This window comes from Capra hircus, chromosome 2, assembly GCF_001704415.2.
Source record: "Capra hircus breed San Clemente chromosome 2, ASM170441v1, whole genome shotgun sequence".
Taxonomy (NCBI): domain Eukaryota; kingdom Metazoa; phylum Chordata; class Mammalia; order Artiodactyla; family Bovidae; genus Capra; species Capra hircus.
In genome coordinates, this window is record NC_030809.1 from 44630629 (window position 1) to 44892568 (window position 261940).

Consider the following 261940-nt stretch of genomic DNA (forward strand, 5'->3'; position numbering starts at 1 on the left):
AAGAGGGAAAAAATTAATGATCCCTCCCTTTTAAATCATATATTCTTATTATTACTCCAAAAATGTAAAACTGTACTTGAAGATGTTATAATGCAAAAAATATGGGGGGGGAGGGAGGAAGAACTATTTATACCTTATTACATGCATTGTTTTAAAATGCTGATAGTTGGCTAAGTTGAGAGCACTAAATACATATATATTCCCTAACATAATGATAACACGAATTACTGGTAGTTATCCTTTAGAATGTCCAGGTTCCAAATTGAACATAAATCTCTAGCCAATATTTTCAGGTATTAATGTGTTTATTCAGCATCTTCAAGATGAACAAAATTATCACTATGCCCAGGAAATGTATAAAAAGAAAACTAACAAGTGTAAGAAAAAAATAACACAAGATTTTTTAATGAAAAAAATTATAACAAGGACACTAAACATTAAGTTACTATATATATATCACACACACACATATATATATACACACATTTTAAACTTTTTAGAAAACCTGGTACAAAATTAAACTGCATCTTTCTCATATTCACATGATTAAGTATGTATTTTGACAGGATATAAAGATGGAACACACACGGCTAGGCCTCAAGATTAGAAACTCTAATGCAGGACCATATCATCAAGTCTATTTTCAATTACTTTTGTAACTTTTAGGAAACATTTACCTTGTATAAGACATAAAAGCTTTTTAAGTATGTTAACCACTTACATAGAAAATTGAGGGAAAGACTCACCATGGCTGTGTTTATCTATAATTCACTGTAGTATATATAATGTTCACTCGGAGGCTTGGAACATGATAACCACAATGAAGAAACAAGCTCAGCTGTAGTAATGAATTCTGAGTGCTTATTTTGAACACCCACTTTCTACTACAGATATTACACCTTGTGATACATGACACAAAAGAGCATATGTCAAACTTTGCTGTAGAGCTGTTAGGAGAATGCCAAATACAGATACTGAAAACTCTATGTGCTCTATTTAATACCCTGGGCATTTAAAAATTAACTGAATAATGAAAATATGTAAACATCTTTTTAAAAAGCAATGCTAAGCACCTTTAAAATACAATACTGATATACTGTAACTGAACATGCATTTAGAGGACAAATGAATTTTTATAAACTAATTTAGAAAGCATTTTTAAAGAGCTACTCATTAAAATACTTACATGAAAATATTGATAGTTCCAGTTCCTACCTAAAAACCAAAAGAGTATACAATTAGGGATTTAAACCTTCATGCTCTTTTTTTCTTTCTCTTTTTGCTTATGGGGAGGATGTACTGCAACTTTCTGTTCTCATGAAAAAAATGTCGGAAGAGACAGTCACATAGAATGGAGTGAGAAATGTTTCTCAACTATGTTTTGTTCTTTTTTAGGTGCCAAAGTCTGGATCCTCTACCATCTCTCATCCTCCTAGGTAACTGACTAGCGTCTGTATCTTAACAAGCATTTCTCCTTAACAACTCAACATCAAAAAGCAAGGAATGTCTCCAAAGGAATATGGCTCAAGAAACTATAATTATCTATTGTCATTAATGAAAAGTAAAGATCTGTTACTTGAAATACTGAAAAAAGTTTCCATAAAAACTAGAAATAACAAACGAAAAGAATATTACCCACAATGCAATATTAAACTATAAATTAATTTGGACTTATATCCGTTAAGTACACACAAACTAAGAAAAATCTGGGTTTGAGGTAACTAAGAGTTGTGTTCAGCTTTGTACTGACTACACACACATGCACACACAACACAGATTTGGCAGCCTGCCTCTACAAATGCTGACATCAAGTATTTTCGATTCTTAGGAAAAGGAAAAGCAATTCTTATTTTAAAAAATTATGAAAAAAATCATGTATGTAACTGAATATTAACTTTGCATTAAATAGAGGTATAAATTATAAATTTTATGTTAAATAGGGTTTAAATATAAAGAGCAAGGAATTTTAGAATTCTATCTACTTCTAAAGTAACAGTGCTTTATACTTAGATACATGTTGTGTACCTGAAACAAAGTGAATTAAGAATGTGAGACTGGACTTAGAAAAGCCAAAAGGACTCATATTCATATAAAGTACTAAAGTTAAATTTCATACGCTGTATGCTTTGAATATTAAACACTAATATCCATTGGAAATCATTATTATTTTTGAAATGAAAATTTAAATATACACACAAAAGGTCTCTGGGTTGGGGTAGGGGGAAGGCTTTAGGTTGATTTCTTGATAGCTGTAATTGACATTTCTAATTTACCAACCTTCCAGAAAAGAGAAGCTTATAATGAATATACTGATTAGTATCTATTCAGTATTTGAAGTAAATATGCTTATTCAACAAGCAAATATAATACACTAGTTGTTTTAAAGTTTTAAATATGAGCTAAATTTTAAACTATAAATCTTTACCTTGAAAGATTACCATCTTTCAAATACCATCAATTTATTAAGAACTCTGGCACAGAAAAATAAGTACAACTCAAATTCTTTTATAACCAGAGCTGCTGCTTTAATACAAAATAGGAACAAATATCTTCTGCTGATATCAAAAAGTTCCCGACTATTTATAAACACCAGGGAATTCTATTATTCTTTCTGAATTCTCTCCGTTTCTACATTTTTCAACCCATAAGTAGTATTTTTAACTATAACACCATATAAATCCATGCAAAAGGCATTTATTTCTCTTCCTTATTTGACTCAAGTTAAAATTCTCAGTACTTAATCATGACACAGTAAATTTATATGAGATGACCATTGGTATACTACTTATTTCTAGTTATGGAAGAAGTTAAAATGCAACTACATAGTTTTCACAGATGTGAATGTTGGGCTTAATATTATGATGCAAAATCTGTTGTTTTTCTTTCCAAATGAGACAGACTTCAGATATTCTCTTGTCTATTAATTTAAAATTTTTCTTCATAACTTTAAAGAGGGAGTAAGTTCTTTTAAAACTTAAAAAAAAAAATCATCACACACACACATAGATACTCACATACTATTTTTGATGTTCTTTTTTAAGAACCAAAATTAGGTATTTTCAAAGGATGAATTAGATAACTATTTGTGTTCAGACTACATCACTGTGGATAAGTTCAGATGATCTTCTGAAATACTGGCCTTATCAGATAATCAAAAAGTTTAAGAACTATATAAAATAAGAGTAAAATATCTCTCAAGGTAAAAATAGCAACAAATGCCAGTTCTGAATTAAAGCTGCTCGTTGGCCCAGTCTTCAGTCCACTTATCCCAACGCTGTGCTTTGATTACATTCACCTTCTTTTCCTATGACATCAGAAGTCACCAGAGTTGTAAATTCTGAAAAGCTGCAATAATTTATGTAGCAGACAATTTCTTACAGTCCAAATTTGGTTTTGCTTCCAGAGACAATGCTGGTTCTTTGGGTTCTTGCTTAACTTGGTTCACAGAAATGGTACCTTCTGAATTTTCTTCAACTTCAAAACCAAACATAAAAGAAAAACCCTAAAGGTTAATATAAGTTATAATACTGGAATCTTAAAAATTACATGAATTTAGAAACAAAGCACAAAAACAGTATTTTGCTAGAACCAAGTAATTTAGAAACTCAATTGGTGTATTTAAAAATTCAGTGCTTCTGATATCTTAATGGTCATTCACAGTAAATTCCTTCAGGATGAAAAAAAAAAAGAAGAAACCAATAAAACTGCAAAGTTATTCTCTTCAAAAGATACTCTGACCAAAAAGCAGTCCATAATTTGATGAAATTATGAGGAATATCTCATAGTTAAACTTAACTGTCTTTAAATACTTGTGTGCCCAAAGGTGAGGAAGCCTCTCATTATTTGAAAAATTTTTTTTCTTTTTTACAAACATCAACCATGTACTACAAATCACTGATGTGTTACCATTCATATGGTTTTCATGCATGTTCATATATTTTTAAAACATGTTCTCTCCATAAAGAAACTGTACTACATAAGTACTTCAGAAGAAAATATGCCACATTTTAAATGATGGCTCTGACTTAGCTGCACAGCTAGGTGTTGCTTATCTGAAATATTTCAGAATGTACAACCATTCTGATTTCAAAGTACTTACGAGCAAATTAATGTAAACGCAGCAAACCAGCAACACTACTGACCTCTGGCACCCAGGATACCCACTATAAAATCTTTCTCTTTCTCAGAAATCTATCTGGTTTTTTTCTCTACCAATTCTCAGGAAAATATCAGTTTTTCAGTTGCTACAGGCAATCAAACTTCAGGGGATTCTACTTGGTCAGAAGTGCATTGAACACACCTAATGACTGTCACATACGGATTAGAGTTTAGCTTATGCCATATCAAGAAAACCAATACAGGATAGATTTGAGGAATCCTGCAAATTCATATTTAGGTGACATAGTCTCTCAGATCATGATCTAACTTGATACATCATGCAAGTTCAGATCCAAAAAGGGTCTCTTTTAAGGCAATTTAAATTAGAGCTCCCAGAAATACCCTGGCACAACAGAGGGAGGAAGCATCTTGGAACGGGAAGATGCTTTGGAGGCAGACAGATCTGGCTTCAAACGTCCTCTCTGTCACTTACTACATGTGATTTTAAGGCAATTATGTAAACCTCCCAGAGCTTGGCCTCCCCATGTGCAGAATGGGAACATCGCTGGCTATTTCATGGAGCAGTTGTAAGGATCACTTCATGTATATTCCTTGTTCCCCTCTTCCACTAAATTTCCTCGAGCCAACTGCCATAGCCCTCTGGATAAATTTTCTTAAAAGTAATAAATTTAAAAGACAATGATTCTTTTCTGGAAGGAACTATCTCATACATGGAGGGAAAATATATGTTCTAAGGATAATTTCTAAGAAGACCTTTTTTTCTTCAAGGCAAACTGCAAATCTCTCTTCACAAAAATGCCCAATCCAGAACAATTTGTGGCATACATCAGGTAGGAATTCAGAGTTTATTACTATGTTGACTGGTTTCATTCCAAAGTGAAGCAACAAAGTCTTGATTAAACCCAAGTCCTCAAGTCTTCCTAATTCCCTTTCAATTTCCATAGAACTCAACATGTAAGTTTACAACTCAAAATCCTTTTTAACCTTTACATCTGCAAACTCCACCCCATTGTTTTGTGCTGCAATTTTCCTATGATAACCTTTATACTGAGTAGCTTTTAGTTTTTCTAATTTTTGATTATGTATACAAAAATGACCTTCCTGATTTCACATCACCACAGATTTTCCATGTAAAATTAAGTAGTTAGGGAATGAATAATCTCGATAAAGAAAAAAAATTAAGTTTACAAGCTATTAAACTCATGCTCACAAAACTTCTTTCTTCTTTCTTCTGGTTTTATTTTATTTATTTATATATTATATACTCACTGAATAAAGAACAATAGTTTTTTTTCTATATTATAATACTGATGATAGTCCATAAAGGTTAAAAAAAAAAAGATGATTTTAACTTACTAAGAACTGGCGGGCTGTCTATAATCTGTATTGGTATGGTCTGCACGTTTCCCAATAGAATCCGATGAACATTTCCTTCCAGAGTCTCTGTATCTTCAACATCTTCAACTTCTACCAGCTGATCCACTGCAACCAGATTTTGATCTGGTCCTGGAAGGTTACTCATGGTAGAAGAAATACTACTGTTTGGAGTTAGAGGTGAATCTGTTTGAAGGCAATGAGTCTGACCAAGCAGTAGAGAATTATTATTCATTACAACACTTTCTACTGAATCCAGAAGTCTTGAAGGACTGGAGGAGGGGTGGTTATTCACTGACATTAGAGCTGGTGATCCATCAGAAGTGAATCTTGGTTGTAACTGCAAACCCTTTTGAACCAAAAAGAGTTATATCAAATGTTTGAATTTACTGTGTATGTTGTTTGCTTTGAATGTATTGTTCTTTTGACCCAAACTTAGAATAAATGCTAAGAGTATAGTTACTAACAAATATTAAGTGAGGACAGAAACAAAAACCAAAGGAAAACTGCACTACCAAATTTTCTTGCATGCATAATCAATTCAAACTTTTCCAAAACATATTGTTTAAATTATCATCTTAAAATAAGACACAAAAAAGTCAGAAAATACATGATAAAAACATCACAGATCATGTTCATAATTCCATAATAATTCTATAAAATCCCAAAGAAAAGAAGAGAAATTGAAGAAGAAAGATAAGGGCCTCAAATCTGGTATTACACTGGATACTTACCTGCAGGTGTGTGAATATTTTTGGCTGAAATGAAGAAAGTGAGGAGAGCAAGTGGGCTGGTTCTGGAGATAAAGAATTCCTTGTCTGATTTGTTTCCAATTTGCTGGAAACTGATTCTCCTTGTGAATTACCTAAATTATATAAAAAATAAATTATTAATTATGGCTACACTTTATTACAACCTTTACTATCAGAAATGGAATAGGAAATAAGGTCAAAGGACTTTAAGAAGTTATATCTAGTTATCCAGTCTACTATTTCTAAAACCCCATAGTTCATCAGAATCACTAAGAAAACTTTAAAAAAATATAAATTCCTAGATTTAACCTCCAGTAATTTTAATTCAGCACAGCTAGGATGGGTTGTAAAAAAATTTTTTTTTTCCTTGAAAGATTCTATACCTGTAGTTCTAACCCAGTCCATTTTTTATGCTGTAAACTGGGCTTACACTTCTCCAGATATGGAACACTTATTGAGCTTCTCAGTTACAAAGACAAAACTCAATTCATCTTTGGTAGCCCTTGTGCCTAGGACAATGCCTAGCATAAAGCAGGTCTTCAATAATAATAGTATTAAATTTCTTTCAACAACTCATTTTGGAATAAATGAATAGGAGTAAAAATTTCTTTCTTTTCTAAATATCTCAATTTTTAAGGTAATTGTCCTTAGGGAATTTGAGTCCTCCTCATGTAATTCTTATATGTCAACACAAATATATTCATCTCTTTAAGTCAATCAAAAACAAATTATCAATTAACTATTTAATGGGACTTCCCTGGTGGTCCAGTGGTTAAGGATCTATGCTTCCAATACAGGGGGCATGGGTTCGATCCCTAGTCAGGGAACTAAAAACCCACATGCTACATGGTGCAGCCAAGAAAAAACCTACCCAACAAAAAACAACTGTTCATTGCTTCTATACTGCATATTGCACCCATGTAACTGAGTAATTTTTAAAAATGGCCTACTATCAGACAAGGATGGATTTAAGTACTACTGGTTTTTCTCTGGCAACGTGTTAAGTGCCAACATGCCAGTTGACACAGTTTCTAATCTTCATTTTCCTCATCTGTAAATTCAGGAGAAGAGAATTTTTCTCAAAGGACTACTGAGAATTAACAGTACTCTCACATTTCTAGGCTTCTTCATTTCTAACTGTCCCACCTCAATTTGCTGCACTCTCCCACTACTATGAGCATGCCCCAGATTATTCCACATGTAAAATCTCCATTTCAAACATCCCATTCTCTGACCACAACATCTATTCTTCCAGGGACTTTTCTCAGATGAAGTGAAAGATGCTCAGTCATTTCCGACTCTTTGAGAACCCACGGACTATACAGTCCATGGAATTCTCCAGGCCAGAATACTGGAGTGCATAGCCTTTTCCTTCTCTGATGCCATCCAACCATATCATCCTCTGTTGTCCCCTTCTCCTCTTGCCTTCAATCTTTCCCAGCATCAAAGTCTTCTCTAATGAGTCAGCTCTTCACATCAGATAGCTAAAGTATTGGAGCTTCAGCTTTAGCATCAGTCCTTCCAATGAATATTTAGGACTGATTTTCTTTAGGACTGACTGATCTCCTTGTTGTCCAAGGGACTCTCAAGAGTTTTCTTCAACTTTTTTGAACCACAGTTCAAAAGCATCAATTCTTTGGTGCTTAGCCTTCTTTATGGTTGAACTCATATCCATACATGACTACTGGAAAACCATAGCCTTGACTATATGGACCTTTGTTGGCAAAGTAAAGTCTCTGCTTTTTACTGCACTGTCTAGGTTTGTCATAGCTTTTTTTCCAAGGAGCCAGCGTCTGTTAATTTCATGGCTGCAGTCACCATCTGCAGTGATTTTGGAGCCCCCAAAAATAAAGTTTCTCACTGTTTCCCCATCTATTTGCCATGAAGTGATGGGACTCAATGCACTCTCACTTGAAGAGAAAAGAGAAGCTATGAGCTATCCATCACCAAAGCTAGCAAATACCTTCCTCTTTACCTACCTCTTCAGGTCTCTCCCTTCCTAACGTACTTTCCTTCAACCCCGTACCATAGCAAACTTTTTGAAAAAGTTGTCCACACTATCTACACTTCTTCAATCACTTCCCATTCACTCTTAAGTCATTCCAATACGGCTTCCTCCCAGTCCGCCTCACTGAAATGGCTCTGGTACTCATGCTTCTGCAAACTTGATCTCAGAATCTTCTCTCCTCTGCTAACCAATATTCTACTCTTATGCCAGTGTTGCTGAGCTTGTAAATGCCACGATCAATGAGCTGTTCATGGAATAAACTCAAGAGTCATCCCAGATCATTCCCACTCCTTTACGTCTCACACCTATTCAATCAATAACCAGTTTCTAAGATTACTCTGGGGATGTCCATGTGTAGAGTCTTCTCTTGTGTTGTTGCAACAGGGTGTTTGCTGTAATCAGTACATTTCCTGGCAAAACTCTGTTAGCCTTTGCCCTGCTTCATTCTGTACTCCAGGGTCAAATTTGCCTGTTACTCTAGGTATTTCTTGACTACCTACTTTTGCATTCCAGTCCCATATAATGGAAAGGACATCTTTTTTGGGTATTAGTTCTAGAAGGTCTTGGAGGTCTTCATAGAACTGGTCAGCTTCTTCAGCATTATTGGAAGGGGCATAGAATTGGATTACTGTGATATTGAATGGCTTGCCTTGGAAATGAACAGAGATCATTCTGTTGTTTTTGAGATTGCATCCAAGAACTGCATTTTGGACTCTTTTGTTCACTATGATGGCTATTCCATTTCTTCTAAAGGTTCTTGCTCACAGTAGTAGATATAATGGTCATCTGAGTTAAATTCACCCATTCCAGTCCATTTTAGTTTGCTGATTCCTAAAGTGCCGATGTTCACTCTTGCCATCTCCTGTTTGACCACTTCTAATTTGCCTTGATTCACGGACCTAACATTCTAGGTTCCTATGCAATACTGTTCTTCACAGCATCAAACTTTACTTCCATCACCAGTCACTTCTACAACTGGGTGTTGTTTTGCTTTGGCTCCGTCTCTTCTGTCTTTCTGGAGTCATTTCTCCACTCTTCTCCAGTAGCATATTGGGCACCTACTGACCTGGGGAGTTCATCTTTCAGTGTCCTATCTTTTTGCCTTTGCATTCTGTTCATGGGGTTCTCAAGGCAAGAATACTAAAGTGGTTTGCCATTCCCTTCTCCAGTGGACCACGTTTTGTCAGAACTCTCCACCATGACCCCGAAGGTCTTGGGTGGCCCCAGATGGCATGGTTCATAGTTTCATTGAGTTAGATAAGGCTGTGGTTCACGTGATCAGATTGGTTAGTTTTCTGTGATTATGGTTTTCAGTCTGTCTGCCCTCTGATGGAGAAGGATAAGAGGTTTATGGAAGCCTCCTGATTGGAGAGACTGACTGAAGAGGAAACTGGGTCTTGTTCTGATGGGCAGGGTCATGCTTAGTAAATCTTTAATACAATTTTCTGTTGAAGGGCGGGGCTGTGTTCCCTCCTTGTTGTTTGACCTGAGGCCAAACAATGGTAGAGGTAAGGAAGATAATGGCGACCTCCTTCAAAAGGTCCCATGCACTCAGTGCCCCAAAGATGGAGAAGCCCTATATAGTCAGCAAAAATAAGATCATGAGCTGACTGCACTGAATGCAAAGGTAAGAAGTCGAGAAACACCTGGAGTAACAGGCAAATTTGGCCTTGGAGTACAGAATGAAGCAGGGCAAAGACTAATGGAGTTCTTCCAACAGAATGCACTGGTCATAGCAAACAGCCTCTTCCAACAACACAAGAGAAGACTCTACACATGGACATCACCAGATGGTCAACACCGAAATCAGACTGATTATATTCTTTGCAGCCAAAGATGGAGAAGCTCTAGCAGTCATCAAAAACAAGACTGGGAGCTGACTGTGGCTCAGATCGTGAACTCCTTATGGCCAAATTCAGACTTAAGTTGAAGAAAGTAGGGAAAACCACTAGACCATTCAGGTATGACCTAAATCAAATCCCTTAAAATTATACAGTGGAAGTGACAAATAGATTCCAGGGATTAGATCTGATAGACAGAGTCCCTGAAGAACTATGGACAGAGGTTCATGACATTGTACAGGAGGCAGTGATCAAGACCATCCCCAAGAAAAAGAAATGCAAAAAGGTCAAAAGGTTGTCGGACGAGGCCTTACAAATTGCTGAGAAAAGAGAAGCAAAAGGTAACGGACAAAAGGAGATATGTAGCCATTTGAATGCAGAGTTCCACAGAATAGCAAGGAGAGATAAGAAAGCCTTCCTCAGCAATCTGTGCAAAGAAACAGGAAAACAACAGAATGGGAAAGACTAGAGATCTCTTCAAGAAAATTAGAGATACAAAGGGAACATTTCATGCAAAGATGGGCTCAATAAAGGACAGAAATGGTATGGACCTAACAAAAGCAGAAGATATTAAGAAGAGGTGGCAAGAATACACAGAAGAACTATAAAAATAAGATTCTCACGACCCAGATAGTCACAATGGTGTGATCACTCACCTAGAGCCAGACATCCTGGTATGTGAAGTCAAGTGGGCCTTAGGAAGCATTACTAGGAACAAAGCTAGTGGAGGTGACAGAATTCCAGTTGAGCTATTTCAAATCCTGAAAGATGATGCTGTGAAGATGCTGCACTCAACATGCCAGCAAATTTGGAAAACTCACCAGGACTGGAAAAGGTCAGTTTCCATTCCAATCCCAAACAAAGGCAATGCCAAAGAATGCTCAAACTACCACACAGTTGCACTCATCTTACACGCTAGTAAAGTAATGCACAAAATTCTCCAAGCCAGGCTTCAACAGTACATGAACCATGAACTTCCAGATGTTCGAGCTGAATTTAGAAAAGGCAGAGGAACCAGAGATCAAATAGCCAACATCCGTTGGATCATCGAAAAAGCGAGAGAGTTCAGAAAAACACCTATTTCTGCTTTATTGACTATGCCAAAGCCTTTGACTGTATGGATCACAACAAACTGTGGAATTCTTGAAGAGACAGGGATACCAGACCACCTGACCTGCCTCCTGAGAAATCTGTATGCAGGTCAAGATGCTACAGTTAGAACTGGACATGAAACAACAGACTGGTTCCAAATCGGGAAAGGAGTATGTCAAGGCTGTACATTATCACCCTGCTTATTCAACTTACATGCAGAGTACTTCATGAGACATGCTGGACTGGATAAAGCACAAGCTGGAATCAAGACTGCCCGGGAGAAATATCAATAACCTCTGATATGCAGACGACACACCTGATGCAAAGAGCTGACTCATTGGAAAAGACCCTGATGCTGGCAAAGATTGAAGCGGGAGAAGAAGGGGACAACAGAAGATGAGATGGTTGGATGGCGTCACCAACTCAATGGACATGAGAATGAGTAAACTCCGGGAGTTGGTGATGGACAGGAAGGCCTGGTGTGCTGCAGTCCATGGGGCTGCAAAGAGTCAGACAAGACTGAGAGACTGAACTGAACTGAAGACAACTCTTAAATGTGCCTAATACTTGTATAAATGTCACCAACTGCAAACAACACCACTATCACCTTTCACTTGGAAGGTGAAAGGGCCTCCTAATCTATTATGCTTATTCAGTTTTATCTCCAAGCACTGTCTCTACTTAAGACCACTTAAGCATTAAGTTCCTTGGACATGGTATCCTCTTCCTTGCTTAGCGTTTGAACATGCTATTCCTTTGATTAGTAAATTCCTATTCATTCTTCAGTTCTCAGTTTAAAAGTCACTTTCTCTACTACTGTACATAAAATGGATAACTAATCATAACCTAGTGTGTACCTCAGGGAACTTTACTCAGTGCTCTGCGGTGACCTAAATGGGAAGGAAATCCAAAAAACAGAGGATATGTGTATACATAAAGTTGATACACTTTGCTCTACAGCACAAACTAACTGCTGTTTTAAAGCAACTGTCCTCCAATTTAAAAAAATAAAAATAAAAGTCACTTTCTCAAATGTCCCTTCCCTACTTTCTGGACTAAGTTACATATTTCTATCACTGTTCCCACACAGTTTGGCACAATTCTATCATGGTAATACTGTCAACTCTCTCTCATAGTAATACTGTTACTATTCATTATAGTAATTAATTAGAATATGTTATAGTCTTTTTCTCTTCCTAAAAGTTAAATTCAATGAAGCAGAGACTTACTTTTCTATGCTTAGCATTTATCACACTGAATTAAATATACACAGAACAAAAGAATAAGTCTAAAATTTGCAAGCTATTCTATAAGCAAAGCAGTTCCAAGGTCCATAGCCAAAGAATTAAAAAAAAAAAACCTGTATTCTACATATTATTAATTTATTTTAAAGTATTTATTTACATGTTAAGTTTTTAGAAGCCACTATGCTAAGAACTAGATGCCAACACCCTTTCTCTCTGGGTGTTTATCTCTGCCTTGCCTCTCCATCTTAACTAAACTAACCATTTCTCTGCGTACTGTCCCACTTTTTATGCTATGTCTCTGGTAATAAACTTTGTACCTCCATTTAACAACAAAAAAAAAAACCACAATTCCCAAATCATAATAAAAGATATATATCCATAAACAAAGAATAGCATGTTAAATGCAGAGGTAAATAAAAAAGAGTGAATATCCAAATTTACATAGCAGGAGGAAGTTAAGAAAGCACCTAAAGCCAAAGAAACTGCAATTTGAGTGGTAAGAGGAGTTTGCCACGCAAAAGAGGAGAAGAGACATTTCTTGAAGAGAGAACAAAAGGGCTGAAATAAGCCCGGAATACTGAGAGAACACAGGAGTAAGAAACATACGAGAAAAAGCAAACCATACAAAAGGGACACAGTTTCCTGATCAAGGTGTCTTAGAGTTATTACTGCTGGAATTAGCCTAGCTTTAGAGTAAACCATGCTAATCATCATTAGCCTCAAAATTCCAATCATAAAGAATAAAATCTGATATATACATAGTAAATTTAAACAGCTAGAAATATTTTTGATAAATCCTAACGTAGTTGCTCTTGCCTCTTTGGGCTATGGTTTCCTTATCCATAACTTAGATGAGACAAATTAGATGAGATAATATCTTAAATATCTTCCAGGTTTAACACTGCTTGATTTTATATCTTGAAATTGAATTATTCAAGATAACCTACCTTCTGCAAGCGTAACTGTCACAGTCTCTCTGAGAATATTCCCACTATCTGTAGTCCATTGAAGCTGAAATGGGAACACTTACTTCAGTAAAAAGAACAAAGCATTTATCTCTAAAACTATTTTTAAATAACAATGCAACCGTCATATATTACTCAATCATAGTATAAATGTGCTTTATTCTATAATTACTTTCTTCACTTGTTCACATTCTCAAAGCATAAGTATACTTAACTAATCAAATAAATTATCTTCCCTAGTTCAGATAGCAAGAATTTGACAACGACTACCAGTACTCAAATCTGTTTTAGTTTCTGAATTTTGGATAGTGAATAACTAAGCATTTTGGATAGAAAAGAAGAATAGCTCAAGCTTAATAAAAAAATCTCAAACTATTCAGTTACTGAATCTAGAGATTCAGTAACAGCAGACAGCAAAGGATATTGTTACTTGAGATTTTAATGCCAAAATCATTGTGTGTATTACAATTAGTAGTTTCTGGGTAATTTCTGGGAAACCATTGTGTATATTACTATCAGCAGTTTCTGGGTAGTTTCTACTTTCTTCAGAGTAGGTAGAAATGGCCACTTTTCTGGGGGAAACTACAGTATCAGAGTATGAGGTAAGCTTTACATCCACAGAGGGCATATAGAACCAACATCATCACAGTCAAGTCTATGCTATTCTATTCAAACTTGCTGAACATATTTAAAAACAGGTGGAGATATACATAGTATGCACTCAATAAATATCTGTCACATAAGTAAGATATACTTTTATGGAGATAAAATATGTTGATTTTTAAGTGAAGATTACTATTGTTATTATAGTCACAGCTAGAAATTCACTTAAATTTCTTTTTTATGGGAGTAATAAAAAACATTTTAGTTAAATCATCACCTAAGAGTTCAGTGTTTACATTTTGGGGAAAAACACTATTTTTCCTTACATCACAGTTATTTATATGGCCTAGTAGCAACCAGGCATTAGCTGAGAAAGACTACTGTAATAAAACAAGAAATTATAGCTGTAATCATACCGTTGCTGGAATAATCTCTGAGTTATAGATATTATCTCCATTTTTCAAGGATTTCTGTACCTCATGGATGTGATTTCTTATATCATTTACAGTTGGAAAAAAGGATAAATTATGTCTTTCAGGTACTTCATCAGGTTTGAAGAGTTCCCTTTCCACAAATTTTCTGTGGAAATATAAAATAGAATAAAAACATAAACAATCTAGCAATCTAATAATTTAGTTCAAGTGAGACAGGTTCTCTTTTAGCATATAATTCTGTAAAGTATGATTTATAGCTTTATAAGTAATTTATATTTTTTTACTTTTTTCCTACACGTTAAGTCCTAGAATTCATGCAGATTAAATGAAAGGTAATATTTTCACTGGTTAAACACCTGTATATCTTAGAATGAGCTTTGATATTTTTATGAATTTAATGAAATCACTATTTTCAGTTCAAACATAGTATGTTTTTGAATGCTTACTCTGTCAGTCACTGAACACTTTTAGTATCTCCTTTAACCCATCCTATAATCTTGTGAGATAAGTATAATAAACATTCTGACTTTACAGAAAAGGGAATTAAGGGCTACAGAAATTAAGTAATTTGCCCAAAGTCATACACGAGGCTAATAACTAAGACAGACTGGGCCTATACCAAAGTTACACATATAAACATCGTATTTCATTGCTTTCAAAAGTCTTCAGATAATAAATGAAATACGATCTGCTCAAATTTTACAAGTAAACTAAAGAGAAGATAGAAATAAAAGGTAATGTTGTCACAAGATGGTATAAAAAGTAAATATATAAAAAGAAATGATAAAATTCAATATACACATGCTTTGTGCATTATATTCAGTAGGCCATACTGCAGAGCTGTATCATACTTTTGTTCTTAAGATTTAGGTTTAGTAAAATAGTGGATGGCTTACCAAACTTTGGCTCTGTTTTAACAGTGCCCCAATGTAAATAAACATAAAATGTCTAAGAAATCTGTTAAACCGAAGTCATGTATTCATTAGGAAATAATCCTGGGAAATACTCATTCTGCTGTTCAGATCCAACTATACAATTACCAGCAGGAATAAAGTCAGTTAAGAAACAGAAATCATGATGAAGAGCAAGGTTGTACACCTAGACTTTACTTCTAGCTGTATCTCTTTAACCATCCCAAGTCTCCATTTCTGATCTGAAGAATGAGGATAAATACACTAAATTTATAAAGTCATAGGAATAAATGAGATTGTGCCTATATAGTACTTAGCATACTATTTGGCACACACATAGTAACTGCCTCATATTTATAATAATAATTATTATTATATCCTGAGTACCAATAAAATTAGACCAGAGTACTACATGGGGCTTCCCCAGTGGCTAAGCAGTAAAGAATCCACCTGCAATCCAGGAGTCACAGGAGACATGGGTTTGATCCCTGTGTGGGGAAGATCCCCTGGAGGAGTGCATGGCAACCCACTCCAGTCTTCTTGCCTGGAGAATGCCATGGACAGAGGAGCCTGGCAGGCTGCAGTCCACAGGGTCACAAAGAGTTGAACACAACTGAAGTGACTTAGCATGCACACACAGAGTACTACATATAAAATTTCATTAGACAAAAAACTGCTCATATTCTTTTGTTTCAATAAAATTTAACTGCACATTTCAAATGGGTTAAAACAAATATCTTGGCCAATGTTTTAAAATCTTTTCTAAAAATTTTCTTTCTATAAAGGTATTTAGTATATAATTCAATATACATATATCATTTAAAAATAGTCTAATTTCCCAAATCTGAACATAGACTATCTAAAATGAGCAATTCAAATCATTACTCATGGCTTGCAAAACATCTGCTAAAAGTGATCAATTCATAAATAATATTATTTTAATAATTTAATAAACTATATTCCCTATATATTCTGACAGCATATATCCTGGAATATATCTACAATGTTAAGTGTATTATTTAAACCAACGAACAAAAGTGAAAAACATAAAAGGACAATTTGTTTCTACTGTACCTTAGCTGTTTCCTAACTGCATACACTTGTTCTATTCCCTGTGATACTAATTCTTGAATTTTATGTGCTACTTGAGGATGTAGACGTGAGGGCAATGTACAGTTCTCATCTCTAATTGCAGCTTCCTCTTCTTCAAGAGAAGATATGGGAAAGGAGGAAGACGATAAAGGGAGGCAGGGAGTCTCTAATTCATGATACTGATGAGCTTGCTGAGTAGGTAACTGTACATACCACCTAATGAGAGAAAATATTTAAAATCATATTACTAGAAAAAGGTAAGAATCATATATTTATGTTAATACTCATCAAAAGGAATATTTTTTTGAAAAATTATATATAATAATATCATATTAAGTGCTTCCCAAGTACTTCAGTGGTAAAGAATCGGCCTGCCAATGCAGGAGATGTGGGTTTGATCCCTGGGTCAAGAAGAGCCAACAGAGAAGGAAATGGTGACCCACTCCACTATTATTGCCAGGGAAATGCCGTGGACAGAGAAGCCTGGTGGGCTATAGCAAATTAGGTTGTAAGAAAGTACTAAATATATAATAAAACGTGTTTCCAAATATGAATTTATCATGTTGGGAAAAAACTTCCATATGGTATACAGAATTCTTTGGTCAAAATTATCCACATGTGGTTGATAAACTCAATGGCTTATACATGGCAAATCAGTTTAATACCTAGGAAGCTACTAATAAAACATCTACCTTATAGAAACCATTTCTTAATGGAATAATTGGAAAACATAATATAATTTCTCTTATAGACAGAATTCTTGCAAAAGAAGCAAAGTAACCTGTAAATACAAGAACAATGTAAACGTCATACCTAAGAACACCACCAGCATCTACCAAGTTCTTTTTTAGCAAGTTAAAGGCTTTCTCCTGCTCCATTCGGATTATCTTCCTGTCAATTTTGGGGTCTGTAGGAACTCTATAGTCAGGAAATTTCTGTACTTTTTTAATGTAAATCCTTTTCATAAGAAAAAAAAGAATTTGCTCCATTAAATTATAATCTCAAGATTATCTAATTTGTCAAACAGAAGTTTAACTTAAGCATTACTAAAGTTTAGAGAAAATTTGATTATCTAGAAAGCGTTCAGATCATTATGTGAAAGATATGCCATATTCTCAGTATATAGTACTTTAGCAAATTAACAGTAGTCATTACTTTAGTAAAAATGTCTAAATACTATGCAACTAACTTTTTTTCCTGGATCTGTCTCTTCTCCATTCTCCTGCTCATGCCTGGATTACTGTAATGCCCTCCTTCTGGGGCTTCTAGCTGCCATTATATCAATTTTTACATCCACGTGATACATCAATGCCATAATAATTCTTCACATTTATACCACTGTTGAAATCTATTTGCTCCTTAATCAAGTTAAAGTCATTTAGCAGCATTCAGAGCATTCTATATGATTCCAGTTTACTTATCCATCTTTTAACTTCTTCAAATATTATATTGCTTTTCATGTGAAGTTTATCATCTCAATGTTCCAACTCCCTCCTTCTCATGATACACAATGTTGTTTCTGGGCACACAGTCAGTTCAGTTCAGTTCAGTCATGTCCGACTCTTTGCAACCCCATGGACTGCAGCACGCCAGGCCTCCCTGTCCATCACCAACTCCCGGAGTTTACTCAAAATCATGTCCATTGAATCGGTGATGCCATCCAACCATCTCATGCTCTGTTGTCCCCTTCTCTTCCCACTTTCAATCTTTCCCAGCATCAGGGTTTTTCAAGTGAATCAATTCCTTGCTTCAGGTGGCCAAAGTATTGGAGTTTCAGCTTCAGCATCAGTTCTTCCAATGAATATGCAGGACTGACTTCCTTTAGGATGGACTGGTTGGATCCCCTTGCAGTCCAAGTGACACTCAAGTCTTCTCCAATACCACAGTTCAAAAGCCTCAATTCTTCAGCACTCAGCTTTCTTTATAGTCCAACTCTCACAATCATACATAACTACTGGAAAAACCATAGCTTTGACTACATGAACCTTTGTTAGCCAAGTAATATCTCTGATTTTTAATACGCTATCTAGGTTGGTCGTAACTTCTTCCAAGGAGCAAGTGTCTTTTAATTTCATGGTTGCAGTAACCATCTGCAGTGACTTTGGAGCCCCCCAAAAATAAAGTCTCTCACTGTTCTCATTGTTTCCTCATCTATTTGCCTTGATGATGGGACCAGATGCCATATTAGTTTTCTGAATATTGAGTTTTAAGTCAACATTTTCACTCTCCTTTCACTTTCATCAAGAGGTTCTTTAGTTCTTCTTCCCTTTCTGCCATAATGGTGGTGTTATCTGCATATCTGAGGTTATTGATATTTCTCCCGACAATCTTGATTCCAGCTTGTGCTTCATCCAGCCTGGCATTTCTCATGAAGTACTCTGCATGTAAGTAAAATAGAGTGACAATATACAGCCTTGACGTACTCCTTTCCTGATCAGGAACGAGTCTGTTGTTCCATGTCCAATTCTCTCTGTTGCTTCTTGACCTGCACACAGATTTCTCAGGAGGCAGGTCAGGTGGTCTGGTATTCCCATCTCTTCAAGAAGTTTCCAGTTTGTTGTGAGCCACACAGTCAAAGGCTTTGGCATAGTCAATAAAGGAGAAGTAGATCTTTTTCTGGAACTCTCACTTTTCCTATGATCCAATGGATGTTGCCAATTTGATCTCTGGCTCCTCTGCCTTTTCTAAATCCAGCTTGAACATCTCGAAGTTTACGGTTCATGTACTGTTGAGGCCTGGCTTGGAGAATTTTGAACATTACTTTGTTAGCCTGAGATGGGTGCAAATGTGCGGTAGTTTGAGCATTCTTTGGCATTGCCTTTCTTTGGGATTGGAATGAAAACTGACCTTTTCCAGTCCTGGTGAGTTTTCCAAATTTGCTGGCATGTTTAGTGCAGCATTTTCACAGCATCATCTTTTAGGATTTGAAATAGCTTAACTGAAATTCCATCACCTCTACTAGCTTTGTTCATAGTGATGCTTCCTAAGGCCCACCTGACTTCTCATTCCAGGATGTCCAGCTCTAGGTGGGTGATCACACCATCGTAATTATCTGGGTCGTGAAGATCTTTTTTGTACAGTTCTTCTGTGTATTCTTGCCACCTCTTCTTAGTATCTTCTGCTTCTCTTAGGTCCATACTGTTTCTGTCCTTTATTGTGCCCATCTTTGCATGAAAAATTCCCTTGGTATCTCTATTATTTTTTTAAGAGATCTCCAATCTCTCCCATTCTATTGTTTTCCTCTATTTCTTTGCATTGATCACTGAGGAAGACATTCTTATCTCTCCTTGCTATTCTGTGGAACTCTACATTCAAATGGGTATATCTCTCCTTTCCTCCTTTGCCTTTCCCTTCTCTTCTTTTCTCAGCAATTTATAAGGCCTCGTCAGACAACCATTTGACCTTTTTGCATTTCTTTTTCTTGGGGATGGTCTTGATCACTGCCTCTTGTACAATGTCATGAAACTCTGTCCATAGTTCTTTAGGAACTCTGTCTGTCAGATCTAATCCCTGGAATCTATTTCTCACTTCCACTGCATAATCATAAGGGATTTGATTTAGGTCATACCTGAATGGTCTAGTGCTTTTCCTACTTTCTTTAATTTAAGTCTGAATTTGGCAATAAATGATCCATAGTCAGCTCCCAGTCTTGTTTTTGCTAACTGTATAGAACTTCTCCATCTTTGGCTGCAAAGAATACAATCAATCTGATTTTGGTGTTGACCATCTGATGACGATCATGTGTAGAGTCTTCTCTTGTGTTGTTGGAACAGGGTGTTGACTATGACCAATGCGTTCTCTTGGCAGAACTCTATTAGCCTTTGCCCTGCTTCATTCTGTACTCCAAGGTCAAATTTGCCTGTTATTCCAGGTGTTTCTTGACTTCCTACTTTTGCATTCCAGTCCCCTATAATGAAAAGGACATCATTTTGGGGTGTTAGTTCTAGAAGGTGTTGTAAGTCTTCATAGAACGATTCACTTGAGCTTCTGTAGCATTACTGGTTGGGGCATAAACTTGGATTACTGTGATACTGAATGGCTTGCCTTGGAAATGAACAGAGATCATTGAGATTGCATCCAAGAACTGCATTTTGGACTCTTTTGCTGACTATGATGGCTACTCTATTTCTTCTAAGGGATTCTTGCCCACCGTAGTAAATATATTGGTCATCTGAGTTAAATTCACCCATTCCAGTCCATTTTAGTTCACTGATTTCTAAAATGTCAATGTTCACTCTTGCCACCTCCTGTTTGACCACTTCCAATCTGCCTTAATTCATGGTCAGTTTTCATTCCAATCCCAAAGAAAGGCAATGCCAAAGAATACTCAAACTACCGCACAGTTGTACCCATCTCACAGGCCAGCAAAGTAATGCTCAAAATTCTCCAAGCCAGGCTCCAACAGTACATAACTGTGAACTTCCAGATGTTTAAGCTGGATTTAGAAAAGGCAAAGGAACCAGAGATCAAATTGTCAACATCCGTTGGATCATTGAAAAAGAGAAAATTCCAGAAAAACATCTGCTTTATTGACTATGCCAAAGCCTATGATTGTGTGGATCACAACAAACTGTGAAAACTTCTTGAAGAGATAGGAATACCAGACCACCTGACCTGCCTCCTGAGAAATCTGTATGCAGGTCAAGAAGCAACACAGAGAACTGGACATGGAACAACAGACTGGCTCCAAATCGCGAAAGGAGTATGTCAAGGCTGTATATTGTCACCCTGCTTATTTACCTTATATGCAGAGTACATCATGAGAAACGCTGGACTGGATAAAGCACAACCTGGAATGAAGACTGCCCGGGAGAAATATCAATAACCTCAGATACGCAGATGACACCACCATTATGACAAAAAGCGAAGAAGAATTGAAGAGACTCTTTTTTTTTTTTTTTTTTGAAGAGACTCTTGATGAGAGTGAAAGAGGAGAGTGAAAAAGTTGGCTTAAAACTCAACATTCAGAAAAGTAAGATCATGGCATCTGGTCCCAGTACTTCATGACAGATAGACGGGGAAACAGTGGAAACAGTCAGAGACTTTATTTTTTTGGACCCCCAAATCATTGCAGATGGTAACTGCAGCCATGAAATTAAAAGACGTTTCTCCCTTGAAAGAAAAGTTGTGACCAACCTAGACAGTATATTAAAAAGCAGAGACAGTACTTTTCCAACAAAGGTCCATCTAGTCAAAGCTATGGTTTTTCCAGTAGTCATATATGAATGTGAGAGTTGGACTATAAAGAAAGCTGAGTGCTGAAGAATTGACGCTTTTGAACTGTGGTATTCAAGAATACTGTTCAGAGTCCCCTGGACAGCAACGAGATCCAACCAGTCCATCCTAAAGGAAGTCAGTCCTGGGTGTTCATTGGAATGACTGATACTGAAGCTGAAACTCCAATACTTTGGCCACCTGATGCAAAGAGCTGACTCATTTGAAAAACCCTGATGCTGGGAAAGATTGAAAGTGGGAGGAGAAGGGTACAATAGAGGATGAGATGGTTGGATGTCATCACTGACTCAATGGACATGAGTTTGAGTAAACTCCAGGAGTTGGTGATGGACAGGAAGGCCTGGTGTCCTGCAGTCCACGGGATGGCAAAGAATCGGATACCACTGAGCGACTGAACTGAACTGATGGACCTAACATTCCAGGTTCCCATGCAATATTGCTCTTTACAGCATCAGACTTTACTTCCATCCCCAGTCACATCCACAACTGGGTGTTGTTTTTGCTTTGCCTCTGTCTCTTCATTCTTTCTGGTACATAGCAGATACTCAAAAAGTACTTTTAGAATGATTGAGAATAAAATAACTTCTTCACATATAGTGACTTTCTCCCAAGTTCGGTCTAAAGTTCTAAATTGGTTATACTTCAAAGCAATTGTTTAATGGGTCATGTTTAACGGTCAGGTTTTAACACTGTCTAAAGTTGACATTATCAGATTAAAGCTTAACTGGCTTTAAAAATTATTTGAGAACGATGAGACTGTGATATGAGATGTATTGCTGAAATAAGCATTTCAAAGCTCAACTAAATTTAACATTTACATGTTACTTTTAAATTTTATGATTTGAAACACTATAAATGTGTGAAACAGAATATTATTACTGAAAGACATTATAAAAATCTTTCATTCATGTACATTTTTCATCCTCAGTCAAAGCAATGACTAACTCAGTAGTCCTATTCTACCTAAAACTAACTATGTTGGTCTTATATATTGTTGCTGTGAATATAATTGGTAAAATCACCACCAAGCAACTCTCCAACTCTCCAAAAATTGCCATCATTTAAAAAGAACACAATATTTGCCCTAACAATCTAATTACAAGGAATTTAGTCCATTGATATAGAAATAGCTACAATGTTATTAGCTGTAGCTTCATAAATAATAATGAAGAATACTTCTCAGTGCCTACAGTTCATTGGCAGAGGGTTAATTAAGTAAATGATAATTCATCTACAAGTGGAATATTATATGGCTATTAAAAAGGAACCATGAAACTAATATAATGTTATATGTCAATTCTATTCCAATTTTTAAAATCAATTGATCAATCAATAAAAAGAAGGAATCAGCTCATTTATATACAGACATGGAGGCAGCTTTGAGACATATTGGGAATGAATAAAAAAACCATAGAGTAAAACACCAAGGTGCTATGATATAGTGAGGGAACTATGATTAATATCCTGTGATAAACTACTGTGGAAAAGAAAATGAAAATGAGTAAGTAATTACATGTATAATTGAATCACTTTGTTGTATAGCAGAAACTAACACATTATAAATCAATTATACCTAAATTTAAAACAATTTTTAAAAGTGTATATAGTAGTATATGTCTCTACAATCATACTAGTATGAAACATAATAGTTTTGAGCAAATAATCACATTAGGCATTCAGAATGGAAATATATCCATGTGAATTCATAGAAGAAAGGAAGGTATGCTACTACCCAAATTTAAGGAAAGAAAATATTAGTAATCTTTATTGAAATCATCAAAATTTATGAGGGTAAAGTGGGATATATATATACATATATAGGCATATATACAGAATATCTTTGAAAAGTTACTCAAGAAACTGTAAGAGTTGTTGCCTTCAAGTGGGACATGCAGGGTAAGAGGAAACAGATTTCACTGTATAGTTTCCAGCACAGCTTAAATGTAATAAAAACATGCACATGTGCATATTAACTATACAAACATAAGTACTTAATAAAAAATAAAAGAAAATGAAGCTTACCGGGCTGGACAAGTGGCTTTGTAGAGCTGACAAGACCTATTTTCCAGCTCACCAATTTTTTTTAACTGGAAACCTTTTCTCCTTGGCCCATACTGACACTCCATTACCACAGCTCTACTCCCTGTGGGCCAAAACCAACTATTGATATTAATTCAAGTATCCATCTGCACTGGGTGCTAGATTAAAAACAACTTGGTAGTAGCAGTGACAAAATCTATACTTCCAATTACACAATCTTAAGGAAAGAAAATATCAGTCTGACTGAGATATACAAATACATAAATATAAAAGTTTATTATAATATTTACCAATTGTATCAAATTATGTGACGAAATCAGCAAACACCACATCTACTGAATGTCAACTGATATTTACATACACATAATTTTAATAATAAAATTTATTACCTTATAAGTAGAAATTAGCGAATGCTACATTTGTTAACAAATATGAAAGTCTTTTATATTTTTATTTCCTTTTATAATTGATTTCCTTATTTCTAGTTGAGCTGTTTGAATCACATGATTACCAACCTCTAAGATGGCCCCCAATGATCCTGGCTCCTGGTACTCATATCCTTGGTAATTCCATCCCCTTGGGCATGAGCTAGGCTTATTAACTTACTTCTAATGACTATGGCAGAAGTCATCAGTCAGTTCAGTCGATCAGTTGTGCTCAACTCTTTGTGACCCCATGGACTGCAGCACACCAGTCTTCCCTGTCCTTCATCAACTCCCAGAACTTACTCAAACTGAAGTCCATCAAGTCGGTGATGCCATCCAACCATCTCACCCCGTCATCCCCTTCTCCTCCTGCCTTCAATCTTTCCCAGCATCAGGGTCTTTTCCAATGAAACAGTTCTTTGCATCAGGTGGCCAAAGTATTGGAGTTTCAGTTTCAGCATCAGTCCTTTCAATCAATATTCAGGACTGATTTCCTTTAGGATGGACAGGTTTTATCTACTTGCACGCCAAGGGACTCTCAAGAGTTTTCTCCAACATCACAGTTCAAAAGCATCAGTTCTTCAGTGCTCAGTACAGTTCAGTTCAGTTCAGTCGCTCAGTCATGTCTGACTCTTTGCGACCCCATGACTGCAGCATGCCGGGGCTCCCGGTTCATCGCCAACTCCTGGAGTTTACTTAAACTCATGTCCATTGAGTTGGTGATGCCGTCCAACCATCTCATCCTCTGTCATCCGCTTCTCCTCTCACTTTCAATCTTTCCCAGCCTCAGGGTCTTTTCAAATGAGTCAGTTCTTTGCATCAGGCGGCCAAAGTATTGGAGTTTCAGCTTCAGCATCAGTCCTTCCAATGAATATGCAGGACTGACTTCCTTTAGGATGGACTGGTTGGATCTCCTTGTACTCCAAGCGACTCTCAAGTCTTCTCCGACACCACAGTCAAAAGCTCAATTATTTGGCACTCAGTTTTCTTTACAGTCCAACTCTCACATCCATATGTGACTACTGGAAAAACCATAGCTTTGACTAGATAGACCTTTATTGGCAAAGTAGTGTCTCTGCTTTTTAATATGCTATCTAGGTTGGTCACAACTTTTCTTCTAAGGAGCAAGGGTCTTCTAATTTCATGGCTGCAGTCACCATCTGCAATAATTTTGAGCCCCTCAAAATAAAGTCTCTCACTGTTTCCATTGTTTCCCCATCTATTTGCCATGAAGTGCTGGAACCAGATGCCATGATCTTAGTTTTCTGAATAGTGAGTTTTAAGCCAGCCTTTGCATTCTCCTCTTTCACTTTCATTAAGAGGCTCTTTAGCTCTTCTTCCCTTTCTGCCATAAGGGTGGTGTCATCTGCATATCTGAGGTTATTGATATTTCTCCCAGCAATTTTGACTCCAGCTTGTGCTTCATCCAGTCCAACATTTCTCATTACGTACTCTGCATTTAAGTTTAATAAGCAGGGTGACGATATAACAGCCTCGACATACTCCTTTCCCGATTTGGAACCAGTCTGTTGTTGAATGTTCAATTCTAACTGTTGCTTCTTAACCTGCATACAGATTTCTCAGAAGACAGGTCAGGTGGTCTGGTATCCCATCTCTTCAAGAATTTTCCACAGTTTGTTGTGATCCACACAGTCAAAGGCTTTGGCATAGTCAATAAAGCAGAAGTAGATTTTTTCTGGAACTCTCCCTTTTTCAATAATACAAGGGATGCTGGCAATTTGATCTCTGGTTCCTCTGACTTTTGTATATCAAGCTTGAACATCTGGAAGTTCATGGTAAATGTACTGTTGAAGCCTGGCTTGGAGAATTTTGAGCATTACTTTGCTGGCCTGTGAGATGGGTACAACTGTGCAGTAGTTTGAGTATTCTTTGGCATTGCCTTTCTTTGGGATTGGAATGAAAATTGACCTTTTCCAGTCCTGTAGCCACTGCTGAGTTTCCCAAATTTGCTGGCATGTTTAGTGCAGCATTTTCACAGCATCATCTTTTAGGATTTGAAATAGCTCAACTGAAATTCCACCACCTCTACTAGCTTTGTTTGTAGTGATGCTTTCTAAGGCCCACTAGACTTCTCATTCCAGGATGTCTGGCTCTAGGTGGGTGATCACACCATCGTGATTATCTGGGTCGTAAAGATCTGTTTTGTACAGTTCTTCTGTGTATTCTTGCCACCTCTTAATATCTTCTGATTCTGTTAGGTCCATACCATTTCTGTCCTTTATTGTGCCCATGTTTGCATGAAATGTTCCCTCTGAATCTCTAATCTTCTTGAAGAGATCTCTAGTCTTTCCCATTCTATTGTTTTCCTCTATTTCTTTGCATTGATCAGTGAGGAAGGCTTTCTTATCTCTCCCTGCTATTCTTTGGAACTCTGCGTTCAAGTGGGTATATCTTTCCTTTTGTCCTTGCTTTTTGTTTCTCTTCTTTTCTCCATTATCTGTGAGGCCTTGTCAGACAACCCTTTTGCCTTTTTGCATTTCTTTTTCTTAGGGATGGTCTTGATTACTGCCTCCTGTACAATGTCATGAACCTCCAGCCATAGTTCTTCAGGGACTCTGTCTATCAGATCTAAACCCTTGAATCTCTTTATCACTTCCACTGTATAATCATAAGGGATTTGATTTAGGTCATACCTGAATGGGCTAGTGGTTTTCCCTACTTTCTTCAATTTAAGTCTGAATTTGGCAATAAGGAGTTCATGACCTGAGCCACAGTCAGCTCCTGGTGTTGTTTTCGCTGACTGTATGGAGGTTCTCCATCTTTGGCTGCAAAGAATATAATCAGTCTTATTTTGGTATTGACCATCTGGTGTGTCCATTTGTAGATTCCCTGGTGGCTCAGATGTCAAAAGTGACAGGATTTATTTTTGATATTAAGTTATAAGAAGACTATGACTCCCATCTTAAGATACTTTCTTGGTCAGTTGTTCTCTCTCGTGAAATCAGATGTCATATGGTGAGGCAGCTCTGTGAGGAGGCCCACCCAACAAGAAAGAAGCCTGCCAACAGCCACAGGAGTCAGCTTGGAAGCAGATCCACCCCCAGGCAAGCCCTAAGATGACTGTGCTCCAGCCAACTAATTGCATTCTTGTGAGAGAACTTGCAGCAGAACCTCCTTGCTAAGCTGCTCCTGCATTTCTGACCCACAGAAACTGTGAGACAGTAAATGTTCATAGTTTTCACCCACCACATTTGGGGTAATTTGTTACACTGCAATATATAATACAAGTAAGTAGATGTGAAAACTATACAATTTAAGATGCTAAGCTGAATATCCTAACCTATGTAGGGTATAGCAAACCTTGCAAATATAAAGCCAAACACACCAATCATGAATAAAAATGTTGATAAAAATGATACTAACTTCTTCTAAGTAATGGTAAAGGAAAATCAGCTTGAGAAACTATTTTATAATACATAAAACCAAGAATTAATATGCAGAATAAAAGAACCATAAATAATTTTTTAAAAATAAAAACTAACTACCAAACAGAAAAATGGGCAAAGACTATGAACAGGCAAGTCAGAAAGAAAAAAAAAGGATATTAAATAAACAAATAAAAAGATGCTTAAATGCACTAGTAAGCAGGGAAATGCAAATTAAAACAACACTAAAATACTCTCACACTCCTCAAATTGACAAAAATAAAAATCTGACAATACTCTAAAACAACTGAATCTACTGATCAGTCTTAGAGCTAAAAATGCTGTATAGGTAGCAATAACAAGTATACAGCACACCTATGAAGTATTCTTCCAAAATACTTTGATGAAGACTAAATCTTCATTTAATCAAACTCCTATCTAACAGTTTATAGGAAATACAGGAGATAAAAGAACACGTTAAAAAAAACACCTGAGACGGAAGCAGCAAAATCTTGAATATGGCAAACTCTACAGAACAAACTACCCAGAGGAAAAGAGAGAAATTTTTAGATGAGAAGAAACTTAACCAAATTTAATCTGTGAACTTGGTTTGCATGTGAATTTGAACAAACCTCTGAAAAAAAAAATTATGAGCTAAGTGGAAACGTGAACATTGGACAATTGATGACATTAGAAATTGGTATTAATTCTTTTAAAGTGCAATAATGGAACTGTTGTTACATTTATATATATAAAGAGTTCTTATATTTCAGACATATACTTTAGTATATATTATATACCTTAGTAATTATAGATAAAATAGTATCTGGAATTTCCTGTGAAATCACCTTCGAGAATGAAGCAGATAGGGATATAAATGACACAAGACTGAGCACATGCTGATACTTGTAGAAGCTGGAGAATGGATACATGGAGTTATGAACTTTCACATATTATCACCTCTACTTTGATGTCCATATGAAAATTCCCATAATATAAAGATGTTTTTAAATCTGACAATGCTAAATCATAGAACAAATGTGGGCAAGGGAAGTTTTCATACTTGCTGAAAGGACTAAAAATTAATACAGGTTGTCAATCCCTCATGTATGATTTTGAAATTTAAAAAGCAGAGAAAACAAAACTGTTTGGAATACATTTGGCTGTAAAACCTGGTGTGAACTTCACAGGGCTATTTATAGTCTTTATTTATTCCTTTTACTGTAACTATAAAGTCTTACTGGGTTTGAGCAAGTAATATTGCCTATAGAATACTTGCTGGGAGCATTCTGTAATATTATCATATTACCATCCAAAAAATTTAGAATTCTGAAATACATCTGGAAAAAAAAATTTAGAGAAGGGATATGGACCTGAACTATCATCTTAGAGAGAAACTTGTGATAATCTTGTGAAGACAAAGTGAGAATACTTCACAACCCAGCAATTCTACTTTAACGCACACAAAACTAAAAAACTAGTTTGGATTTCTGACCCACAGAAACTGTGTTTCAAACTAATATTCTAGAAAACTACTTACACTTTTGAACAGAAAATATGTAAATTGAAGGTTAGTCTACAGAATTCTTTGTAATATTGAAAAGTTGGAGACAACGTAAATGATCATTAGTAGAAAAATGACTGCAGTTTGGTCACATGCTGAAAAGACCAAATTTAAGCCACTATTATTATGTAATAGTCCATATTATATGATATTAAATTATATAATAATGAAATAGAATTAACCAGAATCTGTAAGTATCAATATGGATAGAGTTTCAAAATGAGTAAGTGAAAAGTTTACCTAATAATATCTATATTTTACTACTTATGTATACTTTAAAATATTTAGAATAATAAAAAATATTATAAATACAAACATGTATGATGAAGTACAAAAATACATACCATAGTCACAGAGTAGCTGCCTGAGGAGAGTTAAGAAGGGATTAGACAAGAGGGAGGGAATATATGTATACCTATGGCTGATTCATATTGATGTTTCACAGAGTACAACAAAATTCTATAAAGCAATTATCCTTCAATTAAAAAATAAATTAATTAAAACCAAAAAAAGGGATTAGAACTAGGCAGGAGAATAAAACCTGTGCAGAAGGGGTTACATTTATCTCATCTTTCTCTAAGGAGTTCTCTTTACCCTCAGAGGTCCAGGATGAGTCTACAACTCTTCTGGTAGAATTGCTCACCCAACATAGTTTGGAAACGAACAACTTAATCTTAGGTTCTTCGTGGTCTGACTAGTCCTAGGATGACACTTTGGGACTTGCTTGAAACTCTATTGCTTTAGTAAGCACTAGCACGGTGTTTGAGAATGCTGTAACACACCTGATGTCAGAATATCAGAATTCTATATCATAATTCCAAATTGTATACCAATCCTGTACAGTATCCCCAGAGTTATAAGCTATACAAAACAAACTGATTTTTTTTCCCCACAAGACAAATCAAGACAGAAGGAAAGAATATCTGGATTGGATGGGGGGAAAAAACCCAACTACAATAGCTACACATATTTAAAATAATAAAACTGCTCTATGGTTTAATTTTTATTAAATACGTCTACCTTGAATTTAGTTATTTTTTACTTCTCATTTTTCAGTATAAAGTATTATTTATTTACCCTAACATACTAAAATATAATTTTACAACATAAAATGATCCGTTGTATTTACTGTAAGTTTTCTTTTCAGTTTAATACACATTTTCACCAATTAACAGTCAGTTGTCATCTACCAAAATAAAAACGTATCACCTTAGGAAAATCACATTTTCACAATGGATCATGGCTGCTGCTGAACTTTTTAAAAATAAATCTTTACTAAAGTACCTGCATTGACAAATGGGATTCCATCATATGGGACATACTGGGATTTCCACATCAAGCGCGTAGCTGGCTTGGCTGGGCTCGGAGACTGGCGGGTCCCCCAAACACTCTGTGTTTGCTGCTTGTGAAATGTTAGGACGCTTTCCAATTCAGTCTCACTTACACAGTAGCCACGGTATGAATCTCCAATTTTCTGCATGTAGAAATTCAGTAACAAAATTATCAACAATTGTGCTTCATTGTACAAGAAATTTAATAAGGTGGTGGCCTAAGATGAAAGACTCATAATCTTGCAAAAGAGAACATCATTTCTGCCCTCAGGTCAATGGTGTCTATTACAACCAGTAGGTCTGAGCTGAATGCAAACATCATCATCAAATAGATATTTTGTAGTAGTTTGTTAGAGTATAATGCCAAACTCACTGCCAAAGTACCTTTATTAAAATCTTGTTTGAGAGAATTAATACTTAGTGAAGATAGTTTGAAGAACATATTGTGTATTCATTCTCCCAAATAAAATTCTACCCCCAGATCCAACCAGATCAACATAAAATTAGCCACAAAGTACTGGTTCCCTGTGGGGCTTCTTCTGCTGAACTAGATTTTTTTTTTTAATGTATTTGTTCATTTATTTATTGGCTACAAGGCATGTAGGATCTTAGTTTCCTGACCAGGAATCCAACCCAAGCTCTCTGCAGTGGAAGCGCTGAGTCTTAACCACTGGACCATCAGGGAAGTTCCTGAAATAAGATTTTGATATGACGAATGAATCTATTTGAAAACCTATGAAAATTGTGATGGCTATCTCTTATAAAAAATGTCAAAGAATTTGCTTATTATATCAATATTCTTTTAATGAAGATCTTCCTCTGAGAGAAATTCTGGCCTAGTATCAAAAATAGTTAGGTTTTCTTTTATCTTATGGAAATTAACATAGTTACTTTTACCTAACACATATAGACCTTAGTAACTAACTAGGTTTCCCCTTTTTAAATACAGATACTTAGATTACAGATGTGTGTGCATGTAAACACACACATATAATTCATTAAGATAAACATTCTTATTTTCACTTCATAATTCCATTCTTGTTTTTCTTTATTCTTCAGCTTCCATTTTAACTTCTACCTTGCTAATTTATTTTTAAGTATTTTTGTAAGCTGTCTTAAATTCTCCCTGAAACAAGGCAATGTATAAATTTATCATGTAAATAAATTGATAGTATCTATCTATCTCTCAACTAAGACAAAAGCTGTCTCTATACCAATAGACTTCTCTATACCAATTGGACTTCCCTGGTGGCTCAGATGGTAAAGCATCTGCCCACAATGCAGGAGACCTGGGTTCAATCCCTGGGTCGCAAAGATCTCCTAGAGAAGGAAAGGCAACCCACTCCAGTATTCTTGCCCAGAAAATCCCAGTGACAAGACGAACCTGGTAATCCATGGGGCTGCAAAGAGTCGGATATGACTGAGCAATTTCACTTTCTTTCTTTCTTTCTTTATACCAATAGAGAATTTTTTTTTAACTGTGATCACTTAAACTGAAATGCATTTAGATCTAGAACTGACTCCATGTAATGGCAACCCATTCCAGTACTCTTGCCTGGAAAATCCCATGGACGAAGGAGCCTGGCAAGCTACAGTCCATGGGGTCGCAAAGAGTCAGACAGGGCTGAGCGACTTCACTTTCACGTTTCTCCCTTATAGGGAATAAGAGCAGAAATGTGGAACAGGGATCTTGTTGATCCTAATTAGACTAAATATTTCACCTGGCAAGAATACAGTTAACAAAAGTAAGGTATGAACACACTGTTGTAGGTATACTCTGAGCCGTAATAAAAAAGAGACAATCTAATGCCAAACAATACATTATCTATAATTTCCCTTAAAAATAATGAAAATGCCTGTGCTTATGAATTTTCTTCTAGCCTAGATAGTTCTTCATCAAAATATCACCTACAAATAAAAGCAGGGACATAAAGTCTAGCCATGACATGTTTTTACAAATAAAATAGAGTATATAATGTTGTCAGGGAAAGGAAAAGTTCAGAACTACAATATAGTCAAACCCATATCAGGAGATAAAAGTTTAATTCAGTATTGAAATTTTTCCAACTAATAAATTTTGGTCAAATCTAAAAAATGCCTATAAGAAAAACATCACTAATAGAAACTCAAAAAGTAAAAAGGACTAGGAAACAATATTTTAAAGCAAAATGCATAAAATACTTCTTCAGTCATTAACCAAAAATGTTTTTCACTATTGATATAGCTTGAAGAAAAAAAAAGAATCCTTCACTGGAGCTAATTCAGGCTGTTAAACAGTTTCAACTAATTTCTTGCAAGATATATGATGTTAGATAAGCTACACAATGTACCGTGGTATAAAATGAAGTAATGTGGCCACTTAATTGCCAATGCTTTAATGTCCACAGCATTTAATAAGGTTTATGATAATGATTTTAAAAAGTTTCATCAGGACTTCTTTGGTGGCACAGTGGATAAGAATCCGCCTGCCAATGCAGGGGACATGGGTTCGATTCCTAGTCTGAGAAGACTCCACATGCTATGGAACAGTTAAGCCTGTGCACAACTACTGAGCCCTCGCTCTAGAGCCCAGGAGCCGCAACTACTGAAGCCCCGTGAGCCTAGAGCCTATGCTCCACAACAAGGAACGCCACTGCCACAAGCAGCCCACACGCAGCAATGAGGAGGAGCCCCTACTTGCTGCAACTAGAAAAACCTGCACAAGAATCAATGAAGACCCAGCAGAGCCAAAAATATATAAATTTCATGGCTGACAAATCGTTCTGGTTTTTTAAAAAAAAAACAACAACAAAACCCTTCATCAAACAACAAGAATAGTAACTTTAGGAAGAAACCATTGAAAAACCATGACCAACAAAAAGGTGAGGGGAAAAAAAATCTTACTATCTATACATACATACAAGTATGTAACTTAGAAAAGCAAAAACAGTGATAATGTCCTAACATATGTAATACATCATTTGACTTCATGATAAGAAATTTCCTCAAAATGCTAAAACCAACATAATGCTTTTCCTTCTTGTATTTTAAGAATGTTTAAAACAATGAAGCATTTTAATAATTAAATACTAATTATCATGTATGGTTTATATGTAGAAAACCATGATCCCTTTCCTCAAAAAGTATATAGTCTAAATGTTATGTAATAATGAATAACCCAAGCTAGCAAATAATGAAGAATGGTTATGGTAATAATTTTCAAAGAATTTTGAGAGAGAAATAGACAAAAATTAATTATTCGAATATTTCAGAAAAGATATATAGGACTTGCACCGGGATTTGAAGAATAGTAGTTAGAAAGGTAAGTAGAAGGAAAAAAATAACATTAGGAAATGGATATAAAAACAATTGAAGAGGGACATAAAGGAAGATTCTAAAGTGCTAGTATAAAGTAAGAAGACTGGGCTAATACAAATCAAAGATAAACTGGAGAAAAGTAAGAAATAAAATAGGACAAGATTAAGTGATAACTGATTATGAATGATTTTGAAAGCTAGTAACGAGTGGCTAAATGATGTGGTAAAAGTAACACTGAGCTTACTGGGCAGTAAGAAAAGATAATGAAAGTAGTATGTCAAGATAAGTAGTTTTAGGGACTTCTCTAGTGGTACAGTGGTTAAGATTTCACCTTCTAATGCAGGGAGTGTGGATTCAATCCCCTGGTCAGGGAACTAAGACCCCACATGACTCATGGCCAAAAAACCAAAACATACAGAACAGAAGCCATATTGTAACAAATTCAATGAAGACTTTAAAAATGGCCCACATCAAAAAAAAAAAAAAAGATTGGCAGATTTAGAAAACCACACAGTAAGGACTAGAAATGGAAGAGTCAAAGAGATTAATGAGGAGGCTGTTACTATAACTGAGTTCAAGATTATAAAAGGCTGTGTGGAAGAGGCTCTTTTTAAACCACTTTAAAGGAAAAACTAAAAATATCAGGTGATTATCTAAATATGGGAAAAAATTAATTGAAAACTTTATATCTAAGAAAATGGTATTTGTCATTATACAGACAAAAAATTTAGGGAGTAGAGCTAGTTGTTATATGTTAGATAATTTCTGTTTAGGATATGGTGAATTTGAGGCAAAGTTCAAGTAAAGCTTCAAGTGAGTAGCTGGAGATCTGGGACAAAAGCAAGGGAAGAATTAAAGAACTGGTCATAGAGAATTGGGATCATTTTTATAGAATGAGAATTGAAAGTCAACAAAGTTGGGAAGCTCTTCGAGGGATAAGAAATCGAGAAACAAGATAAGGTCAGTGAACCTTAAAGAATTTCCACTGAGAATGTGAAAACAAAAAAGTGCAAGCAAAGAAAGTGAAGGAATGATTAAAAGATTAAACATAAAGAAACATGAAGCTTCATGGAAGACAAGGAAAAGATTGTAAGAGAAGAAATGTAAGTGAAGAATGAAGGGATTTGTATGATCTCTGCTTTAACAGATCTTATAATCCCTAAGGAATAAAATAATAGATAAGGAGCACAAACATAAAATATTACAGACACAGTCTCTATTAGTTATACTCAAGGAGACAATGAATTATATTTATAACCAACTAAATCAATCTACGTAAGGATTACTTTTTAACTCACCTCACAGCTCCTAAGACGGCAGGCCCATATAGGTGTGTTAGAAGAAAGTGGCTGGAGTGGAGCCAAAAGAGGTTCTTCGGGTATCCTGGGATAGGTGAGAATATATATTAATATATATTACCAGGTACACAGACACACAGAGCATTCAGTTGCTTTTTCCTCTTGCCAGTCAAAGACAATACTGAAGTCATCAAGGAGAAACTGTAATGATGAAAGATTATTCTGATGGCTGTAACTATGCTTTTTTTCAATCACTACTATTTTATCAATTGCTAAAGTAAAGTCTAAGTTTGTTTTTCCAAATACCTGTAGTTTCAACAAATTCAACTGCTTTATATGTCTTTCTCAGAGCTTATTTTGTATTCTTATACATTTTTCATTTAACAAAAAATGAGCTAATAAACCACCTTCAGGTGACTTATTAATAGTAACACGATATTATGTTTAAGATTAAATGTCACTTAACTTGTGTTAAATTTAAAATATTTTCATAGAACAATTAAAATATCAATACAAAACCCATGTCTGTATTTCCCTAAATTATTATAAAGAGGGTTATTTTATGGCAAAAATAAAAGCTGAAATAGATATCAACAAAAACATTTTAAACAATTCACCACAGAGGTGATAAAATGTGGTGAACCATTAAAAATTATAGGACCTAGAATACATATTTATTTTAAAAACTCTATTAATGCTAGCTGTTTTCAGAGTTCTTCAAAGATAACAAGCAAGTGTCACTGAGGTAAAGTAGTGCTTTGATCTTTTACAGCTTCTTAAGTAGTTTCCTTGTTGCCAAGATGCTATTAAAATGATTTAAGGATGTACTTGATGATGCCTTGTTCCATTCCTTGCATTTCTGATCTTCTCTATAGGCAGCCAGCCTTAAATGTGATATCGTAAAAAGTGATTTCCATGGTGATATACAAAGACGAGCTCCTCTTTCTCACTGACTCACCTGGTCACTGTCTTTTTGGGCAATGTGAGGGATGCCTGTGGATGAAGAATGTAACTACTGTCACCGTCTGCTAGAGCATCCACTCTTACAGCTGCTAAGTTTCTGTCACTGGGTTTCTCTTCGGAGACATCTTAACAAGAACAAGAGCAAAGCAACATTAATACTTTAAAAGACGATGAGAATGTAACTAACTGAAACTAATATATGTGAAACAGGAAAGGGAAGATATGCTCTGAAGCTAAAGATCATAAAAATTATACTTTACTGGTAATTTCTCTGATAAACTTGCTTTTAAACTGTAAAACTGATTATTGAAGTTTTATAATTAAGTTTTGGAACTTATATTGAACAGCTAGGATATAAAAATGGCAGAAGCAACTTATATTAAAAGAACCACAATATAACAAGAAAATGTAAAACTAACTCCTTTTTGTTTCTACATCATGTTTATGTTTTCTGCAAACTATGTTTTTTTCTCCTAAGTTTTAACAACTGCTATCAAAGACACAGAATCATAACACTAAATTAAGAATATCTACCCTAAATCATTATCTAAGAAAAAACCACAACAGTGTAGCTATGATGTTAGAAAAGAGATTCAAATAGATGGAAAAGGAAAGAAAGCAAAAGGAAGAGAACTAATAGGGATAATAGGGATATTATCAAATAGGTAAAGAAAGAATAAAATAAATAAGGAGCATGATTCTGTTGCAATCTGAAGGAACAAAGTAAAGAAGAAAAGAGCAAAGAGGAGATGAGAAGACTATTTTACAAATGAATGTCACATGCCTAACAACAATATTGATAAAAATACAAATATAAAATGTCTCCAGTAGCTATTAGCACTATGTTCTTGTTATTATTGCTGTTATTATTACTGTTATTAAAGTTAAGAAGAATTTATTTTATGCTCACTGGTCATTTGGGAGGAAGCAAGAGTCAACCAGCTTCATAGAATTCCAAAATGAAATAGACAGCTAACCTAGACAGGAGTTGAAAAATGAACTTGAAATTTATTTGGGCTAAGAAACTTTTTCTAATCATTCAGTTCACAATCTTACCCAAAGAAATCCACTTTAGCACTGACTTTCATGGGGTGATTTTCTGAAATATACATTTGTTCTTTAAAACATTCTTAAATCCCCTATATCCCATAATTACTCACCTTGAGGACTATTCTCATCCACAAGTGGTCCCTGAGGTATAATCATTTGTGTCATTCCTGTCTGGGGAGATGGAATTACACGCAGCACCTGTCCATTTTCTGATGGGCTGGCAACAATCATCTTGGAAGCATTTTAAAAAAATCAAGTGCATAAGTCTATAATGATTCAACAGAATCACTACTTAGAAAACTGTTAGACATGCCTATCTCAACAACGGATACTATCATTTCCCTCACTTTATAGATGTAAACACAAGGTACATAACATTTTACTTCCCCCCAAAGTCTCTCAGTCGATAAACGGTAAAGCTAGGATTCAAAACAGGTAGTCTGACCCTATGTTCTATGATCTTAATCATTGCATGGGTATGAAGTCTAATTACTTAGTAAGCTGAACAAGTCTCTGACTGGATTAAAGATAATGTATTATCCACACATTTGACCTATTTGTATGATAATCACTAGTCTCATAGATTAATTTTCATTTAAAAACAGTAACTTGTAAAATGTTTAAACAGGATTTTTATAGCTCCGCATTTTTTATATGCTGTCTTGATCCATTAGGAATAATACAGACTGCCCCCAAAGTTTGAAAACATATGGAAATTGTATATTTATTATTTCCTTTTTTTTTCTCAGTTTAGCAAATGAATTCATTGCCTCAAATTTAAAGGAATGTAAACTGAGAAAGCATGTAAGCTGAAGAAAAACATTTTGAGCCTATGATTTAAAATATAATCAAAATATTATTTTAAAATAAGTTTATCCTTTGTTTCCAGACTTTCTAGACACCTTATAAACTTTATTACCTAAAAAACTGCTAACAGTTTTACTGCTTTACCCAAAACCCCCTGTCCTCAGTTTTCCCTAAGGCAGGAAACTCTCCTTAAGCATTCCAACCTCAAGTCTCCCTTTTGGTATGTAAAACATGGAAACATTACTAATGGCCTGATAGAGACAGTATTCTTACTCAAGAGGGTCATTTGAAAAACTTTAAATTTGGGGGGGGGGGGGGTCGACAACAAACCTAAACCGCAACAAAATAGAATGCCTTAAGTACAATCATAAACATTTCCCAGAAATTCAGATTAGGAATTGTTTCCTTCCACCAATGTTTATTGTGTTTGTTGAGCTAAACATATCTTGCCATACCTCTTATCACCTCAGCATGAAAGAAACCACTGTAAACCCTTGATGATGACAACTGCCTTCCATTGGTTGACATGCTAGTGGCAGGACCTTCCACATAGTACCTTAATCTTCATAAACTATATACATTTTATACATGAGGAAATTATCACACAGAGGCTACAAAACCCATGCAAAGTAACAGAGAGCTATATATACAGTTCTGAGCTGAAATTCAAACCCAAGCAGTCCTACTCCTTTTAACCACTACTCTGTACTGCCTTAGTCTTCTACCCATAATCGCAATATGGGTAGAATGTACTATGTTGCCTCCCAATACCTGATGATGTTACTTAACCTAAAAAAAAAGACAAAAATAAAACAATACAAAAACCCTGCTGGACTTTAAAAAACAATAATAATAACAGTTTAAAATTGTTTCCATATAAATGAGATTAGATATATGTGAAAAATACTTCATTCATTCTTATAAGAGTGTTGTGGTTATTTTTAAATCCAAATAAATACATATATATATAATGAAGTTATAATTTATTCAACCATATGGAAATTTCATAATTAAGAATAATTTATGGAATATCCTCTTAATTTTGAAACTATTTCCCAACAGTGAAAGAGAATCTCTATTTTCTGTTTTCTTAGCTTATTCCACCTGGTACCTTAAAAACTATCTTCAGTTCATATAATTTGTCAGTGGTGATAATAACATTACTGCTTCTATTACCAAAAAAGTAATTATTTTTAATCTTTGCTATGAAAACAAACATAGCTTTGAAGAATCATCTGCTGCAATACATTCTATTTGAGGCCAACCACGAAAATTATCAGAAAATCTTGGCTAACGAGTAGTTTTATATTTACTGGGCTCTTTGTGCACAATATTTCTAGTAAATAAAAAATATCACCCCTGATTCACTCTAAAACCTCTTCCCATCCATAGGAGATTCACCCACTACAGAAACTTTGCTAGTTCACTGATAGCTTAAAAAAAAAAAAAGTCATTTCTTACAAAAAGCTCTACTTGTTAGGAGATACTGATAATGGGGAAAGCTATCTATGCATATATGAAGGCAGGGGGCATATGGGAGGGAAATCTGTATTTTCTGCTCAACTTTACTGTGAACCTAAAACTGATCTTAAAATTAAAAGTCTATTTTAAAGTAAACAATAAAAATTAAAAATCTCCACTAAGTTTCCCAGAATATCACCAGCTTCTGATCTTTGGAGAAAGTAACTAGTTACATTTTGTTGCTTACATTTATTTCCAAGTTCATGACATGTTTCCTTATTTCACAACTTCAAATAACTCTCTATATCACCTCCTACCCCAAACAGTGTAAAAATCCCCTCTATAATTACTGCAGATAGAAAATTTAATACAATTACAGAGAGAATGAAACCTCCAACTTTTTTCAGACCCAGATAAATAAATAATTTTAACATGCTTTTTAGGAAAGTTACCATGTGTAAAATGAACACCCTTTATACATTCAGACTCATATCCTTCCATTAGAATATACAGACTTTCTAAATGTTCTGATAGAAACTAGAATAAATATCAAATATCAGGGGAAATTACAGAAGTATTTCATTCTGAACATGAAATATGAAAATGGATCCGTTCACATCTAAATTATTTGTTGTTTATTAATCTCTGATGGTGATAACAGCATGGTTACAGAAGCTTACCCTTACTTTGCATTTCAGTCCTGAAGCCCAGAAAATGTTGAGCTTGAACATAACACAAAAACGTTGTCTACAATTAGCCCCCTCTCAGTCAATAACTCTCAACCCCAAAATTTAGCTGGATTAAAAGGGAGCCAAAGGACATAGATTACTAACTCTAGAATGCTCTAGACTAGAAACAAAAACAAAGGTTAATTTTGGGTTATTATAAATGGTTGCCTACTTAAGCATAATTGATATTTGAAGTTAAGATTTTAAAAGTAATTTTTATTACTAAATTAAAATTCACTGCAGGAAAATTTGAAAAAACAACCAAAACAGATATATTATTGTTCATATTATTGCTAATATATTATTAATCAGAGAGCAATTTAGAAGTTTTTCTCAATTTTATTTCAATCAAAACCATCTTTCACCTTTATTACTCAACTTATGAACTTGGTCATAAATACCTCTGGCTAACAGTTTAAAGCACCATTTTCAATTTTATACATTGTTATTCACATGACATCTACATACTGACCTACAAAATCAATAAGGGTATGTCTAAATTCCATCATTTCATTGGTACTTCCATTGCTTTCTTTTTCTTCAAGAAAGCACACCAGCATGTGGCATGCAAATCAGTAAATGAGATACTGATAGAGCAAATAACTTTGAGTTCAGTTAAATGTATAAACAAAAAATAAATGTAAGTTATATGTAAGCTCTGGCACGTTAGCACTAGTGACCAATTACGCTACATTTCCAACTGGTCTCAAAGCACAAGTTTGCCTAGACAAGGTGGTAGCTGGACTATATTGGTTTGAAGTACTATTTGTAGTTGTCAAAGGAAATAATCTATTTCATTTTATTTCTGATTGTACAACACAGCATGCGTTAGCTCCCCAATCAGGGATCAAACCTGAGCCCAAGGCAAAGAAAGCATGGAGTGTTAGCCGCTGGACCAGCAGAGAATTCCTAGGAAATCTTTTAAAATCCTTACATAACTTAAAAATGAGTATCATAGAGACAGTGTTTTCAAAGGAATGCAAATCAATAGTGTCAAAAAATTAAGGTCATCAAGTTAGACTAATACATTTGCCAAACAGCAGAAAATTGGTTATTTTAAAAACCTACTCACCATTTGTGCGTTAGAATCCCCCAATGACTGAAGCTCATATTGAATAGGTTGCCCATTTTGGTCCACTAGATGGAACTGCTCTGCAGAAAGGGTCTGTGTCTGAGTCAGGGGCCCTGGTATATTCTGAGATGAGAGTGAACTGTCCTCTTCAGGAGTAGTAACAGGTAAAACTCTAGGCGAACCATCTTGTCCAAAAGAAGGCTCACTGGAGTCCATATAGGTTAGATGCTTTTGTAAACAAAAAAGTCACTTGAGTGTTTTGTAAAATATGTCACAATTTTTTAAAACATAGAATGGTTATGATAAAAAAATAGAAACATTCATTTTTCAGTTCATTATTCACTTTACTTTTTGTAAGGGTTATCAATTCAGACTGATACAGACAGGAGTTCTTAAGTGAAACTGTTGAATTTTATTATTATTTTACTGAAAATTGTTCATTGGAATACCATGTGAAATGACGAAATGCAATTCAACATGCAGGTTTTTCTTTATATATAAATCTTTATGAATATATCACTTTATTAAGTTCTATAATATAAAATTAAATAAATGACAGGATTATGGAAAATTAAATGTTAAAATTCTTGAATATATTAAATATAACACTATTTGTTTTCCCTTTGAATGGAAAAAAAGTTCCCAGTTGAATTCCTACTTCAAATACCTGAGAATCTGTTTTTGACTCTTCAGAATCATTATGGTTGACTTTTAATGAATCAACAGACTGTTCCATGCCGATATCATATTCAATTCCATTTTATTCTGTTGTTTAATAGCTGAAAGAGTTTAAATGCCTGATCAAATAAAATACATAATATTTTTATAGAATATTTGTCTTAAATAAATTCCTCATCTCTCTGTATTACCCCATACAACTTAGGTTAAGTCATTTATACCCTATAAGATTAAGAAAATAAATTTGTTAAATGATTTGCAAAGGCACCAGAGTAAATTCAAGGCAGAGCAAAGATTAGTGTTATGTAGTTTACTCACCCTATCCTTAATTATACACATGCACTGGTTTATTAAGATTGCTGCTATGTGACAAACACTGTTGTTACATGCTTTCAGACACTTCTAAAATTCTCATTTTACAAAGATTTACTCTAAATGAAAATGTTTAATTTTATGAGATGTGCCATATGATACCATTACATAATTTTAAAAGATATTTTGGTGCAGATGGAGATTATATACATACAACTCTTACCATAACATACAATTATACCACTTAACATTGGAATGACAAGCTTTGAAAAGGAAGAAATCTGTATTCCAAAAAGATTAGGTCTAGTACAGTGGTTTTCAACAGGTGGCGATTTTGCCCCCACATATACCTCCAAAATCGCCTTACTCCCTGGGGATATTGCTAAATCACTGTATGTAAAACAATAAACTTTGACCCTTACCTCATATCAAAGATTAACCTGAAATGTATCATAGACTATAAAACTATAAAACTTCTAGACAAAAGCAGTAGAGAAAATCTTTTGACTTTGTGTTTAGCAGAGATATCTTAAACAGGACACAAAAAGCATGAAATATAAAAGATAAAAGTCTACAAATTGGACTTTTTTAAAGTGATGAAATTTGCTCATTACAGATCAGGAGAATATATTTGCAGAACATACACCTGGAAAAAACTTTTTCTGTATTCAAACTCTGTAAAGAACTGCTTTGGCTCAATTATAAGACAACAACCCAATCAACAGTAGGCAACATAGTTGAAGGACACTTCACTAAAGAAGCCATAAAACTATATAGCTAGAGCAAGACAAATGCTGTATGACCTCTCTCATATGTGGAATCTTAAACAAATGCAAGCTCACAGATACAGAGAACAGACTGGTGGTTGCCACAAGCAAGGGGGTTGGCAGTGGGAGATATGGATGAAGAGGGTTTAAAAAAAAAAAAGGGAAGAAAATTCCCTGGCAGTCCAGTGGTTAGAACTCAGTGCTTTCACCACCAGGCCTGGGTTTCGATCCCTGGTTGGGGAACTAAGATCGCGTATTTGCCACGTGGTGCAGCCAAAAAAATCAAAACAAATCTTTCTAAAAAAAAAACCTTATATTTAAAAAGCAATCAGAGTGTCTGTAAACTAAAGCCAGTAACAAATCATAGTATATGAATTTAAAAATTATCTTGAAATTTTTGGTTAAGTTACTGCACTCTGGACAATGCTGCAGTTAGGATGAACAAGAAAATGTATTACTTCTTCATTAACTTATAAAATAAAAATTGAGAAAGCTTTGTCTGTAAAACTGTATAAAAGTTGAAGACAGTGTTCTGTAGTCAAATGGTCTGGGTTTAAATTTCAGCTTTATACTTAGTTAACTACTCTGAGATTTAGTTTTTCTCTCTTGCAAATTGGCATTTATACTGCATCTCCCTCACAAGGCTGTTAAAAAGATTAAACAAAATAATGTGTGCAAAGGGCTTGGTGCAATTCCCAGGACACTGTCAGTACCTAATAAATTATTCCTACTACCTATAATTATGCAAACTAAGATTAAAAATATACCTATCTATAAATAACTTGATTCTTGAAGACAAAAATCTGTTAAATATCAGGTATCTCATTGATATAATCAAAATTTACCTGGGCTTAGTATAAAGCTTCTATATGTACTTTTCTATACTATCTTTAAAAAATTACAAAAAGTCTTACATTTTCAGATGACCTACAAGTTCTATTTCAATATTACTGTTTTAAATTCAACATCTTGCATGTAGTAAAAAACAAAGGGTCAGTCTAGATTTGATGAAAAAAACCAATGTCAACTTTTCTGAACTCCAATTACTAGTTCATTAAAGATCCCACTCAGTTCTAAGATTTTATGTTCCTAATAGTTGATTATCCTGATGACTTCTAAAATTAATTTAACTGTCATTTATTGACTGACTTCTAATGTGCACTGAGTATAAAAATAACTATTCAAACAAAAAACGTTCACAGAGTTTAGATCCAATTAATTCACGTCCTACTGAGGGACTTAAAATTGAAACTACTGCTGTCAAGAATACAATTTTTTAAAGTAAATTAAATACATTGAGATATTCACTGTCTAGACATGGTGACATTAAGAAATATTTTTGATTCTTGCCTGGGAAATCCCATGGACAGAGGAGCCTGGCGGGCTACAGTCCATGGGGTCGCAACGAATCTGGATTGCCCTTTCCCAGTGGTCAGAAAATCTAGGCTGTGTTCAGAACCAGAAAGCAGAAAGCCAAAGTCCTTAGGCAGCTGAAATAAAAACCTTTGATGAAAAGAAAAAAAAAGAAATATTTTAAGACTTTATTCTAATTTTTAAATATCAGCACTATTAGAACAGAATAAGGATTAATTTAATCATAGCTATAAAATAATTTAATGCTTACTGAATGCTTATCATATTTTTTTCGAACCCCATCGACTGTAGCCTGCCAGGCTCCTCTGTCCATGGAATTCTCTAGGCAAGAATACTGGATTGAGTAGCCATTCCCTTCTCCCGGGGAATCTTCCAGACCCAGGGATCAAACCCTGGGTTGCAGTCAGATTCTTTACCATCTGAGTCACCATAGAAGCTCACTTAATAATTACTAGCTAGTATTATTAATAATTACTCTTTTTCTGTGATATAGGATCTAGTATCAACAATTTATAGAAAAGTAAATTGAGGTTCAGCATTATACAGTTATCATTTTATTGAGCACTTACAACAGTAAAGCACTAGGCTCAGTGTTGTATACATGTCATTCTATTTAATCCTTTCAACAACCCTGTGATTCAGTTACTTAGTCCAGTTTTACATGTAAGGCATTAAGACTTACTTGTTGTTGTTAGTCATTAAGTCATGTCTGACTCTTTGTGACCCATGGACTATAGCCTACCAGACTCCTCTGTCCATGGGATTTTCCAAGCAAAATTACTAGAGTGGGTTGCCATTTTCTTCCCCAGGGGATCTTCCCGACTCAGAGAGATGGAACCTGCATCTCCTGTGTCTTCTGCACTGAAGGCTGATTCTTTACTGCTGACCCATCAAGGAATCCCTTTCTTCATTAGTCATGGCTTTAATGTTTTGTTTTGTTTTTTGATAGGTTGGCAAACTAAACGTGCTAAAGAAATTCTTCATTCACTTCTGTTCTCAACTATTCCTGGTTGAAATTTAATTACAGGCAGTCTCTAACACACAAAAGCCCTCCTACAAAAAATCTAAATATCTCTGACCTCATGAAAAAGCTAGAATTCTAACTATGCAGGAACTGCAGTCACTGAGAAAATATTCTGTAAACAGATCCAAAAGCAGACCTTAGGACAGAGAGGTAAAAAGTGAAAACAGCTTAGGGGAAAAATTCTGAAAACTTACTCTCAGTTTCCTAATATGTACCCTGAGTCCACTGCAAATCACCCCTTACTGGTTTATGTACACTTTTCTTCACTTGCTTTTCCTTACCCTATTTGAAATTTGACCAATGAAATTTTCATTGGAGTTAACAAGGTCTTTTTTCTTAAAAAGAAAAACTCTGGAGAGATTATCAGTCATTGACAAATTTGTATATATTTATATAATAACTTTTTTCCTTTAACATACATTAAAAACAACTACCTTGAAAAATTGGAACTTGGAGGTTAGAAAGCAAGTACGTTTGAGGCTCGGAGCACTTTAAAAGGAATTTTGCAGGCCTGAGTGAGATGCTGTAGTGAAGAGGGAGGCACGATGAGTGCCCTGGAGAAGGGCACTAGTGAAAGTGAAGGTCGCTCAGCTGTGCCCCACTCTGTGACCCCATGGACTGTGTTCTCTGAATTCTCCAGGTCAGAATACTGGGGTGGGTAGCCTTTCCCCTCTCCAGGGGATCTTCCCAACCCAGGGATTGAATCCAGGTCTCCAGCATTGCAGGCGGATTCTTTACCAGCTGAGCCACAGGGGAAGCCCGCACTAGTAAAGGGATGGGATAATAACACAGGACGCTTGCCACATATAAACTACTTACTTCAGAACTTTGACCAGACTGCTGCTGCCGCTGCTGCTAAGTCGCTTCAGTCGTGTCCGACTCTGTGCAACCCCATAGACGGCAGCCCACCAGGCTCCCCAGTCCCTGGGATTCTCTAGGCAAGAACGCTGGAGTGGGTTGCCATTTCCTTCTCCAATGCATGAAAGTGAAAAGTGAAAGTGAAGTCGCTCAGTTGTGTCAGACTCTTCAGCGACCCCATGGACTGCAGCCTACCAGACTCCTCCGTCCATGGGATTTTCCAGGCAAGAGTACTGGAGTGGGTTGCCACTGCCTTCTCCTTGACCAGACTGGAATTTTGCAAATGGAAGAAAGGTAACTTCTTTCCTACTGTCTTCTGGGAATTCAAAACTCAAAATTTTCCTTTATGCAGTACATTTAGTATGGAGTAGTACTACATGATAAAAAAGGCTTTTGTGGTTATTATAAGAAAAAGTGGGTGTCAATATCTGTTGACCTGATCTATTGTTGAAATGGAGATTAAAAATACTTTTAAAATTACAGACATCCTTTTCAAAAAATAATTTTAATAAAGTGAAAACTATTACTCCTGCCTTCCCTAATTCTTCCATCAATTTGCATTATACTCCTCAATCCTGACAACTGCAGTGACTTAAAATACCCAAATTTCCCATCTAACCTCATGGCAGCACATACCATAGATTATTATCCCTAACTTTCAATTAACCACCTCAAAGTAAGGTTTCAAACAATGAAGATATTAAGACTAAATTGCTAGGAATAAAATGTTCTCTTCCAACTGGTAACCATACACAAAACAAAGTACCTATACAAAAAGCATAATTTGACTTTTTCATTAATATGTAATAGAGAATAGTTAACTTTTATAGAGCTGTTACTTTCAATTAGTCAAAAAATAAAATTATTACCTTCAGGCAGTAGCTCAAGTTTAAATTCAGGTCTCACGCATTCTACTATCCCCAGAAACACCCTCTTTTCCACTGAATTTCTTCCTTTGGGGAGCAGTAAATCATGATGGTTGTGACTTCATTTATGTGAAAGTTATAATTACGTCTTCACAGCAGCATTTTTTCTGTAAAGAGAAGGTATTCAATGTATATTTATTTTCCTACACATAGAGAAATCTACTAGCTTTTGTTATGCAGATTTTACTGTAACCATTACTAGTCTGGTATAGTTAACCCAACAATTAACTCAAAGTGAAACAAAGCCTGGAAGTACCTTTATGGAAGACTGTAATTACCTCTGTGTGCTGGGCATTCAGACTAAGGCCTTGTTTCAAACTCTCACATTCTGTAACTACTACAGAAACAAAGATGTTCACAGTAAATTGCATTTTTCTCCACAAGGGAAATACTTAGTGATTGGACATATTTACTAATTTGGAGCCACAGAAGCTTGAGAATAAAGGCCCCCCTCCTCATACAGCACCTCCTATAAAATCTTGGGATTAAATTGATAAGCTTGTTTCCTAAGTAGTATGGAACGGGATAAAGAGAACAGAAAGAAAAAAGAAAGCATTAAATCTATAATCTAGAAGGTTAAAAATAATTGGCGTTCAGAACCCACACTAAGGCCATTAAATTTTGCTGGCAAACTGCTTTATAGAATATTTCATGTCACATTTTAAAAAGTGGATTTTATCTTATACCGAAAGCAAATAGGAAGAAATTGTTAAATCAGAATGTTTTAAATTCATAGGAAAAAGGGGCTTTTTATTATTTATACACATGTATTGAATATATGGTAGAGGGGAAGACACCATTCACGCTGTAGTTACTCAAATCTCCGTGGACTGTAATAGGGCTACCTCTGTTTTGATTTTGTTTAACAGCAAATTTATTTGTTCAAAACATTAAAGGTAATTCTCACTCTTAAGTTCTAAAAAATTGTCTTAACATTTGATTGTTTTGTTGTTGTTTTCGCTAGAAGCTTTTGTGTGGTAAAATTTATCTGTTAAAAGCCAATAATCTAAGAGTAAATCCCAAAACAGATTAATTGAAAGATGAAGCCACTTCAGTTTAGAGTTTCTCTTAATTCTAGGTACCCTAATTAATGTCCCAAGATTTAAAAGATATTAAAATCTTATGTTTAAAATCAGTGTCTGATCTTTATTAAACTACATTAAAAAAATACTGCTCAAAAGTACTTTAGAAAATACAATTTCCCTCACCTTTTAGGGTAGGTAAAACAACACAATGTTCCTTCTATGATGTATACAAAATTGCTATGAATCAGTGGTGTCAAAAATTACATCAAGACTCCTAGTTCACAAATATATTACAAAGTATTTTTTAACAGATGGACTTTGAAAGTTACAGTGTGTTAGAGCAACATCAAAATGGTAAATGTACTCAAATATATATAAACAATAAGCAATACATTTCAACTTTTCATTTTTCAGTGAAAAAAACTTAAGGTCACTATTTACAGTGTTACTTTTATTTAAGGTTTGCCCTCTCTACTGGAGAAGGAAATGGCAATCCACTCCAGTACTCTTGCCTGGAAAATCTCATGTACAGAGGAGCCTGGTGGGCTGCAGTCCTTGTGGTCACAAAGAGTCGGGCACGACTGAGTGACTTCACCTTCACGCACTGGAGAAGGAAATGGCAACCCACTCCAGTGTTCTTGCCTGGAGAGTCCCAGGGATGGGGGAGCCAGGTGGGCTACCGTATATGGGGTCGCAAAGAGTCGGACATGACTGAAGTGACTTAGCAGCAGCAGCAGCCCTCTCTAGAAACTTCCCTGTAACCTTGGTTTCTACTTATTACTTACCCTGTACATACCTCTTTTTATCTCTTTGCTCTTTGAGGGATTTACAAATTATTTCATTTAATCTTTACAATGATTCTGAGATAGACCTTATTATCTCTATTTATAGATAAGAAAACCAAAGATGTCAAGTAACTTAAGATCACATAACATTACAGTTCACATTCAAAATTAAGAAGGAAAAAAATCACCAAAATCAATAGGACTCCAATACCCACGCCGTCTTTGTATTAATATCATACCACACCATGCCATTACATACAGACAAAAGTTTAATAAAGAGAAACATTTTCCAACTGTAGTTATCCAAACAGAGTCTCCATAAGGACCTTAGTAAACAAATCATGTAGGAAATCATTAGAACCAAAAGCTTGAAGTTAATGTTCTAATACAGTTAAGAAAAACATTCAAAAGTAAAAATACTAACTACTCTAGGTATTATATAAAGGAAACACCAAATATGACACATAAGCCACTGATGAAATAAAACCAAAGCCCTCATACTAGGTGTTCAGGTATCCTGAAACACCTTAACTAGAAGTGTTATAATAACTAAAAATAATATATATATATTATATACATATCCATATAAGGGATATAATACTGTATCCCTTAACTAAAGGTCTCAGTCAAATGAAAAGTGTATTTTAGTGAATTCAACATTCTACTTTACAAGTTGAAGTTTTATCTTATTAAGCACATATTTAGGTTCTGTATCTTACTGATCATAGAAAAATTTTTCATTCGAATTAGGATGAATCTGTATTGAGTATCACAATAGTATTTTCTTATTTTGATAAATTTCAAATTGATAGCTAAAAATGAATTAACCTGATTACACATTTAAAGCTGCATTTTAACAAATAATATATTATCAACTAAAAATTATCTGAAGAACCTATAAGATTTATTTCAGGTTCTGATTTTAAATTCAGACAATTTTACTACTGTAACTAAAGAATCACTTATGATTAAAGGCAAATGATGTTTGAAGTTGTCAAATTTCTTTTTACTTCCACCAAATTCAAAACTATGTATTACATTGCAAGACTTCAATTGAGAGTTTCAAGTTTCAGGTGGTCTAGATAATGCATACAACCCTCACAATTACAATGAATCACGTGGCTACATGGCCACCGCTTCTATCTGCAAGCCCAGTCCTTTCCTAGACCCATTAGCGCAGAGGTTTTCTCTTATTCCTCTAACCACGAGGCTAGTCTTTCTTAAATTGTTCACATCCGCAGAGCTCCCAGTTAAACTAATACATAAAGGACAACCATGGAATAGCTGACATCTACTATGAGGCACTAATCTCACTGCTGACCAAGATGTGGCACAGAGAGGTTAATAAATAAACTGAGGCAGGATTAAACCCAGGCCTTCAGGTTCCACAGCCCGCACTCTAGGAACGTGAGTAAACTGAAAATACTCCTAGCTTCATTATCACTGCGCTCTGTTAACTGATTATTTTTCGCTTATAATTGCTCAAATTCCTTCTCATAGTCTATGGTTGACTTAAACACCATGTCTTTTGTAGTACCTCTTTAAGCAACGTAATAGAGGAACGCTTCAGTTGTCTACACCTGCACACGACCCGCTTTGCCCACAATCTTGCAATCCAGTTGTGCCTTACTCTAAAATGCTGTCTTTTTAAGCCTCCCTCTTGACGCTCTTCTGGCGAACGCCTTAAAAAGCGACTGTGAGAGCTGGATAGTATCTCTCCATCCTCACTCAGAAAAACAACTACATTCCATTAGAATAGTTCTCTGGACCGTTTGAGAATAAGATATAGGCGTCTGGATAAAGTCAAGACCAAAAAAAGTTGGGGGAAAAAAAAAAAAAACAAGCGCAGGGAGAAGGTGTGGGAGGACGCCTTTCGCCTTCCATAAGGAAGGTATAAAAGTGAAAGTCGCTCAGTCGTGTCCGACTCTATGCGATCCCATGGACTGTAGCCTACCAGGCTCCTCCGTCCATGGAATTTTCCAGGCAAGCGTACTGGAGTGGGTTCCCATTTCCTTCTCCAGGGGATCTTCCTCACCCAGGGATTGAACCTGGGTCTCCCGCATTGTAGGCAGACGCTTTACCCTCTGAGCGACCAGGGGAGCCTAAGGAAGGTATAAAGGATGTCATAAAGAGAAAAAAGAACCCTGAAAAGCGGGGCCGCGCAAAGGACAACATAGTGGGCGCTCCCGCCCAGGGGTCCTGTCCTCCTCTTCCGTGCCAGTGCGTACTCAGGCTCGGCAGCCCTCCTCACACCTAACTCGGATCTCCTCCAGCCTGCCTGTCCCGGGTCCGGGGCCCCCGTCCGGGCGGGGGCGGGGAGGGGAGCAATAGGCCTCTTCAGGTGGAGCCCCGAACACGGCCCGAGGCGGGGCCCGGAAGACGCCACTGAGGCCCGCGGCTCCCGGGGGCGGGGGCTGGCGCTCGCTCAGGGACCCGGCGGGTCAGGAGGTGACAGGAGGAGGAGGCAGCAGAAAGAAAGGGCGGGGGGGGGGGAGCGGGTTGGGAGGTAGCGTCTCGCCCGCCGGCGTAGACAGCTCTACCAAACCTCCGACTTCCCCAGTCCCGCCGCCGCAGAGCGCCCTAGAGGGCGAGAAGGGAAGTCCACAAAGTGTTGGAGCAGAGGGGAGAAAATTCAAAACGAGTCTACTCAACCTCGTCTTGGTTCCGAGGCCGCGCCATGGAGACCAGTACAGTGCGCAGCCGCGGCCACCGGGAGCGCGCAGCGCAGCCGCTTTACAAAAGATCCTGATCAGCCACCGTCGCGTGTTTCCTTCCTGATTGGTTCATTTTTTTTTTTCCCGTATCCCCGCCTCTCACCTGGATCTAAAGCCTGAGGCTAGTAGCTGGAGCCCTAGAAAAATCTCGGTAGACTAAGAGTCTTGATTGGGAGTATGCTTCAGAAATTAAACCCGGAAAGACTTTAGCAAATTAAAGCTGAAGGCCGAGGAAATATAATAGGTGGTTGCCTGGAGTCGGGAAGGTTTAATGCAAAGAAGATAGCCTGAGGGCAGCGTGGTAAAAAAAAGACTACAATTCCCAGTGGCTACATCATCTGAGAAGCGCTGCTTTCTGGGAGTCGTAGTATCTAAGAGCTGTGTCTGAATTATCGCGACTAAGGATTGCCTGTTAACATTTCAAACGGAGAGAAGTCGGTTTGAAACGGGCTTCTTTCTATCTCCATAATCGATCGCAAGCTTAAATATATATATTTTTTTTAAATACAAAAAAAATGGAAGAGACGCGACGCCTTTAAAACTATGCCTCACTAATCGACGACTCCTACTCTAGGAATAGGTAGTTGATGTTTATGGGCTGGATCTTGAGGAAGGGCAGCCTCGTGGTGCCTTCTGGCTGAGGCCCCGGGAAAGAAAGCGGAAGCCCGGGGATCGACTGCATCTTTTCTCTGACACGTGCAGCCTCATTTTCAGATCCCCGTTTTTGTAGTACTGAGAGACCAGAGTGCCGATTGTCTGATTGTTACTCATACGTTTCTCTAGGTACGCCATGGCTCAGCTCCAGACACGCTTCTTCACTGACGACAAGAAGTAAGTGAGCGTACTCCCTCTCTCTCCCTTCCTCCCTCCCTCCCCTCCCCCGCCCCGGGCCCCCGGAATTCGTTCGTAGGACTTCTTCCTTGTGCATGCCTGGTTGTCTTTGCCGTCAATTTACCTGTTCCCTTTTTGAGTGGATTCGTCGCTTCAGCGCGTTTTCTGCGGTACCTTGCGAGGAATTCTCGCCCATCGTTCCTGCCTAGCTTCTCAGGCTGTATATAATTTGAATTGTAAGGGTAGAGAGACCTGAAGGGTTTCAGGTTTGCTTCCTGAATGAAGTGTATTATGCAACTGAGCAGTGAACAACGGACCATATCGTTAGAGTCTGGCGGCTAGTGGTGGTGTCTGAAAACACGAACTTCGTTTTCTTAAGTAGGTGATAGATGATGTTTTTCCAAACCACGCTAGAAGGTGGAGCTCCCAATAGGGAGTTGGTAGAACTAAGAGTGTGAGGTCAATTCAGTTATAATTTTGGGTATTTATATACATATATCTACACATATACGTATGCATGTTATATGTGTGTGTGTGTATACATATATACACACCCGTATGTGTATACGTATATGTATATAAACATTTTACCAGTTTTACAAATGGTCCCCAGATACATAGCAATCGTTTGAAGCGTAATTGTATTCTGCTTTGTGGCATATATTACACTATTAATTTTTCTTTTGTTTGCCTAGTCTCTTCAGCTATATTTTAAGTCTCCTGATGGTAGAGACTACGTTATGCTAATTGGATTGATTGAGTCAACAAATGTTTGTCTAGTTTTTCTGGTACTGATGATAAATAATAAATATAAGCTGTATTAACAAGTTAATGTCAGCTAAAAACTAAAACTGCAAGGAGATCCAGCCAGTCCATTCTGAAGGAGATCAACCCTGGGATTTCTTTGGAAGGAATGATGCTAAAGCTGAAACTCCAGTACTTTGGCCACCTCATGCAAAGAGTTGACTCATTGGAAAAGACGCTGATGCTGGGAGGGATTGCGGGCAGGAGGAGAAGGGGACGACAGAGGATGAGATGGCTGGATGGCGTCACTGACTCGATGGACGTGAGTCTGAGTGAACTCCAGGAGTTGGTGATGGACAGGGAGGCCTGGTGTGCTGCGATTCATGGGGTCGCAAAGAGTCGGACACGACTGAGCCACTGGACTAAACTGAACTGAACTGAAAAACTAAAAAACTCCCCCATCAATTAAGATTACATTTTTTATTCCTTGTTTGTAGTTTTATGAATTGACCTGGTAAATCATACTCACACCTCTTGTACTGTTGCATACAGCATATATGAATTGTATTATCAATACAGATGAGTATATATACTTAGTCTAAATAGTTCTAAAGGAATAGGTGATGCAATAGCATGACTGCTGTATTTTTTCTAATTAACAGGTGTATGGAGATGATTGTTGATTCACACAAAATTTTAAGAAATACTAGAGCAACTGCAACTCTATTTAAATTGCTGTGATAAATGGATAAATGCCAAAAGTGTGTATATGTGTTTGTTTATATATTTAGATTTCCCCAAAAGTTAACAAAATCTAGAAATTAAACTTCTTTCCTCTCCCTTTTATATAATATGTTCTGATCAGTAAAATGAAGGGGGAAAGTAGATTTATTCATGTATATGCATATAATTTGCCGTGAAGTGATAGGACCGGATGCCATGCTCTTAGTTTTTTGAGATTTGCCATCACTTCATGGCAAATAGAAGGGGAAACAGTGGAAACAATGGCAGACTATTTTTTTGGGCTCCAAGATCACTGCAGATAGTGACTGCAGCCATGAAATTTAAAGACACTTACTCCTCAGAAGAAAAGTTATGACCAACCTAGACAGCATATTAAAAAACAGAGACATTACTTTGCCAACAAAGGTTCATCTAGTCAAGCCTATGGTTTTTCCATATGGTAGTCATGTATGGATGTGAGAGTTGGGCTATAAAGAAAGCTGAGCGCCAAAGAATTGATGCTTTTGAACTGTGGTGTTGGAGAAGACTCTTGAGAGTCCCTTGGACTGTAAGGAGATCCAACCAGTCCATCCTAAAGGAAATCAGTCCTGAATATTCATTGGAAGGACTGATGCTGAAGCTGAAACTCCAATCGTTTGGCCACCTGATTCGAAGAGCTGACTCATTTGAAGACTGATGCTGAGAAAGATTGAAGGCAGTAGGAGAAGGGGACGACAGAGGATGAGATGGTTGGATGACATCATCAACGGAATGGACATGAATTTGAGTAAACTCCCGAGAATTAGTGATTGACAGGGAGGCCTGGTGTGTTGCAGTCCACGGGGTCACAAAGAATCGGACACAACTCAGCGACTGAACTGAACTGATGCATATAATTTACATATGCATGTATGTTCATGTATAAGTGTGTGAATTATGCTTCTCTCCCCCTCCGCCACCGCCGTCTTACTGACCAAAACAGTAAACCAACACTTCCAGTTTCTAGGTTTTGATACCTTTTGGAGAACCTAAATAAGTCCTTACTTTTTTCAATATGATAAATATATATCCATAGCCTTACTACTCAAAAAAGTATAGTTTGAAGGCCAGCGTCACTTGGGAGCTGGTTAGCAAAAGCGCAATCTCAGACTTTACCTCAGATCTACTGATTTAGAATCTACATTTTAACAAGATTTGAAGCCTCTTTCCCCAACTCCCTTTGCTGCAGAAAGAGATTTCTTATAGATTTGATGAGCCCTGTAAGTTCTACCTAAACCTCTTTTACATTCTGCACAAATAAAGCCGTAATTTAGACATTATGGAGACGTTTTTGGTTTTGGTTTTTGTAACAACTATTAAGCTGTAATTCACGTATAGTAGATGTTACACATTTGAAGTGTTCAATTCACTAATTTTGAGTATATTTGTAGAATTGTGCAACCATCACCACAGAAAATTTTAGAACATTTTTCATCACTCTTTTGCTGTTGTTACCGTTTTCCCCCCACCCTTCCAAAAATTTCCAAATACCCCCAGCCCAGGGCAGTCACTTATTCAATTTTTGTCTCTAACATTTCCTATAGATGGAGTGATATAATATGTGGTCCTTTGTGACTGGCTCCTTTCACTTAGTGTGGTGCTTTTCAAGCCTTGTCCCTGTTGTACTTCATTCCTTTTCACAGATGAGAATACTCCGTTGTGTGGCTATACCACATTTTGTTTTCATTGTTCAGTTGATGGACTTCTAGGTTGTTTTCACTTATTGGGGCTATTAAGAATAGTGGTAATGTGAACTATTTGTGCACAAGTTTTTGTGTGAACATATGTGTTTATTTTTCTTGGGTATGTACTTAGGACTGGAGTTGCTGAGTCAAGTGATAATTCCATGTTTAACTTTTTGAAGAACTGCCAGATTTTTCCAAAGCAATTGTACCATTTTACATTCCTGCCAGCAATGAATAAGTGTTTCTCCATTTACTCACCAACACTTAATATCTTGTCTTTCTTATTGTAAACATCCTGGTGGGTATGAAGTGATAACTCCTTGTGGTTTGATTTGCATTTCCTTGGTGACTAACAGTGCTCAACAACTTTTCATGTGCCTGTTGGTCATTTGTATGTTTTCTCTGGAGAAATATCTATTTTGATCCTTTGCCGATTTTAAAAATAGGGTTGTCTTTATTATTGAGTTATAAATGTTCTTTATATGTTCCAGATGCATGTTCCTTGTCAGATATGTGATTTGCAAGAATTTTCTCCCATTCTCTCTTACAAGAGTTTCTGATCTGCCTTCTGTTGTGGGTGCCTCTAATCTAGTCACTGCAGTGCTGCCCCAGAGAGATATAATGAAACAAAATTTTGATGATGTTTGTTATTTGACTTAGACAGTGGTTCCTCATTGCCTAAGGAAAGAAGTCAAAAGTATTGCATATAGCATCCAAGCCAATCCATGCACATCTTGTTAGCCTTGTCCTTGGTCACTGTCTAGAGTAAAATAACACTTTGGAATAGGTTGGTTGGGCAGTTTAATGAGTTAGCTTTTTATTTGTGTATGCTGCTTTTTTGCACCCTTTCTTTCTGTCTTCCCCCGCGTCAGCCAGGGAAAACTTACTTTTCTATGTGTAGTGTAAGAGTGTTTTTCTTTTTTTATACATCCTTTCAGACTCTGCTCTCTCATCCTCCTTTTCTCTGGTTGAAATACCCTACTGCTTCCTTGTTCTCTCATTTTATGTATTACTTATTACATTGTTCTTACAGTTTCCTTGTATTTGTTTATTTATAAACCCTTTTCAAGTACAGAGACCACAGGTTAATTCATTTTTTGCTAACCCCATGTAGCAAAATGTCTGGCATGTATTAGATACCCAGTAAATGTTTGTTGAATGAATAAATGCACATTTGTTAAAATATTTGTAAACTTGATTTGATGTATCATTTCCTTTTTGTAGATATGCGGTAGATGATGTTCCCTTCTCCATACCTGCAGCCTCTGAAATTGCTGACCTTAGTAACATCATCAATAAATTGTTGGAGGCCAAAAATGGTAGGTATATACCATGAAAAGTTAGGAGAGGGCAAAATGACTAACTAAAGTACATCACATTGTTATTTACAGCCCTTTGGGGACATTATTCTATAATACTGCATGCATTTTATAATGGTAAAATTTATAAATTATAACATATAATTTCCCTCCTACATGATAACTTTGAAAAATGTTTTAAATAAGTTTTTAGCGGAAAAAATCAGTTTAATCTGCTTTTTAAGGCAATATGGAGAGAAGATGGTTGAGATTTAGGAATAAAGATTTTTAGGGTAAAAGTTCTTGATACAGAGATATTCGTATAGCATTTCCTATCGTTTTCATCATGGATATAATATAGAGATTCTGATGAATAGAATCATCAGACATCATTTCAAAGATGTCATATATCCTGCTCGCTGAAAAACTCTTTCAAACTAGAATAAGAATTATTTTCTTGGAATAGAGGCTTTGTAATACGAGTACATGGTTTTGTTGTTACCCAAGTAAAAGTTGGACACAACTGAGCACTCAAGCAAATATTTGCATAGTTTTCTAAATTGTAGATGAACATTCATTTATCTTTTTGTATAAATCGAATAACTGTGTTATTGCTTTTGAGTTGAAGATGCAAATGATTCAGATTTTTTTTAAAAAACTTTATTTTGTAGTGGGGTGTAGCCAATTAACAATGTTATGATAGCTTTAGGGGAACCACAGAGACTCAGCTGCACATATACATGTATCCATTCTCCCACAAACTCCCCTTTCATCCAGACTGCCAGGTAACATTGAGCAGAGTTCCTTGTGCTGTACAATATCTCCTTGTTGGTTATCCATTTTAAACATAGCAGTATGTACACGTCCATCCCAAAGTCTCTAACTATCCCTTCCCGCCAGTAAGCATAAGTTCGTTCTGTTAATTCTGTGATGCAGATTTTTAAAAAGCAACAAGACAGAGAGACGGGGAATTCTTTAAAAAAGAGTATAGCTAATAAATCAGATAGAATGAAGAATTTTTAGCATTTCGTAACTCCAGATGAAGTGATGGATTTAAGAACTGATTATCAGTAGCAACTAAAGCCATTTATTAGGTAAAAGGCTAACGAAGAACATTGTGATGGATGGGAACAGACTGACAGCCTCTGAACGCAGAGATAATTTAATATCGTAAAAAGAGTCACAGTGAAGTAGCGTGCTTCATGCGTGTGTGCAAAGATGCTTCAGTCGTGTCTGACTCTTTGTGACCCTATGGACTTGGACTGCCAGACTCCTTTGTCCATGGGATTCTCCAGACAAGAATACTGGAGTGGGTTGCCATGCCCTTCTCCAAGGGATCTTCCCAACCCTGGGATCAAACCCATGTCTCTTATGTCTCCTGCGTTGGCAGGCAGGTTCTTTACTACCTGCACCACCTGGGAAGCCCCCGGATGCTTCCTAATGTGATACAATAGGAAACAATACTGTGTGTAAATATTTTGCCAAAAGTAAACCCAAAGTCTAATCAGGCATTTAGGTCTGCCTAATGTACAGGTTGTATGTAGGTGGTGGAGAAACATGTTAAGGGATACCTTGGAGATTTAAACAACCAAAGCCAGAGTGTGAGTATTAGACCCAATTTCTTCAGTAAATAAAAGGCAGAGGAAAAGAAGGATGGAGAACTGTTAAAGATATTAATCAGATATAATGTGAGGACTTTGGATGCCAATTCTAAAAAAACTCACTGTAAAAAGACAAAAAACAAGGAAATGCGAACATTGTCTGGCTTTATGATATTAAGAGAAATAATTTTAAATTTTTAACGCAGTGACTTTTTAAAAGTCTTTATATTTTAGAGATACATAATGAAGCATTTACAGATGAAATTATATCATTTCTGAGTTTTGGTTTTAAATAAACCAGCAGGAGAGGAGGGGGAGGAGTACAGGTGATTGTCCATGAGTTGACAAAAGATTCAAATGAGGATTCATTATGTTATTTCTACTTTTGTGTATTTTGGGATTTTTCGTAGAATACAAAGGTTTTCTTTACTCAGAATGGTTATACTATCCACAGTAAAAATATTAATACCAACAGAGCAAAGTATTTCTGTTCTTTAAAATCACATAATATGGAATACGTGGTCCTGTTGTACCATGGGGAAAGTCTAGGGAAACTTGGAGGCCACACTGGGATAATAGGTACCTGTTTGTTTTGGGGTCTCTCATTTATGTCTGCCAATACCACTTCAGGTCCTAATACTGATAATTTTATTACATATTTTCTGTAGAGTTCCACAAACATGTGGAGTTTGATTTCCTCATCAAGGGCCAGTTTCTACGAATGCCCTTGTTCAAACACATGGAACTGGAAAACATCTCATCAGTAAGTTCAAATGTTTACCTGCTCTATTTTACTGAAGGTATTACCAGATAATGTAGGAAAACTCCATTTAGAATCAACCTGAATATACAGCAACCAAGAGCCTTTTGATTATTATTTTTTCCTAAAAATTTGAACCTCAGTTTCTGTACGTTCAATTTTTAAATCCTCTCTTTTCTTCTAAGAGAAGAAAATTATTCAAAGAATGCAGATAAATGAATAGGGAAAGATAACTTCATGTTTGTGAAGTTATCAAGAAACATATCAAGCAAATATGTTTACTACTAGTAAAGGTGTATAAAATGATTGTACATATATATAAGCTTGTGGGTTGGGTTTATGTGATTTTTAGTGATTGCCCTCTTCCTCTAATTGTCAAACTTACCTTATTATTGCTTTTATAATTTAAAATATAAATTATAATTGCTTTTATAATTAAGGTGGCAATTTTTGAAGCTGTAATTAACATATACATAAAATTTATCTTTTAACCATTTTTAAATGTACAACTCATTAAGTACATTCCCAATGCTATGCAACCATCACCATTGTCCATTCCCAGAATTTTTTCATCATCTTAAAGAGAAGTTCTGTATCCATTAAATTGTATGCTTTATGATTTTATAGTTTCTTATATTCTTTTTTTCCACTTTAAGCATAAGTTTTCCAAGATCATTAATATTTGTTAATATTACTCTTAGCATACTGTTAGGTCAAATAAAGTTTTTCACTTTCTATATGGCTCCAAAATTTTTGGATTTGGAAGAGGAATTATATGAAGGAGGTAAACTGGGGCTCCTTTATTTTCATAATGTACTATTTAAAAACTGCACCACCTGATGGATTTCTGCTTTTTCTCTGTGACTAGGAAGAAGTTGTGGAACTAGAGTACGTGGAGAAGTACACTGCCCCTCAGCCGGAACAATGCATGTTCCATGATGACTGGATCAGTACAATCGAAGGGACAGAGGAATGGTATTGCCAGATGAATGTTCTTGTTTTAAATGTAATGTGTGAATATTTTTCTTTGATTGCCTGTTCTTTGTGAAAGTAATTTATATATATATATATACACACACACACACACACATATATCTCGTCACCATGCCAAAGACCTTTAAATTTAGTATAGTCAAGAAGAAATATACCTATTAATAGGTTTTCTTTTCTGTCACAAGATGTCATAGTGATACTTATCTTCCGAATATGTTGTGTCTCTTAGGGCATTTATTTGATTATGTTGCTTTTTAAGACTAAGAATATAACTTGTTTCATAGAAGGGGGAAAAAACCTTTTCTAGCCACAGATCTGCTAACCTACTACCCTGAAGATGCAAGTCATGCTATTTTAGGGCTGAAAAGAGCAGATTGGAATCAGAAGGTGTGACTGGGTTTAGAGCAAAACCCTACTGGCCTTACTTGTAGAAAAACACATCAATAATGGATCGTAGTAGGAGTCTGCATTCAATGAATGTCTCCCCAGAGTTATTACATAGATATGTTTTTATTGGTTTTACTTTTTACTTTAAATGGTTCTACTGGTTTTCTATTTAATGGTTTTCACTGGTTAAATACAAAGGACTATTAGGCTTTTCAAACAATTTGCTTAGCTTCCCTGGGAGTGGTAGTATTTTACAACAATAGTAAAAATGATATTTACGGTTTGTCAATTATATTTTTATTTTTAGAAGGGGGAAAAGCCAAATGTAACATCTTCTGATTTATCCTAGTGTGTTTTGAAGTCTTAATCTTTATATTAAAGGTTATAAAATATAATTTGCAAGGTTTACTTTATCATTGCTTTAGAAATAAAATTGATTTCAGGGTTTGAAGAAGGTGCTTTTTGTATTTCATAGGACTTTTTTTTTTTCCTCCTCATAGGATCTTGACTGGTTCTTATGATAAGACTTCTCGGATCTGGTCCTTGGAAGGAAAATCAATAATGACAATTGTGGGACATACAGATGTTGTAAAAGATGTGGCCTGGGTGAAAAAAGGTTAGGACTCTGCCTACACTGAGAGGAATCCAAAATAGGGAATTGGAAATAAGCCATTTTCAATGCTGGGGCAGAATTGGGACAGGATAGGAAATGTCTCATGCCTTAGTTATTATGGGGACTTTAAAATACCCAGTGTTTAAGAAAAGACATATTTTCTAAAAATCCGTGAATCAGTAGAAGTGAATCCTAAAATTATGTCTTGTAATATACATTTTCAAGTTAATAGTGAGTGTGTTAAATGCATATCTTTTTTATAGTTTTTTTTTTTTTGCCTGCTCCACATGGCAGGCAGGATCTTAGTTCTCTGACCAAGGATCAAACCTGCACCCCCTGCAGTGCAACTGCAGGGTTTTAACACTGGACCAGCAAGGAAGTCCCTATAGTATTTTTGAGGAGTCTTCCCTTTTTACCATAAGCTAGCTTTTTTCCCAAAGGTGGCTATATGAGGTCTTTTACCTTTTTAACATCTTTCTCAACAACCACAAAAAAACTTATTTCTTTAGTTTCAGAACACTGTAAAAAAGAATTTTTTTTTTTTAGAACACTGTAAAATTTTTGTACTAATTTGTTTCTTGTGTTCTCCGTTCTTAAGACAATTTGTCTTGTCTACTACTGAGTGCCTCTATGGATCAGACTATTCTCTTATGGGAGTGGAATGTGGAAAGGAACAAGGTGAAGGCTCTGCACTGCTGCAGGGGTCATGCTGGCAGTGTGGATTCCATAGCTGTGGACAGCACAGGAACCAAAGTAAGTAGCTATTGTGTTAGTAGTACTGTGTTCAGTTAGAATTTGAGATTCTTGTGCGAGTAAGTTCTTTTCTTCATAAAGTCACTGTGATTGGCCTACTTTTGTAACAGCTGAAGAATATGATTTCAAACCAGAAGTAAATACTCATATGATTAGACATATCAAGAGTCATTCCCTCACTCTAGGTATCTTTGGTTTGGAATTTTATATAAACTGCAGAAATTTTAGGAACTCAGGTAAACAAGTAATTTCTTTGTGTAACCTTCCATTTTCAGTCCTTCAACTACTCATAGTGCTGCCATCAGTTGAAAATGTCTAGCTGATCACCTAAGGCGTGGCATACACTGAAGTTGGTGTTAATCGAGGTTGTTTTACAATTATTGCTGATCTACTCTGTATCATGACAGAATGGTAAAGGTTAAAACAAACCATGAGGGCAACACAGTTTTTACTTAAGAGGGGTTATAAACTCTTCATCTGAAAATTCTCCAAACCACAATTAAGTATTCTAGATTTAAGACTGTTTCTACAATAGTTCTTTGCCAGTTAGCATAATAGAGGACATTTCTGCATTCAAAGATTGATGTGTATTCATTCTGAGCCATAATGAAGGTTTACATGTTGTTGAGTCGAACTTTAAGTGAATTAACTGTTCCCTGTCTCTTGGCTATAAGAGACAGAAACTCATCCTGAAATTTTTTAGCTTAAAAGATCTCAAGAAGGAGTGATGAATCACATCATGAGCAGGGTGATGATCGTTTTCAAACCAGTGGAATAGAAGCTTGCATGTGGCACAGCTCCTCCTTCTCTTGTCTCCCCATATTGACTTCATTTTCTCACCTCAAACTGATTTCCGTACATGGCAATAAAACCTAGCCTTTAGTATTGCCAGGTTTTACATCCTGTACCGTCTCTGGGAAACTAATAACTTCAACTCTCTAGAACACAAGTTTTCCCAAAACAGGCTCTGAAGGAGGAAGAGACTTATTGGCACAGCGTCGGTCAGTGGCCCACCCTGATCTAAGCAACTGTGACCAGGGTACAGGCCCCGTAAGAATGGTAGTTCTTTAAACTGCCGTGAGATTGAGGATACAACTTCCCAGAGACTAGGAAGACAAGCAGAAAGATGATGCCATAATCGTAAGGATTTCATGGCAAAGTAAAGGTTTCAAGTTAAATAGCAGGGGGAGAAAAGGCAAATAATATGATGGATTATATTTCATCCTGTTTTTCCCTTCATTTTTTTAGTTTTGCAGTGGCTCCTGGGATAAGATGCTAAAGATTTGGTCTACAGGTAAATGAAATACTTCTTCTACTTTCTCTTATTAGTGGTATTTTAAGAATTACAATGTAAAAAATACTTTTTTAGCCCATAATTTGCCATAAAAATTGGACCATGGCTTTTGGGTCACAAAGTACTATATACATGCTAAATCGCTTCAATCATGTCCGACTCTTTGTACCCATGGACTGTAGCCCGCCAGAATGTAAATGGGATTCTCCAGGCAAGAATACTGGAGTGGGTTGTCATGCCTTCCTGCAGGGTATCTTTCTGACCCAGGGGTCAAACCGAAGTCTCTTACATCTCCTGCATTGGCAAGTGGGTTCTTTACCACTATTGCCACCTGGGAAGCCCAAAACAAAGTACTATAGTAGAGAGAAAAATTAGTAATTTCTATCTTTCTGCCCCACCACTCCCTTATTTATTAGGTAGTGTCACTGAATCCCTGCAAGTATCAGTGACACATCTGGTGCAGTGGGACTTAACTGCCTTAGTTCTCAGAGTTCCCTTATTCAGAAACCTGGAAATAACTAATCTTCTGAGTCATATTGATACTTTAGTATTAGAGAAATTTCTTATTTAAGGTGGCTTAGTTTAAATAATTTTTTTAATACAATTTTACTCAACTTTCTTACTTTGAAAAAATAGAAGGAACAATTAGAGGGAAAGGGGGGCTCAAGGAAGGGTCCTTGATAATAGTAAGAAGATATTTCTGGAAGAAAAGAAGGGGAAAAACCCACATATGTTTTAAAGAATAGTAGTACAGAACTATTTCTTGCACAGGTTAACAGAATACCTCTGCTAACTTTTGAGGAAATCGCTCTATTACTACTGTACAATTTCCCTCATAGCTCAGTTGGTAAAGAATCTTCCTGCAATGAAGGAGACCCAGGTTCGATTCCTGGGTCAGGAAGATTCCCTGGAGAAGGAAAAGGCAACCCATTCTAGTATCCTTGCATGGAGAATCCCATGGACAGAGGAGCCTGGCGGGCTACAGTCCATGGGGTCACAAGAGTCAGACACGACTTGGAGACTAAACTGCCATCCCCACCCTAAATTCAGTTCACAGAGTAGAAGTGGGGAGCGGAAGATAATCAAGAAAAGCCTAAACAGTTTTAAGTAATTATGTGTAAGATGGCAGGAAATACAAACCCATTTTAGTTTATTTTTTTCCCAAAATTCATTAAAACAAGCAGTTTTGAGGCAAAACGTTTATGGAGGAATTTTTCCTTTTGTGAAATACTTTTTGATAGTGCTGGGTAGATGACATATAAATGAATAGTTACCCTTAAGATGCTTATAGTCATTCTGGGAAAAGCACATGACATTTATAAACAGAAAACATTAAGCTCTATGGTTTGTTTATCTGGGTTTTCTACCTAGCCAAATGCTGGATAGCAAAGTTTTTTGTTTTTGTTTTTGTTTTTTTAATAAAACTATGAAACACTTTTAATTTATTGATAGAAAAGTGAAATAGGTCTTGCCATGTGGCTCAGTGGTAAAGAATCCACCTGCCAGTGCAGGAGATACGTGGGTTTGATCCCTGTCTGGGAAGATTCCACATGCTGCAGAGCAGCTAAGCCCATGGATCACAACTACTGAGCCTGTGCTCTAGAGCCCAGGGGCTGAACTCATGAGCCCGCACACCCGAAAGCCTGGCACTGCAACCAGAGAGTGCCTCTGCTCACTGCAGCTAGAGGAAAGGCCATGCAGCAGTGAAGACCCAGCACAGCCAAAAATACATAAAATTAATTTTTTTTAATGCAGTAAAAATAAAAGTGAAGTAGTCAAGAAAAATAAAGACGGCTGGAATGTATGTCCTTTTAACGTGTTTATTTACCATATCATTCCCTTTAAATACACTCTTGTCAAAACTCTCCTACAACTAAAGTAGTAAGCAACTTTTCATAGATCTGGTAACTGATGAAGGTTGATAATGATAATCTTTATAAGATACCAAACTGGTTAGATTTTAGGATTTTAATGTACTTTATTTTTCGCTTTCTCCTTTTGGAAGATTGGTAACCAATGTATTGTTTTTAGATAGGATTTTCCATTAACCAAAATAAAAAAACATATATTCATTCCTAACCAGTTGAGATAACATGAAGTATATGCCCAGAAATATAAGAATCCTTTGAGATTGTCTGTAATTACTATTTACTTTAAATTTTAAACTCATCATATCTACTTCTCTATGATATAGTTCCTACAGATGAAGAAGATGAAATGGAAGAATCCACAAATCGACCAAGAAAGAAACAGAAAACAGAGCAGTTGGGACTAACAAGGGTAAGTATCCGTGAGAACTGACGGTACTTTACTGTGCTTAGTTTCCTTTTGTCTTGGTACTTCAACCGTAATTAGACTTTCTTTTAGTAGATTACTAAATTTTTATTATGAAACTGCTGCATTTTGAGTCACTGAATATAATGGCATTAAGCTTTTTACACTGTTCATGAGGTTCTCACGGGAAGTATACAGGAGTGGTTTGCCATTCCCTCCTTCAGTGGATCACATTTTGTCATAACTCTCCGGTATGACCTGTCTATCTTGGATGGCCCTGCACGGCATGCCTCATCACTTTATTCAGGGGAGCAGATCTTGTAAACAGAGCGCCTGAAGAACTGTGGCCAGAAGTTTGTAATATTGTACAGGAGGCAGCAAACAAAACCATCCCGAAGAAAAATGTAAGAAGGCAAAGTGGTTGTGTATAGCAGGGGAAAGAAGAGAAGCAAAAAAGCAAGGGAGAAAGGGAAAGTTACACCCAACTAAATGCAGAGTTCCGAGAACAGCAGAGGCAAGAAGGCCTTTTTCAATGAACAGTGCAAAGAAATAGAGGAAAACAATAGAAGGGGAACAATTAGAGATCTCTTCCGGAAAACTGGAAATATCAAAGTAACATTTCGTCCGAAGATGGGCATGGGTACAATAAAGGACAAAAATGGTAAAGACCTAATAGAAACATAAGGCATCAAGAAGAGATGACAAGAACACACAGAAGAACTGTACAAAAAAGATCTTAATAACCCTGATAACTATGAGGGTGTGATCACTCACCTAGAGCCAGATATTCTAGAGTGTGAAATCAAGTGGGCCTTAGGAAGCACTACTGCCAATAAAGCTAGTGCAAGTGATGGAGTTCCAGCAGAGCTATTTAAAATCCTAAAAGATGATGCTATAAAAGTGCTACACTCAGTATGTCAGGAAATTTGGAAAACCCAGCAATGGCCACAGGACTGGAATAGATCAATCCTCATCCCAATTCCCAAGAAAGGCAATACTAAAGAATGTTCAAACTATTGTAAAATTGCACTCATCTCCCGTGCTAGTAAGATTATACTCAAAATCCTTCAAGCTAGGCTTCAGCAGTACGTGAACTGAGAGCTTCAGGTGTTCAAGCTGCGTTTAGAAAAGGCAGAGGGACCTCAGAGATCAAATTACCAACATTTGCTGGATCATTGAGAAAGCAAGGGAATTCCAGAAAAATATCTACCTCTGTTTCATAGACTACACTAAAGCCTCTGACAGTGTGGATCACAATAAACTGTGGGAAATTCTTAAAGAGATAGGAACAGACCATCTTACCTGTCTCCTGAGAAACTTGTATGCGGGTCAAGAAGTAACAGATTCTTGTATGGAACAAATGACTGGTTCGGGATTGAGAAAGGAGTACAACAAAACTGTTTATTGTCGCCCTGTTTATTTAACTTACATGCAGAGCACATCGTTCAAAATGCCAGGCTGGATGAGTTACAAGCTGGAATCAAGATTGCTGGGAGAAATATCAACAACCTCAGATATGCGAATGATACCACAGTAATGGCAGAAAGCAAAGAGGAACTAAAGAGCCTCTTGATGAGGGTGAAGAAAGAGACTGAAAAAGCCGGCTTAAAACTCAGTATTAAAAAACTGAGATCGTGGCATCCAGTCCCATCAGTTCATGGCAAACAGAAGGGGAAAATATGGAAGCAGTGACAGATTTCCTCTTCTTGAGCTCTAAAATCACTGCAGATGGTGCCTATAGCCATGAAATTAGAAGATGGTTGCTTCTTGGCAGGAAAGCTATGACAAACGTGGACAGTGTGTTGAAAAGCAAAGATATCACTTTGCTGATAAGGGTCTGTATAGTCAAGGCTATGGTCTTTCCAGTAGTCATATACGAACATGAGAGCTGGACCATAAGGAAGGTTGAAGAATTGATGCTTTCGAACTGTGGTGCTGGAGAAGACTCTTGAAAGTCCTGTGGACAGCAAGGAGATCAAACCAGTCAATCTTAAGTCACCCCTGAATACTCATTGGAAGGACTGATGCTGAAGCTGAAGTTGCAATACTTTCGCCACCTGATACAAACAGCCAACTCATTGGAAAAAACCCTGATGCTAGGAAAGATTGAAGGCAGAAGGAGAAGACAGCAACAGAGAATGAGATAGCTGGATGGCATTACCGATTCAATGCACGTGAACTTGGGCAAGCTCCGGGGAGATGGTGAGGGACAGGGAGACCTGCCATGCTGTAGTCCATGGGGTTGTAAGAGTTGGGCATAACTTGGCAACTAAACAACAATAAAAAGCTAGGCTTACAGGTTGGTAGGTTATTTAGCTATTTTATTTGATCTCATGGTGATTTTAAAGTAAGATCTTTTAATTGTTAAAGCTTACACAAAGTTAAGTATCTCATTACCTAACTGTTGAATGATAATGTTTCACAGACATAAAAAACAAAATTATGTTTACCAAAAGGGAAAAGGTGGTGGTTGGGGTGGGACACGTTAGGAGTTTAGGATTAGCTGACTACTATATATAACAACAAGGTCTTAACTGTATAGGACAGGAAACTATATTCAATATCTTGTAATAAACTATAATGGAAAAGAATCTGAAACAGAATATGTAACTGAATCACTTTGTTATATACCAGAAACTAACAAACACTGTAAATCAACTATACTTCAATTTTAAAAGTAGTAATAATATTAATGTTTCATACATCAAAGATGTAATTCTAGTACATCTCCTAAATCACTAGAAATCAAGAGTTCTGAAGTTTTGATTCTGTCATTTCACTAGTATATCCAATTAAATTACACTCAGAAAGTTCATTTATATTTGCTCTGTTCCTTTAGAAGGATATTTATTATGATCTGCCCTGAATTAATATACTTAATGAGAGGAACAATACTGAGTCAGATGTAGGAAATCATATTTTTTTCTTTCATTATCTCACAGCTTTAATGGATATGCAGTGAATTAGGTACACATTTGCACCTAATTCTTATAGTCACCAATAAAAAGATAGCTTATAAAGTTGTTGAAAATGAGGAATAAAGTATGATCACAAATAATTCATCAAACTCAGGTAGACTGCAATAAATAGTGGCACTTACTGTTTTCAATAGGAAGTAGTGATTTACAATTTATACATTTAAACACAGACTGCTGAATTGCAAGTGGAATGATTCACAACTCAGCTTCCTTATCATTTTTCTCATAGGACAAATTATAAATGCCTTATCAATTGGATAATGTGCCAGTGGCAATTTATTGATGCATATATCTGATCAACCTTTAAAGAATATGTCTTGAGTAGAAAAAGACGTCTTGAATGATCAAAATTCTTTACTCCTAAGGTAGCTTTTTAAAAAATCTTTATATTAATTAAAGTTTGGCATACATATAGTGAAATATGCAGCTCAATGAATTTTTAGTTGTGTATACGCAAGTAATCACTATCCAAAGCAAAACATCAAGAATTACCAATACCTCCTAGAAGACTCTCTCTAGGCTCCCTTGAAATCAGTAGCCTCCTGAAAGTGATCATTCTTCTGACTTATATCACTTAGATTAGTTTCATCTAGTTTTATACTTCATATATAGGGGCATGCTGCTGCTAAGTCGTTTCAGTCATGTCCGACTCTGTGCGACCCCATAGACGGCAGCCCACCAGGCTCCCCCGTCCCTGGGACTCTCCAGGCAAGAACACTGGAGTGGGTTGCCATTTCGTTCTCCAGTGCATGAAAGTGAAAAGTGAAAGTGAAGTCGCTCAGTTGTGTCGACTCTTAGCAACCCCATGGACTGCAGCCTACCAGGCTCCTCTGTCCATGGGACTCTCCGGGCAAGAGTACTGGAGTGGGTTGCCATTGCCTTCTCCGATAGCTCATTTTTAATCGCACTTTGCAGATAATATGTTTTTATAAATTGAAGCTTTGTGGCAATTATGTATCAAGCAGGTTTGTTGGTATATTTCCAACAGCATTCATCACTTCATGTCTGTGCCACACTTTGATATCAATAAATCTCATAATATCGCAGACATTTTTTTAAAAATTAATGTATTTATTTTTTGGCTGCACCAAACAGCATGTGAGATCCTAGTTCCCCTACCAGGGATCCAATCTGCAACCCCTGCACTGGAAGCGCAGCGTCTTAACCCCTGGTTGTTCAGTCGATCAGTCATGCCTGACTCTTTGCAACCTCATGGACTGCAGCATGCCAGGCTTTCCTGCCCTTCACTGTCCTTAACCACTGGACCACCATGAGAAATCCTCAGGCTTTTAAATTATTATTATTGTGATCTGTGATCTTTTTTTATTATAGAATTTTATTTATTTATTTATGGTTACCCTGGGTCTTTGTTGCTGAGCAGGCTTTCTCTAGTTGCCACGAGCAGAGGGCTACTCTTGATTGTGCCTGCAGGGGCTTCTCCTGTTGTGGAGCACAGGCTGTAGGTGAACAGGCTTCAGTATTTGCAGCATGCAGGCTCAGTAGTTGTGGCGCATGGGCTTAGCGGCTCTGCAGCATGTGGCATCTTCCCAGACTAGGGATCAAACCCACGTCTCCTGCATTGGCAGGCAAATTGCTATGCACTGCATCACCAGGGAAGCCCTGATCAGTGGTCTTTGACGTTACCATTGTAATTGCTTTGGCGTGCCATGAACCATGCCTCCGTAAGACAGTGAATTTAATCAGTAAATGTGTATGTCCTGACTGCTCCACCGACAAGCTCCTCCCCCATTTCTGTCTCCCTCCTTGGGCCTCCCTATTCCTGAGATTCGACAATATTGAAATCAGGCCAGTTAAAAACCCCCACAGTGGACTCTAGGTATTGAAGGGAAAGGCAGTGTCTCATGTCTCACATTTTAAATCAAAAGCTGGAAATGATTAAGCTTAGTGAAGAAGGCATGTCAAAAGCTAAGAGAAGCCAAAAAGTTAGGACTCTTGTACCAGTTAGCCAAATTGTGAATGCAGAGAAAAAGTAGAAGAACTATTTGAAGTGAAAATCAGAAATAATAGGAAAAGTTGGGTTGTGAAGACTAAAATAAGACAAATTTCAAAAATAGTTGTCCTCTCTAGATTTCTTTCTAGTATTTGACGTCTCTTAACATGAATAACACTCTCAATCAGTTCATTTAATGGTCATTTGTTTCATATTAATACATTAACATACGATAGGGTTTTTTCTACATTTTTTCTCAAAATGGCTTTTCTCCAGTATTATTCTACTGAATATAGAAGGGAAAGGCTACCCATGCTGGGGTCCAGCCCCGGTGGATCCAGGGAATTCGAAGCGGGAACGGCGTTGGCGAGGGAAAAACTTATTTATTTATTAACATAAGATTAGATTAGGAAGAAATAGTATAGTAGGGAAATTAAGTGGAGAAAAGAGGCTGATTAACTTGGTTTACGTGGAAAACCAATAAAGTTCCAGACAAGGAACTTGCACCATCTACGTTAGGCCGCCGGCGCCTTGGGCTCTCTCTCTCACGGATCTGAAAAGCCGGGACAAGTAAGTAGACATGGTGAGCCTCCACGTTCCAAAGGAATTCAGCCTGAAATTAGAGTAAAGAGGAGACACGGGGGAAACCAGTCCTTCCAATGACTGGCCCCCCTCCATTGTCCTTCAAGGCCTTTTATACATTTGATTATACATAGAGATCAATGGGTAATACAAAATTATGCAGCGTTAGCAGCCCAGACTCTTTCTGTATATCTTTTTGTATACAGCAGGTCTCAGGTGATTTACATTATCTTCCGGCCCAAGAGGCTTGTTAACACTTTTTGGTTCTCTTCCTTAATGAATGTTAATCTCGTTTCCCCTGAAGTGTTTTTCTTTAATCTGCGTCTCCTTAAAGCACTAAAGTTACACCTCTATAGAATGGAGGCGCAGTGGGTTATGACAAAGAAGGTACTTAACTCAAAGATCTAATGTTGCTACTTGTTTTTTCTATATACCAACTATATCAACAAGTAAAAGATATGAACATTTGGCAGCAAGTATTGGCTCAACAAATGAAACCTTTAATCAGCCCTGTTCTAATGATTTTGACTCCTCGGAAGCCCCTACATTCCTAGGATGTTTTAAGCTTCCTGTGCCTCCTGCGGTCAGGAGGCCTCAAACAATCACATGCACAGCTATCCGAGTCCTGCAGGCAGGCTAAAAAGCCATCAGAAGGGTTTTTGGATTGAAACACCCTTTCAAATGCAGAAGACTAAAGCCTTGAGATGACTTTTTCCAGGCAGGCATATTCTTATTTTGGGGGGTACACACTCAGGAAATACCAGGGGGAAAACCTGAGATCTGACTCGAACTTGCCCATCAGATCTCTGCCGCATGACCTTGTCACGGGTGGGATTCCTCACGCTGGCTCCCAGCATACCCACTCCAGTATTCTGGCCTGGAGAATTCCTTGGACTGGATAGGGCATGGGGTTGCAAAGGGTCGGACACAACTGTGTCACTTTCACTTTCATTCTACTGAAGTTTGTTTGCAGTTAACAGTGCCAAAGTTGACTTTTCTACCTCTTTTTTAAAAAAATTTACATCCTTGGTGGCTCAGCAGTGAAGAATCTGCCTGCCAATACAGGAGACACTAGTTCAGTCCCTGGGTCAGGAAGATCCCCTGTTGAAGAAAATGGCAATCCATTTCAGTATTCTTGCTTGAGAAATCCCATAGATGGAGGAGCCTGGCGGCTACAGTCCATGGGTTCACAGAGGCAGATACAACTTAGCAACTAAACAACAAAAACAAGAAAATTCACTCTTTTTGGTGTACAGCTTTTGAGTTTTGGTAAATACATATAATATGTAACTAATACATATTCAAGATATGGAACAGTTTGCCATCCCCTAAACTCATGTTGCCCATTTGTAGTCAACCTTTTCTATTTATATACTCTTAACAACTACTATCTAATCTTCATTCCTAGAATTTTTTTAAAATATCATATAAGTAGGATCACACAGTATGTAGCCTTTCGCATCAAGGGTTTTTTTCCCCCCACATAATAATATATTTGAGGGGAACAACAAAGATTCATCCAAGTTATTGGGTATATCATGGTTTGTGCTGTGCCTTGTCGCTCAGTAGTGTCCAACTCTTTGCAACCCCATGGTCTGTAGCCCACCAGGCTACTCTGTCCATAGGGATTCTCTAGGCAAGACTACTGGAGCAGGTTGCCATGCCCTCCTCTAGGAGATCTTCCTAGCCGAGGGATCGAACCCAAGTCTCCCACATTGCAGGCAGATTCTTTACCGTCTGAGCCACCAGGGAAGCACCATGTCATGGTTTATATTCCTTTCAAATTCTGAGTAGCATTCTATTGTATGGATATATTGTACAACAGTTGGTTTAATCATTCACCAGTTGAAGGATATTTGGGTTGTTTCTGGTTTGACAGTTATGAATAAAACTGCTAGAAACACTTGTGGGCAGTGTTTTGTATGAACCTAAGTTTCCATTTTTCTTGAAAAGTCTTCATTTTTCAATTCCAATTCCATACCTAGGAATGGAATTGCTTATTCATTTAAGTCTACCCATCATTTTACATGTCATTTCCTATCCTGGAATCTCTGATTATCTCTATGTTACCTTTTGTTTTGGATCACAACAGAGGCTGCCCTGTTCCTCACTTCTCTATCAGGTTGCTTTACCTCTTTCAGGAAAATTTTAGAGCTGGAAAAGAGATTTTAGGGATCATTTGGTCCAGGAGGTGGCAAATAGCCCAACAGGAGCTGTCACTCTGGCCTATTTTTGTGCTATAGAGAGCTGAGGGATTTTTACATTTTAACAGGCTTTAAAAACAAAGAGGAATATGTAGAAGAGACTGTATGTGGCCTGGAAAGGCTAAAATTTGTTTTTCTTTCTGGACCTTTATCAAAAAACTTTGCTGATGTCTGATCTGGTGTAATTCCCTTAACATGTAAGGAAGTGAAATGTAACAGAGTTAAAAAAGTATCCCTCATTTCAGAGCTCTTTCCCTCTTTCTTTTACATTTTCCTTGTGTTTAATACAGACACCTTACCTCATTTGAGGATTTTAATTTGAGAGGGACGTTAGAGATTTTGGAGTTTTAATAAATGAACCAGGGACATTATTTAAAGATTGGATGCTGAAGAAATGAGACGGTGAGAATAACTTATTGAAATTAATAAACCTGGAAGAGTCATATAGAAAATGGCAGCACGTTAACTCAAACCTACATCTTTCTGCCCTCAGGGCTTTTCCTCCTAGCTTCTACATGTGACATGTTTGTCAACTGGGAAACTTTAGTGTCGATATTAATATCCCTGAAAATGAAAAGTAGAGCAGATGGAGTAGCAACAGAATCTTGTGGAAAGACTACAAATTTTGGAGTAATATTTGGGTTCAAACTCAAATCTGCCCTCTTTAAGCAGCATGACCTTGGGCAAGTTATCTTTCTCAACTGAAGTGTCTCTTAGAGGGTTGCTGTAAAGATGAAATAGGGCAGGACAGGAGGGCTAATGCACCTGACAAAATATCTGGCATATGGGTTTCAGAAGTAATAGCTACTATTATTTTTTGATCACTCTGAACTGAAAATGCTTTCCCTTTTGGGTGTCTTTTCATTTCTAGACTCCCATTGTGACCCTCTCTGGCCACAAGGAAGCCATTTCCTCAGTTCTGTGGTCAGATGCTGAAGAAATCTGCAGTGCGTCTTGGGACCACACGATTAAAGTATGGGATGTTGAGTCTGGCAGTCTAAAGTCAACTTTGGTAAGAGTTACAAATTCATTGCTTCTCTGATAGAGCTTTTCTTTAAAAAAAAAAAAAATTTACTTATTTTAACTTTGAGCTTTTAAGTGGTAAACTTCTAGGAGATGATCACTTTTAGCCTACTCTGGTTACATGTTCTTTCCTTTTTTTTTCTGCTTCCCAGACAGGAAATAAAGTGTTTAATTGTATCTCCTATTCTCCACTTTGTAAACGTTTAGCATCTGGAAGTACAGATAGGCATATCAGACTGTGGGATCCCCGAACTAAAGGTGAGTTATGTAAATCTCCAGGAGAAAACATGGGTGAATAACATCAATGTCTCTTCTCACTAGAGCTGTATATGAAAGATCAGTTCAGTTCAGTCGCTCAGTCGTGTCCGACTCTTTGCGACCCCATGAATTGCAGCACACCAGGCCTCCCTGTGCATCACCAACTCCCAGAGTTCACGCAAACTCATGTCCATCGAGTCGGTGATGCCATCCAGCCATCTCATCCTCTGTCATCCCCTTCTCCTCCTGCCCCCAATCCCTCCCAGCATCAGAGTCTTTTCCAATGAGTCAACTCTTTGCATGAGGTGGCCAAAGTATTGGAGTTTCAGCTTTAGCATCAGTCCTTCCAAAGAACACCCAGGACTGATCTCCTTTAGGATGCACTGGTTGGATCTCCTTGCAGTCCAGGGGACTCTCAAGAGTCTTCTCGAACACCACAGTTCAAAAACATCAGTTCTTCAGCACTCAGCTTTCTTCACAGTCCTACTTTCACATCCATACATGACCACAGGAAAAACCATAGCCTTGACTAGAGGGACCTTTGAAAGATAATTTTCTAGAAATTTGATGTGGGGGGTGAGGGAGGTGTTCTGCCTACTTCTCTTTTCTAAAATTTAATAATCGTTATCTGTTTTGTTTTGTTCAGATGGTTCTTTGGTGTCGCTGTCCCTAACCTCACATACAGGTTGGGTAACATCAGTAAAGTGGTCTCCTACCCATGAACAGCAGCTCATTTCTGGTTCTTTAGATAACATGGTTAAGCTGTGGGATACCAGAAGGTAATTCCTGTTTATGATTAATAAAAGAAGTATATCAATTGCCTGTTGAATACAAAGAAAATGAACACTGAAATAACTATCCAAAAGCAGAACAGTGAAAAACATGTTCTTGGTCATATGCCCTGAAATGATACATAATTGGTATCAAAAAGGAAGGCCAGGATCAAAGGAATTTTCTCAATATGTTATCTTTTGCATTCTGGATGAATTTGTGATAGTTTTATCTTTTGCCAAGAAAAAAAATACACAAGTTTATGAAATCCATCTTTCTCACCTCGTTACATAAAATAGCAAAAAAAAATCCTGAGCCTTAATATGACACAGAATTGGAAGGCAAGTGGCCTAAATGAATGAAACTGATCAAATTAGAAATTAGGTTAATAGGAAATTAAATAAAAATATATACTTTTTAAAGATAAAAATTTACAGATTCCGTTCTTTAGTTAGGGCTACAATAATAATATATGCAAAGGGCCTCCAAGAGAATGTATATATAATTTTATTTACATATTTCTATAAGTAGAATGGAGAGGCAATAACCAAACCCATAATCTGTTAATGATACAGGGAGAGACAGTCAAGAAAACACTCAGAATTTTAAGATTAAGTGGTTATTGGGACAAGGATGGCAAACTAGCGTGTAAGTGATTATGCACATATATTTGTTTAATACTATGAAATGCATATAACATGTTAATATTTTCATCTTTAGTTGTAAGGCTCCTCTCTATGATCTGGCTGCTCATGAAGACAAAGTTCTGAGTGTAGACTGGACAGACTCAGGGGTAAGAGTTTATCAGTTATTTGATAGAGAGGAAACTATATTATTAGATTAAATTTATTGTTTGTATTCATAGTTATTAGCTTCAATGTATCTGATATTTATAATTCTGTTTTCTAAGTTAACACTCATAAAATCTCATCATTTAAAGAAGAAAAAAGTATCCTTTACTATTAGGAGTAGAAAAATTTGAATATTTTGAAGCAGTTTTTTTTCTTGAGTATTTTTAATAAAATTTTTACATCCGTAAACTTGCTGCTTCAGATTAATTGTGTCAAAGTATTTCCTACTTAGAAAAATATTACAAATATGGCTATATTATAAAATGTACTTAATTACAATTTAGGTTTTTTATTGCCTAAGAACTCTTTCTAAATACAGGTCCTAGGGCTATTTGAAAAATCTGGAATACCCACTTATCTATAAACAATTAATGTGCTGTTCTTTACAAACAATTTTCTTAAATGGGTAAAACTATATTACCCTTCAAACTTTTAATTTTATTAAGATTCCTTAGCAAAAGCTTCATAGAAAGTATGATAGCATATTATGCCTTAGCCAAATTAAAATCATCACTTTTAAAGTGTTAATATAGTGTGTATATATGTGTGTGTGTGTGTGCTATAGTAGTGAAATTTGATGCAATTGGCCCATCTGAGTATTAACTGTCAATGCAAGTTAATTGCTTATCTGTAATTCTTTCTGTAATCAGAATATCTACTGATAGTTTAATTAGGTTTAGCTATCATATGATATAATTGTATTTACTTCTGTGTTTGTTTTTTCCCCTCTCGCTTTATGCAGTTACTTCTGAGTGGAGGAGCAGACAATAAATTGTATTCCTACAGATATTCACCTACAACTTCCCATGTGGGGGCATGAAAGTGAAAGATAAATCTGACTACAGAGATTCCTTCTGTAAATAAAATCAATAGAGAATACTCAGCTAACACCAAGACAGATACAGGAAGCAGCCTTTTAGATTAAAGTTAATATACTGTTTCCCCCTTGATGATAGTGTTATCACTGTCTTTTTATTTTGTATTTATTATACAACAGTTGTGTTTATTAAATATAAAACATGGCCTGCATTCTCTACCTTATGAAAACCTTTGAAATTAAACTGAGTTTTTAATTTTTCTTCTAAAGGTATTGGTTTGAATTACGATTTGCTTTTGAAGTCCTATAAAAGTATGTATTAAAAGTTCAGTAATTGTTCAGATTTTTATTTCTGAGGGAGAAACTTCACTCTTTAAGTTAGCGTTTAAAAAAAGCATCTAAAAAGAAATAAATTTTAACAGAAAAAATCAGAAATACAATCTGTGTTTGGTAAAAATGTGATTCTGTAACTGTAATAATGTTCTTTGTAAGTATTCAGAACATTAAAACATGTAGATGTTGCCAGTTATTAAGAATTTGTTGAAATATTTTAAGTGAAGTACTTTGTTTTAAAGATAAGTCAGGGCAGTTCCTAGCGATCCAGTGGTTGGGACACCATGCTCGCAATGCTGGGGGCCAGGGCTCTGTCCCTGATTAGAGAACTGAGATCCCACAAGTTGCATAACGTGGCCAAAAATATAATAAATAAAAGATTTTAAAAATACATAAAGACAAGTCAGAATCCTTTAGAAATAGCATACAGATTTCATGGTAACCAGGAATCTCTCTCCCACACTTATACTTGTGTATAGATAAGAATTCTTCAGACAAAACCTTTCAGTAAGTTTTAGGTAAAAACATTCTAAAATTTTTGTACCATTAGCACTTATCTAAATCCATTTATTATATGCCAGATATTTAAAGTAAATGTCTTAAAATGTGACTTTAATGGATTGGTATTTCTCAAGCAGAGCACCTCTACCTCTAAATAATAAACAGGAAATTAGTTTGGTCTCATCATTAGACTCTAATGCTATGTATCTCATGAAGTTTCCTATTACAGAGGTCTAGGAAACAACCAGAATAACCTAGCTGCAACTGAGAGCCAGACTGAGTGGATTAAACCATGTGAATGATCAGTCCTCTAGTATATGGAAGTTCAGAGGCAGTCCAGTACTGTTAAAGGGGTTTTGTTCCACACTCCTTAAGGACCTGTACTCCCTCTTGACCCTATGTTTCAAAGGACAACAATGAGTTTATATTCCTGTTCTGGATGGTTCTTTCTGAATGAACCTTAAGAACAGAGTTACAGAAAATATTTTTCTTAATTCGCCCAATCTCTTCTGCTCACATGTAGCATGCCTATGAGCATACTACATGTTAAAGTGAAGGTAAAGAGCCTCCCTCGTGGCTCAGACCGTAAAGGATCTATCTGCAATGCAGGAAGCCTGGCTTCGATGCCTGGGTTGGGAAGACCCCCTGGAGGAGGGAATGGCAACCCACTCCAGTATGTTTCCCATGGACAAAGAAACCTGATGGACTCCATGGGGTCGCCAAGAGTGGGACACTGACTGAGCGACTAACACAGACACAAAGAGGCCTATTTACTAAATGAAGGACAAAGAAGGAAGTGGCAACAAAACCTGTTTCCAAGCCTGTGCTTAATGATGGTGCCAATGCAGGATACATTCATGGTTTGGATGTAGTATCAGGGGCCAAGTCTCTTAGAAAAAGACTGATCTTTACCAAACCTCTTATGTAACTCAAGTGGTTAGAGCTTACTCTTCCAACAGGAAGAGCATGAGAGGCCAACAGAAACCTAGAAGACTTAAGTCCTTTTAAAACATAGTGCTTTCCTTCCTCCCATCATTTGTCTTGTCTAAAAAAGTAGAGGGTCCCTTCAATAGTCCATTTTCCTCCATTTTAGTTACACCAGAGACAGAGGCCTTATGTGGACTTGTTTGCTCCTAAGATTTGCTTGGAGAAATGACTGGAGCTGCTTTTTTACAGCTGGAATTTGGGAACCAGACAGTGCAGTGTTCAGGACCTGCAGACCAGGACAGAGTTATCTATGCTGTCTTGCCATAGTAATGCCGTTTGTAAACATGTTAATCCTTATTTTTACCCCATCAAAGTGTTAAGAAATTTCTTTTCTGTTTGGCAACAAACTTCCTAATTTTAAAGTTAGGCTCAAAATATACTCTAATTGCTGAAAAAGTCAGTCCAAGGAATAAGGCTGACCTACCATGGCCTCCCTGGTAGCTTAGATGGTAAAGCGTCTGCCTGCAATGCTGGAGACGCAGGTTCGATCCCTGGGTCAGGAAGATCCCATGGAAAAGGAAATGGCAACCCACTCCAGTACTCTTGCCTGGAAAATTCCATGGACAGAGGAGCCTTGTAAGCTACAGTCTATGGGGTCACAGAGCAACTTCACTTCTACCATGTGCCAGGGTCTCTGCTGAGGTGGAGGGGAGGGGGGAAAATGTATAAGGTATGGAGACTACCTTCAAAAAGATCACATTTTCACATGGGAGATGCTCAATTAAAAATTGGTTACAACAGTATCCTAAAGTGCAAAGAAAGATGTGAATCTAAGGTAGAAAGGAAGCATAGACAAAGGAGCAGTTAGCTTTGTGGGGATCGAAGCGGCCACCAAGAAAGGCATGTAGAAGAGTGACATCTGATCGAGATTTGGACAGATATTTGGTCGGGGAAGTGAAGATGGAATTTATTTCTGGCAGGGGAGGAAGCACAGAAAGATCAGAAATGAGAGCTCAGAAATACCTTGTGGCAGAAAGTGAGCAGAATATTTTCATTTGCTAAGAAGTTTTATTTTCCTCTTAAATGAAGCTGCCTTCCAGGTCTTATGTAAGATGATGATTTTCCTATTTGGAAACTGTGAAAATAAAACCTGGCTGTGATGATTACCTAGAGATTATTAAAGTAGAAATTTTAGTTACTTAAGATTTTTATTCTATATAAAATGATATAATAGCTTTTCTATGAATAGATGACCAATATTTTTCATATTCTTTGAATTTAGAATGACCATTTTGGAACTGTTGTCAACAATGCATAATATTTTGGAATGCTTCTCAGCATTATCAGGAGGAAAGTACAAATCAAATTTTAAACTGACATAAAATACACATTTGAACAAACAGCCCTACAAAGTGAAACTATCTGGGAACTTCTGATAATAGCATTGAAATCTGTTTATTAAATTATTTTGGTGTACTGGGTTGGCCAATGTTGTAGTTTTGAAAAATCATTTGCTTATAAGGAAAAATATTAATCTTTGTTATATACTATCATACCTTCTGGGCTTCCCTGGTACCTCAGCTGGTAAAGAGTCTGCCTGCCATGCAGGAGACCCCACTTCGGTTCCTGGGTTGGGAAGATCCCCTGGAGGAGGGCATGGCAACCCACTCCAGTGTTCCTGCCAGGAGAATCCCCATGGATAGAGGAACCTGGCGAGCTACCGTCCATAGGGTCACAAAAAGTCGGACACGACTGAACAACTACACACACTAAACCATTCTTAAAAGGGAAAAAAAAATGACACTTTAACAGTATGCATGAGCAAGGGTATTCAATTAATATGTTTTATTTTAAAAGCCACTAATTAGAATCAGGTTTCATTTGACAAGTGATATCTAAACTTTGCAAATCAGAAATTGCCAGGTATAAAATCAGCAGGAGTTTTGTTAAGTCACTTTATTTTTTAAATTTTTACTTTCACTTTATTTTACTTTATAGTACTGTATTGGTTTTGCCATACATTGACATGAATCCACCACAGGTGTACATGCGTTCCCAAACATGAACCCCCCTCCCACCTCCCTCCCCATAACATCTCTCTGGGTCATCCCTGTGCACCAGCCCCAAGCATCCTGTATCCTGCATCGGACATAGACTGGTGATTCATTTCTAACATGATAGTATACATTTCAATGCCATTCTCCCATGTTAAGTCACTTTTTTTTTTTAAGTCACTTTAATACTGACATTTTTAACTACCGTAGACTTCTATTAGTAACCACATTCATGTTTTATTATGTTACAGAGGCCAAATATATCTTTCATGTAGCTTAGTAGAAAAGGGGTTTTTTGGTTTAATATAATTAGATTAACTATCGTTATTCCAATATTAGTTCCATTGGTTCCCAAGTTTGAGGAAGTGTATTATCTTCCAGTGGTGTCTATAAAAAGAGCAAAAAACTATCCCTCTGTAACAATCTTCTGACATGACTACTAAAAGATTTATTTTATTTGGTTGCACTGCGGGGCTTGCAAGATCTTAGTTCCCCCACCAGTGACTGAACCCCTGCCATGGCAGTGAAGGCACTGAGTCCTTTAAAATAAAAGATCTTTATTTTAAAGAATATTTGCTAGAGAGGTCAAGTTATTTGACCAGATTTCATGCAGCCAGTAAATAGCAGAATAAGAATCCGAATTTGGATTTATCTCAGAGTTCAAGCTCTTAATCATACAAATTCTGCCTATTCTTAAGTCATGCATAAGAACAATTTTTCTTTATACATGTGACGAGTAAGTGGGAAAAATGTCTTCACCTAGATGAAAGAAAGATTGTATACAAATATAAGGGGCATTTATTTGGTACCAAATTACCATGTTCAGCTTTGCATGTTTTTGCCTTTAGAATTGATCTTGATTTTAGTATACCACTTAATGTATTACCATAATAATACGTAAATGTATACTTTCAAGATCCATTGCTATATTTTCACATAGGAATTGTGAAATATAAGCAAAATAGGAACTTTGAAAATTATCAAAAAATGTTCAATGATTGTTTCAGGAGGAGGAAATACCTTTTTATGTCTCTTAACAATTCACATTTTAAACAATTCATTTCACTAATACTAATTCTAGCCTTATAGAATCAACAAAAATGCAGTATGGGAAAGTAAGCATACTCACCTTGCCATGTGTAAGTAATTACTAGCATGAGCATGGGGGAGATAGTTTCTCCACACTCTGACTGACTGCCACTGACCTGTTGCTTCTGACTTCCTTAATAAAATCAGAACCTGGAAGAACTGGAGCTATTTCCATGGCATCAGGCTTCAGGACATCATGTTCAACAGGTCCCTAATCCTTAAGAATAAAACAGGAGGGTAGAATTCTTAATGTGTTTTCTCATATCAATTGATGTTTTATTTGGGGTGTTAACTGGAGGCTTATCGATCATAATCCATGCTTTAGTCAATCCTAAAGGTTTATCAACCCTGAACATTCATTGGAAGGACTGATTCTGAAGCTAAACTTCCAATACTTTGGGCACCTGATGCAAAGAGCCGACTCAATGGAAAAGACCCTACTGCTGGGAAAGACTGAAGACGGGAGGAGAAGGGGAGAAGATGAGATGGTTGGATAGCATCAACTACTCAATGGACATGAGTCTGAGCAAACTCCAGGAAATGATGGACAGGGAAGGCTGGCATGCTGCAGTCCATGGGGTCACAAAGAGTTGGACACAACTGAGTGACTGAACAACAACCAGAGGCTTGCTTGATGGTGCAAAAACAAAAGTAAAGATCATTGCTCACTAAGGAAATCTGGACTCCAGGTTGGGATCCTAGATTGTGGATCTCCACATTCCAAGCCATCTAATGGTCCGCTTTTCTAGTTAGCTTGTGGAAGCCTGAAATGGAGGAAAACACTGCTTATCCTGGGATAAATCTATTAGTATGTTGAAGGAAATGAAATAGCAGTTCTCTGAATGTTTATCACTTCTTAATGAAATTAAACCCTCCCATATAAAGTATTTTCACTGTGTTAAATCCTTTCATTTTATAAAAAAAGTTTTTCTTTTAATGCAACACTGAATTTTAACTACTGCTGCTGCCTCATTTTTAAGGGATTTGTACAAGGACATTTAAATAGTTCTTATCAATCCAACACCATGAGTGAGAAGACCTGATTCCTGACCAGGAAGTGTCAGTAGCTCTACCTTGCTTGCCGACACCATTCCTATACTGTGCTCCCACTTGCACGCTTTCCTTAGTGACCTGTAAAGCGAAGTGATGTGTAAATGCTACATTATTTGGCTCAGAGACATTGTATATCTCTCGGTAATTTTCCCTAATTGAGCAAAACTGACAGTTTGGGCCCTAGAGTCACTACCCTGACTTCCTACTGTGTTCCTTGGAGGCCCTTTCTCTGCTTCAGGTTGACCTGTAGAAGCTATTAGTTGAATATCCTCTTGAGTTAAACTTCATCCAGTTGGAATAAGCCCTTTCTAAAATATCTCAAGAAACTTACTGTGCTGATAGTAACAGTTTTGAAGTCATCTTGCTTACCATGTTAGAAGCATTTATTCTTTGAGGAGAAAGGTGTTCAGTTCTTTTTAGGTAATTAACATTGTATACTTGTTAGTTAGTTATCCTTTCTGTTCATTTATTAATTGAATAAACATTCATCCATAAGGAAGTGTGCATTAGGCACTGTGCTAATAGATAAGGCTACTGACATGCACGTGGAGAAGCACCCGGTGGAGAGACAGGCAGGTAAATACAGCAGAGGAGCTGAATTTGAGAGTAGAGGTATGCCTTTAGGAGGGACTCCTGAGTCAGGAAAGATCTGTGGAATTACAGCAAACATCATATTTGACAAGTTATAACTCTTACCCGTTTAAGGATCTGGACTGTGAGATTCTAAGGAAAGCTGAAGATTTTTTTCTTAAAAAAAAAAAGCCAAATTTCTGCATATTATTTCATGTATTCACCTTTAAACCTCATATATCTCAAGGTTAGAATTCCTGGTCTAAAGACTTAATTTTCAGTCCAAATTAGCTCTGTAGTATAAATAGCTTACCCTTCTTATTATTATAAAACCTTTTCCCCCCGAATTTTAAAGCTAAGTACTTTGTAATAATATTCTAGAATCTCACCCCATGTTTATGTTTTTCATAATGTTATAGGCTTTATTTACCACCTCGTTATTTTTCCTTGCTCGCCCATATGTCACAGCTGTGACTAATTCATATTTGTAAAGTTTTAAAGTTGATAACTTTTGTTAACGTTTAAAAACAAAGCACTTTGGGACTTCCCTGGTAGTCCAGTGGCTAAGACCATGCTCTCAAAGCAGAGGACCCAGGTTTGTTCCCTGGTCAGGGAACTAGATCCCACGGGCCACAACCTAAAAATACCACATGCTGCAACTAAGACCCAGGGCAACCAAATAAATAAAAAGAAAGCACTTTGAGTTTAAATTGTCTTTTACCAATAACAGAATTTTACTTTTGCCTTATTTCCAATATTTTTTCTTGAGGTTTTTAGGTGCAAATTTTACCTTTGATTCTTGAAGATTAATTTATGACAAACTGTGGTTAAGTTGGGGCTTCCCCAATGGCTTAGAAGGGTTCGATCCCTCGGTGCGGGGGGGAGGATCCCCAGAAGAGCATGGCTATCCACAGCAGTATTCTTGCCTAGAAAACCCCATGGACTGAGGAACCTGGCGGAGCTACCGTCCATGGGGTCGCAGAGAGTCAGACATTACTGAGCACTCAGGCACAAATGTGCATCTCAGGTCAGTTATTAAATCGCTGATTTAATCCTCTTTACACTTTTAAATAAGCTATACAGTAGGTGGACGTTTCCCGCGTGCCGCCACGCGTGATGAGAAGCGCCCGAGGACTGAGGGACGACCAGGGCTCAGAAGCTTCTGTTCCCGCAGGGGTGGCAGCGCAGCGCCCGCAGGTGCAGTGGGGCTGGGAGGCGGCGGGGTCCCGGGCTCGGAAAACGAGCGCAGAATCCCCTCTACTTCCCTACGCCTCGGAGGTCGCCCACTCAAGTACCTTAACGATTTGGTGTCTGTCATTTCACTTTATTAGAGGGATTCCGGAAAGGAGGAGCAGAGAGGCTCCCGGAGTTTCTTCAAGAACCGGCTAAGAGCCGGGGCCTCCGTGGGTCGGGGTTAGGCGGGAGCGAGAGGCGTGAACGCGGAGGACGCCGGGCCGAGGCACCGAGGGCAGCGCGGCTCCCGCGTGCTCCAGGCCGCAGCGTTTAAATCTCCCGCCTCCCGCGGCGGGAGCCCGACACCTCCACGCTCTGGTGCGGAGGGGCACCGGCTGCGGGAGCGCCCCGGCGAAGGCGGCGGCGGCAGGAACCGGCACCGGGACAGAGCCCCGCGCGGCCGAGCGGGACCCGAGGCGGCAGAGGACGGGCGCGTCGCGACTCCGACGTCGAGGTGAGCGTCGGCGGCGGCCTCCCCGGGCTCCCATCCTGCGGGGCGGCCGAAGGGCCGCGCCCTCCCCGGCCGACCGGGGCCTGGAGGCCAAACCCTCGGTTCCCATGGCGACGCCCCTGGGTGGCTGCGCCGGCGGGAGGCGCCCGCCACGCGCGCACGCGGTCTTTCGGGGCCTCGCCGGCCTTCCCGGTTCCCTTGGGGACCCCGGCCCCTGCGGCCTCTCTCCCGGACGAAGTCCAGGCCGAGCTCCTCCGGGCTTACTCTGGGCAGATCGGGCTGGCAGTGGTTTTAGGCTTGCCTGCGTCCCCTCGGGACTGAGGGAGTCCCGCCCACGCTCCCCCCGGGGAGCGAAGGAGCGCCGGGGCCTGACGCTTGATTGAGTGATTTCTCTCGAAGGTGGAGGTCGCTTCCATTAGAAGCAGATGCTCCCGGCCTTTAGGTGCTTTCCTGCTGACCTCCTTTTTATCCTGTTATTTTCCTGTCGTTATTTTGTAATGGGAATGTCTTCTTTAGAAACGAAATGGCTAGCAATGGGTAAAAACACAACCTAAGTCAAGGCGCGGTTTAAGACGAAGTGCGGCCGGCAGGAGCTGCAAAGTCACGGCACACAAATCCTGCAGCCCGAGGCCTTTATCCCAGCGCCACGGACCGATCCTAGGCGGTCATGGAAACTCGGATCACCTGGTCAGTGCCCAAGTGCTGTCAGCGGTTATATACCTGATGCTCCGAGAAAGATGGAGAGGGGAGGAAAAAAAATCCATCCTGGCAATTAACCCGCGATGCTGTGGATTTGCCAGTAGAGGGGGTGGGGTTATTTTTCAAGTAATAGATTATCTTAATGCACAAAGCATAAAAACGATCATAAGCTGTGGATCACCGTGAAATAGCTTATTGGGAAGATAACGTTTAACCGCGGTTTGGGGTTTTTTTCTAAGTATGTGTTGATTTGTTTGGTTCTGACTCAGTTAACGTACTGTAACGTGATATTCCTTTAATGATCTTCACATCAATATTTATGCAGTAGCCACAGGTGCCTCATCCTTTAGTAGGAGTTAATTATACTAATAATTTACTGGCCAAATAAACATCATCCAATGGTATGTATATATTTTTTATATGACCAAACTTTCTAGTCGCTTTTGTATTCTTATTTGCCTGACATATCCAGTATTCTTTGAAATTTTTTGTATTTATTAGTGCAAAATTATTGTACATCTTGACGTTGAAACAGTTATGTGCAAGAAGTTGTTCTAATTAACAGTAATTAATGTTAGGGTTAGGTGGTTGCTCAGAGATCAGCCAGTCCAAAGTGTAAAAACTGCAAACATAAGACTGGTGGAAAAACTAGGAAGCCATATTTTTTTAGAAATATTTATTATAAAGCAATAAAATTTATACCAATAACTGAACTAGGACAAAATATTAAATATCAGATATAAAGCAGTATTGTTTTGTTCTGTACTATCAAACTATATTTCATTGTGTAGTAGTACATGCTTTTTATTAAAAATTTTCCCTTTTCCTTTGTTGTTTACCTTTTTCAATACTCATTGTGCCTCCTTTAAATTTTTAACAACAGATGGGGTGTGTGAAAGACTTTTCAGTATATCTGTGACTCGAAAGATTTCCTCATGTGAACTGGCTTTTGTTATATAATATCCTCACACCCTTTTCCACTGTGTTTTTCTTTCATCTGTTATGTGTTTCCTTTATTCTGAAGTCAGACTTTTCAAACTTCTGCTCGCATCCAATATTTGCTTTCTATGTAATTCTTTATTGTATTATTATGATGATGATTTCACCCTTGTTGAGTTATTTGCAAATATCACTTTAGGTTTAAAGTTTTTTTAATGCATGAACTCTTGATTCAGCCCTTATCTGTCCAGGAATTAATTTTATAGTATACTTAACATGTATTTTAAATAATGCATGTATGTTTATTAATTTCAATGTGGTTTGAAATAATAAAATCTAGAAGCAGTCTAAATATCCATCAGTAATAGACCAGTCAAGTAGATTATAGTACATCCATACAAATGAAATGTTATATATCCATTAAAATTGTATTACAGTTATGTAGAAAATTCCTTGTCATATTCTTTTACCCTCAACACTGTACAGTCTCACTTTAATCCATAATGTAATGTGGCTGAGGAGATGCCTGAGGTCAGGATAAATAATTTAACTTGTAGGTGGTCCTTTTTTTTTGTCTAGATCCTAGTAGCATTATTTTTTTACCTTTTAAAATTCAGCAACATTCCATAGTATATCTTATTCTTGATCATTCTGTATTGATTTTACCTGGAACATGATGAACCCCTTCAGTTTTCAGCTTTGTATTCTTGAATATTTTGGCTTTTCCTTGTATCTGTCTTTCTCTGTTCAAGAGTGTTACATAGATTAGATCTCAATTGTTTTTATTCCAAACGTATACATCATTTTGTTCTGTCTAACCACTTTGTTTAAATCTAACCACCTTTATCTTATAATCTTCATTCTGAATGATCTTCCCAGGTTTGTCATCAGTATTATTAACTTAGTTTTCTAAAGTATCTATTCTACCTGGAATTGTTTCTAATGTAGTTTTGAGTCCTCTGGTGTTTTTCTCTTATTTTTCTTTATATATTTAGCTTCCTTTAGCTCTTACTAAAAAAATCTCTTTTATGGAGTTTGTTCCATTTATCTTCAGGCAGACCAGTTTTTCTTTAAACCTGTTCTATGAAGCAGTTTTTCAGATGTCTGTCTTCTTCCCCTTTCTCACTTTATGATCCCTCCTTCTTTCTTGTGGCTTCCCTGGTGGCTCAGATGGTAAAGCGTCTGCCTGCAGCGCGGGAAACCCGATTTCGATCCCTGGGTTGGGAAGATCCCCTGGAGAAGGAAATGGCACCCCACTCCAGTATCCTTGCCTGGAAAATCGGCTGCAGTCCATGGGGTCGCAAACAGCTGGACACAACTGAGTGACTTCAGTTTCACTTTCTTTTCCTGTAGTGCTACTTTTTCATGTTATTTATTTTGCATGTTATTGTTGGAAAGAGCAGTTCTGTTCTGGCCTGCTTTTTGCCCAAGAGTAGTGAAGTAGTTATTATATATCCCTGTATCTTGGAATAACAGTTTCAGAGTCTACATAGGAGAATGGGTACCTTATTGTGATCTCTTCTTTAATTGGCTTCTTGGGGACACTTTTCATATGCTCTCTTTAAGCGGTTTCCCTTAGCATGTGTAGTCACTGGTTCCAGAGGCAGGTGAATACTGATTAATCTGTGATTATCCTAGGGTGCTTTTGTCTGCTGTGCAAAGTTCACTACCAGCTCGTTGTTCAGTTTCTCTGCAGCCATGCCTTGCCTCTTGGCAGGGAGAACTAAAAACACCCTGGCTGTTGTAGGGTTTAGGGAGCCCAGTACATAATACCTCTCACTTTTTTGTTATCCCTTAAGTCTCCGTCTAGTCAAGGCTATGGTTTTTCCAGTGGTCATGTATGGATGTGAGAGTTGGACTGTGAAGAAAGATGAGCGCCGAAGAATTGATGCTTTTGAACTGTGGTGTTGGAGAAGACTTTTGAGAGTCCCTTGGATTGCAAGGAGATCCAACCAGTCCATTCTGAAGAAGATCAACGCTGGGATTTCTTTGGAAGGAATGATGCTAAAGCTGAAACTCCAGTACTTTGGCCACCTCATGCAAAGAGTTGACTCACTGGAAAAGACTGTGATGCTGGGAGGGATGGGGGCAGGAGGAGAAGGGGACGACAGAGGATGAGATGGCTGCATGGCATCACCGACTCAATGGACGTGAGTTTGAGTGAACTCTGGGAGTTGGTGATGGACAGGGAGGCCTGGCGTGCTGCGATTCATGGGGTCGCAAAGAGTCGGACACGACTGAGCAACTGAACTGAACTGAAGATTGATTGTGGTCAAGACCTAGGCAGATGGAGATATACTTTAATATTGAGAGAACTGTTAGAGGATGTGTATCATATCAATGGTCTTTTAATATTTCTGTTTCCTAGTCCATACCTGAAATAGCCCATTCAAGGGAAAGTTTGGGTCTTCATAATAGACACACTTGCCTAAGACTTTTACCTCATTCTGATTAGGTTGCAAGTGGTGGATTAGAGGTTAAAAAAAGACCTAATTCACTAATTCTCTGGCTTGATAGATTAGCTCTACTCAGTCAAGAAATGTGGACCAGTGGTTAATTCACCAGTCAGGTTTCTTACTGTAGGAGAGAAAGGGCAAGAGGCTGGAAATATTTATAGAAAATTTCCCTTCACAGAAACCAGAAGAGCTTAAACATTTCCCGCCATAAACACAATGATCTCTTCTTCAGTAGTCTTCTTTGCAATCATATGATAGTATAGGAAGACAGGCCAAGTAAACTGTCTCTTTAAGTCTGGCTGTGCTTGCACAAGAATTCACATCTTCAAGTTAGTGATTAATTATTGGAATTGTTCTTCAGAACCTGCTCAATTTGCCAAAACCGAACCTGCTTCAGATTAGAGGAGATGCTGGTCAGATTTGGACATCCTCTTTAAATCTAATGCAGACTTCATTGTATCTCACATTTATTCATTGGCTTCAGTGCTATCAGTTCAGTTCAGTTGCTCAGTCGTGTCCGCCTCTTTGCAACCCTATGGACTGCAGCGCACCAGGCTTCCCTATCCATCTCCAACTCCTGGAGCTTGCTCAAACTCATCAAGTTGGTGATGCCACCCAACCATCTCATCCTCTGATCCCTTCTCCTCCTCCCTTCAGTCTTAACTAGCATCGGGGTCTTTTCAGTGAGTCAGTTTTTCACATCAGGTGGCCAAACTATTGAAGTTTCAGTTTTAGCACCAGTCCTTCCAATGAATATTCAGGACTTATTTCCTTTAGGATTGACTGGTTTGATATCCTTGCAGTCCTAGGGACTCTCAAGAGTCTTCTCCAACACCACAGTGCAAAAGCATCAATTCTTAGGCACTCAGCTTTCTTTATAGTCCAATTCTCACATCCATGCATGACTACTGGAAAAGTCTTGGCTTTGACTATATGGACCTTTGTTGGCAAAATAATGTCTCCGCTTTTTAATATGTTGTCTAGGTTGGTCATAGCTTTTCTTCCAAGGAGCAAGCATCTTTTAATTTCATGGCTGCAGTCGCCATCTGCAGTGATTTTGGAGTCTAAGAAAATTAATAAAGTCTGTCACTGTTTCCATTGTATCCTCATCTATTTGCCATGAAATGATGGGACCAGATGCCATGATCTTTGTTTGTTGAATGTTGAGTTTTAAGTCAGCTTTTTCACTCTCCTCTTTCACTTTCATCAAGAGGCTGTTTAGTTCCTCTTCACTTTCTTCCATAAAGGTGGTGTCATCTGCATATCTGAGGTTATTGATCTGTCTCCCAGCAGTCTTGATTCCAGCTTGTGGTTCATCCAGCACAGCATTTCACATGATGTACTCTGCATAGAAGTGAAATAAGCAGGGTGACAATATACAGACTTGACATACTCCTTTCCCAAATTGGAACCAGTCCATTGTCCCAAGTCCTGTACCAACCGTTGGCTTCTTGACCTGCAAACAGGTTTCTCAGGAGGCAGGTCAGGTGGTCTGGTATAACCATCTCTTAAAGAATTTTCCACAGTTTGTTGTGATCCACAGCGTCAGAGGTTTTGGCATAGTCAATAAAGCAGAAGTAGATGTTTTTCTGGAGTTCTCTTGCTTTTCTATTATCCAATGGATGTTGGCAATTTGATCTCTGGTTCCTCTGCCTTTTCTAAATCCAGCTTGAACATCTGGAATTTATTGGTTCACGTACTGCTGAAGCCTAGCGTGGAGAATTTTGAGCATTACTTTGCTACCATGTGAGACGGGTGCAATTGTGCAGCAGTTTGAACATTCCTTGGCATTGCCTTTCTTTGGGATTGGAGTGAAAACTGACCTTTTCCAGTCCTGTGGCCACTGCTGAGTTTTCCCAGTTTGCTGACATATTGAGTGCAACATTTTCACAGCATCATCTTTTAGGATTTGAAATAGCTCAGCTGGAATTCCATCACCTCTTTATGCTTTGTAAGGCCAACTTAACTTCATACTCCAGGATGTCTGGCTCTAGGTGAATGATCGCACCATCATGGCTATCTGGGTCATTAAGATCTTTTCTGTATAGTTCTTCTGTGTATTCTTGCCACTTCTTCTTAATATCTTCTGCTTCTGTTAGGTCCATATCATTTCTGTCCTTTATTGTGCCCATCTTTGTATGATATGTTCCCTTGGTATTTCTGATTTTCTTGAAGCGATCTCTAGTCCTTAACATTCTATTGGTTTTCTCTGTTTCTTTGCACTGATCACTGAGGAAGGCTTTCTTATCTCTCCTTGCTATTCTTTAGAACTATACATTCAGATGGCTATTATCTTTCCTTTACTCCTTTACCTTTCACTTCTCTTCTTTTCAGCTATTTGTAAGGCCTCCTCAGACAACCATTTTGCCTTTCTGCATTTCTTTTTCTTGGAGGTGGTCTTGATCACCACCTCCTGTACAATGTCATGAACTTCCATCCATAGTTCTTCAGGCAATCTGTCTATCAGATCTAATCCCTTGAATCTATTTGTCACTTCTACTATATAATTGTAAGGGATTTAATTTGGGTCATACCTGAATGGTCAGTGCTATGAGATGTGGTAATTTTTTTCTCATTGGGAACCTAATTTAACAAATAGAGGGATTTTTAAAATGTATTTATCATTGAGATATAGTTCATGTAGAATATTATATAAGTTGCACATGTACAATAATTTTTAAAGGTTATACACCACTTAGAGTTATTTTAAAACATGGGCTGTATTCCCTGTGATGTGCAATATATCCTTGCAGTTTATTTTATGCATAGGAGTTTGTGCCTCTTAATCTCCTACCCCTATCTCCCCCTCCCCTCTTTCCTCTCTCCACTAGTAACTGCTGGTTTTTTCTCTATATCTGAGTCTGTTTCCTTTTTGTTATATTCCCTAGTTTGCTTTATTTTAAATTCCGGTTATAGGTGATACCATACAGTATTTGTATTTCTCTGACTTATTTTGCTTAGCAAAATAACCTCCAAGTCCAACTATATTGTTGCCAATGACAAAGTTCATTCTTTTATTATGGCTGAGTAGTATTCCATTGTATGTATATATACCGTATATTATTTATCCATTTGTCTATTGATGGACATTTAGTAAGCAGAAGTAGAAGTGTTAGTTGCTCAGTCATGTCTGACTCTTTCTGACCCCAAGAACTGTAGCCTGCCAGGTTCCTCTGTCCATGGCATTCTCCAGGCAAGAATACTGGAGTGGGTTGCCATTCCCTTGTCCAGGGATTGAACCCGGGTCTCTAACATTGCAGGCAGATTATTTACCTTCTGGGCCTTCAGGGAAGCCCTGGACACTTAAGTTGCTTCCATATCTTGGCAACTGTAAACAATGGTGCTATGAACATTGGGATACATGTCTCTTTTCAAATTAGTGTCTTTATTTTTTTCTGATATGTACACCCAGGAGTGAAATTGCTGGATCATATGGTAGTTCTGTTTTTAGTTTTTTGAGAAACTGCCATACTGTTTTCGACAATGACTGTACCAATTTATCTTCTTACCAACAACGTACAAGGGTTCTTGTTCTCCACATCTTCCCCAGTATTTTTTGTATGTATTCTTTTTTTATGGAAACTTTTCTGATAGGTGTGAGGTGATATCTCGTTGTGGAATTTTAATTTGCATTTCCCTGTTGTCTAACCATGTTGAGCATCTTTTCATTAGCCTGCTGGTCATCTGTATGTCTTCTTTGAAAAAATGTCTATTCAGATCTTCTGCCTTTTTAAAACAAAAATTATTTCTTTTCTTGGCTGTGCTGGGTCTTAGTTGTGGCACATGGGATCTTCGATCTTTGTTATGGCATGAGAGAGCTGGTGTGGTGACATGAGAACTCTTAGTTGCAGCGTGTAGGATCTAGTTCCCTGACCAGGGATGGAACCTGGGAGACCTGCATGGGGAGTGCAGAGTCTTAGCCCCCGGACCACCAGGGAAATCCCCTTCCGCCTAATTTTAAGGCAAAGAAAAGCAGGAATAAACAAGTGGGACCTAATTAGATTTAAAAGCTTTGTAGGCAAAGGAAACATAAATGAAATGAGAAGACAACCTACTGGATGGAAGAAAGTATTCTCTCCAGGGAAAGGAATGATACAGACATGCACTCATTCCCTCATCTTTTAAATCATTGCTTATCTAATAGGATAAACGTATTTTTCTTTTGTTTGTGCTTTAGTTACAAAACTGATTAAATAACATATTTGTGTAATGTTACACAAAACATTGGGCTTTTGAAGTCCTTTTGTGAATTGCCTGTTCTTGTTTCACCCTTATTTTTAAATTAGTTTATCTTTTCACTATTGAGTTATGAATTCTCTAATTTAAAAATACTTTTTCTTCTTTATATCTCACTTTATCCAGTTATTTCTTTTCCAGATTTACTTATGGCCCATTTTGTTATATGAATTGGGATTTTTTACAATATCTTATGTGATTTCTGTGCCTGGTTCCACCTAAGGTTTTTGGCCCCAAACATTCATCTGTATTTTCACATGTCACTGTTACAAGATTTTAACATTTAAATTTTGAACCATCCTTATACTGACTAAGGATAAAACACTTTTTTTCTCCAAATAGACAGTTAATTATCCCAACAATATTTATTGAATAACATATCCCTTTTCTAGTGATTTGAAATGCTACATTCATTGTAGTGGGCTAAATGTGACCCCCAAAGATAATAGGTCCTAATTCCTGGACTGTGTATATATGACCTCATATGGTAAAAATTTTATGGATGTGACTAGGATTAGATTGTGTGAAGGATCTTGAGATTATTCTGGATTGCCTGGGAGGGTCCTAAGAACCATCATAAGTGTCCTCAATTTTTAGAGAGACAGAGAGAGATGAAACACATACAGAGAGGAGGAGGTGATGGGAAGACAGAGGCAGATCGGAGCTCTGCTGCTGTTGGCCATGGACTACCAGCAGCCACCAGAAGGTGGAAGAGGGAAGACAGTTTTCTTCCCTAGGGTCGCACAGCAAGTACAGCCTTGCTAAGACCTTAATTCCAGATTTCCGGCCTTTAGAGCTGAGATGGCAAATTTCTATTGTTTTAAGCCACCAACTTTGTGGTAATTTGTTACAGCAGCCCTAGGAAATTAACATATAGACCATATACTACATTCTTTTTATTTTTTTTTAATCTCTTTGTGTATTTCTTTTCATTTGTTTCCACTGTTTTATGGTTCTGGTATCAGTGCCATTCTGTTTTAATCAGTAAGATTCACATTCAGGCTTATTTTTTCATAGTTATTATTTTGTTGAAGTTGTACATGTCCATGATGTTTAAAAGTCAAGTGTTAAAAGGATTATAATGTTTAAAAGCAGTTCTCCCATTCCTGCTCCTGCTCCAGTCTCCAGTGTCGCATACCTTCACCTCTGTGTTTTCGCTGGTATTTTCTAAATCACATGTGTATCTGCTACATTTTGATTTATTAATTTAAAACATTATCTAACTTTCTATATGGCAGATGAGGACTAGCTCTCCTTCACCACCACAATCCCCTTTTGTTCTTCCCCAGTATAGCTGTGTTATAATTTTATTAAACCAAGTAAGTGTTTATGTTACTGTGAACTAATAAGTATCTTTAAAACTTAGTCAAAAAATATTACTGAGATCAATTTCAAAGCACATACTGCCTATGCTTTCTTCTAGAAGTTTTATGGTTTGGGGTCTTATATTTAATTCTTTAATCCATTTTAAATTTATTTTTATCATTGAGAAATTACTCCAGTTTGATTTTTTTTGCACATAGCTGTCCAGTTTTCCCAAAGCTGTTTATTGAAGAGGCTCTCTTTTTTTCCCCACTGGATATTTTTGCCTCCTTTGTCATAGATTAATTACCCATGTAGGTGTGGGTTCATTTCTGAGCTCTTTGTTTTGTTTCATTGATCTGTGTATCTGTTTTAGTGGCAATACCATACTGCTTTGATGACTTTAGCTTTGTCGTATAGTTTGAAATCAAGCAGCATGATCCCTCCAACTTTGTTCGTTCTCGAGACTGTTTTGGCTATTCAGAGTCTTTTGTGTTTCCATACAGATTTAGAATTATTTGTTCTAGTTCTGTGAAAAATGCCATTGGTATTTTGTTAGAATTACATTGACTCTAGATTTCCTTGAGTAGTATGATCTTTTTAATAGTATTAATTCTTCTGATCCATGAGCACAGCTTATCTTTCCATCTATTTGAGTAGTCTTCAGTTACTTTCATTCTACAGTTTTCTTAGTATAGGATTTTTACCTCCTTAGATTTATTTCTATGTATTTTATTCTTTTTGATGTGATTGTAAGTGGGATTGTTCTTAATTTCTCTTTCAGATAGTTCATTATTAACATATGAAAATACAACAGATTTCTGCATATTAATTTTGTAATCTTCAACTTTACCAAATTCATTAATAGTTTTCTCGTGGTATATTTAGGATTTTCTATGAATAATATCATGTTACCTGCAAACAGTGACAGTGTGAGGTTGTTGGTAGGAGAGGGGAATAGGAGCTCCCTTAAAAATAATGTGTATGTGATAGTCTTTGTAATAACTAGTTTAACTCCTCAGACCATTTCTGTGGCCATGCCACACAGCTTACGGGATCTTAGTTCTCCATCCAGGGACTGAACCCAGGCAAAAGTAGTGAAAGCTCCGAGCCCTAACCACTGAGCCACCAGGGAATTCCTCTGACTTCTCAGATTTTTTCATGCAGTTAAACTAGTTCTGACGCGTTTCAGATAAGTAAAATTGCGACATAAAAATATAGATGGTGAGGTGAAGTCACTCAGTCGTGTCCAACTCTTTGGGACCCCATGGACTGTAGCCTACCAGGCTCCTCCGTCCATGGGATTCTCCAGGCAAGAATATTGGAGTGGGTTGCCATTTCCTTCTCCAAGGGATCTTCCCGACCCAGGGATCAAACCCAGGTCTCCCGCATTGGAGGCAGATGCTTTAACCTCTGAGCCACCAGGGAAGCTATATATATAAGTACTTAATATATAATAATAAATGAATGGTTCTTACTTTGGATAAAGGCTGCTGGTGTTAAATAGTAATCAGTTCCTCGGTTCAGTCTCTCAGTTGTGTCAGACTCTTTGCGACCACATGGACTGCAGTATGCCAGGCCTCCCTCTGTCCATCACCAACTCCCAGAGCTTACTCAAACTCATGTCCATAGAGTCAGTGATACCATCCAACCATCTCATCTCCTGTTGCCCCTTCTCCTCCCACCTTCAATCTTTCCCAGCATCAGGGTTTTTTCCAATGAGTCAGCTCGGCATCAGGTGGCCAAAGTATTGGAGTTTCAGCTTTAACATCAGTCCTTCCAATGAATATTCAGGACTTATTTCCTTTAGGATGGACTGGTTGGATTTCCTTGCAGTCCAAGAGACTCTCAAGAGTCTTCTCCAACCCCACAGTGCAAAAGCATCAGTTCTTCAGTGCTCAGCTTTCTTTATAGTCCAGCTCTTATGGAAAGACCATACCTTTGACTAGATAGACCTTTGTTGGCAAAGTAATACCTGTGCTTTTGAATATGCTGTCTAGGTTGGTCATAGCTTTACTTCCAAGGAGCAAGCATCTGTTAATTTCATGGCTGCAGTCACCATCTGCACTGATTTCGGAGCCCAGGAAAATAAAGCTTGTCACTGTTTCCGTTGTTTCCCCATCTATTTGCCATGAAGTGATGGGACCGGATGTCGTGATCTTAGTTTTCTGAATATTGAGTTTTAAGCCAACTTTTTCACTCTCCTCTTTCACTTTCATCAAGAGGCTTTTTAGTTCCTCTTCACTTTCTGCCATAAGGGTGGTGTCATCTGCATATCTGAGGTTATTGATATTTCTCCCAGCAATCTTAATTCCAGCTTGTGGTTCATCCAGCCCAGCATTTTACATGATATACTCTGCATAGAAGTTAAATAAGCAGGGTGACAATATACAGCAGTAAATTTAAAAAAAAAACAAAAGCAAAAACCTTGATAATCAAGTAAACGTTTTTCATAAGAGTTGTACATAGCTAGTTGTACATGTTAATTGTCGCAGACTTGGAAACTGCAGAAAACTCTCTCATCTGTTATCCCACTGCAGAGAAAACCTTTGTTGACATTTTGGAGTGTTTTCTTCCCAGTTTTGCCTTCCCTCAAGTTGAATTTACTAGCAAACTCTGAATCTTTCGGGAAATGCTGATTGTATTTGTAAGAAAATTCATGGCTTCAGAGCCAGAGTAATCAAGAATACTACTTTAATATTAAACAGCAAACTTGTCTAATTTATTTCCTTAATTGCATCAAACAGTGATGTTATATTTAGTTAAGCCTTCACAGATCATTTTTCTCCAGGGGATTTCAGTGCTTCAGCTTGCATATTGCCATCGGTCTGTTTTGCTTGTTTCTTAGTGATTACACAGTAATGGAATAAGTAAGGTGAGTACAGAACTACCTCTAAAGAGAAGACTGATTTGTTTTATTCTAATATTTGTATTCCATATCCAGGAGATAGCTGCAAATACAGATTTAAATATTATATAGTGCAAAAATGAATAAAGTGTTCTACATGATGACTGTGTTCAAATGAAAAATATTGTACACTTTCTGGAAATAAAGGAGATTATAGACTTCCCCGGCAGTCCCGTGGTTAGGACTCTGTGTGTCCACTGCATGAGGCACAGGTTTGATCCCTAATGAGGCAAGTAAGATCCTGCATGCCCTGTGGTGAAGCCAGAAAAAGAAAAATAAAGGAAATTTCTAGTTTAGATGGCATAGTAAGTTTTGCATCAAACTCCTAGTAATTATAAAAAATAAAACAAAGCCCAGAAAGTTTGTCTTGGCTAGATAATAAGATAAACATGGACTAGAAACAAAATAGAAGGACAGAGAGGTGAGTGGACTGGAACAAATGGTGTGAGCCCCCAATATAACATTAGGTCCTTGTTTCTGGGAATTCAGTTTCTGTAGCTTGGTAGAAATTAAAAGTGTTTCACCTGCAATGGCCCTTCAATAACCTGAATAAACGAAAGGTATTTCAGATAGCACTGCATCAGTTCAGTCAGTTCAGTTCAGTCACTCAGTCGTGTCCGACTCTTTGGGACCCCATGAATCGCAGCACGCCAGGCCTCCCTGTCCATCACCATCTTCCGGAGTTCACTCAGACTCACATCCATCGAGTCGATGATGCCATCCAGCCATCTCATCCTCTGTCGTCCGCTTCTCCTCCTGCCCCCAATCCCTCCCAGCATCAGAGTCTTTTCCAATGAGTCAACTCTTCGCATGAGATGCCCAAAGTACTGGAGTTTCAGCTTTAGCATCAGTCCTTCCAAAGAAATCCCAGGATTGATGATCTTCAGAATGGACTAGTTGGATCTCCTTGCAGTCCAAGGGACTCTCAAGAGTCTTCTCCAACACCACAGTATCAGGGGCCCTAAAATATCAGTAGAAACCCTGAAAGTTAAGTGGAGACAACTAAGAATTATAGGTCTAGTGATCTATAATCACTAGATAACAACGATTAACCAGAGAGAGGAAGAAAGAAAAAAGTAAAGATTATATAATAAGCTTGTAGAATTCAGCCAGTAAAATCAATATTTGGAACATGAATTTACTCCAGGTAAAAAATCTAAGAATTCTATATATTTAGAGTGCTAAAGAGAAAAATTATGTAATGATGTTATTAAAAAGGATACAAAATTACAATATTAAAAAGTCAATTAGAAATCTTGGACATTAAAAAAGAAAAAGTCACTGGATTAAAAAAAAAAAAAAAACCTCAGTAAGTGGAATGAATTCTAGCCTGGACAGAATTGAAAAGAGAATTTATAAATTGGAAGGTTGTGCTAAAAAACTTGTCCAAAATATAGGACAGAAAAACAGATATAAAAATGAACCATTTTTATCCAAAGCATAGGACATATCAAGAATAACACCCAATAGAAGATTCAGATAAAAGAAGAAACTATGGCTGAAAAGGAATATTTGAAGGGAGTATAGCTTAGAACTTTCTAGTGCGAAAGGTTAAGATATGAACCTCCATAATGGAAAAAAACTCTACATAAATGCGTCTTAGACAACCTCAGGACATCACAGATTAAAACACTTTCAAAGTTTCAAAGAGAAAAAGGAGGGACAGTAAGAATGCATTCAAAAAAAGTGCATTCAGACAAAAAGGCACACATCAAACACACTAGAATGATTGTGAGGGGAGATGGATATGAGGAAGGGGTTAAAAAAGGAAAGTACAAGTAAGTGAAGAAACAAAATAATGAGTCTTGTATGGATCGATAATGATAGCTTTAAAAAAAAAGCAAAGTTGTTGCCAGTCTTATATTTTTGTAAACAATGAAACTGTCATTTATGAATGAAGGCAAAATAGAGATTCATAGGTACCAAAACAGAGAATTTCTCCCTACAGAACTCACTAAAAGAACTTTTAAAGTATTGTCCTATATAAGAGGAAAGAAGGAAAGTATAGGATAAAAGAAATAATCTTCTTCCACTTCCCATATGGGGAAGCCTGCCATAAACCGAATTACCTGACTGGTTGGTGAATTTGTTTAGTACTGATGCTCAGTTAGGAGGACCAGTTACCTCACACTAAACTATATTCACAAACTTTGCTATTATCTGTAAATATATATATATATATTTTTTTTTTTTTTGACCTCCAGATACTATACTACATTATTTGTTTCTTACTAGTTTAGACTAATTTGACTTCCCTGGTGGCTCAGACGGTAAAGCGTCTGTCTACAATGTGGGAGACCAGGGTTCAAGCCCTGGGTTGGGAAGATCCCCTGGAGAAGAAAATGGCAATCCACTCCAGTACTATTGCCTGGAAAATCCCATGGACAGAGGAGCCTGGTAGGCTACAGTCTATGGGGTCGCAAAGAGTCAGACACAACTGAGTGACTTCACTTTCACCTTTCACTTTAGACTAATTCAGGGAAAAGGTATACCATTTTTTGGGTCCCCTCAAAGATCCCACAATTTCATGTAATGATGCGAACATCAGGAAATAAAAATGTGGAATTGAGTAAAGTAAAATATAGATAGAAAGAGCTTTGTGACCCAATCAAAAAATGGGCCAAAGAACTAAATAGACATTTCTCCAAAGAAGACATACGGATGGCTAACAAACACATGAAAAGATGCTCAACATCACTCATTATTAGAGAAATGCAAATCAAAACCACAATGAGGTACCACTTCACACCAGTCAGAATGGCTGCGATCCAAAAATCTGCAAGCAATAAATGCTGGAGAGGGTGTGGAGAAAAGGGAACCCTCCTACACTGTTGGTGGGAATGCAAACTAGTACAGCCACTATGGAGAACAGTGTGGAGATTCCTTAAAAAATTGCAAATAGAACTACCTTATGACCCAGCAATCCCACTTCTGGGCATACACACCGAGGAAACCAGAATTGAAAGAGACACATGTACCCCAATGTTCATCGCAGCACTGTTTATAATAGCCAGGACATGGAAACAACCTAGATGTCCATCAGCAGATGAATGGATAAGAAAGCTGTGGTACATATACACAATGGAGTATTACTCAGCCGTTAAAAAGAATTCATTTGAATCAGTTCTGATGAGATGGATGAAACTGGAGCCAATTATACAGAGTGAAGTAAGCCAGAAAGAAAAACACCAATACAGTATACTAACACATATATATGGAATTTAGGAAGATGGCAATGACGACCCTGTATGCAAGACAGGAAAAAAGACACAGATGTGTATAACGGACTTTTGGACTCAGAGGGAGAGGGAGAGGGTGGGATGATTTGGGAGAATGGGAATTCTAACATGTATACTGTCATGTAAGAATTGAATCGCCAGTCCATGTCTGACGTAGGGTGCAGCTTGCTTGGGGCAGGTGCATGGGGATGACCCAGAGAGATGTTGTGGGGAGGGAGGTGGGAGGGGGGTTCATGTTTGGGAACGCATGTAAGAATTAAAGATTTTAAAATTTAAAAAAAAAAAAGAAAAAAAAAAAAAAGAAAGAGCTTTGTGAGGCTAGGAGATGTGCTACTTATAAAAGCATCTATAGACAAAAAACACTTAGGAATAAATTAAAAGCAATAAACTTATACTTAAAAAAAAACTTCAGAACACTGCTGAGAGAAATCAAAGAAGACCTAAATAAATGGAGATATATACTATATTCATGAGTTGAAAGACTCAAAAATTATTAAGATGCCAGTCCTTCACAAATTGATCTGCAGATTCAGTGCCATCCCAATCTAAATCTTAGAATTCTACATCTCAATAGTAAAAACAAAAAAACAAAGACTACCCAGTTTAAACATCGGCAAAAGACTTAAAACAGTGGAGCATTTACAGAAGGCCAGTTGGCACATGAAAACGTATTCACTACCGTCAGTCATCAGAAAAAGACACATTAAAGCCATAAGGAAATACCAGTACACAGCTGGAATGGATAAAACTAAGAAGTCTGCCAACATTAAGTGTTACTGAGATTGTAGAACAATTGTAACTCTCACACATTGCTAATGGGAATGTAAAATGACAATTTTTTATAAAGTGTACACCAATCCTTTGACAGAAAAATCCATTTATAGGTTTTATCGAAGGGAAGTGAAACATTTGCCCATGAAAAGACTTGTTTAGGCATGTTCATAGCAGATTTATTTACAATTAATTCCAAGTTGAAAGTTAAAATATGGTGTTAATACTCATACAGAGGATTACTATTCAGTGATAAGAAAGAAGGAAGTAGGAAAGGGAAACTAAGGTGAAAAAAAAAGCAAAACATTACGTATGGTAGGTTAGGCATTCACTGGAAAAGGATACAAGGGAAATTTCTTGGGTGCTGGAAATTTCTATAGCATAATACCTATTTGTCAAAAGTATATAGCTAAAAATTATACATTTCAATGTATGGAAATATAACCAAAAGGAATCATATAATGGTGATGAAAACAATTATGGAGTAAGGTGGTAGGGAAGACATATAAATGACCAGAAATGACAGAATGATGGCTGAGCCACCGTTTCACTGTTGTCCGTGTATGTTAAACTATATAAAACTTTTGAAGAAACTAAGAAAAAAGACAAGTCTTATGTTTACTCAGACAATTCCAGTCATCTCTTTACTGGAAGATGCAAATTACTGTTGTAATTTCCCTTTAGAATTTGTTAGCAGCAGCATTTCTAAAAGTCCCCAGCCATGAATTGTCTCAGTTCTTTATCTGATAATGTCTTTATTTTGATTTCATTTTTAAAGGACAGTTTCAATAGAGAATTATGAGTTGATAGTTTTTCTTTCTTTAAACACCTTAAATTTATCCTTCCATTACAGTCTGGGCTTTGTTGTTTTACTTGAGAACTTGTATCTCATTTATGCATTTGTTCCCCCTTTATGTAATACACCATTTTTCTCTGCTTCAAGATAGGTTTTTCTCTTTGGATTTAAGCAGTTTATCTAGGCTATGCCTATTTGTGGTTTTCATTGTGTTAATCTAACTCAACCCACCCCCCAGTGGCTAGCAGATTTAGCAGTACCCTCTGTCAAAAACAGCTTCCCTGGTGGCTCAGATAGTAAAGAATCTGTCTGTAGTGCAGGAGACTCGGGATTGATCCCTGGGTCAGAAGATCCCCTGGAGAAGGAAATGGCTACCCACTTCAGTCCTACCTGGAAAATTCCATGTACAGAGGAACCTGACGGGTTACAGTCAGGGTTGCAGAGTCAGACTTGGCTGAGCAACTAACATTTCATTTCTATCAAAAAACCACAGATGTGCAGATCTCACCTTTCTCAGATTCACCTACCCAGCCACTGCGTTCCCTTTGCCAGGGAATGTGTGCTCTCTGCAGGCAGGATAGATTTCAAACAGGAAAGGGAGGACTAAGTTTATCACTCTGGAATCCAACCAGATAGGGCTTCCATCATAGCTAAGCGGGTAAAGAATCTGCCTGCAATGCAGGAGACCTGGGTTTGATCCTCGGGTCAGGAAGATCTTCTGGAGAAGGAAATGGCAACCCACTCCAGTATTCTTGCTTGAAGAATCCCATGGACAAAGGAGCCTGGCAGGCTGCAGTCCATCGTGTTGCAAGAGTTGGACATGACTTGGCATCTAAACCACCACCAATCAGATAAGTTACTCTTTGTCTCCTATGAATAAACTAGTAAGGGAGTGGAGACAGGCCTGAGATATACTTTTTTTTTTTTTTAGGCGTATACTTTTGAGCTACATTAGCATGTGAGTTGGGGTAGGGAAGAGATGTTCTCTTCTGATACTGTGAAGACTTGTACTCTTCACTGATTTTGCCGAAGCCTGCATCCCTAGTGGCTCAGTTCAGTTCAGTTCAGTTCAGTTCAGTTCAGTTCAGTTCAGTTCAGTCACTCAGTCGTGTCTGACTCTTTGTGACCCCATGAACCACAGCACACCAGGCCTCACTGTCCATCACCAACTCCCGGAGTCTAACCAAACCCATATCCATTGAGTCGGTGATGCCATCCAACCATCTCATCCTCTGTTGTCCCCTTCTCCTCCTGCCCTTAATCTTTCCCAGCATCAGGGTCTTTTCAAATAAGTCAGTTCTTTGTATCAGGTGGCCAAAGTATTGGAGTTTCAGCTTCGAAATTAGTCCTACCAATGAACCCAGGACTGATCTCCTTTAGGATGGATTGGTTGGATCTCCTTGTAGTCCCAAGAGACTCTGAAGAGTCTTGTCCAACACCACAGTTCAAAAGCATCAATTCTTCAGCACTCAGCTTTCTTTATAGTCCAACTCTCACATTCATACATGACCACTGGAAAAACCATAGCCTTGACTAGACGGAGCTTTGTTAGCAAAGTAATGTCTCTGCTTTTTAATATGCTTTCTAGGTTGGTCATAACTGTCCTTCCAAGGAGTAAGCATCTTTTAAATTCATGGCTGCAATCACCATCTGCAGTGATTTTGGAGCCCATAAAAATAAAGTCAGCCACTGTTTCCCCATCTGTTTGCCATGAAGTGATGGGACTGGATGTCGTGATCTTAGTTTTCTGAATGTTGAGCTTTAAGCCAACTTTTTCACTCTCCTCTTTCACTTTCATCAAGAGTCTTTTTAGTTCTTCTTCGCTTTCTGCCATGAGGGTGGTGTCATCTGCGTATTTGAGGTTATTGATATTTCTCCCAGCAATCTTGATTCCAGCTTGTGCTTCTTCCATCCCAGCGTTTCTCATGATGTACTCTGCATAGAAGTTAAATAAGCAGGGTGACAATATACAGCGTTGACGTACTCCTTTTCCTATTTGGAACCAGTCTGTTGTTCCATGTCCAGTTCTAACTGTTGCTTCCTGACTTGCATACAGGTTTCTCAAGAGGCAGGTCAGGTGGTCTGGTATTCCCATCTCTTTCAGAATTTTCCACAGTTTGTTGTGATCCACACAGTCAAAAGCTTTGGCATAGTCAGTAAAGCAGAAATAGATGTTTTTCTGGAACTCTCTTGCTTTTTTGATGATCCAGCAGATGTTGGCAATTTGATCTGTGGTTCCTCTGCCTTTTTAAAACCAGCTTGAACATGTGGAAGTTCACAGTTCACATATTGCTGAAGCCTGGCTTGGAAGGTTTTGAGCATTACTTTACTAGCGTGTGAAATAAGTGCAATTGTGCAGTAGTTTGAGCATTCTTTGGCATTGCCTTTCTTAGCTCAGTGGTAAAGAATTTGCCTGCCAACACAGGAGACTCAGGTTCAATCCCTGGCTTGGGAAGATCCCCGGGAAAGAAAATGGCAACCCACTCCAGTATTCTTGCCTCGGAAATCTCATGGATAGAGGAGCCTGGCAGGCTACAGTCCATGGGGTGGGTTGCAAAGGGTCAGATACAGCTTAGCAACTAAACAGCAAGAACAGAGCATCATTGTAGTTGAAGAGACCAGCAGTTTGTCATATAATGACCCTCATACTGATGGGATGGGAAAACTAATTGAAAAACCATCAAGAGCAACTAAAGACAGGCAGAAATTGAAGAGGGGAAATGAGCTGCAAGTTTTCCCTCAAGACTGTGTCAGACAGTGTAATGCTTACATCAAGTCCATTACCCCTCTGTGCTGCTTTCTATCCCAAATCATGTCCAGCCGAGGTACCAACATAGCACACGAGAGGTTGTACAGTTAAATGATGACTGATCTCTATGTCCAGACATCCAGTAGGATACACGAAGGAGAATATCCAGCAAGTATCTGGAAGAGTGGCCACCTGTGGACTTTATATTTTTGTCTTTGTTCCATATAATGCTTTTTATGTAAACCTACTTTGTCTGAAATTAATGCAGCCATCCCCGCTTTCATTGTCTCTGCCCTATATTTACCTGGAATGTCTTAACTAATCCTTCTCTCTATCATCTTATTTTAGGTGGATCCCGAATAGCATGTAGTTGGATATAGTATTTTGGTTTTTTTAATGATTTGAGATTAAAGAATCTATTATTTAAGAGGAAACTTGCATTTATTATACTAAATAGTATAATTGTTCTTACTCTGTGATCTTCATTTGCACTGTTTATGCTGCCTTGCTCCTGTTGTTTCAATCTTCTTTTGCTGGTTTTTCTTGTTGCCTTGTTTTGCTCCTAGTAATTTAGAAATTAGACACCCTGTTTTTATTTGATTAGTAATTACTTCAAAGTAAAAAGAAAGGAGACTTCTGCTTCTTTCCCAGCATTAAGAATACGTTAGTCATCTGCTGATTCCCCTCGAAATGAGTCACACACTTTAGTACCTCCTTTTGTTCCTGCCTCCCACCATTGATTGGAATAATTTGGGCTTTTAAAACTCTTATTATTATTTCTTTTTTTTTGCATTTCATTAAGGAACACTTCACATTTGCATTTCCTAAATGTAGCCATGTTAGCCTTATTAAGAACAATTACTTAGACATTAATTTTTAAGTTTACAAATGGATTCAGTTTTCACCTCTGTTTCTTTTACGTGTGTCCCTTATATTTAAGATATTTATTTTTTAATTTATTGGATGCTAAAATATTTCTTTAAGTGACTTTTAAAGAAGACTATGTATCTGAATCTTTGCATAGCTGAGGATATACAATAAATGTGTTTTCTTCTGAAATAGCAGTTAATCCATAGGAAGTTTTCCTGAGGAAATAATAGCAGCATGCAGAGATGTGTATATAAGTTCATTTGTCAGTATTTTTACAAAAGCAAAAATTAGAAACTAAAAAGTGTCTGCAAGTAGACACTTGTTTGAACAAAAAATTATTTCCAGTCATTATTGGAAAATCATAACAGTTGATCATTTTGTTACCTAATTATTATGTCATTAATCTCTCTGCCTGTTATTTATGCAAGTTATAATTAAAATAAAATTGAGACTATACAAAGTAAACATTAGCATGTTTATCTGTTAACATTAATACTCTATTTAGTATCTGTTTCAGTTTTTCAACTAAATAATGGCTAAATAGATACTTATTATTGAAAATATGTTTAAAGAAATTTAATTTTAGCCTGTTTTTTCTAGTCACCCCATGGATTTTTTTGGGCAGCACAGACCAGAAGATAACCAGTCAGTTGTCAGTAGAATGCAGAAGAAATACTGGAAAACCAAACAGGTCTTCATCAAAGCAACCGGAAAGAAGGAGGATGAGCATGTGGTGGCATCTGATGCTGAACTGGATGCTAAACTTGAGGTAAGTTCTTATAAGGATTCCACGTATTGCATATAACTTGTTATTATTTGGGACTACTAGGGGGACTATGACAAGCTTTCACACTGAAGAGCTGACCTGGATACATGTAGAATTTGATAATAGAATAGTTGTATCCATTTGTTCATCAGATCTTCTGGATAAGCAAGCCATAGTTGTCACAAATTGTGCACTGGCGGAGCTGGAGTTCATATTAGGTAAATCATGAACTAGATAATTTCTCTGGCTCTAGTGTAATACTTTCTGTGCTATGAAAGTGAATTACGTATGTTCCTAACTGGGACCATATGCTCATTGTGTATCGTGTCATTGGTATTTTGTACTGCTTTTATCTGAAGTCTATACCTCACTGACATAGTGATAATTATAGACTAACTGAAATCAAATAGTGAGTGAGGATTTTACAAGTTGGAGTTTTTGTTTCTCTTATTAAGGATGGAGTTAATTGAAGTATGCCATAATGTATTTTTGGCTGTTTTTTATTTTAAATAAAAGGAATAATTAACATGAAACACCTTTAAACCTATATGTAATCTTATAGTTTAAGTAATCAAGCTAATTAGAAGAAAGGTCTCATGTATATTAATGAAGTCTGAATTTTTTAATGCGCATTTGCTAATTCCATGTGTATATCCTAATTTAGGTAACCTTTTACAAACATTTCTAGCCAGAGGCTCTGTTATGCCTGAAATATAATGATTTGTTGGGAGTCTTAAAAATATAGGTCTAATAATTATAGGTCTAATAAATAAATATAAGTCTAATAAAATAGGTCTTAATTTACTAAGTAATTTTTTCTATAAAAATAAACTTTTACCACTGCCATAACAAATATGAAAATGAAAATTATTTCTGTTTAACCAGATTTTACTATTTGTGTTAAAAAGTATTCTTCTTAGGATTGAGTGACAAATTGTGGGAAAAAATGAAGGGACTTTATTATAAGTAATATGTTTTAGCACTAAGGGAACTCTTCACTGCCCATTCATATATTCCCACGGAAGTAGTTTTTTGTGTGTTGTTTCACACTGATAGGTAATCTGTGGGTGACGTTTTATATTCAGTGTTATTTTTGTCCATTAGAGAATTATTTGGAATCAGCCAAGAACCTTCCCCCACAATTGTATTATCTTTTTTAAGAATGAGAAATATTTTCAAGTATACATACGCATCAAGTATGTACTTAGATTATCATGTTGTACACTTTAAATATATTACAATTTTATACCTCACTAAAACACAAAAATATTTTTGTTGTAAAAATGAAAAGCAATAGTATATATATCTTTCAAGGACCCATGGGCGGGAAATCAACCATAATTGCTTCATCATAGTGTTAATAGAACTATTATTTTTGTATTATTTTCTAATCTCCTTCCACATGGACTTACAGCAGCTTTGGCTTCTCTGGTAGCTCAGATGGTAAAGAATCTTCCTGTGATGCAGGAGACCCAAGTTTGACCCCTGGGTTGGGAAGAGCCCATAAGGAAGGAAATGGCAACCCTACTCCAGTATTCTTGCCTGGAGAATTCCATGGACAGAGGAGCCTGGTGGCTACAGTCTGTTGGGTTGCAAAGAGTCGGACACAACTGAGCGAGTGAACACACACACAAACACATATACCAAGTGCAATTCAAACATACTAAGATTTATGTGGAAAACTGATGGTCGCTCCTGCATTTAGAATTTAGTATCTGTTATCAGTCTTCCTTTGGCCTGATCAAACGTCAAAAGAAAAGCAAAACTACTATAGAGATGGGCTTCCCTGGTGGCTCAGTCGGCAAGGAACCCACCGCAGTGCAGGAGACCCCTGCACTGTTTGATTCCTGGGTCGGGAAGACGCCCTGGAGAAGGCATAGGCTACCCACTCCAGTATTCTTGGGCTCCCCTGGTGGCTCAGCTGGTAACGAATCCACCTGCATTGGGGGAGACCTGGGTTCAAACCCTGGGTTGGGAAGATCCCCTGAAGAAGCGAAAGGCTACATACTCCAGGATTCTGGCCTGGAAAATTCCACGGACTGTATAGTCCATGGGGTCACAAAGAGTCAGACACGACTGAGCAACTTTCACTTTCACTTTCTCTGGTGGCCCAGTCAGTAAAGAATCTGCCTACAATGCAAAAGACCTGGGTGCGATCGCTGTGTTGGGAAGATCCCCTGGAGAAGGGCATGGCAACCCACTCCAGTATTCTTGCCTGGAGAATCCATGCACAGAGGAGCCTGGCGGGCTGTAGTCCATGGGGTCACAAAGAGCTGGACACGACTGAGCAACTAAGTTTGAAATGGGAGTCTATTAGACATTTTATTTTTTTGTTAGCTATTGGCAGCAGTCGTAATGAAGGGATTAATATTCATGGAAAATTCTAAACAAAAATAATCTGAAAGTTTGTTGTTATAACAACATTATTTAATTTTTATGGTAAATCCATTGACCTATTTTTCTTAGACCAATATTGGAGAAAAGCCAGACTCTAAGTTACTTAATATTTTCTAAAACTATCTATACTCTTTTCATCTGTGGTAGACAGTATTTAATGTACATTTTTAAATTGCTATTTAGATAGTTTGGAGCTGAGGGGAGGACAAACTCCACAGTCATAAATTTTTATTAGCTTCCATGTATTTATCATGATTTTTTCCAACTCTCATGGGAGAAAGCTAAATGTGCTTTCTACATCTGAAATAAAACCAAAACTGAAGTATATCACAGTCAAGGAAAATAGATAATACCTATAAGAAAATGTTTTGCTTTTGAAGTGTTCTTTTATATTTTGTATTTGTTTATGGTTCTTTAAATTGTCCTAATAAAATTTATATTTCAAAGGTTTTTCACTCCATTCAAGAGACATGTACTGAACTTCTGAAGATAGTTGAGAAATATCAGCTAAGACTCAATGGTATGAAATCATAGATATCTATCCACCAACAATTCCTGCTTAAAATAAATATTCATTTGCATTTTTTGAAGATGAAAGATTTAATGTAAAAATAGTAATTTACTAAACTATTTTGGGATCGTTTCTTATGACAAAAATGAATATTTACAGTGATCTACCCTGAAATCCCCCAGCATGCTCAGTTCATCAAATCCTCTGACACAGATTGATTTTGCTGAGTTTAGTTTTCCTTCCCAGAGTCTTAAGTGAATTTTTTCCCATCATTTAAAAGCTCTTTCTCAACCCCTACTTGCTCTAGCAGTTCCCCTTCATTCCTCTGCTCCTTTCACAGGAAGTTTTGACGTAATTATCTGTGCACACAGCCTCTATTCCTTCTCCTTCTCCTCCTCTGCTTACCCCAGTCAAGTTTTCATCCCCATCACTCCACCAAATCCCTCTTGTCATAGTCGTGAAGAACTTAATTCTGGGACCAGTTCTCAGTCGTTGTCACATTGTTTGACACAGTTGATTATTCCCTCCTCCTTGAGACACTCTACTCTCTTCACTTGGCTTCCAGGTACCCGCATTCCTGGATTTCTTCTTAACAGTCGTTCCTTCTCAGTATCCTGTGACTGCTGGAATCTCCTCTCTTCTTCGCCTCTTCTGGTTAGAACGCAATCTTTGAGTCTCCCCTCCTGCCTTGTATGGGCTTCCCTGGTGGCTCAGATGGTAAAGCGTCTGCCTTCAGTGCAGGAGACCCGGGTTTGATCCCTGGGTTGGGAAGATCCCCTGGAGAAGGAAATGGCAACCCACTCCAGTACTCTTGTCTGGAAAATTCCACGGGCTGAGGAGCCTGGTAGGCTACATTCCATGGGATCACAAAGAGTCGGACATGACTGAGCGATTTCAGTTTCCTGCCTTATTTATAGTTCCCTACTGGGCGTGGCCACCTCTCTGATCCTGGTTTCTTCCCTGGTCTCATCTCCTAAAACTCTGTCCTTCTGAGCCATTAATCTCCTCTACAGTAGTCTATCTGCATACCTAATCCTCTTTAGGTATTTGGTCAAGTGTCCTCTTATTAGTGAGTCCTTCTCTGACTCCCATATCTGAAATATACCCCTCTTTCTCATCAATCTCTGGCTACTTAGCAATAGCACTTAACAGTATTCAACATTCTGTATATTTTATCTGTTGTTTTTCTCACCACCACTAGAGTATTCTCTCCTTCAGGATAGAAATTGATGTGTTTATTTCTGTCCCTCCTAGCCTGGAAACATTGTCCAGCATGTAGTCCATATGCTGTGCATCTTTGCTCGAAGAATGATTGCTTTGTGCGGCAATGTAAATTAGTCTCAAAAGTTGATAATCAAAGTTCATATATTGTCCCATTAAGGCAAGAAATCCATTATAGCATGGTAATTTTTTTAGTGCCTGCCATGTGTAAAACTATGTATTTTTCCCCAGGAAACAGTTGGAGAAACAACTTTCTGTAATAAAATAAGAGACAAAGAATAGTATGTAACTGAATTCAGGATTGTGGTGCAGACTTGCCTCTGAATTCTCTTGGAGTAAAAAATAACTGTATTAGAGAGATTGGTTAAAGGTAGCTACTTAGATGGGAATGGAAGTAAAACTCAAAGGGTTTGGGGACTAAAGTTGAAGGGTGAGAACAGTCTGCATGACAGAAGAGTTTGTAAAGGAGAATAATAGGGTGATATACAAGCAAAGGAAGGTCCCAGTCGGATTGCTAAGGACCTTGAATATTTTACCAAGCAGTAAAATGGACCAAGAGAGTCACTGAATCAAGCAGTCACTGGACCAAGGGAGTTCTGTGATGGAAATGTGAGGAAACACTGGCCGGTTTGTGCATCCTGCATTTCGTCCTGGAATCACCAGGTCATTTAGCATGCCGGTGGAGCATTTCAGGGAACCCTGCAGACAGGGAAGCCTGGTGTGCTAAAGTCCATGGGGTCACAAAGAGTCAGACACACTGAGTGACTGAACAACAATAAAAAGAAAGTATATGATAAAATCTATATCTGCACATCTTTATCCTGAAATGTCCCAGTTCAGTTCAGTCGCTCAGTCATGTCCAGCTCTTTGCAACCTCGTGGACTATACCATGCCAGGCTTCCCTGTCCTTCAACATCTCCCAGAACTTGCTCAAACTCATGTGCATTGAGTTGTGATGCCATCTAACCATTTCATCCTCTGTCATCCCCTTCTCCTCCTGCCTTCAATCTTTCCCAGCATCAGGGTCTTTTCTAATGAGTCAGCTCTTCACATCAGGTGGCCAGAGTACTGGAGCTTCAGCATCACTCTTTCCAGTGAATATTCAGAACTGATTTCCTTTACAATTGGCTGGTTTGATCTCCTTGCAGTCCGAGGCACTCTCAAGAATCTTTTCTAACACCACAGTCAAAAGCATCAATCCTTTGGCCCTCAGCCTTCTTTATGGTCCAACTCTCACCTCCATACATGACCACTGGAAAAACCATAGCTATGACTAGACAGATCTTTGTTGGCAAAGTACTGTCTCTGCTTTTTAATATGCTGTCTAGGTTTGTCATAGTTTGTCATCTCTTTAAGATTGTATATAACTGTGTGATTTCTTGAAGACTATTTGGTTAATAGATCTTCTGTTGAGACTAACATCAGACAATTGCATAGATTCTTCCAGCACTATAAACCTTAATGAGAATCTCTTGACTGGGGAAGGACACATAGGAGTAGGGTCTTGGTGGGTTTTGGCATCAGGTCTCAACACCAAATCAGCGCAGACTCAGCTTCATCTCCTTCCCTTTCTGCACTGATAAGGATGAGGCTCAGTTATGGTTAATGTTCAGTTGATACTTGATAAGGAGGTGGTCCATGTTTTGTGAGGCTTTTCTGGATCATCATGTACAAATTAATATTTTTTTTAGTAGTTTTCATTGAGGTATATTTTATGAATTTTGTGAAGTTCTGATTCAGAGGAAATGTGTAACCGGCACATCTCTGAAGTAATCGGAATATTAACAAGAATCCTCAGATCCAGTCCACTCTTGATCAGGCAGGCTGTTCACAAAGCAGCACGTTTTTTTCAGACGAGCCTACAGATGTGTAGACGCCCTCTCCCAAACACCGCCATGCCTCCCAGGGACTTCCTTGTAGGCACCACTGGTGGGAGGACTAGTGAGGGGGCAGCTAGCAAGTGAGAAACCCGAGTTCCCCTGCTGCTTCAGAGGGATGCAAGGGACTTCCCTTTCAGTTTTTAACTTCAGTTTTCCCATCAGTAAACCAGAGTGGAATGAGGCATGACACTTGTTAGGTTTTTCACTTTAAGCTCACAGTCTGAACACTTTATGGGCTCCCCTCACCTGTTGGTCTTATTGTGATAAAAAGTCATCTTCCACTGGGTCAGTACTTCTAAAACTTTGTGGTGAAGGGTCATCGTTTTACTTTCAATCTGTTGTCAGCTGACAGTTTTGAAAATACAATAAAAAATTTTTAGAAAAACAAAATTAAAGAAGACATGCACAAATATAAGCATACTTTTTGGTGATTAGAGTCAATAGATATAAGATAGTCAAACAGGTAAAAGTTTCTTAATGGGATCTTAGTGTGAGTATTTGTCACAAGCTGGTAGCAAATGGTTCACAGACCAGACCACTGGACTAGCCTGGCACTGGTCCACGGACCACACTTTGAGTAGTATTGCACTATGTGACAACTTTTAGGGTTTTAGCAACAAATTGTGGACAATTGTGAATCTGTAATACTGAGCATAGATGATGAAGCCAGGATGGGAGACAAGAATAAGTTTAAATAGGAAACCAAATACTTTGTAAGTGCTAATGATCCTAATATGCATCTCTGCACATTTGAAAATGTGTCATCTGTGGTTTTATCTTTTTGGAATTTTCTTTTTTCATTAAAGATCAGTCTCTCTCAAAGTGAGGTCTAGGGAGTCACTGATCAGAACCATCTGGAATTCTTGTTGGGAAAAAAAAAAAAGGCAGATCCTCAGACCTGTAAAATCAAAGTCTCTGGAAACAGCCCAGGAATTTACATTTTAAAAACAAGTCTCTCTCCTCCTGCCCCTAATTGTTAAGTAGAGAGAATTACTGCTGTTAGAATGTTAGTTGTATATGTGTGTGTTTTAAACAAATGATGAAATGAAACAATGAACTATACTGTAATTTTTCCCCTAGTTATATCGGAGGAAGAAAACGAACTAGGGCTCTTTTTAAAGTTCCAAGCAGAACGGGATACAACGCAGGCTGGCAAAATGATGGATGCCACTGGCAAGGCACTCTGTTCTTCAGCCAAGCAAAGGTTTATCATGGTTTTGCATCATCTTTAACTTTATAGTCAGTATGACAGTTTTGATGTATGTGGCTAAATTTGAATATTTTAAGGTTTCTCTTGATTCCAGTGGAAGGTTAAAAGAGAAGAATTGTATATTGCAGTATATAACTGTTTTAATGCCTAACTCTTATTTTGTACTTAAATCATTACTTAAAATTTTATATTCATGGGTTGCTTAATTCCTGGAAATAGCCTTTAGGCCTGTATTTAAGTTTGTTAAGTGGTTTAGTGAAATAGAGGCACACAGTGGCTAAAATTTAAGTATGTGTATATATATTTTTTTTCACTTTTTGGATACTGTACCATCTATGACTACATTGGAACATGTCTTTTTAAGCAGAGGAAATATTTTCTTCTTAATTATATACTTTACATTTATTATTTTATAGCTTTTTAGCATAAAGATACTTGTTACAAAGACTCCCCTGCAATTACTGAATTCAGCCAACATATTTCCTTTTTCTAGAGAAAAACAAAAACAGGCTTTATCAGACCTGTAAATGGTATTGCATAACTTAAGTGGCTTTATGCTGAAACACCACATTAGTGCAAAAGTCCATCTTTAAGGAGATAACTGAGGGACATGAAATTCAAGTCCCTCCATTCACTAAGTCAGAGTCAGAAGCAGATAGAGAAACTGGGTTTGACTTATGTTTCTTAAACCTTTTTTTTTTCTTGTTCTCATCCTCAGATGCTATGGATTTTGTCCTCATTAGCTCATCTAGCATTTTATCAACTTTTCTAACACCCAGATTTTCCTTCAATTTTTCAAAAAACCCCAACTTTCTGCTTATGGGAACATGCTTTATAAATATAGGATCTCATTTACTCATGAAATTCTTTTCTAAATGGCAGATTTACTTGGCAGATTATTTATACATGGTAAACATCCCAAAATGTTGCAAAAATGATGTATTCCCTAAAAGAAGAAAAAGAAATATGAACATACCTTTTATTAACAATTCAAAGTTAGCTGTATGAGCCTTATTGCTTTCTAATTTTCTTAGGCATCTTAATAATTTCCTGTTTTTAGACTCATCTTGATAGCAAATTCTGCTTTATGGTTGTCTTTATTTTGCTTGTGGGATGTACATCCCTCTGATTTTTACCTCTCTGTCATTAGATTGGCCCTGTATACTCCCCTGTCTCGACTTCAGCAAGAAGTAGCAACATTCAGTCAAAGGGCGGTATCTGATACCTGGACGACAATTAATCGGATGGAGCGGGCTCGCACAGAATACAGAGGAGCCCTGCTGTGGATGAAAGACGTATCTCAAGAACTGGACCCAGACACCTTGAAACAAGTCGAAAAGTTCCGAAAAGTAGGAAAATGCATCCTTTTAATTTATTTTCTTGAACCTCTACAGAATAACTTAATCAAGAGCAAAAAACATCAGACTAGTTTTGGAAAATGTGTTATATTACAAATTCTTAAGTTGCTTAGAAATCTCCAGTTGAAGTAAATATAAAAGGTTGTCATGCACTTTTTCCTCCCCCCACTATTTGGCATAGTAGATACAACTGCCTTTCAAATGTTGCTTACCCGGGCTTTTAGGAGTGGTTTGCAGGAGGAAAATCATTCATTAAGTAGGGAAGGTACTTACATAAAAACACATGTAAAGTGATTATTAATTATAAGTGAAGGTTATCAAATTTTTATTCTGCCACAATACATAAGTTTGACCACAAACTTTTAAAGCAACTGTATATGTGAACATATCAGTTCAGTCAGTTCAGTCGCTCAGTCATTTCTGACTCTGCGACCCCATGGACTGCAGCACGCCAGGCTTCCCTGTCCGTCACCAACTCCCGGAGCCTACTCAAACTCATGTCCATCACGTCAGTGATGCTAACTAACCATCTCATCCTCTGTCATCCCCTTCTCCTTCTGCCTTCAATCTTTCCCAGCATCAGGGTCTTTTCAGTGAGTCAGTTCTTCACATCAGGTAGCCAAAATATTGGAGTTTCAGCTTCAGCATCAGTCCTTCCAATGAGTATTCAGGACTGATTTCCTTTAGGATGGATTGGTTGGATCTCCTTGCAGTCTAAGGGACTCTCAAGAGTCTTCTCCAACACCACAATTCAAAAGCATCAATTCTTCAGTGCTCACCTTTCTTTATAGTCCAACTCTCACATCCATATGTAACTACTGGAAAAACCATAGCTTTGACTAGACAGGCTTTTGTTGGTAAAGTAATGTCTCTGCTTTTTAATATGCTGTCTAGGTTGGTCATAACTTTTTTTCTTCCAAGGAGCAAGTGTCTTTTAATTTCCTGGCTGCAGTCACCATCTGCAGTGATTTTGGAGCCCAAGAAAATAAAGTCTCTCACTATTTCCATTGTTTCCCCATCGATTTGCCATGAAGTGATGAGACTGGATGCCATGATCTTAGTTTTCTGAATGTTGAGTTTTCAGCCAACTTTTTTACTCTTCTCTTTGAATCAAGAGGCTCTTTAGTTGTTCTTCGCTTTCTGCCATAAGGGTGGTGTCATCTGCGTATCTGAGGCTCTTGATTATTTCTCCCAGCAATTTTGATTCCAGCTTGTGCTTCATCCAGCCTGGCATTTCACATGATGTACTCTGCATATTAGTTAAATAAGCTAAATAATCTACTTATTATAAATTGTATCCCCTGAATTTACCATACATAAATAGTAAAATTCACTCACTCTGGGACTTCCCTGGTGGTCCAGGGGCTAAGTGTCCATGCCCTCAATGCAGGGGGCCTGGGTTCCATCCCCAGTCAGGGAAGTAGATCCCACATGTCCCAACTAAGAGTTTGCATGCTGCGTGCCTGAACTAAAAGATCACACATGTCTGAACTAAAGGATCACTCATGCCATGACTAAGACCCACTGCAGCCAAATAAATATTTTTTTTAATGTACTCCATTTTATAAATATTTAAAGTAGCTGTAATAATTCATACTTATATTTAATATAGATGGAATCTTTCTACTAGCTGTTACAAGTGCTTTGCCTCATTGATTTCTCCAAGAGACATGGGCAGTATGTGGACACATGGCCTCAGTCAACCTGTCATTCTATCCCCTTTATAATCCTTGACAGATACAATCCAAGGGAGTGCTTGCACAACACTGTGAGTGCACTGATGTCACTAAATTGTACAGTTTTAAAATGGTTAAGTGCATATTATGTGAATTTCACTTCAATTAAACAAACAAAAAGAATAGGATCCACACCTCCTATCTAGACCCAAATACCCCTGCACACTCCGTTCCCTGGGCCCTCTGCAGCCACCTCTCATACTCACTTTCTGTGCTTAAGGAAGGAATATGCTCTACCCTATTCCTCCCCTTTCTGGAGACACCTCCCCCATACCTAGAACTTGTCTTTCCTTTTCCCTGGGTCTAGCAGGCTCTCCTCAGTGTCCTAGCATGGTCCTCTCATCCTCTCATTGTCCTCCTGTCCCAGTTCAGACATCATGCATTGAGCTCACCAGTGGCTTTCTGACATCTTACCAAAAGTCATTTCTCAGTTCTGTTTCATGTATATGCTATCTTTGTGACTTGAGATCATCTTATATATTTATTTACTTCCTTTTTTTCCTGTGCCCCCTCACTCAGGGATGGTGGCGAAGACATTGTTCACCACAGTATCCCCATTCCTTGAGCAGGGCCTGGCACATAGTAGATACCTTTTAAGTATTCATTGAATGAATGAATGAGTACATTTAAAGTTGAATATTCACATGACTTACTGGCAGATGACTCACCTTGTATGTAAGAAATATAAGCCTGTATTTAAGTTCATAAATACATCTGTATGATTCAGAACTATTACTAATGCTTTACAACACTTTAACTATGTCCCCTTTCCATTTATTCTACTACTACTTCTTAGCTAAATATTATCTATCAGTAGTTTTGGATGTTTCTTTTTACTTGGAATCTGTTTTTTCTTCTTAGCTATATACTTTTTTTTCCTGTCTTTCGTCACATAGTTTCTCAGCATAAAGATACCTGGTGGAAAGAATCTCCCACACTTAGCAAAAATAGCCAAAATCTTTTCGATGAATCATGAAATACTATTTCAGGGAAGGAGAATCGTCTTTGTTACAATTTCATGTGTCTTAAAACATGTATCATGAACTTGTGTGGTACATTTATTTCTATATTAGAAGTATTAATAAGTTACATTTTTGTGGTTGCAGGTACAGATCCAAGTGAGAAACAGCAAAACTTCTTTTGACAAGTTAAAGATGGATGTTTGTCAGAAAGTGGATTTACTTGGAGCTAGTCGCTGCAATATGCTGTCTCATTCACTCGCTACCTACCAGGTATACCCACCTCCATGGTCAGCATGTCCTTGCAGTAAAACGATGAGTGGTGAGATTCCTTTTTAAAAGTTGTCTAAAGGGTGCAAAAAAATTGTATAATTGATCAGATTCCTTTGATTTTGTTAAACTTGACTTACTAAGGTTATGACATCCAGAATCATAGAATACTAGACTGGAAAAGGCCTTAGCGGTTACCTACTCCTAGGAAGGAGAGACAGACAGACATTTAGGAGCTCGAGAGGGGTCAGGATTCAAGGCCTCTCAGCCTGGTTCATTCAGGGATGCTCCACTTTGAACTAGTTCTACACACAGTTGCATTTGAAGCAAAGATGCTATGACCCACAAGTTTAACACTTTTCTACCATTGGTGGATGAGGAAAGTGAAAATTAAATGAAACTTAAAGGAAATGGTAGTGTTGGGCTTAAAAACTTAGGTTTTCTAAGTCTTATGCTCAGTTCTGCCAAATCGCCATTCCATACCACTGTAACCTCAGAAGTCTCATTTGTGCTTACTTCATTCCAAGTCACACATAAATAGCATACAATGAGTAAGTTAGATATTAACAGGTAACAGTTACTGATTTTATCAGTCAGTGGCAAAATACAATAAACTCTTGCATAGGAGAATAATAATAAACTAAAGGAAATGGCATTCAATGCTGCTTTTAAGGAATCTACCTAGTTCAGTTCAGTTCTGTGGAATTTAAGAATCAAGACAAGTGACGCTTGAAAATAAAAGTGTGTGGTCATCTGTGTAGCATGATGCCGGGAACACAGCGGCTGTTGGCCCAGCTCTCCTTTATTCTCCTCCCTCACTGCCTCACTTTGAACGGGAACCTTGAAGCAGCAAGGAAAATGTTCAATTACTTGAGTTAGCTTGATAACACATTTTTTTTTTTTGACAAGTCTTTCTTGAACCCTAAATGAAAGTCCAAATTTAATGGTACAAATTATTTTACTCCAATTAATAAAGGTTTATACATGCTTACCAACATAAAAGTTTACACATACACCTTGATGCAAATATGATGTTTGGTGCTTTGAGCACTTTCTCCTGGGCTCCTCGGAGGTGTGCTCACCGCCAGCGTCCTTCTCCTGCCTGCAGCTCCTCCCGAGCTGCTCCGGTCAGGTGTCGGTGCTGTATACACACGGGCGCACATACACGCAGACACGGTGCCAGTCCTTGCGCAGCGTCACTCTTTACAGAGCTTTCGGGTTCCCCAGGCCTGGACATTGATTTTAGGTCCTGCTTCTTGTTATTTGACAACAACTGTTTGTCTGCGATAGTGAGGGAAAGCAGCACTGAAAGGAGGAGAGGAAGCAGGACTGTCGTGTCACCTTCTCTTTCTCTGCAGAGAACACTGCTTGGATTCTGGGAGAAAACAGCTCGAATGATGTCCCAGATTCATGGGACCTGTATGGGCCTTCATCCATACGACTTTGTAGCTCTCAAGGTACATCCCTTTCAGTGCTCTTTTCTTAGATATATGACACTTCATCTGGACGATAACTTTGAGACTGCTTTTTGCTAAGCCTAATTCCAAATTTACAAAACACAGGGAATCATTTCTCTATACTCTTTCAGCTAGTCGTTTTTATGAAGTTCCCAGATAACAAATGCTGCCAGCAGCTCTAAACAAATACATGGGCGCACTGCTGGTGGGTCAGGTATTAGTAGAGTGGGGGAGAGGGGAATAAAAGAAAAAGTGAAAAGAAAATTAAATGCAAAAAGGAAAGGTAATGGAAAGGGGAACAGGTGATGGAAAGTGGTCATGTGTTTTCAAAAATGACCACATTACCTACCTGACAATTTTAGGAGTTAAAGTCTCTTTGCTTTCCTTTTACACTTATGTCATAATCCATGGTACCATTATGCCAGTTTTGGCCATTATGTATGTGTGACTGCTGCTGAGGAGTACCGAATTAGGTCAGCTCTTTCCGTAGCACCTACATGTAAAACGTACTCTTCCTGTCAGCGTTCTGTGTGTGTGGCTTATCCAGCAGAGATGCACTGTGTTAATCATTTCGTCCGTTCTAGTAGGCTACGTTTCAGTTCCTTTGAACTAATCATTCTGCTTTATTTTCAGTAGAACTTGAAAATGTTAACTTTGCCCAAGCTGGATGTGATGTTTGTGATGGGTTCATATCCTATAACCGTGTGTTACTGGGGGCTTGGTGTAGATTTTTAAGTCAGGTCCTGACATAGCATCTTCCAATCTAACAGATTCGGAGTTTTTTTTTTGTTGTTGTTGTTGTTATATGTGTGTTTTGGTTTTTTACTTTTCTATGTTAATGTTTTACTGGATAACATACTGTGTATTTAGGCAACTTTCATATCCAATTTCAGCTCAGACTTGAAGTTGAAAATCTTTAGTTGTGTTTAGAGCATCACAGGGCTGGCTAGCAACACAGTGAGGTCTTCTGTGGCGTATCTTAGAGTGGTGGACCCCTGACTAGTCCACAGCGTCTGTCATGGCCACGGGCAGCCAGGATACAGAGGACGCAAGGCTCAGGTCACATTATATCAGCATACACCTCCCATTCTTGACTTCAGAACTCTTCCTGTTTTATATTGTTCTTTAGAATTTTTATTCTCACCTTTGTTTGCACAAAGAGAGAAAAAGATTCCTCCCACTTACTTAACACTAAATTTCTTATCCTTAGCAACTACAAGACATTCCAATGAAGCTTACTGAAGACCACAAGGAAGAACGAATAGAAGACAATTCTCTCTCTGAAAACCTCAGTAGGTAAGCAGATCGTGCTATGAAGTTCTGGATACCATTGTATTTGTTTCTTCTCTGGTTTACCAAATACTGAATACTTCTATGTCATTTTTCCAGTTAACGTTAGACATTTGCTCTGAAACTTACCCCCTCGCCCCAGTTTTGGCATGGCAGGCAAAGTTGGTGATAGGAATATAGAACAGTTGGGTGATAACCCCAAGTTATTTAGTGTAGGAGACTGGGTCTTGTACTAAGAGTCTGTCTCTAGTGAATCCCAGAAGGGACAGCTTGAAAAAGAAAGAGGTGTTGGTAGCTATGCAATGGAAGCTGGTGACACTTTGTCCTCCGAGACAACACAGAGGGGACTGGGACTGGTTCCCTAGAAAGGGAGGCCCTTGCTGTGCTCATCCTTCATGTCGCCTGTTTCCCTTTACTTACATGTTACCTTTGTTTTCCTTGCAGACCCACCACTTAATTGTCATTTTAACTAGATTGCACTGAGTATAATGATGATCCCAGAAATAGGCCCAAACAATGACAACACTGTATTGTTGAGTGGAAAGGTGATCTGAAATATAGGCATTTCACCCTTTTCCCTAGGGGGATATCCAAACAATTTATTTTTAACCACCTTGGATATACAAATGTTTTAGAATATAGATTAAGTAATCAAATATATAGATATAAATTAAATGTATTAACTTAGTTACATATATTGAGACTTTAAATTGTACATTGTTTATTAATTTAGTAACTATATTTGTTATCACATTTTATGGAAGTTTTATTCAAAATCTCCTTACACATTTCAGCATTAAGAAAGCTGCCTTTCACGTTAACTAACAGGTTCCAAAGCACCTCACCCTCTCTTCTGTCCAAAATGTTTAAAACACAATCTATGTATACTATTGTTGAAAATTTCATTCCATATCAAACTATCTATTTGTTCTGTAGGTTTATTTCTGTGGTATTTGCAAATAAATACTGTATTGCTTTTAAGTGTCTTTAAAGGCTTATTAAAGAAAAAACCCAACACTAGAGTTGCGAGTTTATTCCGCAAGAATTATGAAAAATGGTTCTGTATCTCAGGACTCTTCTGGCGATGCAGTGGCCGAGATTCGGTGCTTCCATTGCAGGGTGCGTGAGTTCCATCCCTGGTCTGGGAACTAAGATCCCACATGCCGCTCGGTACAGCGAGGAAAAAAAACGATAAAACTTTCTTTATCTCATTTTTAAAAATTATTATACCAGATGGATGATAACACTTTCCATAATTAGTTTTGGTCAAGAATGTTTTAGCCAAATGTGCCTTATTTTGTAACCATCAATTTCTTGTTCAAAATAGAGTACTCCATTTTTTTTTTGCAGTTCTTCATTCCCTGTAGTTCCCAAGTACTCTTTTTTTTTAATCTCTTTCTTAAAATTTTTAATTTTTTAAATAGTAAATCTTTGTTGGTTATCTGTTTTAAATACAGCAGTGTGTACATGTCAAGAATTCTTGCTAAGAATTCTTGAGCAAAAGCCTTTTAATGCTTGAAAACTGAACTTCATACTGGATGGCTGTGGTGACAGATGTTCTCTGTGTGTAGTATTTCACACAGTGCTCACCATGCTGAACATGGTACCTGGTGCTTCAATCAATACTCAGTATATATGCATTTAAAGAATAAGAGGTGAAAGGTTATTTTTACAGTCTCTGTAGCTCGAGAAAAGATTTGTCTCAGATTTTAGGAGATCTACCAGACAACTGCCTCCTCAGTTAAAACAAAAAAAACTTTTTTAAGCCACACAGAACTGTTTGTAGAGTATGAATCCTCAGTGTATTTTAACCAAAATCTTTTCATTTTTCTGTTTTACTTTAGGTTAGTTTTGTCAGATGAGGAAGTAAACTTGGGAAGTGAACCAGGTAAGATAGTAGATTCATTAAAATGTGAAATGCTCACATACAAACGTGAAAACAGCTTGTTGCAGCCTTTTCAGAGAGACTGTATCAATATCCATTTAATTAAAAAATGTTAAGTCGCTTTATGTCTCTGTACAAACACTCCTGAGTTCACATTTCCCCCCAGCTTTATCGAGTGGTAATTGACATGTAACACTGTAAGTTTAAGGTGTACAATTGGGTGATTTGGTACTTGTATGTATTGCAAAATGATTTTCACCATTAGACTAGTTAACACATCCATCACCTCACATAGTTACTATATTTAATTTGGGATGTGGTGCTGGCCGTACTGTAAGCTGGGCTTGGAGGCTCCCCAGGGTCACTTTTAGGGCAGCCTGGTCAGGTGGGCCAAGGACCACGCTCCCCTGTTGGGTGGGACTGCTCACCTGCTTCCCTGCCTGGGCAGGTGGTAGGATTTGCTCTGCAGCCGCCCAGGGTCTCAGTCCAGGCTTCCTGCTCAGGTGGAACTGGAGGCTGTGCTTGGCAACGAGTTAGCTTTTAGGCAATCATAATTAGAGTGTCCAGTATCTTCTTTAGGGAATTCTGGCCTTCTTAAAGACAGTTGCTTTTAGTGTAGATGTTCATTTCACAGGGCAGTATGATTGTTTCAAAAATTATTCTCATATTTAAATGTATGTTATTTTAAAATAAATATGCATTATATGTACAATCAACATATATATGAATTACTGTAGCTTTGGAGCCAGAAAAATCTGGATTTGAATGCTAACATTTTTTAAAAAATGAGTCATTTATGCCTTTTTCATATTTCTCTTTAGAAAAATGACTCATACACTCCTACCTGGCAGGATGCTAGATATATTTATAAACTATGTAGCACATAGTAGGTGTCCAATATTTTTTAAGCATACACGTAAATACAGACCATACTGATGAAAGAAACTAAAAACTATAATAGTCATGAGCTCATATATCTAACATACCATCAAACATATGTCCCAAATGTTATCTAATTGTGCATACCTAATCCTGTATCCAATTAGAGAATATTTTTTTAACCAACATAAATGAAATATAATGGGCACTGTTATAGTTTCAACATCCACTGATAGTATTATTTTATCTTTTAAAACCTGCTGTATCAGTAGTTATATCCCCTTTTTGCTGAAGTACAGTTGATGTAATATTATATGTTATAGATACACAACAGAGAGATCACACTTTTTAAAGATTATGCTCCATTTATAGATATTGTTGGCTACATTCCCTGTGTTATACTGTTATATAAACTGTTATATAATATGCTTACAGCTTATTTTGTACATAACAGCTTGTATCTTTTAACCTCCTATCCCAAAGTTGCCCTTCCCTCCTCCTCCTCCCCACTGGTAACCACTAGTTTATTTTCTATATCTGAGAGTCTGTTTCCTTTTTGTTACATTCATTAGTCTATTCTGTTTTGTAGATTCCACATATAAATGATATGCAGCACTTGTTTTCCTCTGTCTGACTTATTTCAGTTAGTATAATACCATCCAAGTCCATCCATGTTGCTATACATGGCAGAAATAAACTCAAAATGACTAAAGACCTAAATGTAAGGCTAGAAACCACAAAACTCCTAGACAACCTGTGTAGAACACTTGTTGACCTAAATAGCAAAATTTTCTTTTGGATCTTTCTCCTGAATCAAAGGAGATAAAAGCAAAAATAAACAAATGGGACCTAATTAAACTTGAAAGTTTTTGCACACACAGCAAAGGAAACCATTGACAAAATCAAAAGACAGCCTGTGGAATGGAACAAAAATTGGCAAGTGATATGACCTATGAGAAATTATTATCCAAAATATAGAAACAGCTCATACAACTTAAGATCAAAAAGACAACCTGATTAAAAAATGGGCAGACGACCTGAACATACATCTTTCCAAAGACACACAGATGGCCAACCGGAACATGAAAATACGCTCAACACCATTAATCATCAGAGAAATGCAAATTAAAACTATGAGGGACTTCCCTGGTGATCCAGCGTCTAAGACTTTCTGCTCCCAATGCAGGGGGCTTGGTTTCACTATTGGGTCAGGGAACTATACCCCACATGCAACAACTAAAGATTCCACGTGCTGCAGTGAAGATTGACAGTCGTGTGTGCACCAGCTAAGGCCTTGAAACAGCCAAATAACTGTTTAAAAATAAATACAACTACAATGAGATATTATCTCACACTTGTCAGAATGGCTGTCACCACAAAGACTACAAATAATAAATACCTGTGAAAATGTGTAGAAAAGGGAACCTTCTTACACTGCCAGTGGGAATGTAAATTGGTGCAAGCACAATGAAAACCAGTATAGAGGTTTCTCAAAAACTAAAAATAAAATTACCATATGAGCAAGCAATTCCACTCATGAGTATATATATCCGAAAAAAGTCCCCAAAACAATAATTGGAAAAGATACACGAATCCCATTGTTCATAGCAATAAATGTCCATCAACAGATGAAAATAGAGAAAGTATATGTGGTGTGCATATAGGAGTACTATTCAGTCATAAAAAAGAATGAAAATTTGCTATTTCCAACAACATGGATGAACCAAGTGAAATAGGTCAGAGAAAGACGAATACTATATAATGTCGCTTATATGAGGACTCTAGAAACTAAAACAAACTATTGAACATAACAACAACAAAAAACCCAGAATTACTGATATAGAGAAAACTAGTAGTTACCATCAGGGACAAGGAGGGGAGGAGGGACAAAATAGGGCTAAGGGATTAAGAGATACAAACAATTATGTATAAAATAAACTACAGGGAATATAGTCAATATTTTATAATGATTATAAGTGGAGCATAACCTAAAAATTGCATATCACTATGTTGTACACTTGTTACTTATACTGAGGTATAATTGACATATAACTATATTAGTTTCAGGTGTACAACATGATTCGCTATATGTATATATTATAAAATGATCACCACAATAAGTCTAGTTAATATCCATCCTCATACACAGTTACCATTTTTTTCTTGTGATGGAAACTTTTAAGATTTATTCTCTTAGCAGCTTTCAAGTATGCAGTATTTGAAAGGATTACTAACTGTATAAGCTGGGTTTAGAAAAGGAAGAGGAACAAGAGACCCAATTTCCAACATTCACTGGATCATAGAGAAAGCAAGGGGATTCCAGCAAAACACCTACATCTGCTCCATTGACTATGCAGAAGCCTTTGACCGTCTATATTAACAAAGTGTGGAAAATGCTTAGAGAGATGGGAATACCAGACTACCTTCCCTGTCTCGGAGAAACCTGTATGCAGGTCAAGAAGCAAGAGTTGGAACCGGACGTGGAATAAAGGATTGGTTCAGAATTGGGAAAGGAGTACATCAAGGCTGTATATTGTCACCCTGCTTATTTAACTTATATGCAGAGTACATCATGCAAAATGCCGGGCTGGATGCAGCACAAGCTGGAATCAAAATTGCCAGGAGAAAGATCAACAACCTCAGATGATACCACTCTAATGGCAGAAAGTGAAGAGGAACTAAAAAGCCTCTGGATGGGGGTGAAAGAGAAGAGTGCAAAAGGTGGCTTAAAATTCAGCATCAGAAAACTAAGATCATGGCATCCAGTCCCATCACATCATGGCAAATAGAAGCGGGAAAAAATGGAAGCAGTGACAGATTTTCTTTTCTTGGGCTCCAAAATCACTGCACACAGTGACTGCAGCCTTGAAATTAAAAGATGCTTGCTACTTGGGAGGACAGCTGTGACAGACCTAGATAGCATATTAAAAAGCAAAGACATCCCTTTGCTGACAAAGATCCATATTGTTAAAGCTATCGTTTTTTCAGTAGTCACAAAGAGATGTGAGAGTTGGACCATAAAGAAGGTGACCACCAAAGAACTGATGCTTTCTAACTGTGGTGCTGGAGGAGACTCTTGATTGAGAGTACCTTGTACTGCAAGATCAAACCAGTCAATCCTAAAGGAAATAAATCCTGAATATTCTTTGGAAGGACTGGTGCTGAAACTGAAGCTCCAATACTTTGGCCACCTGATGTGAAGAGCCAACTCATCAGAAAAGACCCTTGTGCTGGGTATGATTTTATGCAAAAGAAGAGGGTGGCAGAGGATGAGATGGTTATAAATAGCATCACTGACTCAACAGACATGAATCTGAGCAAACTTAGGGAGATAGTGAAGGACAGGGAAACCTGATCTGCAGCAGTCCTTGGAGTTGCAAAGAGTCTGACACTTGGCTATTGAACAGTAGTAACAAAGTACTAACTATAATCAACATTCTGTACATTACATCCCCATGACTTACTTATTTTATAATTGATAGTTTGTACTTTTAACTTCCTTCAGACACTTGGCCACTGAACAATAGTAACAAAGTAGTAACTATAGTCAACATTCTGTACATTACATCCCCATGACTTGTTTATTTTATAATTGATAGTTTGTACTTTTTAACTTCCTTCACTCATTGTGCCCCCACCTCAGCCTTTGGCAACCACCACTGTTCTCTAAATCTATGAGCTCAGGTATCGTTTGTTCTTTATAAGTGAGATGGTACAGTATGTGTCTTTGTCTGACCCATTTCACTTAGCATAATGCCTTCAGTATCCATCCATGTTGTCATAAATGTTAAGATTTTATTCTTTTTATGGCTGAATAATGTTCCATTGCGTTCATGAACCACATTTTCTTTTTTCACCCATTGATGGACACTTGGTTTCTTTCAGTGTCTGGGCTATTGTAAATAATGCTGCAGTGAATGGGGGGTCATATATCATTTTGAAATAGTGTTTTTGTTTTTATTTTTTTGGATAAGTACTCAGAAGTGGCATTGTTGGATCATATGGTAGTTCTATTTTTAGTTTTTTTGCGGAACCTCCATATTGTTTTCCATAGCCACTGTGCCAATTACATGGAATGCGAAAACTTTTAAGAGGGCATGGATATAACAGAGAACCTGAATATTTGTGGATATTATAAAATTATTTGTTATATTTATACATATGCAATTTTTATCTATAGATCTTTAAATTTTACATATATGGATTATAATCTGATTTGGTCAGCTGAACAGTTGGGTTTAAATTATTATAAACTACTATAATAAATAAGCATGCTAAATTTTTTCTTCTTCAACTTAATCTTTCATGTGCTTTTGTTTCAGCAACTGAAGATCATAAGGAAAAACATTCTCGAATAAAAGAATTTGTAGCACCTCAGTTTTCTGACTCTGAAAATGGTATATTATAATTTCACTATATACATAGATAATTTATTATTTAAAATTCTTTAGTTTTTATTCATATATTCATTTTCGTAACGTGAAAATCTGGTAGGTCTTTACACAGGAATGCAGTCCTGCACTTTTGCTTCCTAGCATGTCACCGTGGAAAATTGTTTATTCTGTATGTTTCGGCCCTGTGGGATGCATCTGTCCCTGTGAGGACATGCAGGACTGTTGTTTATCTTACTGTCTCATGTATCTCTACCACCTATCGGTGTAGGCACTCAGTGAATACTACGCTGAACATTTCTTCCAAGCAATTATGTTGCATACGTTTTCTCCCAGTTTCTCATTTGTCTTTTGACTTTTCTTATAGTTGTTTTTTGCCATGAAAAAATTTTAAACATTTTATATAGGTCAAATTTATTAATCTTTTGTTTTATTGGATCTGGATTTATGTCCTATGCAAAGCCCTGCTGCTGCTAAGTCGCTTCAGTCGTGACGGACTCTGTGCGACCCCACAGACGGCAGCCCATCAGGCTCCCCAGTCCCTGGGATTCTCCAGGCAAGAACGCTGGAGTGGGGTGCCATCGTGAGGAGTTCATTTATGCTTTCTGCTGCTACTGCTGCTGCTTTCTACTAGTATTTATATAGTTGTGTTTTTTTTTTAACGTTTAGATCTCCAGTTCATTTGGAGTTTATTCACGTAAATGGTATTGGAACAATGGATTGAATGTTATATTTTTCCAAATGGCTATCCTTTATTTTTTTAAATGCCATCTTTGCCCCAGTAATTTGAGATTAACTTCCACTCATATGCTAGATTTCTATACGTAATTGAGTCTATTTCTAGACTTCCTTTATAGCTTATAGATGTGTCAATGCACCATTGCCACATTTTGTATTTAAAGACTTATTGTCTAGCTCTGTAAGAAAGTTTCATCGATACTTTGTGATCACATTAAATCTGAAAACTAACAGGTTGATGATGCCAAACAAGGGGAATCTTTCTGTTAAAGTTTACTTGTATAGCTTTCATATATAGTCTTTTTATGTAGGTTTTGAACATTTCTAGTTAAGATCATCTCTGAATATTTTCTTTTATTGTGATTATAAATGACATTTTCTTTCCATTTCATCTTTAAGTGGTTACTATTTTGTGTATGTAAGTGCTATTGATTTTTGCATATTAGTTTTGTATCCTGCTACCTTGCTCAATTTGTTTATACTTTGAGTTAGTTTTATGAGTGATTTTCTGGAACTTTCCAGGTAAACCATCATGTCTTCTACAAACACAGTCTAGATTTTTCTTTAACAACTCCTGTGACTGTAATTAATTTCTTTTTTAAAATAGAATTGGTTTCTACCTCCACAACAATGTGAAATAATAGCAAGCATTTCCTGATCTTGGTGTCAGTGCCTGTTTCTGAATTAAGATGCTAGCTTTTAGACTGAGGTATATATTTTATAATGTTACATTAAGATGGTGAGCTATATTAATAGGATTCCAGTTATAAATCCAGCTTTGTCATCGTGCATTGTCTGTTGATATTTTATTTACTATGTTTATGTTGATATTAATTTTCCTGTGAAAATATCTCAACCTGTGATTTTCTTTAGTTTTCTTCTTTGTGGAAATTGATCAGTTTAACCTTTTTACCAGTCCTGGGACCTACTTTAGTAAGTTATATTGTTCTCAGAAATTATTCTATTTGCCTGGGTTTTCAGATTTATTTGCATAGAGTTGTACAAAGTCTCTTTTGATTTTTTTAAACAGTTTTATTGGGATATAATTTAAATACCATAAGATTCACCCATTGTAAGTGTAAAATTCCGTGGCTTTTAGTGTATTTATAGAGCTGGGCAGCCATCACAGTTGAGAATTAGAATATTTCCATTGCCCTCCAAATTCTCTCTTGCTTGTTTGCAATTATTCCCTGGCCCCCTCCCTGACTCCCACCAGACTAGAGCAAGTTTTCATCTTGTTGAATTGAGAAACGGGGGTGGAAAGGAATGGTTCTTAGTTCAAATACCATAGTCTTTCATTCTTTCTGAACTGTAATAGATTTTCTTGTGTAAATGTTTCTTCATTTGAGGTATATCCTTGGAAAATTTCCAGAGATTTTAAAATAATTTTCACCAGTTACTTAAAAACTGATATGCAGATCCCTAGACCTCATCATTCTGTCATGCCAGAAGCCTCTTTGATTTTTATTGATAAATGTAGTCATTTTTCTATTAATTATTATTTAAATACCCCATGATTATGATATGAAATGTCTTCTTTATCACTGTTCTTCAGAAATTACATTCACCTTTCAACCAGGAGTTGTTTAAAAGAAGGTATTAAGAACGTGCAGGCAGAAGAGCCCTTTAGTTTCTGGTTTCATTAAAAAATGGTCTCATTTTTTTCCCTTAGTCAAACTTTATTCAAGGTACTAATTTAGTAAGTCTTTGTTTCATACATAAATATAGGAGTCACAAGACCAAATACAGTTGACACTTGAACTCAGTGCGGGTTCTGGGCCCCCATCCTCCGACAGTTGAAAGACCTGCCTATAATCAATTGTGGTTGTTGCTGATTGCTAAGTCATGTCTGACTCTTTTGTGACCCCATGGACTGTGGCCCGCCAGGCTCCACTGTCCATGAGATTTCCCACGCAAGAATACTGGAGTGGGTTTCCATTCCCTTCTCCAAGAATTGTCTCATTTTATTTCATTATAATCAGAGCATGTTATTTGTAATATTTCTATTTTAAGAAACTGATTTGTGTGTGTGCCTTAGTTACTAATTTCCATGAATTTTCAGTGTGTGCTTCAAAAGAAGGTATATTTTAATTAGGGTTTGTATATATTCAAAATAACCACAGTAGAACCTCCCCGGCAGTCTAGTGGTTAAAACTTTGTATGCCCAGTGCAAGGGGTGCAGGTCTGATCCCTGGTTGGAGAACCAAGATCTCACATGCTGCACAGCATGCCTGGGGGGAAAAAAAAAAACTACTTGTTGATTATGTTGTTTAGATATTTTACATCTTTACTTCTGTCCTCTTGGCCTGTTTTTTAACTTGGTATATTATAGTCTCCTATTATTAGCTTCTGTTTTTCCTCACGTTTCCTGTAGTTTCTGTCTTACACAGATGGTTGCTTAGTTATTTTATACATAAATATTTATATCTATTAATTTCATTGTGAAATGTCGTTTTGATCTTTCAGTTCAGTCAGTCACTCAGGCATGTCCAACTCTTTGAGACCCCATGGACTACAGCACGCCAGGCTTCCCTATCCATCACCAACTCCCGGAGCTTGCTCAAACTCATATCCATCGAGTTGGTGATGCCACCCAACCATCTCATCCTCTTTTGTCCCCTTCTCCTTCTGCCTTCAATTTTATCCAGCATCAGGGTCTTTTCAGTGAGTCAGTTCTTCACATCAGGTGGCCAAACTATTGGAGCTTCAGCATCAGTCCTTCCAGTGAATATTCAGGACTGATATCCTTTACGATTGACTGGTTTGATCTCCTTGTAATCCGAGGTACTCTCAAGAGTCTTCTCCAGCACCACAGTTCAAAGGCATCAGTTCTTCAGCGCTCAGCTTTCTTTATAGTCCAACTCTCACATCCATATGACTACTGGAAAAACAATAGCTTTGACTAGATGGACCTTTGTCAGCAAAGTAATATCTCTGCTTTTTAATATGCTGTCTATGTTGGTCATAGCTTTTCTTCCAAGGAGTAAGCATCTTTTAATTGCCTGGCTGAAGTCACCATCTGCAGTGATTTTGGAGTCCAGGAAAATAAAGTCTGTCACTGTTTCCATTGTTTCCCCATCTATTTATCAGGACGTGATGGGACCAGATGCCATGATCTTTGTTTTTTGAATGTTGAATTTTAAGCGAGCTTTTTCACTCTCCTCTTTCACTTTCATCAAGAGGCTCTTTAGTTCTTTTTCACTTTCTGCCATAAGGGTGGTGTCATCTGCATATCTGAGGTTATTGATATTTCTCCTGGCAGTCTTGATTCCAGCTTGTGCTCATTTTTCATGATGTACTCTGCATATAAGTTAAATAAGCAGGGTGACAATATACAGCCTTGACATACTCCCTCACCAATTTGGAACCAGTCTGTTGTTCCATGTCTGGTTCTAACTATTGCTTCTTGACCTGCATACAGATTTCTCAGGAGGCAGGTAATGTAGTCTGATATTCCCATTTCTTTAAGAATTTTCCACAAATTTCTTTAAGAATTCTTTAAGAATTTAAGAATTTTGATACGTAGCCTAATTAGAAATTATCTTCACATAAACTTCTAATCACTTTATTTGTTAAAATTATGTTAATAAAATATGAGAAGGAAACAAACTTGATTTGCCATATATCCTACTCTTATTTCCTTGAAGAGATAAAAGCCATTTTGTTTTTATGTTCACTCAACAGTTGCAAAAGATTTGCCAGTAGATTCATTGGAAGATGATTTTGAGAAGGAATTCTCGTTTCTGAACAGCCTCCTAAGTCCTGGTTGTTGGAGTGCTGGTGAATCTTCCCAGGAATGCCAGGCTGTCTTTGGAAGCCCCAAAGCCGGTCTCACATGCCAGGAGCCTTCTGGGGGCTCTGAGCCTCTTGCTCACTCTGCAGGATTCCTTCCTTCACAGCTCTTTGACCTTGGCCTTCATGCTGCTGGAGCTTTCAACAGTAAGTGTCTGTGCATCATTTGGACACCTCTGAATTGCTGTATATTTGTGAAGCAAAACTAGGTACATGTGGATGCTGAAATCAACAAGGACACTAAGTTAGCTTCAGTACTGCTGCTGCTGCTGCTGCTAAGTCGCTTCAGTCGTGTCCGAGTCTGTGCAACCCCATAGACAGCAGCCCACCAGGCTCCACTGTCCCTGGGATTCTCCAGGCAAAAACACTGAAGTGGGTTGCCATTTCCTTCTCCAATGCATGAAAGTGAAAAGTGAAAGTGAAGTCGCTCAGTCGTGTCCGACTCCTCAGCGACCCCATGGACTGCAGCCTACCAGGCTCCTCCGTCCATGGGATTTTCCAGGCAAGAGTACTGGAGTGGATTGCCACTGCCTTCTCCGTCATTACTGCTAGATAAAATCTTCAGTCATACCAGTCAACAAGAAAAACAACAGATATCACTGGAGTCTGTCAAGGAGAGTGAAACAAAGGCTGTTTTCTTGCCACCTCCTGTAAGCCCCATATTTTCTTCATTGACTCTCCCGGGTATCTTCTCTATGTAGAAAACTGTGTCTTGTTTAAAATTCTTGATCTGCTAAGTTATCCCTGCCTAGGGCAGGTGACACTGTTTCTTCCACCTAGCAAAACTTGATGCGTTCTCTTCCTGTGAGCTCAGAGATGACACAAGAAAAGGGAACAACTCCAGAGCTGGTTCCATGACAGCCTTCCGGGCAAGGTGATGGGAGTGCAGGGCTGTGTGGAAAGCTGGAAGAAGGAAAGGGCCACCTGCTTTGTTTACATGTCAGGGAGTCTCTCCACTCACCTGCTGTTCCACCATTCTGTGTCCAGCTCGACGCCTTAGGAATCATATTGTTCCCCACTTCCATAATGGTTCCTAAGTCCTATCAATTACCTTTCTAATGTGTCTCAAATATCCCACTGCTCTTCCATGTAGAACCTCATTCGGTTTCCTGGGTTACTGTGACTCCACCTAACAGGTCTCCCAAACCCTAATTATATTATGGAATATTACCCTGGTACAAAGATTGGAGGACTTTTATTAGATATTTTCCCCCTGTTTTTCTGTTGCTACTTCCCATTTGATTAACAATGTGTTATTCATTATTTCTCTCCCCAGGCTGGGCCTCCCATGGCGGATTAGAATTTCCTCTTTCACACATTGATAACCAGCCAGTGCCTTCACAGAGTCCAAAGAAATTAACAAAATGTAAGTTACTTATTTATATTATCTGCCATCATAATAAGTCAAATTCAAGTAAATTTAGAAAAGAATCATTTTATAGCCTTTGCCTCATATTGTCCAGAAAATTATTTTGTTAATAATGAATTAAAATGAAAGCTGTCTTTGGCTGTCCCTCACTGTGGAAAGTAATGACTAGACTTTGTGGGCTTGCCATGGTAAACTGTATCCTCTACTTCAGTCCTCTGTGTTTTGTGTTAAAGTTTATTGATAGTGGATAATACCATTAGAATAGAACATGTTCTTTGTGCACAAGATGCCTGTTGACAGAGAATGCACTCAGGCTTGTAGCATAGGACCTGGTACATAGTAATTGCTAACATATATTGAGTACTTACTGTATTTTGTCTGCAGAGCTGGTTCATGTTGTAATTACCATGTAGGATATACGTAGAAAATAGACCCATTCCCTGTCTTATAGGATCTTATACGTACTAATCCTAGCCACTGACGTTGACTTAGCTTTTTAACTGGACAGAATTTCAGACACACAGAAATATTTCATAAATGAAAATGGCATAAAGAACATCGTGCAGATTTCCCTATTGTTAGCATTTTATCCCATTTGCTTTATACAGGCGTGTGTGTAATGCATGTGTTGTTTTTTCTGAACCACTTGTGGGTAAGTTACATGCACCATGACCCTTTCCTCCTAAACGCTGTAGCTTGCGTTTCCTGAGAACAGGTATATTCTCTTGCACAACCACAACATGGTTGTAATGTCAGGAAATGTTAACACACTTTTCTATAATCTACTAAGTATTTGTATCTTGTGTTTGAGTTGACCCAGTAATGTCCTTTATAGCACTGTCCTGAGTCTGCCTGGCAGGCCAGGGGGCGGGGGGAGTCTGTGGTCGTGTGCTGTATTCAGTTGCCATATTTCATTAGACTCTTTTAATCTGAGATGTTTCCACAACTTTTGACTTTTTTGGACATGGGCATCTTAGAAGAATATCGTCCCTCTGTTCCACTGTTGTTTTTAATAGAAGGCTCCTTATGCAGTTTGATTTGAGGTCTCCTTGTAATTAAATATAGGTTGTTAGTTTTCCTGAATATCTAGTCAGATTGTCCTGACTGGAGTACACATAGGTGCTGTTCCTTTTTTGGCGTTTCACAGCTCAGAGCTGCCCCTCTCTGCCTTAGGGGTGTTACACTGGCCACTCACCCAGGGTGTTGCCCAGGTTCTCTCCTATATGATCACTGTTTTGTTCTGTCCTCCCTGACAATTACTGAGCAGTCTGTGGGAAGACACTGTGAAACCTTGTATACGTCCTGCTCTTTTCTCTTTGTCAGAATTTCCACTTGGGTTTAGCATCCATTTTTGCTTTTTGTCTGATTCAGCCTGTCCTGTTACAGGTGAAAAGTGATGATTTTCCAACCCTAGAACTCTCTCCACACTTTTTTTTAAATTGTAGTAAAAACACAGAACAAAAGCTAGCATCCTAGTCATTTTTAAGTGTATGGTTCAGTAGAGTATATGCACATTGCTGTGAAAAATGTGAAACTTTGTACCCATTAAACAGTAACTTCCTATTCTCTCTTCCCAGCCCCTGGTAACCACCATTTTACTTTCTGTTTCTATGAATCTGACTACCTTACACACCTCGTATAAACAGAGTCCTGCCAGTACTTGTCTGGTACCTGGCTAATTTCACTTAGCATAATGTCCTCAAAGTTCATCCATGTTGTAGTATGTGACAGGATTTCCTTCCTTTTTAAAGCTGAATAATATTTCATTGTATGGATATACCACATTTTGTTTATCCACTCATCCGTTAATCACATTTTTTTGAACAGCTTTATTGACATATATCGGAGAACGAAATGGCAACCCACTCCAGTGTTCTTGCCTGGAGAATCCCAGGGACGGGAGAGCCTGGTAGCCTGCCGTCTATGGGGTTGCAGAGTCAGGCACGACTGAAGCGACTCAGCAGCAGCATTGACATATAATTCACATGCCATACAACTGGCTTCTTCCACCTAAGATCATGGCATCTGGTCCCATCACTTCATGGCAAATAGATGGGGAAACAGTGGCTGACTTATTTTTCTGGGCTCCAAAATCACTGCATATGGTGACTGCAGCCATGAAATTAAAAGACACTTAACTCCTTGAAAGGAAAGTTATGACCAACCTAGACAGCATATTAAAAAGCAGAGACATTAATTTGCCAACAAAGGTCCGTCTAGTCAAGGGTATGGTTTTTCCAGTGGTCATGTATGGATGTGAGAGTTGGACTGTGAAGAAAGCTGAGCACCAAAGAATTGATGCTTTTGAACCGTGGTATTGGAGAAGACTCTTGGGAGTCCCTTGGACTGCAAGGAGATTCAATCAGTCCATTCTAAGGGAGATCAGTCCCGGATGTTCATTGAAAGGACTGATGTTGAAGCTGAACCTCCAGTACTTTGGCCACCTGATGCAAAGAGCTGACTCATTTGAAAAGACCCTGATGCTGGGAGGGATTGAGGGCAGGAGAAGGGGACGACAGAGGATGAGATGGCTGGATGGCATCACCGACTCAATGGACATGAGCTTGAGTGAACTCTGGGAGTTGGTGATGGACAGGGAGGCCTGGCGTGCTGCGATTCATGGGGTCGCAGAGTCAGACACGACTGAGCAACTGAACTGCCTGACTGACCTGCCCAGTGCTGTGTGTGCTTAGTCACTCAGTTGTGTCTGGCCCTTTGTGACCCCATGGACTGTAGGTCCTCTGTCCATGGGGATTCTCTAGGCAAGAATACTCGAGTGGGTTGCCATGTCCTCCAGGGGGATCTTCCCAACCCAGGGATTGAACCCAGGTCTCCCTAATTGCAGGCAGATTCTTTACCATCTGAGCCACCAGGGAAACCCAAGAACACTAGAGTGAGTGGCCTATCCCTTCTGCTGTAAGCAGAAAACTATCTTTTATTCCCTGTTTACATATGTATTCACTGTCAGAATGGATTCATACTTTTTCTGTGGTTTATAATCACTACTGTGCTTAATCATTTTGGTTCTCAAATTGTCCCCATGTTGACCAGTGGGAGCACTTTCAGGCTGACATCTAAATCTTTGTAGTATCAATATTTTAAAATTTTCAAACCATTTAGACCTACAAAAAAAGCTTGCAAAAATACTACCAAATATTCTCATATTTTCCCACCTAGATTTCAAAAAATGTTACCATGTTTGCCTTATTCTGTGTTTGTGGTATATGTAATTTCTTGTGAACTGAAATTATTCTGAGACTTAAGAAGCAGACATAATGCCCTTCACCCCTAAAAACATTAGCATCTGTTTCCTAAAAGGGACATCTTTTTACATAATCACAATTTAGTGATCAAAATTGGAAATTAAACATTACCTTACTACTGTTATCCAATCTGTAGATCTTATTCATATTCTTTCAGTTGTTATAAAAAGAGTAGTGTTATAAATTATATAATGTATTTTATAACAAGAGAAAACGATTATTTTCCTAGACCGATCCAGGATCCAATCCAGGATCACACTGTGTTGTCACGTCTCTTTAGCCTCTTAATCTGGGACAGTTCCTCAATCTTTGCCTTCCATTGTTGTGGCTGTGTGTGTGTGTGTGTGGTTTATTTTGTAGAATATTCCTCAAGTTGAGTCTATCTGACGCTGTCTCATAGAGTCGGGTTATGCATTTTGTCAGGACTAGCAGCACAGGAAGGACGTTGTGTGTTCTTAGCAAACCACCCCAGGGGGCACACAGTGCCTCTTTTGCCCCGTTGCTTACGATGTTATTAACTTCAGTCACTTGGTTAAGGTGGTGTCTGCCAGGTTTATTCACTATCCAATTACTACTCTGTTTTTTCCTTTGTGATGAATACTTATCATGTGGAAAAATATTTTGAAACTGTGAGAATGGGTTGTTCCTGATGATCGAAGTTTCACCCACTAACTCAGCATTCCTTGATAATTGCTGCATGAAACCTGTTACTGTGGTTGAAACGTCTGTTACTATGGTTGTTGCCAGATGATAGTTCTGTTTCGTCATTCCTTCTGCGTTTACTAGCTGTCGTTCTACTGTACAGAAAAGCTTTGTCTTGTCCTCACTTTTACTTACTTGTTGATATGTATCATTGTGGACTCATGGAATCCTATTTTATTCTTCCTAATACTTAGGGATAAATCAGTTGGGGAATCTGTCAATTCCAAGCAAATCACAGATTCACAGCAGCCAATTCTGAACACAGACACCCTTAGGGATTCAGACTATTTAGTCTTCTCTTTTTCAACTCACTAAAATTTAATTGTGTTTAATCATTAAAAAAGTGAGTAAATTTTACCGCTGAACACAGAAAAGCTGAGATACTGGGAGCACTGCCATTTGCCTGTAATCCTTGAGGCTTAGTGGGGGGAAAATAGAGAGGAAAAGCTTTCAGCAAAAAGCTACAACAAAATTAAGCCTTAGAATTTTAATAAAATTATTAACAATTTTAAAATTTACTCATTAAGTACCCCCCACTTCATTAGTCATTAGTGAAGTGAGGTGAGTTGCTCAGTCATGTCTGACTCTTTGCAACCCCATGGACTATATATAGTCCATGGAATTCTCCAGGCCAGAATACTGGAGTGGGTAGCCATTCCCTTCTCCAGGGGATCTTCTCAACCCAGGGATTGAACCCAGGTCTCCCACATTGCAGGTGAGTTCTTTACTAGCTGATCCACCTTAAGGAAATTCAAACTAAAACCAAAAATGCAATAATACCATCACCCACCTATCAGAACAGCTTAAATAAAAACTGAAAACCGCTCATGCTAACAAGGATATGGCAGAGCTTGGACACTGCTTGTGGGAGTGTAAATTATTACCACCATTTGGAAAACTGGCGGTTTCTGCTAAAACTGAAATACACGCACCACAAGATGCATGTACCTTTCCACTCCAAGTACTTTTCCAGCAGAAGTGCATTCACCTGTTGACTGAAATGGATGCAAAAGGATGTTTTGACAGCACTGTTGCTAACAGCCCCAAATGGTATTTATTTTATCTGGGATGCTGGGTGAGGGGTTGGGTAAGGGTGGTGTGAGTAGTGCCTGGAAGGGTGCCAGCTTCTAAGGAGTGGTCATGCTCTGTTTCTTGATGTCAGTATTTTTATGGTTGCTTTTACTGTATAAAAATTCGTTATTTAGGCTCTTTTCCTCTATACATGTGTGCATGCTAAGTCGCTGTGGTCATGTCTAACTCTGTGCCACCCACAGCCCAGCAGGCTCCTCTGTCCAAGGGATTCACCAGGCAAGAATACTGGAGTGGGTTGCCGTGCCCCTCCTCCAGGGGATCTTCCTAACCTAGGGAATCGAACCCACGTCTCTTATGCCTTCTGCACTGGCAGGTGGATTCTTTCCCGCTAGTGCTGCCTGACTCACTCATTCACCCTCTAGTTGTTGTCCTCTTAAGAATGTCTGTAGGCAAGAAAAGTGCCCAAGAAAAGCCCCCATGAAAATAACGTAATTAAGACCTTCATTTCCCATTGTGACAGATAAATATAAAACCATGCCACATTTGTAGAGTGCTGTACAATTTTCGTATGCTCATCAGAACCTCTCAACAGCTGTTTGAGGCAGTTTAGGTGTTAATGAAATGATCACATATCCTGCTTGACACTGTTCTTCAAATTTAATTATTAATAGCCTCCCCCCACCCCACCCCACTTCCTCTCAAGTATCCTGGTTTAATAATAAATTATATGATCTTTACAAATGAAGCAAGGGGACCCAAGGTTAAATGACTTGCTCATTATTACTTATTAGTAGGTAGTACACCCAGGACTCAGAGCCAGAATTTTGTGTGGGCATCACTGACACTATTTTGGGGTTCCCAGAAACAGAACTGGATACACAAGGCTGCCTTTCGCTCTGTCCGGATCCCTGAGGCTTGGGATTCCCACAGCCCAGGCTCCAGCCCCCTCATCTGTGTGAAGTGATCGCCATGATTTTAAGAGAGCGTTGCTTTAGCCTCATGAGTTGGATTGCCTTCCGTCCTCTGTCCGCTGCGTCTCTGGTCTCATATGTAATCTTCAGATTGTCCCCTGGGTCTCAGCCCTGCTTTCTGGACCCCCTGGCCTTCTGAGATGACCCACTGTCTATGCCACTGAACAGTCTTTCACTAGTCCCAGCCTTCAGCATAAATGTATTATTCTTGACTATCTGCCCATTACTTGTAAATTATCCATATGTGCAATTTTCCATTCTCCACAAGGAGAGTTGGTTAACAGGGAAGTTGTATCTGAGACATAATTCACTCCATAATATATTTATCAAAAATTTGTAAAGTACACATGGAAAAGACAAAACAACTGTAAATGAAAATGACAGCTGTTGAGTGACAGGATTAGGGGACTGTTTTCCCCCCTACATCTAGTATTTTAAGATTACTTTGATAATAAATATGTATTCCAAGCACTAAGTTTTCAAGTGTAGGAACAAAGGTCACTTTTAACCTTGAGCCTTATCTGAGTCTTCTATTACTTCCTGCCTTTTCACTTTTAATCAAGTCCTTCTCAGAGCAACATGCAATTAGCTTTTCAAAATTATCCTCAAGGAGACATAATTGATGTTTATTCTGCATCTACTTTAAAATCATAAGTGTGGTACAATGATGTGATTTTTAAAAAATCTGGGACTCTTCAATGTGTTGTTTTGTTTTTTTTTTTTTCTTTTTTACTAGCTCCCAACAGTGGTAACCAAGACATGTCAGCCTGGTTCAGTCTATTTGCAGACTTGGATCCACTTTCAAACCCAGATGCTATCGGACACTCAGATGATGAACTTCTTAATGCTTGACTGAAGTTACGATGCCACTTCAGTGGCCTTGAGACACCAGTTTTGCAACTTACTGCCTTAGTGGAAAGGAGTTTATGTTGTCACTCACATACAAAGACATTGTGTTTGCAAAGTTAACCCTTGACAACCAACTTTAGACAGATGGTAAGGACCAACCACATTTTTATACATTAAGTGTCTATTTAATATCTTGGATTTGCAGCAGTTGGTAATATATGGAAAACTTTAGAAACTATTGAGTCTGAAATTGATACCAAAACTTAAAATAACAGTTAGGGATAACTGTCAGTAGGGATTGGGTTTATTTGTTTGGAAAGCCTTTCATGTATGAGTTGCCTTGCTGGCTGTGAGATTTCTATATGTAGATAAAGGATAGCATGTAAACTGGGTTGTGATTTGGGGTTGGTTTTTAAATAAAACACTGGCAGGGGGAATTTTCTGTTGTGGAATATAGCACTAGAAACAAGACTAGTTTTGTCTTTAGAAAGATAGAATAAGATTTGAGAACTCAGTTTTCTTTGATGAAATCACAAAGAAACTTGATACTTGTTCTCTCCATTTGGGAGGCTAAAATGTAGTTCTCAGTTCTTTTTCTTCATACAAAATCATGGACACCCTCCAATTTCATTATTGAATTTTTTGGGGAAAGTAGCAGGACGAGATATTTGCTAAGTCCACCCTCTGTAGAAACAGAAAATTCTCTTCCCATCTTATAAACCACAGGACTGTCCAACAGTATTTCAGACATTGTATTTCACTTTGTCTTCAGGCCTAAGTCTTCACACATTGCCATCACAATGCACTGTATTCACATGCTGCCTGAAAGAAGCCAAGGGGAGGATACTCCTTGGGCAACTGGCAGTCGTATTCCTGCAATTACCAGGAAACGTCTACTTGAATGAGGGAAAAATCTAATTAACCCTCGAACAGATGTGCAATACTTACCCAGTATTTCTTAACATGATTTAACCCAGAATACTTTCTGGCAAAGTTACAGAAAGCTCTATACCATCAGTAAAGCAGTCTTTCATTTTTTCACTTTTCTGTGGGTGGCATCAGCTGAGGTTCTGTTTGATTACTAAGGACAAACTTACCCTTGGAAGGTTTAGAGTCTTAAGTATCAGAAGGCAGGTGCTTTAATGAAAGTTGAAGTATATGCTGATATAAGCACAGCCATTGTAGACACAGTCACTGTATGTCCTATTCTTTCTTCCTGCCCAGCCTTAGTTCCGAGGCATTTCACCTGGTATCCTGTTTCATCGTGGTCCAGTCCATTGTATCTGTATAAACGACCATTTTCACAAACATGTTCACAGCAGATTTCACTATACGCCTAGTTCCAAGCAAGCTTAACTATTACTTACAGGAGAATTGCTTGTAATCTCTGAGTCACTGTATATAGAAAAAACATTTTCTTAGGAATGGACTAGGGCAGGTAAATCACAGTCCACTTCCCATCCATAGCAGTCTGGCCTAACTACGATCTGAACTGCCCACAGGCTCTTTGGAAAACCACAACTGTGGTCAAGTAGTGGGTAGGCTAGAGAGACCTTAACTGAGGGTCAGAAATATGGACTTAAAAGATTCTGTAAAACTTTCCTTAAAATATTTTCACGTGCTTATTCCTATTTCTTTATTTGGTTTAACCCTTAAGAAGCATTTTGTAGCTCTCCCTTTTTATTCAGTGAAATTCACCACAGTGTAGTACAGTTTCACCACAGTGTAGTACAGTTCCACCAAAACTCCATCACCAGGGGTCATGATTATGAATCACAATCTAAAGTCTGTATCTATGGTCACTCTGAGCTCTCAACTTTGGGAGTACCTCAGAAAATGTTAATTGTCTTGAGTTTTGCCATTTTCTTCATTAATTTTCACTAATGCATTAGTTAAAAACTACGTATAGCTCCCTCACATCCATGCAGAGCAGTCCTTGTTATGGTGTAAACAAAGACACTCAGTGCAGAGGAAAACCACTAGTCTCACTAGACCTAAATCCCTGAGAGTGGATGTAGGGGGGATACTGCCCCCTAGTTTTCCAAGAGCAAATGTTATTAAAAAAACAGAAACATACCAGAATTTTTATTATTCAGTTCTTAGTTTCTCTAACATTTTTGCTTTCAACAGAGTATCCATTTCCTCATTTAACCCAAAAGCAACACTGCCTTAGAAAGTCCAGTTATAACTTCAGCAAGTCTAATGACTCCATTTTTGAAGTGCACATTTAAAACTTTTTCTCAAGGTTAGTTATTTGAAGCTCAGTCATTAATTTAAGAGCCAGAAACAGAAATTTGGCTATATTACACCTAAAATAGGTATAATAGCAAACCAAGCACATATTCAGTAGGGAGTGAAAGGAAGGACAGGATAAACACAGAACAGAAAGGTGATCAGTTGCTCTTTGGTTAAATCTAGAACCACCATTCAATAAATAAATGAATTAACCTTAACCAAGGGTGAGCTGAGAACAACTCTTATCAAAATAAATGAATGCTTTTATATATTAAGTGGGGGGGATAGCTATCTTATACTTTTTAGTACCAGACAAAAATACATTTAAACTTAGAAAAGCCCCCAGAAGAACTAAAATTTGCCTAATCTTTCTTCAACCAACTTTAGGGCAGATTAAGATCAAATTGGTGTGACTTTGTATTTTTTGAAATTTTTCAGTAATTGTAAAACATAACTCTGATATGATTAGAAACAACCTGTTTTAACAAAACAGGTTTCAGTATTTGCACAATGAAAAAGTTTGTATTTCAGACCATCTGGAAATGTAAAGGTCTTAACTGTGTATGAACAAAGGAAGTTTGAATGTGCTATTTTTCTGAGCCTCTTTTATTAATAATAAAATTATAAGATGGCATAAAAAAGTTTATTTTCTAAAGTGTTCAATACAAATCTAGTTATTGTTTCCCTATTCAAAAACTTTGGTTTTTACCTCAGGACCATAGTAGTAAGAAGGTAGTTTGAATGATATAGATACCACAGAATGAAAATAAAACCAGGGCAAGTAATATCCTTGTGAGACTGATTCTTTCTATTTCATGTAGGAGGGACTTTGTAAGATATGGGAAATAACAGAATGTGTGTTCTTTGTGTAAATACTGTTAGTAACAAAATACAGAATACTAAACAGCAAAATTCTGAGCCTGGATGCAATAACCAGTGAAATATAAGCCATATTACTTAACTTGATTTGCTGACAGGAAGGACAGAAAGCCAGGGTTAATTGATCCACTTACTTCTATCTTCCACAGCACTGGCAGGGCCCTGCATTTCCTTACCTTGAGCAGTGAAACAGACCCAGAATCTTGGGATGTAGACATTAAACTGGGAAACTTTAACTTTACATTAAACTTTAACATATTAACCAATTCAGCAGTACTGAAAGTAATGCATTTAAAACACACAACAATAAGGGTTCGTTTACACCGAAGAAGACCTTCAGAGCAGGATGGGAAGAGAAATGCTTATTGTTAGGATGGGTCACAGTCTATCTTCTCCCATGTTTTATGTGCAACTTAAAAGAAGACTAAAGAGCTCCCTGATGGCTCAGTGGGTAAAGGATCCTCCTGAAATGCAGGAGACACAGGGAACGTGAGTTTGACACCTAGGTCGGGAGGATCTCCTGGAGGAGGGCATGGCATCCCACTCCAGTATTCTTGTCTGGAGAATCCCCATGGACAGAGGAGCCTGGTGGGCTCCAGTCCATTGCATCACAGAGTCGGACATAACTGAGTGACTAAGCACGCACACACACAGAGTTCATTAAGAACTGTCCTTGGCATCTAAATTCAAGACATGGGTCTCTCCTCAGTGGTGTAAATAAAACCAATCAACATCCAAAAACTAAGTACAAACTGGAGATAAAGGTGAGGTGAGTGTTAACAGGTAAGATTTTGAAGGGCGTGTTACTACCTTTAAAAAAAGTTTCTTTATCCCATTTCAAAATAATGTTCTGTCATTTAAAAAGTCTGGAAAAGTAGACGACCAAGAAATCCTCCACAGCCTGACCATCTAGGGGTAACTCCTGTTAATGTTACACAGGAACTAAACTGTCATCTGGGTGATTTTACTGTCTGTCTGAAATGGGCATGCAAAGTAACAGACTAAAAATTACTTTTCTAAGTCTTTACCTCAAAAAGTCACATTAAAAAAAAATTCACCAAAAATGTGATTGAAAGCCCCACTTTTTGCCTCTCTAAAAAAGATAGTTAAAGTCACTGGGTCGTTTCTCTTTGAGACCTCATGGACTATAGCCTGTCAGGCTTGTGTGTCCATGGGATTCTCCAGCAAGAATACTGGAGTGGGTAGCCATTCCCTTCTCCAGCGAATCTTCCCAACCCTGGGATCAAACCTGGGTGTCCTGCGTTGTAGGCAGATTCTTTACCAAGTGAGCCACCGGGGAAGCCCCTAAAAGATATCCTTCTCAAATTAAAGAAAATATTTCTTTTGAATTTCTGCAGCTGTAGCAACATTAAAAACCAGAGCTTGAGGATTTGTGTCACTAACTTGCTTGGTCAGGAACTGGTGTTTAACCAGCTTACTTTCTCTTTGCCCTCTGAACCAAACTGCCAGCAGCTGAACCAATGAATACCACAAAGAACAAACGAGGCAATGACCTAAGGGCACATAATCTGCAGTGGTACCAGACACTTATATTTTATTAATGTCACTGTTACAGGAGAAGTAGCAGTGAGGCTTTGTGGGTAAGTCTAAGTTGTGGAGTCAGACTTGGTTCAAAGCCAGATTTTGCATTTCTCAGGTATATGACCATGGATAAGTTACTTAATCTAATTCTGATCTTGTAATTTGTAAGATAGTAACTAGCAGTACCTGGCTTCCTAGGGTTCTGTAAGCACTAAGCCTGGCATGTGGAAAGCTATCAGAAAGTGTTACCTACCTTTATTATGATTTCAGCTAAACACCCTGGACTGTATTATACTTTACAAGGTAAAATGAATTTCATGGGATCATTTTCCCTGATCAACAACTTGTGGTTTTTCTAAGGAATGAATAAACTTACCTAACAAAAGAGAAAGAAGGTAACATGTGTTTGCTTCCAGTTTTGTTATTTTCATACTCACTGGCCATCTAACTGACTAGCGCTGTCATCAGCATTTCCTGAAATAACACAAGAAAACTGAAGTTCAAAGAGGTGACTTTTTTGCTTAAGATCCCATGACCATTAAGCTGCAGAGCCAGAACCAGTTCCCAAATTGTGGCCCTAAATCTTGGGCTTTTCCTGGATCTCCTCTGAATGATCCCCATGATCTCAAAAATAACTGCTGAAGGCATGGAACTGAGATGAATGGTCATACTCCTGGTTTTTTGGCCATCAAAGCTCCATGATAAAAAGTGAAAGTCGCTCAGTCATGTCTGACTCTTTGCGACACCATGGCCTATACGTCCATGGAATTCTCCAGGCTAGAATAGTGGAGTGGGTAGCCTTTCCCTTCTCCAAGGGATCTTCCCAACCCAGAGTTCAAACCCAGGTCTCCCACATTGCAGGTGGATTCTTTACCAGCTGAGCCATAAGGGAAGTCCAAGAATACTGGAGTGGGTAGCCTATCCCTTCTCCATTGGATCTTCCTGACCCAGGAATCAAACTGGGGTCTCCTGCGATGTAGGCGGATTCTTTACCAACTGAGCTACCAGGGAAGCCCTGAGCTCCATGATAGTCTTCTCCAAAACATAATGATGTAGTATGATGCATCCATACTCCTGTGTAAAATCAAACAAAGAGTATATGGAGTTAAACTCTCCACATGAAGAAGATGCAAACCACTGAAGAGAAATTTTTAAATAAAACCAGCAATTTGGAGATAGTTACTAAAAGGAAGTAGAAACAGTATCCTTAAAGACTGTAGTCTCCCTGTTAAGATAGCAGACCAACCCCAAAACACATATATACGAAAGTTGTATCTACAACAGTATTTTTCAAATCATTTTTGATGACAACTCACAATAAGAAATATATTTTACTTTACAACCTAGTACATATGTATCCCTGTGGCTACTAAGGGCTTCCCTGGTGGCTCAGCTGGTTAAGAATCTGCTCGCAATGCGGGAGACCTGAGTTTGATCCCTTGGTCAAATCCCTTCCCAATTCTTGGATTGGGAAGATCCCTTGGAGAAAGGAATGACTACCCACTCCAGTATTCTGGCCTGGAGAATTCCATGGACTATATATTCAAGGGGTCGCAAAGAGTTTGACAGGACTGAGTGACTTTCACTTTCAAGGCTAGCAAAAGCTTTACATACAAATACTATTCTCCTCATGTCTGAATATACTTATGTTTTTTGTTATACTTCATTTAAAAAAAATGTTAGCTAGACCTATATAATTCATTTCAAGACCCAAACAGTTTGAAAACACTGAACTAAAGAGATACAAGATAAAGATATTACATCATCAGTCAGTTGTGTCTAACTCTTTACAACCCCATGGACTGGAGCCTGGCAGGCTCCTCTGTTCATGGAATTTTATACTGGAGTGGGTTGCCATTTCCTACTCAAGGGGATCTTCCTGAACCAGGGAACAAACCCACATCTCGAGTCTCATACATTGGCGGGTGGATTCTTTTACCACTGCACCACCTGTGAAGTCACCTATATTATCCTGCCATGTTCTAATAGAAGTGAAAGTGTTGGTTGCTCAGTCATGTCCGACTCTTTGCAACCCCATGGACTGTGGCCCACCAAGCTCCTCTGTCCATGGAATTCTCCAAGCAAGAGTACTGCAGTGGGTTGCCATTTCTTCCTCCAAGGGAACTTTCTGACCCAGGATCAAACCTGGGTTTCCTGCATTGCAGGCAGATTCTTTTACTGTCTGAGCCATCAGGGAAGCCCATTCTAATAGAGGTCTAAAATAAAGATATTTAAAAAGCAAACAATCTTAGCAAGGGAAAAAATGATATACATTAGCAGGGAACTCCTACGAAGGGATGCTAAGTATTTCACAACCAGCCACTTAAAAGAAATTAAAGGGAAAGAATCATTATAGACCTAAAAACTTTTGGGGGAAGGGGGTATATTTAATATTAATGAATCAAAGCAAAAAAATCAAATAAACAGAAAGTTAGGCACACCCAACTTAAGATCTGATTTTCTCCTCTCAACCTCTCTAAAGGTGGAGGGAAAAGACAGAAAAAAAGAAAAATGGAAGAAAATGTTACACCAGTTTGAGAGATTCTCTTCATATTTGATGCTATGTTACATTATGTATTTATATGTGTGTGTGTGTATGTATATACACACACATACACATATATATCCAAATTATGGTTAACTTTTCCCCCCCAGAAATAATTTTTAGAATTCCTTACAAAGTAATTTGGTGACCACTTTTTATGACAGGCAGCCATGGTGACACTTATTACACTTAAAAGGTGACCCTGCTTTCTAAGAGATTATACTGCATACAATCTTGATACAGACTAAACCCCTCAGCCTAAACAACTGCCTTGCATCTATAAACCGTTGTCACAAAGGAAGAATATACCTGGCTTAGCGAGAACGAATTACCAAAAGGCAAAAAACTCCTTTATGTGTAATTTAGAATGAAATTAAGTGACTGCCCCCAGCTAAATCTCTTAACAACCTGTAAAGTACTGAATTTAAACAGGTACATCGCTCAGTGCGCTTGCTGATATTTTCATGTCTGCTTAGCACGTACCACAAACACCAGGCGCTCTCAGTTCCAGAGGAAGGTAAGGAGGAGGTAGCAAGGAAATAAGGAAGAACAACTGAGAATATTATATATCCAGCTACTTAACACAAATTCATTATTCTACCTGTGAAAATCTACTAAAGTTTTCTCAAGCTAGAAATATCTGAAAAGAAATTTGCATTTGAGGCAATATTCATAAAAGTACACAGAAAAAAACTCTCAAGAAGAACAGACTTTATTTTTAACATAAAAGTTCTATTTTCTTGTGAGGCAGCAACAAGTGTTCAGATATAGGGAATACATAAGTACACAGTAACAATATTTATCACCATCAGAAATGCAGTTTTTTGGGAGAATTTTGTTAGAAAAACAAAACTTTTAAAATTGCATTTGAAAAAGATTTACACAGCTTTAACAGGGATGAAAAATAAAGACTTTTAAAAAACATAAATTATATCCATCAACAGGATTGTATAAACAAAATATTGTTCAGGGCTTATCTGGTTATCCCTAATTTAGGAAGAGTAAAACTTAAACCGTAAAGTGCGAAATTAAGTATTTTAGCTTTTTTAAATGCAGATTTAGCACTTCCACCGATCTAGTCTTGAAACATCAAAATTCTAAGCATTAAGGAATGAATCTTCAGAGTAGTATTTAATGAATTCAGTAGTAGCGATTTTTCTTTTACTTCCTTTAACAAAAGAAAATTCTGACAATCCAGTCCTAATCATGGACACAGAGGAGGCTATAAATTCTGTTATTTTTTTAAATACCTTTTCCCAGTAAAAGCCAACCATTAGAAAAAAAAAGGGGGGGGGGGTTGGGGGCTTCCTTGTTGCCAGTTACTCCACAGTTAGCAGTAGCACCTTCTAAAAGGCTGATTTGGCTTGTCACAAATATCAGAAATAGTTTAAATAAAATGAACCTAATTAAAAAATAATTTTGGCATCCATGCTCACCATATTAATCAAAGAATAACTGTTCACAAAAGCCATGACAACTTAAGATCTAAATTTGACAAGTAATACAGACTTGGTCATGATCAGAAACAGTAAATGTATATTTTTATCACAGCAAGGAAGAAACTGTTTAAGAGTAAAAATAACAACACTGACAAAGTTAATAACCAGAGAATAGCTTCCTTTTGCTGAAATATACCACCTGTTTCTTTTACCGCAATGGAAGTAAATTTATTCAAAATTTAAAAAAAATTTAAATTGTATTTCCATTGAAGCTATTCTGATTTACTTACCTTCTGTACAGTTTTCTACAGAATAACAAGATAATTATGGAATGTAATTTTAGAAAACAATATTATGCATTCTATTAAGAGTAGACCCATTTAAAAAAAAGTCAACCACCTGTGCACCAAGGTTAAATAAAAGCTAAATGGACTCTAATCAATATTTTTTCAAGATGGCGTAAAGTTCATAAACTTAAAATTTAGCCCTTTGGCACTGGCAGTTAAGAGTTTTTTTTATACCTTGTACCTTTTTTCCTTCCTTCATACCTCAGGCTCTATTTCTCCCAAACACGAGGGCTATGTCTGGTTGCCATATAATTCATTTACCTGCAAATTCACATTCTCCTTATAGCCAAACATTAAAAGTTCCACCTATAAGATTATGAAAATGACAGTATCTTAAAACTGTCTCCCATTCTGATTTTAAATTACTTTAGATTAAGGATATATGAATACTCTACAGAAAGATGTTAGACAAATGTGCACAACAGAGTAAGAAGAAAAACTTTACAAAGTGGCATCTTAGTAAAACACCCCTGTGACCACGTCCAGACGGCAAAAGAAGTAAGTCTGAGGCAAGGAAAAGAACAGAGATTTAACAGAATTCAGGTAATCCAAAAACTGATTGGGGATTTTTCTGAAACCTTACTTTTAACTTCCAACCTTCAACACCAGCTCACCTGATTTGTTTTGCCCTTCTTCTGTACTTCTGACAGAGCAGTTCTCAGTGGTGAAACAGTAAAGTCAAATGATCAAGGTTCTCAAAAACCACCCCACCAGAGAACATTTAGACCTTGAATAACTGAGCTTTTCCAATTTAGAAGCCACAATGTACTAATTCCAGCTAAATCAGTTTTGGGTGGAAAAAGTACCAAAATTCATCAGGCCTACCAACTGAAACCTGAGACTATTCAAATGTTGAGTTTACCTAATTTGCCTAAATCCATCTCCATTTTTAACAGGGCATATTTTTAATTATTTAGATGTTTTAAAGGTACTTAAATATAAGAAGTCCTTTCAGAAGATTTATTGCTGCCACTAGGTTTTCTTTGATGGGATATATCTGGACAAACTGACATATTAACCTTCTAAACTGAATCCCTTTTACAGTATTTAAATGTTCTCCTCCTATAATGTGTATAGGAACATTAAATTATTGCATCGTAAGGTAGTTCATGAAGATCTTAGAAGGATGCTTTCTATCAGCAATGTTGTGACTTTTTAAGCAGCGCTGCTCCTGATACCACATGTCCAGACACGAAGTCTGCTCTCATGCGATTCCGGCAGTGCTTGTGTTAAGATCGGCCTAAATCCCAAATTCTTCAAAGGCGCCTGCTGTTTATGCTCCAGAGCCCTTCTGGCCTGTTTTTCCCCCTCTGTGTGGAATGTTGGAGCAAAAACTAGCAAAATCTGTAGGCAACATATCTCAGTGCCAGCCACCACAAAGGAAACGTCAGTCTCAAGATTCTGTGACTAAGGGTTGCTATTCAATGGATCACACTCCTGGCAAACTACTAACCCAGACCAAATCCACAAGACGACAACATCACAAAAGCAGAGGAGGAAATCCATGCACAGCCATTTTCAGGATCTCTTGGGGCTATGATACAGTGACGGTTAAAGGCAGAATGACACCCGCGGGACAGAAGGGCATTCCTGTGATAAATACTGCGCAGAAAATCCAAGGGGCTCCTTACTCCTAGCTAGCAGTCGACACTGGGCAGTAAAGTTTCCTTTTGGCTCACTGACTTTTAAACCAAGTTCCAGTGATGGGTGAGAACATATTAAAGCACTTGTCTCCAGATTATAATTTTTCTGACAACGTGGTGAAACGTGTACAGGAGTAGTGAAGAAAACAGCAGTTTTACAAATATTTCACCCAAAGCACAAACTTCTGACATCAGAAAACATAAGTCACATAATGTACTCATATTGCTTTTTATCTTTTTTATATATATACTTGGTTCAAGGTATTATTAACCTATCAATTCTTGTTTGGGAGAAGAACACAGTCATGAGATTAAGATTGCTAGGAAAATGTCAACAATCCCTTTGGTCCCAAAGCTGAAAACAGCTGAGAAAAGCACACATCTAGAAAGGGAAACAAGAAACAGAGGCCACCAAAGAACATCCTGTTTGCTACGTTTCCAGAAAATGTAACATTGGTATAAAATAGTCATTTTCATAGAAAAGATGGTTCTTGCAGCATCATTCACGTCTCCCTTCAGGAATCATGTTTGCAGGGATCAGTTTTTTGTTTTTGTTTCTGTTTTTTTTTTTTTTTTTTTTTCAAAAAAGTCTAATTTGAGAACAAAAAACGTGATATTGGCCCTTCAAAAGGAAAGAATGATACCTTTTTCTTGTTTCAACCGGTGCTTTAAGCAAAAGCAGGCTCGGCGCTGAGGGCCGGCCTCCAGAGGGGCCGCTCCCTTCCAGCAGCCACGCCACGCCGCATCAGTGTGGAAGAGCTGGGGCACGTCACAGCCAACCAGGAGCCACGATGCCATCGCTGCCAAGGGGTCGAGGAGGTTCTCAGTTGCCCAGAACTACAGCCTCGCAGCACTGGGACCTATCCTTCTGCTTCCTCAATGGGTTCTGGCGTGGGGAGGAGAGAGGCCGGGGGCAGGACTGTACTCGTTCCTCGAGAGACTCGATCTTGCTCTGTGTTTGTAGACAGGGAGGCCACAGCGATGGGCTGCAGCAGAGTGGTGGTCATGCCAGTGGTGACGGTCAGGCTATGGCCAGAGCCCTTGAGGGTAAGATCTGGTGTGGGGAGGAGTGGCTTCAGGATGCTGACGAGGCAGAAAGCAGAGCCGCTCTTAGGAATGAAATTCACCTTGTTTTTGTCAGGACAGTAAAAGGCCGGGATTTCGTGAAGTTGTTTTGGCCTAGACACAGAATAAATAACCCAAGACTTTTAAGTCACGAAACACCAGAAGTAAGTTTTTTTCTTTAAAAACAACAACTTACAGACACAAAAAAGGAAAACAAAACTCAAGCTATGTCCAAGGCTCCAAATGCCATCAACCAAAGGACACATGATTTGAATTATGCATCTCACAATGCTGGAAGGACATGAGTTTACTGTTGATTTCAGCTCCCTGGAGAGCCCAGGCTCCAAACAGGATGCTCAGGCATCTCAGTGAAGCTCTAAGACAGCCAATGTGAATAAAGAATTTCCTAAAGCAAAAGATATTCCAGCTGTTTAAAGACAAAAATATGTCCCACTATGATTGTTCCAAAGTCTGTACTATTTTGAAGGGCAAAGGCAAGGAAATGAATGACCCAAGATGTCTATCTTTTGCTGAGCTTTGCCACTGCGTGACTAAACTTTGCTGGGCTTGGCTTCTCCAAGCATGCTTAAAAATCTCTTTGAAATAGTTCTGAGTTAACAGCCATAATGATTTCCTGAATAGCATAATGTAAATGTAAAATCAAGGTAAAACTAATGACAGTCCTCTGTTCTAAAGGTTTTATTGAAACCAAATCCTTCCCTCTCCTCAGGAGCTCTTGACAATTAACCCAAATGGCTGGAAAAGGATACAAGTGTTAGTGGTATTCCCTGAAAGTAAAAATACAAAATTTAAACTGTTAAAGTAACATGGAAGTGACACAAAATTAAGAAGAAATTCAAATGGAAGAACCTAAATAAAGCAAGATCCAGGTGGGAAAAGGTAGTATGATCATACGATAAAAGTATGGTTCTCATCTCTCCTAATAAAAAATAAATAAAAATCCAAGTGTGCCAAGTCTGCACTAGATTCTGGAAACCTAAAGATAAAGTGACATACGTGGAGACATACTAAATATGTAGTTCTTGGGATGAGAGAGGTATAAGGGACTGACTCTACTCCAGTATTATCAGTCTCCCTTATCATTTTTAATGTGTTTTTAAAACATAATTCAGAGAAGCTATGAATCAAAGGCTTTACCAAACTGCCAGAGATGTCCACAGCAAAAAAAGGTTAAAAACTCGCACAAGCATGTCTGAGAGATGTGATAAAAATGGTCTGTAAAGTGTTTAGAGGTAGAACAAGTGAGTAAATAACCTCTGGCACAAAGAAAGAGGGGGAGTTTGGTAGGAAGATAACTTCCAGAGGAAGGAACATCTGAGCTGGGTTTTAAAGAATGAATAAACAACAAACCTGGGAGCAGGTGCAAAAAAGAAAAATGTTCCACACAGGCAGTGCTTTGGGTAGGCATATTTTATTAATAGTGAATACTACCCATGGATAGCTTTGGCAAGAATAATTTAAGAAGAAAGAAATTACATCACTTAAATTTGTTTTACTTGTGTGTTGCTATTCTTGGACACTGTGGGAACTTTAGATGGTGAGTACTTTTAGGGTCACGTGTATTTGGATATACCGTAAGAAGGGCATACACCTCTCTTTTTACTGACAACATGGTTTTCAATTCCTTAAAGCAGATAGGAAGTTGGTATTATGTTTGTATAATTAAATAATGCTTATATATTTTTTTTTCGAAGAATTAGTAGATAACTTTCATTCTTATATTAGGGGGAAAAAGGGCTAATCAAGTTTCACACCCTCCAAATGAGGCTTAGGTTTTTAATTATTTATTGTTCGATGTTATCTTGCTAAAAATCACGTAAGACACAATGCTGCTAATGGATCTTGAGGATGAAAACTTGTGTTTCTGAAATACAGACAAACTTCTTACTGACTTTTTTTTTTAAGGCTAATTTATTTGTTTTGTTAATGCTATTAAGTAGGTACCTACTCCAAGTTTCAGCTCTGGCCTAAATGGGATCACATTTCAAATGAATTCTCAATACAACATTAATTATATAGCATCATTATTATCAATAAGTTTCTCAGCCTCTATACTGCTAAAAGAGAATCTAAAATTCCCTCTCACCTATATCCCATCAGCACCAAAAATACACTTTTGAAAATTACATATATTTATACTTAAGAGTCAAAAAAAATGTTCAGTTTTTCTTCAACTAATGATCTGATAACTGTGACTTTTTTAATGACAGAACCTAAAATCAGTTTAACTCCCTTTCTGCTTTCACGAAAACAGAATAGGCAACAGATCTCACACAAAATAACATAAAAAAATCATAACTTGTCTAACAGGCACACAGATCAAGAAACAAAACACTAACAACAAAAAAAAAAGCATCACGCCCCCTACCCCTCTTCCAGTATCCCCTCTTCGAATCATGACCCCAATCCACCAAAAGCAATCAATTTTTACTCCATTTAACTTTTAGGAGAAGATTCTCCAAGAAATTCATTACCAGAGGTGCAGGACCAGTGTAATACTTATGCCACTATTAATAGAAGCTGAAAGTTCTAATACTACTACAAAGCTTTCTTCAATTTAAGAAACAAAACAAACAAACAAACAAAAAAAAAACACAAAAAGAAACAAAAGAAACCAAAAAAACAAAAACAAAATACGTACAGACCTCAGAACTAATTTAAATATTTTATTTTTCCATAAGTTATACCAAAAGTGACTGTTTCTCAAAACAGATAACTGCTTGCTAGCTGATTTCTGAAAAATAGATGGTCAGACTGGCTAATTATTATAGATATTTTCATACTGATGTAAGGAATTCTTTGCTATTTTTTTTAAAAGCCTTATGCAATTTTCAAAGTCAGGAATAAATTATCAGCTAAGAAATGGTGGTTCCAATTCACTTAGAATGGGAGAGAAGGAAAGAAAGGAAGAAAGAGCGGTTCTGTCATACTTTAAAAAAAATCTCTATACTGCAAAGAGGCCATAATATCTAGGAACCTAAGATAACTAAGGTCAAGGAGTTCATTAACTGGGATCAGGAAACAGCCTATGTGACTGCATTAAAAAGGACTTGCTAAGTGCAGAAGGAGTGGCTAAGGTCTTTGCTGTATCAAAAAAAAAAGCAAAATCTGATCTTGTCCTTTCTGGGCCCCAATCCAACTACCTATTTTCTTTCAGGCAAATAAACATGCAAATGAGAGATTAACCCCTCACCTGACTACAACAGCTGGTTCAGATCTTTAAGTCTATCTTTAAACAAAAATGGAGACTCAGAAAAATATACTTTAAAGAATGATTAAATAAGCTAAAATTTTAAGATTAGGACCAATAATTACCCTGGCTTTAATGCTAGTGCGTCCAGAGGATTTTGCTCTAATTATGACATGCAGATCTGGGGCAAAAAGAAACCAATATTTCAGACTTTGAGTAACTTGTTTTATTGATAGAAGGTTAAAATTAGCTCTAAAAAATCCATTCTTGGGTTACTGTTATTAATTTCCTTTTGGAATACAAAATGATATTTAAAAATAAATAGGTTTTTGTGTGCTACACATCCTTTATGTCAGTAAAATTTATAATAAACTATGTGCATTTAAAAAAGAAGAGATTTACCTTCTAATAACAGATAGATATGCCATAAAACATTTTATATGTCATGGTTCACCTTTTATTTATCCATCCATACATACACACACAATACATACATATTCCCCATCCTTTCTTCCCTCTTTAGAAACAAGCAACACAGCTGTATGTATACAGTTCAGATACTGAGAACTATTCCAAACATAACAGTCTAGGCAGATGCCACAGGACACCAACCTACACAACCAATATTCACTCAAAGTCATTTATACAGAAATTCAAATTGCTTTTTAAGTCCATCAGCCATGAGTCAAATACTCCAAAAGGTTCCACGTGGACCATTTAACTTTTACCTATTAAAATGACCATTTCTGAAGAACTCTCATTAAAAGGTCTAAGCCAGCATGTTCAAGTGAAGCATAAAAGTCCTCTGAGATATGTTAAAGATGCATACTCCCGGTCCTATCTACCTCCGTATTTTTTCACTCCTTAAGCTAGGGCTAGGGTGGGACCTGGGACTCTGTAGTCTGAACTAATTTCCTGGATGATTATGGTGCAAGGAGTCCACGAAACACATGTGTGGAGAAATACTGCTTAAACTCTGGCACCAAGCATGCCTTCAGACTTACGTGGTGCAAAGAGTAAATAAGCAGCTGCTAAAACAGGGTTTTCAATTATTGTCACAAAAGCAAAAAGACTGACAGCTGGGATCTCCTAGTAGAGAAGGTGAAGGGATTCAAAGACAATGCTCTTTGTGTGGAAAACTGTTTAGAATTGACATTAAAGGAAGCACTGAGAGGAGGGGCACACAGAGCAAAAGGATGCCATGTTTCAGAACGATTCCGATACTCATGATGGAACAAAGAAGTTATGTGAACCAAACAAGGCTGGACAAGCTCCACACTGTATTTTTAGTTTCATAGTGAGAAAAAGCCAGAAGGTGTCTCTTAGTCTTGCAACGAGATTGAAAAGTGAGATTTGTATATGTACCATCGTTCTCTCTTCAAATAATGTTTGTCTCCTAATTTGCTCAGCATCATACATACCTACAACCCTGTAGCCATCACTTACAAGGCAAGGGGCCAAGGCTGCTGAAAGTAGGCCGTGGCTGCAATACTTTCTAAGCAGGTTCTGAGTCTAAAATTCAGAGTCCCTGACTAGAGTAAAAGCCAACAGAAATACATGAGTACAGCAGATCGCATACCAAGGGTACCAGACGCTGTTTAAACTTCTGCTTCTTCTATGATCTTGACCACAGCAACATGTTTCTGCTAAGTAATAGAGTTCTCGTCCCCATGTTGGCAGGAAAATATTTTAATTGTTTAAAGAACTGGAGACTAAAAACTGAAGGGAATTTGATCCTTGAAAGGAGGAAACCCACCCTGCATTGAGATCTGTGGTCTCTTGAATAAATACACTGCTAAATTCAATGTGTGGCACTGACTGTTTACAGGTCCAAAAATAACCACGGGTGATATGCTGGGGAAAACTGAGGAAATGTGAATAATAACTGGATGCTAGTTGATGTTAAGCATAACTGTAATTTTCTTTGGTGTGACAATGGTACTGTGGTTATGTAGGAGTGGTTACTTTTAGGAAATAAGTATTAAACCAGATTCAAGTTTAAATGTCATGACTACAACTTACTTTCAAACATTTCTGTAAAAACTAACACCAAAACACAAAAGAGACAAAGCAAAATGTTAACCATAGGATCTAGTGTTGGATATACGAGTGGTCACTGTACTGTTCTTTAGCCTATTTGAAATTCTTTTATTACTTCTCATAATAAAAGTTTGGGGTGGGGGAGGGATGGGGGGGATACTTACGAGCATTCCTCAAAGACTTTGACCCTCTCACAGCCCTCAGGAGGTTCCCTTTTGAACATGTAACTGTTGTTAGGTTTTGGTGAGGTTGCATATTTGGGCAAAGGAGAGTTGTTCCCATTCTCTGCAAGAAACGACATGCTGGATTACTAAGAAATACTAGCACATGTGTGCATAGTCCTACTGTATTTGATTGCTCCTGGCCTTCCCTATACCATGAGCTACTACTTGAGGGTAGCAAGGCTTTACTCATCCACATTACCCCAATATCTAACACAGTTCCTGGTAAAAAAGACTAATTGTTTGTTAAAAAATGCATAAACCAGAGATTTTCCTTTCTACTTACCATTACCACAGCCTAGGCCTGTGTAACTTACTCCTCAGCACTGAATACTGCGGTATGCTGCTCTTATTTCTACTCTATACACAGCACATGGGCTCAAATGCCACCTCCATTCTTCCCAAGACAAATAACTAAAATGGTTCCTCACTGGTGGCTTATCATTCATTCTTGGCTGCCCCTCAGAATCTCTCAGGTGATTCCTCTACTCTCTGACTACAATCTCTGCTCCAGGTAGTCAGTCTATGCACAGTGTATGGCAGAGACTTTCTTCTGCCTACAAACTTCTCTATACCTAAGAGGTCCTTCTCTGCTCATTTTCCAAAACCTCCTTCAAAGTCTGGCTCAAAGTTTTTGTTATCTTTCTAAATTAACCCTACCCAAGGGAACACTTCTTTACTCTGGTGATTCTGTTCAGTGCTGATGTTCTCAGTTTCTACCACATTAACTTAGAATTCTTGATATGTAACCTATGTCTTCTAAATGTACAGTCTGTGTCAACTAAACTACAACTCCTTGCTGACAGTAGCCCTTTCTTAGAAAAGAAATCCAGAGAAGTTAACCAGTCACTCCTAAAGTCAAATACAGCAGGACACAAAACTTACAGAGTTCCTATATGCTGCTGAAGTCAAAGTAGAAAGTACGGAAAATCAAGCGGCAGATTTTAATAGCTATGGTTAGTCTGGGGGTGGGTTGGGTGGGGCAGGTACATCTGATTGAGCTTAAGTACTCGGGGCTACATCACTCTCTCTTTTAATCCTTATAGCAAGTATCAGAAGTAATTAATTATGTCAACTCCTGACAAGAAACACAAGGCCCAATCAAAAGATTTAATTCAGTGGTGTCAAAATTCTGTGCATGTGAATTGCCTGGGAGCACCGAAAACTGCTGGTGCCTATGTCCTGCCCCCAGGGGGTGTGATTTATTAATAACTGGTCTAGGGTATAGCCATGTTTTATTTAACCTTGTAGATGACAAAAAGAGGGCCCAAATAGTATGATTTTACAATTGCCCATAGTCTGAAGTGACTTCCTCTGTAAATCTTAGGTCTTTTGCACGTGCTATAGTCTCCGTACTTCAGATGACTGGCACTAATGACCAGCTGTCATCAGACGTGCAACATTTTAGGACAATCAACACACTGCAAGTAGGAGGTTCTAAATAAATGACTACTGAACTGAGCCATAGGATTTATCTTATCATTTTTCTCAAGCTCATACAGTAATAACTAGAATTTAGGCTAAAAGAAAAGACTGCCTTGGTAAAGATAGATGATCATATTTGTAAAACATTATTAGTAACTAATATTCAAAGTGCTATGTCTCCAGTTACTTTCTGGATCATGCAAGTGGTTTAATACTCTAAGTATCCCACCTCCCCTTTTACTCCAGGCTTGCCTGGAATACTCATCTTGCACTGATATAAGTCAGCTTAATTCTTATTAGAAATATCACAAATATAGATCCTGAAACACACTAACTTGAAGGCTTCACATTCAATTAAAAAGTAGTAAGATGGTAAAAACATGACAACTAAGATAACAAAAAACAAATGCTTTTCAGGACAAATGTTTATCTCATTTGTACCAAAAAGGATGTTACTCACTATTAAGGAGTTTGTATTAGTAAGTGCAAGAAGAAAAAAAAGTACCTACAAAAGCCCATAAACCCAGCCAACCTGACCATCACCTGAGTACCGCAGTAAAACCTATAGTTCTGTACTACAGTTCTTTAAAATCTGTATTTTGAACACATCTCAAAGTCAAGATCTTAGTGGCCCTAAGTGTAGTGTTCCGCTAGAAAATGAACAGAAACCAGGATACAGCGGCGGTGTCACTTATCCCGTGGCAGCAAACTCCTCCCGTGTTGTACCTTTATCCCTGGGGTCGACAAGCAGGTCATCAGCCGAGCACGGGCTCTCCTCGCCGCCCTCGTTGGAGATGGTGAGGAAGGCTGTGGGGGACACGGACTGGGAGCGGCTGCTGTCGTTGCTCCCCCGCTCGGCCCCGCCGGGCGTCTGCGTGTCGGTGCTGCGTGTGCTGCTGCTCCTCTGCGCAAGGGGCGGAGGCGCACGGTGGCCGTCGGGAATGTCTTGGGGCTGTTACAGAAATGTTTCAAATGTATGTGTTCTGGTCACTGATTTTGAAATTCCCCTAGAAAGGCACCCAAGGTTCAACCTTCCCCTGTTGTTGCAGAAGACTCAAAAGTCAGAAACCCTCTCCTTATCGGGCCTCACGGTAGAGGGAGACGCCTGTGTGTTGGCTGTGGGGACAGCCATTCCTGTCTCATCGCCCGCCCTCCCCTGCCGCTGGACACGGAGCGGCAGAGCAGAACCTCTGAACTCCCAGGGGTCTGGCACATGAGTGGTCGGTGCTCGCTGAAGGATGAAACAACACTGAGTTACTTATCACGTGCTGTTATTTTCAAAATGATCAAGACACCCCATTATAACAGAGGAGAAGCCTAGGTGTAACTCTAGGTTCCACGTGAGAAGAAAAGGTTGTGCGCTGTGTGAACCAGTAATATCTGACAATAGCCCCTGCCGCCCTCCCGCCCTGCTCACTTCCTCCTCAAACAGTGTTCTCCAAGAAACCTTCCTAAACGAGAGAACGGTTAATCACAGCACTGCTAATTATAGAGGGAAATCAAGGAGAAGGCTCAGAGGAAGGCTTGTGTGACTCACTTAGCAGGGAAACTGGCTCCCCGTACACCTTTGCTGCGTTTACCTTTATCATACATCGGGAGAAGTTTCACCATTGTGCAGTGGAGGAGGGTAGGGTGTGGGCAGCAGCGTTTTCTCTAAGCTAAACCAGCCTTTCATCTTAAGGGAGAGAAATCTCAGGCGTCAATAAAATACTACTTTAAACTCGCCAGTTCCTCCTTCACTGAAGAAGGAAAGCTTCAGGATACTGTGACATGCTTTTAAATATAAACAGGAAATTTTCTGTCTTACATATAAACTGTACTTTTGTATGTCACAGTTAATAGAATACACATTCTATGCATGTTATAGGTAAGCAGACCTGTGCTTCATGATGAGAAAGTGAACCAAACAGTAACTGACAAACAGTAAGATATATATTCATACTCAGAAGATATTCCACGCCACCACCAACAAACCAGTTAAGCTGAACTTTTGTTAAATGGAGTTATAGACAATGAGAAGCATATCTGTGATTTTTTAAATACAGAAAAACAAAAAATAGTTTCTGTTCAAGGACCCAAATTTAAGTCATATCAGTTGTCTCTATGAGATGCAAAGAAACAAAAACTGTCATTCACTTGCAAGGTCAGAGTTTTTCAAAAGAGATAAATTTTTATTCTCAACAAGAAGCAAGAAACATGTAAATATGGAAACCAAAATTGTGATTAAAAAAAATAATAATTAGAAGAATTAATGTATAAGGCTGATTTTAAGATAGAAGATTACTTACTATAAGTTGCTCTTCCTTTTCCCCAGTCTCTTTAATTATTATTTCAATCTCCTGATTCAGTCCTTCCACACTATTCCGGAACCGGGAGCCTGTTGATTTGGTGATGGGAATTACTGGAATAAGTGCACTCTTTGGAACAGGAGCCTTAAGAAAAAGTGGTGGGGGGCAGGGGAGAAGAAACATTTATTACTACCTTTACATTCGTTAAATGGAAGCATACTTCCATTTGATCTGGGTAACTCTAAAATAAATCAAAATTTACAGACCTCACAAAAGGTGTGAATAACGAAACCTGCTCCTTGGTATACACGAAAATATAATTTAAAGCAAAAATCCCAGACAATCAAGGTAGAATTTCAGAAATTAATTCACATTTATGAGGGACTGTAAAGAGAAGAGGGATACGGGAAAACACTAAAAGAATCTTAACCTCAGACATTCTTTCATGATTATAGGAGTTCAGATTTCAGAACATAACTTTAAAGTCCTCCAGTGCCATAATTATCTATATTCCAGAAAATAAATAACAAAAAGTAATTTATCAAAAAAAAAAATTGGTAGGAAAAACAAAATCACTTCCAAAGTCCATACACAGTAGCAAGATGATAGAGTAACTTCCCTGTGAAATCTATTTATACTTCCACTGTAATTATTTTAATGTTTTGTTTCAAAGCCTATCTCTAGTTAAAAAAATGTTCCCACTGGCACAGTATTACTTTTGAAAAGAAATAACTGATTATATTATAGGATATCACTTGGTTTCCTGACAAGATACTCAAAATAAAATATGAAACAAGAATTGCAAGGTATCTGCCAAAGTTCATAGCAACAGTGTGCCAGAAGGTCATCTTGTATTGTCCTGCTGTCTGGTAAAGAAATGTGATTAATTAATCCTTCATTTAGGGAGGTCTCTTTGAGAAACCTCTCTTTCAGGGAGGTTTCAGATCCCCTATTCTTCAATCCTTCCGTCTTGGTGCTACAAAGCCAGTAACTTCCCTCACTTCCCGAAAGCCTCCTCAGCAGTCCAGCCCTGGTTCACCCTGTGACAGGACTGTGATAAGACGGGACAGGAAGAGGAAAGTAAACACCAGAGCCCTCCCCTCCATTCTTCTGAGAACTTGCATTCTCCACCCTCCACCCTACTCTCACCCCAAGGTCTTCACTTTCCTACTTCAGTGAAACAATGCCTAAGATAGTCACTGAAACTGGCTATTTCCCATCAGTTTTTTATAGCCCCGAGACCTGTCACTAACACCTTGAAGGGTACTTTTTTCTTTTTTTACCTATTCTCACCCTCTTGTTTCCTTAGCAACAGAATAATATTCCAAAGAATAATCTAAAACAGGCTTAAAAAAAAAAAAAAAGAAACTCTCTCCAATTAGATATGTACTTACTCTTGGGGTAAGAGTGGGAGAATGAAGCTAAGAATATGGTTTGGTTCCTGACAGGTCAAGGAAGGAAAGAAACCTTTCTCAAAGTGGTGGCAAGAGAAAACAAAAACTAGTGAAGGGACGAAAGGAAACTGATTTGGACTGAAGCACCTATGGGTTAAAAGAAACCCAGAGCTCACTAGTCTGCAGTGGAGAGCATGTCAGAGCATTTCTGTCAGGCAGGCATCCTTCCTGTGCCTGGACTCTTCCTCTGTCAAAAAATAATGAGGTAACAGAGAACTGCTACAGACTAAGATTTCAGGAGTTATCAGTATATATACTACAAACAGAACTTTGATTTTATTTTTTATATTTAGTGAAAGGTACTCAATTCTAAACTTAATTTTCTCTCCTAAAAGTCACAAAACAACATGAATAATGGCTTGCTTTGGATGCCATTTTCAGGCTGCATCTGGTTTGTAGCTAACGTTACAGAAATGAGGAAGGAGAAGACTAGAAGGGGAAGATGAGCTGCCAAGGTTTCTGAAAATGTTGACCTTTCTGGATTTGGGAACCATAAGGATCTGTTAGTAAGTCTTCAAAGAACAGAAAGCTTAAGTCTGCTGGGTGTCATGTTGAGAAATGCACGTAACAGGAACCCACCAGTGTAATAACTAACTGGACATCTTGTTACTGCCTTTCCAGGCAGCTACAGAAGTCATATCCTAGATAATTGGTAAGAAGTTCTTCTCAAATGTAATCTAAAATAGTGGCAAGTGTCAACAGTTTAATTTATTTAAAGCAAAGGAAAGAAAGGAAGGAAAAAAAAGAAAATGGCCACTTTCCTAAGGTCAACACACCATTTTAGGTAAATGAAGCAAAGGTTCAACAGCAATTCACTTAACTAGCAAACAGTTATATGATTAGAAGAAAAATAATCTACCCAAGCTGTCTGGGAAATATTTTCTTCATTAAGCATACTGTTATTATTCCATAAATAAAAAGTAATAGGCCTTTGATTTTATTCCTTACATAAACTATGCTCTAAAATATTTAAAAATTTAAAAAATGATTATACTTTAACTTTATGCTTCATTTCAAGGGTTCTTAAGGAATTTTGTGTGTATTTAATTTATTTTTCCCACATCTACATAGCTTTCTGTAATAAAAATGTGTATTTCTAAATATAAGTCAGCATATGCAAATACAAGTGGGTTATCATATTAACTGAGAGGTATCCTTAGACAGCTCTGAAAGGTTAAAAATCCTTCCATTATTAAGGAAAAATCTCTCTCTCCTAAGATTTGACCTTTGGAAACAACAAGGATCTCTTATTTTTCTCAGTTCTTGATTCTTTCTGTTCAAATCAGAGTTTTCCACTCAAGTAAGATTTCAATTAGGTGAATCACGGTTTTAAAGTTTTCTTTTTGCTATTTACATTCTCCGTCTATCTATATATTATGTTACAGCTTAAAGATCAAATTGCATAAAAGCTGTGAATTAACCAACAAAGAACTCCAAGAGAGGGTTTGGCTAACCCTGAAGCTTCATTAGAATCCAATCAACACTATAACTTAAATATCTGTTTCAAAGCATGGGGATAAAATTGTGGCAAGACAAGCAGACTCAGGAAAGATGGGAAGAATACCTACTGAAGTAGTAGCTGAGCAAGGAAAAAGATAAAGAGAGCTAAATTTTCAAAGGAAGAAAACTGTGTAGGATAAAAAAAGGTCTGTTCAGCAATTCAACAGAAATCTAGGAGAGAAATGTGAGCCAGAAATCCTAATAAAACAAAACAGTGGTCACAACTGATGTTTAGAATGGATTCCTTACAAAATTAGAAAGCACTGGGGAAAAAAAGCTTTCCCATCATAGGGGCTTTGGTAGGGGGCTCCACATGGCCTTGATTCCTCCTGTCCCATCAGCATCACTTTATTTCTGTCCTCCAGAGATCAGTGTCCTCTCATGTGTTTCCCTCTTTTATCTCTTCTAAGCTACAGCTATTCTCTAATGAAGGTCACATCTGAAGCACCTACTGTTTTGATTTCTCAGTGGCAAAATCTTGAAACTCTCAAGCACAGCAATCATGTCCTGGACAGGCACACAAAGATTCCAGTGCCAAGAAGCAATTTTCTCTCTTTTTTTTTTTTTTTGCAATTTTCTCTTTAAAGTGCAATGCTTCTCTCACTTCTCAGATGAAAATAGGTTTCCCCCCAACCTTTTCTTTCTCATGATCCCTTTGCTCTCAAACCCTCTTAAGCTATTACAAAACTATCATGTGCCCAGCCCAGATGAAGCAATAAGAAAATCCTATGGGAGGGCTTTCTTGTTTGAGCCTATCACAGCTAGAAACACCTGCATGATTTTAAAATTTGCACTCTTAAATTAGTTTATGCTACATCTCCAGCTCTTCTGTTACTAACATCTGACTCTAATCATCAAACAATTCTAAAATGTGTTAGCTACATCTTTTTGAAAAAAAATTTTTTTATTGTTAACTGGAGGATAATTGTTTTACAATGTCGTGTTGGTTTCTGCCATACACAAACATGAATTAACCACCAGTATACGTATGTCCCCCCTTCTTGAACCTCCCTCCCACCTCCCACCACTCTAAGTAGTCACAGAGCACCAGGCTGAGCTCCCTGCATCATACAGCAAATTCCCATCAGCTATCTGTTTTACATACGATAATGTTAATGGGTCAATGCTGCTGTCTCAGTCCATCCCTCCCTCTCCTTCTCCTGCAGTGTCCACAAGTCTGTTCCCTATGTCTGCGTCTCTATTCCTGCACTGCAAATAGGTTCATCAGTACCATTTTTCACATATTCCACACATATGTGTTAATATATATTTTATTCTTTCTGACTTACTTCACTCCGTATAACAGGTTCTAGGTTCATCCACCTCAACAGAACTGACTGGAATTCTTGGCCACATCTTCTAATGAGAGTATTTCTTGATATACTCCTTAAAAATGATATCTTAAGTATCCAAGAGTTTTGTCAATTTTGGAAACCAATGACACGTGAAAAGTTTCTCTCTCCTAAGAAACTTGGCAGCAGTTATTCTTCATAATAAACAGTTCCCCCTCCTGAATTTCCAGGGAAAGAATCACTCAAAAGTATGTCAGAATTCTTTTCTAACTGTAAAAAATCCATTAAAAATATATAGTCTAATACATGGTATGCTCTCTGCAAGGAATGAAAAAGGAAAAAGAAAGAATTTAAGGAATAGCTATCTTTAGAGAGTGAAACTCTGGATGATTTTTTTTTCCTATTTTATTTTTTTTAAAAAGTAACAGCTTGACTGAGGTCTAATATTTCTTATTTTTAGTTTTTCTTCCAGTTTGAGATAATTGACATAACATATTATATAATTTTAAAATGTACAGTATAGAGATATAATTTCTCTATTGACTTTAGTTTCTAAAGTTTCTTATAATAAGCATGTAAATATTTTTATGATAATTAAAGTTTTAGAAAATAAGTTAAATATGAATTGGCAGAGAAGCCTAAAGAAAAATCCAACTGGAGGCAACCTAAGATTTATTGAGCAGTTATTCTGTGCCAAGAATTACATTAACTGTTTTGTAATACTCTATACCATAAAGAGGAGAGGGCAATGGCACCCCACTCCAGTACTCTTGCCTGGAAAATCCCATGGACGGAGGAGACTGGTGGGCTGCAGTCCATGGGGTCGCAAAGAGTCAGATACAACTGAGCGACGTCACTTTCACTTTTCACTTTCATGCATTGGAGAAGGAAATGGCAACCCACTCCAGTGTTCTTGCCTGGAGAATCCCAGGGACGGGGGAGCCTGGTGGGCTGCCGTCTATGGGGTCACACAGAGTCGGACATGACTGAAGCGATTTAGCAGCAGCAGCATACTATAAAGAAAGCTCAGCACCGAAGAATTGATGCTTTTGAACTGTGGTGTTGGTGAAGACTCTTTTGAGAGTCCCCTGGACTGCAAGATCAAACCAGTCAATTGTAAAGGAAATTAGTCCTGAATATTCATTCAAAGGACTGATGCTGAAGCTGAAGCTCCAATAGTTTGGCCACCTGATGTGCAGAACTGAAAAGACCCTGATGCTGAGAAAGACCAAAGGCAGGAAGAGAAGGGGCCAACAGAGGATGAGATGGTTGGATGGCATCACCAACTCGATGGACATGAGTTTGAGCAGGCTCTGGGAGTTGGTGATGGACAGGGAGGCCTGGCATGCTGCAGCCCATGGAGTTACAGAGTCGGACACAACTGAGCGACTGGACTGAACTGAATACGATTTAGTGGGTTTCCCTGGTGGCTCAGATGGTAAAGAATCTGCCTGCAATGCAGGAGACCCAGGTTCAATCCCTGGGTTGGGAAGATTCTTTGGAGAAAGGAATGGCTAACTGAACCAGTACTCTTGCCTGGAGAATTCCATGTACAGAGGAGCCTGGAGAGCTACAGTTCATGGGAACACAGAGAGTCGAACACAACTGAGTGACTAACACACAGACACACACACACACACACACGCACCATTTAATCCTCAGAACAACACAACAAACAGGTAATATAATGCAGAGAACCCAAGGAACTTCAAACAGCTAGCAAGCAGCATGACTCAGATCTTATGCTAAACAATCTGAGCTCAGAGCACCTGTGCTCATCTTCTACAGTTATAAGACCTCCTGGGTTACTTGTGGGTTCTTTGTTAGCATCTAATCTATTATTTCCAGACAATTACATTTGCATTTTATCTATTCATTTTTATGTTGGTTAGTACACATTTTTTGGTAGAACTTTATTGAAAAATAATTCACAGTATCATACAACTCACTCATTTCAAGTGTACAACTTCTGCTTATGAACAGAATTGTACACTATTAATTGAAAAATATTGTACAATGGCAACCCACTCCAGTACTCCTGCCTGGGAAATCCCATGGACGGAGGAGCCTGGTAGGCTGCAGTCCATGGGGTCGCGGAGAGTTGGACAGGACTGAGCGACTTCACTTTGACTTTTCACTTTCATGCACTGGAGAGGGAAATGGCAACCCACTCCAGTATGCTTGCCTGGAGAATCCCAGGGACGGGAGCCTGGTGGGCCGCCATCTATGGGGTCACACAGAGCCGGACACGACTGACGTGACTTAGCAGTAACAGCAGTACACTATTAATTGTACACTATTAATTGAACAGAATTGTACCACTATTATCACAATTAATCTTAGAATCAAACAACAAAAAAAGTCCCTCACACATTAGCAGTCATTCTCCATCTTCTCTCAACTTTCTTACCGTTAAGCAATCACCAGTCTACAATCTGTCTCTATGGGTTTACTTCTCCTGGACATTTCATATGAGGGAAATCATGTGTTCCTTTGTGTCTGGCTTCTTTCACTTAGCATAATGTTTCCAAGGTTCACCTGAATGGTAGTATGTATCAGTATTCCATTCCTTTTTTGTGACCGAGTTATACGGGCTCAATAAAGGACAGAAATCGTATGGACCTAACAGAAGCAGAAGATACTAAGAAGAGGTAGCGAGAATACACAGAAGAACTGTGCATAAAAGAGCTTCACAACCCAAATAATCATGATGGTGTGATAACTCACATTCACCTAGAGCCAGACATCCTGGAATATGAAGTCAACTGGGCCTTAGGAAGCATCACTACAAAAAAAGCTAGTGGAGGTGATGGAATTCCAGTGGAGCTATTTCAAATCCTAAAAGATGATGCTGTGAAAGTGCTGCACTCAATATGCCAGCCAATTTGGAAAACTCAGCAGTGGCCACAGGACTGGAAAAGGTCAGTCTTCATTCCAATCCCAAAGAAAGGCCATGCCAAAGAATGCTCAAACTACCGCACAATTGCACTCATCTCACATGCTAGTAAAGTAATGCTCAAAATTCTCCAAGCCAGGCTTCAGCAATACGTGAACCGTGAACTCTCTGATGTTCAAGCTGGTTTTAGAAAAGGCAGAGGAACCAGAGATTAAATTGCCAACATCCACTGGATCATCAAAAAAGCAAGGGAGTTCCATAAAAACATCTATTTCTGCTTTATTGACTATGCCAAAGCCTTTGACTGTGTGGATCACAATCAACTGTGGACAATTCTGAAAGAGATGGGAATACCAGACCACCTGACCTGCCTCTTGAGAAACCTACATGCAGGTCAGGAAGCAACAGTTAGAACTGGACATGGAACAACAGACTGGCTCCAAATAGGAAAAGGAGTGTGTCAAGGCTGTATATAGTTACCCTGCTTATTTAGCTTATATACAGAATACATCGAGAAATACTGGGCTGGATGAAGCACAAGCTGGAATCAAGATTGCTGAGAGAAATATCAATAACCTCAGATATGCAGATGACACCACCCTTATGGCAGAAAGTGAAGAAGAATTAAAGAGCCTCTTGATGAAAGTGAAAGAGGAGAGTCAAAAAGTTGGCTTAAAGCTGAACATTCAGAAAACTAAGATCATGGCATCCAGTCCCATCACTTCATGGCAAATAGATGGAGAAACAGTGGAAATAGTGGCTGACTTTATTTTCTGGGGCTCCAAAATCACTGCAGATGGTGACTACAGCCATGAAATTAAAAGACACTTACTCTTTAGAAGGAAAGTTATGACCAACCTAGACAGCATATTTTTAAAAAGCAGAGACATTACTTTGCCAGCAAAGGTCTGTCTAGTCAAGGCTATGGTTTTTCGAGTGGTCATGTATGGATGTGAGAGTTGGACTATAAAGAAAGCTGAGCACCAAAGAATTGATGCTTTTGAACTGTGGTGTTGGAGAAGACTCTTGAGAGTCCCTTGGACTGCAAGGAGATCCAACCACTCCATCCTAAGGGAGATCAGTCCTGGCTGTTCATTGAAAGGACTGATGTTGAAGCTGAAACTCCAGTACTTTGGCCACCTGATGCGAAGAGCTGACTCATTTGAAAAGACCCTGATGCTGGGAAAGATTGAGGGCAGGAGTAGAAAGGGACAACAGGATGAGATGGTTGGTGGCATCACCAACTCAATGGACATGGGTCTGGATAGACTCTGGGAATTGGTGATGGATAGAGAGACCTGGTGTGCTGCGATTCATGGGGTCGCAAAGAGTCAGACACGACTGAGCAACTGAACTGAACTGAATGTTCCATTGTATGGATATATACTACATTTTATTTATCCATTCATTGGTTGAAGGACAGTTGAGTTGTTTCCAATTTTGGGCTACTCTGAGCCATGCTGCTATGAACATCTGTGTTCAAGTTTTTACATGAACATATGTTTTCAACTGTCTTTTTAGTACATAATTTGGAGAAGACACGCTGGGTCATACAGTAACTCTATGTTTATTTAGCCTTTTGAGGAACTATGAGGCTGTTTTACATTCCTATCAGCTTATACAGTGCTGACAGGATTTTACATTCCTATCGGCAGTATATAAGGGTTCTGATTTCTCCACATTCTTTCTAAAACCTGCTATTTGTCTTTTTAGTTTTAGCTGTTCTAGTGGGTATGAAGTAGTATCTCACTGGAATTTGTATTCATTTCCCTATAGACAAATAATGATAAATATCTTTTTCATATACCTATTGGCTATTTGCATATCTTCCTTGGAGAACTCTCTATTTAGATCCTTTGTCCGTTTTTAAATTGGACTGCTTGTCTTTTTATTATTGAGTTTCAAGAGTTCTTCACATATTTTAAATACAAGTGTTTCATATGATTTGTATAAATTTTTGCCTATTTTGTAGTTTATCTTTGAAGCACTAAGGTTTTTAATTATGATAAAGTCCAATTTTTATACTTTTTCTACTGTTGCTTGTGTTTTTGGTGTCATATCTAACAAACCATTGCCTAATCCAACATCACATTTATGCCTATGTTTTTAATCTAAGAGGTTTTAGTTTTATAGTTTTAGTTTTAGTCTTATATTGAGGTCTTTGATCCATTTTCAGTTACTTTAGTACATGGTGTGAGGTAGGTGGATATATTTCTTAAATCACGTTTAAAGGCTAGAATTGGCCTTACCTTTTACTCCTATATGTCCATCATTCCCTTATCATCAACCATAAGCTAAAAAAGTTTAAAGACTCAGACTCTGAAGTCAAAATTCTTCAATTAGAATCCCAGCTCTGTCTCATATGACCTTGAACAAATACATGAACTCTCTGAGCCTTAATTCTTTGCCTGTAAATTAGAATAGTAACAATCTCCATCTCAAAGATGAGGATTAAATGCTTAAATATACCAAAGCTGAGTACAGTGTTCCCATATTGTAAGTACTTACTGCTGCTGCTGCTAAGTCGCTTCAGTCATGTCCGACTCTGTGCGACCCCATGGACTGCAGCCCACCAGGCTCCTCCGCCCATGGGACCCTCCAGGCAAGAGTACTGGAGTGGGTTGCTACTGCCTTCTCCGAAATACTTACTAGTGTTCAACTATTAATTATTGCTTTCTAAATATCACTCAGGTTTGTCCATTCTCTCCAGTTCCATAGCTTCTACCTTACTTTAGGTCACCATCATTTCTTACATGGATTATAAATCTATTTATAGATTTTCCTGCCCCTATCCTAATCTTGTCCTGTACCAAATTCATTCTCTACTCTGAACTCATAATGATCATGTCAAAATGCATATCTGACCACCTGTTAACACGCTGCATTGCAGAAAATAGCTCTCAGGTGCTTCAAGGACAAAGTCCAAATTTCTTAACAACTGAGACATGAAGACTTTCAGCTCTGGCTAACCTAACCTCTTACTATCACCTATCCTTAGAGCCATGATTTCTTCTGTGTCCAGAAAGTGAAAGTGAAAATCTCTAGTCCTGTCTGACTCTTTGCGATCCTATGGACTATATAGTCCATGGAATTCTCTAGGCCAGAATACCGGAGTGGGTAGCCTTTCTCTTTTCCAAGGGAATCTTCCCAACCCAGGGATCAAACCCAGGTCTCCTGCATTGCAGGCAGATTCTTTACCAGCTGAGCCACAAGGGAAGCCCAAAAACTAGCTAAATTCTACCTATCCTTCATGGATCACTTAGACACCACTTTCTATAGAAGTCTTTCTAGACGGCTCGTTGTCAATTCAAGGATAAACGCTCCTTCTACAATACTCTGAACACTTCCTGATCAACATACTCATTATACTGTATAAAAATTAACTGTTTACTTATTATCTGAGATTTGGTGGGGGGAAAGCCCCAACATTTCATTTATCACTGCATCCCCTAATGAGTACTACATTACCAGTCATATGGCAGACATTTGATAAATGTTGCATGGATGGAGGAATGGCCTCAAAGCACACATATCTCAAAGTGGTACTTCCTCCTTTAGAGAGAAAATCCACTAAACAAAGCCACAATCATGACTTGAGTAATATTTTCATGTTCACAGTCTTAAAGTCTCAATTAACTCTGAATACTACTGGCATAGCTATCATAATAAACGTGCTTGATCTCTGACTAGCTTTAACACTCAATAAAGCAAGTCAAGTAGTCAAGATGATTGATGTGTCAAGTGTACAAAAGTCAAGCCACGTGAATTTATTTTTCAAGTTATTTTCTCGTCCTCACCTTCTCCACAAAGAGGCACCTTCATTTAGACAAAAATGAAGTTCATGTAAACTTCAATAGCCTTTATTAAGCAAATTCAACTTGCAGGGGAAAAAAATTTTGCATAATTTTACCATAGTAATTGTTAATTTAAATACAACTTTTTAAAAAACCACTTCAGAAAGTTATAAACTGCTAAAATCCATCAATTAAAATTCAATAAAACTCAGTCTTAACTTCTATTCTACTTGGAATAAAAATATGAATAGGAAATAAGAACTGGATTTATCTCTTAGAAATACATCTAAATTACTTATGGATGAATTAGAGGGAGCAGAAGGTTGGCAAACTCACCTGTAAAACCAGGTGGGTCTGTGGCCTTTTGTGAGTGAGTGGAATATTTAGTATTCCAATAGTCTATTCAAATTTTTCACTTCTTACTTGGTTAGTTTTGCATTTTCCATTTCTCCAAATATAAATGCAGTTTGTTTAGGCTTTTAAACGCATCAATGTATATTCATATTTTATAATTAAAATGCCTTATATACGGAAAAAAGTTACTGGAAGCCAAACTGCAATCAAACTGTAAATCTGTAAAATCAAGTTTGACTCATCTATCATTGTTTTAAGACATAATTAGTTAGCTTGAAAAAAATATATACCTTCACCCATACTTTCTCTTGAAAACAATCCACATATACTTAACAATCATCAGAAGCTATCAACCTAAAAAAGGAACAGGCAAAGTTTTTCTTGCTCTCTCTTTGCCAAGGGATGCCATCCAATTTCAATTCAGTATGAAGAGAAATGCTCCCTGGGTGAGCAATCAAGAGCAGTTCATAGGGTTCAATTAAGAAATCAAAGCAGTTAAAGACCTTTTCTACTAAAAGACTTCATGCGCCAGGTATCATTATCATCCTCTGTTGTCACATGAGGAAACTGAGACTTTGAACAGGTTACTTATCCAGGCTCTAGTTCCACAGCCAAGCTCATCTGTATTATTCTGCCTCCAATACACCAAACTGACAAAGACAAAAATCAGAATATGTAACCAGCTATATCTTTTAGAAGTCATATCATTTAAGGAAAATATCATTTTTGTCAACTTAGCATTGTGGTTTTTTTTTAATGAAGGCTGTGATTCAGTATTTAATCACTGTTTCAAACATGCTTTTGAACATCTTTATCATAAACATTTACCTATGCAATAACATAACGCCAGGAAAACAACATATCCCTTGTCTGGATCTTGTGGTATCTTGTGCTCCTACCTGACTCTGGTTAATAGCTGCGTGGTTGCCATGGAATGGAGACTGTCTTTCTTTATCTCGATGATGCCGACTGCTGTGTTTACTTCTCTGCAATTGCTGGCGTAATTTTGCAATCTGAAAAGGGGAAAATAAGTGCGTCAGAGTGTCTTCCACATCATATAAAACATATCCTTGCTTAATAATAACCAATAAAACTCAACCCTATTATATCTTTTGAGTTTTTAAACCATACCATAAATATCTGATTTACTTTTAAAAATTTATATGTATATATACACATATCTTATATGTATAAATGTATATGTTTCTTTCAAAGAAAAAATTATGTTCCAACACTGTTCTGCACCTTTAAGCTTCCCAAAAGTATTAAACAAATGAAGCTTTTAGCAATTATACCTTATAGCTTTCACAGTTCAAAAACAATGATAATTATTCTCTGATTTTCCTTATAGTGAGTCACATTTTATTCAGAATTAGATTTCTTTATCAAATACCTTACCTTCAACAGCTCCAAAAAAGTAAACAGTATTATTTAAAAATCAATTCCAGCCATGAAATGCATTCAGATACAATCTTTAAATAACAAATATAATTTTGATTAATATCTGATTATTGATTATATTAATATTAATAATATTATTCCTTGACTGAATTTTTCTGTTTTATGCTACATTATATTTAAAACACAATTGTGCTAATTATAGGCACAAAAAAAGTAATCATAACATAGGGCCATAATCAACTTGGTTACACTGGGTTACTAAATATCAAAAATACTTACCATTGTATATAGAAATAATAACAGTGAATTTGTTGTATCACTACAATCTCATACATTTGATATTTAATTATATTAACAGCTATGGAGTCTCATTAAAAAAAATTAAAAAAAATCAGGTAAGTTACATGTATATTTCCCTATTCAAATCTTTCTGTTTTCCTGGTGTTATTTCTCAAGTAAACAAAACCACTACCAAAAAAACAAGAAAGAAATTAAAAAACAATGGAACTGACAAATCTCTGCAGCTCACAGCCTCTGGGAACTAGTCAACCAAGGGATCAAATTTTCACACCCACTTCCTTAGAACCATTTTTCTGACCTCCTTAAGCTGATCTGTGCTGCCCCACGATGCTGAACGTTTGTGAGACCCTTTCTTCTTTTCAGAGTATTCTTCAGCCCATGCACTCTCTGTCTATAATGGGAAAGAGAAGAAAGAGGTTTTAATAAAATAGTTAATCATTTAACAATAGTGAATGCCATATTTGCAACAACATGGATTGACCTTGAGGGCATCATGCTAAATGAAATAAGTCAGACAGACAAACATAAAAAAATACTGTATGATCTCACACATGGTATCTAACAAAAAAGAAAAAAGCCCATAGAAAAAGAGATCAGATTTGTGGTTAACAGAGGGGGAATTGGATGAAGGTGGTCAAAATATAGAAACTCCCGGTTACAAGACAAATAAGTACTGAGGATATAACATACAACACAATGGCTATAGTTAACACTTGCTGTATGGTGTATTAGAAAGTTGCTAAGAGAGTGGATCCTAGACAATCTCATCACAAGGAAAAAGGACTTTTTTGGCAACTCTGAAGTCATGGATGTTTTTATCGTGATCACTTTGCTACACACGTCACGTCATTATGCTGTACGGCTTTAAGTTTACAGTGTTATATGTCAGTTATATCTCAATAAACCTGAAAACATTTTTCCTTTCTAAAAAAAGTATACCATATTTTTCTATTACAAAATACATGCCTATTACAGAAAAATCAGGTATTACAAAATATTTAAAATAACACAACTTACCCATAATTCTTCAGCACCAGTTACATAACTGTAATACTTTAGCCTATTTTTCATTTCTATTACTAATAAAAATTACTATTTTTATATAATTATAAGCATCCCATTTACTGAACAAATGCATACTGATAATAGCCAACATTCCTGTGATCTTATTATGTGCTAGGTACTGTGCTTTATGAAAGTAAATGAAAGGTCATCACTGTGCTATCTGATTTAACATACACAAAGTTCTTCAAGGTCTGTAGATAAAGAAGTTCTGACAATGAGAGGTTAGGGAAGTTGCCTGAGGTCTCACAGCCAGGAAGTGGTGAAGCCAAAGATATAAACCTAAAATTCCAGAGTTTATCATCTTAATCTCTAAATTATGTCTTTTCTTGGTTTAAATAACTGCAGAGTACAGCTTCAAAAATGTTACATTCTTAGTGGTTACACAAAATCCAGAACTTAAAAACACTGTATCAGGGGAAAAAGTCATTCTCAGCACATGAAAATACTGCTCAGCCTCACCCCGTAATAAGAGAAATGCAAGTTAAGGTCACTAAGACTAGGCAATTTGATTACATACACTCTCCTCCATTGCTGGTGTAATGTAAAATTGGTACAGTCTAGTGAAGGTGACATGGCAATTGCTGTCAAAAGTTACAAATGTACATACTGTTTGACACAATGACCTTTTGGTACTTTATATCACAGATCTACAGATTTATGCCTTTATGCACAAAATGACATATATTATTCCCTACAGCACCATTTGTGCAAGCAGGAGATTAGGAAAATGTTAATAGAGGACTGGGCTTCCCTGGTGGCTCAGCAGTAAAGATTCTGGCTGTAATACAGGAGATGTTCAAACCCTGGGTTAGGAAGATCCTCTGAACAAGGGAAAGGCCACCCACTCCAGTATTCTTGACTGGGAAATCCCATGAACAGAGGAGCCTGGCAGGCTGCAGTCCATGGGGTTGAAAAAGTCAAACAAGACTTAGTGACTATTGTTGTTTAGTCACCTAGTCGTGTCCGACTCTTTGCAACCCCATGGAATGCAGCACGCCAAGCCTCCCTGTCCCTCACCACCTCCCAGAGTTTGCCCAAGTTCATGTCCATTGCAGCAGTGATGCCATTCAGCCATCTCGTCCTCTGATGCTCTCTTGTCCTTCTGCTATCAATCCTTCCCAGCATCAGGGACTTTAACCACCTTAGCGACTATAATCACCACCATAACCAGAGGATTGGCCAAATAAATTATGGCTTATCTTTACAACAGAATAATACGCAGCTATAAAAATGAATAAGGAAATCTAAAATATACTTATACAAAATAATTTCCATGAGCTACTGTTAAATGAGAAAATCAAGGCTCAGTACAGTATGTACAGCAACTATCTTTATAGATAGGACTGCTAGAAAGAATATATACACATGTAGCGTATACATGGTAACAAAAGAAACTGGTATCAGTGGCTGCCTCAGGAGAGGATGTCTCTCAAATTCTGTACTATATGAAAAATGTATAGCCTATTCAAAATAATACCTCTTTACATAATATGATGTAAAAAAACTTTTAACACCAGGGGAAGTTTTTCTATATGATGCCTTTAAGTGAAAACAAAATTGCAGAATAATGTATAGAATATGCTATCTTGTGTTTAAGGAAAAAAAAAAATCAGCTTTAGGCAAGGATTATCAATGGACACTAAAACATTAGGTGAAAAGTTACTAAGGAACAGGATATTCACTGGTGCAGAGACATATTCTACAGTTACTTCCTAATTCAAAAAGGATAAAGTATCTCCTTTACAAATATGTCATTCATAAAATAACATAAAGTAACAATGTTATTAAAACTGAAAGAAAGTATGAAAATGAAAATAAACTGTTCTAAATTAAAAGGAACTAAGAGAAACTAAGTAAAATGCTTGAATCTCCAAATGGATCCTGGTAAAAAAGAAAGAAATCTTGTGTAAATTTAACATGAACTGGATGTGACATGATATTTTGTAATTATTCATTTTCCTAGGTGAGCTAATGGCACTGTGATTATACAAGAAGATATATGCTGAAAGATTTAGGGATAAAATGTTGTGAAATCTGCAACAGACGTTGAGAAAGTGCAGCAAATACACACATAAAAGCACAAAGGTTGGTAAAACAAACATGGCTATGTTTAAAACTGCTGAATCTAATGACAGCTAGAATGTCCTTCCCGTTTTTTGTATGTTGAACGTTCTCTTAGTAAAAAGTTAAAGAGGGGGAAAGAAAATCTTAAGTCATATCAATTGACATTTTAAATCCATTTTGGACAATTTCATAAAGAACCATTTCTGTCAAAAAGTATTAGACCAACAAACAAAGGCAGGAAGAATGACAACAGTTAGAAAGTCATCATTTGGAACTTCTACAGTAATTGTTCACTTAAGCAAGAATCATCAACAAACGCTAAAAACAATGGGTGAAAGTCTGTTGGGGAATGGGATATTTATAGTCTCAAGTATTTCCCCACAGCCTATGCAGGTACAGTTACAAAGGGTATCCGGCGGGTGAAACAACATTACTGACATTGGGCACTTCTTGATGCACGTGCACAAAGAACATAGGTCAACTATAGTATTTCTGTAAAAAATGTTATTACTGAATCATTTAAAAAATGGATAAACCCAGGTTGAGAAGATTCAACAAAATACCACATTGCACCCATAGAAAATATCAATGTCACAAATGACAAAAGCTGAGGAACTGTTCCAAATTAAAGAATTCTAAAGAAATATGACATTTAAACGTTGACTTGTGCTCCTTCACTGGATCCTAGCTTAAGGAAGAAACTGCTACAGAGAACATAACTGGGGAAACAAACCAAAAAAAATGTGTCTATGTATCCACATAATAAAGAACAGAATTGCATCAACGCTAAATCTTCTGAATTTGATAATTAAATTTTTAAAGTCTGTGTTCGTATATATTTTCTGAGGTGTTTGAGAAGAGTCACAATGTCTGTAAATTACAAAGAGCAAATAATAACATCAGTGATAATAACAATTATATATTAAAGAACACAAAATATGCAAAAATGTTTATTGGTAAATATAGGAGTACCCGGGTGCTCAATCTTAATTCTTGTGATTTTTCTATAAATTTGAGACTTTTCCAAACAAAAAGCTTTTAAAAATTAGACAAATTACTAAAGATATTCAATATAAGTATAAAAATTCAAGGAAAAGCAAAGGAATATAGAAGGTTCTTAAAGATTTAAGAACAAAGTAAACGAGTATTAATTAGCAAAACAAATAAAAATAAGCATAAAGAGCAAAAGACAGCGTTGTTAATTTCAGTGATAAGATGTTCAGGCAGGAAAAAATATTCAGCAAAAGTCGTTAATTTTACTTAACCTCCTAGTTCAAAAGATAATTGCTTTCTTTGTTCAACTAAGAAGCCAAGCCTTTATTATAAGACACTCAAGAATTAATACAAAGTAAAATTGAGTTTTAATTAAGTATGTTTCAACTTTGTTCAATTTTGCATTGTGTACTGGAAAGCAATATGTATCTTCTAACATTATCAGGTCCTACACTAGGTGTTGGAGTTAGAGAGAAAATACAGTTTTTATGCTCAAAGAGTTTTTTCTAGGAGAGAAAGGATAAACAGCCAATTTGGATACGATGTGATTGAGAGAGTCATTTCCTAGGCAGGTTGATAAGAAGTCTAGGGGTCCCCAAGGAGAGAGGGGTCTGGAATTCTCAAGGAGGAAGAAAGGACAAACTTTTTTCCTTCTCTACATTCCTTAGGATTATATAAAATTCTGTCAATTATGGAAGTAGACCTGCTCTTTACAAGGATTATATAACAACAATGTATTCTGCCTGAGGACAGTCTCTGGATTAAACCTTCTGGCTAATTCTGTTATCTTAAAATGTAAATTACGGGAGTAGGTCTGGTGAGGTCTTTACAACATCCAGACATTCTTTGGATTTACTGGAGAGTATATAACTTCATTGCTAACACTAACAAGCGGGTACTCTTTCTACCCCCTTCTGATGCCTATGTCAGAAGTTTTCTCTATCTCCTTTATACTTTAATAAAACTTTATTACACAAAAGCTCTGAGCGATCAAGCCTCGTCTCTGGCCCCGGATTGAATTCTTCTCCTCCAGGGGCCAAGAATCCCGGCGTCGTGATTCAACAACAACCTTTCATGATGACTGAGGTCCCCTAAGAAAGGCACCTAATCCAAACCTGGAAAGACAGGAAAAGTAGGCAGGCAAGATTCTATGGGATTAGGGGCAGCTGCTGTGAGCATTAGTGTGTAAACTATCCAGGGAAAGCATTACAAACAAAACAAATGACAGGAGCACCAGTCAAGTGATAGCTAGAGCTAGATCACAGCAACTCGCTGAAGAGACTTACTGAACTTCCACAGAACAAGGGGCTCCCAACGATTTATAAAACCATATATTCTTACTGGTAAGGCAAAATATCTGAACCCACTGAATCTGAAACTGCAGAGGAAATAAAGAGGGTTGCAGAAATATTGAAGGAAATACACTCACACAAATTTAAACATCACATCTGGATGAAGCTAAATCAAGTAGAGACTGTATTCATTTTCCTTTTTTAATTTTATATTGGTGCACAGTTGATTAATAAGGTGCCAGATTCAGGTATACAGCAAAGTGATTCAGTTATACATATATGGGCTTCTATTCTTTTTCAAATTCTACTGTACAGGACAGGAAATGCTGCTCAATATTCTATAATAACCTAAATAGGAAAAGAATTTTTACTCATTTTCTATATGACCATGCCCTAATCTCAATAAAGTTACAGATTTAGAATAAATGCAGAGGGCTTCCCTCATAGCTCAATTGGTGAAGAATCTGCCTGCAATTCCGGAGACCTGGGTTCGATTCCTAGGTTGGGAAGATCCCCTGAAGAAGGAAATGGCAACCCACTCCAGTATTCTTGCCTGGAGAATCCCATGGACAGAGGAGCCTGGCAGGCTATAGTCCACGGGGTCGCAATGAGTCGGACATGACTTAGCGACTAAACCACCAAACCACCACCGCAGAACTCTTTGGCTTAAAGGGTCACAATTTCTTAAAAGACTCATTACTTTTGATGAGTACAAGACTCAATGCAGAATACAGACTCTGCACTTTCATTTCTGTAGTTGCAACTGGAGTATAACCCTCGAGGTAATTTCAAATCCTAAGTATCTACCCTAATAGTGGGACTCGGTTTTAAGAGTATCAGAACAGAAAACAGAAAACAAACTAATGGAATTCTGGAAACCAATATGTAAATCTAAAAACCATTGCAAAGTGTATTTACTTGGTCCTGTAAAAGGACGCTCTCTCATAAAGTGCTGAGATCAAGCAACCATCAAGTGACGTAAATTTAAAGTCTAAATCAAGATGTACCTTAGTTGATTTTCAACAATCAGTATCAAGGATCTTTTAACTCTTTAAAATGATTTTCATTCTTCACTAGCCAAAAAGCTTTAACTGTTTTGCTCATTCAATCCATTGCAAATATTCCTGGAGTGCTTATTCCATCAAGTATAGTACTAATTTCTGAGGATGAAAATATAAAAATGGGCAAGCCAGACAGTTCCTGCCTTCATGGGCTTGCCATCTAATGACTATGAGAAACATTAAGTTATTATACAAAGATTTAATTAAATTATAATTGTAGTTAAGTTGCTGCAACAGAAACTACACCCAACTAAGACACAGTCAACAACTGGCTTTATGATCTTGGACTTTAGTTTCCTCACCCGTAAAACTAGGAGTTAGATCAAATGATCCTTTAAGATCCCTTTAATTAAAACTTTTTATAAATCTAAAAGCACAAAAGTTTGTTTCCAGAGTCCCTTTGTCAGGATAGCTACATTTATAGATTCTATCAGCAATATAAAATAATCCCCATTTCCCAAAACATGAAGATTTTTGGCACAAAAATATAAGGTGGGATGAAAAAGTAACCTTTCTTGTAAAAAATTTTTAAGTCCAAATTCCATAAATTAAATTTACTGTGATGTTCTAAACTATAAAAAAGTGAGAGAAAACATGTCCATAAATTACTGCAGATATCAGAATTCCTTTGAGAACTGTTTCAAATGCACATTCTTAAGACTCAACCAAAACCTACTGGAGAACATTCAAGGTCAAGCCTGGGGATCTGCATGTTTGATAAGCTTCCCAGATAATGCTAATACATACTAGTTTTAAGAATTTGAGAGCAGAGTAGAATAAACAATATTATGAGAAATGGTTTCAGAGTGAAACACTTCAAGATAAGAACTGTAATAAACCTACCTGTGTGGCCTTGTCCCTCATGCAAGGAGCAGCTTGCCCATGACCATCACGAGGCCAGTGCCCTGCTAGGTATGGAGCAGCGAGTGTATCCAGGGAGGAGGTACGGCGGATGATGCTAGAGGGGCTGGAGGAAGGTGGTCTCGTTTTGTCCCCTAGATTTAAGACAGATACATTTATTTAAAAAATAGCTTAGGAAGGAAACAAAGCAGAAACTAGGTAGAGTTTCTCTAACTTAAATATAAAATGTGAGTGACAAAGAGGAATAAGCTATTGATTCACACAAACTTGAATGGCTCTCACATTAAGGGATTCCTGGTGGCTGAGAAGATTAAGAGTCTGCCTGCAATGCGGGAGACCCAGATTCAATCCCTGGGTCGAGAAAATCCCTTGGAGAAAGAAATGGCAACCCACTCCAGTATTCCTGCCTGGAAAATCCTGTGGACAGAAGAGCCTGGCAGGCTACAGTCGCAAAGAGTTAGTTGATCACGACTGAAGCAACTTCATTTCATTTCCAGACATATTAAGTAAAAACAGTCACTCTCAAATGGCTACTTATGACTTCATTTGTACATTTTTGACATGACAAAATGTTAGAAATGGAAGAAAGATTAATGGTTGCCAGGGATCCACTAGCAGATAGGAAGAGGGAAAGTGAAGTACAGGAGAGGAGCAGGTGTTACAAAAGGGCAATATGCAGGACCCTTTGGTGACAGGAAACTATTCAGCATCTTGACTGTAGTGGGGATGTGCAAACATAAAAAGAAGATTAAGCAGTAGAGAATTTAAAAGAGAACAGACTCTGTATAATTTCAATACCTTTAGACCATGAAGTTTTTGCACCTTGTTCTATGTCCCTGGATATGTTCCAGTGTCTCCTGGTTTATAGTCTATGGGAACTTGAATTTGTGTCTCCCCCTCTCTCTCTCCCCCCCCCCTTCAAGTACACACAAGTACAAGTAAAAACAGAAGAAATCTGAGTAAGAGCAGTGGTTTGTACAACGTCAAAATCCTATGTAATCCTACAAAAATGTTATCACTGGGGAAAATAGGCTAAACGTACAAAAGATCTCTGTATTTCTTACAACTACAATTAATCTCTACAAAAAAACAGAAAATAAGACAAATGTATCAATATTATCCATGAGAGGATTTACGAGCTTAATGTGTCCTAAGAGATAAAAAGGCATAATAAGAAAGGCCACCATCCTTATCTACCCATTTTTAAAATGCTCACCTTGGGTTTAAGATTAAGTAGGTGTAATAGGTAAATATCACTTATTATTACACCACCTATACTCACTCAAAAGGAAATAAGGCAGCTAAGATAAAGTTACAGGTAAAATTTCACTTTAATCAGCTCTGTCAGGCACATGTCTTACTGAGTTTTGTTATAATAAATAGACTTCAAGAAACCAAACCAACCAGCCTATAGGAGCTATACTTGAAGACATATATGCAAATATATTTTCCATTTCAAGATACAGGATATGTATTTAGATATACACCAAAAATAAAAACTATAAAAAAAAAGAAAAGAAACTAGAGGTAATGGGAAGTTAGAGCGATACAGAAAAAATACTCTATTTCCTTTTTTTTTTTTTTTGAAGGGGGAAAGTAATAGGCTTAGCTAATTATATTACAAAAATTTTTAAATTAAAGGATTTAAAAATATGAAACATGAACATAGGCATGAGTAGATTATATTCTAATGCTACCATTCTAGCTCTCTCTATATAACAAATACCTTGTTTTTCTTAAGGCCATATATGAAAACATTTTAGGATGCCTCTCTTCTAATCATATCACATTATTTCTTGACAAGGGTCTTATATAGTTACAAGTATAAAAGTTCAGTTGTTGGTTATGTGACCCAAATAATAAGAGATTCAATTCCACCAAGATAATAGTTTTATCAGCTGTGTTGCTGATAATCACAAAAGTTGCTTCACAAGATATGCCTCAGATACATAATTTGTTTTCAAAATGGCACAATTATTTCACTAAAACAATGCCTAAATGTTGCAAATGCTAACCATATCTCTGCAGTGTCTTCCTTTTATAGTTAAACACAAAATAAATACAGTACATATCCATAAGTTCAAGGAAGCATGTACTCACCTATAACAAGTGAAAAGCAATAAATATACATGTACATGATTTTTCCTTTAACTAAAAAATGAATCTCTACCGGGATGGTCACAAAACTATTGTTCTTGGCCATAAAAAAGGGACACAGACTATGTAAACTGGAGTATATTCATTAAAATCCAATTGTTAAAAGCTGTCTGGCACTTCTCTTCCTTAACTACAACATTGCTTCCATCCCTGTTCAGTGTATTAATCAAATAGGTCTGATTTCATCATCAAGATTTTATATTATCCAAGCACTGACTTTTCAACTAGACTTTCTAAGACTGATTTTCCATAACACAATGGAGAATAGAAAAATTATACATGGTCACACATAAAAACACTAAACATTTTCTTTTGAACTCCCTTCATGTAAACATTTACTAAGGGTCTGGAAGCCAGTGCTAAGCCCTAGAAATTAAAAAGACTAAGTTACAGCCTGCCATAAAGAACACAGAGTCTACATCTAGCTTGTCATTATTCTATTTCAATCCAAGTTCCCCAAATTGACAAGATTTGGTGCCTAATTATGAGGAAGTTTAAGGGAAGGGAGGAAGACTTAAGAGTCAAAGATGACTCAAAGAATTCCCGTCTATGTGAACAAAGGCTGTATTTACATGGAATTCCAGAGAAAGAAACTGTCAGCTGACAGCTGACAAGACCCTTCATGATCTCCTTTTTCTTGCCTGGACTGCCTCTAATCCCAACCACGCTGAAGGCCTTACAGTTCCCAGCATGTGCCACGTCCTGTCTGCCTCTAAGAGTTGGTCTCTACCTACATTACCCTCATATCCCTTTCCTGGGTTTGGCTAATTTACGTTTAATCTTTGAAACTTCAGATGTCTGAACTGAAATTCAAAATTCAGTTCAAATGTTTCCTCTGAAAATAAATCTTCCTTGAATAGTCACCCAAACCCCCAAAAACGATACATCAGCATCCAGGTCAAAAGCCCTCCTGTGTGCTGCCTTAGCATGGTTCACGGAAATGGTCTCCTGACTGTCCCTGTGCTCTAGGGGAGTGAGATTTTGGAGGGCAGGAATTTTACTTTCCTCAACCCAATGATTTAAACAATGCCTGACATACATGCAGAAAAGAGAATGATTTCTAATATTTCTATCGTTTATCAACAAGGGCAGGTGTGTGCAATAAATTCAGATACTTTGTTAATCCAAAGTAAATCAACAAAAACTAATACTGCACAGTATCACTTGCATGTACAATCTTTTTTAAAAAGTCAAACTCATGGAAACAGATAGTAGGAAAAGTGATGGCCAGGGGTATGGGAGAAACAGGGAAAGGCTGATGAAAGAGTATACATTTTCAGCTATAAATGAATAAATAAGGTCTGAGGTGGTCATACAATTGTTAACACTATATTGTATTAGTGAAATTCACTGCAAGAGTAGAACTTAACGTTCTCTCGCATAAATGAAAAAAAGATAAATATGTGAAGTGATGGATGCTTTAATGAACCAAATGAGAGGAATCTTTTCACAATGTATACATTTATTACATCATTATGAGCTATGCTTTATATATCTAACAATCTTCTTTGTTAAGTATAAACAAAGCTGAGAAAAAGTAAATCAAAGCAACAAAAACAAAGGTTCAAACTTGACTCTGTGCTTTAAAAATTAAGTCTTAAAGCACTTACAGCAGGGTGTGGCAATGAAAATTTCAGTAAATGCCCTGGGGTCTGGAGTTCAGAACTCCGCAACTATAGGCACCAGTTCTTGGGTAATTTCAATGGCAGCAGTAGAGCATCCCAAACCATGGCCCTCAGATTTCACATTAGAAAGTTTCTACAGACACTGTTAGAGTTAGGTATTTCTAGAATTTATCAGGTATTGGCTTAAAAGCTGTATTTCTTGTTATCCACAAAGTCAATTAACAAGCAGAAGGGATAAATTAGACATATTTATTTGTTCAGAAAGGGGAAAAATACTCTTCTTTCTTCAGGCATAAAAATGATAAAGATTAAATATAAAGAAACCAAACAGTACTAAAACAAAACAAAAAAACCCACAAAATCCCAAAAGGCCACCACTCAGAGAATCATTTTAATCAGTATTTATTTCCAGAAATCTGTCTACATTTACACACATGTACAATTTTATATAAATGAGGTCCCATTAGGCACGCTATTACTTATTGTTGAGAAAGAAAAAGGGCATGTCAAGGACCTATTTCCACTGTAATAAATACGAATCTATATCACCATTTTTTAAAGTTTATTTTTAATTGACGGATAATTGATTTACAATATTGTGTTGGTTTCTGCCACACATCAACATGAATCAGCCATAGGTATACATGTTCCCTCCTTTCATCACCATTTTTAATGTTAACAGCTGTACAGTATCCAATTGATTGGATACATCATAACTTAATCTTATAGTGATGGACATTTTCAGCAGCAGATATATATCATTTTATGCTTACTTATCTCTTTATGAAAAATTTCTAGACATCAAATTTTGTATCTCCAAGGGTAAACACGTATTAAAATTTTAAATATTGCCAAATTGCCTGCCACCAGAAAGAATTTTGCCCTTATAAGAATACTCATTTACCACATCCTTAAGTATATTCATTAATTTTCCTCAATTTTCCCAAAGATTAAAAATATCATTTTATTTGCATTTCAATTGTTATTGAGTTCTAAAAATTGTAATTTTACTGCTAATTTATATTTCTTATATATTACTAGTACTGTAAGTATTTTAATTTTCTTCTGATGAAGAATGCTTTTGTGTTTTTTTCTGGCTGTGCTGTGTGGCTTGCAGGAGAAATCTTAGTTCTCTGATCAGGGATTGAACACAGGCCCTAGGCAGTGAAAGCAGAGTCCCAACCATGGGACCATCAGGGAATCCTCAAGAAATAGTTAAATCAAAAGAAATTCCTTCAATCTCATTTTACCTTCCTCTTCTTTTATTAAATTCTAGTAAAGTTACATGTAGTTAATTTTATCTTAAATAGTACACGTGTGCTCGCTTAGTCATGTCCAACTCTTTGCGACTCCATGGACTGTATCCTGTCAGGCTCCTCTGTCCGTGGGATTTTCCAGGCAAGAATACTGATGTGGGTTGCCATCTCCTACTCCATAAATAGTACACATAGTATGATTAAATGCCTATAACAGTGTGTGTCTATTCATCCACTGTCTAAGCTTCCACCTCCTACACACACACAGACATACACATACTTAAAATGTCTCTGGAAAGAAACATAAAAAATTGATGACAATGGCTGCCTCCACAAAGGGGAACTGCATGGTGGGCAGACAAGAGAGGTGCAAGGGAGTTATTTCACTGTACTTCTAATTATACGTTTTAAAATTTACATGTGAACTTACTACCTGTATTTTAAAAAATTCATAAACTTTGATTCAACGACTCTCTATCTAGGCATGTAAATAGAATAATCAAATGTAAAAAAGGGGAACTTTCCTGGTGGTCCAATGGTTGAGCTTCTGCTTTCCAGTAAGGGGGATGTGGGTTCGATTCCTGGTCAGGGACTCAGATCCCACCCAGCTCAGTGCAACTAAGCCTGTGTGCTGCAACTACTGAGCACAAGCACCTCAACTAGGCAGTCTGTGGGCCACAAACTCTGGGGCCCACACGCTCTGGAGCCCTCGCACCACAACTTGAGAGAAGACCACACACCACAACAAAGATCCTGCATACTGCAAGTAAGACTTGATGCGGCCAATAAATTAAGTATTTTTTTAATGTGGAAAGGTTTTTAAATTCAAAGACATTCATAACATTTCCAATAGTAAAAACCATAAATAATATAGCCAATATTGGAGGTTAAGGAAACTGATGGAAAATATAACGGAATAGTAAAATTATTAAAAATTATGTTTTAAAAGGATAAACATGAGAACTTTATTATAATCTGTTAAGGGAAATTTAGGGGAAAAGTATGTGCTTTCATAATTTATTTCTACTTCATACTTTCTTCAGTTACTCCAGGTTGTAGTTAATTTTTTGATTAAGTTTTCAATGAAACATAAACAGATAACATCAAGAACTGATAAAGGCACAGCAGTACCAAATTAATGATTAACCCTAATAAGAACTAAATAATCAAATTAACCAAACTGGTTTCCTATAGACATGGTATCAAAAAAAAGTCTATTCTAGAAATTTAAAAATCTAATTTACAATAGCCAGGGCATGGACACAACCTAAATATTCATCAGCAGAGGAATGGATAAAGAAGGTGTGGTGCATATATGCACTGTACACACATATACAGTGTGCACCTATATCCAGCCATAAAGAAGAATGAAATAATACCATTTGCAGCGATATGGATGATCCTAGAGATTATTATGCCAAGCGAAGTCAGAAAGAGAAAGACAAATACCATAAGGTATCACTTATATACGAAATCTAAAATATGACACAAATGAGCTCATTTACAAAACAGAAACAGATCCACAGACACAGAAAAAAACCTTTCGGTTACCAAAGGGGAGAAGGGTTAAGGGACAGGTAAACTGGGAGACTGGGGTTGAAACAAAGTCCTACTGTATATTCACTAACCTACAATAAGCCATAATGGGAAAGAATATGAAAAGAATATATATACACACATACAGAGATGAATGTATAACTGAATCACTTTGCTGTACACCAGAAACTAATACAACATTGTAAATTAACTATTACTTCCATTAAGAAAACACACACAAAAAAAAAAAAAAAAATGAGAAGAGTGATAAGTCCACAGTGTTAAGAGGTCACAGGGCACCTCACACATTTTGCTATAAGCAGCCAGAAGAAACTTCTTGGCGCCTACACACTGCTTAGAAATCTCCTTAGCTAGATCGTCCTGTTTATTAGGCATAGTCCCTACTTTCCATTCTACTAACGTCAAGAGTGTTGCTAAATTTTCTGCCTCAACATAACAAGGATGCCCCATTCTCCAGTTTCAACAACATCTTTCTCATCTCCTTCTGAGCTCTCAACTACAACTTCCTCATAGTCCAAATTTAAATTTCTCCATCATAATTTGCATCTTTCCTTTCCCCACCTATAAGAGGTCATACCTATAAGGACCACGGTCCTAGTGATCACAAATGAGGATACTCAAAGGGAGAGGAAATGCTGAAAGAGCAGAGGTTTTGTGGAAAAGTTGCCACTTGATGCAAGTCTTAAAAATGGAATTTGACAGTGATGAAACAACTAAAGGGCATGTCCGAAGAACATACGTAATCCTGAAATATAGCTCTAGGACGTAAATGTACCTTATAATGGCTGAAACAAAAGGACCGTGCTCACAACATGACTGCAAACAAAGAAGGTCTTGAATACTGTGCCAAGTATTTTATCCCAAAGGCAATAAGGGAAATGACACAATCAAATTTGCATTTTAGAAGAAATTTTTTGACAGCAGTATGGATGTAAAAGAAACTGAGTCAGGAAGATTTATTAAGTGGCTATTGCAATAATCCAAGTAAGCAAGGCAACCAGAATCAAGAAACATGAAATATTTCAGAGCAACTCAAAAGGTCAGCAGTAGTCGGTGCTCATAGGGGTGTGTACATGTGCTGTGTTCATGTTGAAGGGACAGGGACCAGAAGTGCCACAGAACCGACAGAATATGGAGTTTGCAACTACACATATTCTGTTCAAATGCAACTCCATCTGTTGTACTGCCGACTGGTTAAACTCCTTAACTGTTCTAAATCTCTCTTAGTGCTTCTGTAAAACAAACTGGGTTGTTGTGAGGATTAAATGAGAATATTTCTGTACAGAGCGCAAATCTAGTAAATAGCATCTAGCATGATAATGATTTCCCCAAGTTGCAGGCTTAGGCAACTTGTCTATAATTCAGTTTCAAACTCTGGGTTTGATATAGTTGTAGGATATTAAATTGAGACCTAAGTCAGTTTTACACTTTAGTGAGTTTGTCTAGAGCTCTGTGTCAGAAGGAGAAACTTAGAAGTAATCTGTCTATACAGGGTAAAGCCACTGGTGCATACACAACGGATGAAGCGTAAGAGAAGGGGGGTACTGAATGGAATCTTGGGAAACAAGAACATTTCAGGGTCCTGCAAAGAGAAGTTTGGGGGAAAGGCTGTCTCTGGATTGCTGTGAGGATCAAACAGAAAAAAATACATAAAACACCTGGCATGTAGAGAACACTGTACTCCCTCCCTTTCAAGAGATATGTCAATAAAGTCAACAGGCAGAAGTCATACTGTACAGTCTGAGGCATAAATAGGATCTGAGAAGTTAGACATGACCCTTTAAAGAAGGTTCCCTATAAAGGAGTATAAAGTAAAACCTTTAAGAAATGGAGAAGGGGAGAATATATAAAAAAGAATATATAAATGTATAACTGAATCACTTTGCTTTACAGCAGAAATTGATAAAATATTGTAAAGCAACTACATTTCAATAAAATTTTTAAAAAGAAATGGAGTAGAAGGAATAACTGGCCTTTCACTCATCACTCTAAAGCAGGCGCTAGCAAATTTTTTACACTAAATTCAAGTCTAAACAAACAGTTAAGAGGAAATACTGAACAGTGAAGCAAGGACTTAGCCCTTGAGCATTCTCAGCATCAGCCAGCTGTAACCAAAGTTCATGCTATCTTAGTTCACAGCATGCCACAGCTCCTTTCTGGGCTTCCACTGCAGTCTTACACTTTTCTTGCAAACAATTCTTTTAAAAAACTAAAATAAACAGATCCTTTTGCAACCAATAAAAACTTGTTAATACGAGTCTTCAAAGAGCAACAATAAATAAAATACAAAAAACAAAAAGGAATTTAAATTTCCTATTTCAAGAGGTACTTGGAATTTTAATACCAATCAGTACATGAGTCATGTTGCACTTGTTAACATCTACACCACTAGCTTCAATTCTCTATCCCTTAAGAAATACATTTTCGAATTGCCTGCCACATATGTCTAAAGAGGTGAGCTACAAAGCAATTTTAAACCTACCACGTCTATTCATCTCCTGAGTGGCCTACCTTCCACGACTTTCATTCAATAAACATTTATTGCGTACCTATTACAGATACAGGAATGAACAAGAGAAGATGCCTGCCGTTGCAAAACCTGTATTCTAATAGAGGAAGCTGTTCATAAAACCAATATGGTAGGTGCTAATAACAGGGAGAAAGCAGGGCAAAGCAGCAGAGGAGCGAGCTATGTGAGGTTGCCATTTTATACAGAACTTAGGAAGGCCTCTGAACAGACACAGGAGAGGAAAGAGTATATGAGGGGTGGCCCAGCTGGAGAGAAGAGCAGCTTGGGAAAAAGCTCTGCGGGAGAAGCATTATTGGGCTTCCAAAATCACTCTACCTTTTCCCCTCCTGTAAACTCTCCCAAACAAAAACTGTCAGATTCACCAAGACAATACTTCCTTATCATTCCTTCCTTTCCATATCCATCAGTGTTAGTCACTCAGTTGTGTCCAACTCTTTGTGACCCCATGGACTGCAGCCCACCAGGTTCCTCTGTCCAAGGGATTTCCCAGGCAAGAATACTGGAGTCGATTGCCATCTCCTTCTCCAGGAGATCTTCCCAACCCAAGGATCAAACCTGGGTCTCTGGCATTACAGGAAGACTCTTTCCATCTGTCCTAATTTCAGGTTTCATCACTTCATGCTTTGACAATTACATCAATCAGCTTTGGCTTCTCCTCCCACCATCCCATCCTACACTCTGCTACCATTTGTTCATGTAGAATAAATTAGCCACTGAAACAATCCTTTTGAAAAGTGGTGCCAAACTTTAAAGGGGAAACTAAGAAATTCTGCTGTAATTCTTTGCCGGGTGCCAAATTAATGACAAAGCAAGAATCTTCAGTTTTGTGAATAGTAAATAACAATCATCAATAAAGGAAATGGTAATTATTGTGTATGTGCAAAATATGAATACTATTAAGGAAGAAGAAATATGACTTAAGGGTCTTGCAGACCACCATTAAAATTCATGAAATCTTGACAGCTGAGTGAAAATTCTTCATTGCCAAATGGGTCAGAGACAGTGCCTTCCTTCAAATTAGGCTGGAGCCGTGTAACTGGTTCTGGCCACACACTATGTGATTGAAGTGACATGTCCCCTCTCCATGCTTTCTCCTGTCCACCTGGTGGACAGGGAGTACTCTGGGACAGTGGAATTTCAGCTTGGAGCTCTGAGTCATTGTTTGGAGGAAAGCAATTCCAGAAAGCCACCGAACCTACACTGGCCACAATAAACCTTTGTTGAGCCCCTGAAATTTCTGCGGTCTATTTCACCTGACAGTGTCAACAATAATAATGTAGAGAAAATGAGCTGAACTGGGGTGGGTGGTCAGGATAGGTACTTATGTTGTTCTAGCACTACATTAGAATTTTGGTGAAAAATCAAAGGAATAACCCACCTACTTGAGGATACACCATATCTTTCACCATTTATAGCTGAAACTATTAAGTTCAGTTCAGTTGCTCAGTCGTGTCTGACTCTTTTCGACCCCATGAATCACAGCATGTCAGGCCTCCCTGTCCATCACCAACTCCTGGAGTTCACTCAAACTCATGTCCATTGAGCCAGTGATGCCATCCAGCCATCTCATCCTCTGTCGTCCCCTTCTCCTCCTGCCCCCAATCCCTCCCAGCATCAGGGTATTTTCCAATGAGTCAATTCTTCGCATGAGGTGGCCAAAGTATTGGAGTTTCAGCTTCAGCATCAGTCCTTCCAATGAATACCCAGAACTGATTTCCTTTAGGATGGACTGGTTGGATCTCTTTGCAGTCCGAGGGACTCTCAAGAGTCTTCTCCAACACCACAGTTCAAAAGCATCAATTCTTCAGCACTCAGCTTTCTTCACAGCCCAATTTTCACATCCATACATGAACACAGGAAAAGCCATAGCCTTGACTAGACAGACCTTTGTTGGCAAAGTAATATCTCTGCTTTTCAATATTCTATCTAGGTTAGTCATAACTTTCCTTCCAAGGAGTCAGCGCCTTTTAATTTCATGGCTGCAATCACCATCTGCAGTGATTTTGGAGCCTCAAAATATAAAGGCTGACACTGTTTCCCCATCTATTTCCCTTGAAGTGATGGGACCAGATGCCATGATCTTCGTTTTCTGAATGTTGAGCTTTAAGCCAACTTTTTCACTCTCCTCTTTCACTTTCATCAAGAGCCTCTCTAGTTCCTCTTCACTTTCTGCCATAAGGGTGGTGTCATCTGCATATCTGAGGTTATTGATATTTCTCCCAGCAATCTTGATATCAGCTTCTGCTTCCTCCAGCCCAGTGTTTCTCATGATGTACTCTGCATAGAAGTTAAATAAGCAGGGTGACAATATACAGTCTTGACGTACTCTTCTCTGATTTGGAACCAGTCTGTTGTTCCATGTCCAGTTCTAACTGTTGCTTCCTGACCTGCATACAGGTTTCTCAAGAGGCAGGTCAGATGGTCTGGTATTCCCATCTCTTTCAGAATTTTCCACAGTTGATTGTGATCCACACAGTCAAAGGCTTTGGCATAGTCAATAAAGCAGAAATAGATGTTTTTATGGAACTCTCTTGCTTTTTCGACAATCCAGCAGATGTTGGCAATTTGATCTCTGGTTCCTCTGCCTTTTCTTAAACCAACTTGAACATCAGGAAGTTCACGGTTCACATATTGCTGAAGCCTGGCTTGGAGAATTTTGAGAATTACTTTACTAGTATGTGAGATGAGTGCAATTGTGCGATAGTTTGAGCATTCTTTGGCATTGCCTTTCTTTGGGACTGGAATGAAAACTGACCTTTTCCAGTCCTGTGGCCACTGCTGAGTTTTCAAATTTGCTGGCATACTGAGTGCAGCACTTTCACAGCACCATCTTTCAGGATTTGAAATAGCTCCACTGGAATTCCATCACCTCCACTAGCTTTGTTCGTAGTGATGCTTTCTAAGGCCCACTTGACTTCACATTCCAGGATGTCTGGCTCTATGTGAGTGATCACACCATCGTGATTATCTTGGTCGTGAAGCTCTTTTATGCACAGTTCTTCTGTGTATTCTTGCCACCTCTTTTTAATATCTTCTGCTTCTGTTAGGTCCATACCATTTCTTCCAACAACACAAGAAAAGACTCTACACATGGACATCACCAGATGGTCAACACTGAAACTATATTGATTATATTCTTTGCAGCCAAAGATGGAGAAACTCTATATAGTCAGCAAAAACAAGACCCTGAGCTGACTGTGGCTCAGATCATGAACTCTTATTGCCAAATTCAGACTTAAATTGAAGAAAGTGGGGGAAACCACTAGACCATTCAGGTATCAGTTCAGTTCAGTTCAGTCGCTCAGTCGTGCCCGACTCTTTGCGACCCTATGAATCGCAGCACGCCAGGCCGGCCTTCCTGTCCATCACCATCTCCCGGAATTCACTCAGACTCACGTCCGTGGAGTCAGTGATGCCATCCAGCCATCTCATCCTCTGTCGTCCCCTTCTTCTCCTGCCCCCAATCCCTCCCAGCATCAGAGTCTTTTCCAATGAGTCAACTCTTCACATGAGGTGGCCAAAGTACTAGAGTTTCAGCTTTAGCATCATTCCTTCCAAAGAAATCCCAGGGCTGATCTCCTTCAGTATGGACTAGTTGGATCTCCTTGCAGTCCAAGGGACTCTCAAAAGTCTTCTCCAACACCACAGTTCAAACACATCAATTCTTCGGCGCTCAGCCTTCTTCACAATCCAACTCTCACACCCATACATGACTACTAGAGAAACCATAGCCTTGACTAGAAGGACCTTAGTCGGCAAAGTAATATCTCTGCTTTTGAATAAGGCCTAAATCAAATCCCTTATGATTATACAGTGGAAGTGAGAAATAGATTTAAGGGACTAGATCTGCTAGACAGAGTGCCTGATGAATTATGGCGGAGGTTCATGACACTGTACAGGAGACAGGGATCAAGACCATCCCCATGGAAAAGAAATGCAAAAAAGCAAAATGGCTGTCTGAGGAGGCCTTACAAATAGGTGTGAAAAGAAGAGAAGTGAAAAGCAAAGGAGAAAAGGAAAGATACAAGCATCTGAATGCAGAGTTCCAAAGAATAGCAAGGAGAGATAAGAAAGCCTTCCTCAGCAATCAATGCAAAGTAATAGAGGAAAACAACACCAAGAAAATTAGAGATACCAAGGGAACATTTCATGCAAAGATGGGCTTGATAAAGGACAGAAACTATCAAAGCCCTACCCATATCCATTCACAGCCACTATGGAGAACACCTGCAGTTTCTATGGATAGTTCTCTGAACAATTCTCAAGCATCTGTCTCTCTGTGCCTCAGAGCTTTCTCTAAACTGAAGGAAAACACTCAACAGGCAGCAGGCCAAACAGGAAGTGGCTGGAAGTCAACATCCCTTAAACCACCAACCACTGAGGGACACAAGGTGATGGATAAATACCCCAGCTTCCTTATCTCCTCATTGAGACAATTCTGAGGTATGTTCCACATGACCAATCAGAGGTGCTTAGTAGGCCTGAGCTCCTGTTGTCCACTGTGGTATACTACTTATTAACACATTCATACTGGCTTTTGTCCTTTCCCCATCTCTTCACCACTTCCTTAACATCTCTTCCTGGAATCAAACAAACAAGTCCGTGTTTTGGAGAAACCAAACTAAAACACCATGCAACATTAGCTTTCAAAACCATGTCTTTATAATCTACAAGACAACAACTTTCCTATCAATGTGGTGAATTATGTGGGAAGCAACATGTTAAATTATTTATCTGGCTCTTCACATATCAAACTGAAGTTCACAATTACTTTAGATTTAGACATGAGGAGAAAGACTAACATTTTTTTAAAGTTTTCAAAATCAGTAAAGCTTTCACATATGTGATATGTTTATCTGAAGCACAAATACAAGAAGTCAAACTTCATAATGCAAAGGCCAAGAAGAGCTACTATCTTTGCCTTTCCTCCTTTCGGTAACAGACTCTGGTCCTTGCATACTGAGTTTAAATGACCCAGGCTTAGTTAGTAACAGTATCTTACCCTTCTGGGTACAGTTACTGATTGCAGAATGGGATCACAACCTAACACAGTCCTTCCCTGGAATTTTTCTAGGAGAGCAGGTGAGGGAGACGCCCTCTTGCCTCCTGGGTCTTACAGATGAAAATCAAGTCCATAATGTCTCTGGCCTTGTCCCCTGCTATGCAGAACAAGTCCCTGCACTAGAAAGAGTGCTTCTTGAGGACACAGACTTAGTTTGTCTTATGTTAGCACTTGCTTCTCCACCAACCTAAATCATGTCTAGCACATAATACGTATTCAATGAAGGACTACTGATTTGAGTCAACAGGACAGAATGAAGCTAAGAGATAGACAAAGATGAAAAATTAAAGGATTACCAGAAAGTATCCTGAAAGCATTTGATCCTTGTGGACAGATCAATCGAAGCTCTTAGTTGTTCAGAATTTCACCAAATCTGTCATTCGACCTAATTTAAGTTGGTTTGTCATTTACAACCAAGAGGCTAGAAAAAACTACCTCAAGCAAACAAAGAAAAAACGGCATAAATCAAATTGGTGCCTTAATACTCCTTCATTTTCAACCCAATAAAAAACTCAAAAATAAGGATTTCAAAGGAAAAAAAAAAAAAAGCAATACTCCTCTAAAAGATGATCTAAGGAAATACTTTCACAATGACATGTCTCAAAATTCCACTTGAAACAATGTGAGGAACACTTCCCTTAGTTATGTTCCTGCCTGGCCAAAATATCTCCAAGGATAGATTTTATAATTTAAGTTTGTCTCACTTAACAAAGTAATTTTCAAAAAATAGTCTGGAGAATTTCAGGGGGAAATGTCTTCTAGATTGCTGCCCCTCAAAAATAAGCAAAGTTTATCCTCCCTATATAATTTATTTTGCAAAGCTGACATTTCTTGCTGTACTTCTGGCAATAAAATCAGGTTTCCAGAAATTAAAAAACTCGGATCCACACTATGTGTGATTGACAAACCTGTTGGCAAGTAAGCAGACCTATCTATTCTGATATTACATGACTGATAGAGCAGAGTATGTGTTTTTTAGAAACTAAAATTTTTTTCTCCTAGAATCACTTTATTTTTTAAACTATATTTGTTTTGAAAATTTCTAACATCACAGCATAATATTTGTATTTACGAAATCAAGAGCTGAGATTAATATTTCTACTTAAAATGCCCTGTTTTCTAACCTCTTGTACAAATTTTCCTGGACCCCTTCCATCCATTGATTTATCAGTCTATTTATTCGCTATCCTACTATTACTAATCTCTCCTTAGAAAGAGAAAACAGACTTTTAAAAAAATTGTACTCCGGGTATGTTTAGATTCTAGATAAACCAATGTTCGTGTGTGTAGGGCAGTTCTGCCCATTGATGTTTAGGACCTAGTTGTTTTGACCAGGCATATGTATGTTGCTGTGACAGTGATTTTATTTCTAACAGTACTATTATTCTATAGCCTTATCCACTCTTCTGTGGTTGAGCCATGCCAGATGTTTCAGTTCAGTTCAGTCACTCAGTCATGTCCAACTCTTTGTGACCCCATGAAGCGCAGCATGCCAGGCCTCCCTGTCCATCATCAGCTCCCAGAGTCCACCCAAACCCATGTCCATCGAGTCGATGATGCCATCCAACCATCTCATCCTCTGCCGTCCCCTTCTCCTCCTCCCCTCAATCTTTCCCAACATCAGGGTCTTTTCCAATGAGTCAGCTCTTCGCATGAGGTGGCCAAAGTATTGGAGTTTCCACTTCAGCATCAGTCCTTCCAATGAACACCCAGGACTGAGCTCCTTTAGGATGGACTGGTTGGATCTCCTTGCAGTCCAAGGGACTCTCAAGAGTCTTCTCCAACACCACAGTTCAAAAGCATCAATTCTTTGGTGCTCATCTTTCTTCACAGTCCAACTCTCACATCCATACATGACCGCTGGAAAAACCATAGCCTTGACTAGATGGACCTTTGTTGGCAAAGTAATGTCTCTGCTTCTGAATATGCTATCTAGCTTGGTCATAACTTTCCTTCCAAGGAGTAAGCGTCTTTTGATTTACTCCACTACATACCTGTTTATCTCCTCACCAGCCACTATTCCAAAGGCTTCAAAAAGAATGAAACCTAGCAGAAATCAACACACCCAGAATACTACTTAACTGTGTAACCCAACTTACTTAGTTTAGCTTACATCCTGAAATAATCCAGTGGGGCCCAAAGGCTAAGGTTCATTTTGAGATTAGTCTAAAACACAACACAAGGAATACCTTCCAAGGGCATCCTGACACAACTCTCTCTCTAGATGCAATTATTTTCATCATAATAACTGGATCCAATACAGAATATCACTTCTCTTATGGAAATAGAGGACACACACAGAAGAAGCTTGTTTAGGACCATGTTAAAAAGAAAACTCTACCAAAACAGCCCAAATAGAACCTTAGAGCAAATCTCAGCGGTAATGCTTTTACTGTTTTTTATCCTTTCTTTTCTCAACACTTAATTCCATTGTAAGTCACTGCTATTAACACAGAATTTTGATTAGCTTTTTATTATAGAAATGAAGCATGCTATCAAAATATTAAGAGAAACAGAACTGGATAAAGCAGAAAGTGAAAAAGTTATTTGTGCTGCATTCCCCCATGCCATCAGTGGAAACCCAGCTAGCAGGCAGTAGAGTCTGAGATTTTTCAGAATATAAATGTTCATATGTACACACTCAGATACAATTTTTTTTAAAAAAACAAATGTGGCAGTGTAAGCTTCTCTGACTCTTCAAGCCTTCATCCTGTCCATCCTGACCAAAGCTGTGTGTATATAGTATGTTGTGTATGTGTTTCTGAATGTGTAACATTAATTAATCTTTTATCAACAAAGTATTCTTTCAGTGCAAATTCTAATGAGTCCATTAATTTTTTATTACTTTACTAAAGAAGATAGGTAGACTATTTCTAATTTTTTTCAATTTTTGTGTTTATTTTGCTAAAATAATTTCTTTTTTCAATCCCCTTTAATGTAAAGCTTACAGCAAAGATGCAATCTGCTTTTGACTCAAATTTTATCAATTAAGGCCTTTATCATCAAGGGTTTTCCTTTGTAAAAATTATTACACTCATGCACAGTTTCTTAAGGAAAAATTGTAAGGGCATATACATACGGTCATATGTATGATCTGTACAGCATTTTCAATGTCTAAAGATATAATATACATGAACACTCTAATATAAAGGGAAGAGGCCAGAAAGACATAATTGATTATATAATTTCTACATTTTATCTGATTACATGAAAAGTTAGGTATGTATATTATAATTCTCATAACAATCAATGACAAAAAAGTATACAAAGAACAGAAATTAAACAGAAAAAAAAAAGAAATTAAACAGAACATTGTAAATCAACTATACTTCAATAAAAAAAAGTATTTTTTAGGGCTTCCCTGGTGACTCAGTGGTAAAGAATCTGCCTGCCACTGCAGGAGACATGGGTCCGATCCCTGATCCATGAAGATCCCACATGCCACAGAGCAACCAAGCCAGGGCACCATAACTACTGAGCCTGTGCTCTAGAGCCTGGGAAATGCAACTGCTGAGCTGGCACCGCAACTACTAAATAAATTTAAAAGAAATGAACTCAGAGAACGTATGTTTTCTGGCATGGAATCAAACTAAAAATCAATCAGAGAAAGCTATGTAGAAAATTCTCAAATGCTTAGAAATTGAACAAAACCCTTCTAAATAATCCATAAATCAAAGAAGCCTCAGAGAAACTAGAAACTAGAAAATACTTTGAATGAATTAAAATGAAAATAAAATACAATAAATTTTGTGGGATGCAGCTAAACAACTGCTTAAAGAAAAATATTAAACATTAAATTCTTCTGTTAGAAAAGAAGGTCTCAAACCAATCATTTAAGTTTCCATCTGAGAAAAACTAGAAAAAGAAAAAACTAAACACAAAGCAAGTGGAACAAAGAAAAAAATAAAGATAGGAGTGGCAATGAAACAAATATAACAATGTAAATTCAACTAAAAGCTGATTCTAGGACAAGGTATATAAAAATCATAAACTTGTAGTAAAAATGTCTAAGGGAAAAAGAAAAGATACAAATTTCCAATATCAGGGATGAAAATAACCAAATAGCTTTCAACTAGGAAATGAATCAACAAACTGGGATACAGATATTATGGAATACTACTCAGAAATAAAAGCAGTGAACTCCCAATACATGCATGAACATGAATGAATCTCAAATGCACTATGCTAAGCAAATGAAGACAAAGAGGCTAAGTACTGTACAAATATATAAATAATATTCTGAAAAAAGTAAAGGTTACAGGAATCAAAAACAAATCAGCAGTTGCTATGGCCTAGCAACCACTGAGGAGAAGGCACTGGCACCCAACTCCAGTACTCTTGCCTGGAAAATCCCATGGATGGAGGAGCCTGGTAGGCTGCAGTCCATGGGGTCATGAAGAGTCAGACACGACTGAGCGACTTCACTTTCACTTTTCACTTTCATGCATTGGAGAAGGAAATGGCAGCCACTCCAGTGTTCTTCCCTGGAGAATCCCAGGGACGAGGGAGTCTGGTGGGCTGCCGTCTATGGGGTCACAGAGAGTTGGACATGACTGAAGTGACTTAGCAGCAGTAGCAGCAGCAGCAAACCACTGACGGGAATGACTTTAAAAAGTATGAGGAAACTTTATGGGTGATAGAAATGTTCTATATTGGAGAAGGAAATGGCAACCCACTCCAGTGTTCTTGCCTGGAGAATCCCAGGGACGAGGGAGCCTGGTGGGCTGCCGTCTATGGGGTCGCACAGACTCGGACACGATTGAAGTGACTTAGCAGCAGCAGCGGCAGAAATGTTCTATATCTTGATTGTGGTTGAGATTATGCAACTGTGTTCTTTGTCAAAGTGCATATGACAGTATATATTTAAAAGGATGAATTTTAGTGTATGTAAATTATACCTCAATAAACCTCATACTCTACACAACTACCAAGTGAAGAAAATCTTCTTAAAACAGTAAGAGCTAAAAAAGTTAAACTTTCAAGGAGTAAAATGATCAGTTAACAGATATAAACAGAATTATATATTTCACACAGACTGAACAAGCACTTAAAAAGTATACAGTTAAGTCCCCTACGAACCTCCAAGTTGCGAACTTTCAAAGATGTGAATGTGCATTCGCATGTCCGATCGTGTAGTTCACACATGTACACTGTCACACGCGTGCATCCTCTACAACTGGTTGTGCTTTTGTGTACTGTACTGTACAGTAGTGTATAGAGTACAATAGTACAGTGTCTTTATTTCAAGACCAGGATGTCTGGAAGCAAGTGTAAAAGCATGGTGATGTAGCTGCTCTACCATCTCCCACCTCCAGTTAGTCAGTAACTTTTCTTGCCTGTTTACTCGATGCCAGCCCCGTAACCAGCATTTGTACTGAACTATACTATACTTTTCAAGCTAATGTACTGTAAGATTAAAAACGTCTTCTTTAATTTTGTGTTTGTTTTTTATGTATTATTTGTGTGAAAAATATTATAAACTATTACAGTACAGTATTGGGCTTCCCTCATAGCTCAGTTGGTAAAGAATCCACTTGCAATGTAGGAGACCCAGGTTGGATTCCTGGGTTGGGAAGATCCCCTGGAGAAGGAAATGGCAACCCACTCCAGTATTCTTGCCTGGAGAATCCCATGGACAGAGAAGCCTGGCAGGCTATAGTCCATGGGGTCACAAAGAGTCGGACACGACTTAACAATTAAACCACCACAGTACAGTATTATATACCTATAGTACTATATACCATATGTGGGAACTCTCTGGCAGTCCAGTAGTTAAAAGACTCAGAGCTTTCACTGCCGTGACCCAGATTCAATCCCAGTATGGGGAACTAAGATCCTGCAAGCCTTGTGGCATGGACAAAAAAAATAAAATAGAATAAATAAAAAGAATATTCGGTTTAGTTCAGTTCAGTCACTCAGTTGTGTCCGACTCTGCGCCCGCATTGACTGCAGCACATCAGGCTTCCCTGTCCATCACCAACTCCCGGAGTTCACCCAAACTCACGGCCATTGAGTCGGTGATGCCATCTAACCATTTCATCGTCTATTGTCAACTTCTTCTCCCACCTTCAATCTTTCCCAGCATCAGGGTCTTTTTCAATGAGTCAGCTCTTCGCGTGAGGTGACCAAAATATTGGGAGTTTCAGCTTCAACATCAGTCCTTCCAGTGAACACCCAGGACTGATCTCTTTTAGGACGGACTGGTTGGATCTCCTTGCAGTCCAAGGAACTCTCAAGAGTCTTCTCCAACACCACAGTTCAAAAGCATCAATTCTTTGGCACTCAGCTTTCTTTATAGTCCCACTTTCACATCCATACATGACCACTGGAAAAACTAGAGCCTTGACTAGATGGACTTTTGTTGGCAAAGTAATGTCTCTGCTTTTTAATATGCTGTCTAGGTTGGTCATAACTTTCCTTCCAAGGAGTAAGCGTCTTTTAATTTCATGGCTGCAGTCACCATCTGCACTGATTGTGGAGCCCCAAAAAATAAAGTCTCACTGTTTCCACTGTTTCCCCATCTATTTCCCATGAAGTGATGGGACCAGATGCCATGATCTTCATTTTCTGAATGTTGAGTTTAAGCCAACTTTTTCACTCTCCTATCAAGAGGCTCTTTAGTTCTTCTTCACCTTCTGCCATAAGGGTGGTGTCATCTGCATATCTGAGGATATTGATATTTCTCCCAGCAATCTTGATTCCAGCTTGTGCCAGCGTTTCTCATGATGTACTCTGCATATAAGTTAAATAAGGAGGGTGACAATGTACAGCCTTGACTTACTCCTTTTCCTATTTGGAAAGAGTCTGTTGTTCCATGCCAAATTAATAACAACTATTATTTCTTATTAAATGGTATTACATGGCTACTACATGAAGCTATTAAATATATAATCTCAAGTACTCTCTATGACTCCAAGAAATAGATATTAAGGAAATATCAATGGAAGCAATGAGGTACTCTATTACACACACTGAATTGATAAAACTAAAGAAAAGATATGAAGTCTAATTCTGACAAGGCTTCACAGCAACAGGTAGACACACTTCTTTCTGTTCACAGGGTAAACTGACTCAATTATTTTTTGGTAAGTAGTGCTACAAAGCAGCAAATTATTTAAAACAACTAAATAATCTCAATCTTGGAAATATGTTTTCTTAAAGAGGATATATATCAACATATACTTATTTATACCAGTCCCCAAACAAACACATTTTTAAATATATTTTTACTAAGGTAATTTATAGGAAAGAAAATAGAAATCCACTGAAAATGAGAGTGATTAAGCCAAAGTTTATAAAGTTTTACAAAGGGGAAGCTGTTCTATAACCTCTCACTATACTTAGCCTTAAACCCAGGTACCAGTCAAAAGTATACTATTAATAAAAACATATATCAGGATTCTGTCCAGTGGTTAAGAATCTGCCTTGCAATGCAGAGAACATCAGTTCAATCCCTGGTCCAGGAAGATCCCACATGCCTTGGAGCAACTAAGCCCATACACCGCAACTACTGAGCCTACACTCTGGAGACTGCAGGCCATAAATACTGCAGCCCACGGACCCTCCAGCCTGTGCTGCACAACAGGAGAAGCAATCAGAAGCCTGCACAGAACTACAGAGTGGTCCCCACTCTCCACAACTAGAGAAAAGCCCACACAGTAACAAAGACCCAGGACAGGCCCCCCTCCAAAATATGTGTATCAGACAAGAGTATGTATTAATAGATGGATCAGTATAATCTCATCAACCATTACTAGAAATATGCAACTTCCCTATCCAGCAGGATGTCCAACAGGCCTTCCAAGGATTATTGCAGATATGCTACTCAATATTGAGCTAGCAGTATAATATTCATAAGCAAAGCTCAATTACAAGAAAACAGTAGTGCTTAAAACCTAGTGCTATGCAAGAACTCCAAACCAAGGGAACAGACAAAAGACACACAGAAGACAGGCATGGGTCTTCAGGCTCACACTGCTTTAAAATAGGAAGCCATCCGTTCATTCAAAGTTTTTATCGGGTCTCATTTAAATCTTGCCATTTTATTAATACCCCAACTAAGGGGAGAGAGTAACGGATTTAATTACAAAGGAGGTTTTGGATGGGCTATCTGGGAGAATATAAGTTTACCTTGTGGATCCTAATTCTTCCTAATACAATAGAGACATCTCTGAAGTAGGACAACAGCATTCCTGTGACACTAAATCAATTTCCAGGAGCAGACTTTCCAAGAATTCCAGGCACAGTATTAATGGCAACTGCTTTCTAGAGAAGTGACAAATGTCTATCCTACAAGTCACCTAGCAATTCCTGACTGCACACAAAGCACTCAGAATTAAAACAGAGTCCCACAGGGCCAGAGCAGGCTTTTGCAATTAAGTAATACTCTTCTTAGTAATACTACATATTTTCTTACTTTTATTGTTAATCCTTGAATAATACAAAAATCCACACTGTCTCTCTCTTTAATTCTAAAGCCCATAAGGTCAGAGATGCCATCTCAATGACTTACATGTTGTTCTGCACAGAGTGAGCACGGATTCTAAAAGAATACAAAGACATCACCAGGACTTCCCTGGTGGTGCACTGGATAAGAATGCACCTGCCAATGCAGGGAACACAGGTTCGATTCCTGGTCAGGGAAGATTCCACATGCCAGGGAACTAGGCTTAGGCGCCACAACTACTGAGCCTGTGCTCTAGAGCCTGCGAGCCACAACTGAGACGCAACGACTGCAGCCAACGTACTTAGAGCCTGTGCTCCATAAAGGAAGCCACCACAAGAAGCCTGTGCACTGCAACAAAGAGTAACCCCATTCACTGCAACCAGAGAAAAGGAGCAAAGATCAGCATACGCCTTAAACAATTTTTAAAAGACATCATTCGTCCTTATCTTTAAAAATATCAGCATACATGCACAATGGGAAAACATAATTAATGCGAAAGTTTTTCAGAAAATACTAGATAGATCTCAGTAAACACAGTAGGACAGTTAAGTAAAATAACTATTACAAATTTTTAAGAATAATAAATTGGAAAGAGTATATGCAGAAAAAAATTAGGCTTTATCTTCCAAAATTTCCATATTATTTCTTTTGAAATGTTAAAAAATTTTAGTGCATTATGCCTCAGAAGTATATGGCCTACTCTGTATGCATACTGAATATAATAGAATTTACGAAACCAGTTAATAACGACAACATTATTAACTCAACCACTCAGGTAGGTTGGAAATCTCAGTCAAAATGCTGACCTCTCATCTTCTCACCCCGCAAATCGAATCAGGTAACAAGGTCTGTTATTTCTTTGCTTCTCAAATAAGCCTTTTTTCACTCACACTACAACCACCCTATTTCACACAAAGAAATTAAGAATGATGAAAATGAGAATAAAGATAAAAAATAACCATCTAAGGTAAAAGAGTAACAATGTACTGTGGGATTTACAACAGAAAAACAAAATACTGGACAATAGCACAAAAGATGTGAGGCAGGAAACGAAGTATATTACTATAAGGTTCTAATGTGAAGTATTAGGTAACAGATAACAGAACATTTCCATCACTGCACCAAGTTCTTTTGAACAGCGAGTGTAATGAAAAAAGGTGTAACTGATAACTAATACTAGAGATAAAATGAATATAAAAATAATCCAAACAAAGATAGGAAAAAAGAAGCAGGGTCTTAGAATTCAAGTCTGAACTGATATTGACTCCTGAAATATATTTTACAATAGAAAAAATGTACCTCTTTGATCAAGAATTTCATTTCTAAAAATTATCTACAGATAAGCTCATTTATATATATATAAGTGCATAAAGAAGTATAAATAAGAATGTTCAACATAGGACCATTTAACAACAGAAGACTGGAAAATGATCTAAACGTTCAAAACAGAAGTCTGAGGAAACGACATGGTCTATAGACTGAAGCGACTCAGCAGCAGCAGCAGCAGACCCAAACATAAAGTCACACACCCATATATGCATACGTGCATAGAATGAAAGTGAAAGTGAAGTCGCTCAGTCATGTCCGACTCTGCGAGTCCATGGACTGTAGCCCACCAGGCTCCTCAGTCCATGGGATTCTCCAGGCAAGAGTACTGGAGTGGGGTGCCATCTCCTTCTCCAGGGGATCTTTCTGACCCAGGAATCAAACCTGGGTCTCCTGCATTGCAGGCAGACGCTTTACCATCTGAGCCACAGGGAAGCCCATGCATAGAATAACTGTAGAATAATACAAAAGCAGCAGCTAACTATTTCTCTGAGAAGAGTGAACTTAAAGACAAGTAGGGGAAGACGACTTACTGTATTATTTTTATTATCTATAATTTTTATCATGTGGATATATTAACTGCACAGAAACAAACAAAAGAGAAAGAGAGGGAGGGAAGGAGGGAAGGCAGGAAGAAAGGAGGGAAAAGAGGGAAGGAGGGAAGGAGGAATACAGGCCAGGAGGTAAACTTGTAAAATACACAATTCCAGAATTAGCTCGTTGGAGGCAAGAAATCCCACCAAATTTAAATTTACTTTCAAAAGAAATTTATACTAGTTCATAAAGAAAAGTGGGTCAATTAAAAATGTTATATGTATTTTCATTTTGGAATAAACTATAGTTAATTTCACCTTGACTACATGCTAGCCTTTATCAGAAAAAGTAGCAAAGATTTCCAATTAAAATAATACTGAAGAAATAAAAACATGTTACTCACAAAGACAACAGACAGGGAAGGAGGCAAGAGCAGAAAAGAGATTTCAATGAAGTTTCCAAAGCAGATGTCTAAGTGGTAACTTAGCTGCAGTCTGACTATAAACTCAAATCAAGACTTCCTGATCTGCCCTGATATAAATTCTAGATTTCTGTGGCAAGGAAAGTATCCTGTCATTCACAGGAAAGCAGTGAATAATTTGCTGCATTTTCAACTTCTTATATGAATAAGCAAATTTAATTGTTTAACAAGTATCAAGAGCTAGGAAACAAATGTTTCATTTCATTTGAAAATGAAATGTGGGTGTGTTCATTTCTAGTTCAACTCAGAATTGACTATTTGTACAGAAAACACACATACAAAAAAAAACACACCTCAAGAACACATTTCACTTTAAAAAGATAAATTTTAAAATATCATTTTTTATGTATAGATCTATAAATGAGGTCACAAAGTCAATTTATGCCAGTAATTCTGCTAAACCTACATGTGAGACAGGGGATGTTACTTCAAGGGGCTTCCCAGGTAGCTCAATGGTAAAGAATGGCCTGCCAATGATGGAGACTCAGGTTCATTCCCTGGTTGGGAAGCTCCCCTGGAAGAAATGGCAGCCCACTCTAGTATCCTTGCCTGAGAAATCTTACGGACAGAGGAGCCTGGCGGGCTACAGTTCATGAAGCTGCAGTCAGACACAAATGAGCAACTGAGTAGCTACATGTTACTGGAAATTTTTCAAATTCAAACAAACTTGTATTTCAGGCTAAATTTTTGTCATATTATCTTGGCTTATAGTTTTAGTAGTTTTACTGTACAATCTTCTCAATAATTTTCACATTATAAAAGGATAAATTTACTAATTTTATTTAAATTAAATCTACTGAGCCTACCTTTGCTGTGTTGTACTTAGTCACTCAGTCATGTCCAACTCTTTGCAACCCCATGGAATGTAGCCCGCCACACTCCTCTGTCCATGGGGACTCTCCAGGCAAGAATACTGGACTGCGTTGCAGTGCCCTCCTCCAGGGGATCTTCCCAACCCAGGGATCAAACCCAGGTCTCCCACGTTGCAGGCAGATTCTTTCCTGTCTGAGCCACCAGGGAAGCCCCATTAAAACTACTGAGCCTACCTTTAGAAAAATTAAACCTCACTTGGCTTAAGCCAATTATTTAATCACAATGTACTTTAGTTGCCTTTGAGCTTTAAAAAAAAAAAAATCTATGAAAAGGGATTAATACCAAGAAAGGTAAGCTAAGCTCAACTATGCTTGTATCCAAGAAGGGTAGAGGTAAAAGCTATACAGCTACCTGTTTACACCTAAACACTTATAAAATGAATAGGCTTATAAATTGGCCAAATAAAAAGATCCACAGAGAAACTAGTCTGTACTCAGAACAATATTATTTTATTGTATCTCAACTTACTGATCACTAATGCAGGGGTTCCCTAAGAAATGTAAATTATTCCAAGGGTGTCTCCAGAGCAAAAAGACTGGGAGAAACTGCTTGAGAGAGATTAACTAGACAGGCTCTGTATTTAAGGACACAAGACAGATCCTCAGGCATGATATTGTAGGACTCTTCCCAGGAGAAACTGGCCAAAACCTACTTTTGAGAGACCCTGCATCATCATTCAACTTTGAGATCCTCCCATCTACCAGACTGACCTGCACTCAGACTGAAAACCTAATCAGCAACTTTGTATCTTATTTAAATATTAATAGAAAACTAAGGAAAGTTTCCAACCAGAAAGACACAGCTCAAAACAAAAAGGGCTCTCAGGACAATGAAGAAGGCAAAGAAAACTTGGAGGGTATTTATACCTTTTATAAATGTTTTCACAAGACACTGACAAGACAAAAAATAACTTAAAAGATACTAACACAAAAAGTAAGGTTAAATCCTTCCCAAAAATGATTATGTCCCAAAAAAAAATTAAATTCAGTTGAAGTGATAGAAAATGTATCTGCTAGAATAACAACAAAAAAAAGATATGGAAGCTAGGACAGAAATAAGAAAATTATAGATTGAATCCAAGAGGTTCTACATAGTGGTGGTTCCAAAAAGATAAAACAAAGATAACAGAGAGAACAAATGAGAGAAGAAAAGGTCCCAGAAACAAAGTCCTGAGATTATAAAATTCACAGAGTAACCAGCACACTGAATGAGGGAAAACCAATCCTACACCAAGGCAATCACTTCACAACAGTGGTAGCGCTTTCATAAACACACACACACACACACACAATACACAAAGGACTAAGAATCGGAATGGCATTCAGACTTCCCAAAGGCTTTTCTAGAGCCTAAAAAATGAAGTCCTTTCAACTATCAGTAGAAACATTATTTCCAACCTGGAATTCTATACCGAGTTAAACCATTAAGGGCAAAGACAGATAAGTGCCGACATTCAAGGTCTTAAAAAAAACACTGGAGGTTATGCTCTAGTAAAACAAGTTCCAGAGATCAGGGTGTCCAAAAACGGAGGTGAAGGAGTTTCCAGAGAAGTTCCAAGGCAAAGGCCATGCATGGCATTGACCTAGAAATCAATGTGACAGTTGGGAATAGGAGGATAGGCGATTCCAGAAAGGCGATCTTCAAGAAAATAATAAAACTGACAAAGTACAGCATGTGTTTTAAAATACTTAAAAGAAAGTTTGTTATGAAAAATTTGGGGATGACTTAGTCAGAGGTACACAGAAAATAAAGCAAACCAAAAGCCTTTTCAATCTCAAGGAGCCTAAAAAGTTATAAAAGAAAGGAAATATAATTGTAGCATACCACAAGGTTCTGCTGTAAACAGTATTTACACAGTCATAATAATATAAACATTAATAATAATTTAACCAAGAGTGCTGTAACTACAATGGGAGGACTAGGAAGGACAATAAGGGACCAAGTCTACAGCTCTCAAAGTAGGAAGTCACTGTATAATACATAAAGATGAACAAAAAAACCCTGAAGCAGTTACCAGGTATTTAGATTTATGTAGGCAAACACCTGAAGAAACCACTAAGCGGTGAAAGCAGCTGTCTCAAAGTGGCAAGAAGTGGGAGTGGAAAGAGATGTGGCAGGGAAACGCTGCATTTGATTACAAGTTTTAGTGTTACTCGACATTTTAAATTACATACGTGTACTTTGATAAAAGTAAAATTTAAATTTTAAAATACGGTATCTGACAAACATACTATTTCTTCTTCAAGTAGTTTGGCAACGGAAATAGCTTACTTTATCTACTCCCTTCCTGTCTACTGCTGAGTCACCCATCATCTTAACCCACCCTTACCTCCTCTCCATCCTCGGAGAAAGAAGTCCTTAATTGTTTGAGATTTCCAGACTACACCCTGTGCTGGAGCCCACTGCCTCTCTCATTTTCCATGACCTTGCTCCATCTATCACTTCCTCCTCTTGAACTTGCAGTCTTTCATTTTCTTGTGAATCCTTTCCCCAAACCTATAACACATGCTGCAGTTTTCCCCATCCTAAAAGTAAACAAGTGAACTTCAGCTCACCTCTTGGTCCCGTTTTGTCACCTTCCTTACAGTGAGACAGTAGTTAATACTCCGCAAGGGCAGTCTGTAATCATTACCTCTACTTCCTCGACCAGTACTTTAACCTGATTTGTGTCCCCAACATGCTATTCTAACATTAACAACTGGACTGAAATGTCAAATTCAAAAGCCTATTCTCCAGGCTCAGCCTACTTGTTACCACCACAGAATTTTAAAATCTTTACCATCTCCTCCTTGAAATCCAAATCTTTCTCTTGGCTTTCTCAACACTAACTACTCTACCACCACATTCTCAGGCTTCTTCCTTGGCTTTTCTATCTACCCTCCCCTGGTGGCTCAGCTGGTAAAGAATCCACCTGCAACGCAGGGGACTTGGAAAGATCCCTTGGAGAAGAGAAAGATAACCCACTCCAGTATTCTGGCCTGGAGAATTCCATGGACTGTATATCCATGGGGGTCACAAAGAGTCGGACACAACTGAGCAACTTTCACTTAACAAATTATTGACCGAAGACTTATTAGAGCCACAGGCATTAGTTTATACAAAAATTTCCCCAGTCAATAATATGCTAAAATGCTTGTATTCTCCCACCGTTGTATCCTCAGTATTCTCCCATCATCTTATCCATCCTAGTAACTAGTCATTTCAATTACCACCCATACACAAACACTCAGCATGAAGTGTGGGTTAAATCAATGTTTACTGAGCTGAAATAAACAAGTCCCAATTTTCTGCCTCCAGTTCAAACTGTACCCCCAAGTTCTAAAACTGTATTTGCCACAATTTAGAAAATTACCTGAATTTCCTGAGAGTACAAACTAAGTATACCCAAAACTGAACTCATTTTTCTCTTCCCAAACCGGCATTACTCACAGTGTTGTTTATCTCAGTTAGTACCACCATCCAACCCTCAACTCCTCCTTTCTCCACCCCTATATCCAACAGGTTACTGAACCCAAGTTTCCTCAGTCTCCTTTATCCTTGCCATTCCCACTGCCAAAGCAACTAAATTCATGTGCTTGATGCCTTTGTTAGTACTATCCAACAGTCTCTCCCATCTCACATTTGTAGTCTACTCATCCGAGATATTTACCAACTCTATGTATTCAATGTAATGTAATCAATTCATTTTTAATGACTAAACCCCTGGATGATGAGGATGATAAAAATAATGTGAAAATAGCTAATATCAAGAGATTCCTTATTATTCCCACACAGGAATTACAAACATTTTGTCCTTCTAACAAATGCTGGGCTGGATAAAACTGAAGCTGAAATCAAGATTGCCAGGAGAAAAATCAATAACGTCAGATATGTAGATGATACACCCTAATGGCAGAAAGTGAAGAAAAACCAAAGAGCCTCTTGACGAAAGTGAAAGAAGACAGTAAAAAGTCAGCTTGAAACTCAACATTCAAAAAACTAAGATCATGGCATCGGTCCCATCACCTCATGGCAAATAGATGAGGAAAAAATGGAAACAGTGACAGACTTTATTTTCTTGGGCTCCAAAATCACTGCAGACAGTGACTGCAGCCATGAAATTAAAAGATGCTTGCCCCTTGGAAGAAAAGCTACGACAAACCTAGATACCATATTAAAAAGCAGAGATATCACTTGGCTGACAAAGGGCCATCTAGTCAAAGCTATGGGTTTTTCCAGTAGTCATATATGGATGTGTGAGTTGAACCATAAAGAAGGCTGAACACCCAAGAATTGATGTTTTCAAACTATGGTTCTGGAGAAGACTCTTGAGGGTCCCTTGGACAGAAGATTAAATCAGTCAACCCTAAAGAAAATCAATCCTGAATATTCATTAGGACTGATACTGAAGCTGAAGCTCCAATACTTTGGCCACCTGGTGCAAAGAGCTGACTCACCAGGAAAGACTCTGATCCTGGAAAGATTGAGGGCAGGTGGAGAAGGGAGCAACAGAGGATTAGATGGTTGGATGGCATCACTCTCTCAATAAGCATGAGTCTAAGCAAACTCTGGGAGACAGTGAAGGACAGGGAAGCCTGGCATGTTGCAGTCCATGGGGCTGCAAAGAGGCAAACACAACTGAGCAACTGAACAATAATGACCTTGAATAACAAGGGGTTATGACCACCGACTCTCTGCATAGAAAAAAATTCGAATATAACTTTAGAGTCGGCCATCTGGTTCCACAGTTCCACATGTCCAGATTCAATCAAGCTCAGATCTGGTATGTTGTAGCATGATTTAGACTTTTAAAATTCATGTATAAATGGAGCAGGACAATGCAAACCTGCTTTGTTCAAGGGTCAACTTATTACTAAATATTAGTTAGTACCCCATTTTTACAGGTGAAGTGAACTTGCCCAAAGTTAAACAGCTACTAAGTAAGCAGTAAACCAAGATTTGAACCTGACAGTCTGGCTCCAGTGGCATTATGCATGGGATACATTTGAATTCACATATTCTATTCCAGGCCATTCTGTAAACTTACCTTCCTACTCTCTTTTTCGACTGCTTGCTCTCTTTCCTCCCCAAACATCCTATACTCTACATTTTAAGACATAGGACTGAATATGATATGCATCTGTTCACACCTCTATAATCCAACTGTAAAATTCTGGTCCTCTCTTTCCAACTCAAAGCAAAATCCATCTCCTCTGAATTTCTATACCCACTCCCTACAGAATTACTCACTTCTCTATGAACCCAAATCACTCATATTACATACTTAGGAACCTGTCTTACAAGGCTGGTTTGTGTCTTTGGAGTTCTCTTTTACATTCCTGTATTGCACAGTTGGTGTTGGAGAAGACTCTTGAGAGTCCCTTGGACTGCAACAAGATCCAACCAGTCCATTCTGAAGGAGATCAGCCCTGGGATTTCTTCAGAAGGAATGATGCTAAAGCTGAAACTCCAGTACTTTGGCCACCTCATGCGAAGAGTTGACTCATTGGAAAAGACTTTGATGCTGAGAGGGATTGGGGGCAGGAGAAGGGGACGACAGAGGATGAGATGGCTGCATGGCATCACCGACTCGATGGACATGACTTTGAGTGAACTCCAGGAGTTCGGTATGGACAGGGAGGCCTGGCGTGCTGCGATTCATGGGGTCGCAAAGAGTCGGACACAACTGAGAGACTGAACTGAACTGATTGCATAGTTGAAGAGGGCATGGCAACCCACTCCAGTATTCTTGCCTGGAGAATCCCCATAGACAGAGGAGCCTGGCAGACTAGAGCCCAAGGGGTCACAAAGAGTTGCACACAACTGAGCGACTAAGCACACTGCATAGTTACTAACACATAAAGTAGTTCAAAGATTACAGAATTGAACTTAATTCAATATAAATTTTACTAGCCAAGATGCTGAACTAATAATAAGGTTCCAGTTGCCTTGTCTTCAATGTTTGTAAAATACAGATATTAAAACCAAAGGATTCCCCTGAAAGTGTGAGATTACCAGCAATCCTCCAAATGGTTAGAAACACCTAAGTCTCAAAGCTGCATACTTCACAAAGTACTAGAAAGCAGACGTCTTAAGATGGCGCCGATATGAAGTTCCCTTTCACTACTTCCTTATTACCAGTCCAGAGAAGTCCATCTCTCGCTGCTCTTGCGACACCCCCAGCTCAATTAACAACCATATTCATACACAACAAATGCATCCGAAGTAATGGGAAAATGAGCAGAAACACAACTTGCCGTCTACCTATTAGTCAGCCATACTGCAAAAATAACTTTTACACATACTGTACGAATGCCTTTTTCTCCAAAGAGGAGTTTTCAAACTACTTCCCTTTGTTGCTTCTAGTGACTGTTTTTCAAACACAGAATTCAGCAAAGTCAAAGAGGTGGCAAGGTACTTTCAAGATGTGGAGTAGGTAGGGCCTGGGAACTTGCATTTTTTAACAAAGACCCTAAATGATTCTGATACAAATGAACCACAGATCACACTCCAAACAGTTCTGGATGTTCTTGGCAACTTGAAATTTCATACAACCATGAAAACTAAGCCTACAGTGGCAATTCATGCTATATCCACTAAAACTAGAAGCAAAAACTAGTATGACACAAAAAAGCTAACTTTTATACTGAGGTACTGAGCTGGGTATTTTTCACTTTTCTTACATTTAATCCTTACCACCATATGAAGTAAACATCATCACCGATTATATTAATACACATGAGAAAGTTAAACTTCCCCATGTCATATGGCTTCTAAGTGGTAGAAGACAGAATGTCTACCCAAAGCCTGTGCTCCTGCCCTCTTTGTGCCACCTCTCTGTTTGTAATGCATCCATTTGACATTATACAGAGTAAGACAAAGTCAGGTAAAAGGAGGGAAGGAACAAAAACTTCACCTTCTTCACCATTTTATCTACATCTAACACTGCTGCCTACTTACCTTCTCTAAGCCTATCTCAACTTCTAATGACAAATCACCTGGCCCTGGAAATGGCAGGCATTGAAGGTGGGAAGTTGAAGCTATCTGTCAGGGACAGGTGCTTGGATTACCTTATAGTCCTCAAGAGAAGGAAGTTCTCAATTAGCCAATGATATAACTGTAACCCCAGGGGAACAAAGCAACTGGAGAGGGAGCTGACTGAATAGGGACACCCCTCAAAAGATCCTGAGACCTTCAAACAGGGGACTTTCAGACTGGATTCCTAACAAAGATTAGGGCATCCAACTCACCTACAAGCTAACTGCCTGATCTAGATGGACCCTGGAATTTGAGTTACATGAGGTTTATTTAATAAGGTAGACCCTTGCCTCTACCAATAAGGATGTCTGCATTTCACTGAAGCTGAAAACTAGCAGTAATATCCTTCAATCAAAAAGGGAGTCTCTGATGTGCACCTGAAACTCTGTAAATCAACTATGTTTCAATTAAAAATAATAAAGGACTTCTCTGGTGGCCCAGGGGTAAAGATTTCACACGTCCCCTGCAAGGGACATGAGTTGGATCCCTGGTCAGGGGAGATTCCACATGCCATGTAGGGCGGCCAGAGGGAAAAAAAAGGAATAAGAAAGTTTTAAAGGAAGTCTCATGATTTATTCCTTTTCTTCCGGATTTAGTTTGTGCTAAGAGGACAGTATTTTGGGGGGCTCCAAAATCACTGCAGATGGTGACTGTAGCCGTGAAATTAAAAGACACTTACTCCTTGGAAGAAAAGTTATGACCAACCTAGATAGCATATTGAAAAGCAGAGACATTACTTTGCCAACAAAGGTCCACCTAGTCAAGGCTATGTTTTTCCCAGTGGTCATGTATGGATGTGAGAGTTGGACTGTGAAGAAAACTGAGCGCCAAAGAATTGATGCTTTTGAACTGTGGTGTTGAAGAAGACTCTCGAGAGTCCCATGGACTGCAAGGAGATCCAACCAGTCCATCCTAAAGGAGATGAGTCCTGGGTATTCACTGGAAGGACTGATGCTGAGGCTGAAACTCCAGTACTTTGGCCACCTCATGCAAAGAGTTGACTCATTGGAAAAGACCCTGATGCTGGGGGCAGGAGGAGAAGGGGACAACAGAGGATGAAATAGCTGGATCGCATTACCGACTCTATGGACATGAATTTGAGTGAACTCCGGGAGTTGGTGATGGTCAGGGAGGCCTGGCGGGCTGTGATTCATGGGGTCACAAAGAGTCAGACACGACTGAGTGACTGAACTGAAGAGGACAAAATCAGAAAATACTTGTCCCACTCTGCATAGAAGTTCACCAGAGTGAAACAGGAACACATTCCTGGGAAGGAAGCTGTCAGATACTCAGATGATGTAACTCAGTAACAAGCAGTATCCCTTTTTCACACCAAAGTGAGAGCACTCCATTGGAAGAAAAAGGTTTTATTTTTCTGTTTTTGTTGGAGGGGAGGTGGAGAGGGCTAATGAAAAGAGTCAATTTCACAGCATGAATACTCTATGAAATGACAGATCTGAGAGAAAGAAGCTTTGGGAAACGTGAAAAGTGGGCATATGAGGAGTCTGAGATGCTGGAAAATAGAGCCCTTCTAGAAAGATAAGAAAAGAGCACCTTCCTCCACACATTCCCGATACTTAATTTAACCCAGATCTCATCAGGTCGCTGCTTTTTAAGGGTCAAATAGTTGAGAGAGTATTCAGATGTTGTTATCAGACCATCAGATCACCACCTGCTTCCTCCATCTTAACTGCCTACCTAAGTAGCTCTCCTTTCTTTCCACCTGCCACATGATGCCGTCTCCAGAAGGCTGAAAGCAAACTGAATCAATTATGTTCACCAGATATCTCTAAGAGTTGCTTGGGAAACTAAGCACATGTCATTTTTGGTGTGCTACATATTTCCCCAGTACTATCTCACACACCATGAAGCTTCCTCCTTGATACAATGTAAAAGACATGGTTTTGGAGTACCACTCTTCAGAGTTCAAAAATCCACTCCACTGCTTGCTCTCCAAAATCTTCTGTGAGAGTTAAAGTAAGAACCAGGAGGTAAGTCACTCAGAGTAAGTAGGAGCTCAATCAGTAAGAGCTATTATTTGAGGGGGAGGGATTTTTTTCTTCAACAAAGTTTAGAAAAAAGCATTTTGCATGTTTGAAAGGTTTAAAACAGTACTCTTTAGTCAGAAAACAGTATCAATCATTTTTCAGGACAATACTCTCCCCTCAAAGTATCCACCATCTAAAATCTTTGATAAAATAAATGGTAGAAAAGATTCATCCCATTCCCTCCAATTCTGAATGAACCCTTGAAACCATTTCATTATCATTTTTATTTGGTTAGGAAGTACAGTACTAAGTTTCCTGAAATAACCAGCCATTCTGCCTAAAAATTCTAACAAGTTTCTCAAACAGGGTAAGACAACGGTAGATACTGGCAGTATTAAAACACAAGCTAGAAACCACATATTCCTCTTTTCAGGAGGTTCTACAAAGACAATCAGATGATAAATATTATCTCTTTCAGTTTCTACAATCTGAATTTCTCTTTATGAATGACTCCTGAGGAATTCAACAGCTCCATTCTGGACCTTTCCCAAAAAAGCTCCCAGGTCTAGAGAAAAACAATTTTTAGGTCCCTAAAATAACAATGAGACAAACCTTTAGGTCTTGTTCTTTTCTTAAAAAAAATGGTTTTATATCCTAAACACAAAATCAGTATATCAGAAATATACCAGACCCTCAAAGCCCATAGACCTTCCACAGGAATCTTTAACTTACTTCGCACTTCTTGCTACCCACTTAGTCTTAGGAAATGCTAACACACTCCCAGCCTCACGTCTCTTCAGGGACCCAACCAAACCTGCTATGCTAGTGCACTCAAGTTCCCCAAATCTGACACTGTTTTGTCAAAGAGAAATGCTTACCAACAAACATGTAATATACTAACACTAACCACGTCACTAAAGTGACAAACTACTCAGCCTCACTCCCAAGGGAGGGTAAGCAATAGCCAGCGGGCGGCCAGAACCCCAGGTTTATCATTAACACATCTGCCTAGGCACAAGGTTAGCGGCTGCACCTCCACGGAGCAGCACCAACTCTAGGCGGACCGAGGGATGAATGAGGCGGCCCGGGAGCGGCGGAGGGGACGCGGGGCTGGCCCGGGGAAGGCGGGGCCGCACCGCCCAGGTCCCGCCCCCAGCCCCGCCCACGGCCACCCCGGCACCGCGGTATCGCCGCAGTCCCCGCGCGGTAGCGGCGCGCGCCCCGGACCCCTTCCCGCCGCTGCCTTTCCCTCTTCGCGCAGCCCCCAGCACGTACCTGCTTTGCAAACCGGGGCGCTCGGGCTCCTCCTCTCCGGGGAGCTTCGGCTGTGCTCCGGGGACCTCCTCCGGTGCCGGACGCGGGCTGGGGGTGGGGCCGCGCTCACCTCTCCAGTCCACAGGTGGGTGGGCGACGAGCAGGGCGACGACACGGTACCCAGTAGCGGCGGCGGCGGCTGCGGCCGTGGGGGGCTTCCGCGGGCCCCGGGCGCGGCGGCGCGCGTGGGGCTAGTGCCTCGCGTGGACGTCGCGGACGCGCCCGTCTGCGTGGCCACCGTGGGGCTGGTGCGCGCGGCCGCACTCCCGCCGCCCCGCGTGGGGCTAGTGCTGCGCGAGGCGGTGCGCGGGGCCCCGCCGCTGCCGCCGCCGCCCGAGGGGCCTGAGGCGCCACCACAGCAGCCGCCGTTGTTGTTGCCGCCGCCGCCGCCGCCGTTGCTCCGCGTGGGGCTGCCATGTTGCTGCTGCTGCTTCAGCTGGAACGGAACCGTCGCCCTCATGGGCTGCAGGCGGCTCCCGGATCCCCCAGCCGTGGCGACCGCACTGCCCCCGAGGGAGCCGGCCGGCGTGGGGGACCCATTGCGCCTCACCCGCTGGGACATGGTCCCCCCTCCCCGGTGACTGGGCGAGACGTGGGGTGGTTTTGTTGTTAGAAGGCAGGGGGAGGATTCTCGAGGCTGGAGGGAAGGCCTCCGCGACGGGGTGACGAAGCCGGAGTCTGGGGTGCTGGGGGCGCCCGGGCCGCGGCCGGCAGCAACGAGGTGGTGCAGCCGTCGCCGCCGCTGCTCCTCCTCATCAACAATAGTGTCTCCTTCGCTGCCCCCGCCCCTCGCGAGCGCCCATTGGTGCAGCGTCAGCCGCGCTCGAGCCACTCCACCGCGCCCATTGGCTGCGAAGAGCTCGGGTCCCGGGCCCCGGGGCCTTAGAGAACCTGGGTTTGCGCGGAGACCGTCTGCTCTTTAAAGAGAAAGAGACCCGCCCCCCCCGGGGGGAGGGGGAGCGGAGGAGACAGGCTGTGTGTATGTGTAGTGTGTGCGCGCGCGCGCGTGTGAGTGTACACGTGAGTGTACACGCGTACGCGCGCGCCTGGCCACGCGCATCTTTCCCTTCCCACTGAGGGGAGCCCTGGGGACTCAGATTCTGGAATATTGCCAAAGGGATTGCCCCCTAACCAGAGCGGTCCCCAGGGATGTCTCAAGTATTTTCCCCCCAACTCATTTCCTTAACTCGGTATTTACTGGCACAGTCTGTGTTCCTGAGTCTCTTTCTGGCTTTTTTTTTCACTTGATCTTTTTGTTCTATCCTAATTCCATCAACGTCTTGACAGGGTTCAAAGGAAAAGAAATTTAACGAATGTTATTGGCATTTTACACCTTGTCTCTTTTTTTTAAGCTCTGTAGAGAGCCAAATCTTAGAAAGATTAAAACTGCTGGTTAGAATGCCGTTTTAGATTGTATCAACAAAGTGCAGTAGCCAAATGCTATTGCTACATCTCCTGTATCTCAAGTAATCAAGAATTTATTTCAATCAACCACTTCTGAGTTCCTCGATACCTTGGAAAGATGATTGCTGCCTTACAAGTTTGTTAAGTGCCATAGTTTTCAAAGGGCCTATTTTATCCTCACAGTCATTATTTGAGACAGAAGTGGACCAGCCATTCATATTTTTGTCTAGTGGAGAAAACAGGTCTTTGTAGAATGGGCAAGAAATCAGTAACACTAGTTCTCAAATAACCTGAAAGGTTCTTCATCAAGGCAAAAAAATAAAAAAACAAGTGAACCCATACCCCCACATACTCATTTCCCAAGCTATAAACTCCCTGTCCATGACCTGTTTTCCCTTTAGTACTTTATTAGATAAATATTCTAGACAGATTTCATCCTATAAAAATATGGGAGTGGAGGGCCCAGTTTGATTTGCTCTGGACCTGAAATTCTGCTGGGTCCTATACACTGTGGTGGAGAGCCTTTGAGGACCTAAAGAAAGAGATTCATATTCCAGATCCACAACATACTCTGTGGCTGTGATAAGTCACCAGCCACTTTCCTTTATCTGTAAAATGCAGTTAAACAATACCATCTCCTTCATACAATTGTGATTTTCAACCTAGAGTTAAATGAGAGTATGGTGCATACAAGGGATTCCCTGGTGGCTCAGACGGTAAACCGTCTACCCGCAATGCGGGAGACTCGGGCTCGATCCCTGAGTTGGGAAGATCCCCTGGAGAAGGAAATGGCAACCCACTCCAGTACTCTTGCCTAGAAAATTCCATGGATGGAGGACCCTGGAGCCTGGTGGGCTACAGTCGGTGGGGTCGCAAAGAGTCGGACACGACTGAGCGACTTCACTTTCACCTTCTGGCTCCCTCTGCTGGACGCTTTAGGGATTCCCTGCTGACTCAGACGGTCAAGAGTCTGCCCGCAATGCGGGAGAACCAGGTTCGATCCCTGGGTTGGGAAGATCTCCTGGAGAAGGAAATGGCAACCCACTCCAGTACTCTTGCCTAGAAAATTCCATGGATGGAGGAGCCTGGTGGGCTACAGTCCGCGGGGTCGCAAAGGATCGGACACGACTGAGCGACTTCACTTCACTTCATGGTACATACAAAGTACTCAGTACTTTGAGTCTCCATGTGATTTAGAAGCCCATGTCTCTCCTTATCAGGCATTCCTCCTCTCTTCCCTACCAGAAAGAACCGCCCCAGGGCCTTATCCCAGGACCTTCCTTAAATTGGCTGGTGCTCTAGATAGACCTAACATCACTACTCATCCCAATAACCTGGAATGAAGACAAAAGCAATTTCTCCCTAGACAAGGAGAAGGAAGTTGCAAACACCCATGCAGACAGCTAAAGCTAGTCTTAAAATAATGAGTAAGAGAGAAGATAAGCCACAAGGCTACCCTAGAAACTGTATCTGGCACTTTGTCCTATGCAGAGTAGTAAAGCGAAAGTCGCTCAATTGTGTCTGGCTCTTTGCAACCCCCTGGACTATACAGTCCATGGAATTCTCCAGGCCAGAATACTGGAGAAGGTAGCCTTTTCCTTTTCCAGGATATCTTCCTAACCCAGGGATGGAACCTGGGTCTCCTACATTGCAGGCAGATTCTTTACCAGCTGTGCCACAAGGGAAGCTCAAGAATACTGAAGTGGGTAGCCTTTCTCTTCTCTAGCAGATCTTCCTGACCCAGGAATTGAACCAGGGTCTCCTGCATTGCAGGCTGATACTTTACCAACTGAACTATCAGGAAGAAAAATAGTAACCAACACATATTCACTGAGTTAAACTGAGGGAGTTCCACAGCCCTAATGTCTTAGATGTACATCATGAGAAACGCTGGACTGGAAGAAGCACAAACTGGAATCAAGATTGCCGGGAGAAATATCAATAACCTCAGATATGCAGATGACACCACCCTTATGGCAGAAAGTGAAGAGGAGCTAAAAAGCCTCTTGATGAAAGTGAAAGAGGAGACCGAAAAAGTTGGCTTAAAGCTCAACATTCAGAAAATGAAGATTATGGCATCGATCCCATTACTTCATGGGAAATAGATGGGGAAACAGTGGAAACAGTGTCAGACTTTATGTTTTTGGGCTCCAAAATCACTGCAGATGGTGACTGCAGCCATGAAATTAAAAGACGCTTACTCCTTGGAAGAAAAGTTATGACCAACCTAGACAGTATATTCAAAAGCAGAGACATTACTTTGCCAACTAGTCAAGGCTATGGTTTTTCCAGTGGTAATGTATGGATGTGAGAGTTGGTCTATAAAGAAAGCTGATCGCCAAAGAATTGATGCTTTTGAACTGTGGTGTTGGAGAAGACTCTTGAGAGTCCCTTGGACTGCAAGGAGATCCAACCAGTCCATTCTGAAGGAGATCAACCCTGGGATTTCTTTGGAAGGAATGATGCTAAAGCTGAAGCTCCAGTACGTTGGCCACCTCATGCAAAGAGTTGACTCATTGGAAAAGACTCTGATGCTGGAAGGGATTGGGGGCAGGAGGAGAAGGGGATGACTGAGGATGAGATGGCTGGATGGCATCACGGACTCGATGGACGTGAGTCTGAGCGAAGTCCGGGAGATGGTGATGGACAGGGAGGCCTGGCGTGCTGTGATTCATGGGGTCACAAAGAGTCGGACACGACTGAGCAACTGAACTGAACTGAACTGAATGTCTTAGACTTCCTGATCAATTACTTTTTAAAAAATTTTACTGAAGTTTTGTTGATTTACAACGTTGTATTAATTTCTGCTATACAACAAAATGACTCGGTTGTGTATGGGTGCGTGTGTGTGTGTGTGTATTCTTTTTCATATTCTTTTCCATTATGGTTTATCACAGGATATTGAATATAGTTCCCTGTGTTATTCAGTAAGACCTTGTTGTTTATCCATCCTATATGTAATAGTTTGCATCTGGTAATCCCAAATTCCCGATCCATCCGTCCCCCACTTCTCTTCCCCCTTGGTAACCACAAGTCTGTTCTGTACGCCTGTGCGTCTGTTTCTGTTTTGTAGGTGTGTTCACTTGTGTCATATTTTGCATTCTACACAAAGTGATAGCATGTGGTATTTGTCTTTCTGACTTACTTCACTGAGAATGATGATCTCTAGGTCCACCCATGTTGCTACAAATGGCATTATTTCATTCTTTTTAATGACTGAGCAATATTCCATTGTATACACCAAATCTTCTTTATCCATTCATCTGTTCCAGAATTGACAAAACCCTTGGATACTTAAGATGTCATTTTTAAGGAGTATTTAAAGAAATAGTCTCATTAAAAGATGGAACTAAGAATTCAAGTCAGTTCTAGTGAGGTGGATGAATCGCCTGATATACAGAGTGAAGTAAGTCAGAAAGAGGAAAAAAATATCATACATGAACACATATATATGGAATCTAGAAAAACGGTACTGATGAACCTATTGCAAGGCAGGAATAGAGACTCAGACACAGAGAAAGACTTCTAGACACAGTAGGGGAAGGAGAGAGGGTATAACGTATTGAGAGTATAGCATTGAAACATAATTGCTATATAATGCCGGGGAACTCAACTCAGTGCTCTGTAACAACCTAAAGGGATGGGATGGGATGAGAGAGATGGGGTGGAGGGATGTTCAAGAGGGAGGAGAGATGTGTATGCTTAATGGCTGATTCACACTACTGTGTGGCAGAAACCAACACAACACTGTAAAGCAATTATCTGCCAATGAAAAAAAAGAAAAAATAACCATAGTTCTACCCTGGGAGAAAAACTTCTGTTAAACCTATTTATCTATTAGTATGTGCATGTTGTTATTCTTCTTGTTTTTTTTTTTTTTACAATAATAGAATTTTATATTATTTAAAAAAATACTTGTTTGGATATCTGAGAACTCTTCAGTCTGTTTTTAAGATTTGATGGCAATGCATAAAAGCATTATTTACTCTTGCCCTTGACTTACATTATCTGTTGATAAAGATTCACAACAATATGCATCAAGGTTCAGTTCAGTCACGTCCGACTCTTTGCGACCCCATGGGCTGCAGCATAGTAGGCTTCCCTGTCCATCGCCAACTCCTGGAGCTTGCTCAGACTCATGTCCATTGAGTTGGTGATGCCATCCAACCAGCTCATCACTGATATTCAGTTTGCTAGTTGATCTGCAAACACAGTCCATATATTTCAAGACTCAATGAAATAAACATGCCTCCCTGTGGTTTAACCCTGTTCTTAGGATATAATTTGAATTTTCCATTTTCTCTCCAAGGTTGACTGTATGAAGTTGAAGAAGCAACATATTGAATTGGCTTATTGGTATTTAATCTTGAGAAGACAGGATTATCAATAGACTCATTTGCTTCCATGGTTTTTAAACTATTTTAAATGATCTTGTTAATGGTAAAGTAGGATGGGTTGTGAGAAAAAGCTGATCTTCCTGTAATTTTTTTTTTCTTCTTGTAGTTTTGATAGACTAGGCCATATCTCTTTACAGATCTCTGAAATATCATTGAATGAAATATTACACAGCCACTAAAATGACAATTAGGAAGTCATTAAGTTTCACTTTCAAATGGAAAAAATTAAAAGTATGTATTCATTTTAGCTACAGCCATGCAAAAATGTTTAGGCATTATAAATAAATACTGGAAGATAAAATACTTATAGGAAAATAAAATGGTTATTTTAAGGTGGGAGTAAAGGAGGTGTTTTTTCCCCCAAGAAATTTTGACATACAATTTCCTAATAAAAGGGGAGAATTATCAGAATTTAAATTATTGAGTGATGTTCTCTGCTTAAAATTTGACTGCTAATTCACTGAAACATTGGTCTTAGGCCATTTCCTCAAGGCCTTCCATAGCACCACACAGTCCCGTGTTACTTTTACCCTCTGACTATTCCTTGGTCACTTTGCTGGCTCCTTTTCAACCTGATCCTTAAAGTGGTGAGAGGATCTCGGGATTTCATCCTAAGCCCTTCACTCCACTCACTTCCTAGACAGATAGACAGATAGATTCATGTGTACACAGACTCCCGCTGACCATTATATTGCCATCTTTCCCACTGTCTACTCAGCCTCATGTCTTGTATCTCACACGTGCCTCAAATTGTGTCCACAGCTGAATTCATCATTCTCCCACCACTTACCCACAAACAACTGGCTCCTCTTCCAGTTTTCACTAATCTCTCTCAATGGTACCACTCAGTCATCTAAATCAAAACTTTGGAAATCATCTTGCTCCTCCCACTCTGGCTCTCTTACGGCAAGTCCAGTAACCCACCGTATCTTAATTACTCTAGCTCCTAAATCTCTAATGGATCTACCATTATTCTGCCAACTTGCCAGCTTCTCTAGACAAGCCTCTATCTTCTCTGGCCTGTGCTCCTACGTAGCCACTCTAGCCAAGATCATCTCGGCCCTGGCCTCCTCCAAGCTCCTCCCTTCTCCTTCTGCTCTATTTCTTACCTGTAATCCATTCCCCACACAGCTGTAGTGGTATTTTAAAAACACAGACTCCGGACTTCCCCTAGTACTCCAGTGATTAAGAATCTGCTTGCCAGGGCAGAGGACACAGGTTTGGTTCCTGGTCTGGAAGATCCCATATGCTGCAGAGCAACTAAGCCTGTAAGCTGCAACTACTGAGCCCATGTGCTGCAACTCCCGAAGCCCACATGCATAGAGCCGATCCTCTGCAACAAGCAAAGCCACCGCAGTAAGTCCAGGCACCACAATGAAGAGTAGTCCCTGCTCACCACAACTAGAGAAAGCCCGTATGCAGCCAAAAACAAATAAATAAAAATTAAAAGAAAAAAACAACACAAACCTAATCATCTCACTCTGCTGCCTGAAGATTTTCATTTCCTTAGAATGAAGCTCCCAATCCTGAGGGTTAGCACGTATTCACATGTGCCCACCTCTTCCTCTCTAGGCTTTAGCCATAGCGGTCTTCTTTGATTCTCCCCAATACTCCATACTCTATAGAGTATCCTGAGGCTTTCACACGTGTTATTTCCTCTGCCTGAAACAATCCTCACTCTAGTCATTTGGCCAACTCCTAACCCATTTTTAGATCAGGGAGGCCTGGATTGACTTGCTCCCTACATAAATTATCCTCTTCAGGTTTACGGTAATATCATAATTCCCTGTTGCGGGCATCATAACATGATCATCTGTTCAGTATCTGTCTTCTCAAAATTTTAAGCTCTACGAGAGCTTATCTGTTCACTTAACAAGTGTTCGTTTGCAGCCTCCTATGTGCAGAGCACTGAGAGGGGCATTGGCTGTACAGCAGTGAACAAAGCCACAAACTCCTTGTCCTCTTAGATGCACATCTGCTGGAAAGAGACAATGAACAACGCAGACATGCGTGCACACACACATGAATAAATTATCAATTACAAAGTTCTATGAACGAAACCACAGAGGGCCATGAAAGAGAACAACAATGGAAAGCCAGCTAAGACAGACGCACAGGACATTCTGAAAAGATGACATTTAAGATAGAACCTAAAATAAGAATCTGCCATCCTTCCGGCCCTGGTAAAGGATTTGGAATAAAGCTGAGCCCACTCATTGCTTATATCATCATAGCCTGTCTCATTCAAAAGAAACAGCAAGTACTAAAAATAAAAATGAAAAGAAATGTTTATAGAAGTTTATGAAATAAGCACAAAAGGAAATTTCTGTGTATGAGTCTCAGTAAACAGTACTTTTAAAAAAATCTTGATCTATCTATTTCCCTAAGTTCTAGCTATCGCAGCACAACAATCTGCAACTGCACTTCTCTTTAAATAGGACCCCCAAACTAGACCAGACCTGGACCTGACTCTTTTTTCCTTGACCTCCTTCTCTAACCTTTTAAGAGACCATTCTTGATCCTTGAATAACCTCGTGCTCTTGCTCATGTAAATCAATCTGTCCTTTCTGATCTCATCATTTCTTTGTCTCTACCAATTTATCCTCATCAACACAACAGAAGCCCCAGGCCCAGGGGTAAGAATCTTCCCAGAAAAGAGTGGGAATGAAGAATACTTATATTTTTAGTTTTGTTTACTTGTTGTGTTTGTGTTTCTTACCAGTACTGTAGCTGTTGCTTCCACACTGGGAATCCATTCTGGCCACTGTATAGAGAAGGGCTTGTAAGGTAGCAAGAGGAAGCAGGGAAAATAGTAGAGCACCTATTGCAAGAAGTCTGAGCAAGGAGGGTTGCAGGGAGGCAAACAGCAGATGGTGTCAAGATCTGCCTTCTAGGTAGAACTAATTTGTCTTGCAGGAGGGAGGTCAGGGAGAGGAGCTGTCAGGCAAGTCCCCCAGGTCTCCAGCTTGAACACCTTGGCGGATGGTGGTCTGTTTACAGAGATGGGGACAAGAGGAGGGACAAACAGCGTTGGGATCAAAATCAGTCTAGGTTTGGATGTATTATGTTTGAGTTTCTTATGAAATTTATTTAAAAGGAGTCATCAAAAAGGTGGGCGGGCTTCCCTTGTGGCTCAGTGATAAATAACCTACCCTACAATGCAGGAGACACAAGTTCAATCCCTGCTGGGAAGACCCCCTGGAGAAGGAAGAAACAACCCACTCCAGTATTCTTGCCTGGGAAAACTCATGGACAGAGGAGTCTGGCAGGCTACAGTCCGTGGTGTCACAAAAGAGTCGGACATGACTTAGTGACTAAACAACAACATTAAAAAGTCATTGTATATATAAAAGTGGTATGGGTAGGGAGTTGGGAGGGGCGTTCAGGATTGGGAACACGTGTACACCTGTGGTGGATTCATGTTGATGTATGGCAAAACCAATACAGTATTGTAAAGTAAAATTTAAAAAAAAATAACAACAACAACAACAACAACAAAAGAATTTTAAAAAAAAAAGTTAAAAAAAAAAGTCAAGTTCAGAAACAGTAGTCCTGGACGTATAAATTTGGGAGTTTTCATATGTAGATGTTATTTGTAGCTATGTGAGCAAACGAGACAACTAAAGAATTAACCACTACTTCTCAGCCTTAGCACAGAGCCTGGAACATAATAAATGCTCAAAACTACTTAAGTTCCTGTCTGTCTTGTTCACTCTTATATCCTCACACTTAGGACAGTGTCCAGCATACAGCAGGTGCTCAATAATGTCCTGTGAATGAAATAAATGATTTTGCAACTATACCATTCACAGCTTCAAAACAGTCTTTTCATACCTATGTGTCTTAGACTCCAAAGGCAATCTAATCTGCTTTCACCATAGGATGCTACTCTAGTTCAATAGACAGTCTCAAAGCCTGGTGACAAATGTAAGTAATGTGGTATCCCTATTACAGAAATTACAGGCTTGCTTAAAACTAGAACCCAGGTCTTTTGATTCAAATTTAAGCATTCTTTCAACATAGCAGGGATGACTTTCAACCGACTAGCAGCTGTTCTGGGTATTTCAGTTCAGTTCAGTTTAGTCATTCAATCGTGTCTGACTTTGTGTGACCTCATGAATCGCAGCACGCCAGGCCTCCCTGTCCATCACCAACTCCCGGAATTTACCCAAACCCATGTCCATTGAATTGGTGATGCTATCTAACCATCTCATCCTCTGTCATCCACTTCTCCTGCCTTCAATCTTGCCCAACATCACGGCCTTTTCAAATGAGTCAGCTCTTCGCATCAGGTGGCCAAAATATTAAGTTTCAGCTTCAACATCAGTCCTTCCAATGAACACCCAGGACTGATTTTTTTTAGGATGGACTGGTTGGATCTCCTTGCAGTCCAAGGGACTCTCAACAGACTTCTCCAACACCACAGTTCGAAAGCATCAATTCTTCAGTGCTCAGCTTTCTTTATAGTCCAACTCTCACATCCATACACGACCACTGGAAAAACCACAGCCTTGACTAGACAGACCTTTTATACCTACTAATTCACATGTGCTGTGAAGAAAGAAAAAAGAAAAAAACAAGGAATCAGGTTTGAAACAGTGAGTATTACTACTTAAAACAATCTTCTAGGGCTTCCCTGGTGGCTCAGCAGTAAAGAATCCACCTGCCAATGCAGGAAACACAGGTTTGACCCCTGATCCGGGAAGATTCCACATGCCTCGAAGCAACTAAGCCCACGCACCACAGATACTGAGCATGTGCTCTAGAGCCTGGGAGCCCCAGCTACTGTAGCCTGCGTGCCCTAGAGTCCGTGCTCCACAAGAGAAGCCACTGCAATGAGAAGCCTGCACACCACAACTGGAGAGTAGCCCCAGCTCGCAGCAGCTAGAAAAAAGCCTGCACAGGTATAAAGACCCAGCACAACCAAAAATAACTAAATAAATAAATAAATACAATTATTTTTTTAAAAAAAGCTTCTCGTACTTCTCTGCCATGCGAGCCTTTCCATCAAGATTCAGCTAAAACATCACATGGCCTTTTTCATTTCCCAAAACCTAGGTATTCACTCCCTCCTCTCTTTGTTCCTTGATCTCGTGCTGTCAGAGATATGGTTCCCATTAAACCAGCAGTTTTGTATCTTTTCAGAAACTCTTTGATCTGTGTATTAGAAGAAACATTAATGAACAAAGGTATGATATAGAACAGTGTACACTGCCAATAAGGCTTTTCTTTTCTCTTTAAGGATTATAGTTACACACATGCTTGTATGTGCACACATAGCATATTTCTGGAAATTCTCCCAAGAAACTGGTCTTTGAAAAGAGGAACTGGGAGGGGTAGGGGTAGGAGGAAAATGTTCTTTTTATGTGTACTCTTTGTACTATATTTGAAGCTTTTAAAGCATCTTTATGTATTAATTTTAGCAAAAAAATATATTAAAAATTCTCAAAAACCAGATTATTTTGGTAAACACTCAGGTTTGAAATTGGGATTTATAAATGATAATTGCAGTCTTTATCTTTTTAAAAAATTTTATTTATTTAGCTGTCCAGGGTCTTAGTTGCAGCATGTGGGATCTAGCTCCCTGACCAGGAATCAAACTCAGGGCCCCTGCATTGGGAACCCAGAATCTTAGCCACTGGACCACCAGGAAAATCTCTTCTTTTTCTTTTTCTTTTTTTTTTAAACTGTAGTCTTATATAAGCTTCTCTATTCAAAATATTTCTCTATTTTGTTTCGATTGAGTAATATTGAGGAAATCCTGATTAACAAAGATAAGGAATCACAAATGGTAACAGTGTTCTTGTAATTGTTCTTCAACTGGACAGATTCAGATTAAAAGGAATAATGGGAAATGTTTATTAGAAAAAATAAGTAGGGAACAGATGGAGATTTGGATGACGTAAGAATGGCAGACTATAACTGTTGAAGCTGGGCGATAAGTGTAAAGTTGTTCATTACTGTATTGTTCAGTTTGTATCTATTTCAAAGTGTTCATAATAAAATGATTTACAAATTGGTTCACAAAAACAGCCAACCACTGCTCACATGCTTTACTACAAAAGTCAAACAATGAAAACTTAATAAAACTTTAAGGATCTGCAAAATCCTATCTACCCTACCTGTTATACATTTATCTGTTACGGCACATAAGAATGTCCATCAAACAGATGAACTTGAACTTTGCTGTGTATTTAGTCAGGTTCAGTACATATGTGGTTGCATAGTCTCATTGCAATTACTATATAAGCACATTTACGCAGATTAGATTTTTTAAAAGACCGATATAAAGCTACAATCTTTTTAAAAAATAATTTATTTTATTTCATTTTTGGCTGTATTGAGTCTTCATTGCTGCACAGGCTTTTCTCCAGTTGCTGTGAACTGGAGCTACTCGCTAGCTGTGGTGTGCAGGCTGCTCATTGTAGTGGCTTCTCTTGTCGCAGAGCTTGGGCTCTAGGGTGAGTGCGCCACAGTAGTTGTGGCATGTAGGCTCAGAAGCTGGGGCTCCCGAGCTCTGGAGCACAGGCTCGGTAGTTGTGGTGCACAGGCTTAGTTGCTCCGAGGCATGTGAGATCTTCCTGGATCAGGGGTTGAACCTGTGTCTCCTGTATTGGCAGGCAAATTCTTTACTACTGAGCTACCAGGGAAGCCTAAAGCTACACCTTTCTAAGTAATGACATGTTTACAATAAATTCAAATATATGCTCAGAAATAACAGGAAAAATTCAGTGCTGATGGCCACACAGCTATATTTATTATACTAAATTAATTGATTTTATTGTAGGTGTTTTAATATTTAAATATATCTTGAAATGAAATTCAGATCAAACATTTACTCCATCCCTAAAGCACCAGACAATTAAAAAACCTTTCCACTAGACTGTGATAAAATTGAAGGAAGGTATTTTATTCATCTCTGTCTTTTAGTACCAAACACAGTATTTTGATGAATGAATCATGATATCTGAAAGCATAGAAAAATTGATTTCTAAGCTCCAAAGTAATCTTATTAAAAATTCATCTGAAACTATTATATATAGGATGGACAGGCAATAAGGTTGTACTGTATAGCACAGGGAACTATATTCAGTACCCTGTGATAAACCATAATGAAAAAGGATACAAAAAAAAGAACATCTATATGTGTATAACAGAGTCACTTTGCTGTACAGCAGAGATAGCACAACATTATAAATCAACTATTTAATAAAAATGAAAATAAATAAAACTAAAAGTTAATCTGTGTTGATTTTTCTTAGTACATGAAGTCCATCCTCAGTATGAACAATGATTCAACACCAAAATTTTTAATTAGGAAATAAAAATCCATTGTTCCTCAAACTTTTGTTTTTCTATGTATAAAGTAATATATAGAAGAAGTTTTTTACTTTAAAAAATAGAGTCACATCTTGGATACAAATTTTGAGATCTGGTTTGTTTTTTTTTTTACACATATAGCCTGGACATCTTTTTGCTCAGTATACATCTAGATTCTTTTTCATTCCTTTTCAAGGGTATATAGTATTCTATCATTTGGGAGCACCGTAATTTAACCAATCTTTCACTAATGGACATTTCGTTTATTTTCAACTTTTTGATATAGCATACCATGGTGGAATGATATCTTTGTACTTATACTTTGCATTCTTGTGAGGGTATTTTAAATTAAATGTTGCATAAATGCAATCAGTTCAGTTCAGTCATTCAGTCGTCTCTGACTCTTTGCAACCCCATGGACTGCAGCACGCCAGGCCTCCCTGTCCATCACCAACTCCCAGACTTTACCCAAACTCATGTCCATTGAGTTGGTGATGCCATCCAGCCATCTCATCCTCTGTCGTCCCTTCTCCTCTCGCCTTCAATCTTTCCGAGCATCAGGGTCTTTTCAAATGAGTTGGCTTTTCGCATCAGGTGGCCAAAGTATTGGAGTTTCAGCTTCAGCATCAGTCCTTCCAATGAATAGTCAGGACTGATTTCCTTTATGATGGAGTGGTTGGATCTCCTTGCAGTCCAAGGGACTCTCAAGAGTCTTCTCCAACACCACAGTTCAGAAGCATCAATTCTTCAGCGCTCAGTTTTCTTTATAGTCCAACTCTCACATGCATACATGACCACTGGAAAAACCTTCGCCTTGACTAGGCAGACCTATGTCAGCAAAGTAATGTCTCTGCTTTTTAATATGCTATCTAGGTTGGTCATAACTTTCCTTCCAAGGAGTAAGCATCTTTTAGTTTCATGGCTGCAGACACCGTCTGCAGTGATTTTGGAGTCCCCCAAAATAAAATCTGTCACTGTTTCCACTGTTTCCCCATCTATTTGCCATGGCGTGATGGGACCAGATGCCATGATCTTAGTTATATATACACACAAATTAAGGAGTCAAATAGCTTTAGAAAGATGATTTTCTTAAATGGTCATTTGCTTTCATTGCCCTTCCCAAATCCTCCAAAGAATTGTTAAATGTCTCTGAAAATTATTAGTAGTTTGTCTTTTTCCTTAAAGGTGCCTTAAAGGAAGCTTTTTCTCTCCTGCTCTGTTTAAATCCTAGAAATATTCTAGGGTTTCTGCCTAGCTGTCAGCCAGGATTTCCCTTCACTTCTTGGCTATGCAACATGTTCCCTCAACCCAGGAAACTTCTGTTTTTGTTTCTTTGCTTGTTCACTCCTTTGTTTTTTGTGATAGCTTCTTAAGAAAGGGTGTCTAGAGGGTAAATTTTTGAGACATTGCATGTTTGCCAAAGTTTTTTTTCCATCCTTACAATTAATGAAGATTTGGCTTAGAAAGAATTTTTCACTGTCATACAGCATTCAGTGTTGATCCAACCTAGTGCCATTGTGATTTCTGATCCTTTATATAAGATCTGTTTTTCCCTCTGTGGAAGCGTTTAAGATCTTTTCTTTATTAATGGGGTTGTGAAATTTCATTATTCCGTGCTTTTGCTGGGCTTTTTTTTTTTTTTGGTCACATTCTCTGGGATGGTCACCAGATGGTTTTCAGAAGGGAAATTGTTACAGTATTATTCTTCAGTAAATTATTTCCTTTCATATGCTAGTCCTGCCCTGCTCTGAGAGAATGACCCCTGTACACTATAGACTATATCAACTGGTTTCTGGTTAGGCTTGGCCAATGTGAGATCAGATCACAAAGAGAGAAGTCAGAGTAGTCAGAGAAGTCAGATTCTTCCCTGCTTATGAATCCCTGAAGTGGAGCCACATTTCTTGGGTACATTTCTTCCTGCTGGGAAGCCCTACTTCCTTGGCTGCAGTTCTCACTGGGCTCTGTGTATACCACCTCCTCCAACCTCATCCCTTTAGCCCTGGGAGTGTAACAGCTTCTCACTGTTGCTAGTCTCTGGACACTATGCATGTGTGCAATCCTAAGTTGCTTCAGTCATGTCCGACCCTTTGCAACCCTACAGGCTCCTCTGTCCTTGGGATTCTCCAGGCAAGAACATTAGAGTGGGTAGCCATGCCCTCCTCCAGGGGGATCTTCCCCACCCAGGAATTGAACTGCATCTCTTCGATCTCCTGAATTGGCAAGCAGGTTCTTTACCACTAGCACAATTTGGGAAGAGCCTTGACACTATACCACTCTTGTTTTCCCTTAATCCTTCCTTCTCACATTTCCATAAGGAGTCCATTTACAGAAATGACTTTATCAGAACCATGTAGGGTCAGTTGGGTTTGCTGTTAGGACTCTGACTGCTACAATCTGCTCTCAATCTCTCTCTCTCTTTCCATTTTCCAAGAATTATTGAATTTCCTGGACTAACCCCATAATGTTCTCTTCTATTTTCTATCTCATCTCTTGGATCTACCTCCTGGGAAATTTCCTTGTCTTCATCTCCCAACCCTTCTACAAATTTCTTACTTCAGTCACTATATTTTTCATTTCCAAAAGCTCCCTTTATTCTCTGATCATTCCCCCCCCTTTTTTTTCAGTAGCATTCCATTGTTGTTTTGTGGATATAATTTATCTTCCTGTATTGTCTCTTTTTCCCTCTAAATCCTTTTGTTTTGGAATGTGCCTTTCATGATGGAGGCAATCCTCAAAGGTCAAGTGACTTTCACATAATAGCTGATCAGTAGCTCTGTGTACTCCAATAGTGCTTGTCTGTTGGTGGGCTTTACTTTGGGGTCATGAAGCAGGAATCCACCTGCTTCATTTGTAGAGCCCCCAAATATAATTTCTCTTGAGATGTTACATTTTTTCAAAAGAGAATCCACCAATATCTTGTCTGGTATCCTTGGAGCCAAGTGTAGAAATTAGGCTGAGTAGCTTCAAGTTCAGAATAGACTTTTATTTAATGGAAATATTTTTCTGGAAAAAATTCCTTGAGGTGAAATTGTGGTATCTATGGGTATGCATTTTAAAATTTGATAGATTCCAATGCAATTTTAGAAGCATCCGAAGAAAAAAGTTTAATGTGGTTTAAAAGAACAAAGTAAATGCATTTTATAAGTTTTAAATGTCAGCAGAATTTAATAAAATGCTTTCCTTATGGAATTAACGTTCCAAGAGGTAAAATAGACTGAAATAATTTTTTTTTCCCCATGGGTCCTACTTGGTTTCAGAATTAGTGCTAATACAGGCTATTTGAAAGATAAGAATTTCTCACCTTTCTAGAAAACAAAATTAGATTCTCCATAAAGGCCATTTGCAATAGAGGCAAAAATGGAAACTTATAAAGAGGTACTTGGTCTTATTTACGTATAAGGACCTAAGGAAGTAGCAGTTAAAAAAAATTGTTTAAACCAGATGATCTTTGGTAACTGATATTTTAATTTATGACTTAATTATTTGTGGGAGATCTATCTCAGGGCAGTGATTGCTCTGTAAGTTACAAGAATAATTAGGGCAAGAAACTATTCAACCACACTCCAGAAAGAGGCAGGCCACAGAACATGAAGTTAAGTTACTTCTAAAGTGCATGCGTGCTAAGTCATTTCAGTTGTGTCTGACTCTGTGTGACCCTATGGACTGTAGCCCTCCAGGCTCCTCTGTCCATGGGATTCTCCAGGCAAGAATACTGAAGTGGGCTTGCCATGCCCTTCTCCAGGGGATCTTCCCGACCCAGGAATCAAACTTGCATTTCTTACGTCTCCTGCATTGGCAGGCAGGTTCTTTACCACTAGCACCACCTGAGAAGCCCAATTTAGCTACTTCTAAAGTAGCTAACGGAGAAGGCAATGGCACCCCACTCCAGCACTCTTGCCTGGAAAATCCCATGGACTGAGGAGCCTGGTGGGCTGCAGTCCATGGGGTCGTGAAGAGTTGGACACGACTGAGCAACTTCCCTTTCACTTTTCACTTTCATGCATTGGAGAAGGAAATGGCAACCCACTCCAGTGTTCTTGCCTGGAGAATCCCAGGGACAGGGGAGCCTGGTGCGCTGCCGTCTATGGGGTCGCACAGAGTTGGCACGACTGAAGTGACTTAGCAAGCAAGCAAAAGTAGCTAAATTACCTCCAGGTCATAACTGACCTGTAGGATCTACCTCTATGGTAATCGAAGTAGGTTTTTCCTTTTTTAAAATTGCTGATCATCTTACCCCATAAAGTTGCTCCATATTTTGTCTTAAATTCTTCACTACATGGCAGACAGTAAGAAATTCTTCACAAACTCTACCCTGGAGAGGCCAAGTCTCAGCCAGAAATAGACATTTCCCTTCTCAAATGATTGTAAGGAAGCCTTTACATTTTCTGTCTCTATGGTGACAACTTGATGGAGATAGTTGAGGGCTGGTACACAAAATATGGTTTGCCCTTTCAAATTCTATAACAAGCATTCAACGTGAGCTCACAGGCTACCAATCATTGCTATGTAATAGTCACTGTACCATTGCTGAACTGGAGCTGGATTTCTTAACAGAGGGAAACAGAAGAGAGAAAAATAGTCAGTTTACATTGTACCTAATCACTCCTTCTTACCTAAGCTTTTGCTTTATAGATACAGTTGAACTTTGCTGAAAGAAATGCAGTTCAATGCTATATATTGACAAATGTACAGTCCAAGCACTGGTTTGGAGTCAACAAAATGTGAGATTTTACTAGGTACTAGTACTGTGTTCTATACTCATCGTTGTCAATAAATATTTGTGGATGGGTAATTTTAGGTCACTAATTTCACCAGTGATTACCACTCACTATCTTTGCTCAGTATCACTTAGTCATGCCAGAATACAGAACAAATCCAAACAGCAGAGTGCCAAATCACTGCTTCCTGTTAGATTCAGTGGGGAGTAGCTTAGCCCCCCATGCATGTGTCTCCAGTCAGCTGGGAGAATTAATTGAGCCATGGTACCCTGTGAGATGACTTAGGCAGTTCACATGTGAATAAACTTAATCACTTACCCCTCCCATGTAATGAAAGCATAGGCCTGCCCAGACTTGGTCTTTAGAGAACTGAAATAAGACTGCTTGTTTGACTCAGCTCCCAAGTAGTCATTACATGGGGCACAAAGACCTTTCTCCTTAGAGATCTCTTTAGAGAGAAAAGCTGGTAGAGAACTAGCAGCTCTGACCTATGAACAGTGACAATTGCCTATCATGTTCTCTTCATTGTATATATATATATATTTTAAAGCTGCTGCTGCTGCTAAGTCACTTCAGTTGTGTCCGACTCTGTGTGACCCCATAGACGACAGTGCACCAGGCTCCACCGTCCCTGGGATTCTCCAGGCAAGAACACTGAAGTGGCTAGCCATCTCCTTCTCCAATGCATGAAAGTGAAAAGTGAAAGGGAAGTTGCTCAGTCGTGTCCAACTCTTCACGACCCCATGGACTGCAGCCCACCAGGCTCCTCCATCCATGGGATTTTGCAGGCAAGAGTACTGGAGTAGGGTGCCATTGCTTTCTCCTATATTTTAAAGCAATGTCCTTTAAAACCCACCCATAACTCCCTTTAAGTACTCAGAGTTTTGAAGGAGAGTTGCAGCATGGATTACTTCTTAATATGGGCATCATCTATTAACAGTGAGGATGAAAAAGCAGAAACCAAAAGGGAAATTAAATTCACATTCAATATGTAAGTTAATAAAGTAACAATCCCACTCCTTCCTGCCCACAAAACAGAGGCTCCACACCAACCAAAGTCTTAGCCTCCCTCCCTTTCTCTCACTTCTATATAGTTTTCCTCCAATGCTCTGAATGACTGGCATTTTCAGTTAATTCTTCTCTTTGGAACATTCTTCAATTTCTCTTCACTTCTCTCAGTATGATTTCTGCTGCTAAGTCACTTCAGTCGTGTCTGACTCTGTGTGACCCCATAGACAGCAGCCCACTAGGCTCCCCCGTCCCTGAGATTCTCCAGACAAGAACACTGGAGTGGGTTGCCATTTCCTTCTCCAATGCATGAAAGTGAAAAGTGAAAGTGAAAAGTGAAAGTGAAGTCTCTCAGTCGTGTCTGACTCTTCAGCAACCCCATGGACTGCAGCCTACCAGGCTCCTCCGTCCATGGGATTTTCCAGGCAAGAGTACTGGAGTGGGGTGCCATCACCTTCTCCGCAGCATGATTTCTACTGGTCCCTAAATATTCTGTAACTCAAGAGCAAAGGACTTGTGTGTGGGAAGTAACCAAATGTCTCCCTTTTCTTATTCTGGCAATTACAGTACTGTCCTGCCAGGTTCTAAAACATGGGGTGATAATATCCATTTTATTGATAACTAACCTTTATTGAACACTCACTATGTGTCAGGAACTGGATTGAGTACAGCACACACTATAGCACATTTATACTTTATAGCAACCCTGTACTTGGGTGCTATTATCTCTTTTTATAGATAAGGAAAAGGAAAGGTAGACTTTTAAGTGGATTGTTAGGCATTTGTGGCTAGTCAGTGCCATAGGCAGAGATCCCAGGGAATCTGAATATAGGGGTCACAGTCTCAACCATGGCGGTAGGGTAATTTTCTTCCTAACTTTTTTTGAATTCAGAGATGCAGCCTAGTTCTTAAGTGGCTTTGGAGCCAGAGTGCCTGGATATAAACTCTGGTTCCTTGCTTATAGTTGTATGATCTGGAGCAAGTTATTTAATTTCTTCTCAAACAGTTCTGTTGAAGTTTAAACACATTAATTCACATAGCAAGCTATTACCTTGTGATAGGCACAGAGAAAGCACTCAGTGAGGGGTGGGGTGGTCCTGATAATTGTCAAAGTGATGGTCAAGCTCTGTTCACTGGTCCATCCTATGCCTCCAGGTCACCTCTCCATTTTCATAGCTGCAACTCTAATCTGAGCACCGCTACTAGCTTTTCCATGTTAGTTTATACACAGGAGGAAGATTAATCTTCCTCAGACAATTTCATACACCATTACCATGCTTAAGAATCTCCAGAGGCTCTCTATCACAAATTTTATCAGATCCAAATTCTTCAACTCGGCCTTCAGGTATATTTCTACAAAACCCTGTTTCGCTTCCTCATTCTCTGTCTATTCAACCCTTTCCACACAGCTTGCCATGTTTGCAACTTTTGTGTTCTCTGGAATATGACTCTGTGGGGCTTTCTTTAATCATTTAAACTTTGGAAAACTGTCCCTGGGTTCTTTGGTAAGTATGTTAGTATAGTCTAAAAATTACATTTGCAGGGAAGTCTTCTTCTAAGAAGCCTTCTCTGATTAACTCCCCCCAAGTTTGATCTTGCCAATTAACTCCTAAATCTGTCCAGAAATACTCTGCATTATGTTAATTTGTACTTGTTTGTGTAGTACTTCATGTTTTTATGCATTCTCAAGTCTCTCCTCAGCAAGTTTTTAGTCCTCAAGGCCAGAGATCATGGTTTTTCTTCCTTTCCAACCTTTCCTTCAGGCTTAAAGGAAGTGCTTCATAAATGCTGTTGAGTGATGAATGGTGTGAAACAGTCGATGAAAAAAGAAAGTTCTGTTAGAGGCAAACAAAGTAATGTGACACTGGGTCTTATGTTCCTTTAAAAGCAGTAATCATATCTATGTGTTCTGCAGCTCTGCACATCAGGACGATTTTCAGTGTAAGGCGGGCCACTTGCCTCTGAAAAACAGGGCATCCTTTCAACAGCAGCCAGAAAGCTGATCTCTTGATTCTCCATTCCTGGGTGTGTAGGCAGAAGAAGGCAAGGGACAGGCTGCCATGACACGTCTAGGGGACTTTGCCGAGACAACACAAAGTCAGTTAACCCCACAGTGGGGAGAAGAGTCAGGTTGCAACTAACTCCTTATCACCTGCTATAGCAGAGTCAGCAACCTGGCAGCTTTCCCTCCATCTACTTAGAGAAAATGTTCCCCCTTCCAGGCATTTCCCTGGATCCCTGATCCTAAAGAGACCCTATGCCCTCTCTCCCAATTGCACAAGAAGAAAAAGAATATAGGTTCCATGGATATCTTCCAACTCCGGATGAGTAACAGATAGAGGGGAGGAGGTCTAGAGATTTTCAAAGTAACACTTGAAACAGGACCCAAAAGAACTGAGTCATAGATCACCTTTAACAATTGTGCCAATTACTTCCTTGGTAGAATGACAAATGGAAGCCAATAATTGAAACCTCTGAAATGAAATTAAATCATTCCAGTTATACCAAGCAGAGCAGAGAAGGCCTGTCAACACCCACACAAAACTGTAAGGGTGATCAAATTCCATGGAGCTTAGGTGTGGCTTTTACTTTAAAAATAGAAAACAGTTTTAATTCTTCATAATTCAGAGGTGAAAACAGGTAAACTCATAGGATTTTAGAGCTCATATAGTTCAAGTTCATGCTTTTTAAAGGAGGAACTGAGGCCTAGAGAGGAACATTAACTTTCCCACAGCCACAAAAGTGTGACAAAGTCAAGGTGAGAGCTCAGGTCTCCTGACACTCCAGGGCAAGGCACTTCTACTGAACAGTAAAGATGCTTGCACCTGGGCAAGGCTCCCACATTCAACTATGGCCCAGAGAACATGAGTAAATATAAAACCTTTCCAGAAAGAGAAAGTTCCACCCCCACCACACTGGGCCACAACACAACAGCCCTGATTTTTATAAAAAGTTCTAAATTCTCTGATTTGCCTGTTGAGCTCTTGTAAAAGTAGTGGGATAAAGCATGTGAAGAGAGAGAGAAAGAAGAAAAAGGAAAAAATCAAAACAAAACAGTATAAGCTAAAGCGGAAGCAGTCTTCTCAGTGGCTTTTGAGTGTTTAGTAGCAAACTGGGAGCCAGGGGGATATGCATTCTCCTGCCTCTATTTCTGCCACTAGCTAGCTTTGAAAAGTCATTTAACCTCTGGGTGTCTGTTTCCCAGAGGTTAACAAAATGAAGGCTGTTGTTGTTCAGTCGATCAGTCGTGTCCGATTCTTTGGGATCTCATGGACTGCAGCACTCCAGGCTTCCCTGTCCTTCACTGTCTCCCAGAGTTTGCTAAAATTCAGGTCCATTGAGTTGATGATGCCATCCAACCATCTCATCCTCTGTTGCCTCCTTCTCCTCCTGCCCTTAATCTTGCTCAGCATCAGGGTCTTTTCCACTGAGTCAGCTCTTCTTCCCATCACGTGGCCAAAGTATTGGAGCTTCAGCTTCAGCTTCAGCACCAGTCCTTCCAATGAATATTCAGGGTTGATTTCCTTTAGGATTGACTGGTTTGATCTCCTTGCAGTCCAAGGGACTCTCAAGAGTCTTCTCTAGTGCCATAGTTTGCAGCATCAATTCATATGCATTCAACCTTCTTTATGGTCCAACTCGCATCCGTAAACCACAGCTTTGACGAGACGGCCCTTTGTCAGCAAAGTGATGTCCTTGCTTTTAATATGCTGTCTAGGTTTGTCATAGCCTTTCTTCTAAGGAGCAAGCATCTTTTGCTTTCAAGGCTGTACTCTACAGTAAGCTATTTCTAAGGTCTACTTCATCTTTAATGTTTTAAAATAATATTAGGACAGCACTCAAGCCTCACAACACTAACACAGTTTTATCTTACCCCAGATTAGTAACAGAAAAATATATATGTAAAGAAGGTGGTGAGCAAGTAGATAGCTGATTGTGAACTCAACCAAAGAGATAATTATAATTATTATCCCTTTTATCCCTTTGATCTCTTATCTGCTTGCTCTGTGCCTGGCCTTCACTCTCAGGACAAAAAAGATACCACCCACGCTCTTGAGGAGCTGATGGCCTAGAGGAAACACCTCTAAGACTCTGTATTCATAGATAATCTCTAATCTAAGTACTACGGGTCTGACCAAAGATCAAACAAAATTCAGTCTGTTCAGGAAGGTTTTGCCAGAGGCATCTTAGTAGGCAACTTCCTGGTTTCTTTTCTTTTCTTGCACCTCCAACAAGTCCCAAGTATTGCAAGGAGTAGGAGCTGCCTGGTCAGGGCAGGAACCCACCTGAAGAGCATTCCTAATTCATGCTAACTGGCCAGTAGCATGGTAGGTCAGACGCTGGAATATCAAAGCTGTTCACTGAGAGTACTATACACAATAGATGTAAATAGCCATTAAGTTACATTTTATCAGGGATCAAAGCAAAATGCTAGGAACTTGGAACGCACACACACATGACTTTTCTCTGAAAGTGGACAACTTGGCATAAGCATCTCTTTCTGTTAGGAAATTGAGAGCCAGAAGGGGTCTGTGACATGTGTGCCTCTGCAGAGGATTCTTAATTCTAGAGGTAGTCTCAAGATTTTTCAGAAGTGTAAGCAAGGTGCTTAATTCAAGAGACCCTCTTTATTGTAAAATTAAAATTTCAAGTTCTGCCATTGTTGCACACTACCTACTTATACAAGTATAGTGTGCTAATCCATTGCTACTCCATGTAACAACCAGGGTAGTAGCTGCATTTTGATGGCCAAGTAGGTGTATTATATTACAAAGTGAAAGCTTACCCTGTTGAGTTGTATGCATAGGCAACCTCGAATTACTTTATGACATCTTGAACTTTTATTCAAGCAGTACCTGTTTGGAGCATAAATTACCCATGCTACAGAAGTAGGGGAAAGGAAAGAGACAGGACTATAAGAAAATAAGTAGAGTGGTAGGCCCAGCCTATAAGAAATAGCAGACTTTAAAAGAAAAATGCCTATAGTCAATTCTCCCTTGAATGAGATATGAATAAGCACCTTCTGCTTCCTAAACTAGAAATCATAGAGATTAGGACTCAACATATCTACCCTGCTCTCTTTTTGGGAACCTACCCTCTTAAAGTTTTGCTTCTCTAAGTTTGAAAATAGAGTTCTGAGCCTGTCTGATCATAAGCTCTAAACCAAGATGAATCATTCAGTTATAATGTCACTGGCAACGTCTTATGATTACACAAAAACCTTTCCAAACAGCATCCAAAGAAGACTACACTGAGTACAGTCTGAGCACAGTGAAAAAGGGCACACTGAGCACTTCACTGCACTTTAAATGAGCAGGCCAACCCTATATAGGGGCAAATAGAACCAGTCAGGAACATTGAGTAAGCTTTCATATCCCACTGAAACTCACTTTAGCAGCAAGAAAGCTGAAGGAAAACTACCTAAAACGTGCTTTAGGTAAAAGGTAGATTTCCTCATCGTGTGTGTGTGTGTGTGTGTGTGTGTGTGTGTGTGTGATGATGATGATGAGGGGGCAGGGGGGAGGAGTTTTTTTTTAATATTGCAAAAATTTATTGTGGAAAAAATTTAAATGTCCAATTAAGCAAAAAATAAGTTAACAAAAATAAAACAAAGGAAAAACACTCATCATACCCTTAATGTAATTTCTATGCTTTTGTGTATGTACTTCACATAGAAGAGAATAATAATACACATATTAATTTGTAGCCTATTCTTTTCACTGAGTAACATACATCATGAAATTCTTTCCATGTGAAATATAGATTACTGGGGCTATTTTTAATGACAATATTAAAAATTTGCACACGAACTAGAATGTATATCTTATGTGAATGTATAATTATGTGAATAAATCATAAAGTATTTACCTAACTTCCAATTCTTGGATTAGGTTATGATATGGGCTGAATCATGTCCTCCTAAAATTCTTATGTTTAAGTCCGAAGTCCAGTGTCTCAGAATGGGAGTATACTTGGGAGATTAGATTTCAAAGAGGTCATTATGTTAAAATGAGGATATTAGCACAGGCGTTAATCCAGTATGATGGGTGTCTTATTAGAGGAGGACATTTGGACACAGACATATGCAAAGGAAAGACTGTATAAAGTTACAGGAAGAGGATGGCCATCTACAAGCCAAAAACAGAAGCGGTAGAAGAAATCAATCCTGCTGATACTTCGGATTTATAGCGTCCAGAACTGTGAGAAATTAACTTCTGTTAAGTCACCCAGTCTGTGGTGCTTTGTTAGGGCAGCCCTAGCAAACTAGTATAGGTTGTTTCTAATTTTTTCCTTGTATTTAACTCTATGGGCACATGTCCTGTTATTTTCTTGGAATACATTTCTAAACAGAATTGCTGGGTCAAAGGGTGAATAGCATTTTTAGGCTTCCGATATGAACTGTCAAATGGCCCAGGACAAGAGCAGGTTTCAAGTTACTGTCAAGGATATTAGTCAAGGTTTCATAATTTTTCATAGGTTTCTCTCTTTTTCTTCTAATTATGTGTTTTTCATTTTTTTTTCTGTTTACTATTTTTATTTTTTTATTTTTTTTATTTTATTTTATATATATTTTTTATTTTTATTTTTTTTTTAAATTTTAAAATCTTTAATTCTTACATGCGTTCCCAAACATGAACCCCCCTCCCACCTCCCTCCCCATAACATCTCTCTGGGTCATCCCCATGCACCAGCCCCAAGCATGCTGCACCCTACGTCAGACATGGACTGGCGATTCAATTCTTACATGACAGTATACATGTTAGAATTCCCATTCTCCCAAATCATCCCACCCTCTCCCTCTCCCTCTGAGTCCAAAAGTCCATTATACACATCTGTGTCTTTTTTCCTGTCTTGCATACAGGGTCGTCATTGCCATCTTTCTAAATTCCATATATATGTTAGTATACTGTATTGGTGTTTTTCTTTCTGGCTTACTTCACTCTGTATAATTGGCTCCAGTTTCATCCATCTCATCAGAACTGATTCAAATGAATTCTTTTTAACGGCTGAGTAATACTCCATTGTGTATATGTACCACAGCTTTCTTATCCATTCATCTGCTGATGGACATCTAGGTTGTTTCCATGTCCTGGCTATTATAAACAGTGCTGCGATGAACATTGGGGTACATGTGTCTCTTTCAATTCTGGTTTCCTCGGTGTGTATGCCCAGCAGTGGGATTGCTGGGTCATAAGGTAGTTCTATTTGCAATTTTTTAAGGAATCTCCACACTGTTCTCCATAGTGGCTGTACTAGTTTGCATTCCCACCAACAGTGTAGGAGGGTTCCCTTTTCTCCACACCCTCTCCAGCATTTATTGCTTGCAGATTTTTGGATTGCAGCCATTCTGACTGGTGTGAAGTGGTACCTCATTGTGGTTTTGATTTGCATTTCTCTAATAATGAGTGATGTTGAGCATCTTTTCATGTGTTTGTTAGCCATCCGTATGTCTTCTTTGGAGAAATGTCTATTTAGTTCTTTGCCCCGTTTTTTGATTAGGTCGTTTATTTTTCTGGAATTGAGCTGCATAAGTTGCTTGTATATTTTTGAGATTAGTTGTTTGTCAGTTGCTTCATTTGCTATTATTTTCTCCCATTCAGAAGGCTGTCTTTTCACCTTGCTTATATTTTCCTTTGTTGTGCAGAAGCTTTTAATTTTAATTAGATCCCATTTGTTTATTTTTGCTTTTATTTCCAGAATTTTGGGAGGTGGATCATAGAGGATCCTGCTGTGATAATTATGTGTTTTTCAAATTTTCCATTGGGAATACATACTGCTTTTATAACAAAGTATATTTGTTTTTAGAAAAGGAAAAGAGAGCCCTATACAGTATAAATGATTTCAACATTTGACTGAATTAAAATAAAAGTTACAATGAAATTGTGGTCTGAAGAGACAAAATTGAAGATTAGCCAAGATAATGAGAAGAGAAGCCACAGACTGCAAAGAAATATTTGTAAAAGACATATCTGATAACCATTATCAAAAATATACAAAGAACCCATAAAACTCAACAATAAGAAAATGATCAACCTGATTAACATATGAGCAAAAGCCCTGAACAGACACCTCACGAGAGCAGATACATGTGTGTGTGATGATGATAAATAAGCATATGAATGATGCTCTACGTCATATGTCCTTGCTGTTGCTGCTGCTGCTAAGTCGCTTCAGTCATGTCCTACTCTGTGCAACCCCATACATGGCAGCCCATCAGGCTCCCCGGTCCCTGGGATTCTCCAGGAAAGAACACTGGAGTGGGTTGCCATTTCCTTCTCCAATGCATGAAAGTGAAAAGTGAAAGGGAAGTTGCTCAGTCGTGTCCCACTCTTCGCGACCCCATGGACTGCAGCCTACCAGGGTCCTTCGTCCATGGGATTTTCCAGGCAAGGGTACTGGAGTAGGGTGCCATCGCTTTCTCCATCATATGTCATTAGAGAACTGTAAGTTAAAACAGCAGGAAGATACCATATAATACCTATTAGATAGGTGAAAATCCAAAACACTGACAACATCAAATGCTGGCAAGGATGGGGACCAGCATTCATTGCTGATGGCAATACAAAATGGTGCTGCCATTTTGGAGGACAATTTGTCAGTTTCTTACAAACTAAACATACTTTTACCTTATGACCCAGATATTATGCCCCTTCATATTTACCCAAAATAATTAGAAACTTATGTCTACCTAAAAACCAGCATTTGAACTTTTATTGAAGCTTTGTTCATAAGTTGACAAGGCTTGAAAGCAACCAAAAAATCAACCAAGGATAAATAAACTGTTATACATCTACACACTGGAATATTTTTCCTGTTAAAAAAAAATGAACTACCAAGTCATGAAAAGACATAGAGGAAGGTTAAATGCATATTAATAAGTAAATGAAGAGGTGGCAAGAATACACAGAACTATACAAAAAAGATCTTCACGACCCAGATAATCAGGATGGTATGATCACTCACCTAGAGCCAGACATCCTGGAATGTGAAGTCAAGTGGGCCTTATGAAGTATCACTACAAACAAAGCCAGTGGAGGTGATGGAATTCCAGTTGACCTATTTCAAATCCTAAAAGATGATGCTGTGAAAGTGCTGTACTCAATATGCCAGCAAATTTGGAAAACTCAGCAGTGGCCACAGGACTGGAAAAGGTCCGCTTTCATTCCAATCCCAAAGAAGGCAATGCCAAAGAATGCTCAAACTACCACACAATTGCACTCATCTCACATGCTAGTTTAAGTAATGTTCAAAATTCTCCAAGCCAGGCTTTAGCAATACGTGAACTGTGAACTTCCAGATGTTCAAGCTGGTTTTAGAAAAGGCAGAGGAACCAGACATCAAATTGCCAACATCTGCTGGATTGTCGAAAAAGCAAGAGAGTTCCAGAAAAACATCTATTTCTGCTTTATTGACTATGCCAAAGCCTTTGATTGTGTGGATCACAATAAACTGTGGAAAACTCTTAAACAGATGGGAATACCAGACCACCTGACCTGCCTTCTGAGAAACCTGTATGCAGGTCGGGAAGCAACAGTTAGAACTGGACATGGAACAACAGACTGGTTCCAAATAGGAAAAGGAGTACATCAAGGCTGTATATTATCACCCTACTTATTTAACTTATATGCAGAGTACATCATGAGAAACGCTGGGCTGGAGGAAGCACAAGCTGGAATCAAGATTACCAGGAGAAATATCAATAACTTCAGATATGCAGATACCACCACCCTTATGGCAGAAAGTGAAGAAGAACTAAAGAGGCTCTTGATGAAAGTTAAAGAGAAGAGTGAAAAAGTTGGCTCAAAACTCAACATTCAGAAAACGAAGATCATGGCATCTGGTCCCATCACTTCATGGCAAATAGATGGGGAAACAGTAAGAGACTTAATTTTTAGGGGCTCCAAAATCACTGCAGATGGTGTCTGCAGCCATGAAATTAAAAGACGCTTACTCCTTGGAAGAAAAGTTATGGCCAAACTAGACAGCATATTAAAAAGCAGACATTACTTTGTCAACAAAGGTTCGTCTAGTCAAGGCTATGGTTTTTCCAGTAGTCATGTATGGATGTGAGAGTTGGACTATAAAGAAAGCTGAGCACCGAAGAACTGATGCTTTTGAACTGTGGTGTTGGAGAAGACTCTTGAGAGTCCCTTGGACTGAAGGAGATCCAACCACTCCATCATAAAGGAAATAAGTCCTGGGTGTTCATTGGAAAGACTGATGTTGAAGCTGAAACTCCAATATTTTGGCCACCTCATGCGAAGAACTGGTTCATTTGAAAAGATCTGATGTTGGGAAAGATTGAAGGCAGGAGGAGAAGGGCATGACAGATGATGAGATGGTTGGATGGCATCAGCGACTCAATGGACATGAGTTTGGGTAAACTCCGGGAGTTGGTGATGGACAGGGAGGCCTGGTGTGCTGCGGTTCATGGGGTCACAAAGAGTCGGACATGACTGAGCAACTGAACTGAACTGAATAAGTAAATATAGCCAATCTGAAAAGGCTATATACTATATATTTTTATCTATATAACATTCTGGAAAAAGCAAAACCATGGAAGACAGTGAAAAAAAGGGAGTGATTAGCAAAGAAAAGGAAAGGGAGAGATGAGTAGGCACAGCCAAGAAGATTTTTAGGGCAGTGAAACTATTTTGCTAAATACTATGATGCTGGATACATGTCATTATATACTAGTCAAAACTTAAGGAATGTACAAGAAGAGTGAAACCTATGTTGGAGAATAGTATGGAGGTTCACTAAAAGACTAAATATAGAGTTACCATATGATCCAGCAATCCCATTCCTGGGCATATATCCAGAAAAGATGAAAACTCTAATTCAAAAAGATATGTGAACCTCAATGTTCATATTTACAACAGTCAAGACATGGAAGCAACTTAAGTATCCATCAACAGATGGATAAAGAAGATGTAGTATATACATGGACAACGGAATACTACTCAGCCTTAAAAGAAGAATATAGACTGCCATTTGCAGCAACTGAATGGACCTAGGGATTATCATACTAATTGAAATAAGCCAGACAAAGAAGGACAAATATTATATGATATCACTTATATGTAGAATCTGAAAAAATGATACAAGTGAATTTATTTACAAAACAGAAACAAACTCACAGACTTATGATTACCAAAGAGGAAAGGTAGGGGAGAGATGAATTAGGAGTTTGGGATTAACAGATACACACTAATATAAACATATATACATATATATATGTATATACACATACATATATATATATATAATAAACAACAAGGACCCAGCACAAGTCCCTGTATATAGCACAGGGAACTATATTCAATACCTTGTAATGACTTATAATGGAAAAGAACCTGAAAAAGAATATATGTGTGTGTGTGTGTATATATATATATATATATATATATATATATATATTGCTGAATCACTTTGCTTGTACACCTGAAACTAACATAACATTGTAAGTCAACTATACTTCAATTTAAAAAAAGAGTGAACACTAATGTAAACTATGGATCTGGGGTGATGGCACGTGAATGTAGATTCACTGATTTTAACAAATGTATGACTCTGGTGCAGGATGTGGACAGTGGGAGAGGATGTGGACAGTGGGAGAGGCTGTGTGTGGTACCAGAAGGAATCCTCTGTATTTTCTACTCTATTTTGCTAAGAATCTAAAACTGTTATAAAAGATAAAGTCAATTAAAAAATAAATAACTAAAAGCTCATTGAGAGATGCATTATTAGGAAACAGGTCACCAAACTTCCCATTTAAGTAAAAGACACCACCTTCCTTGGCTCAGTGGTAAAAAAAATCTGCCTGCAATGCTAGACATGCAGGAATTGCAGGTTCAATCTCTGGGTCAGGGAATTTAGAAAGATGGTAACGATGACCCTATATGCGAGACAGCAAAAGAGACACAGATGTAAAGAACAGACTGTTGGACTGTGGGAGAAGGCGAAGGTGGGATGATTTGAGAGAATAGCATTGAAACATGTATATTATCATATGTGAAATAGATTGCCAGTCCAGGTTCGATGCATGAGGCAGGGTGCTCAGGGCTGGTGCACTGGGATGACCCTGAGGGATGGGATGGGGAGGGAGGTGGGAGGGAAGGTCAGGATGGGGAACACATGTACAACCATGGCTGATTCATGTGAATGTATGGCAAAAACCACCACAATATTATAAAGTAACTAGCCTCCAATTAGAATTTAAAAATAAATAAATTAAAAAAATTAAAAAAAAATCCCTGGGTCAGGAAGATCCCCTGGAGAAGGAAATGGTAACCCACTCCAGTATTCTTGCCTGGAAAATCCCATGGACAGAGGAGCCTGGCGGCTACAGTCTGTAAGACTGCAGAGCTGGACATGACTGAGCACACTCAGACACCACCTTTCTCCTAGTTATACAAACCAGTAACCCGAGGATCATTCTTGATGACTGCCCTTACCTCACTCCCCACTTTCATCCCTCTTGCTGAAAATATAATCTTAATATTCTTCCCAATACTGTTGCAACCTTTGTGGGCCACGCCAGACTAGAGACAGTCTCTCTTATCTTTCTCCAGACTAGAGACAGTCTAACTGTTCTAGCTTCTGTTCTTACCAGATTTTAATCTGTCCTCCGCACAGCAGCCAGAGTAGTCATTTGGAAACATAAACTTATGTCATTTCACTGCTTAACATTTGAAAGGATTTTTTTCTGCAATGTGAATAAAAGCCAAACTCTTCAAACAAAACTGGTCAGGTGTCCACTTATCTTCCAACCTCAACTCACTCCCCTCCCTGTCTTGATCATCGAACACTGAAAATATAAGCCTTCTTTCACCATGTTGTCTAACAGACTTTCCATTACTCTCCATCTCTGGATATGGTTTGTTTCCTTCACAGCCCTTGGAATTTATAACTTACTTGTTTACTTATTCTCTCTTGACCTCTCCCACTAATGTGGAAGTCCCATGAGGACCAGAGTTCATTAGTTCTGCCTAATGTGGCATTCTAATACCTAACAGTGCGGCTTGAGCTTAGTAGGCAGCTGTGTACCAGGGATGGGCAGTGGGAAGAGTACGCTCCATGGCTCAAGCAATAAGAGGATGTGTTTAAAAACAGTAATTCAAGGCAACTAGGAGTTGGTTTGCTTTTTATCATCACCATGAGTCTTAAACAGTGTGATAGAGTACTCTCCCCTCTCAAAACTCTCAAATTCTTTTTTAAAATTAATTTCTATTGGAGAATATTTGATTTCCACCCCCCAAATTCTTTTGTTGATATAAATTCTGTAACAATTGTTGCTGGACTTCCCAGATGGCTCACTAGTAAAGAATCTGCCTTCCAATGCAGGAACTGAAGGAAATGGCAATGCACTCCAGTATTCTTGCCTGAGAAATCCCACATACAGAGGAGGCTTGTAGATCCAGAGGGTCTCAAAGAGTCGAACAAGACTGAGCCACTGAGCACGCACACAATTGTTGCTATTACTGAGTTTCACTGATGAAAGCTTCAAATTAACATATTTGTATCACTTTTGCTTCAATAAACATTTTATTTTACATAAAAGTTAATTGGGAGAATTCCCAGTTAGACATGCAGACTCAGCTATACATAGGTACTTCAAAAGTAAGTTTACGGGACAGAGGTTCAAGAGCAAAGGGACATATATGTATATGGGGGGACATATGTATACATATATGTATATGAGGGGACATAGGTATACATATGTATACCTATGGCTGATTCATGCTAATGTATGGCAGAAACCAATACAACACTGTAAGAAATTATCCTCCAATTAAAAATAAATTAATTTTAAAAAGAGTAAGTCCATAACAGTTTAGAATTATTCTACTCATTTTGGGAACAGTTCACATTTCAAGCCCCTGTAATACAATATTCTTGAATTTAAACATTAGATTCAAAATAAATGATAGCCTGTGATTATATAGATTAAGACATGGAATGATTTCTATTCTCTCACACTATGTGATCATTTAAAGTTTCATTTGTGCTTAAAATTCACAACAATGAAACAGAGTGCACATGGTAAGATTTTATCTGGTTAATGTATATTTTAGTTCATACATGAAATAATTTACTGAATTTGAATAATATCTTTGAAATTGAAAGTCTTTAAATCATTATTCATCAATAGATGAATATATAGGAATAAATTTAAAACATTTTTTTCAAAAAATACATTAATGCAAACAAAGAGTATCAGTGACAGGAATTCCCTGGCAGTCCAGTGGTTAGGACTCTGTGCTTTCATTGCTGAGGGTAAGGGCCCAGGTTCAGTTCTAGTTTCAGTTCCTGGTTGGAGAACTAATATCCCAAAGCTGCATGGCATAGCCAAAAAAAAAAACTATCAATTACTTCTTTTCTTTTTTTTACTTATGTATTTTATTATTTAGTCATATCAAGAGTATATATATGTGTGTGTATATATGTATATATACATATACACATACATACACACACATATAAAATTCAATGAAAGAAAATTTTTGCCCTCAGATTTCTTTTCTGGCTACTATTTCATTACATGATTCAATAAAAAAATATTGTAGAATGTATGAATTAGTCAGTTTGAAATGTCAGCAACATATGAAATTATTTAATCGCTTTCCAATATAACTAGACTACATACTATTTAACATTATACCTAAAGACAGTGACAATTTTATTTCCATCCGGTAAAAACCATTTACTTACAGAAAATTCAAGCCCAGACAAAGCAAAACATTTCTACCCAGAACATGACACTGACATCAAGGTTTGACCTAGACCACAGTCACAAAGCAACTGTTTTAAAAGAACCCTTCAATTCTGTGAAATAAGCCACCCATTTTGGAAATGCAGACTCCTGCGCTCACCAGACAAACGTGTAGAACTGAGAGAGCACTGATGCTTCTGCTGTTAGTTCCCTGAGAAAAGGTGAGAAGAGGGTCCCCCCACCTCCTCCAGGAGAAAAGAGGAGGCAGCCTTTTCAAACCACCACCTCCTTTACCTTTGTGACTGTAACCTGCTCTTTTTCTAGGACAGTAAGTTCCTTATGTTTTATCATTTCTAACTTCTGGGTAACAATGTAAGTGAAATGGATTTTCCACTGCTCTAGGGATCAAAGGAGAAGGCAATGGCAACCCACTCCAGTACTCTTGCCTGGAAAATCCCATGGACTGAGGAGCCTGGTGGGTTGCAGTCCATAGGGTCGCTAAGAGTCAGACACGACTGAGCGACTTCACTTTCACTTTTCACTTTCATGCATTGGAGAAGGAAATGGCAACCCACTCCAGTGTTATTGCTTGGAGAATCCCAGGGACGGGTGAGCCTGGTGGGCTGCCGTCTACGGGGTCGCACAGAGTCGGACACGACTGAAGCGACTTAGTAGCAGCAGGGATCAAAGGAGTTCTCGGCTTTGAGCTTCACGAATTCCAGCCACTGATACTGTTTTCTCAGTTTTCATTTTCTGTCTCTCTTTCTCTTACACACACACATAGCCGCTAGGAAATAAAGTTCCCTAATCCCAGCTTCATAGGAGTTTTGGGTGTTGGCTCACACCTTTGAGATATCAGTGCCAAGGGTGGAGCTTATCTGAAAAATTCAACAAACTGTTTGAGTTAAAGGGAAGTTCTTGCTTTGTCTGGTTTAGTTAAAATGTAATCTTAAAAAATAAAGAGTAAGCCTCTAAATCAATTTAATTATTTTGAAACTTATAAAGGAAGAGAAATTAATAAATGTTTACTTCTTTTTTTTTTTTTAAATTGAGGGGTTAATTTGCTTTCTGTTTATCCACTACCTTTTTTGGGGGAGAAGCTTATTTATTTAGGCTAGAGGACAGTAGAAATGAAGCCCTTTACATTTCACTTTTGAGTAGAGACTTATTAAGAAAGGTGCAGGAAGATGGAAGGAAGGTTTGGGAGGAGGGGACATGGGTGTGCCTAAGGCTGATTCTGGTATGACAGAAAACCACAAAATTCTGTAAAGCTAATATCTCTCAATTAAAAAAATTAAGTGGCCAAAAAAAAAAAAAAGAAAGAAAGAAAGAAAGAAAGGTATAGGAAAGGGCAGTATAGAATAATTTGACGCAGTCATATTGGTACTTTCTCTAAAATTAGCAGTTCTTACATTGCTTCAGTTTGCACATAGTTTTCTTCTCATCCTCTCAAATTATACAAGTGCATGGTAATTCACACAATAAATGTATTACTGAAAAGATGATTTGTACCAGAGGAAAGCCTATTTTTAAAAAAAAGGTCGGGGCGGTGGGGGGGGGGGAGGATTGGTGAATCCTTGAATCCTTTTAATTGAAGAATCTCTTTCTATTCTACAAAGCCAGGTTTTCAGGTAGTAGATTTGCTCTTAGAGAGGCACACCTGTCTGCTATATAATAAAACATACTCCTTTTGAATTCTAGCCTAAATTTCACTCAAGTTCTGGTCTAGAAAATCCAGTTTAGCAGAATTAGTAGAATCAATAACCTCCTCCAAGATGAAATTTTAAGTTATCCATTGAATGTTAAAGTTGAAGGTACTAAAGGTCTGATTCGGGCCACATGATTTAGGTGAAAACATATCAGAAAAAGGTTAGCAATAAATGAGGAGAGGAAGAGGCTTACAGGAAAGTGGAAGGGGATTTTAAAGTCTGGAGATGAAAAAACTATGGGGAAGGTTTTATGTTAACTGTGAAAGCTGTTTAAAAGCACAGCACCAATTATTTTTGTTGACATGAACAACTGAAAGAATATCCCAGTGTTAAAACCAGAAAAACATTAGGTGAGCAACAGTATCAGTAGGTCTTGACTTATGAAGGTGAAGAACACAAAGGTAAGTTTCTGAGGTCAGTATCCCTGTTCTGTACTTCTCTGGTTCAGTGTGCCATGAAGCCAGGTCTTGACTTGGAGAAAATAATTTCTGAAAGCCTCTTCTCTCTGGTCCCTCCATTCTAAAAGGCTAAAGTGAAACTTCCGTCTCACCTTTCCTTTCTCAAGAATGGCCTTTCTTGTCTACTTTTCCTGACCATCTCACCTAGCAAGTTAAAAAAATTAAAAAGGATTAAGAAACAGAAGCTGTTGTAGAAACCAAGCAGGCTTCAAGTAGGGGTGACTGTTGATGAAATTTTCTTTGGGCTTAAAGAAGCCATATTGGGACAGGATACAGTTAAAAAAATATATTTTTAAAAGTAGTCCTCTATCCCATGAGTGAGGATTAGCCCCATTTTCATGTTCAGGTTTCAATGGGAGATGAAGGGAGAATGGAGAAATAAAACAACAGAGGACTTGCTACGGAAGAAGAGCACTCACCAATGGAAAGAGCACAAGAGTTGCCTTGCTTCACACTTTAAGCTGGGGCTGTCACTCCTCCCAAGTTTACCCCAATATTATAAGCATTTCCTCTCAACCGTTATTTCCATGCTATGCCTGGTATAGAAATTCCTGGAGAGGGAGCACACATCAAAGTTAAAAAGATTAGGAAGGAAACATAAATGGGTAAATCTTTGGTATAAGACAATAAGGAATTGCTGCATGTGGGGAAAGTTCAGGTCACACCTAAAAGACATTTAAAGTAAAACACATTTTAAACATTATGCAGGTCAAACAGCTGGTTGGCTGAGTTCAGTTCTTGGCTCCTTTTTATTCCTTCCCTAGAGAATCAAGTATTCTCTTGTGTGTCAGATATGGAAACGATATAGAGAAACAAAACTAATTAAGAGGAAGGTAGAGAGTACAATTTAGTGAACTTCTGCATAGCTTAGGAGAGGTTATTTCTAGAATTTTAGTCACACTGTGAATTTAAACCAATCCTGGTTCTGATTTATTATTTTAATTCTTCAAATCAATTTTGGGCTGAGCAATATATTTTTGTATAAACCTTTTTGAAAGAATGGAGCTTCCCCTCCTCCCCCTCAAATAGTTCAAAAGCCAATTACTGCCCTTTTTGGTTCTTGCTTACACAGTCTTCATCTTTATATTTATTTTTTAAAATTTATTTTTAACTGTAGTATAGTAAATTTACAATCTTATGTTAGTTTCTGGTGTACAGCAAACTGATTTAATTATACATATGTATATGATCTTTTTTATATTCTTTTCCATTATGGTTTATTGCTGGATATTGAATATAGTTCCCTGTGCTATATAGTAGGAACTTGTGTATCCATTCTATATATAGTAGTTTGCATCCGCTAACCCTAAACTCCCAATCTACTCCCTACACAAGCCCCTCTCCTCCACCATAACTACAAATCTGTTCTCTATGTGAGTCTGTTTCTGTTCATAGATAGGTTCATTTGTAACATAGTTTCAGTTCAGTTCAGCAGTCCTATCCAGACTCTTTGCAACCCCATGAATTGCAGCATGCCAGGCCTCCCTGTCCATCACCAACTCCCAAAGTTCACTCAAACTCACGTCCATCGAGTCGGTGATGCCATCCAGTCATCTCATCCTCTGTCGTCCCCTTCTTCTGCCCCCAATCCCTCCCACCATCAGAGTCTTTCCCAATGAGTCAACTCTTCGCATGAGGCGGCCAAAGTATTAGAGTTTCAACTTTAGCATCATTCCTTCCCAAGAACACTCAGGACTGATCTCCTTCAGAATGGACTGGTTGGATCTCCTTGCAGTCCAAGGGACTCTCAAGAGTCTTCTCCAACACCACAGTTCAAAAGCATCAATTCTTCGGCTCCCAGCTTTCTTCACAGTCCAACTCTCACATCCATACATGACCACTGGAAAAACCATAGCTTTGACTGGACGGACCTTTGTTGGCAAAGTAATGTCTCTGCTTTTGAATATGCTATCTAGGTTGGTCATAACTTTCCTTGCAAGGAGTAAGCGTCTTTTAATTTCATGGCTGGAATCACCATCTGGAGTGATTTTGGAGCCCCCAAAATAAAGTCTGACACTGTTTCCACTGTTTCCCCATCTATTTCCCATGAACTGATGCTAGTAAAGTAATGCTCAAAATTCTCCAAGCCAGGCTTTAGCAATACGTGAACCATGAACTTCCAGATGTTCAAGCTGGTTTTAGAAAAGGCAGAGGAACCAAAGATCAAATTGGCAACATCCTCTGGATCATCAAAAAAGCAAGAGAGTTCCAGAAAAACATCTATTTCTGCTTTATTGACTATGCCAAAGCCTTTGACTGTGTGGATCACAATAAACTGTGGAAAATTCTGAAAGACATGGGAATACCAGACCACCTGACTGGCCTCTTGAGAAACCTGTATGCAGGTCAGGAAGCAACAGTTAGAACTGGACATGGAACAACAGACTGGTTCCAAATAGGAAAAGGAGTACGTCAAGGCTGTATATTATCACCCTGCTTATTTAACTTCTATGCAGAGTACATCATGAGAAACGCTGGGCTAGAAGCAGCAGAAGCTGGAATCAAGATTGCCGGGAGAAATATCAAGTAACAGTTTAGATACCACATATGAGGTTGAGGTGAAGTCGCTCAGTCGTGTCCGACTCTTTGCGACCCCAGAGATTGTAGCCTACCAGGCTCCTCCATCCATGGGATTTTCCAGGCAAGAGTACTGGAGTGGGTTGCCATTTCCTTCTCCAGAGGATCTTCCCAACCCAGGGATCAAACCTGGGTCTCCCACATTGTAGGCAGACGCTTTACCGTCTGAGCCACCAGGGAAGCCTACAAAGCAAACACTGATATAAGTGATACCATATGGTATTTGTCTCTCTCTGATTACTTCACTTAGTATGATAGTCTCTAGTTTCATCCATGTTGCTGTAAATGGCATTATTTTGTTCTTTTTATGGCTGAGTAGCATGCCTTTACATTTGTTGTTGATTGGATGTTGTGAATAGTGCTGCTATGGACACAAGGGTGCATGTATCTTTTTGAATTATAGTTTTATCCAGATATATACCCAGGATTGGGGTTGATATTTTTATTTTTTTGAGGACACTCTATACTGTTTTCCATAGTGGCTGCACCAACTTACCCTACGAGAATATCATTCTTGATGTTACTAAAGATTTTCATGTTGAAAGAGATCCTCTTTGAAAACAAATGGAAGTCTTAAAATTTGTCACAGGAGAAACAGCCCTCAAATCCAAAAAGATTTGAAAGATTGGGAAAATAATTTATCTTTTGAGAACTTGAGAAAATAGTGGCTCAGATTTAGATAAGACAAAATAATATTGAAAATTACCCAACATTTTTGAAATAGGTAACTGATGTCACATTTGACTCAGGCATGATCTATCTATTCTAGCCCAATGCTCTGATCATTTGGGGTATTTCGGTTTATCAGGATAGAGGCAGTGATGTCTCGTTCTTCCCTCACTATCTCATTTTCATTTTTAGTAAAGGAGATATCAATAGCTTCATTTTACCATCTAAAATTTTCAAGTAAGTTCTTAGAATTGGGGACGTTCCTGTCAGTTTGTACATCTGAAGGCATAGCTTTAGAGTATAAGAAAAAAATTGTACCCATTTCCCTCTTCTTATGATACTATACAAAGTAATACTGAAAGCTGCTCAACAATTCTGAATACTGATAGGAATGAAATTTTAAGGTAGAAAATAATCAGAGAAGAGAAAATACAAGGAGGGAAAATAATCAGGAATTGTTTCCTCAAAAAATTAAATATTAAGAAAGCCAAAGTAAAAATAGTTAAAAAAAAAACCTAAAAGCTAAGTTTGCTTATAAAATGCCTTTATAAAATTTTGCTAAATTTTGATAGAATTCTGGAAAATGCCATTGTTTCCTGTAAGTGTTTGAACAACTTGCGATTAGTCACCTCTTCCAGTGTCTCAGGAATTGTACACCATGTTTCATTGCAGGGCTGTAGTGAAGTCATAAAGCAGGTCATGTTTGTCAAATCCAGGCTTTGGAGAAAAGGGAAGCTGGACTAGTAGTTCAAACCTTAGTCAACACTGGACTCTTCTAATGTAAATTGTGTTCATAGAACCTGTACTGCTTATTCTTCATAATCAACAAGAAAACACTATGAACCAAATTTGAGATGTGTAGACACTGAAAACAATGGAGAGGCCTCTAGCTCTTGGAACATGAAATAAGAGAGCCGCCTGGTGTTCAACATGAAATAAGAGAGCCGCCAGCAAGCACAGGCTTGCAGCTGAGGGAGTGATTTTACTATTTTATTAACATGACTGAAAAAGTAAAGAGAAAAAGACTCTTATCATAAAAAGCAAAAAGATAAAAGCATTTAACTGAAGGACCTATTTCCCACACCCACTTACTCTAACTCACTTTTTCTAGAACCATGCCTGCTGAATGTAGTTTTATAGGCAATACTGGTATTCATTTACTTAAAACTCTCTGTACTTAAAGATCTTAAACACCTTTAACATCTCTCTGTACTTAAACATGCTTAAAATAAAGCACATCCAAATGTTCTCTCAGTGCTTATCATTTTGGTCAATTTTAACCCTAAAGGTGTGCCATGAATCTCACAAAATAACTTAGAGAATGCAGTTCAAGCACACTCAGGTGGACTAAGAAGTCTGATTAATAGAAGTTAGGTGAGAGTATAAAATATTTTTTAAACTATTTTAATTTTCATCACTCCAGGTGGTGGATCACAAAAGATCTTGCTATGATTCATCAGAGTGTTCTGCCTATAATCTTCTCTAAAAGTTTTATAGTATCCAGTCTTACATTTAGGTTTTTAATCCATTGAGTTTATTTTTGTGTATGATATTGGTATCAGCATCAGTTCAGTTCAGTTGCTCAGTCATGTCCGACTCTTTGTGACCCCACGGAGTGCAGCATGCCAGGTATCAGCATATCAATCAATTAAAATTGGAACTTCAGAGACAGAAAAAATTGATAAGGCTCCCTCAAAGTAAAAAGATAGAAATCCAGTAAGGAGATGAACAACAAGCAGCTATAGACTATAGATGGAATCGAGTGGTGGAAGGTAAGGCTGGAAAGGAGTTGGCTGATGCATTGTAGACAATTTAGAATTTCAGGTCGAGGAGAATGAGCCAATGGCAACCTGATAAGGGTACTGACAAGATGACTGGCAGCAGAGTATAGAATTGCTTGGAGTAGGGAGAAAATTTTAAAAAGGAAGACTTAACACCTATCAAAACAGCTCACAAAGGAGTTTTAGAACTTAGTTAAGAAGGTGCAGTGGGTGTTAGGAGGAGACAGAGATGTAAGAGGTTTTATTTCAGAATTTTCTCAATTACTTTTTTTTTTACTTTTCTAAATGTGAGAAGATGTGACTTACAGATGGCATCACCAGTGTCACAGAGAAGCAAGTTTAATAAATGTATTTGTTTGCTTAAAAAACTAAATAACATTATTGCTTTAAAAAACCCAGGTAGTTCTGAAGTTCTGCATGACATTTAAAAGAAAATAGCTGACTTTCCTACATACATTTCTTTAGATGTCATCTTTTCTCTGACATCTTACACTGAGTATGGGTTCCATTTGTGGAAAGGTTGCTAAGAAAGGAAAACTTCCCTCTTACATGTCTTATTTATCACAATTACGAAAGACAAACACCCATTTGGGTGTTTGTTTCCTTGGATAGGAAAGTTTCTGGGTTTTCTACCTTCCTTTCGTATTAAATAGAGAAGAAAGGAAGAGCTCCAGTGTTGAGAAGTTAAGCTGCCTGAGGACGTGATGGGAAAGGGAAGCACCAGGCAAGAGAAGAGCAGCTCTCCTTGGAAGATCAACACAACCTCTGCAGTATCTTCCCACCACCCACCACTTTAGGATATCTTTTTGTTTGGAGAAAACAATAGCAGCCATAGTTTAAGGCTGCTTTTGATACTCTTTTTATGGGGCAGGGTAACCCCCAAAATATCCCAGTACAATAATTTGTCAACAAGGTGGTGTAATAAGGCACACAGTCAAAAAAATAGAAACTTGTGTGTGACTTACTTTGGGAAGGCCCTGTACTTGAAGTGTTTCTACAGAAAATAGGTGAAAGGAATCTGCATATATTTTTTGAAACAAAAATTTGAACACATGATGTCAAAAATGTCTATTTTAAAACCTATAAATGTAGTCTCCTCTGTTAGCTGTGTATTCCCTGAGATTCCTTTTTAATCCTGACCCAATCTGCTTCCTCTTCCCTACCATCACTGACTCAGCCTTGGTTCAGGCTCTCATATTCTCTCAAGAGTGAGTCTTCATACTCAACTCTACTAGTCTCCATACTCAACTATACTTCACTCCCTTCCTCTCAATCCATGCTTTATACTACCAGCTGAGCTATCTAATTTGAACCTTTTCTGCTTGAATTTTTCCACTGGTTTCCAGATAGGCCCAAACTCTCAGTATAGTATGCTAGCATTTCTGTGTCCTAGTCCTGTTTGGGTCATCTCTTTCCACACTTTCAGCTGGCATTCCAAACTCTACATCCCATCTAACAAGAAAAAGCTCCACCCTTTCCAGCCTCTAGGGTTTTGTGGATGCTACAACTTCTGCTTAGAATGTCATTGCTCATCTCAACTAATTCCTTACATTTTAAGACAATCAGTAATCTCAAAAGGAGAAATTCTGACTCAGTAAGACTGGATTAGCCTTCCTTGCCGTATGTGCATCCATAATATCCCTAATTTTCACTCCATCATAGTACTTACAATCTCCACTATAATTTTCTTCAAGTCTACTTTGAGGGTGGGCTGTGTCTTTTATCTCCTACTATAGTGTTTGCAAGAAGAGATAAGAAAGCCTTCTTCAGCGATCAATGCAAAGAAATAAAGGGAAAGAACAAGCAATCTCTTCAAGAAAATTAGAGATACCAAGGGAACATTTCATGAAAGGATGGGCTCGATAAAGGATGGAAATGGTATGGACCTAACAGAAGCAGAAGATATTAAGAAGAGATGGCAAGAATACACAGAAGAACTGTACAAAAAAGATCTTCACGACCCGGATGATCACGATGGTGTGATCACTCATCTAGAGCCAGACATTCTAGAATGTGAAGTCAAGTGGGCCTTAGAAAGCATCACTACGAACAAAGCTAGTGGAGGTGATGGAATTCCAGTGGAGCTATTTCAAATCCTGAAAGATGATGCTATGAAAGTGCTGCACTCAATATGCCAGCAAATTTGGAAAATTCAGCAGTGGCCACAGGACTGGAAAAGGTGTTTTCATTCCAATCCCAAAGAAAGACAATGCCAAAGAATGCTCAAACTACCGCACAATTGCACTCATCTCACACGCTAGTAATGTTCAAAATTCTCCAAGACAGGCTTCAGCAATACGTGAACCATGAACTTCCTGATGTTCAAGCTGGTTTTCGAAAAGGCAGAGGAACCAGAGATCAAATTGCCAACATCTGCTGGATGGAAAAAGCAAGAGAATTCCAGAAAAACATCTATCTCTGCTTTATTGACTATGCCAAAGCCTTTGACTGTGTGGATTACAAGAAACTGTGGAAAATTCTGAAAGAGATGGGAATACCAGACCACCTGACCTGCCTCTCGAGGAATCTGTATGCAGGCGAGGAAGCAACAGTTAGAACTAGACATGGAACAACAGACTGGTTCCAAATAGGAAAAGGAGTGCATCAAGGCTGTATATTATCACCCTGCTTATTTAACTTCTATGCAGAGTACATCATGAGAAACGCTGGACTGGAAGAAACACAAGCTGGAATCAAGATTGCTGGGAGAAATATCAATA

At 38.3% G+C, this 261940-nt stretch overlaps 4 protein-coding genes across 9 annotated transcripts; 2 read left to right on the top strand and 2 right to left on the bottom strand.

The window, feature by feature from the left end:
- On the bottom strand, nt 296-51645 carry CARF (calcium responsive transcription factor). 5 transcript variants are annotated; one of them, XM_013971187.2, is made up of 16 exons: nt 51497-51645; nt 46978-47141; nt 41763-41874; nt 41096-41323; nt 37138-37258; nt 35973-36102; nt 35015-35099; nt 30373-30562; nt 23696-23816; nt 17252-17395; nt 16421-16654; nt 14418-14580; nt 13381-13444; nt 6228-6358; nt 5476-5842; nt 3033-3474 (listed from the first exon to the last, which is right to left on the bottom strand). In XM_013971187.2, exons 3-16 carry the CDS (start codon nt 41829-41831, stop codon nt 3356-3358), a joined length of 2166 nt encoding a protein of 721 aa, XP_013826641.1. In that variant the 5' UTR covers nt 41832-41874; nt 46978-47141; nt 51497-51645; the 3' UTR covers nt 3033-3355. The 5 variants fall into 5 exon arrangements, with proteins under 5 accessions (XP_013826672.1, XP_013826663.1, XP_005676445.1 ...); XM_018060707.1 differs by having other exon boundaries at nt 41763-41892; XM_013971218.2 differs by lacking the exons at nt 37138-37258; nt 41763-41874; nt 46978-47141; nt 51497-51645 and adding an exon at nt 36888-36954 and having other exon boundaries at nt 296-3474; nt 41096-41192.
- WDR12 (WD repeat domain 12) lies at nt 51739-78005 on the top strand. Its single transcript, XM_013971222.2, has 13 exons — nt 51739-52389; nt 56805-56899; nt 59148-59242; nt 60108-60214; nt 61120-61235; nt 61831-61985; nt 63234-63279; nt 65474-65559; nt 74140-74280; nt 74444-74549; nt 75196-75328; nt 76041-76113; nt 76914-78005. Exons 1-13 carry the CDS (start codon nt 52349-52351, stop codon nt 76989-76991), a joined length of 1272 nt encoding a protein of 423 aa, XP_013826676.1. The 5' UTR covers nt 51739-52348; the 3' UTR covers nt 76992-78005.
- Nucleotides 85126-141110, top strand: ICA1L (islet cell autoantigen 1 like). Its single transcript, XM_018060761.1, has 13 exons — nt 85126-85202; nt 106765-106933; nt 109775-109847; nt 114020-114143; nt 115300-115498; nt 118350-118475; nt 119831-119929; nt 121140-121225; nt 123064-123107; nt 128306-128380; nt 132797-133051; nt 134181-134270; nt 140978-141110. The coding sequence occupies exons 2-13, from the start codon at nt 106772-106774 to the stop codon at nt 141091-141093; spliced, it is 1449 nt and encodes a 482-aa protein (XP_017916250.1). The 5' UTR covers nt 85126-85202; nt 106765-106771; the 3' UTR covers nt 141094-141110.
- On the bottom strand, nt 142195-219282 carry FAM117B (family with sequence similarity 117 member B). 2 transcript variants are annotated; one of them, XM_018060750.1, is made up of 8 exons: nt 218425-219282; nt 182280-182431; nt 175260-175352; nt 174160-174273; nt 161971-162114; nt 160409-160634; nt 158201-158321; nt 142195-142373 (listed from the first exon to the last, which is right to left on the bottom strand). In XM_018060750.1, exons 1-8 carry the CDS (start codon nt 219023-219025, stop codon nt 142214-142216), a joined length of 1611 nt encoding a protein of 536 aa, XP_017916239.1. In that variant the 5' UTR covers nt 219026-219282; the 3' UTR covers nt 142195-142213. The 2 variants fall into 2 exon arrangements, with proteins under 2 accessions (XP_017916239.1, XP_017916234.1); XM_018060745.1 differs by lacking the exon at nt 142195-142373 and adding an exon at nt 148985-152899 and having other exon boundaries at nt 218425-219270.

Coding starts and splice junctions, on each gene's coding strand:
- CARF (XM_013971187.2), bottom strand. CDS start 41,831: ATGGAACAGTCTGTTGATTCATTAAAAGTCAACCATAATGATTCTGAA. Junction 41,324..41,762: donor AGTCAAAAACAGATTCTCAG/GTATTTGAAGTA, acceptor TGTTTACAAAAG/CATCTAACCTATATGGACTC. Junction 16,655..17,251: donor GATGCTGGTGGTGTTCTTAG/GTATGACGTTTA, acceptor TTCTCTCATTAG/GTGGTATGTACAGTTACCTA.
- WDR12 (XM_013971222.2), top strand. CDS start 52,349: ATGGCTCAGCTCCAGACACGCTTCTTCACTGACGACAAGAA. Junction 56,900..59,147: donor ATTGTTGGAGGCCAAAAATG/GTAGGTATATAC, acceptor TATTTTCTGTAG/AGTTCCACAAACATGTGGAG. Junction 61,236..61,830: donor TGTGGCCTGGGTGAAAAAAG/GTTAGGACTCTG, acceptor TCCGTTCTTAAG/ACAATTTGTCTTGTCTACTA.
- ICA1L (XM_018060761.1), top strand. CDS start 106,772: ATGGATTTTTTTGGGCAGCACAGACCAGAAGATAACCAGTCAGTTGTC. Junction 123,108..128,305: donor AAACTTGGGAAGTGAACCAG/GTAAGATAGTAG, acceptor CTTTTGTTTCAG/CAACTGAAGATCATAAGGAA. Junction 134,271..140,977: donor TCCAAAGAAATTAACAAAAT/GTAAGTTACTTA, acceptor CTTTTTTACTAG/CTCCCAACAGTGGTAACCAA.
- FAM117B (XM_018060745.1), bottom strand. CDS start 219,025: ATGTCCCAGCGGGTGAGGCGCAATGGGTCCCCCACGCCGGCCGGCTCC. Junction 162,115..174,159: donor CAGCTATTAACCAGAGTCAG/GTAGGAGCACAA, acceptor CTTTTTCTTAAG/GCTCCTGTTCCAAAGAGTGC. Junction 152,900..158,200: donor AAAGTCTTTGAGGAATGCTC/GTAAGTATCCCC, acceptor TTCTGTGTCTAG/GCCAAAACAACTTCACGAAA.